Raw genomic sequence first — 246,601 nt, forward strand, 5'->3', positions numbered from 1 at the left:
TAGAAAATTGTCAACTCTACAGCAAGAAGTGACAGAGTTGCAAAATGTTTCAGTCACTAACACGTCACAGCATACGCCACACTCCGAACATTTGTCACACTCACACAGCCTGTATAATTTAGGTAATTTACAGAGAGTACGTGAGTTAGATTTCAAACAGTCACAGGCAAATAGATTCTCATACAATCCTGAACCTGTTCACACATACAGAGACGATAATTTTGATTACAAACATTTTCTATCATCATCATCATCATCATTTAAGACTGATTATGCCTTTCAGCGTTCAGTCTGGAGCATAGCCCCCCTTATACAGTTCCTCCATGATCCCCTATTCAGTGCTAACATTGGTGCCTCTTCTGATGTTAGACCTATTACTTCAAAATCATTTTTAACCGAATCCAGGTACCTTCTCCTCGGTCTGCCCCGACTCCTCCTACCCTCTACTGCTGAATCCATGAGTCTCTTGGGTAACCTGCCATTGTTCCCATCTACTAGTACCTGCAATCATCCTAGCTACTTTCATATCCATAACCTCAACCTTGTTGATAAGGTAACCTGAATCCACCCAGCTTTCGCTCCCATACAACAAAGTTGGTCGAAAGATTGAACGGTGCACAGATAACGTAGTCTTGGTACTGACTTCCTTCTTGCAGAAGAGAGTAGATCCTAGCTGAGCGCTCACTGCATTAGCTTTGCTACACCTCGCTTCCAGTTCTTTCACTATGTTGCCATCCTGTGAGAATATGCATCCTAAGTACTTGAAACCGTCCACCTGTTCTAACTTTGTTCCTCCTATTTGGCACTCAATCCGTTTATATTTCTTTCCCACTGACATTACTTTCGTTTTGGAGATGCTAATCTTCATACCATAGTCCTTACATTTCTGATCTAGCTCTGAAATATTACTTTGCAAACTTTCAATCGAATGTGCCATCACAACTAAGTCATCCGCATATGCAAGACTGCTTATTTTGTGTTCACATATCTTAATCTCACCCAGCCAGTCTATTGTTTTCAACATATGATCCATAAATAATATGAACAACAGTGGAGACAGGTTGCAGCCTTGTCTTACCCCTGAAACTACTCTGAACCATGAACTCAATTTACCGTCAACTCTAACTGCTGCCTGACTATCCATGTAAAGACCTTTAATTGCTTGCAAAAGTTTGCCTCCTATTCCATAATCTTGTAGAACAGACAATAACTTCCTCCTAGGAACCCGGTCATAAGCCTTTTCTAGATCTATAAAGCATAGATACAATTCCCTGTTCCACTCATAACACTTCTCCATTATTTGCCGTAAGCTAAAGATCTGGTCCTGACAACCTCTAAGAGGCCAAAACCCACACTGATTTTCATCCAATTGGTCCTCAACTAATACTCGCACTTTCCTTTCAACAATACCTGCGAAGATTTTACCCACAACGCTGATTAAAGAGATACCTCTGTAATTGTTACAGTCTTTTCTGTTTCCATGTTTAAAGATTGGTGTGATTACTGCTTTTGTCCAGTCTGATGGAACCTGTCCCGACTCCCAGGCCATTTCAATTATCCTGTGTAGCCATTTAAGACCTGACATTCCACTGTATTTGATGAGTTCTGACTTAATTTCATCCACCCCAGCCGCTTTATTGCACTGCAACCTATTGACCATTTTTTCCACTTCCTCAAATGTGATCCTATTTCCATCATCATTCCTATCCCATTCTACCTCGAAATCTGAAACACTACTGATCGCATTTTCACCTACATTGAGCAACTCTAATATTCCCTCCATCTGCCCAAGGCATCCACAGGATTCACCAGCAGTTTTCCTGACCTGTCCAAAATACTTGTCATTTCCTTCTTACCTCCCTTTCGAAGACTGCTAATTACACTCCAGAATGGTTTTCCAGCAGCTTGACCCATAGTCTCCAACCTGTTTCCAAAGTCTTCCCACGATTTCTTCTTCGATGCTGCAATTATCTGTTTGGCTTTGTTTCTTTCTTCAACATAACTTTCTCTATCTACCTGGGTTCTGGTATGTAGCCATTTTTGATACGCCTTCTTTTTCCTTTTACAGGCTGCCTTGACTGTATCATTCCACCAAGCTGTTTGCTTCATCCTACTTTTACACTCTACTGTTCCAAGACATTCTTTAGCCACTTCTAGTACTGTGTCCCTGTACCTTGTCCATTCCTTTTCCAATGACTGTAATTGACTACATTCAACTAATTGGTACCTTTCTGAGATCGCTGATATGTACTTGTGCCTGATTTCCTTATCCTGAAGTTTCTCCACTCTTATCCTCCTACATATGGACCTGACCTCCTGCACTTTCGGCCTCACAATCCCAATTTCACTGCAGATTAAATAATGAGCAGTGTCATCAAAGGATCCCCTGAATGCACGTGTGTCCCTCACAGCCTTCCTGAATTCCTGATCTGTTATTATATAGTCAATGACAGATCTGGTTCCCCTGCCTTCCCAAGTATACCGGTGAATGTTCTTATGTTTAAAAAAGGAGTTTGTGATTACTAAGCCCATACTGGCAAAGAAATCCAAGAGTTGTTTCCTGTTCCTGTTGGCCTCCATATCCTCTCCAAATTTACCCATAACCTTTTCATACCCTTCTGTTCGATTTCCAATCCTGGCGTTAAAATCACCCATGAGCAGAACACTGTCCTTGTCCTTTACTCTAACAACTACATCACTGAGTGCCTCATAAAAACTATCCATCTAATCTTGATCAGTCCCTTCACAATGCGAATATACTGACACAATCCTAATTTTCTTGCTAGACACTGTCAAATCTATCCGCATCAGTCATTCGTTTACGTACCTTATTGCAACTACGCTGGGTTCCATTTCTTTCCTGATGTAAAGCCCTACACCCCATTGTGCTATTCCTGCTTTGACTCCTGACAAAACATTTTCTATCAGTGAGAAAATTTAAAGTATTTAAAAATGACAGAACACAGATTCGCCCATTGGATTGGATACAACAATTTAGCTTTGCTTTTCCACCAGCTTGGCCTGTAACGCAGAAACTAAAATTTATTTGCAGCATGTAATTGACCTCAGGGGATTTATTACACTTTGATGAATATGTGCCGTAGTGTGCACAGGGCCCCGAGCCGTAGTAGTGCTGTTTCCTCTTTAGTTTTCTGCACTGCTGCCTTCTCTTCTACTATCCTTTATATCTATCAAAACAGCTCTTCAACTGTCAATATCTAGTATTAGAAATGACTAAAGAAAACCAGACAAGACAAGTTTTACCGAAAGTGACAATCTTTTTTATTAGACACTCCCGAAATGGCAAGAACTACGAGCATAATTTTAATAACAGACAAAATTTCAATCATCAGTAACATCAAAATTATCAACAACAGCAACCACATTTTGGTAACAATAGAGTTTTTTCCCAACAACAGCAACAAAACCAACCGGTTAGCATACCTAACCTAGAATGTAATGTACAAGGTCAACCAAGCTTTAATGTTTCGCCGCCTACACGAATAGCGTCAGCTCCAACAAATAGTAACGCACAGCAACAAGGAAATCAGTACGTACAGAAAACATACTATTTCAATTCATATCGTAATGCAACGTATAGAAATGATTATCATGACAGACGTAAAAGTAATGGGCACAATTTTCAGCGTACGTTTAATAACAGTCGGTCTTACCAACAGCAAAATCATCCGCAACAACATATTATCATGAATGAACCAGACAGTAGATATCATCCCGAACGTAGTACGTCAGGAAGAAATAACAGAACCGTACAAATAGTTGAAATGCCACAGCATCCTCCCGCAAATAACAGCACGTCAGAAAGAATTTGACTAGATACAGTATAGGTTGCATCTTCCAGAAACGTAAGCAATACTTCAGATACACAGAATCTTGTTCACGAAAATGTTATTTGAAACATGCTTTGTTGAATGCACCACTTTTATCACATCCAGATCTTACTAGAAATTTTTCCATTGCCACCGACAGTTCTAACACCGCTTTGGCGTACACATTTTTCAGGAAATTGAAGAAGATGGTTCTACAGTAATTAAAAACATCGCATTTGCGAGTCGCATTCTGTCACCTGCTGAACGTAATTATTCTGTTACAGAACTTGAAACATTATGTGTTGTATGGGCATTTACGAGATTTCGGCACTTCCTTTATGGAAGACATACGACCGTTTATAAAGACCATAGAGTGATACAGTTTTTACTTTCCACTAAATTTACACACGACAGATTAAGCAGATGGAAACTTTATTTACAGGAATTTAATTTTACAATTGTTCACATTCCCGGCACACAAAATATTGTAGCAGACGCACTATCCCGTTCTCTCTGCAACAATCAGCAAGACATCGCAACCAACTTCTGCAAAGCAAATTTCAGCGTCATGTACATTCAACAAGTTGCATTTGAAAATTTCATTTCGTCGTCATTACAAGACATAGCACAAGAGAAGAGTAAAGACAACGTATGGAAAGAGATTAAACACCTTCGGCAAGATAGGAATAATGTTACCATTAGAAACCATTACACTGTACGCAATAATATTCTGTTTCGCCGCTCTCACCCTGACAGCAACAATTGGTTATTATACATTCCTGACGAACTTGTTAACAAATTAATTTGGTATACTCATTTACGTTACGCACATTACGGAGCCAGAAAATGTTTTCTTATACTGAGACAGAACTGTTATTTTACCAACATGGAGAAACGTATTCGACGAGTTTTAGCGTCATGCAAAATCTGCCAGAAAGCTAAGTCAGATACGTCTTCACATATTCCTCCATTACATCCCATTGTACCTGTTAAATTGAGACACATGGCCGCTGTAGACATTTTTGGTCCGATTCCCAGAACTAATAGAGGTTTTTGCTACATCTTTGTCGCTGTTGAACTCACTTCAAAATTTGTTACCTTCACTCCGTTACGCAAAGCTACTGCTAAAACTGTTTCGAAAGCATTTGTAAAACATTTTCTATTTCAAGTAGGGCATGTGTTGAAAGTAATTTCCGACAATGGACCACAGTTTCGATCTGCTATATGGACACGTATGTTACGAGCTGGAAACATTTCTCCGATCTATATATCCAGGTACCATGCTTCTTCGAACCCTTGTGAACGATTAATGAAAGAAATTGGCAATCTGTGTAGAATATACTGCCATAAAAGACATATTGATTGGGACACACACATACTCTCATTCCAGGATGTAATTAATTCCATACCAAATGAATCTACTAAGCTATCTCCGTCTGTTATACTGAAAAATGTTGAACCACCTAACAAAATTAAAGAATTAGTAACCTTTCCTACATCTCGTCGACTACGACACCATGAAATAATTGACATTGCTCTGAACAACATCAAACGTGCCGCAGAGCGCCGGAGAAGACAGCAAAAACAGGTTTGTACACGCCGTGACTTTCACATTGGACAGAAGATATTAGTACGTACACACTATTTATCCAGCAGAGGAAAGAATAGATGCAGTAAATTTGAGCTTCTATATGCAGGTCCATATCGAATTCGCAGCATTCCTCACCCCAATGTAGTACACGTCGAAACTTTGAGAACCAGAAAAAGCAAGGGCAATCACCATGTCTCCAACATCAAACCCTTTATTGAATGAACATACTTTACGATTTATCACACTGTAATGCCATTTCCTAATTTTTTTATGACCACTTACGCAATTATATTCACATGAACACTTACTGATGATTATCGTATTTTTTCTTGGCAAGTGCCCGGCAAGGTAAGGTTAGCAGGTCGCTCTTCTTGTCGTTACACATCAGACCGTGCATATTTTTCCAGATGAACTTACACATTTTATGACCACTTATGCAATTATATTTATGTGACTACTTACTGATGATTATCGTATTTTTTCTTGGCAAGTGCCTGGCAAGGTAAGGTTAGCAGGTCGCTCTTCTTGTCGTTACACATCAGACCGTGCATATTTTTCCAGATGAACTTACACATTTTATGGCCACTTATGCAATTATATTTATGTGACTACTTACTGATGATTATCGTATTTTTTCTTGGCAAGTGCCCGGTAAGGTAAGGTTAGCAGGTCGCCTTTCTTGTCGTTACACATCAGACCGTGCACATTTTTCATGTGTGTATGATTGTTTTTCTGTTTTGTTTGTATGCACTATGAAATATTTAAGATATAACAAACACCAGTTGACTTTAACATTTTGCCTTATGATATCTCAAAATCGTGACTATTTTACATTTTTTTTGCTGCTACATTGTGATACTCTGTGTACATTTTTGCACCTGCAAACTGTCTGTGTTTTTGACATATTACGTTTTCCGTCATGCTATGCTATATGCTCAACTATATCACTAGAAACCAGTTTCTATTTAATGGGTATATGATTTAAATGCAAGATATTAATCTTTGTTCATCATTATCTGAAAGAAATAACGTGTAAAAGAAATAAATTAAACAGAAATGGGAATTTCACCTTCGGAATGAACGAAAGAAGATGCAATACCTAGTCACGAAGAGTAAATGGATCAGAATTAACAAGCATTAACGAGAATATACTATACACATCGCATGATAGCAGTCTTAACTATTTTTTTTTTTTTAGAATACGAGGCGACTGATGCAGGCTGTCAGATAGAACTATACATCTTAGTTTTAGTGATGAAATATGCTAGAAATAAGGAATAGTTGTATAATGAATAATGAAGTGACTTTTTTGCAGATGATAATGAATGGTGATGAATAATGATGAAGAATATGTTAATATGGATAATGAAGTTTTTCTTTACAGGTGATGATAATAATGGAGTTATGATGATATGGATAATGAAGTTTTTCTTTGCAGATGAGGATAATGATGAAGTTTATATATTTACTGTTAGTTAAGAAATGCTATGTAGTTATTTAAGTATTTGTTGCAGTTCGTTTTGACAGTATGTCTTATGTCGCATGATATAATGACTGAAGGTTTTGGAAAGGACAGCTAGAGAACATATATATTTTATACTCATTTCACTACCTGTTAATTCGAAGTTCACTAATTTTCAGCATAATATGCGTTTCTTCTTTCAGTTTAATAATCCATTTTGTATTTTTTGCAGGAGAAATTATTCACGAAATTAATACACTATAAGCAGTTAATCATTAAACCTGTTCTAGTACTTGCATTTTTTCTTACCCATTTGTGTGTGTCATTCATGAATGTGATCACTTATACTCTACTTGTTTCATAACCTTGCTACAGCTGACTCATGACGAGTGACGTTACACATCTTCATTTGCAGCAATAAGTCAAATGCAAATATTGTTATGCCCCAGTAATTAATCATCGATCCCAACGCAATGCATTGCTAGCACAAAAAAAATGTATTACCTGTCCCAAATAATGCTACCAGTTTAAGAGAATCCTGAGTAATACTGAGTAATGTTTTCTAACCACAGACCTTGAGTAATAGTTACAGTGTGTTACATTTTAAATATGTCCTATGTCACTTGAATGATGAATTCTGAATAATAGTGAATGATATTTTGTAATAATGCATACATGCTATGCCAATAATTTCTGTAAATAATATTTTTGTTATACTCTATAAATGCTATGCTAATAATTGACTCCGATTTTGAATGATAACTTCTGAATAATACTGAATAAGGTTTTATAAAAATGCCAATAATTTCTGTAAATAATATTTTGTTATACTCTATAAACGCTATGCCAATAATTGACTCTCATTTTGAATGAAAACTTCTGAATAATACTGAATAAGGTTTTATAAAAACATAAGAATACTTTGTAACTGGCCAATGATTGCCAATAATTATTTTAAATTTGTCATATGTCACTTGAATGATGAAAGATGTTTTGTACTATTCAATACTTGCTATATGTTTTGTAACTGGCCAATGAGTGCCAATGATTACTATAACTAAGTGAATTATATTAATACTATGCCATTCATTAGCTCCTGTTTTGAATGATGACTTCTGATGTTTTGTAACTGGCCAATGAGTGCCAATGATTACTATAACTGAGTGAATTATGTTAATACTATCCCATTCATTAGCTCCTGTTTTCAATGATGACTTCTGATGGTTTGAAACTGGCCAATGAGTGCCAATGTTCACTGTAATCAGATGATTTATGAACATTATTCTGTAATACTTCATACACAGTACAGAAATGTTCAGTAACTGGGCGATGAGTGCCACCAATTACTCAAATCAGTTGTTAGACTAGTGTAATTCTCAATGAAGACTAGTATGTGACTTAATGTCCTTCACCTTCTGACCTAAATACCAGAAATTACTGCAATATCCGTTTATCCTGTCTATCCTCATGATCATGGAGCACTATATTTGATTTTTGCACAAATTCTACGTTGGTGTACCTTACAAGAACGTGGTGCTGACACGACATGCTGTCCACCACCTTGAGCGATGGAGATGTTATTATGGTCCCACTGTTTGGTATACCTAATGTACTACCAAAATGATAACATGGAATATTACTACGACATTTCAGTGTCTTGGCTACACTGATTAATACTTCAAGGAAAAGAACTTCAGATTGTCTCACTTGGTGTTGTGCTTCTGTAGAAAGATATGGACTTTCAGTGCAGCTGCATGCAACTTAAAAGTGCTACAACCATGATGCAATCCTTCCCTTTCATATCCTAGTTCTTGTAAAATAGTAAAAAAAAAGTATATACAGTGCATGTGCACTTTTGTCATTTTGTTAACATGATTTGTATTCATTGCATATACATTTGTGATTTCCTGATGTGTTCAGTACTACAGTGCGTGTGCACTTTATGTCATTTGTTAATATGATTTGTACTCATTCCGTATACATTTTGTGATTTGCTGATATATTCTGAACTACAGTGCGTGTGCACTTTATGTTATTTGTTAATATGATTTGTACTCATTGTGTATATATTTTGTCTTTGCTTGATATGTTCTGTACTCAATGCATGTGCACTATATTTTATTTCATGTTCTGCACTTATATATATGTATATATTCTGTGATTGTAAATTTAGTTAATTAAGAAAAATTTGTTGCTCATGGCAAGTCCAATTGACTCACCATCGCTGCCAAATTTTTGCCCCCCCCCCCCCCCCCCCCCCCCCGCCCAGTGGAGGGTTATGTAAGACGTATGCGTTGCCGGCGATGGGCGAGGCATGGCAGAGCCTCTGACCAGAGAGTAGTATGTAGTTGGTTGTTGCTTGTCGCTAGTCGGCAGTAGTCGGCGCGTGCCTGCGTGTGTCGGCAGTCTGCTCTGGTCGGGACTTTGGAGGATGAGTGTTATTGTAGAAGGTAAAGAAGCAGCCTTGCGCATATCTAGTAATGTATATTAACTGTCATTAATTTCTTTTTTAAAAAATGCCCCAATAATACTTTTTATAATATAAAGTAATTATTTTAAGAAAAGCATTCATTTCAATTTAAAGAATATTTCCAATGCATGAACATTTCTTCCAAGAATAAAAAAAAATATAGCCCAGCATTGCACGAAGCTGTGCCGAAAAGTTTTTACGTAAGAGCAGATATATTCGCAGTTTCTATTGAGGTAAGAATTTTTCCTTTTTTATTCAGAATACAGGGCCGAGGCGCAGCGCTGCTGTCGTCATAAAATTTACCAGGTTACTGAATTTTTTTATTATTTCCGGGTTTATGAATTGAATTTTGTGGTTACATTAAATGTGAATGCATTTCTGCACAGAGATTATAAATGGGAACCAATTTTGTTCAGAGGTTACAATATATAAAATTCATTTATTTATTATTTTTGTACGGAGGTTACACTTCGTTCTTGGTTTCATTTAAATATTTCTATGGGGAGGTTACAAGCGTAGGTGGAAGAACATGGGGTCCAATCAAGACGTCACCAACAATGCCTGCCCAAACGTTCACAGAAAATCTGTGTTGATGACGTGATTGCACAATTGCGTGCGGATTCTCGTCAGCCCACACATGTTGATTGTGAAAATTTACAATTTGATCACGTTGGAATGAAGCCTCGTCCGTAAAGACAACATTTGCACTGAAATGAGGATTGACACATTGTTGGATGAACCATTCGCAGAAGTGTACCCGTGGAGGCCAATCAGCTGCTGATAGTGCCTGCACACGCTGTACGTGGTACGGAAACAACTGGTTCTTCCGTAGCACTCTCCATACAGTGACGTGGTCAACGTTACCTTGTACAGCAGCAACTTCTCTGACGCTGACATTAGGGTTATCGTCAACTGCACGAAGAATTGCCTCGTCCATTGCAGGTGTCCTCGTCGTTCTAGATCTTCCCCAGTCGCGAGTCATAGGCTGGGATATTCCGTGCTCCCTAACACGCCGATCAATTGCTTCGAACGTCTTCCTGTCGGGACACCTTCGTTCTGGAAATCTGTCTCGATACAAACGTACCGCGCCACGGCTATTGCCCCGTGCTAATCCATACATCAAATGGGCATCTGCCAACTCCGCATTTGTAAACATTGCACTGACTGCAAAACCACGTTCGGGATGAACACTAACCTGTTGATGCTACGTACTGATGTGCTTGATGCTAGTACTTTAGAGCAATGAGTCGCATGTCAACACAAGCACCGAAATCAACATTACCTTCCTTCAATTGGGCCAAATGGCGGTGAATCGAGGAAGTACAGTACATACTGACGAAACTAAAATGAGCTCTTAACATGGAAATTAAGCGTTTCCGGACACATGTCCACATAACATCTTTTCTTTCTTTGTGCGTGAGGAATGTTTCCTGAAAGTTTGGCCGTACCTTTTTGTAACACCCTGTATATAGACAGTGGCAGTGAGAGGGAGGTACTGAGTATGAAGGCTTACCTATAAAGAGCGAATGCGCATAAGAATTTAAAATGTTCTGTGTTAAAAGAGCGCGAATACGTACGCAGGCTAAAATTTTTGATGAAGAAAGTGGTACGAGAATTGCGACAGCTGGTTCCCCACTTTTCTCTAAGTCTTTTAAAGAGACGCATATTCGCCTTTTTTGTGCTCCGCTAATCATTTTTCAGTGTGCTCTGCTTATCATTTTTCAGCAGCTATATAAAATAATAGAATAGATGATAAAATGTTTTAGGTGATTTTCACGAAATTTCGTGAAAAGATCTCGTCCCAACGAAAAAAGGCTTTGTTGTAATGATTTCCATTCCAACTCATTTGTGTGGTTTATCGTGTAATCTAAATTTAATGGATTCCTTGTAGTACTCATATGGACGATCTCACATATCTCATTATTCAGGGTCAATTGCCAATTTTCGCAACACGCAGGTATCTTGTCTAAAGCATTGTTTTGATCTTCTGATGTATTTACTAGAAGGCAAACATCCACAATCTAAGAGGGCTGCTCAGATTGTCTCCTAAATCGTTTACACAGATTAGAAACAGCAGATAGCCTATAACACTTCGTTGGGGAACGCAAAATATCGCTTTTGTTTGACCGATGATTTTCTATCAGTTAGTACGAACTATGACCTTTCCGACAGAAAATCGCAAATCCAGTCGCATAAATGAGACGAAACTCCATTGCTATACAATGAACGGTATCAAGAGACTTTTAGATGTCTACTAATTTGGAATTCGTTTGAGCCCCTCTGTCGACAATAAACATAGCTTCGTGACAATAATGAGCCAGTTACATTTCAAAAGAGCGATATGTTCTGAATCCGTGCTGACTATTTCTCAATAAATCGTTTTCTTCGAGGTAATTCATGATGTTCGAACACAACACACGTTAAAAAATCCTACTACACATCGACGTCATGATACGGGTCTGTAACTCATCAGATAACTCCTACTTCCTATCACGAGTACTGCAGTGACCAGTCTAACAATCCAGGCTTAGGTCGAATCTTCGTCGAGCGAGCGGTTGTATGTGATTGTCCAGTACTCTGAAAGCAATGAAAATAGTGTACAATCTGGACCGGAGGACTTGCCATTATTAAGTGATCCACTAAGGGATGCACTATGGGACTTAACACCTGAGGTCATCAGTCCCCTAGACTTAAAACTACCTAAAATTAACTAACCTAAGGACATCACACACATCCATGCCCGAGGCAGGATTCGAAACTGCGACCGTAGCAGCAGCGCGGTTCCGGACTGAAGCGCCTAGAACCGCTCGGCCACAGCTATTAAGTGATTTAAGCTGCTTTGCTACATCAAGGATATCTACTTCGAAGTTACTCATGTTGGCGGCAGTCCTTGACTGGAATTCTGGAATATTTACTTCGTCTTCTTTGGTGAAGGAATTTCGGAAAACCGTATTTAGTATCTCCGCTTTAGTGCCACTGTCATCGGTAACATTACCTTTCTCTATCGTGCAGTAAAGGTCATTGATTTTGTCTTTCCACTCTACGGCCAGAAACTCTTTGGATTTTCTGCCAGATTTCGAGACAGACTTTTGTTGTGGAAACTATTAAAAGCATCTCGCATTGAGATTTGCGCTAAATTTCGAGCTTATGTAAAACATTGCCAGTCTTGAGGATTTTGCTTTATTTTAAATTTGCCATGGCTTTTCTGTCTTTCTGCATCATTGTCCTGACCTGCTATGTGCACCATGATGAATCAGTATCATCTCTTATTAGTTTATCTGATACAAATCTCTAAATCGCTATCGATACTATTTTTTTTAATTTAAGCCACATCTGGTCCGCTCTTTCATGGTTAGCTCGGAACGAATGGAGGCTGTCTCTTAGGCAGATGTCAAGTGAATTTTTATTTGCTTTCTTAAATAGGTATATTTTGCGTTTATTTTTGGAAGGTTTTGTGTCACGGTATTCATTCTCGCTACAACCACCTTGTGGTCACTAATCCCCGTACTCATCATAATGCTCATTATTTGCTCGCGATTGTTTGTTGCTAAGAGGTTGAGTATATTTTCGCACCCGTTTACACTTCGAGTGAGCTCCTGAGCTAAATCTTCAAAATAATTTTCGGAGAAACCATATAGTACGATTTCGGACGATTTTTTTATGCCTACCAGCGACTTCAAACATATCTTAAGTGTGTGGATGAGGCACCTATTTGCAATGAAACTAAAATCTTCTTTGAACTGTTCAGCAACTGTTTCATCTGAGTCGGAAGGTTGGTAAAAAGAAACCAATTGTTAATTTATTCCGGTTTTCAGGTATAACTCTACTCATACGAAATCAACAGTAACAATCTACTACAATTACGTTACAAGTAAGTCGTAAACAATCCAATCGGGAGACTGACCTCATTTCCCTAGCATTCTACCAATGAACCGTAGTCTGCTACCTGTTTTACCTACGATTGAGCATCTGTAACCAATCCATTTCATATTCCCACAAAGTGTGTGTCCCTTTTATTTTGCACAACATTTTATTTGTTGATTTGAACGCCATATGTAGAAGCTGCAGATGACAGAAATAACTTACTTTCTTGAGCAGCAGTGACGCTGTTGCGACGAATAAGAAGTGCGTCCCTAATCCGGAACGCAGGCTTCGAAACTGGTCACGCCATATGGTACTGAAGTACGCCAGTAACATGGTCAACTATGGGAAAGTGGTGAGAGTTCTATCTTTACTACTTGGTTCTCTAATTATCTGTTCTAATTTATTTTCGGTCAAGACTTTCAGAATAATGCCACACGGATCCCTGTCTTTGGCACCAGTTTCGATAGCATGATTTTCCCAAATTATACCTGAACAGGTGAAGTCACTCCCTGTAACCACGGCATGATCGGAATACTAACGATATTCTGAAAGCACTCCACCACTGCCGACCCTAACCCAGGCGCTCTTTAAGCATCCGATTACCACTGCTGCCGTTCGTCGATGCTTAACTTCACCCAGATTAATTCACATTCGGAATCCGTGATAACGTCGCTAGATATTATCGAGTTCTTTATTGCAATAAATACGTCGCTACCATTGGCGACTAATCTATCTTTACGATACGTATTCCAATCTGAACTAAGGATTTCGTTGCTATTCACTTCCGGTTCCAACAAACTTTCTGTTCCTCTGAACTTACGTTAAATAAGTACGTGGCTCGAAACAGCGTATCCAGACACTCCGGAATGATGGTGGCATTGAAACAGAGGATGACACGCGTAAAGCTGAAGTACTAAACACCTTTTTCCGAAGCTGTTTCACAGAGGAAGACCGCACTGCAGTTCCTTCTCTAAATCCTCGCACAAACGAAAAAATGGCTGACATCGAAATAAGTGTCCAAGGAATAGAAATGCAACTGGAATCACTCAACAGAGGAAAGTCCACTGGACCTGACGGGATATCAATTCGATTCTACACAGAGTACGCGAAAGAACTCGCCCCCCTTCTAACAGCCGTGTACCGCAAGTCTCTAGAGGAACGAAAGGTTCCAAATGATTGGAAAAGAGCACAGGTAGTCCCAGTCTTCAAGAAGGGTCGTCGAGCAGATGCGCAAAACTATAGGCCTATATCTCTGACATCGATCTGTTGTAGAATTTTAGAAAATGTTTTTTGCTCGCGTATCATGTCATTTCTGGAAACCCAGAATCTACTCTGTAGGAATCAACATGGATTCCGGAAACAGCGATCGTGTGAGACCCAACTCGCTTTATTTGCTCATGAGACCCACAAAATATTAGAAACAAGCTCCCAGGTAGATTCCATTTTCCGTGACTTCCGGAAGGTGTTCGATACAGTTCCGCACTGTCGCCTGATAAACAAAGTAAGAGCCTACGGAATGTCAGACCAGCTGTGTGGCTGGATTGAAGAGTTTTTAGCAAACAGAACACAGCATGTTGTTATCAATGGAGAGACGTCTACAGACGTTAAAGTAATCTCTGGCGTGCCACAGGGGAGTGTTATGGGACCATTGCTTTTCACAATATATATAAATGACCTAGTTAATAGTGTCGGAAGTTCCATGCGGCTTTTCGCGGGTGATGCTGCAGTATACAGAGAAGTTGCAGCATTAGAAAATTGTAGCGAAATGCAGGAAGATCTGCAGCGGATAGGCACTTGGTGCAGGGAGTGGCAACTGACCCTTAACATAGACAAATGTAATGTATTGCGAATACATAGAAAGAAGGATCCTTTATTGTATGATTATATGATAGCGGAACAAACATTGGTAGCAGTTACGTCTGTAAAATATCTGGGAATAAGCGTGCGGAACGATTTGAAGTGGAATGATCTTATAAAATTAATTGTTGGTAAGGTGGGCACCAGGTTGAGATTCATTGGGAGAGTTCTTAGAAAATGTAGTCCATCAACAAAGGAGGTGGCTTACAAAACACTCGTTCGACCTATACTTGAGTATTGCTCATCAGTGTGGGATCCGTACCAGATCGGGTTGACGGAGGAGATAGAGAAGATCCAAAGAAGAGCGGCGCGTTTCGTCACAGGGTTATCTGGTAACCGTGATAGCGTTACGGAGATGTTTAGCAAACTCAAGTGGCAGACTCTGCAAGAGAGGCGCTCTGCATCGCGGTGTAGCTTGCTGTCCAGGTTTCGAGAGGGTGCGTTTCTGGATGAGGTATCGAATATATTGCTTCCCCATACTTATTCCTTCCGAGGAGATCACGAATGTAAAATTAGAGAGATTCGAGCGCGCACGGAGGCTTTCAGACAGTCGTTCTTCCCGCGAACCATACGCGACTGGAACAAAAAAGGGAGGTAACGACAGTGGCACGTAAAGTGCCCTCCGCCACACACCTTTGGGTGGCTTGCTGAGTATAAATGTAGATGTAGATGTAGACATTATAAACTTCAATAAGCGGTAGTGACTTTGGGACCTTCCCTTGGATCTTCTGCATCTTATTTATATCATATTAGTCTTTTCTATGAGAATACTGTGGCTGATGTTAATTCGATTTTTTCAGGCAATTCGTCTCTCATTCCAAGGGGATGGAGTTCTCTAACCTAAAAAGAAACCATGTGCACGCCACATATCTGATAACATATTACCTCGGGCGTTTAAACGATTAAAAAACTTCAGCTGAAAACTCGTAGAAATTGGAAATTTGATGAATAATCAAAGATTTTTCTGCACCACGAGGATTTGCTTTTGACAACGACTGAGTTTTTGCAAAGGGCTTGTTGTACTCCGCTCACGAAAACAGAACATTATGTGCAAAAAAGTTTAAGGGTAGTTAGCGCACAGCGACAAATTTCACAGATTTCAAATACTGTTGGTCCTGGCTTAAAATTGTTCGAAGATGTTAGTTCAACTTGTTCTGATGCCTCATTATTTAAGTTTCCGTAAGCGAGCCCACGCCGGCCGGTGTGGCCGAGCGGTTCTAGGTGCTTCAGTCTGGAGTCGTGCGACCGCTACGGTCGCAGATTCGAATCCCGCCTCAGGCATGGATGTATGTGATGTCCTTAGGTTAGTTAGGTGTAAGTTGTTCTAAGTTCTAGGGGACCGATGACCTTAGATGTTAAGTCCCATAATGCTCATCCCGCTCCCGGGTTCCCGAGTTCGATTCCCGGCGGGGTCAGGGATTTTCTCTGCCTCGTGATGACTGGGTGTTGTGTGATGTCCTTAGGTTAGTTAGGTTTAAGTAGTTCTAAGATCTAGGGGACTGATGACCATAGATGTTAAGTCCCATAGTGCTCAGAGCCATTTGAACCATTTTGCACCATAGTGCTCAGAGCCATTTGAATCATTTGAAGTGAGCCCACAAGACGTAAACACTGCCAGGTGAGCAGGCATATTATAGTTGGTGGCTTAAATTCTCTTGAACAGCACAGCTGCCAAAACTGCTATGGTTTCACTGCTTTGCGGGACTGCTAAAAGCAAAAGATGTGCATTTCAAATCATGCTCAAAAACGGCGACTTCACACTTTGATTCCACTTTATTGGCCTGTGATAAAGAAAGCATTTGAGTTTATTGTTTCAGATTGGTTGAAACTGCATGAACGTTAAAAAACGAAAAGGGCATACGGGCAATGTCAGAGAGTTGGAAAGACACCGCTCTTTCCTGAGGAATAAAAGGGCGAATCAATAGTATTTTTTAGGATGATAAATTCCGTTCACTTTGTCTTTGTATGAAGAATTGTGTATGTGTTAGAATTGGCGATTAAAAATTTAAAGGCAGAAGAAATTACTCTTGGCCAATTCAAAAGAAGTGTTTCTGATATACCGTAACAAGCTTGCTGCAGAAAACTGATTTCCAAAATTTCGTAACTTAAAACCAAAACTGTGTGCTCTGCTGGAATGCATCCATCTGTGAGTGCATTGTTCATCAACATGTATAACTTTCTCTTTGTTAGCTCTGCTCAAGAAGTCTACAGGTAAAATTGCAGATCTTTCAATCTACAATGTCGTGTCAAAGCAACAAACTCAGTACCTAAGAGTGGTGCAAGAAAAACCCGAAACATGGAGAGACAGTGAGACTAGAGGATTTTGCAGAAATTATTTGTTTGTTGCTGTTCAGGTTTTCACTTGGAGAACAACTAGGTAACTGTTCATCCGGATATGTGATGGTTCAAATGGCTCTGAGCACTATGGGACTCAACATCTTAGGTCATAAGTCCCCTAGAACTTAGAACTACTTAAACCTAACTAACCTAAGGACATCACACACACCCATGCCCGAGGCAGGATTCGAACCTGCGACCGTAGCAGTCCCGCGGTTCCGGACTGCAGCGCCAGAACCGCACGGCCACCGCGGCCGGCTCCGGATATGTGAAAATCGCACCCAGTGAAAATCGCACCTATCCAGAAATCTGAGACATTCGCACATAGTTTTACTGGAAGCTACACAATGTGATCAAAAGTATCCGGACACCTGGCCGAAAATGACTTACAAGTTCGTGGCGTCCTCCATCGGTAATGCTTGAATTGAATATAATGTTGGCCCACCCTTAGCCTTGACGACAGCTTGCACTCTCGCAGGCATACGTTCAATCAGGAGCTGGAAGGTTTCTTGGGAAATGGCAGCCCATTCTTCACGGAGTGCTGCACTGGGAAGAGGTATTGATGTCAGTCGATGAGGCCTGGCACGAAGTCGTCGTTCCAAAATATCCCAAAGCTGTTCTATAGGATTCAGGTCAGAACTCTGTGCAGGCCAGTCCATTACTGAGATGTTATTGTCGTGTAACAACTCCGCCACAGGCCTGCATTATGAACAGGTGCTCGATCATGTTGAAAGATGGAATCGCCATCTCCGAATTGCTCTTCAACAGTGGAAAGCAAGAAGGTTCTTAAAACATCAATGTAGGCCTGTGCTGTGGTAGCGCCACGCAAAACAACACCATAACACCACTGCCTCTGAATTTTACTGTTGGCACTACACACGCTGACAGATGACGTTCACCGGGCATTCGCCATACCCACCCCTGCCATCGGATCGCCACATCGTGTACCGTGATTCGTCACTTCACACAAGGTTTTTCCACTGTTCAATCGTCCAATGTTTACAATCCTTACACCAAGCGAGGCGTGATGTGTGGCTTACGAGCAGCCGCTCGACCCTGAAATCCAAGTTTTCTCACCTCCTGCCTAACTGTCATAGTACTTGCAGTGCATCCTGATGCATTTTGGAATTCCTGTGTGATGGTCTGTATACATGTCTGCCTAATACACATTACGATCCATTTCAACTGGCGGCGGTCTCTGTCAGTCAACAGACGAGGTCGGCCTGTACGTTTTTGTGCTGTACGTGTCCGTTCACATTTCCACTTCACTATCACATCGGAAACAATGGACCTAGGGATGTTTAGGAGTTGGAAAATCTCCTGCACAGACGTATGACACAAGTGACACCCAATCATCTGACCACGTGCGTGAGTTCCGCGGAGCGCCCCATTCTGCTCTCTCACGATGTCTAATGACTACTGAGGTCGCTTATTTGGAGTACCTGGCAGTAGGTGGCAGCACAATGCATCGGAATGTGAAAAACGTATGTTTTAGGGGGTGTCCGGATACTTTTGATCACATAGTGTACATGCTAAAGGGCAGAGCCTACCTACGCCCCCGGGAGTTGTCATTCACCGGAAACGATCCCTGTACGGCACGGCCCACATGCAATCGGGGAAAAAAATGTTCAAATGTGTATGAAATCTTATGGGGCACAACTGCTAAGGTCATCAGTCCCTAAGCTTATACAATACTTAACCTAAATTGTCCTAAGGACAAACACACACACCCATGCCGCACAGTCCATGACTGCAGCGCCCTAGACCGCTCGCGCATTCGGCAAGTGCTCATCCACTCAAGTGACTGACCGCTTGGCTAGCCACTGTCAGTGTGAGTCTACAGAGTATTCAGCTCGTTGGCCTTGTGTCTCTGTTTGCTTTTACGTTCGATATGGAACTTTCAATCACCACCCACGGTAAACCATGTGCCCACTATGATGGTTACTCGTACATAGTAAAGAGAACCAAAGCTGATGGGACTGTGATATGGCGCTGTTCGAAACATAGGACAACATATTGCCTAGGAATGTATAAGACGAAAGACTGTATCGTGCTTAGTTCAAACGTGCATCAATGTGGGACACCGGATGACGCTCGCTTGGAAGTAAATAGGACGATGAACCAGGCGAAGAAGGGATCCCGAGAGGAAAAGACTTCGATTTCTAAAATATAAACCGAAACGTTAGGCGTCTCGCACAGTTAAGGGTATGATTTTGTTACCGAAATACTAGAACAGCAAGCAATGAAGAGGATATTATACATGCAGCGGGCCAAATCTCACGGCAATCAGAAAGAGCCAGAAACACAACAAGAAGTTGATCTTCAATCAGAGTTACTAACCACTAATGACGGCAGCAGTTTTTCTTCGGTGATGATAGCTTTCGAGATAGGATATTAGTTTTTGGCGGAAAAGCAGACTTCTGAAATTCCAAGTACGGAACAAGCATCTATACGTGGCTTTTGCATTTTTACCAAACAAAAGAAAACAAACATATATATTATTATCATCTCGAGCAATTAAACAGAGAACCGACTCGTGCAGATAACATCTTGGACCTACTGATAACAAACAGACCCGAACTTTTCGACTCTGTAAGTGCAGAACAGGGAATCACTGATCATAAGGCCGTTGCAGCATCCCTGAATATGGAAGTAAATAGGAATATAAAAAAAGGGAGGAAGTTTTATCTGTTTAGCAAGAGTAATAGGAGGCAGATTTCAAACTACCTAACAGATCAAAACGAAAATTTCTGTTCCAACACTGACAATGTTGAGTGTTTATGGAAAAATTTCAAGGCAATGGTAAAATGCGTTTTAGACAGGTACGTGCCGAGTAAAACTGTGAGGGACGGGAAAAACCCACCGTGGTTCAACAACAAAGTTAGGAAACTACTGCGAAAGCAAAGAGAGCTTCACTCCTAGTGTAAACGCAGCCAAAACCGCTCAGACAAACAGAAGCTAAACGATGTCAAAGTTAGCGTAAGGAGGGCTATGCGTGAAGCGTTCAGTGAATTCGAAAGTAAAATCCAATGTACCGACTTCACAGAAAATCCTAGGAAGTTCTCCTCTTACGTTAAATCAGTAAGTGGATCGAAACAGCATACCCAGACACTCTGGAATGATGGTGGCATTGAAACAGAGGATGACACGCGTAAAGCTGAAATACTAAACACCTTTTTCCAAAGCTGTTTCACAGAGGAAGACCGCACTGCAGTTTCTTCTCTAAATCCACGCACGAACGAAAAAATGGCTGACATCGAAATAAGTGTCCAAGGAATAGAAAGGCAACTGAAATCACTCAACAGAGGAAAGTCCACTGGACCTGACGGGATACCAATTCGATTCTACACAGAGTACGCGAAAGAACTTGCCCCCCTTCTAACAGCCGTGTACCGCAAGTCTCTTGAGGAACAGAAGGTTCCAAATGATTGGAAAAAAGCACGGGTAGTCCCAGTCTTCAATAAGGGTCGTCGAGCAGATGCGCAAAACTATAGGCCTATATCTCTGACATCAATGTGTTGTAGAATTTTTGAACATGTTTTTTTTTTTGCTCGCGTATCATGTCATTTCTGGAAACCCAGAATCTACTCTGTAGGAATCAACATGGATTCCGGAAACAGCGATCGTGTGAGACCCAACTCGCTTCATTTGTTCATGAGACCCAGAAAATATTAGATACAGACTCCCAGGTAGATGCAATTTTCCTTGACTTCCGGAAGGCGTTCGATACAGTTCCGCACTGTCGCCTGATAAACAAAGTAAGAGCCTACGGAATATCAGACCAGCTGTGTGGCTGGATTGAAGAGTTTTTAGCAAACAGAGCACAGCATATTGTTATCAATGGAGAGACGTCTACAGACGTTAAAGTAACCTCTGGCGTGCCACAGGGAAGTGTTATGGGACCATTGCTTGTCAATATATATATAAATGACCTAGTAGATGGTGTCGGAAGTTCCATGCGGCCTTTCGCGGATGATGCTGTAGTATACAGAGAAGTTGCAGTATTAGAAAATTGCAGCGAAATGCAGGAAGATCTGCAACGTATAGGCACTTGGTGCAGGGAGTGGCAACTGACCCTTACCATAGACAAATGTAATGTATTGCGAATACATAGAAAGAAGGATCCTTTATTGTATGATTACATGATAGTGGAACAAACACTGGTAGCAGTTACTTCTGTAAAATATCTGGGAGTATGCGTGCGGAACGATTTGAAGTGGAATGATCATATAAAATTAACTGTCTGTAAGGCGGGTGCCAGGTTGAGGTTCATTGGGAGAGTCCTTAGAAAATATAGTCCATCAACAAAGGAGGTGGCTTACAAAACTCTCGTTCGACCTATGCTTGAGTATTGCTCATCAGTGTGGGATCCGTACCAGATCGGGTTGACGGAGGAGATAGAGAAGATCCAAACAAGAGCGGCGCGTTTCGTCACAGGGTTATATGGTAACCGTGGTAGCGTTACGGAGATGTTTAGCAAACTCAAGTGGCAGACTCTGCAAGAGAGGCGCTCTGCATCGCGGTGTAGCTTGCTGTCCAGGTTTCGAGAGGGTGCGTTTCTGGATGAGGTATCGAATATATTGCTTCCCCCTATTTATACCTCCCGAGGAGATCACAAATGTAAAATTAGAGAGATTCCAGCGCGCACGGAGGTTTTCCGGCAGTCGTTCTTCCCGCGAACCATACGCGAGTGGAACAGGAAAGGGAGGTAATGACAGTGGCACGTAAAGTGCCCTCCGCCACACACAATTGGGTGGCTTGCAGAGTATAAATGTGGATGTAGATATATCCGTATTTTCCGCAGAGTTATGGATAATGTACCTGAACGGAATCCTAATAATGTCACTGTTGATTTCGAATCAGCTGCAATTTCTTCGCTAACAGTTGTGAGCCCGTCGGTTCAGGTGCATGGCTGCGATTTCCATACGAAGAAATCTGTCTGGAGAAAGTGCAAGAGTTGGGACTTACTTGCGAATACAGAGAAAACGAAGAAGTAAGGCTGCAAATCCTCATTTGTGCTGCTCTGGCGTTTCGACCTGAAGATGTCTGCGATAGCTGGCTCGTAATAAATTAATAATCTTATCGGAAAACCGAATCCTAAAATCAGACACATGATCGAGTTTATGAATACAGAAGCAGAGAACTCGGTATGTGCATTAATGAGGTCAGAATTAAGTATGGAAGGTAAACGAAAGAAAACAACTTTTACGAAACTTGATGAAAGGTTGAAAAAAATAGTAGAGAAGTATGAAGAGGATGGTGACATCAGGGCTTGTTTGAAAGTAGAAGTGGTTATATCTTTAAATTCTGTGTTTGTAAATTGGTTTATCTGTTTTCAATTGTAGTTCAAATGGCTCTGAGCACTATGAGACTTAACTTCTGAGGTCATCAGTCCCCTAGAATTTAGAACTACTTAAACCTAACTAACCTAAGGACATCACACACATCCATGCCCGAGGCAGGATTCGAACCTGCGACCGTAGTGGTCGCGCGGTTCCAGACTGTAGCTCCTAGAACCACTCGGACACCCCGGCCGGCTTCAATTGTAGTCTCTGAAGATATAGTACTAAACAAAAATCATCTAATAGAAAAAAAGGATTACTTCTCATAATAAGAAATGTGGCATTACGAATCTTATTCGATCATCACTAGTCCTCTTCACCAGAACACCACGTAAAAGTACGTTTACGCAGACTGTGACAATTGGCTACTGCTGACAATATAGGCCGGCAGTGTTGTATGGAAATATCACGGCCACATGAATTACAGCCAAACATACAGCAACATTGCCGGTCACTGTTGCCCGGCAATGTTTGCGGCAAAACATTTCCGGACCAAATGTGTTTACAAGAGCCACGTTATGGCCGCATAATTAACAAAAGCAAGATAGCGGATATGAGTGGAGCTCTGCTACATTTACATACCACAAGGAAAAAAATTAGCAAGAACAAAAGAAATAGGGCATCATGGATGCCTTCTTTTTTTAAAGCAGGCGAACTGCTTCCAAAACTTTAGCCTGTTAACTGATACTGGGAACATACCTTTTCCGGAATGCTGAAATCTGATTTCGAATATATCATTTAAAAGTAATTCGTCCGAGAATTGGTAAAACCAATACCACTATTATCTACTACATACGGGTTGCAACCGTTCGGTTTTCGGCTAGTGGAAGTTGATACAAAGGTCTGATACTCCTCTTTCAAGAGCTGAAAAAAAATACATTTTTTAAAAGTTTACACCAGAGCTGCTAGTTATTTAGTGTTGGCTGACAAGTTTCAGGCTTTGCCTATTTTCAGATGCCACCTGTTACAGAGAATAAAATTTGTAGTGAGTCGTTGCGTCGAATGTGGATAATACAACTAGTTTATCAGCAATAGTGTGTTTCATATGATAACTACTTGCGTATTTTGTATTTAGGATGTGTTTGGTGTGGACAGTTCTATTTATGTCATAACACTTACATGTATCTAAGACCTGTGTCAAAATATGTCACAATTGTAGTTACACCTTACTGTATTATGTTAATATATCTGCATAATATATATTTTCCTTAACAGTTGTGCCTTCGTTACCCAGCATGATGTGATTCACGAGACAACGACATTTCATATACAACGGAGAAGTTCCTCACTGAACTATACTGTGCATCACTCTGGCTTATTTATCGTAAATACTATCACAATTTTGACAGATGTTGGTGCAACGAATTTTATTATGTCTTATATAATCTTTGATGTATTCAGTCTACTTCGTTATTGTATTTAGATCAATGTCTATACCCAGTGTAAGACAGTGTCCCATCACATCACAGTTGTACAATTAATATTTCATTTCCTTTCAGCAAACTTATTGTTTAATTAGTATGTCAATTAAATCTACATACAATAGTATTCTGCTGTGATAATTCTCGCTGTATAGATTGCGATGCATATGCTGATTAAGGTATTCTTGAAGGTTTCTATGAATCGTCTGTAGTCGCGTATTTGATGATTAATGCATGATGGAGTGCCTTTCATATGCTGATTGAGGTTCTATGGAAATTTTCTATGAATTTTCTGCTGCGTGATTCTGTTTGTTGATTTAACATTTGTTCTGGGAGCTTTGTGGTGTGAATGTAGATTTGTACAGGTATTTCTCCTAGCATGTCCATCAATTGGCCTTCGAAGACATATGTAAATTAGTGAAATTTCTCTTGATATTTTCAATGGAGTGTGTATTGTTCTCTGAGGTGCGTGCTGAGAATTGAAAAGTTATTTTCGCTTCTGTTAACCTATCCTGTATGTCTCTTTTTAAGGGCGCCTGGAGTTAAACGGGGTGCATATCTACGCCTCTCTTTCATCGCGTGTTACTCTTGATCTAGATCTTGATCTAGAATGCGAAGGAAGCTGCGGTTTTGTACCAACACTGAATGACATTCACTAAAGCTGTACAAGGAAAGCTGTTTAATTATCTGTTATAAAGAAATACGATATTCTGTATAACGGACGGTTCACTCTGTAGGAATTTGGTGAACAAAGTCAAATCATTGTGAAAATTATGTACCTAATGTCCTGAAAATGTAGTTTCGAGAAAACGAGAAAAGATTGTTCTCAGTGTTTTCGACTCACCGAATGTCTCTTTACGATCATTCCAGCAGCATTATTCTTGCTGGCCAGCTGCTTCTTCATCCTCTGCAGACTTTTTCAGGAATCTTTTCCTTACTCTGGCCGTTAGAGCTGAATTTCGCAATCCTTTCAGCTTCAACTACTTCCTGACAATCTGTGGCATCCAACACAACTAACATCATATTATTTACTGGCTGGATGCCTAATATGTCCATTAATTTTGTCTTGCTAATTATACCGTCACTGAAACAGATGACAGCATCCATTACACCTGAGTATTGTCAATCGAACAAACTCTGCTTTTGGTATTCTTTGCACACGCAGCTGTTGCAACTTTCATTAGGGTTTCGTGTATGATCATGTAGACATCTGCTAAGCAATTTTGTATCTGCGAGGTCCCTGTATATTGACTTTATTGTTTCCATGACTGCGGCAGGCAAGAAATGTTTATGGTGATATTCCTTGCCTGTCGCATGAGCATAGCTGGTTCGCAGACATTTGCTCAAAGAGCGTTTAAGACGAAATCAACAATTGGAAAGTAGATAAAAAATATATTTTTTGAAACGAGAGAAAGTTGTCTTTCAGGTGGTGACAAAAATATGTTTCCGAAACTTTCAGTCATTTCACGTCCAGGTCTCCTTAAACGTCCGTCTGTCCAGCGTAGGCTTTATTACATTGGTTGAATTCCTTCTTTTAACTGCCACAATAGTTATATCGTCATGTTTTGGCTACTTTATAAATGATGTTGGTGTCGAGTGTGTTACTATCAAAACTGTGATAATACCTGCAATAAATAAGCCAGCGTAATCCAATGAGAACAAATTCTCCACTGTATATGAAATATCGTTGTCACGTGGTTCACATCATGCTGGTTAATGAAGGTACCACAATTTTTATATATATATATATATATATATATATATATATATATGTGTGTGTGTGTGTGTGTGTGTGTGTGTGTGTGCGCAATACATATATATATTGCACATACATTAACATAATACGGTACAGTAAGGTGTAGATACAATTGTGACATCTTCGAACGCAGGTCTGAGATACATTCAAGTTTGGTGGCATAAATACGAGCGTTGGAACTTTAATAGTTGCAACTATAAATACGTACTTCAAAGTTTTACTGACCTTCAAAGTAATCACCAGCATTGTGTATAACCCGTTGCCAGCGATGTGGAAGTCGTAGGATACTCTTAGCAGTGCCAGTTGTGTTGAAAGTTCGAGTGCCGCGGTCTAGTGTCCGACGAATTTGTAGCAGTTATGAAGCGAATGCCGTGAAGTGTTCCCTTCAGTTTAGAAATCGAGTTGAACTTACGAGGGCTTAAGTCAGGGGAGTTCAGTAGGTGGTATAGCACTTAGCAGCCCCATCAGTCAAACAAATTAGTAACAGATTGCACTGTACGTTGCTGAGCTTTGTCCTGTAAAATGATAGATCCAGCAGAAAGTGTCATCACTTCTGTCTCTAAGCTGGTCGTAGGTTGTGTTCAAAAAATGAATAGCATAGAGACAGAAGTGATGACACTTTCTGCAGGACCTGACCATCATTTTGCAGGACAATGCTCAAGCATGTACAGTGCAAGCTGTTATTGACTTCTTTGACTGATGGGTCTGCTAAGTGCTGTACCACCTACTGCACTCCCCTGACTTAGCCCCCGTGAGTTCAACTCGATCTCTAAACTGAAGGAAACAATTTACGGCATTCGCTTCAGAACTGCTACAAATTCATCGGGCAATAGACTGCGCCGCTCGAACTGTCAACACAACTGACACTGCTAAGAGTATCCTACTACTTTCACATCGCTGGCAACGGGTTATACACAATGATGGTGACTATTTTGAAGTTCAGTAAAACTTTGAAACACGTGTCTAATTTTTTACGAGCTGTAAATAAATAGTTGACACCATTAAAGTTCCAATCCTCGTAGAACTGTCCACACCAAACACATCCTCAATACAAAATACGTAAATAGTAACCACATAACCATATTATTTATGATACCTTTATTTTCTACAATCAACGCATCCACTCGTAACAGATTTCGTTCTGTGTAAGGAGTGGATGGCGAAAATGGGCGAAGTCCGAAACTAGTCAACCAGCACTAAATAATTAATTAGCAACTTTGTTATAAATGTTTAAAAAGTATTTTCTTCCACATTTTTGAGCTGCCAGACGCGACGCACTGAAAAATTTTACATCTTTAAAGTTCATTTCTCATCCATATGCTTCTTGGTACAAGGCATTTGCATTGCATTTGTGGAAGGGCTCAAAGAATTTATTAAAGTGGTAGACCAGAATTATACGGCGTGCAAAGTAATGTATACAACTATCGCAATAAATTAATAACAGTTGGCAAATTGATGCCCATTTAAAACGAATGGTGAAGCTTCAGAAACGTTCAGGCGTCTTAATAACCGACGTAGAATAAAATTTCAGTTCAGTACTGCAGATCTAAAACGACAGCTGCGAGAACGAGCTCTTTCCGAATTCGCTGTTTGTGTACATTACTCCTTTTTCTTTCTCTCTAGTTGTAGATGCATTTATCACGTTCATGGATTTCTCGTTGTTCGTCTCGTTTTCCCAATTTTACATACTTCTAGCTGCTTCTGTATTCTTGGAACAGTGGTTCGTGTAATTCATTAGACGAACCTAATCTCCAAGAACGAAATTATGCTGTTTCACGTGACTTGACACACCAACACTATCGGCTGAGGGAGAAGAATCGAGGCTAAGATTGAAAGGCAAACACATATAGACAAGAACTAAGACACTTCCTGGCAGATTAAAGCTGTGTGCCCGACCGAGAATCGAACTCGGGACCTTTGACTTTCGTGGGCAAGTGCTCTACACTCCGCTGCAGAGTGAAAATCTCATTCTGGAAACATCCCCCAGACTGTGGCTAAGTCATGTCTCCGCAGTATCCTTTCTTTCGGGAGTGCTAGTTCTGCAAGGTTTCGCAGGAGAGCTTCTGTAAAGTTTGGAAGTTAGGAGACGAGATACTGGCAGAAGTAAAGCTGTGGGGACCGGGCGTGAGTCGTGCTTCGGTAGCTCAGTTTCATATCATATCAGCGCACACTCCGCTGCAGAGTGAAAATCTCATTCTGAAGAACTAAGAAGGATATGGCCTGGGCATTGACGTGTTGCAGCAATGTTGCTGGAAACGCTATTGCGGCCACGCACTGCCGTAAAATAATACCTTCGGCTATCCTAGTTGCCGAGCGGCGATTCTACGTGACGGGCGGAGATTGGATGGAGAGATTAGAGGACCCTTACTCGACATTTTCTAGGTGCGAATTTCACTGGTTGCGAATTTCAGGACACCGTTCATCCTGATACTTTGTTAAAAATGAACAGTTGCAGCGGAAAAACTTGTGCGTGCGTCTGCAGCCGAGTACAGGAATTTGAAGATTTTTTTTAAAATTTGTGCCATCATTTTGAAGATTTTAGAATTCGAGCTGAATGGGTTTATTTTCGAACCAGCTACTGAAAATCACTTTTTAGTAGTTGTAGCGGCATAGCAGAGTGATTGGCTACTTGAGCAAGTTTGTAGCGACAAAAAGAGAATTGAATTATCACACCATTTGACCTGCACAACAAATTTTATGACGATATTTTGAGATATATTAAATTCGTATTTGTTGAAAATTCTAAAATTGAGCGTTATTGACCTGCTCAAGAAGAACGGTTTGCATTCGCTTCCTCCGCTAATGGAACAAGGAAAAACCACCAGCTTATTCTTGTCGATTTACTCAGGAGTCATGTGTGTAAAATTCCCGACGTCTCGAGTGCATAAATTTTATGCATCCTTGTGGATAATCACGTTCCTTCCAATGTCCTTTGAGAATAGATTTATCCCACATTCCTGACCAGGATCTTACTGCACCGGCTAGTATCTCTATGGACCGTGAGACACTTTGGTCAAAATTTGGGCAGCAATTTAAATTTGTTGCGATGATAAGTTTATTTTTGTGTTATAGTCAGGTAGGCAGGGAGGTAGTAAGAGATGCATCAGAGGCTTGGAGGCCTCGGTTTAAAAACCAACTGCAAACTTCAGAATCTCAGAAAAGTACGCCACTCGTGACTATACTTACTGTAAGATGTCGTGGTCTCCTGACCTTCATTGCTTACATATTCCGCTCTCACAATCATATACTGCACATCAAGACGCTTCATTCGAACCCAAACTAGATAAGATAAAGTCAATGTTGTATGAATTCATGTAAACGATACGCAAATAACAAGTGCCCACGGGGGTTGAGTTACTCGAGGCTGGCGTACACACACACATTCAAGACACGACGGTCACAAGAGCTTTTAGTTCGGGAGAGGCGGACCGCACTCCAAGAGGCTGGTCCCTTCAGAGGACGATTCAGCCTATCTACGTTGGACGGCGACTGCCCATGGAGCAGGCAGCTTTTGCCTGAGTGAAAGGGGAGAATGACCCTGTGTTCGGCTTAAAAGCAAATTCCGCTACATTGTGTGGGAGCGACCAGCCTACGCATTCTTTACAAACATAGCATGCAGTTTCAGAGGTTTTCACAGGGAGACAGCAAACGCCAAACGCCGATGATACAGATTTCCGGATTGGTCGCCTTAAACGAAACGTCATTCTCCAGTTTTAGAAGAGCAATGCTAATTGGCAGATGATATTCCTGACGCCTTGAGCTGAAGGAGTAATGGAAGAGACCGAAAGATATACCCCTCCAGGTCTGGCGTGGAGAGGGGCTGTTCTGTTGTCCTCTTGGAGCGAGAACATGTAACGAGAGCGTGTGCGCTCGTAAGTGTACTCAAAGAGCGAGGAACAAGTCTCTCCTCAGTACTTCACTGGGAGAGCACCTATGTCGAGAGTGAATCAGAGTGCGACTCTATATTGAGTCCTTGCAATTAAGCATTGTTCACTGTGTTGGCCGCCACACTTATTGTGCGGTGTGAACAGACAGAGTCATAGTTAAACGCCTGCGAGCGAATTTTTGAGTGGCATCGCGGTGGACTGGTTATCTGACCGGTGCATCACGCCAATAGTTAGACTAGAGGCGAATAGGAGTCCCTGACTTCATCAAGGCGTAGGGAGAGTTTGTTTGGCAAAGGTCAATCCGGATATAAGAAGAGTTATCTTATTTGTCAGCAGCGAGCAGCACAGACAGCAGTCATCGCAGCTAATGGTATTGTGCGCTACAGCTCTTGCGAGCCCCATATTTCCTCCACAACAATACACTTCACTGCATTTCACACATGACAGTCTCGACCGTACCTAGCAACATTCTAACGGATAATTATTCAAGTTGAGCAGGCGCGGCTCTCAGCCATTCTGTCAAGTCAATAACAATCTTAAACTTTGTATAGAAATTTCATTAGCGAATCCTATCCTTAAGAGGTAACTTCAGATTCCAAAAAGAACCCAGAAATAACTTGTTCAGTTCATAACTAATAGTGCCATTGTGATTTCTCAGAATTTTTGCAAAATAAATAATAATTTTTGTTAGTTTCATGTTTTTCTTATACTAACTAGCACTACTCCAGTACTCAAGTATGCCACTAGTTATGTAAGAAATTTTGAGAATTTTTGTGTCATTTCCTCACAGCGGATGACACCAGAAGATATTTATTGCTGTCTGACTTCCGTAGTAGTGTGGGGGTGGAAATTGCATCTTGCAGGAGCCACAGGGTAAAGGGTACATCTCAGATTAATCCGTTGCGCAGAATGACAGAATAGCACCCACAAGCTCACATTACTTAGCTAACAAGCTTGGTGATTAGGAAGACAAGTTTCAAAACCTGATACTGACCATCGCAAGCTCATTTTCCATTCACAGAGCGAGTCCAATATCGAGCTCACGACAGCATTTTGGTAGTCATTACGTTTTGTCATTTCAAGGCTATTCCCCAATCGTCCTCAAAAAACAAATTATACATTCTTGTAGAAAAAATTAGCATAATGTTCTATCCATATTTGCTTCAAATAAACATCAGTACAATGTTTCTCCAAAACTGAAATTTGAGAATAGATCAGATTAGATTCAGCTTTCATTCCATAGAACCAATAAATGAGATAGTGCTCGTGGCTGTGAAACATGTCAGAAAGTATAACATAAAAACATAAAACATTTGAATATAATACTTAATACCCTGATAATTCATCAGGAGATTGTCGAAATAGGTGAATACAATGCGGTAAACTGGAACAACTAATATTTAAAGAATTAACACGCTGTCAGAATGAAACATTGTTATGCACTATTAATAAATTTATCATGCACAAAATACCTAATCTTGACTGTTGTGATCAAGTGCTGTCAAAACTAAAATCTAACAGACATTTGTACTTAAGCTGGCTTAACAGTCTCTGTTGAGATATTCATCTATACAGTCAAAGGAGTTGCGTTGCCTATCAAAAAGTCTTTCATACTCTATTTAAACCGCGCTTTATCTGAAACCAAGTTTTTAATGGTTACTGGCAATTTATTGAAAATGTGTGTTCCTGAATGTTGGACCGCTTTTTGGACCAAGGTAAGCGCTTTTAGGTCTTTGTGTAGATTGTTCTTATTCCTAGTATTGATACCATGTATTGAGCTATTGGTTAGAAATAGAGAAGAATTATTTGCAACAAATTTCTTTAAGGAATAAATATACTGAGAGGCAGTGATTAGAATACAAAGTTTGTTGAACAGATTTCTACACGATGTTCTTGAATTTACACCACAAATGATTCTTATCACCTGCTTTTGCACCCAAACAGTATTGCTCAATTTGATGAGTTGCCCCAGAATATGATCCCATATGACACAATACATTCATGCTCATAAAGTAAGGATAGCTGCAGAATGTGGTGCCACACAACGTGGCACTACACAAAACTGGCGCTAATAGCATAAGCACATAGGGAACACACACTACACAAATCTGCGAGTCCGCAGTATTGGTGATAAGTTGAGAAAACAGTCCCGAAACACATGTGCTACAAAACGTCCTGTTTCCTGCACATTTGTCCCGACATAAATATTGGATATGATCACCATACACACGTACACAGGCTGCACAACGGATTGGCATACTCTGGACCAGGTGGTCAAGCAGCTGCTGGGGTATAGCCTCCCATTCTTGCATCAGTGCCTGTCGGAGCTCCTTAAGTGTCGTAGGGGTTTGAAGACGTGCAGCGATGCGCCGACCGAGAGTATCCCAGACGTGCTCGAAGGGGTTTAGGTGTGAAGAACAGGCAAGCCACTCCATTCTCCTGATATCTTCTGTTTCAAGCAAATTTGTGATATGCCCTTCCCAACTTAATTTATTATCGAGTTGTAACCCCAGAAATTTAACACTGTTAACCTCTTCGATCTGCAGGTCTTCATATGTTATACACTTGCTGGAAGGAAATCTCTTACAGGTTCTGAACGGCATATAGTGGGTCTTCGCAAAGTTTAATGACAGTGAATTAGTTTTAAACCACTTATTAATGTCAGTTAAAACTGATTAGCAGTTATTTCTAAATCTGTACTTGACTAGCTACTTATTACAATGTTTGTATCATATGAAAACAAAACAAACTTAGCATCTGGCAACATAACAACTGAGGGATCATTAATGTACACAAGAAAAAGCAATGGACCCAAGATGGAACCTCGAGGAACAGCACATGTAATTAATTCCCAGTCAGATGAAGAATGACTGCTTACTGCACAGGTACTTCGCAATGACACACTTTGTTTCCGGTTAGATAAAACTCAAACCATTTTGCATCATTGCCAGTGACACCATAACCAAGAATCAAAGATGCGGGCTGCAAATGACATATATAGAACGTGCGATTCTGAATCGATCACGCGACTGTGTTGGCGCGCGTTATGATAGATTATTTGTGAGATGCTAGGTAAACCCAAACGACTTATGACGGTAGTGAGTGGGATGTCTGGTATTGGAGACGTTTCTTCGGTCTATTGCCTCATGTGGAAGAATCTAATTCCATGCTCATGCAATGTAGAAAATTGTTTGAATTTTTGCCGGAAATGTGACACTCCACACATATTTTTGCGTGACATCGGCAGAGTCTACCCTGGCTCTGGCAAAAAGGGAATGCTTCCCGTAGCACACACATCAAACGGACTTTCTCATGATGACAAGACGACGAGTGAGGTAAGTCGTTTCCTTTGCAACTATTTTAGTAACGCTCTTCTTTGGTCGTTGCTGCAGTGACCTCTATAAATATGATCATAACGCCCGCCACCACAGTCGCGTGATCGATTTAGAATCGCACATTCGATATCTTTCATTTGGAGCTCGCGGCTTCGATAGACAAACCTTCTTGGAAAGAATAAGATATTAGTTTGAAAAATTGTAACTGAATTAGGAGCCAATAAATGTCAGCTAAAACTCAGAGAACTGAAGTAATTCGCAGGATGACAGCTTTTGATGTGTCTTCACAGTATCAATTTATCAGCGATTATCTCGAAAGGCAATCCACTGATGTAAATTTGTATGAAGCAGTAAAGAAAAATTTCCAAAGCGTAAAACACTGTTCACTTACGAAAACTGAGTACTGAGAAAAGTGCTACTTGTTATAAGTCTTAAAAACACATTGGCGTCGAATAGAAATTAATAGAGCTATGAATGAACCATTATGTTCCAGGTAGTGGGTATGAGCTTACACAGGTTCACCGTCTGTGTTGTATCAGGTCTATATCATTTTTCGCTATTCAGTAACTATAAATGTAAACTTCTGTAACAATACTGAGCCAAGCGTTCTCTTACTGCTGATACTTACTTGCGGTATATGAGGCCACAAGAGTTGTCGTCCCAGGCCCACACACCCGCCGGGTTGATCGAGACCTTTTTGGAGCTTCTGGTGGACATCGTTGTAAGCAGAACTACGTTAAAAATGTAATTAAATACATAAAAAAACTAAGCCCTCTACATATGGGGCTCAATAAACGACAAACAACAAAATACTGTCGCCTACAAAAATATGATCTTTGATGCAGCGCATGTTTTCTCATTTATAACCAAAGACTAAATTAATGTGAAATAAATGTAAAAATAGCCAAATATTATTGATTCAGGGGCATAAACTACAACTTATTCATGAATAAGTACTTTCGAATATCTGTATGATTGCAACTTACTCTACTGAAAGCAAGAGAATATAAACAAATATTTCATACCTGGGCATCATATATTTCTGTTGTTGCCTGTTCCTTCACTGCAACGTAAAAAATTTTTATGGTGTCTAACAATTTGCCCATTCTTCCGGCTGACCTAACTTTCTAATACATGAATATTTTTGTAAATGAAATTGCTTTTGCCTCAGAAGCGAATATGTTGGAGATTCTTGCCGTTTGTGGTTCAGATTTAACAATTATCGTGGAATTGGTTTCTTTTGTGTTGGGAAACAGTTTGGTTTCCTTCGACATTTTATTGTCGCGTCTGTGAGGTTTCTGATTCGGCTACACCTGTAGTGGCTTATATTGTACGTTAGTTAGTGGAGGTATTAAAATCCGTACAAGTTTCCTATGTTCCACGTTCACTAATTTGGTGAAAGCGTAGCGAACAAAACTTCGCGTTGTTGGGCACATATACGCCATCTTTTTGCAGAAGTCCAGGTCTTCTGGTGCTTACTAGCAAATTTTTGTTATGAAAGGAGAGTGACATTCTTCAGTAAATATCTGTACGTTACAAGAGAATCAGAACGTGACGTTTCGTACCTCCCAGGTTCCTTAAGAAACTTATGTGCTGTCATTTTTAGTTATTGTCGGTTTTTATTGCTCTACGTATTCTGCCTATTAAACTATGTTACAAATCAATATAAACCATAGTATTCTCACTAACGCGATACTGCGCGCAGAAGTGTCGCTCGCTAGGCGCTTAGCGCGTACCTGTCACAGCGGATAACAAAAAATAGTGTCGCGCCTCTTACGTCACCTCACGGTGGCTTGCAGAGTGTAGATGTAGATGTGGATCTAGCTGTAGACTGTTATCTCAGGCTGTGGTATTGTCCAGGCAGAACGGAAGTACGTACTGAAAACAAGTGGTGGCTCCTCTTACGGATATTTCCTGAACTAGTCACAGATGCTGTGTCTCTTGCGGAAAATAAATGAACTAAATGAGATTTAGAATGAATTTTTCTCTCTGTAGCCGAGTATGTGCTGACAGCTAGGCTGACCAGACGTTCCGGTTTTGCCGGTACAGTCCCACTTTTCACATAAATGTCCTGTTGTCCCGAGTAAATAATTTGGGACACTTAGCTGTCCTGGTTTTTAATCGAGAAATAAAATGCGTGCAATAATATTTTAACTTAAAACTAAATGTTTGTGAAAAATAAGTTTTCTTGAAGTAGAACGCTATAAAAATATATATTTTCACAGAATATAGGCCTGCCGCATTTGGTTAATTCGTCTTATGCATAAAGAAAGAGTTAGAGATATTTGAAAAGCAAACTAGGTGTACCTATCCCCACCTCTAATTTGCAGACCTTCCACTTTATTGTGCTCTAGACAAGTGAAACCAAAACCAAAGGAGGTATAAAGGAGCGCTACTTAAATTATTTCTCCAAACGGGACTGCAGCCATGTGAAAGTTTATTTGGTGACGAATGTGAGCGACGCGCTTTCGTAAGCAGTGCTTATTGAATATTGTTTGTCACGTATGCACGTTTGCCCTAACAGTCTGAAATCCTACATTTTAAAACGAAATATTTAATTTGAATCTGATTGTCTGATTAGTACTATTACATAGCTTTTGGGATTAACAAATTGTACCTAAGTACTTAGTGAGTGACGAAACATTGCAGAAAATATATGCAGGCGGTTCCAATAAAAAGTATCTAGATCAGTCTTTTTTATTTCTGATGAAAAGAATTTTATTTGTGTAACGTACCTATGTTTTCCTTTCCAATACACAAAATGAACATACATTCTTCCTGCAGGGTTTTTCAACTGCTGCCTATTATCGATTTCAAAATATACCACGATAGACGACAAGAAAGGTAAGAGTAAGTGTAGTAATGATTTGTTCGTGGATTTATTGGATATTATTTCGTAAAATATGCAATATTTTGAGTTGCAGTGTTACGTTACTACGTAGCGTATATAATGAGTTTTTTCTTCTTCTCTGGGTTGTTGCCAATTAGCACATCTTAAATTGCCACGTGTGATACGAGCATCTCTGATACTTACAGCCATGAGTGTCACAAACATTTCGCGGTTCTTAGAAAATGTGTCGCAATTACCGAGGTAATGGCTAGGTTGGCATCTAAGTTTGCCGCTTCTTTCAGAATATTGCGATGTGGTGGTTAGGAGCACATCTTAAATTTATTTGCACATTTGGCGCTATCACGCCATACATATTTGTATTTCACTGTGCCGCCATGCGTCTTGCTAGTGGTGACGTCACAATAACGTATATGGAATACACAATTATTTTATTATTTGTCTTGATCGCAAATTCATACAGCGATGTGACCGGTTTCGATTGTAGTAGCAATTAACTTAAAACACAAAGTACACAGAAAAATGTGTTCGTGAAAATAAGTATAATACAAAAATAAAAGAAAGTGACAGAGAACATACCATAAGACTATAGTTATCGTAACTTATTACAAACTGTACAATCAAGTACTGGGACATTAAAACTACTGTGTGGTCTGTAACGCCGCTGTTTGAGATGGAGGCAAACGTACATCTGCTAGAGAGCACCAATGTGAGCTCAATAAAAGAATAAAATTTATCATCTTAAATTAAAATCAATCAAAATACGGTAGAAGAAAAATGTTGGCAGTAGGGTTGTTGATAAACTATCAATAAATCGATAAATCCGTCTTTCCCAGAAACATATCGATAGATATCGACAACATCTCTTTCACTGCCATATTGATATCGAAGTAACAATATCGAGTGGCCATACCATATTTTATATTATATTTTTTTCGGCATTTTCGTTAAATATTTGAAGTTCTTTTGAAATTGCAGTAAAAAAATTTTAATTTCACTGTGTGAAGGAGTCTTATTACTTTTTGAGTTTTCATCATGTCCAGTCTTTCTGTTTGACTGTGTGGAGCAAGTATAGATGGCACAAAGAAGAAGTACTATAAGTCCGATCGCACAGGGAGGGGGGAGGGTGAATGGAATAACAAGAATTCTGATGTGAAGAAATAGCACACCAGTTGCGTTAAAAAAACATTTTTTAACGAAACTTATGTGCTACATCTTCACATGAGCAGTCTTCAAAAACAGTTGCTGAAACTGGTGAACAAACATCTAACTGAGAAGATTGGTCTTTGCTGTGGGAGGAGATTTGTGAGGAAAAATGCTGACGGAATCGGCGCTCGTCGCTATCAAAAGAAACTTCAATGTTTAACTTCAACATGCAATTTTGACACTGCAGCTGCTAGGTCGCTGGCGTTTGCAGAAATGAAAAACCAGGAAATCAAAATGAAGTGTTTCTGACAAATCCGATATGTGACGAAACCGAAATACGGACCGGTCTGACAACTTTTAATATGCGACTTAACCTGCAGTTACCATTGTTAGCTAGGTGGTTATCGCCAAGCGTGTACGTGAATCGTTTTTCTGTCAATTCTTGCTCTAAGAGGGATAAGCAGGCTGTCAGCTTGTTGATGTACAAAATATCTAATAATAAATCAATAGTTAAATATGCAACTCCAAAAATGACAGTATATTTACAATGTGCAGCAAATTTTGTTTTGGCCGGTATATCGATATTTTTCCGTCTGCTTATCGATAATTTTTTCGATGCGTCGAGTGCCGATAGTGATACAGTTTTAAATATCGATATATCGGGTACCCGATTTTTTTAAAAATATATCAATGGTCCTAGCTGACAGAGTAACATGATAGTAAAAAGAGTTCAATTACTGAAAATAATAAAATGTGGGCAGAGTGCCTATATGCGAAGATGAAACATTATTATTATAATGAGCAGGCTGCTAAGTGATAATTGTAAGGCGCACGTCAGTAAATTACGAAGTTATTTAAAAAATGAAATGATAGGTGCAAAAAGACAAAAAAGAGATGTTGCACCATCGAATACGATATTTTAATTAAGTGATGGTGCATACAGTGGTGCACTCTATCAAATGTACGTTTGTTCCTATCTTAAAAACCAGTATCATAGAACACACAACAGTTTTAATGACTCAGACTTGGCTTACACATGGCTAACGATAATTTTATGGTATGTTCTCTGTCACTTGCTTTTTTTTTTTTTTTTTTTTTTTTTTTTTAGCTCAACGCAATCTGACTTTCAATAATCCCTACAGAAGAATGACCCTGACTAACCTATACCTTTCATGACTCACTCACCTCACAAAAACCTTCGTTACTCGAACTACTGCAATACAGCTAGCGCCAATACTGTCAGCTAAATAAAAGATTCTAACTACTGAAGGCAGTAACTACTGATAGGCATACTTAGCAAATGAAAGATTTTTAGCTTAATAATGTTCCAAAGTCATCATATATATATGATGACTTTGGAATATATATATATATATATATATATATATATATATATATATATATATATATATATATATCAGTTCATGATACCCAGTACTACAAATTTACTCTTTCTGATGGACACACGTCCAGATCGTCCGCTCTCAAAATTCTGCTATCTCTCTCGCCACATCCACCACTGCTGGCGGCTCACCTTCAACTGCGCAACGCTATAATAGCAAATATTCCAACAATGCAAACCAACCACAGACTGCACACAGCACAGTCAGTGATTTTCATACAGAGTGCTATGTGCCGTTACCAACATAAAAACCTGAACAGCCTACTTACATAGCCCCCATGCTCCCCACAAAAAACTTTACAAATTGTTTTGGGCATTGGACAATACATATTTGTTAAAAAAAATTTATATTAACGCTAACAAATATATCAAATGCACACACTTATCGATACAATGGTGGTCAAAAGCAAAAATTTTCTCACAGTCCATAAAGACAGTCCTAGTTTTACCACTGATTTATTTTTCTTGTTGCTGCAAATTGGCTCACATTAGTTGTCATGTTGCATTTGCTTTGCTAATTTAGATATACTGCTGCTTGCTTTGTCAATTTGCATTTTTTTGTCATTGCTGTTTGTGTTAATGGTTGTGTGCTGCAGCATTGCCTCGTCCCTTAATACATATATCTCAGCTCAGTAGATTTAAGTTAGCTTAAGAGGGGGTAAGCTATATAAGAGAATGAATTGTGATAAAGTGGAAGAAATGCATTGAGAAGTTATATGAAAAAGATTTCGCCCAAAATGAGTAACGTACAATGAGAAATAATTATTTTGAAAGAGGGTATGATCCAAACATTAGGGTTTAGGAAATACAGGTATAGATAGAACTTTTTGGGAATAATGATGAACGAAGGGAGATCTCCAAGAAGTAAAGAGAGAAAAGTCTGAGTACGTTCAGTTTTGCTCATCTGTTTGAAAATCAAATAACGTAAGAGGTTTATCAGCACAGTCATTTATAATTTTTCTAAAGGGACGTTTCAACTGCACTCCTATTAGGGAGCGCGACGGTTCAAATCCGCATCCGGCCATCCATATTTATGTTTCCCGTGATTTGCCAAAATCGCTCCAGGCCAATGCCGAGATTGTTCCTTTGACGTGGCACAGCCGATTTCCGTCCCCATCCTCGAAACAATCCGAGCTTCTGCTCTGCCTCTAATGACTTCGACGTCGTCGGAACGTTAAACCCTAAGCTTTCTTCCTTCTGTCTTCTGTCGAGAGCACTCCGGGCAGGGTGACCCTGTCGGTAGCTATGGCGCAGCTCTCGACTTCACCGAAGTGCTCAAACCCTCCGGCACCGAAGGTGCCTTCGATAAGGCAGTGACCCTGCGAGGGTTATATACTCCAAGAAGAAAAAATAGTAATAAAATAAATACAACCGACGAAAACCGAAGGAGTTATCCGAATGGGACGGAAATCGGTGGATGTGATGCACGCGAACAGACAAACAAATAATTACATTTCAGAAAAATTGAATGATTTATTCAGGAGCAAGAGCTTTACAAATTGAGCGAGTCAGTAACATGCTGTTCCAGCTCTGCTTCTCATGCAAGCAGTTATTCGGCTCTGCATTTATTGATAGAGTTGTTGGATGTCCTCTTGATGGATATCGTACGAAATTCCAATTCCAATTGGCGGAAGATCGTGAATGTCCCAAGCTGGTTGCAGAGTCCTGCCCATAGTGCTCCAAACGTTCTCAATTGAGAAGAGATCCGACGCCCTTGCTGGCCAAGATAGGATTTGGCACCCGCGGAGACAAGCAGTAGAAACTCTCTCCGTGTGCGGGCGGGGATTATCTCGCTGAACTGCAACCCAGGATGGCTTGCAATGAAGGGCAACGAAACGTGTCGTACAATATCTTCGATGTACCGTTGTGCTGTAAGGGTGCCGCAGATGAAAACAAAAAGGCTCCTGCTATGAAAAGACCATCGCTCCTAATTCTAGGTCTGTGTAGCTTGGTACCCCACCGCTATCCAGGGCGTCTCCAGACGCTTCACCGCTGGTCATCGGAGTTTAGTTCGAAGTGAGACTCATCACTGAAAGCGATATTGCTCCAGTCGATGAGATTCCAGGCCCAAGGCTTGTCTGGAACCTCCAGACAGCGGTGGGATACCAACCTGACTGTCGCCTGCCATACGGCCCGACGGTCAGTGGTGATGGTCTGGAGAGTCATTTCTTTTCATAGCTGGACAGTTTTGGTTGTCATCCGCGGCACCCTTACAGCATAGTGGCAAGTCGGAGATATTCTGAGCCCCACTTTGTTCTCCTTCATGGCAAGCCAGCCGGGGTGGGTGTGCGGTTCTAGGGGCTACAGTCTGGACCCGCATGACCGCTACGGTCACAGGTTCGAATCCTGCCTCGGGCATGGATGTGTGTGGTGTCCTTAGGTTAGTTAGGTTTAAGTAGTTCTAAGTTCTAGGGGACTGATGACCTTAGAAGTTAAGTCCCATAGTGCTCAGAGCCATTTTGAACCATCCTTCATGGCAAGCCATCCTGGGTTTACATTTCAGCAAGATAATGCCCGCCCGCCTATGGCGAGAGTTTCTGCTGTTTGTCGTCGTGCTTGACCAGCAAGGTCGCCTGATCTCTCCTCAATTGAGAACGTTTGGAGCACTATGGGTAGCGCCTTCCAACTATCTCGGAATTTTTCCGATCCAACGCACCAATTGGACAGAATTTCGTATGACATGCCTCAGGAAGATATCCAAAAACTATCAAAAAAATGTTCAAATGTGTGTGGAATCTTATGGGACTCAACTGCTAAGGTTATCAGTCCCTAAGCTTACACACCACTTAACCTAAATTATCCTAAGGACAAACACACACACCCATGCCTGAGGGAGGACTCGAACCTCCGCCAGGATTCTAAAAACTATCAATTAAGGCCAAGCCTAGTAACTGCTTACATTAGGACCAGAGGTGCGCAAAAGCTTTACTGACTTGCTCGATTTTTGAAGTTCTTTCCACAGATTTCCGTCACATTCGGATAATTCTTTTGGTGTGAGTAATTTTGTATTGAATATTAAGAACGATTTTCTACACGCTTGACTGTGTCAAGTGTGTATAAAAAGTGATTTATAGAACAGACTTCTGTCATTGGATCCGCCATCTCATGTAATCTTACACATCTCGTTGTCAACCGCTATTGCGTAGTTCGCATATTTTCCTTAAAATATAATTTTCAATGTGCAGTGAGGCACACAATTTATGGTGTAGGCATACTGCTTGATGGGAACTTTAATAATGGCAACTATTTATTTACAGCTCGTACAAAATAGATATGGTTCAAATGACTCTAAGCACTATGGGACTTAACATCTAAGGTCGTCAGTCCCCTACACTTAGAACTACTTTAACCTAACTAATCTAAGATCCATCACACACATGCATGCCCGAGGCAGGATTCGAACCTGCGACCGTAGCAGCAGCGCGGTGCCGGACTGAAGCGACTAGAACCGCTCGGCCACTGCGGCCGGCCAAAATAGATACATGTTCAAAGTTTTACTGACCTTCAGAGTAGTCACCAGCATTGTGTATAACCCGTTGCGAGCGATGTTGAAGTCGTAGGATTCTCTTAGCAGAGCCAGTTGTGTTGACAGTTCAAGCGGCGCGGTCTATTGCCCGACGATTTTATAGCAGTTCTGAAGCGAATGCCGTGAAGTGTTTCCTTCAGTTTAGAAATCGAGATGAACTCAAGAGGGTTTAAGTCAGGGGAGTTCAGTAGGTGGTATAGCATTTAGCAGCCCCATCAGTCAAACAAATCAGTAACAGCTTGCACTAAATGTAAATGTCGTGTGACTGGGGCCTCCCGTCGGGCAGACCGTTCGCCTGGTGCAGGTCTTTCTATTGGATGCCACTTCGGCGACTTGCGCGTCGATGGGGATGAAATGATGATGGTTAGGACAACACAACACCCCGTCCCTGAGCGGAGAAAATCTCCGATCCAGCCGGGAATCGAACCCAGGCCCTTAGGATTGACAATCTGTCGCGTTGACCATTCAGCTACCGGGGGAGGACACAGGTTGCACTGTAGTTGCTTGGGCATTGTCCTCAAAAATGATGGTCAGGTCCTACAGAAAGTGTCATCATTTATGTCTCTAAGCTGGTCGTAGGTTGTGTTCCAAAAATGAACAGCATAGAGACAAAAGTGCTACACACAATGCTGGTGACTACTTTGAAGGTAAGTAAAACTTTGAAACACGTATCTAACATAATAATATTTTTGCAGTGATGCCATTAGCACAAAGAGCGGAGTATAAAGAATAACTGGCAGCTGTATAATTGCGGCGAAAAGAAAAGTGTTATTATTTTCGTAAAACATTCTTGCATATAATTGTGAGCTGCGCAGCATCATGAAAACGAGATTGCAATTGTTCGATGCCATGTAGCGCGGTGATGTGCCTGAGCTGCCACTGGTCTTATGTTCTTTTCATCTTCCCATCGACACATCAGTTCAACAAGCTTATTATCTGTTTACTGCAGATAGTTTAATTGGCGTTGTGGAGGTCTGAAGCCCAAAGACTGGTTTGATGCAGCTCTCCACGCTACTCTATCCTGTGTGAGCCTCTTCATCTGCAAGTAACTACTGCAACCTACATCCTTCTGTATCTGTTTAGTGTATTCATCTCTTGGTCTCCCTCTACGGCCCCTCCCCCCCCCCCCCCCCCCCCCCCACACACACACTTCCCTCCAGTACTAAACTGGTGATCCCTTGATGCCTCAGAATGTGTCTTACCAAGCAATCCCCTCTTTTAGTGAGGTTGTACCACAAATTTCTCTACTCCCCAGTTCTATTCAGTACCTTTGCCATTAGTTACGTGATATGTCTATCTAATCTTTAGCATTCTTCTGTAGCACTACATTTCGAAAGCTTCTATTCTCTTCTTGTCTAAACTGCTTATTGTCCTATTCCACATCCATACATCCATATATCGCTACACTCCATACAAATATACAAATATTTCAGAAAAGGCTTCGTGACCCTTAAATCAATTTTCGATGTTCACAAAGTCTACATTTTATATCCTTCCTACTTCGACCATTATCAGTTATTTTGCTTCCCAAACAGCAAAACTCATTGACTACTTTAAGTGTCTGATTTCCTAATCTAATTCCCTTATCATCACTTGATTTAATTTGACTACATTCCATTATCCTCTTTTTGCTTTTGTTTATGTTCATCTTATATAATCCTTTCAAGACACTGTCCATTCTGTTCAACTGCTCTTACTAGTCCTTTGCTGTCTCTGACAAAATCACAATGGAAACGGCAAACCTCAAACTTTTTATTTCTTCTCCCGTGACTTTAATTCCCACTCCAAATTTTTCATTGGTTTCCTTTACTACTTGCTCGATATACAACTTGAATAACATCGGGAATAGGCTACAACCCTGTCTCATTCTCTTCTCAGCCACTGCTTCCCTTTCGTGCCCCTCGTCTCTTATAGCTGCGATCCGCTTTCTATACAAATTGTAAATAGCCTTTCGCTGCCTGTATTTTATCCCTGCCACCTTTAGAATATCAAAGAGAGTATTCCAGTCAACACTGTCAAAAGGATTCTATGAGCCTACAAATGCGAGAAACGAACTCTTACGGAAACTGGCGAAATGCCGTGACCAGTGAGGGTAATGGGCAAGCGGCACTACATTAGTAGTCTGCAGGTAAGCTGAGAATTTGGCTCTGATGGGGGACGTGCTAGGGTAGTCCGTGCAGTCGCGCTGACCACTGTGTCTGAATGGCTTAGTGGCCTGGAAACTGAATACGATCCATCATACTTCACCCAGCTGCTGGCAGCTCATCAAAACCACGTGGACAGCTTGTCGTCGACGCCGTAGTGCATATCACTCTGCCCTGTCATGGAGGCTCCTCTGCGCGAAGCCTATTAGCCTACCCTCCGGAATGCCTTGGTTAGTTACGGAAGGAGGGTCGCGGCGAAGCGGCGATGAACCAGGCTAACTGCTTCACCATTCTCCGGGAATGTACTAACGTGCATTGTTTACCGGAGCATCACACGGTAGTGAATCATACAAAATGTTCAAATGTGTGTGAAATCTTATGGGACTTAACTGCTATGGTCATCAGTCCCTAAGCTTACACACTACTTAACCTAAATTAGCCTAAGGACAAACACACACACCCGTACCCGAGGGAGGTCTCGAACCTCCGCCGGGACCAGCTGCACAGTCCACGACTGCAGCGCCTAAGACCGCTCGGCTAATCCCGCGCGGCAGTGAATCATACCTAGGCGGCGTTCATGCCACTCTGTCGGTGTCACCTTGAAGGAGCTATGGTCAGGGTGCACACACACGACGGATTAACGCAGGAGGCCGGCTGCAGTGGTCTCGCGGTTCTAGGCGCGCAGTCCGGAACCGCGCGACTGCTACGGCCGCAGGTTCGAATCCTGCCTCGGGCATGGATGTGTGTGATGTCCTTAGGTTAGTTAGGTTTAAGTAGTCCTAAGTTCTAGGGGACTGATGACCACAGCTGTTAAGTCCCATAGTGCTCAGAGCCATTTGAACCATTTGATTAACGCAGGAACAACCTCCATGTATCTTGCCATACAGGAACAGCGCCAGCATCAAAGGACTTTGATTAACGTTCTTATGACTGAGGAGAGCGGTGCTTAGATACCCTATGCGATATTGACTCTGCCCTCCATTTACTCAACCAACACGGAGTGCTTTGCATTGGGGGCCATTGATACTGTACACGGTGGCAGCCAGTCAAGGAATATGTTAGGGAATTGATTTAAAATTTTTATTTCAAATGCCGAGTGAAATGTTTACAAGTTTTGTCCCAGAGCAACCTCCATTGTGCCTAGGTGACACAAGTTGCCTGCTTTTAGAACCGAGGTAGTTCTGTCCAGTTAAAGCTGCTGACAAGAGGCGCCTTGAGTACTCCGCTGAAACTGCTAGCAAACTCACGCCATTGGCTTTAGCCAATAGTGAGCGTGGGATACACGTCACGTGTGTGGACTCTGGAGGACTCTGCAGTGCAGAACGCAGTTGTTTCTCTTTTGTGATCCAGACCTCGAGCAGAACACACGTCGTTTTTGGAGACAGAGCCTCTGACTCTGCGTTCCAGGACCGGCCACCGAAATCAGTTAACATGAATCGCCTCCCCATTCGTTGTACAATTATTTATTTGCTCGACCTCATAGACTGTCCTCAGCCTGGTGACTTCCGACCCGGATGCGCCCTTTGTATTCCGTACACTGAACAATATTCTCTTTATTTTACCTACTTTCCTGTCGTGTCACTTAACGGTAGCCCTGGACGCCCACTCGCAAGCTCCGACCGCTCGACTTCCTGTACATTGTCGTCGTAAGCAGAATCCAACAACCTTTTCCCCCTTCCCTGCCCATGTACAACAGCCATGAGACCATTTCTACAACAAGTTCCTCTGTGTCACTCACTTGCGATCGACTCTTTTATTCGCGCTACGTGCTTACTTTAAAATTTATGTTGACATTTCCTGTCACTTGGTCTACTCGCCTAGATGAAAAAACAAACACCCTTACAAATCGTTTTATCCGGAGTACTATGTGCACCAACACAGCATGTGTCCGGAGACGCCTGCGTAACTCAACGACTCCCAGCGAGTGGCTTATCTGCATTTCAGACTACAACATGTTTGCTGATGCAGCACGAGAGATACAGCTCTGCCAACAGGACTCCAATAAATGTCATACCTTGCCAAATTTAATGAGCAAACAGTAATTCACCTTACAGGAGCGAAGAATTCCTGCTGCATATGAGAGATCCAAAGATATTACAGAGACTGATATCGTAAGTATAATATTATGCCCTAAATTCAAGAAAATACTATGGACATGCGTCATAAGACTGTTAAAATGTAAGTTTCGATTACTTAAAAATTCTTAACTCCAGTTTCTCATAATACTCCTACATAATCGACGATAAAATGTTTTCAGATTAACCAGTGGCAAGTTGAACAAATGAGTCGGTGTTTTAGGCGTGATAACGTCATTCAATAAGGAGAACGTTGTTCGTGTTAGCTAACTGTCGTGGTTCGACACTCAGGCCGGTGCACACTTTAAGCTTGACACATCTGATTAATTCAGCTCATATCCGCTGGGAGGGAATTACCAAATAGGACTGACGAAGGACATCTAAAACGTCCGAACTAGGTTGGCTGATATGGGGGGGAGGGAACCAAACAGCGATGTCATCGGCCCTCGGTGTCGTCGGATTAGGGAAGGAAGTCGGCTCTGCCCTTTCAAAGGAACAATCTCGGTATCTGCCTGAAGCGATTAAAGGGAGATCACGGAAAACGAAAATCAGGATGGCCGGATGCGGTTTTGAACCGTGGTCCTCTCGAATGCGGGTCCAGAATCATAATCACAGCGGCACCACGCTCCGTCGTCCAAACAAGGGCAGTTCGTTTTGTATTATAGTGGAACAGGGGAGAGAGTGCTCGGATATGATACGCAAGCTGAAGTGCCAGTCATTCAAGCAAGGAATTTTTCGTTGCGGCGAAGTCTTTTTACGAAATTTCATTCAACAACTTTCTCCTCTGAATGAAAAGGTATTTCATTGTCGCCAGCCTACATAGGGAGAAATTATCATCGTAATAAAATAACGGAAAGATTTAAGTGTTGATTTTTCCTGCCGGCCGCGGTGGTCTAGCGGTTCTAGGCGCTCAGTCCGGAACCGCGGGACTGCTACGGTCGCAGGTTCGAATCCTGCCTCGGGCATGGATGTGTGTGATGTCCTTAGGTTAGTTAGGTTTAAATAGTTCTAAGTTCTAGGGGACTGATGACCTCAGATGTTAAGTCCCATAGTGCTCAGAGCCATTTGAACCATTTTTTTTTTATTTTTCCCTCGTGCTGTTAGAGAGTGGAGCGGTAGAAAAATAGTCTGAAGGTGACTTGAAGAATCCTGTGATAGTCACTTGAGTGTGAACAGCAGATTAGTCATGTAGATTGAAATGCAGTAATGATGATTAACAATTTTTACAAATTATTTAAAAAAAATCTCTTATAACTTAGGAAAGAGTAAAGTAATAAACTTGAATTTAAAATTGTTCTCACCATCGCTGTACCGCACAAAACCACCAAATACAAAACGGAAGCACTATAATCTGAGTGTGTTATCTGTACAGACTCCCACGACCAATTGAGTTTGGGGTCTCTGATGTGTTGGACAGAGAAAGAGCGTATGTGTGTGTGTGTGTGTGTGTGTGTGTGTGTGTGTGTGTGTGTGAGAGAGAGAGAGAGAGAGAGAGAGAGAGAGAGAGAGAGAGAGAGAGGGAGATGGATAGAGATAGACCAACACCGGCGCAACATCTCACACGTGACTCAACTCGAAAAGAAGTTACGGAATTGATTTTTTTTCCATTTTCTAGGCACTCGTCTGCGTTTACGGTACACAATGAAACCATGCGCCACAATACCCTACCACGGCGCTATAGAAGCCGCACACAAAATGGCGCAGCACTTTGATAAGGAACGGTAATTTGTTTTCTGAATTTGAAGGGGAACAGCACTGCAACATCCTATGCTCGTGGAAGCGTGTCCAGGGACACGGAGACTCACGGACACCGGAGATTGCGAACACGGAAGTTAGGTAACAACACGCAACGCGGTAGCAGCTTCTGGTGGTATTGTTTAAGCTACACACATCAGTGATACGCGACGTCACTCCCGCATGATTAATATGGATACTGGAATTTACATGAAAATGCTGAGAGACAAAGCGGTCGTTTGGATGCACTTCAATAACCTTCTGATGTCTTGACTACATTTTTTATTATTTCCAAAATCGTCTTATCCACTTCAACGTTCCGTCGTTTTCCAAGGCTACAAAATAAAACACAATACTTATAAGAAAAGATATGAAAATATTTTACATTTCACCATTGATTAGATACGTAGTATAACGAGTAGCATTTGGCCTTCTAGCTTACCAGTGCTATGTCAATCATACAGTGTTGTTGCTTAGATACATTGTATCTCGTCAATATTCTCAGTACCGAGACAAGTGCACACTGCTCTCACGGGACAAACTGGAAAACAAGTGGATAAACCGCTAGGCGGTGCTGGATGCGTGGTATACGCTGCATTTGTTTTTTTCACACTGTGTTTTCATCGTTACATTGTATAAAACAATTTCATCAGTAAACCATTCACGGAAATCACTTTACATTCTTTTTCAAAAACATATTTCTTTACAAAACAATTTGTAACAGATCTTTTGAGTGGTCGAAAATAATACAGGGTGTATAAAAAAAAAATCATCCGATTTAAAAAAAAATAATCATAACTATTATGATATCTGAGATGTACGAGAACGACATACTGTTGGAAAGAACAACCCACAGTCTAACATAACAGTCGCGACACTCACTGCTGTAAAAGTTGTCGTTTGACAGATGGAGCGACACTAGCGCTCCAAGCGGCGGGTAAGGTGAACGTCAGACGCGTCGTAAGCATAATGTTTGTTTGCATCCATTTCCTACGTAATTTCCGATTTATTCGAGCTATTTTCTTGCCTCCAAGAGTTTGTGTAGTATCAGAAGGCATATACGTTTCTAAAAATGATTCTAAAATATGCGGAAGTATGGACAAAAACCATGAATAGAATGGCAAGCTACAACACATTCGTGAAGAAACACTTGTAACATTGGACAGAATTGCAGCTTACCACGTTGATATCAAAAGAATATAAACACACAGATTCACATGTAAGAAGCACAGACACGTACCTCTACATGCAAAAGCGATCGTCAGCTCATTTATCGTTCTGTAGGCTTACTGTGTTTGTCATTGTCGCCTGTTGCCACAAGTATGACCTTCATCTTTATATTATTCTAAGTGGGACAAGCAACTGCCAAATAGTGGGAGACATATGCTGAAAACACTATAATGAGCTGATTACATTACATTTCACGAAAAACCAAATATTTGAATAATTTTCAAACAATCTGTCTATAGGCACTTTCCTTGTCCCGTAATAGTTTCGCTTCTGCACATTCTGACACTTCACAAGCTTTTGTAAGACACGAACAGCTGCACTTAATTTAACCACTTCATTGTCAAAGCAGGTCTGTGTTGGTGATTCACACGAATCTGGCACTGATCCATGGAGAGTCGAACTGGCTGCCTCCGTGTCATAGGACTGTTTTACAGCTTTAGATTGACTGTCGAATCTTTGTGGCAGTTTCTTCTTCATCGTCAGTTGAGGGGGTTTATTTGGAATGTCAAACAGTGTGGGTACTGCATTCCAAACGAGTTTGTTATTGTCTGCGTTCATGAACCGGTTTTGTTCGAAATGTAGCGAACAAAAGCTAATATTATTATACAGGTAAACTGGGTCTTTCTTCATAAGGTCTTCTCGTCTGCTATTAACTAGCCATTTTCTGCTCCTAAAACGAAACATTCATCATTTATACACATATAGTTTGCAAGTGAATCCTGACGATACAGTTTAGTAACATGATGGTATATACCTCCCAGGATCCTTAGGAAACCTAAAAAAAAGACAGCTGTGGTGTCTTCTTCCTGTTGTTGCTGCAATTTATTGCGCTACAAACGCTCCCGTTGGTAAAAACCATTGTATAAATCAAAATAAACAATCACTATTCGCTTTCACGATCGCGCCGAACTCACAGTTCAACCTACCGGCCGCTTGGGGCGCTGCTGGCGCTGTAGCAACAAAATAGAGGCGAAGTGTCGCGACTGTTATGTTAGACTGTGGAACAACCTCTCGAGTTTTACATGGTTCCCGCTAGGTAGCAGCAGTGTGCGCCCACTTCAGTTCTAGGAAAAATGGTATCGGGACAACAGGAAGCGTTTTGTGTTCTACGTTTTGCGCAGTGCGGGTAAGTGATAACTGTTCAGCGTCACTTTCGTACTAGGTAGGGTGTGCATCCTCCTACAGCACAGAGTATTAGACGATGCCATGAAGAATTCCGAGAAACAGGTTGTTTGTGTAAGTGCAAATCGCCGGGCCGTCCCCGAGTGTCTAACACACAGACGTCGAACGCATCTGCCATATTTTCACAAGGAGTCAGCAGAAATCCGTTAGCCGTGCAGCTCGACATGCTCGAGATGTCCGTCTGGCGTGTGTTGCGTCGACGTTTGCACATGAAACCGCACATAGTTCAGCTAGTGCAAGCCTTTCGTAGATGTGACAAGCAACAACATGAGGAGTTCTGTAATTTCGTTCTTGGCAAGATGGAGGATGACGGTTTTCTTCCACGGTTAGTGTTTAGTGAAGAGGCAACATTTCATTTAAATGGAAAGGTGAACTGTCATACTGTGAGAATATGGGGTATGGCACAACCTCATGAAGTTGTACAACATGAGAGGGGTTCCAAAAATTTAATGTGTTTTGTGCAGGTTCGTGGAAAAAGGTGTGTAATCCATTTTTCTTTGCCGAGAACACTGTTACACGAAGCACATATCTCGATATAGTTGACAACTTTCTTTTCCTACAGTTGGAGACCGATTCGAACGACTTTATTTTCCAACAGGATGGGACACCGCCACACTGGCCTCTGGAAGTGTGGGAATTTTTAAATCGAAGGATTACTGAACGATGGATCAGTCGCACTGGACCAAATGATTCAGCCTTACATTACTGCCCTCCAAGGTCACCACACTTGACTGTGTGTAGTTATTTCTTGTGGGTGTTTGTAAAAGACTCTGTTTATGTGCTTCTGTTACCGACAACAATGAATGAAATGAGACATCGCGTAACAGCAGCTGTGGAAGCTGTAACTCAAGGCATGCTCGCAGCAATGAGGGAACAATTTGAATACAGCATTGACATATACCGTGCATCTCAGTGGAAGCATACTGAAAATCTATGGTCCGCAGCTCGTGGTCGTGCGGTAGCGTTGTCGCTTCCCGCGCCCGGGTTCCCGGGTTCGATTCCCGGCGGGGTCAGGGATTTTCTCTGCCTTGTGATGACTGGGTGTTGTGTGATGTCCTTAGGTTAGTTAGGTTTAAGTAGTTCTAAGTTCTAGGGGACTGATGACCATGGATGTTAAGTCCCATAGTGCTCAGAGCCATTTGAACCATTTTTGAAAATCTATGAAAAAAATGTTTTGAGTTTCCTGTTCATCAAAAAATAAAATTCGTTGCATATGTTTATTAGTTTCAGAAATATAGATGTGCCAAATCGAATGTTTCTTTTTGATACACCCTGTGCATTGGAGGAGTCCGCTGAGTGGCGCTAGCATACATGAGGCCAGCCATCTGTTAACAATTTTTGACAATTTACAGCGTATAAATTACTAGTATCAGTAAAAGTTTATAAATACCAGTTTATACGAAGTTGCAAAGTCTAGAAATAGCAGTTGAGGCATGTAGCATTCACGAAGAACGGGTGGCGGCCATGTATTGCTATTTCTGCCCATGGGAGCAAATGCACATCTACAGGAATTTCAAACAATTGGATAAGGTGCGGTCTTGGAACCCCACACATCAGTCCATGAACAGTATATGACAACCATCCCAGGTTGCCTTATCTAATTGAAACTCCTTAACCCCCTAACATTAGTTTAACCACAGCACCATGCAAAATACAATTATACAAAAAGCAGTGCAATACCACTGCCAATGGTAGGCCTGTATTAGCAATTATGTAACCCCACAAAACCTGGTCTCCTGGTCTCTTATGTTACATGTTACAAATTTTTTCTAGGGATCAAATACCACTCTTACAGAAACAGCTCTAACTACAGAACAAACCGTAAGCCGTAATTGTATGTATGGCAATTGAAAAATTAATCAAAAATTAAAAAGTTATAGATATTAATAGGGGGTGGGAAGGGAATAGATTTGAATTGGAAATAATAAAAAGTGTGGTCAGGACATCAGAAACTTATTAATATACTTGTTTTGTAAATAAAACCATCTCTTCTTGCTGCAACTTAATTTATTTTTCCCAGGCGCGTTTCGCCTTTGTCTTCCTCTAAGGTGTCTTCAGTGGGGTCTATAACGATACAGTTTCGTTATTTTTAGATTATCAAACAGTTCACTTCGCGTTTTTTATGTAAATAAGTGATTACAGTTTGTTGTGATTGCGTTTCCTCTGATCTGGTCTGAAGGTCGCACTACCACGTTATTTCCGACACATAACGACACTTTTGTATCCCGACGTTTTTCACACTGTTCCTTCTTTTTCGTGGCGTGTTATTATTCTTTTACCGCAATTTTTACCACTATTTGTTCGAACACTGTGCTTTTAATAACGTAAATGTAGCTACATGATGTGTTTCCTCCTCTTTGGTTGTTTACCTACATGTCGCCGACCTAACTAAGTATATGTCCAAAACGAACCTCTTTTCATGATATTTATATCTGCATATATCTGTGTGTGTGTGTGTTTATGACAGAGAGAGAGAGAGTGAGCTGAAGAGTATGTATACTTTTTTTGTAGTGCGTGTGTGTGTGTGTGTGTGTGAGGGGGGGGGGGGGTGTTGGTTTGAGTTGTAGGGTGTTGAATATGAACGTAATAGCTGTAAGAGAATGGTTGAAAGCTTTGGTGACAGCTGATTTGGCTTTTGGTTTCAATGCCCTGTGGAAGTGAGTGAAAAGGTGTTGAGTGGTATTATTATTAATATTGTACTAAAACTGAAGTAAGCTCCTCTCGAACAGGGTATGAAGGCCGCCGTGTCATCCTCAGCCCACAGGCGTCACTTGATGCGGATATGAGGGGCATGTGGTCAGCACATCGCTCTACCGACCGATTATTATTATATTGGCTGGTATTATTATTGTTATATTAACCCTTTTTGGGATCGTTATTCCATTATTTTATCTATCAGTGAAAACAATGAACTGTTTGGCATGTGTACTTGATCATTCAACAGGATTTTCTTTTCTGCTTTGGTTTCTGTAGGCCTATGTGGTAATTGTTTTACAGGATTAGGAGTTTTTTTTATTGTTGCATCTAACTATTTTTAAGTCTTCTTCTCTAGTGGTTGGTTTTTGGGTATGTTTTCTTAGGTGTTCTGCAAATGTGGAGTGGTTTGTCCCATTAATTTGGATACGTCGGCGTGCACTGATCAAGTGTGCACATTTTACGATTAGTATGTTACAGGTCTGGAGCGAACCTTGTGATGAGGTTTGTGAATGGGCCCGTCACAATCGGGCATGGTCACCATTGACAAGATGTTGTTAAATAAACTTTTTGTTTATTCTTTACTTAGCACCACAAGCTCCCCACAGACAAAATTAAGGACATTCCAGCGCATACGCGGGCTTACGGGCGATCATTGTTCCCGCCAGCCATTCACGACCGGAAAAGGAAGTGGCACTGGTACACAGTGCCATCCGTCACTTTTTGCAAGGTGGCTTGCGGAATATAGATGTAGGTATAGGTACTTGAAACAATTAGACCATACCGTGTCATACGAACTTACAATTAACGCGAACTAAGTGTTGCTGCGAGTGTCGAGTTCCGAGAGTCATTCGTGATAATTTCGTGAAACTGACAAACGTTTTGCAGACTGAGACTCACAAGGGGAGGCCGCCAATTGTGAAATTCACATTCGATTCATACTGTGCATAATAAAAGCTCATGGCCAAAGGTGTAATGTGGCAAAGCACCAAGATGCACTTCTCAGCCGTTGTCGAGAAAATCGACAGTTAAAAGAAACCGTTGCGGTGAAATACTTTCTACGATCAGTAATTTTCTGCAGTGTCGTGGCGCAGCGGTAAGCGCTCGGGTTCGTAATCCGAAGGTCACCGGATCGAATCTCGCGCCATGCAAAATTTTTTATTTTGTTTTTTGTCATTCAAATACACACACACACACACACACATACATACACATATATATATATATATATCCAATCCATCGTCCACCACCAATTGTCTTCTCCGATTTTTGCCGATATGATACGATACGCGTGGTATGCATCAAACCTGACGAACGATAGTACAATTTTTTCAGAAAGTCAATCAGGTGTGTTTCCCAACAGATAATTTAAAAAACAATTGTTCTTGTAAAAACGCATCGTTTATCAGATGTGCTCGATGTCGTACTGTTCTCTGCTTTCCATGTTTCTATGATAACTATCACTCTGGTTCGTGAGATACTCCAGCTACTTCTGGTCACTAATTGTTAATTATGTGCGATTGTATACCGAACTTTTCAATAAATTGTATGCACTTGAATACTATTTGTGATATTGTGTTTTATTTCAAGTTTTATTTTTCCACGACAAACGACTTTCAACAACTTATTATATGCATAATTGTTGCAACTGATTGCCGGGAATTATATATATATATTTGAATTACAAAAAACAAATAATAAAAAAATGTTGCATGGCGCGAGATCCGATCCGGCGACTTTTGGATTACGAACCCGAGCGCTTACCGCTGCGCCACGACGCTACGGGAAATTAATAATCGGAGGGAGTATTTCAACGCAACGGTTTCTTTTCACTCGATTTTCTCGACAACGGCTGAGAAGTGCATCTTGGTGCTTTGGCACATTACACCTCTGGCCATGAGCTATTATGCGCAGTATGAATCGAATCTGAATTTCGCAATTGGCGGCCTCCCCTTGTCAGTGTATATACACGATGTACTGTTCGAAGTGGAAGCAGTTTTCAGCAGCTGCGATGTGGAATACTACTGTGATTTAATTCGAGAAGTTACGGCTGTGTCTTAAATCTTAAAATGAAACCAACGTATGAGAGAAACACGATATTACAGAACCTGTGTTGGTAAAAAGAACTATGTCATGTTCCTTCAGCCACGCATATCCGAAGGAATAGCCACTGCGGCGACTAGAACCGTTATGAATTACGTGAAATGTATTCACTGTTGTGAATACGAATAACCATCAGCTGTGTAAGGGAACGATGACAATGAAAATTTGTTCGGGACCGGGACTCAAATCCGGATTTTCCGCTTCACGCGAGAGGTACTTAATAGCTTTGGACCCTCCATGGACGACTCAGGGCCACACCCAAACGTCCATACCTGGTCGTTCTTGCGTCATAAGCCTTACTCGTACACAGATTTTATATTTCCCGTACATTGGAGTCATTTTAATTGAAAGTCGCTTCCTCGTATCGGTGCATAAATACCATATTGCAGTGCCTGTGTTGTTCAGAATTACGCTACAATATTCCTTCGGACATTCATGCTTTCGAGTTCTAGTCCCGGTTCGGCACAAATTTTCATTGTAGTCATTCCATTATACAGCTGATGGTTGTCCATATTTGCATCTGCGAATATATTTCATGCGTTTCATAACGACTGTACTCGCCGCAATGCCTGTTCCTTCTGACATGTTAAACTTCTTTGTTTAGTAGTTTTTTACTTAAATTGCAATAATTGAGAAGGTGAAACTTCTACGTTATTTAATCCTAAAACTGCTGAGTGAAATTGAATGCAAGTGTTACTTTGCTATTTTTTAATCATTTCACTGCTGACCTACAGAATTTGCCCTGACAAACACAACTGAAACTTCTCCTATTCATTAATTACTCACATTATTCAAGGATAACGTGATCTGACTGATTTAAAATTAACTCAAAAGAGTGGCCCTGAATTAGAAGAAATGCTAACAATAACCTGCCGACCGCGGTGGTCTAGCGGTTCTAGGCGCTCAGTCCCGAACTGGGGGACTGCTACGGTCACAGGTTCGAATCCTGCCTCGGGCATGGATGTGTGTGATGTCCTTAGGTTAGTTAGGTTTAAGTAGTTCTAAGTTCTAGGGGACTGATGACCACATATGTTAAGTTCCATAGTGCTCAGAGCCATTTGAACCATTTTTGAACAATAACCCATTCATTTCATAAATCACTTACCTCACAGAAAATCTTCATTACACAAACTACAGCGATACAGCAAGCACCAATACTGCCAGCTAAATAAAATATTCTAACTACTGTAGGCTTTAACAACTAATAGACATGAGGTTAGCAAAGGAAAGATTTTGTTGGAGAGCAAATAATGTATTTAGCAAATTTTATCTTAATAACGTGACATCCAGTTCAAAAAAATATACATATAACCGTCCGTGGTATCCAGTTCTAAATATTATATAATCGTCAACAATATTTCATTTCCATGACGGACACACATTCAAATCGTCCGCTTGCGCTAACACTTCAGACCTCTAACCTCCATCACTGTTAACTATAAACTTCTAACCTCCATCACTGCCTGTTGTTCCCTTCTGAATTCCATCACTGCTGTCTGTTAACTTCCAATTGCCTGTCCGACCAGCCAGAGAGTATGTTACAAAGAGCGCACAGCGCTGTCATAGATTTTAATATAGTCTATAGAGCTGCATAGCGCTGCCAACATACAAACACATAAACAGGCTACTTACAATGCATGCATGTCTAAAGGAACACTGCGTGGTAATTCTGAACAACACCGGCACTTGCAGCATCGTATTATGTGCGGAGTTCTTCCTCATGGTCAAACAATCGTCTCCGAAATCTATTGTGAGACTCTCAGGAAACTGAAAAAACGATTACATCGTGTTCGTGGCCTCAAAAAATGGGAACGCACTGCTCATTCTCCATGATAAGGCAAGGGCACACACAAGTCAGTGTACAGGAGAGGAGATTACGAAATATCGGTGGACTCTTATTCCTCATCTGCCGGACAAACCAGATCATGCAGCTTCCGGGTTCCATGTCTTAAGCACACTGAAGGATGGACTCGGCGGGAAGCCTACAGCTGTCTACATCCACATCCACATAGATAATCCTCAAACTAATGTATGGTGTATGGCGGAGGCTACCATGTACTACTACTAGTCTTTCCTTTTCCACTCACAAACTGGAGGGAAAACGACGGTCTATATGCCTCTGTAAGAGCTATAATTTCTCTTCTCTTGTCTTCGCGGTCCTTACGAGAAATGTACGTTGTCGATCGTAGGATATTTCTGGAGTCAACTGCAAATGCCCGTTCTCTAAACTGTTGCTACAGTGTTTCCTGAAAAGAACGTCGTCTTCCCTCCAGGAATTCCCAGTTAAGATCACGAAGCATCTCTATAACACTCGCTTGTCGATCGAACCTGCCGGTAACAAATGTATCAGCACACTTCTGGATTGCTTCCATGTCTTCCTGGTGGGGATCCCAAATACTCGAGCAGTAGTTATAAATGGGTTGCACGAGTGTTACACGTGTATTCTCCTTTGTAGAGTTTCCCAAAACTCTTTGAATAAACCGAAGTGAGCATTCACCTACCGTACTACCGTGCTTACTGCTCGATCCATTTCATATCGTTTTGCTGCCTTACGTCTAGATATTTAAATGACGTGACTCTGTCCAGTACTCTGCTAATGCTGCATTCGAACATTACTGGATTGTGTTCGCTACTCATCTATACAAACATAGATTTTTTTCTACATTTAGAGCAAGTTTTCATTCATCACACTAAATAGAAACTCTGTCTAAATCATCCTGTATCCTTCTACGATAACTCAACGACGAAGTTCTCCCGTATACCAAAGCGTCATCAACAATAGACCGCTGTTCACCCCACCCATCAGATCATTTACACAAATAATAATAATAACAATAATAATGGAAATGAGTGTTTGGCGTCATTGGCCGGGAGGCCCCTGACGGGGCAGGTCCGGCCGCCTTGGTACAGGTCTTATTACATTCGACGCCACATTGGGCGACCTGCGCGCCGGATGGGGATGAAATGATGATGAAGACAGCACAACACCCAGTCCCTGACCGGAGAAAATCCCCGACCCAGAGTGGAATCGAACCCAGGCTCCTTAGGATGGCAGTCCGTCACGCTGACCATTCAGCAATCGGGGCGGACACAATAATGACGCGCGACGATGAATTGGTCATAAATTGCTCTTCATATAGGTAGCGACAGAAAATGCAGAACCGTAAATTTCGGCGGCCGATGGATGAATGTATGCCGCTGCAGCCTAATTTCACCGCGCAGCTGACAAGGAGAGTAAACAGGGGACATATCGATACCAGGGCATTAAGTCTTTGCGAATTTCATTCCGGGTACTCAGTTAGATAATAACAATCCCTTGCAGACAGTCCCGTGAACAATGCACGCAGACGTCAGCATTTGAGAGAGGACGTGTAGCTGGGCTCAAAGAAGCCGGTTGGAGTCATCGGAGAATCGCTTGATATTTGAATAGGAGCGATGCCGCTATTCGACGATGTTGCCAGGAATGGGTGAACCGTGGTCGAACAAAACGTCAAGGAGGAAGCAGTCGACCCATGGAGACGACAGAACGTGAGTACCGAGCAATAGTCGGATAGCCAGTCAGAGGCCCGGATTCATCATTATCATCTATCCGACGTGGAATTGGTGCTCCAGTAACCAGTAACCAGGACCGTTAATAGGCTACTCACAGAAAGGGGGCTGAGCTCACGGCGCCCCTTACGCCGACTACCATTGACCTCTCAACACCAACAAGCCCGTTTGCAATGGTGTCGGGCCCATTAGGCCTGTAATCTAGTTGGCTGGGGTAGAACTGTATTCAGTGATGAGTCCCGCTTCGAACTGAGCCCCGATGACTAGTGAAGGCGTGTGTAGAGACTGCCTCGACAGCGGAGGGATACCAACCTGTTTCTCTTCTGCCATATGCCCAGACAGCCATGAATAATGGTCTGGGGTGCCATTTCATTTCATAGCAGGACCCGTTTGGTTATCATACGCTGCATCCTTACAGCACAGCGTTACATCCATGATATTCTACGCCCCGTTTTGGTGCCCTTCATGTCAAACCTTCCTTGGCTGATATTTCAGCAAGATAATGGCCGTCCTCACACGGCGAGAGTTTCTACTGCTTGTCTCCTTACCTTGGCCAGGAAGGTAGCTAGACCTCTCTGCAATTGAGGACGTTTGGAGCATTATGGGCAGGGACCGCTAACCACATCGGCATTTTGACGATGTACCTACGCGTCAGCTGGACAGAACTGGGCACGACACCTCTCAGGACATCCAACAACTCTGTCAATCAGTGCCAAGCCAAATAATTCCTTGCATAAGAGCCAGAGGTGGTCCAACGCGTTATTGACTTTCTCAATAACTTGTAAGATGGCTATTTCTTGATGCTCTTATTGGATGTGTAATATTTGTAAAGGAAAATGATATATTTGAAGAATTGTGGTCAGAAAACAGTTGATAGGTAACAGTATATAAGGAACCATTTGCACTCGAGCACAGACGATATTTAATTTACTGAACTTAGATTATATGTGTCGATTTTTTAAGACAAGAGAAAGCAAACCAAAGGAATTAACACCGCTCTCTTGTCGCAGTCAGTAGGCATCAGCTCTCTTATGTCATTCGTTGTCCTAGAAGGACGTAATATTTTGTGTGGCTCCACAGTTAGCCAAATTGATACTTATTTGCAGAAAAGAGGCGCAGAATTAATAAGTCGCTCTCATTTGTGAATTATCTGCAATTATTTACCTAGAATTTTACGTAAGTGTCATTCATATCGTAATGTATATGTTGAAATGAATACATGTTTTATTTAATCGTATGCTTTTCTCTGTTTTAGTACTTTTAGTCGCCCCATTGTCATGATTGAAGCTGAGGTCAGATATCAGACTTTGTCTACAAAAAATATATAATGAGCTCTGGCTACATTCCGTACATCTTCGGACGTGCGAAGCTCGATAAATTCACGGCGCAAATTGCGCTTACTTTATTGCGTGACCTCAATGAACAATGCTACGTAAGATTTTATGAAACATTAAGAAATTCAGTTCCAATCTTAAAGGCGATACAAACTTTAATCTCTCAATTACTTATTCAAATAATTATTATTATTAAAATTTATTATTATTATATTATTATTATTTTATTTTATTTTTATTTGTTAAACGTAGAATCTTTGACAGTCATTAGTCGGTGGCTGCGGTGTGCAGCAGGCGGATTTTTCGTTGAGTGTACAGTATAATGCATGGACGCATTTTTGGAACTATGTGAATTGCAGATTCATTACGTGGAGGTATGATGACTCAGAACAATGACCGGATAGCACGCGGACATAAAAAAGGTTTTGAAATGGACAAGATATTATTTGATGAGGTAAAATGTTTATTTTTATTTTTGTAGACTTGTATTGTTGGTCCACTTCACCCTCGGCACACTCAGTTTTTTGATAATTATTCCATAGGTTAATCTGACTTAATTTACTGTGCCATGGAAGTTATTAGATTAAACGAATTTTCGTATTAGACTCTATAATTGTCTTCTTTGATAAGTTCCTTCCTAACTGAAATTTATGAACTTAAAGGTCGAGTCATGTGTTTCATTGGCATTCTGTGTCAAGATTATGAACCCAGTTTCCCCTGACCAACAATAGTTAGTTTTTACCAGTGTTTTTTTAGTTGTTGCCGAGTCTTGTTGTTTCTGCCATTACTTAATTATGTGGGTGAGATTCATAATACGTCATTGTTTCGTTTCCTTTGCTCAATGTTGGTTCTCTCAGTTTCTTTATTTTACCAGGGCCGCAAGTCAGTGCAGAAAATTTCGTGTGTTTCTGGTTACGTTCTCATACAGGTCGACATTACAGCCCTTTTTTTAGTTTATTTTTTTATTTTTTATTTTTATTTTTTGATACGGTTACTTTTTTTTCAAATAGTTCGCACAGACCAAGTCTACTGAGCGTGAAATTATTGGTTTGCTTATTTGTTTGCTTATGAATGAGATCGTTTTTCACACACACTCAGCATTCTTTTGAAATTCGGCTTTGAGCTCAGTAACACGTTTCGGTTGTCAGTTCACATTTCCAGGTTTGTATTTACGATAACGCACACAAAATTAAAGGCTTCTCACTTACAACTCTTTCTCTTCAACAAATCATCCGATTTTTCTGAAACAGTAATAATTTTCTTGTTTGTACTTGTGCATAACACCTGGCGATTTCCGTCTCATTCGGATAATTCTTTCGTGGTGCGTCGTTTTTTCTTCTTTTTTTTCTTAGGGTGTATGTACAGGGTGTTTCAAAAACGACCGGTATATTTGAAACGGCAATAAAAACTAAACGAGCAGCGATAGAAATACACCGTTTGTTGCAATATGCTTGGGACAACAGTACATTTTCAGGCGGACAAACTTTCGAAATTACAGTAGTTACAATTTTCAACAACAGATGGCGCTGCAAGTGATGTGAAAGATATAGAAGACAACGCAGTCTGTTGGTGCGCCATTCTGTACGTCGTCTTTCTGCTGTAAGCGTGTGCTGTTCACAACGTGCAAGTGTGCTGTAGACAACATTGTATCTTCCTTAGAACAGAGGATTTTTCTGGTGTTGGAATTCCACCGCCTAGAACACAGTGTTGTTGGAACAAGACGAAGTTTTCAACGGAGGTTTAATGTAACCAAAGGACCGAAAAGCGATACAATAAAGGATCTGTTTGAAAAATTTCAACGGACTGGGAACGTGACGGATGAACGTGCTGGAAAGGTAGGGCGACCGCGTTCGGCAACCACAGAGGGCAACGCGCAGCTAGTGCAGCAGGTGATCCAACAGTGGCCTCGGGTTTCCGTTCGCCATGTTGCAGCTGCGGTCCAAATGACGCCAACGTCCACGTATCGTCTCATGCGCCAGAGTTTACACCTCTATCCATACAAAATTCAAACGCGGCAACCCCTCAGCGCCGCTACCATTGCTGCACGAGAGACATTCGCTAACGATATAGTGCACAGGATTGATGACGGCGATATGCATGTGGGCAGCATTTGGTTTACTGACGAAGCTTATTTTTACCTGGACGGCTTCGTCAATAAACAGAACTGGCGCATATAGGGAACCGAAAAGCCCCATGTTGCAGTCCCATCGTCCCTGCATCCTCAAAAAGTACTGGTCTGGGCCGCCATTTCTTCCAAAGTAATAATTGGCTCATTTTTCAGATCCGAAACGATTACTGCATCACGCTATCTGGACATTCTTCATGAATTTGTGGCGGTACAAACTGCCTTAGACGATACTGCGAACACCTTGTTGGTTTATGCAAGATGGTGCCTGGCCACATCGCATGGCCGACGTCTTTAATTTCCTGAATGAATATTTCGATGATCTTGTGATTGCTTTGGGCTATCCGAAACATACAGGAGGCGGCGTGGATTGGCCTCCCTATTCGCCAGACATGAACCCCTTTGACTTCTTTCTGTGGGGACACTTGAAAGACCAGGTGTACCGCCAGAATCCAGAAACAATTGAACAGCTGAAGCAGTACATCTCATCTGCATGTGAAGCCATTCCGCCAGACACGTTGTCAAAGGTTTCGGGTAATTTCATTCAGAGACTACGCCATATTATTGCTACGCATGGTGGATATGTGGAAAATATCGTACTATAGAGTTTCCCAGACCGCAGCGCCATCTGTTGTTGAAAATTGTAACTACTGTAATTTCGAAAGTTTGTCTGCCTGAAAATGTACTGTTGACCCAAGCATATTGCAACAAACGGTGTATTTCTATCGCTGCTCGTTTAGTTTTTATTGCCGTTTCAAATATACCGGTCATTTTTGAAACACCCTGTATATACGGAACCAGAGGCGACCCGTCACACTTTCCTAGGACAATCCTGGCGATGCCCTTGTCTTTGATTAGCACTCACCGTCGCGGACAAGGTACAGGGTTCTTTTACTTTGGATCTCTGGGAGCCACTAATAGATCTGGGAACCTATTCCGTAGGCCCGGCGCTTCGTTAGCAGTCTGCAGTGGAGCAGCGATTGGTTAGTTACTGATGCAGAAAGAAATTAATTGGCACTGAACGGAGATTACGATCAAAAATAGGATTTTATAGCCAAAGAATTGGGAAACAATATGAAGTATTTAAATCACGAATAAAACAATTCTGTTTTGACAAAAATATGTGTTGAATTACTTATTGAACGGTCCTTGAAATAAACCTCTGACGCTCAGGATTTTATTCACCGTGTAAGAAACGTTATGCCTAGAATCTCCGGCTCCTCTAAAGACGCGGATTCTTGGAGAAAATGCTCCTTAGTTGGGGAGGGGGGGGGGGGTGAGATGGGGTGACGACGCGGGTTAGGGCAGGCCGCAAATCTTGCGTTGGTGTCTGATTTACGATTGTTTTTGTTTTCCCCACAGTGTTTCGCGGCAGCCGCTGCTCTCTGCAGGATCAGAAGCGTCCCACTCGCCATACACATAGCTTGTTGGTCGTAGCTGCCACGGCGAATCGTACGACCAGGTGTCCACCACAGATCTGCTTGGTCGGAGCCATGTAGGTTACACGAGCGTGATACAGCACTGTACTGAAGACCGTTTCATCTGTCGTCATCTACAAAACGAACAATTGAGAAGGGAAGGTATGTAGACTGAATAATTATTTCGCTTTGATCCTTGGTTCACATCAGCAACTGTCACATCAGCAACTGTTTCTAGAGTGAATAATGGTTTCAATTCGGAGGGAACATCATGTAATAAATTTGCCGTTGATTCATTAATTTAACCAACGTATCTTCTTCACAGAATATGGAGGTACAAGAAGAATAATACAATCATACAAAAGTTAATCCTTTTGTGACTAAAACTGAATTTGTACAGATTTTTGAGATGTTAAGACGATAATAGTTTCTGATTTTACTTTTATATGGAGCCACAATCATATAAAACTTTCTGAAAGATGTAACCGCCATTTAACTGTTTTATTTCATAATCTAGATTTCGGCCAAATTACCAAAAAGGTACAAGTATCAGACAAAGTATTAGAAAAACAGCCCTGCCATTTTTCTGATACCTTGTTTGATACTTGTAGTTTTATTGTGCTGTAGTTTGTTGCAGTTGTAACACTAGATAATGGCCTAAGCACGATATCTGTACTGTGAAATAAAACAATCAGAAAGATAATAGTTTCCTTTAAATACAGTTATTAGATTTTCATACCGAGATATTTCTTTTTAATATCCCCACTTTTCTACACAGTTGGAAGTGATACACATACAATGACTGAGAAAAAAGGTGAAGCGCACTCAAAGGGAAGGAGGAAACCAAGTGAGACTCCGTGGGTTGAAGGGTGTTTGATGTTATCTCAATGACTACAAAATCGAGTTAATGTTGCAAAGACCTTGGTGGTATGAGCCCACTTGTCAGCATGAAGTTGCCCCCTCTGAGGACTTGAATCTGTGCACTGATTCCTTTGTGAAGTGCGTCATAAAGCCATTGTATCCTCTCTTGAGGCAAACTGGCCCACGAGTGTTGTCATTCGTCGTTTATGTCCTGGACACTGGTGCTGGGACAGAGTTGACAGCCGGCCGCTGGTGGCCGAGCGGTTCTGGCGCTACAGTCTGGAACCGCGCGACCGCTACGGTCGCAGGTTCGAATCCTGCCTCGGGCTTGGATGTGTGTGATGTCCTTAGGTTAGTTAGGTTTAAGTAGTTCTAAGTTCTAGGGGACTTATGACCTCAGCAGTTGAGTCCCATAGTGCTCAGAGCCATTTGAACCAGAGTTGACATCCCAGCTGATTCCACATATGTTCTATTGGGAATAGATCTTCTGGCCAAGGGAGTACCACAACATATGTAGACAGTTTACAGAGACACGTGCCCAATGTCCTGTGCGAAAATGCCACCACTGCCGCATGAGACGTAGCGTACAAGGAAGTAGGATGTCCGTGTCGTACATCTGTGCCATTCGAGTTCCCTCAATCATTACCAGCTGAAGACACACCCAGTACTTCCCCACAACATGACGCCTGGAGTAACACCACTGCGCGTCTGCAAACCATTGGAAGAACGGGGCCCTTTCTCCAGGACTCCGCCGTACTCGCCGACGATAGTCAACCGGCGCAGCGCAGAACCGCGATTCGTGGCTAAAACACATTGCGACGCCATTCGACAGCAGGCCGTGTTTCACGGCATGAATTAAAACAGGGCCGTTTGTGCCGTGGTGGTATCGGCAGCCTACTCGCGGATGGTAATCCCCTATTAGTCCTTTCGTGTTCTGGTGGCAGCCTAAGCATTAGAAGATAACTCACTACTCCAGCTGCCACTAGTCTCTGACCAATGGTGCGGGGTGACACAGAGTGATGCAGGGGTGTGGAAACTTTTTCTCAGATGGCAGGCACAGATGAGCAGCGGTTACGATGTGCTTGGTGCACACACACTACAGTGATCCTTCCTGTCCCTCGGTCCACTGCGAAATCCGAACGCCTCACAAATCTGGATGTTACGCGATTCAACCAGTCGGCCAAATGGAGACTCACATTGAGGGCCCTTTCAAACTCTGTTACCTGCTGATAACGCTGTCTCACACGAGTACGCGGCAACACCGTGTCCTTCACTGTGGTCAGTTAACATTTGAAGTCGCTCACTCTCCCTTGTATACCCAAGTAACAGGCCTGGAAACTACAATAAACACGAACAACGCTAACGCATTTGGTGGCTGTTCTACCTGTCACAGAGAATTGCAACTCTAATCAAATGCTTACATGTCGATGATGTGTACGTGTATGAGGTTACAGTTGTTGGACAAAATATGTGAAAGCATAGAGAGAAATGCATGCTCGAACATAGCATAGAGCTAAGTGAATTCGAAAGAGGAGAAACTGCTGGTGCTCGTATAGTGGGTGCTTCCATATCCAAAGTAGCCGAAATGTTTGTTGTTTCAAGAGGCGGAGTATCTAAGATTTATATCGCATTCAAGGAAAGTGGAAAAATATCACCCGATAAGTCGTAACGTGGACAAAAGTGTGTTCGGTGTTATCGTGACACACAGTTATTGAAGTGTATCGTGAGAAAAATACGAGGGCTATTCAGAAAGAAGGGAACGTTTTGACAGTAAAAAACACTAAGTACGGTACAAGAAATACATTTTATAATATACATCTGAAAGAGCGAGCGACTGACATACTACTTTTCCACATAGTCAACAAACACACTGAGGCACTTGTCATAGCGGTGGACAAGCTTTGAAAGACCTTCGTCGTAAAATTCTGCCCCCTGAGACTTCAGCCAGTGAGTCACGACCGCCTGGAGTTACGCGTCGTCATCAAAGCGCTGCGTTGCAAGCCAGTTCTTCATCTTGGGAAACAAGTGGAAGTCGCTTGGTGCAAGATCTGGGCTGTAGGGCGGTTGAGGGAAAATTTCCAATTTGAATGAATTAAGGAGTTCTTTAGAGCGGTTTGCCGTGTGAGGTCGGGCATTGTCGTGCAAAAACAAAATTTTGGACGTCAGCTTTCCTCGCCGTTTGTTTTGAACTGCTCTTCTAAGGCTGTCCAAAGTTTGAAAGTACGGAGCAGAATTTATGTTTGCTCCACATTCGAGAAAATCAATAAGAAGCACACCTTGCCTATTCCAAAACACTATCGCCATCAACTTGCTTGCTGACAAGGTTTGAAAATATTTTCTTGGGTTTTGGGGGCACCTTGTGTGCCCCCACTCCATGGACTGTAATTTCGTCTAGCAATTGACATGTTTCACCCATGTCTCGTCACCCGTTACGATTCGATCCAGTAATGAATCACCATTTTAGTGGTAGGCCTCCAGAAATGTCAACGTTGCTCCCATTCGCTGTTCTTTATGGTGCTCTGTAAGCATTTTGGGCATCCATCGTGCACAAAATTTGTGGTAGACTAGCTTTTGAGTGACAATTTCAAGCCGGCCAGTGTAGCCGAGCAGTTCTAGGCACTTCAGTCCGGAACCGCGCGACTGCTACGGTCGCAGGTTCGAATCCTGCCTCGGCCATGGATGTGTGTGATGTCCTTAGTTTAGTTAGGTTTAAGTAGTTCTAAGTTCTAGTGGACTGATGACCTCAGATGTTAAGTCCCATAGTGCACAGAGCCATTTTGACAATTTTAAACCACAAAGTCTGTGAAACTTGGAGAAAAGAAAGCGAAAGCTCCGTTATTGTGAAGCGATGGTTTACACGAATCGTTTCATCAACTTCAGTGACAATATCGTCAGTCACAATGCTCGCGCATCCACTCTTCTGTTCATCATGAACGCTGGTTCGGCCATTTTTAAACCGAATGCACCATTTCCGGACAGAACACTCACTCATTACGTTGTTTCCGTGCACTTGGCACAGTTCTCGATAAATTTCTATAGGTTTTAGGTTTTTTTGCCAACAAAAACTGTATCACAGATCACACCCCACAACTAGCGGGATTTTTGATTGCAACGCACATTTCAAATTCAAATATCGAAAAAACCAGACGCGCAGAGACGTCCCTGCTGTAATGGACGGATGGCGACTGAGCTGCCGAGCATGCACATACCAAGATATACGCGATCGGAGCGCGCCTAGTGGCGTCAGACGGAAACGTTCTCAACTTTCTGAATAGCCCTCGTAAAGGGAAGACAGCTGCAAAAGTCACTTTGGAATTGAATGTCACACTCGAGAACTCCGTCATCACCAAAACAACGCGAAGGGAACTCCATAATCAGGGAATTGCAGGTCGAGGGGAAATTCCGAAACCACTCGTCAGTGATACAAATCCCTGTAACAGCAAAACGTGGCGCCGAAGCCATAAAAACTGGACTGTGGAGCAAAGGGGGAAAATCGTCTGGGTGGCTGAGTCTTGTGTCACAAGATCTGCCCAAACTTACTCCGTCGTAAGCCTACGATACAGATTTCTTTCTGCCCTGAATGAAACATTGAAAGGGGGGGGGGCGTTCGGTGACGATTTGGACAGCCATACCGTGGTATTCCATGTGCCCCATGGTTACTCTGAGAGGTCGTAATACTGGCAAGGATTATGTGGCAATTTTGGCTCATCAGGTTCATCACATGGCACAGTATTTGTTCATCGGTGGTGATGCTGTTTTTCAAGACGACAGGGTCCCTGTTTACACAGCTTGCATTATCCGGACTGCTTTTGTCAGCACATAGGTCAACTGTCGATCTCCCCTGGCCACAACAGTCACCGGATCTCAATATTATTGAGCCTTTGTGGTCTACTTTGGAGAGGAGGGCTGAACGTGGCACCAATTTGCAGGAAGAATGGCATAAGTTTCATTTCAAAGTCTACAGGACCTGTATTTACACATCCAAAGTCGACTGGAAGTTGTTTTGAATGCCAACGGTTTTCCAACACCATATTAGGCATAGTAATGTTTTGTGTTTCCATTACCTTGTTCGCCCTGTATACATGACATGCGACCATGACTTATACGTGCTTCATATTTTTTGTGATGCGGTGTATGTCCGACACATCAACAAGGGGTACCATTTTCTGTTGACTGAGAGGTTTTATATTGCACTATTTTAGACATAAACAGGCTTTGGTAGGAAATAACATAACTAAAGCATTACATTTGCCTGTAACAGTTTATCTGAATATTGACAGTGCACAAAAATATATTTTTTATATTTTAAGTTTCAAGAAACGTTATGAGTTTATAAGTAACAGAGCCTTACATGCCACGGAACTTAGAAAAGAATGGTGTGCCACCAAGTAAATTACAAGCACAGCAAACAAATTTTGCGGTCTTATATTGTGTGCTGCAATATCTGAATCACTCCCAGAATTTCTGTGTTTTGAGGTATGTTTGCCTGCATTCGCCAACGTCCTTGCCGCAGTGGTAACTCCAGTTCCCGGCAGATCATCGAAGTTAAGCGCTGTCGGGCTTGGCTAGCACTTGAATGGGTGACTGTCCGGGTCTGCAGAGTGCTGCTGGCAAAAGGAGTACACTCAGCCTTCGTGAGGCAAACTGAGGAGCTACTTGATTGAGAAGTAGCGGCAACGGTCACGAAAACTGACAACGGCTGGAAGAGCGGTATGCTGACCACGTACCCTTCCGTATCTGCTTCCGATGACACCTAAGGGCTGAGGATGACACGGCGGCCGGTCGGTACCGTTGGGCATGTTCGGACAGTGGTTTTTTTCTTTTTCTGCATTCAGTATCATACAGTCGCTGAGAACTACGTTTGACTGTTTATTTCTACTGAAAAATAATTATTAATTTATTAATAAGAAGATTCACTTACTTCGCACATGTTTCAAAAGTGCAGAACGATGTAAATCAGCGTAGTACACGAAATAGTGAGGTTACGTAGTCATATGGTACGTAGCATTGACCAGACGGTTTCAATTGGTGAGAGATCTGGAGAATGTGCTGGCCAGGGCAGCAGTTTACGTTTTCTGTATCCAGAAAGGCCCATACAAGACCTGCAACATGCGGTCATGCATTATCCTGTTGAAATGTAGTGTTTCGCAGGGATCGAATGAAGGGTAGAGCCGCGGGTCGTAACACATCTGAAATGTAACGTCCACCGTTCAAAGTGCCGTCAATGCGAACAAGAGGTGACCGACACGTGTAACCAATGGCACCCCATACCATCACGCTGGGTGATACGCCAGTATGGCGATGACGAATACACGCTTCTAATGTGCGTTCACCGCGATGTCGCCAAACACGGATGCGACCATCATGATGCTGTAAACAGAACCTGGATTCATCCGCAAAAATGACGTTTTGCCATTCGTGCACCCAGGTTCGTCGTTGAGTCCACCATCGCAGGCGCTCCTGTCTGTGATGCAGCATCAAGGGTAACCGCAGCCATGGTCTCCGAACTGATAGTCCATGCTGCTGCAAATATCGTCGAACTGTTCGTGCAGATGGTTGTTGTCTTGCAAATGTCCCCATCTGTTCACTCAGGGATAGAGACGTGGCTGCACGATCCGTTACAGCCATGCGGATAAGATGCCTGTCATCTCGACTGTTAGTGATACGAGGCCGTTGGGATCCAGCACGGCGTTACGTATTACCCTCCTGAACCCACCGATTCCATATTCTGCTAACAGTCATTGGATCTCGATCAACGCGAGCAGCAATGTCGAGATACGATAAACCGCAATCGCGATAGACTACAATCCGACCTTTATCAACGTCGGAAACGTGATGGTTCGCAATTCTCCTCCTTACACGAGGCATCACAACAACGTTTCACCAGGCAACGTCGGTCAACTGCTGTTTGAATATGAGAAATCTGTTGGAAACTTTCCTCATGTCAGCACGTTGTAGGTATCGCCACCGGCGCCAACCTTATGTGAATGCTCTGAAATGCTAATCATTTGCATATCACAGCATCTTCTTCCTGTCGGTTAAATTTCGCGTCTGTAGCACGTCATCTTTGTGGTGAAGCAATTTTAATGGCCAGTAGTGTAGATTCCACATGCTACAAACACGCGCTAGATAAGTAATATAACGCCACTCAGCTGAGGTGTGTAGAAATGGTTGCCTGCCTAGGAATCAGTGAATGGCTGTCTCGATGGTGTTGCCGAACTGCGGGTCTTAGGAGAACATTATGCCGTTTTATTTCCTCCTGAGTCAATGTTGCATGCACCCATGCATACGCCACAGGAGGTCGGGAAGCGGTATGGCTGAAAGAGCATAAACACCCTTTGCTGCTTCGGAATACATTCAAATTTCGACGAATTATTTTGAATGGCCCTAATGGCTCCAGCCCTGTACACCAAATTATGGCTATTGATAAAATTCGAAATATCGATGTACTTTCCAAAAAATGTCATATGTTGATACAGTTTCCAAAAGTGTCGATAAATACAGGCGGCATTACTTTTCGCGATACATCGATATATAGATTTCGAAACAGCAACAATGAGTGCCGATATTTCTATTTTATATCATATTTTTTTCGCAATTTTCGGAAAATATTTGACAATGTAACTTTTAATCCGTCTCGATTGCAAAATGTGATGCAGCATGTGAAAGTTGCTGTATTTGGACGGGTTACTCCTGTAACCGAAATATCAGATCTGAAGATGGTTCTAGAGGAACCAAAACCGGTCATATGAATAAACATTTTTCAATCAGGCTGATTAAAAGTTACATTGCAAAATCACTGATTGCGGCTATCCTATCAGACATTATGTCTGTTTTTGTAAATATTTGAAATTGGTCTTATGAAATTGTAGCAGAACATAATTACTTTCCCTGTTTGAAGCAGTCTTACCACTTTATGAGCTTGCATCACGTCCAGTCTTTCTCTTCGACTGCACTTTTCCGTTTCTGTGTCTTTTGTCCTCGCGTCTCTCCATATTTGTTGCTGTTTTGGTGTCTCATCGGATGGTTGACTCTTTCCCTTTTTTGTTGTCGTGGTCAGTCAACCAGTCTCCGGCCATCTTCCTTTCTTCTATTTCTTTCTGTCTGGTGTTCGTCTGTACTCTTCTTTTCTGTAGTGTTCGTTGCCTAATTTGTGTTCTTTAGCACCTGGGGGGGGGGGGGGCAGTCTCCTTCCCCTTGGGGTTTTATCTGCTCTGCGACTTTGTCTCGCTTGTTTTTGGAATGGGGGACTGATGACCTTAGCTGTTTAGTCCCCCTTAAACATCCCAACAACCACCACCACCACCACTGTTTGAAGCAAGTGTGTTGAAAATCATGAACAAAAATCTAAATTACAAGATTGGTCTTTGCGGCGGGTGGAGACTTGTGAGGGGAAATGCTGACGCAATCGGCGCTCGCCGCTACTAACAGAAACTGCAACGTTTAATTTCACCACGCAATTTTCATACTGCAACTGCTAGGTCGCTGGCGTTCGCTGAAATGTAAAAATCAGGGAAGTCGACATGAAGACTTCCGGAAAAATCCGATGTGTGACGAAACCGGACGATGGACCCATCAGACACCTTCTATTGTGCCACTTACACCCAGTCACCATTGTTAGAAAAGTAGTTAACGCCAAGCGTTAACGTGCATCATTTTCCTTTCAATCCTTGCTTTAAGGAGTATAAGCAGCCTGCTAGCTTGTTGGTGGATAGAATGCCTAATAATAAATCAATACCTAAATATACAGCTCTAAATCCGGCAGTGTATTTACGAGGCCTATTCGGAAAGTAAGGAACGATAGGTCGCGAAATGGAAACCACAGTGAAAATCAAAACTGTTTTATTTGCAACAGTTAGTTACAACTTACAGCTACATATCTCTATAGTCGCCATTCCGATTGAGACGTTTGTCGCTGCGTTGTACCAACTTTCCAATACCCTTGTTATAGAAGGCAGCCGCCAATGCTTTCCGCCAATTCTCTACGCTGGCCTACAGCTCGTCTGTGCCAAAATTTTGTCTTCCTATCAAATTCTGAAGGTGGCAGGGGTAAAATACAGGGAGCGAAAGGCTATTTACAATTTGTACACAAACCAGATGGCAGTTATAAGAGTCGAGGGGCATGTAGGGGAAGCAGCGGTTGGGAAGGGAGTGAGACAGAGTTGTAGCCTGTCCCCGATGTTATTCAATCTGTATATTGAGCAAGCGGTAAAGGAAACAAAAGAAAAATTCGGAGTAGGTATTAAAATCCATGGAGAAGAAATAAAAACGTTGAGGTTCACCGATGACATTGTAATTCTGTCAAAGACAGCAAAGGCCTTGGAAGAGCAGTTGAACGGAATGGACAGTGTCTTGAAAGGAGGATATAAGATGAACATCAACAAAAGCAAAACGAGGATAATGGAATGTAGTCGAATTAAGTCGGGTGTTGCTGAGGGAGTTAGATTAGGGAATGAGACACTTAAAGTAGTAAAGGAGTTTTGCTATTTGGGGAGCAAAATAACTGATGATGGTCGAAGTAGAGAGGATATAAGATGTAGACTGGCAATGGCAAGGAAAGCGTTTCTGAAGAAGAGAAATTTGTTAACATCGAGTATAGACTTAAGTGTCAGGAAGTCGTTTCTGAAAGTATATGTATGGAGTGTACCCATGTATGGAAGTGAAACATGGACGATAACTAGTTTGGACAAGAAGAGAATAGAAGCTTTCGAAAAGTGGTGCTACAGAAGTATGCTGAAGATTAGATGGGTTGATCACATAACTAATGAGGAGGTAATGAATAGGATTGGGGAGAAGATGAGTTGGTGGCACAACTTGACTAGAAGAAGGGACTGGTTGGTAGGACATGTTCTGAGGCATCAAGGGATCACCAATTTAGTATTAGAGGGCAGCGTTCAAATGGCTCTGAGCACTATGGGACTCAACTGCTGAGGTCATTAGTCCCCTAGAACTTAGAACTAGTTAAACCTAACTAACCTAAGGACATCACAAACATCCATGCCCGAGGCAGGATTCGAACCTGCGACCGTAGCGGTCTTGCGGTTCCAGACTGCAGCGCCTTTAACCGCACAGGCACTTCGGCCGGCCGAGGGCAGCGTGGAGGGTAAAAATCGTAGAGGGAGACCAAGAGGTGAATACACCAAGCAGATTCAGAGGGATGTAGGCTGCAGTACGTAGTGGGAGATGAAGGAGCTTGCGCAGGATAGAGTAGCATGGAGAGCTGCATCAAACCAGTCTCAGGACTGAAGACCACAACAACAACAGTCAGTGGTTAATGTGAGCAGAGATGAAACTCAGAGGGAGACGATTATGGGTGTATTGTGGGTAATCAAACATTTCCAATTGAAAACGATGCAGGAGCATCTTCATTGCCCGTGCAGAATGTGGCTGAGAATAATTGTCTTGAAGAAGAAAACGCACGACAGTTATGTGATGTTGGATGCATAGCTTCAGGCGAAATTTCTCACCAGACCCTCGTACTTGGCGGGAGACGCTATTGTTGTAGGTGTCTTTATGTGTTCCCTGTGTGCTCAGAAGGAAACTGTGGTTTCCATTTCTCGACCGACTGTTCCACTTTCTGAATAACCCTCGTATAATATGCAGCCAATATTTTTATAGGCCAGTACGCCAATATTTTATTTGTCTACATATAGACGACTGTTTTTGATCTATACAGTGCCGACAAGGATTTTTTTTAATATCGATATGCTGGATTCCGAATATCTTTAAAAGTATCAACAGCCCTACCCAAATTAAAAACTGCAGTTGCATTACACTCCAAAGTGGTGCGATCACATTCAGTGGGGCCACAGGCCCATGATGCCCCTAGAAAATGGTTGAATCGTTTAATTAGTTCGAAGTGGGACTCATCACGGAAGCCAGTTCTACTCCAGTCAGTAATATCCAAGGCGGAAGACGTTTCTGGTGTCGCACTGGACTGCGGTGGAATACCAACCTCACTGTCGCCCGCCATAGAGTCCAAGAGTGATGGTCTGGGGAACCATTTCGTTTCACAGCAGCACCCCTTTGGTGCCATTCGCGGCACCCTTGCAGCACAGCGGTTACGTCGACGATATTCTACGCATTTTGTTGCCCTTCATGGCAAGCCTTCCTGGGCTTACATTTCAGCAAAATAACGCCCGCCTGCACACGGCGAGGGTTTCCACTGCTTGTCTCCATACCTTCCAACTCCTGCCTTGGTCAGTAAGGTCACCGAATCTCTCTGCAATTAAAACCATTTGGAGTATTATGGGCAGGACCCTCCAGCCAGTATGGGATTTTGACGATCTAACGCGCCAGCTGGACAGAATTTGGCATGATATCCCTCAGGAGGACATACAACAACTCGATCAATCAATGCCAAGCCGAATAACTGCTTGCATAAGGACCACAGGTGGCCAGCACCTTACTGAACTGCACAAATTGTGAAGTTGTTTCTCCTGAATAAATCATCCAATTTTTAGTCTTAGAGTGTATAAGCCTTTTACTTTCAAATCTTGAAATTCGTCTTTTAAGATGTTCTCCCTGGTCTCTTTTTCTGCAGATAGGCATTCGCTTCTTAATATGCACATCAACTTATTCAGATGGGCAAGAAAGTTGCCTTTCAGCTGTGATTCTGCTATTTGCAAATTTATAAGCTCTCGGCTCTTACTCCGTTCTGAATTCAAGCACAACCAGTTCGTATACTCGTCACATTTTCTGTCCATCGTGTAGCGACGATCATCCTTGAGAAGACACTCATTCCCTTTCGTTATTGTAATTATTTCCAGTGCTCACAGTGTACAGACCTCATGTGGTTGAGGCCTACGAGCCTATACGGCAATGAAGGCCTAACTGACGGTGATAACACATCCCGCTGCTGGTGAACGTCTGGCGTAAATCAACAGTGGGTGAAGGGGGAAGAGGGTCCGGCTGGAAAACCTTGGGTGCAAAACTGCTTCTTCGGAAGCCCCACGGTACCTGCGACATTCACAAAAGGGTCGGAGACACCATGGTCAGAAAGCCCACGTAGCAGCTGCGGCCGCCTTTTACCTCCAGTATTCATGTGTTAGCCCGATGAATGAATCTGGAGCCGTCCTGCAGATGACACTGTCGTTCATCGACTAATAAAACCATCAGAAGATCAAAACAAACTGCAAAACGATTTAGAAAAGATATCTGAACGGTGCGAAAAGTGGCAGTTGACCCGAAATAACGAAAAGTGTGAGGTCATCCGCATGCGTGCTGAAAGGAATTCGTTAAACTTCGGTTACGCGATAAATCAATCTAATCTAAAAGCTGTAAATTCAAGTAAACACCTAGGTATTACAATTAAGAACAACTTAAATGGGAAGGAACACATAGAAAATGTTGTGGGAAAGGCTAACCAAAGACTGCGTTTTATTGGCAGGACACTTAGAAAATGTAACAGACCTACTAAGGAGACTGCCCACACTACGCTTGTCCGTCCTCTTTTAGAATACTGCTGCGCAGTGTGGGATCCTTACCAGATAGGACTGACGGAGTACAGCCAACAAGTTCAAAGAAAGGCAGCATGTTTTGTGTTACTGCGAAATATGGGAGAGAGAGTCACATAAATGATACAGGATTTGGGCTGGAAATCATTAAAAGAAAGGTGTTTTTCGTTGCGACGGAATCTTCTCACGAAATTCCAGTCACCAGCTTTCTCCTCCGAATGCGAAAATATTTTGTTGACACCGACCTACATAGGGAGGAACGATCGCCACGATAAAATAAGGGAAATCAGAGCTCGTACGGAAAAGATATAGGTGTTCATTCTTTCCGCGCGCTGTACGAGATTGGAGTAATAGAGAATTGTGAAGGTGATTGGATGAAGCCTCTGCCAGGCACTTAAATATGGTTTGCAGAGTATCCATGTAGATGTAATTGCAGATGTCCTGGGGAGATTGGAATGAAGAAAATTCCCCGCCGCTATCTGGAGTTGAACTCGGGACTTCCACATTAGGAGCCTAGGCTCCAGCCACTAGACCTCTAAGGCCACAGTATGAGAAAAGACTGCGGTTAATATTTAATTTGATACGATGCTGTGAATATACATAGCTTTCTTGACTTTAGGTATTGATCGGCATTCTGTTGAAGTGTGAAATGTGTTTTCTCATTACACCAGTAGAAATGAGATGGCATCGCATCTTTTAAATCAAAAAGCTTCGCGTTCATCATTTAAGATAAAAATAGCGATCCTCAGTCCCACTGTAGACTTCACTGTTTATTTGTCAGCTAAGAATCTAAGAACAATGGACGAGATAACCATGGGGCACATCTATAGAAGATACGAGGTAAGCAACGTAACCCTGTGGATGCAGCTTCATATACGGTGTTAGCGTGGCTTATAACACTTCTTCTTCTCCTTCTTTCGAATGGACCTACTTTGGACCACGCTTGTTCAACAGTTGGCTTTGATATTTTCCCAGTACTGTCGCATTCTCTGCCGATGTAACTCCCTCCTTTCTTCTGTCCAGGGGGTACCTTTTCTTCGGGGCTTTTCCTGAAATACTCGGACTTCAGAGTCTGTCTCACACACTGTCTGTTCTGGAGATCAGTTATTCCCAGTTCTTTAATGTCCTTTTCAGTTTCTGTCGCCAAAGTGGTGCGAACCTACTTGTTTTGCCAGGTTAACAGACGGTTGCTCTATCTGTTTGGAGGCAATTTTGCAGGATGGCTATATGAAGCTACCCTTCTTTTTCTTGCACAGTCAGAGAGCCTCTCGATATGTTTGCAGAGCACCGAGTTATGTAGCCTTCTGAGTTCCCCATCTTCTTCTACCGGGCATAGGATCTTTCTGAGGATTCTCTCTTCTCGCTGACTTCCAGTTTCTCCATCTGATCCCTCCAATTCATGGAGAGACTTTCCGTGGCATACAGGGCTTCCGGTCGTTTGACTGATGTGTAGTGCTTGAGTTTCAGGTCGCGTGACAGGCATTTCTTTGTTGTAGGTGTTTATAGTCAGTCGAGAGGCTAGTTCCAACTTGTTAACTCTCATGGATAATGACGTTTTTTTCTAATAAGTTGGGTTCAAGCCATTCGCAGAGATATTTAAACTTCTCAGTTCTTTCGATGTTTCCCTGGTCTAGTAACATCTCTCTGTTAGCTTCTTTGATGTTGGTAGGGAACTCTCTTTTCTCCAGCGACACTTGAACACCCACTTTGGCTGCCTGTTTTCTGAGGCAGTTTACCTGCATTGTCGCAATTTCAAGAGAATCAGCAATCAGTGCCATGTCATCTGGAGAATCCAGGCAATCTACAATCAGCCGTTCGTTCTTACGGCTTATAGCACTATTATTCAACCAGTCATTTAATTTATAAAAAAATTTTACTTTTAAAGTTTGTTGTAATATAAGTATGATATGCAAAGACTGTGGAAATTGTGGTATATGTGATGTTAAAGTGCTTTTCTAATGTACGTTTGTAACGTATGTAAAGAAATATGTGAAATGTGTAATTTACTTAATAATATTTTGTTATGGATTAATGAGATGAAAACGTTCGTGTATATAATTTTATCTATTTTTGCAAGTTGAAATTTGTATAAAATGCTACACGCTTAAGGCAGTGTGTGGAATATGTGTTATGTAAAATATAGAGTACTTTTGTACTGTACAGAAGTTACTGTGAGAAGTGTAAGAGATGGCTTGGGTTTTTGGCGCGCTACCTGAAGAGCGAGCGGGAACGACAGAATACAGCACCAGCAGTGCAAGAGGCAACTCTCGAACGGAACAGGGTATGCCTTACCTGGAAGTTGTGGCACAAGAACCTCTGATGATGACTGCTGAATTATTACAGCCTTGGTAAATGTTGTTGGGCTATGTTTAAGACGTTTAAACAAAGCCAAGAAGAATTAATTAGTGCATAATTGAAGACACTTGTACGCCACACCATGGGCAGTGCAGTCGCCATTACTATCCGCCACACCTAATGCCTATGGCCAACAGGTTATGAACCGCATGATTAGAATTGTAGAAGCTTGAACCATTAATTCAAAATTACATCTAAAACCGCAAATGAGGTGTGCGCCAATGTAGATACTACGCTACTAGCCATTAAAATGGCTACACCAAGAAGAAATGCAGATGATAAAGGAGTATTCATTGACTAGAACTGACGTGTGATTACATTTTCACGCAATTTGGGTGCATACTGAGAAATTGGTACCCAGAACAACCATCTCTAGCCGTAATAACGGCCTTGATACGCCTGGGCATTGAGTCAAACAGAGCTTGGATGGCGTGTACAGGTACAGCTGCCCATGCAGCTTAGACAAGATACCACAGTTCATCAAGAGTAGTGACTGGCGCATTGTGACGAGCCAGTTGCTCGGCCACCATTGCCCAGACGTTTTCAGTTGGTGAGAGAGCTGGAGAATGTGCTGGCGAGGGCAGCAGTCGAACATTTTCTGTATCCATAAAGGCCCGTACAGGGCCTGCAACAAGCGGTCGTGCATTATCCTGCTGAAATATAGGGCTTCGCAGGGATCGAATGAAGGGTAGAGTCACGGGTCGTAACACATCTGAAATGTAACGTCCACTGTTCAAAGTGCCGCCAGTGCGAACAACAGGTGACCGAAACGTGTAACCAATGGCAGGCCGTACCATCACGCCGGGTGATACGCCAGTATGGCGATGACGAATACACGCTTCCAATGTGCCTTCGGCGCGATGTCGCCAAACGCGGATGCGACCATCATAATGCTGTAAACAGAACCTGGATTCATCCGAAAATATGACGTTTTCCCAGTCGTGCACCCAGATTCGTCATTGAGCACCCCATCGCAGGCGCTCCTGTCTGTGATACAGCGTCAAGGGTAACCGCAGCCATGGTCTCCGAGCTGATAGTCCATGCTGCTGCAAACGTCGTCGAACTGTTCGTGCAGATGGTTGTCGTCTTGCAAACGTCCCCATCTGTAGACTCAGGCATCGAGACGTGGCTGCACGATCCGTTACAGCCATGCGGATAAGATGCCTGTCATCTCGACTGCTAGTGATACGAGACCGTTGGGATCCTGTACGGCGTTCCGCATTACCCTCCTGAACCCACAGAGTCCATATTCTGCTGACAATCATTGGATCTCGACCAAAGCGAGCAGCAATGTCGAGATACGATAAACCGCAATCGCGATAGGCTACAATCCGACCTTTATCAAAGTCGGAAACGTGATGGTATGAATTTCTCCTCCTTACACGAAGCATCACAACAACGTTTCACCAGGCAACGCCGGTCAACTGCTGTTTGTGTATGAGAAATCGGTTGGAAACTTTCCTCATGTCTGCACTTTGTAGTTGTCGCCACCGGCGCAAACCCTGTGTGAATGCTCTGAAAAGCTAATCATTTGCATATCACAGCATCTTCTTCCTGTCGGTTAATTTTCGCATCTGTAGCACGTCATCTTCGTGGTGTAGCAATTTTAATGGCCAGTAGTGTACATAGGAGTATGGGAATAGCTATTATGGACGCTATGGTAATAGTAAAATAGCCACAGGTATTTTTGTGAACATCCTTTTTAATGACGAGTTTCGAAACTATCATCATCAGATTCAACTAAGGGAACAAACACCATACAACGTACTGATTCAACTTAAGCCGGCCGCGGTGGCCGTGCGGTTCTAGGCGCTGCAGTCCGGAACCGCGGGACTGCTACGGTCGCAGGTTCGAAGCCTGCCTCGGGCATGGATGTGTGTGATGTCCTTAGGTTAGTTCGGTTTAAGTTGTTCTATGTTCTAGGGGACTGATGACCTAAGATGCTAAGTCCCATAGTGCTCAGAGTCATTTGAACCATTTGATTAAACTTAAGTGTGCCATATGGAATAGGAACTAATAGTTTGATTTCCATATCCATTAGTCGTACATCACAGTTAAATCCTGTAAAAGAGGTAAAATTATACGACAGGTGTATAATATACACACAATACCCCGTATAATAGCGTTATACAAGGCATATCCCGTAGCAGGGCTATTTGTTCTGCTGACGTATAGTGTTATAGGCTGACGCAGTAATGTGTCGTGTCCCAAACAGGCCTTTGTCGTTGACCTGAGGCCAGTGGGTGTATAATATACACACAATACCCCGTATAATAGCGTTATACAAGGCATATCCCGTAGCAGGGCTATTTGTTCTGTTGACGTATAGTGTTATAGGCTGACGCAGTAATGTGTCGTGTCCCAAACAGGCCTTTGTCGTTGACCTGAGGCCAGTGGGTTCTGTTGGATTTCCGACCTACAAGTTTCCGATCTTTTTGTAGGTACACCAGTTAGAGCGGCACTTCCGACCATCCAGCTTTGCCCCGTGGTACTACCGAACAGTGCCTCCCCACTGTTGCGACTTAGTTTGATGTGACAACAGAGAGCTGTGTGTTTGCTCGCGGCAATTGCAACTGTGCCCTTAGATTCGTACCTAACAAAACTGTCGTAATTCCAGACAAATATTTTTGACCAGCAGGAACAGAAATATCATTGCTGCTCGTTTGAGTCGCAGGAAATTATGCTGTAGTCTTAGATTCCTATCTAACCGCACCTTCTGAAATCGTGAAATAATAATAATAAAAGTGCCGCATTACAAATGTCATTTCTCCTCGTTTCATTAGTTGCAGTTTAATTTTTAATTCGCTAATCAAACCATTTTTTTAAAAAAAGTAAAAAGAAACATACCTGTGTGCATACCCAGTATACAGCCTAGATAAAATGTGAAGTGATGTTCCTGTTACAAAACGGTCGGGGAAGCCACGGCTAACACCAACCATTAGTTTTGCGCCGTGGTATCTTCGACCACAGTCTGCCACACTGTTGCGGCTTCCTTCAACGTTCGAAATTTTGGCTAAAATTTTGTGGTCGGAAACAGCCTGTTGACGTCACAGGCCGTAAATCCCACAGTAGAAAAGTTCACGACAACAGCCAGTGATCTACGGCACCTGACGCTGCTCCAGTTTCGTTACATACGAGGCTTGGAACTTAAATAGTGCCAACTATTTATTCACAACCGATACAAAAGAGTTACGTGTTTGCACCTGTTACTGTCCTTCGAAGTAGTCACCAGCGTTGTGCAGAAGCCGTTGCCAGCGATGTGGAAGGCGTAGTATACCGTTAGCAGAGCCTGTTCTGTTGATGGTGGGAGTGGAGCGGAACAGTTCTGAAGCGAATGCCACGAAGTGGTTCCTTCATCTTCAAAAATAAATGGTTCAAATGGCTCTGAGCACTATGGGACTTAACACCTGTGGTCATCAGTCCCCTAGAACTTAGAACTACTTAAACCTAACTAACCTAAGGACATCACACACATCCATGCCCGAGGCAGGATTCGAACCTGCGACCGTAGCAGTCGCGCGGTTCCGGACTGAGCGCCTAGAACCGCTAGACCACCGCGGCCGGCGTTCCTTCATCTTCGAAATCAAATCAAATTCACAGGGACTTAAGTCCAGGGAGTATGGTGGATGGTACAGTACTTCCTAGTCCCATCGACCGAACAGAGCAGCTACAGCTTGCGTTGTATACGCCTGTGCATTGTCGTGCAAAATGATGGGTGGGTTGCGCAGAAAGTGTCGCCGCTTCTTGCGAAAAACTGGTTACAGGTAACGCTCCAAAAAAGATCAGTAATACTGTGCATTTACGGTCTGCCGTGGAGGAATATAATGCGTTAAGATAACGCCATCACTGTCGTACACGAGAATCACCATAACTTTTACCATACTGGGGCTCTGACGCCTCACCTGCGACCAGCTTTGCGAAAGAAGCGGCGACACTTTTTGCGCAGCCCACCCATAATTTTGCACGAGAATGCGCGGGCGCATACAGCGCAACCTGTGGCTGCTCTGTCGGTCGATGGGACGCGATGCACGCAAGTATCCACCATACTCCCCGGACTTAAGTCCTTATGACTTTGATTTGATTCCGAAGATGAAGGAACCACTTCGTGGCATTCGCTTCAGAACTGTTCCAGAGATTCGACAGGCAGTAGACCGCTCCATTCGCGTCATGAACAGAACAGGCTCTGATAAAGGTATAGTACGCCTTCCACATCGCCGGAAACGGGTTCTACACAACACTGGTGACTACTTTGAGCCGCGCTGGATTAGCCGAGCGGTCTAGGGCACTGCAGTCATGGACTGTGCAGCTGATCCCGGCGGAGTTTCGAGTCCTCCCTCGGGCATGGGTGTGTGTGTTTGTCCTTAGGATAATTTAGGTTAAGTAGTGTATAAGCTTAGGGACTGATGACCTTAACAGTTAAGTCCCATAAGATTTCACACACATTTGAACATTTTTGACTACTTTGAAGGACAGTGACAGGTGGAAACACGTAACTCTCTTGTATCGGTTGTGAATAAATAGTTGCCACTATTTAAGTTCCAACCCTCGTATTGGCACAAATTGCTCTGCTTTCCAGTATTAAAAACAGAAGATAACTACGACCACCTTGGACTGTACACCGTACGGAGTATCCGAAAGCCGCAAACATACGGTCGAAACCACATAGTTGGTAATGCTGCGTCTGGTGCCCCCACAATACCCCGAAGAGTGATAAAGAGTTTCCATACTCCTAGATTTATGCAAAGCGCTTGACATGGTGACCCACTGCAAACTGTTGACGGAGGTCCAAGCATACAGCTTAGGTTCCCAGATATGTGAGTGCACTGCAGCCTTTTTAAATAATATAACCCAGTACGCTGCCCTCGACGGCGAGTGGTCATCAGAGACAAGAATATCATCAGGGTTGGCCCAGGAAAGTGCGAAAGGACCGCTTTAATTCTCTATATCCATAAATGACCTGATAGACAGGGAGAGCAGCAATTTTTGTCTGTTTGTTGATGACGCTTTGGTGAATGGAAAGGTGTCGTCGTTGAGCGACTGCAGGAGGATACAGGATGATACAGACAAAATTTCTAATTGTTGTGATGAATAGCAGCGTGCTGTAAATATAAAAAAATTAAGTTTATGAGGATGAGTAGGAAAAACACTCTTTTAAGTTCGAATTCAGCGTTAGTAGGGAGCAGATTGACACAGTCATATCGATTAAACATTTAGGCGTATCGCTGAAAAGTTATGCGGTATAAAATGGAATGAGTATATTAGGTTGGTAGTAGGGAAGGGAAATGCTCAAGTTTGTTTTGTTGCAAGAATTTAGCTCATCCATAAAGGAAATGGTGTAAGGAACGTTAGTGCTCGAGTGTTTGGGATCGGATAAAAGGAAGACATCGAAGCAATTCAGAGGCGTGCTGCTACATTTGTCACCAGCAGGTTCGATCAGCACGCCAAATATTACAGAGATGCTTTGTGAACGCAAAGGCGAATTTCTGTAAGGAAGACGACGTTCTTTTCGCATGGCACTGTTGCAGAAATTTAGAGAACTGGCATTTGAGGCCGACGGCAGAACAATTCTACACCTTCTAACGTACAGTTCGCAGAAGGATCATAAAGATACGATGAGAAATTAGGGCTTGTAAGGAGGCACATACACACTCGTTTTTCCCCTTGCTCTATTTGTGAGTAAAATACGAAAGGAAATGACTAGTAGTGGTATAAAGTACCCTCCGCCATGCACAGTACTGTGGTTTGAAGAAATTGAAATCAGAGCCTGTGCAAGTGAACTATTGCATATTGCAACAGCTCGGCATGACATGGACTCAAAAAGTCGTTGGAAGTCCCCTGCAGAAATACTGAGTCAAGCTATGCCTATAGCCGTCCATAATTGCGAACGTATTGCCGGTGCACGGTTTTGTGCACGAACTGACCTCTTGATTGTGTCCCATAAATGTTCAATGGGATTCATGCTGGGCGATCTGGGTCTAAGATCTAACGACTTCCGGGTTGTGGGCTTGGGTTGTTTGGGGGAGGAGACGAAACAGCGAGGTCACCGGTCTCATCGGATTAGGGGAGGATGGGAAGGGAAGTCGGCCCTGCCCTTTCATAGGAACCATCCCGGCATTCGCCTGGAGCGATTTAGGGAAATCATGGAAAACCTAAATCAGGATGGCCGGACGCGGGATTGAACCGTCGTCCTCAGGAATGCGAGTCTAGTGTGCTAACCAGTGCGCCACCTCGCTGGGTTAGGATTTCCGACTATGAATGTCCCATGCGCCTAGCTCCAACTGCCATGTCGGAAACCTGTCCACATGAAGCATCTGACTCCAAATGACAGCTCCGTTTTTTTTTTTTTTTTTTTTTCATTTATTGAATTTCAAGTCCCCCCGAAGGGGGTGGGCTGGCAGCAGCTTAGTACGCCGCTCTTCAGCCGACAGATTTTGTGACAAAGATCAAGAGAACAAATAATAAAAAACAGGCGATAAAATTGGAGACTTAGAGTGTAACAAGGCGAAAAGAAATCGTGGAACTTAAAACAACAACACAGGGATGATGACGCTAATAAAAATACATACGAAGCAGACAGGGAAAACAATAGACAATTAAAAAAACACGGCGACAGTCTGGATTCTGTTCGCAAAGGACATAAAATACACACCGAGCGACAGCATGGTTTCTGTTCGCAACACGAGAAAGACAAACAACACTGAATAGTCACTGGAACACTGCACTAAAAAGTTGGCAAATGTGACACCACAGTCGAGAGCAGGTGGGGGGAAACTGGACAGAAGATGGAAAAACAAAAAAGGGGGGGAAAGGAGAGTAAAAGCGAAGGGGGGAGCCGGGAAAGGAGCTGAAGGAGGATGAGGACCCATAAGAGGGGTGGGGGGCAGACGCGCCAGGGAGTGGGGTAGGCAGAGGAGGGGAATACAAAAGGACTGGGGGGGAGAAGGGAGGTAGGGAGAGGTTTAGTGGGGAGAAAAACAGGACGGAGGGGGGTGGGGAGAGGGAGCCCAGGGAAAGGACAGAGGAAAGGAGGGGGATTGAGGATCAGAGTTGATAGGAAGGATAAATGGATGGAGAGAGGGCATCATCCGGGAGGGGGAGTTGACGGAAGCCACCTTGGGAAAGGAGATGGAGGGTGTAGAGATGGAGGGTAGGGGGGACACAACGGTGAAGACGTGGCAGGGGGCGGGGACGGGAGAGGAGAGGAGCAACCAGGGGGTGAGGGGGTTCAAGACGGCGGGAGGTGTAGAGGATGCGGATATGTTCGAGGAATAGGAGCAGATGGGGGAAAGGAATGAGATCATAGAGGATCCGCGTGGGGGACGGGAGGCGGATGCGGAAGGCGAGGCGGAGTGCATGACGCTCAAGGATCTGGAGGGACTGATAGAATTTGGGGGGGGGGGGGGCAGATATCCAGGCAGGACTGGCATAACAGAGGATGGGGACAGCTACGTGAATGCCCTGTCCTTTTCTACCCTGCGTACTCGATACTACCGCCATCTGTATTGGCTAAGTGCATATCGTCATTCCATGACTTTTGTCGCCTCAGTGTATAGTTCAGAGCGGTAAATTTGTTAGATGGTTGTGAATTTGTGTCACGATTTTGATTATCCCCACAAAGTCGCCAACAAAAGCTTTTTTATGCCGATTCGAGTGAAATCACACGGTAATCACGTGAAAGGATTCGAATTCAAGGAAAACAGGTCTCTAATCTGTACTCAGCCGGCCTAAATTGGAACGAAATCTCACTCTCTACAACATATTTTTTTCCATGTCGTTTCGTCAACACTTACCGTAAATTCTATCGCAGAACACATCTAAGTATGTTCCCCTGTTGTCTGTTACTTTTCTGATTGTTTGAAACTTGTATAGGTGTTCACCAGCATCGTCAAAGCTTTTGCAGATAGAACAGCAGTTATCCACAATAATTAACAGCGTCGCAAATGGCTGGCTGCATGTGCTGTCTTGCTCGTCGGGGGTAATGCTTCTGTGGAAATGGAAATGTCGTGTGACTAGGGCCTCCCGTCGGTTAGACCGTTCGCCTGGTGCAAGTCTTTCGAATTGCCGCCACTTTGGCGACTTGCGTGTCAATGTGGATGAAATGATGATGATAAGGACAACACAACACCCAGTCCCTGAGCGGAGAAAATCTCCGACCCACCCAGGAATCGAACCCGGGCCGTGACGTGTGACACTCCATCGCGCTGACCACTCAGCTACCAGGGGCGGACAATACTACTATGTACTGACTTAGTTGTGTAACAACACTCCGACAGAATCATTCAGTGTAAATCAAATTGTTCTAAATTTGAATATGCTCTTACTCTGAACAGTTTTTTTTCTGTGCCGTTTTGTAAATACCTATCGTTTTCTGTCACAGAAGGCATGTAAGTGTATACTTTTTCGTATTTTCGTTACTTTTCTGATTTTTTGAAGCTTGTGTAGGTATTCATTATAATCACCTGGATAGCAGTGCGCGTTAAAGTGTCATTTCCGGACAGGAAGGTGCGTCGACTCCAAATTGAATCCGGTCAGTATCTCAGCCAGCCTGCATGCGGATTTTAGGCGGTTTCCGACATCCCACTAGGTGAATAGGGGGCTGGTACCCAACTCCTGCCTCACTTACACGATCCACAAACATATAGAAAACTTTCGCTCGCTTTCACACGAGTAACACGACTCGCAGCCAGTTTGGGTACACATTTCCGAGCACCACTTAAATTAACGACGCCAATCCGTTTTATAACCATGCCAACCCTAGGCAGATAAGGGACAAAGGGGCAAGAAAAAGAAGTATAGTTATTCATCATGTCTCCGTCGTGATGTTAACCATGACCTCTGGGTTATACTTGTTGTGACTTATATGTCCGACAGTTTTCGACAGGCTTACCACGATGACGGTGGAAAATCTGCGAAGGAAGGCTGCAGAAGCAGAGAGAGGCAAGGACGACAATGACGCTGACGTCGACGACGACGACACGAGCGGCATAGCTGGCACACTTCGACGCTGGAACATCAACCCCAACCTGGTGATGCTCAAGATCACGCTGTTCGTCATGTACGGAGGTGAGTGCCTTCTACAGAAATGCCTGGTCTCTTGCTTAGTAATGGCAGTAATCTACTTAGAATCTATGATCGCCTGTTTGTCTTGTTTAAAACATCACAAAGTTTAATTGTACATATGACACATTAACTTTCAATATCTACGTATGCTGCTCAGGTTTATGTGGACCACAACTTTTGTTGGAGCAATTCTTGACAGTAATTTTGGCTGCTGCAGATCATGTCCTTCTGTTGGATTTCATGCCAAGGATCCCAAGTCAAGGACAGTCGGAATGTTCTCCAATGAATTTTTGCTATAGTAACTTGTAAAAATGTGTTGGATACTTCGATGCAATTTCTGTACCATACTGATGGCATTAGCAGGTAAAGGAATGACCTTCATTCTCATTTACAGTACGGACGGTTAGGCGGTCTTACTTATAGCTGCCTCTCGTTCTTTTTTTTTTTTTTTTTTTTTTTTATACAATCCATCAAGTCGATTCCGGCTCCTGGTGACATGACAAACGAAGTCCATCTATAAATGATGTCCCAGAAACGTTGCGACAAACTTCGAGTGTTTGTAGTGTCTCTCCAGGAACAAAACAGAGCATGGGAACCTGTGTTCGGGAAAGTGTCAATGACGCTACAGAGCCTCGAAGTTACAGGGCAGCGCCTCCCACTAGGCCATCCCTTTGGCAGAAAAACGTGACTTTGTTCGCTGATGGACGGTAGGCGGAAGGTCTCGTAATGTTGTTTGTTATTCGGTAATCGCGACTGTTTGCCACGATCACCAGCGGGGAAGATGGAGCTAGCTGCTGCGTAGACAGGCCTTGTCTCCTGTGAATGCTATGCTCTGTTGCCTTGCTGAACGACAGTTTCGGACACGTGTTTCCATCTGCAATTTATTTTTTCCTATATACCGAAAAAATTGGAGGTTGTAGAGGGTACCAGGAGAAAAATAAACTGTGGATGGAAACCCGTGTCCGAAAAAAGCGTATATATACAGTATATATGTACTAGCTATATCCGGCGACCTTCGTTCCGCCTCTGCAAATCTTTATATGTTATAGCTGACCCGGCAAACGTTGTTTTGCCATATAAATTATCTCTAGTCTATAAGAATAATGTATACGTGTAACACAATGTATACCCGGCGAACTTCGATGTATACGTGTGACACAATAGCCGTTGTTGGCGGGAGCTCGTGACACAAGCAATAATAGTGGCCGAAAACTCTGTGGGGAGTGAGAAAAGGCTTAGGGGGAGTCCGGCAGTATCGACCACTATTAGTTCTAGCGTTTCTCCGGTGATCGCGCGGATTTAACAATTGCAGCCGATAACGGCTCGTCCACAAGCATGCAAACATAGTGGCAATTTCGTGTCGAAACGTGTTCGACAGCATTATGAATAACGCCAAGCTCACACGCATCGGTTTTTATCGCACGTTAAAATATTGTACGATTAAATTCTTGTAGAAGAACAAAGGAGAGCATAGGAACTTCTTTGTTACACTAAAAGAATTTGATCGCACGATGTATTTCCGTACGATAAAAATCGATGCGTGTGCGCTAGGCCTAAATGTGGGTTTGGCGAATGACGCGTGCTACCTAGTTAAACTTCTCGGTCTAGTTACGTCGATTCAAAGAGGGATATTCGAGTCGTTGCTTTTGGTACGTTATCGTCAATTTCCTATATATCGAATAGTGAAAGACTATCACCGGTAGACACCTAGCGGGGATAACTGATCAAGTGTTAATTGACCAGTTATCGACCGGCGTTTAAAATTATTAAATTACTAAAATCGCTATTAAAAAATAGGGGTTGGTGGTAGAAGGGTGAAAATTTAGGGTTGTGTGTATTTTTAATGCCACATCATAAAAAAATAAAAATAAAAAGTTCTGTCCAAAAAGTAAGAAATTTTTTTGGGGGTGAACCACCCTTACCATTTAGCGGTATGAAAAATAGATTACGACCGGTTCTTAGACCTACCGAATATACATGTTAAATTTCATCAGAATCGATAGAGCCGTTGATCAAGTGATGATTGATCAGTTATCGACCGGCGTTAAAAATTATTAAATAACTAAAATCGCTATTAAAAATAGGGGTTGGTGGTAGAAATGTGAAAATTTAGGGTTGTATGTTTTTTAATGCCACATCATAAAAAAATTAAAAAAGTTCTGCCCAAATAATAAGAAAAATTTTTTGGGGGGTGGACCACCATTATCACTTCGGGATATGAAAAACAGATTACGGCCGGTTCTCAGACCTGCCGAATACACATGTTAAATTTCATCAGAATCGATCGAGCCGTTTCGGAGGAGTACGGCAACTAACACTGCGACACGAGAATTTTATATATAAAGATATTGCTTTTTTGGAATAAAGAATCATAAATTAACAAATTCTAAATTGCTTAAATGTGTTAACGGTATATCTTCAACCGTACCTTTTTTCTTTGTTCAGCAGTTATTGTTAATGTTAAACATACACTGAAGAGCCAAAGAAACAGGTACATCGGCCCAATGTCGTGTAAAGCCCCCGCAAGCAGGCAGAAGAGCCGCATGCCACACGGACTCGCCTAATGTCTGAAGTAGTGCTGGAGGGAACTGACACCATGAATCCAGCAGGGCTGTCCATAAATCCATAAAAGTACGAGGGGCTGGAGATCTCTTCTCAACAGCACGCTGCAAGGCATCCCAGATACGCTCAGTAATGTTCACGTCTGGGGAGACTGGTAGCCAGCGGAAGTGTTTAAACTCAGGATAGTGTTCCTAGAACCACTATGTAGCAATTCTTGGTGTGTGGACTGACACATTGTTCTGCTGGAATTGCCCAAGTCCGTCGGAATGCACAATGGACATGAACAGATGCAGGTGGTCAGACATGGTGCACGTACTTGTCACCTGTCACAGTCGTATCTAGGCTTATCAGGGGGTCCCTTATCATTCGAACTGCACACGTCCCTCACCATTACGGAGCCTCCACCAGCTTGAACAGTCCCCTTCTGACATGCAGGGTCCATGGATTCATGAGGTTGTCTCCATACTCATACACGTCCATCCGCTCGATACAATTTGAAACGGGACTTGTCCGAACTGGCAACACGTTTCCAGTCATCAACAATCCAACATCGATGTTGACGGGCCCATGCAAAGTGCATAGCTTTGTGTCGTGCAGCCATCAAGGGTACACGATGGGGCCTTCGTCTCCGAAAGCCCATATCGATTATCTTCATTGAATGGTTCGCACGTTGACACTTGTCGATGGCCCAGCATTGAAATCTGCAGCAATTTGCGGAAGGGTTGCACTTCCGTCACGTCGAACGATTCTCTTGAGGCGTCGTTGGATCTTTTTCCGGCCAGAGCGATGTCGGAGATTTGATGTTTTACCGGATTCCTGATATTCACGGTACACTCATTAAATTGTCGTATGGGAGAATCCCCACTTCATTGCTACCTCGGAGATGCTGTGTCCCATCGCTCGTGCGCCGAGTATAACACCACATTCAAACTCACTTAAATCTTGGTAACATGCCATTGTAGCAGCAGTAACTGATCTAGCAACTGCCCCAGACACTTGTCTTATATAGGTGTTGCCAATCGCAGCGCAGTATCCTACCTTTTTACATCTCTCTGTATTTTAATAGGCATGCCTGTACCAGTTTTTTTTGGCGCCTCAGTGCATTATGTGCGGCAAAGAATACACGCCTTCTTCCCATCTGCCCCAAATAAGCCAAAAGCAGCACTGCTCTAGTGGGTCGAATGAATGATGGACAAAAGGGTGTAAGGGAGCAGACCATCTGCAGGAAGAAGTACTACAGACAGTTTGACATCTGTTGCAGCGACGGCGGCGCTGTTGCCGTACCTGACGATCCACATGCAGAGCATCGGGCTGACCGTGGAGGAGATCGCCTTCGTCTACCTCGCGCTGCCATTCACCACGTTCCTCAGCCCGCCCGTCACTGGTGAGTCAAGTCTCCGGAGGCTGCCAGCTCCACGTCTGTAAAGCTGCCACACGCAATAAAAGTCGCGCCACTTGGTTGCCACTCAAGTAACGTCACTGAAGTTGCCCATAAAAACACTCAAATTCCTCTGGCGCCACTAGAGTGACGTCACTTTTAGCCATGCCCCAAAAGGTGAAGCCTATATAACTTTGCGACGCCACCTCCTTTCCCCCACCACCAATTAGCGACAGAAGCAAATCAAGCAGGGAGCATCACGATTCCAGTGCATCCAAAACTAATACCTGTATTTAGTGGTTTTCCTCTCTATACTTCCATATTACGAAAGTATGTAGTTTCAGTGTCACGCCACAGTAAAGATCTCTCGAAAATACGCCGTTTTTAGTACAGTCTGTTGTGCTACATTGGCAGGAAGTGCGACTTTGTATATAAAACCTTTGTGAGCACATAACGGTTAATTTATGTGGTAAAAAGTACTATTATGTTTGTGTTATACAAAGTGTATGAAAAAGAATCATCCGATTTCTGAAACTAATAAACGTATACAATGGATTTTTTTTTCATGAACGGGGAAGTCAAAGAGTTTTTTTCATGCCTTTTCATAGGTCTTCAATATGCCCCGCCCCCGTCAGATGCATGGCATATTCGATGTGGTATTCAAATTGTTCCCACACTGCAGCAAGCATATCTTGAGTTACAGCTTCCACAGCTGCCATTATGCGACATCGCAGTTAATCAGTTCATTCGTTGTTGTTGGTAACAGTGGCCCATAAACAGAGTCTTATATAAACCCCCACAAGAAATAATCACATACAGTCACCTTGGAGGCCAGTAATGTGAGGCTGAATCATTTGGACCAGTGCGACCGATCCATCGTTCAATAATCCTTTGACTTAAAAATTCCCACACTTCCAGATGCTAGTGTCACGGTGTCCCATGTAAAACTTGAGAGTTTGCTCTTTCCAACAGTACATTGTTCACGCATGTATCTCAAATAACATAATAGTTGTGATTGTTTAAATTCGGATGATTCTATCTGATACACCTTGTATAATGCATGGATAAGATTTGTGTGTGAATAAGCAAATATTATTGAGTAATTAGTGGAACCTGATTTTTAGTTTCACAGCAACTCACTTAATTCTGCAAATAGGAAAATTAATGCAACGCTGTCAGTACATTAGGATTCAAGTACTGGCAACTTCAATTCTCTGAAACTTTTGCTCAGTGGATTTGAGAAAGGAAGCAACAATGTTTCTGGTGGTAGCATAATTTCGAATTGAATATAGCTTTTAATACAGGAAATCACAACTATATAGTATCTTTTAGTGTAACTGCAGGAAGCATAGTTACAAAATTCAGTATGGAACAACTTTAACATTTGTGGGGTGCAAGAGTCAAAATATTTGCTTTCAAATAAGTCTTCAGGGCATTGTAAGTAGCATCCTGAACATCACAAACGACCATTCAAATTGTAGTGGTGAGGACATGGTATAAATATTGGATAAATGATAGGTAATCGCCAGACATCAAATAAGAAAGTGCCTCTTACAGTTTCACTCAAGCGAGTACTGTAGCTTAAATGTGAGTATCGGATTTTTTTTTAACAGATGTCGATAAGTAGCTCAACAATTACTCGAAATTTACTTTTGCTGTCCGAAATTGGTTCAAGAACAGATTTTCGTTTATATGTGTTTTAATGCCCCTGTGTTACTTCTGCACAAAACCCACTTCCATTATGCTTCCTCTTCTTATTGGATCCTTGGCTCAATTCTAATGCCGTAACCTGAATGACAACACCAGTTTCTGTCCGAATAGTCTCAGCTGAGGCCATATTGAAAACCGAGAAGATGTGGAAATAGCAGCACATGCCACCACTGCAGTATCAGCTGTCATGTTTTTTTTTCTTTTGTGCTGAGGCGCCACTTTAGTTGCTTGTGGGAACCTTGCTTAAAGGTTGGAGCAAGCGACACATGTCGCTTTGTTAAAGTCCCTTTTACACGACTTTCTTGTTTCAATTGTGTGCTCTTGACAAGAGAGACTACTCCCCTGAACTGAGTCTCGCTTGTCACGAGTGATCATTTTCGTTTACACGTCAGCGACAAAAAATGCGCATGTTGTATGAGCAGTTTGCCGTCCAATTTGGTACCTGAACGATGAAAGTGACGCTGTGAGGGACTATTCTGCACGATCAAGCAACGATAAAAGACTTAATAATCAAAGCAAAATCCATATTAGATGTTCTTAACAAAGCTCGTTTGGTAAACTGAAAGAACAGGAAACATGTCATCCAAACATTTAAAAATATCTATATTCATCTGCTCGAGAAAATCTGTAATTACAATCACGTCAAGGAAAATTTATAAAGCAATGAACAATGCCTTTTTACTTTACCCTTTGTGTCTTATATTCTTTATAAATGACAAATAACAGAAATTTATTTTTCTCGCTAAGCCGCTCTAACTTCTTCACTGTGTTCTAACTTCTTCACCGTTGAAACTATTTTCATTAAAAAACAAACGTTTATCTAAACACGTTGTTATTTATACTTTTTTTCTTCAGCTACCGGTATCGTAAAACGTACATTCTGGTAGCTATTTGCTTTAAAATAATTCATTGCTCTTGTGGAACACGCTAATAGGCAAAATACCAGACCTCGGTGCAACCTTTGCAGCGTGTCACGAAAACAAAACGAACAACAAAATAAGGTTAAGAAGACACAAAAGCACAAAATCCGTTACTGTAACAGGTATGAGTTCGGCGAGGTTAACTCTACTTCCGAGGTTAGGTTGCGGTCATAGTGGCAATAAGATCGGTGGGTTCCGCGACGACCGACGTCGCACGAAGATGGCCGATCTTTTCAAATCAGTATGCATGTATGTGCGCAGTCATAATGCAGCCGCTCTAATTGCTGGAATTACAGACTTAGGACGACAATCGGTAATATTCAAATCAGTTTGTTTTCGCATACACGAAATGTGGACTATGAAAAATTCATAAAAAAGGAGTTTCTCATCCTGAGGATGCAAAATATAATCGTGATATTGGTGTTGTTGTAGTCTTCAGTCTGAAGACTGGTTTGATGCAGCTCTCTATGCAACCGTTCTGTCCTGTGCAAAGTTCTTCATCTCTGAATAACTGCTGAGAGCTATATTCTTTTGAATTTGCTTATCGTATTCATCTCTTGGTCTCCCTATATGATTTTTATCCTGCAATACTAAATTGGTAATCCCTTGCTGTCTCAAAATGTGTCCTATAAACCGATCTCTTCCTCTGGTCATATTATAGGCTACAACATTTCTTTTCTCCCCAGTTCTTTTCAGAGCCTCCTCATTAGTTACACGATCTACCCACTCAATCATCATCATTCTTCAGTAGCACCACATTTCAAAAGCCTCTGTTCTGTTCATGTCTAAACTGTTAATCGTCCATATTTCACTTTCATATGTGGCCACACTCCATACAAATACTTTCAGAAAAGACTTCCTAACACTTAAATCTATAATCGACGTTTGCAAATTTCTCTTCTTCACAAACGCTTTTCTTCCCATTGCCAGTCTACATTTTCTATCTCTCTACATCGATCATCAACAATTATTTTGCTGCTCAAATAGCAATACTCATCTATTACTTTACGTCTAGTTCCCTAATCTAATTCCCTCAGCATCACCTGATTTACTTCTACTACATTTCATTAACCTTACTTTGCTTTTGTTGGTGTTCGTCTCATATCCTCCCTCCAATAGACTGTTCATTCTGTTCAGCTGCTCTTCCAAGTCCTTTGCTATCTCTGACGGAATTACAACGTCACTGGTAAACCTCAAAGTTTTTTTCCTTTCCCCTGGACTTTAATTCCGGTTCCAAATTTTTCTTTGGTTTCCTTTATTGCTTGCCCAACATAAAGACCATGTCACACTACCTTCTCAACCGCTGCTTTCCCTTCTTGCTCCTCGACTCTTATAGCTGCCGTCTGGTTTCTGTACAACTCACCTCCATGGATTCCCACTTGAGTTGCTGAAGCATATCCATACCATGTGCACGCTGATCGTACACTGCTAACAAATCTAGCATATCGTCTTTCTTTTCAATCCTACCTGGTGCGGATCCCTCGACTTCCCTACCACAGTCCTCACATGCTCATTCCATTTCATATCGCTTCGCAACGTTACACTCTAGCTCCAAGAGGTCCTCCACTGGCACTGAGTGATGCGGTCGCACATCTTCAGCCATAAAAATGAAGTCAGGGCTCAATGTACCCCACAAAAGACGCACATGGGGAATGAGTATAGTGTCACACTAATGTTGACCAGTGAGCGTACCATGTTGAAAGATCTGAAGGATGGAACATTGTACCTCCCCAAACCGTAACACCTGGACCAGCAAAGCGATCATGTTCGACGATGTTCTGAGGTGCATTATGTTCAGGATGACAATAATTGAACTGTATGAAAAAAAACGTAAATTACGAGGGTCACTCCAAAAGAAATGCACACTATTTTTTTTAAATCCATCTTTTATTCTACATGTTTGAAAGTTTTACAGTGTGTAGTTACATCCTTTAGGAACAATATTTTGATTTCTCCATATAATTTCCATCCTTCTCAACTGCCTTACGCCATCTTAGAGCCAGCGCCTGTATACCCGCACGGTAGAGTTCTGGACCAACCTGCTGGATCCACTGTTTGGCAGCGTGCACAAGGGAGTCATCATTTCGAACCCTGTTCAACGAAGAGAGTCTTTCAGTTTCCCAAAGAGATGATAGTCACATGGAGCCAGGTCAGGACTGTAAGGCGGGTGTTTCAGTGTTGTCCATCCTAGTATTGTGATCGCTTCCATGGTTTTTTGACTGACATGTGGCCATGCATTGTGGTGCAACAGCAAAACATCCTGCTTTTGCCGATGTGGTCGAACACGACTCAGTCGATCTTAAAGTTTCTTCAGTGTCGTCACATATGCATCATAATTTATGATGGTTCCACTTGGCATGATGTCCACAAGCAAGAGTCCTTCCGAATCGAAAAACACCGTAGCCATAACTTTTCCAGCAGAAGGTGTGGTTTTGAATTTTTTTTCTTGGGTGAATTTGCGTGATGCCACTCTATTGATTGCCTCTTCGTCTCTGGTGAAAAATGATGAAGCCATGTTTCATCACCTGTCACAATTCTTCCAAGAAATTCATCTCCACCATTCTTGTTTCTTTGTGAGCCACTGTCAACATCCTGGTAACCCACCTGGCTCAAACCTTTTTTAACGCCAACACTTTCAGTATTCTGCAAACGCTTCCTTCCCCTGTCCCAACGTAGCGTGACAATTCGTTCACCGTGATACGTCTGTCAGCAGTCACCAATTCGTTAACACTCTGCACATTGTCTGGAGTGTGTTCAGTACGAGGCCTGCCACTGCGAGGACAATCCTCAATATTGCCGTGCCCGCTTTCATCGTGTGACCTGCTTGCCCACCGACTAACTGTGCTGCGATCGACAGCAGCATCTCCATACACCTTTTTCAAGCTCTTGTAGATGTTTCCCACTGTCTCGTTTTCACAGCACAGAAATTCTATGACAGCACTTTGCTTCTGACGAACGTCAAGCGTAGCAGCCATCTTGAAGACATGCTGTGAAGGCGCCACTCACAGGAACAGGTTGAACTAAGTTTTAAAATAAGCAGGAAGGATGTATCTACACACTGTAAAACTTTCAGACATGCAGAATAAAAACTGTATTTTTACAAAAGTAGTGTGCATTTCTTTTGGAGTGACCCTTGTAGTAACAAATTACTCCATACACACATTTTATTCAACATGTAAACGTCACTACAGACATTCGGATTTAGGTTATGACATGTTCGATGTGCCTGCCATCATTGGCGATGATGTGGCGCAGACGAATAGCGAAATTCTGCATGACCCGCTGAAGTGTCGGAACATCGATGCTGTCGATGATCTCCTGGATGGATGTTTTCAGCTCAGCAATGGTTTTGGAGTTATTGCTGTACGCCTTGTCTTTAATATAGCCCCACAAAAAGGAGTCGCATGTGTTCAGATCCAGAGAATATGCCGGCCAATCGAGGCGTATGCCAGTCGCCTCTTCATACCCCAGACCCGTAATACGGACCCCAAAGTGCTCCTCCAGGACAGCAAACACTCTCCTGCTTCTGTATAGCTTCGCTTTGCATGAACCACATCTTGTCGAAACCAGGGTGGCTTTGGATCATGCGGATGAAATCGTCTTCCAAAAACCTTCACGTACCGTTCGGTAGTCACTGTGCCATCAAAGAATATCACTCCGATTATCCCGTGACTGGACGCTGCACACCGCATAGTCACTCATTGAGGGTGAAGAGACTTCTCGATCGCGGAATGCAGATTCTCAGTGCCCCCAAAGCGCAAATTTTGTTTATTGACGAACCCATCCAAATGAAAGTGGGCTTCTTCGCTAAACCAAATCACAGAACGCGTACTAACTCCCATCACGCCCCACGGCCAACCGTGCAGTTTGAACGTCCTAACGTTAACTCTGAAACATCGCGTGGTGAGAGGTGGGACAGAAGCAAACAGGCAAATACATCAACAATTGGCAACAGGGACCTAAAAAATCCTGTAAAACTCAGCATTCAACACTGGCCTATACCGTACTGGAGCATCGCTCAGTAGCAAGAGTTCGTAGCAACAGGAAAAAATAAAATTTTACCTTCCTAAACTTAAATTGACTGGACAGTAAAGAGAGGTGAGCGAACAAGGGCTGCACAAGGCAGCTCGTGGCTACTGGGAGACAGAAGAATGTCTAGTCTACAGTTCAGTGGTGCTAGATGATTATCTGTGGACAGTAGGTTTTCGGAGTCGGCGCGCACGCCTGTGACGGCGTGGCCGGCGGCTGTTGCAGGCTACCTGGTGGACAAGTTCGGCAGGTACAAGCCGGTGGTGATCATCGCTCTGGTGCTCAACGCCGCCTTCCACCACTCGCTGATGCTCATCCCGCACATGGAGACGCCGGGGGACACGCCCTCCGCCTACGTCATGAGGCATCCGGATACGGGGAAGGTGGAGGTAAGTAGGCAGGCTATCTGCCGGGATGGGATGGTCATTTAGTCACTTTAAAGAACGAAAGCTGCGTATTAATGCATAATAGTCATTTAGTTTGACAGGTAATCATCATCACCATTGGGTTGTCTGCCTTGCCGCAGGTTTTGACTACATAGCCCTCCATGCTTCTGTATCTTCTGCGTTCCTCTTCATTCTTTGGTACCCTCCTTGTGGCCTGCTGACATCATACAGCAGATGGAACCTTCTTCTGCCCTTCCCTCTCTTTCCCGGAACGAAACCTTCAATTGCCTCTACTAGAAGGCAATCTCTTCTTAGATTTTATCCTAACCAGTTTAGTTTACTGTTCTTCACCGTCAGCAGCATCCTCCGTTCTTCTCCAACTCTCCTCAGTACTTCTTCACTCCTCACCTTATCGGTCCAGCTGATCTTCTCCATTCTACACCATATCCACAATTCACAAGCTTCAATTCTCTACTCATCCTGCTTTCTCAAAGTCCATGTTTCTGCTCCATACAAGGCCACGCTCCATATTAAGCACTTAGCTAGTCGCTTCCTTAGCTCCTTGTTTAAACAACTAGTTAGCAGTTCACGCTGAAATTAATCTCCTTGACAGGTTAAAAAAACAGTGTCAAACAATGGAAAATCCAGGATGGGATGTAATAGTAATATGAAAAGGATAGTTATAGGTTGCATGGAGAGCTGCATCAAACCAGTCTCTGGACTGAAGACCACAACAACAACAACAACAGTTATAGGTTTGTTTATAAATAATTCTTCTGCTGCCAGTCACGATTTTCTTTATTTGCTTTTCACATGACGCGTTTCGGGAAATGATTCCCATTTTCAAGTGTGTTTTTTGTGTGTATTATGCCATTTCTACGTGATGTTGTCGATGTGTGAGAGTTTGCTTCATTTCGTTGGCTTTACTGCATAAGAAACACGCGATATTTTTTAGTTGGTCATCGAACTTATTGTAAAGTAACTGACGATATTTAGAAGAAGGGGACCAAACAGCGAGATCATCACTCCCATCGGATTAGGGAAGGATGGGGAAAAGAAGTCGGACAAACCCTTTCAGTGGAACAATTCCGGCATTTACCTGAAGCGATGTAGGGAAATCACGGAAAACGTAAATGAGGGTGGCCGGAGGCAGGTTTGAACCGTCGTCCTCCTGTATGCATTTCCGTAAGGATGAACTACTTTTGGTGCGGTACTGGCGACTGGTCTGTTCCTCCCATCTGCGCAGGTGTGGTGGAGCCCCTGCCCGAGCCGCGAGTGCCCCGAGGAGGAGGAGCTGGATATGATCCTGGCGTCGTGCACGGACCACTGCCTGCTCAAGGAGGCGCAGCCGGACCTGGCGACGGCCGCGCCGCCCCCGCAGCTGCGCCGCCCCCCGCAGATGCGGCCCAACCCGCCGCCCCCCGCGTCGCCCCAGCTGTCGGTGCCCAAGGGCTGCCCCACCCTTGACGAGCTGATGGCGGCCGCCGGCATGGCCGTTACGCCCAAGCCGCTGCACTTCCTCATGGGCTGGGACAAGCGCAAGAACCGGCGGTAAGAGCTCTTTTCGCTGCGCGGTCTGAGGCATCTTTTATGGTCTGTGCGGCTCCCCCTGTCGGAGGTTCGATTCTGCCCTCGGGCATGGGTGTGTGTGTTGTCCTTAGCATAAGTTAGTTTAAGTTAGATTAAGTAGTGCGTAGGCTTAGGGACCAATGACCTCAGCAGTTTGGTCCCATAAGACCTTACTACAAATTTCAAAAAAAAAAAAAAAAAAAAAAAAAAGCTCTTTTTAACCATCATGCTTAAATAGAAGGTAAACTTTTCACAGAACCACTGCCAGACAACACTATCTGATCAAAAGTAATCGGAGAACAATCAGTTCGCATCAAACTCAGTGTGTACATCGTGGCTTCAACTTTGCTTGGGACAGTTCCAATCGGTGTCTGAATATCTGGGCAGGGGTGGCAGCGCATTCTTTCTCTAGAGGCAAAATCAGAGAAGGTAGTTGAAGTGCGAAGATTTGGGCTCTTAATTTGATCACGAAAGAAAACAACGAAGGTCTGGACCATGGGGATTCGATACAGCTCATTCATTGGTACAGCAGACAAATCCATTTAACACAAACAGAATTACATTAATCCAAGAAAGAATTTAATTACGCAACAATTAATTTGAATAGTGAACAATAATCAGTGATGGAAGAAATTGCCAATTATAACTCGCACGCAGTCACTGTTTGCCAGACCGTAAGATAAAAGACTAATGATAAAAAGTTCAAGCCAAATATACTGAACCGCCAAAGAAAGTGGTAGAGGGATGCTTATTCAAATACAGAGGTATGTAAACAGGCAGAATACGACGCTGCGGTCGGCAACGCCTATACAAGACAAGTGTCTGCTGCAGTTGTTAGATCGGTTACTGTTGCTACAATGGCAGGTTACCGAGATTTAAGTGAGTTTGAACGTGGTGTTATAGTCGGCGCACGACCGATGGGACACAGCATCTCCGAGACAGCGATGAAGTGGGGATTCTCCCATACGACCATTTCACGAGTGTGCCGTGAACATCAGGAATCCGGTAAAACATCAAATCTAAAACATCGCTCCGGCCGGCAAAATTCAATGCTGGGCCATCGACAAGTTTCAGCGTGCGAACCATTCAACGAAACATCATCGACACGGGCCGTCGGAGCCGAAGGATCCAAGTTGTCAACAAGGCACTGTGGTGTCGACTGTGTTTACGTAGAATGGACTGGGTCCTCTGGTCCAGCTGAACCGATCATTGATTGGAAATGATAGTGTTCGGCTACTTGGAGACCATTTGTTCCCAAAAAGCGGCGGAATTTTTGTGGATCACAATGCGCCATGTCACCGGGCCACAGTTGTTCACGACTGGTTTGAAGAACAGTCTGGGCAGTTCTAACGAATGATTTGGCCACCCAGATCGCTCGACTTGAAATCCATCCAACATTTATGGGACATAATCGACAGGTCAGTTCGTGCAAAAAACCCTATAATGGCAACACTTTAGCAATTGTGGACGGCTATAGAGACAGCATGGCTCTATATTTCTGCAGGGGACTTACAACAAGATGTTAGACCATGCCACTCGAGATGCTGCACGACGCCGAGCAAAAGTAGGTGCGACACGATGTTAAAAGGTATTCCATGACTTTTGTTCCCCACAGTGTAAAGGGACCTCACCCTAACCACGAAGAACTCGCTATACCGTAAAATTACCTCCTCTGTACTTCTCTGCGCCTAATAAATGTAACACAGTGCGCATACATAGGAAAAGAAAGCCACTGCTATACAGCTACACTATTGATGACAAACCACTGGAAACAGTACCTACCGTAAAATATCTAGGAGTAGCTATCTAGAGCGACCTGAAGTGGTATAACCACTTAAAACAAATAGTGGGAAAAGCAGATACCAGACTTAGATTTATAGGATGAATCTTAAGGAAATGTAACTCATCCACAAAGGAAATGGCTTATAAGGCGCTTGTCCGACCGACTCTTGAGTACTATTCATCTACCTGGGATGCCTATCAGGTTGGCCTGATAGAAGAGATAGAGAATATCCAACGAAGAGCTGCGCGTTTTGTCACGGGACCGTTTAGCCGGCGCGAGAGCGTTATGGAGATGCTCAATAAACTCCATTGGCAAACGTTACAAGAGAGGCGTTGTGCATCGCGGAGTAGTTTACCGTTGAAATTTCGAAAGAGCACTTTCCGGGGAGAGTGGGAGAACATATTACTTAGCCCCACATGCTAAGACGACACTCGACAGGCATACAATTTAATTAGAAGCCGCTTGTGGGGAACAGTGTCAAAAGCCTTATGGTGATTTCTGACGTTCCATAAGGTAGTGTTATAGGTCCTCTGCTGTTCGTTGTCTATATAAACGATTTGAGAGACAATCTGAGCAGCCGTCTTAGGTTGTTTGCGGATGATGCTGTCGTGTATCGTCTAGTAAAGCCGTCAGAAGATCAAAATAAATTACAAAACGATTTAGAAACTAGATCTATATGGCGCGCAAATTGGCAACTGACCCTAAATAATGAAAAATGTGAGGTCATCCACACGACTCCAGAAGGAATCCGTTAAACTTCGGTTGCACGTTAAATCAGTCAGATTTAAAGGCCGTAAATTCAACTAAATACCTAGGAACTAGAATTACGAACAACTTAAGTTGGAATGAACATATAGAAAATGTGGGGAAGACGAACCAAAGACTGCGTTTTATTGGCAGACCTACTAAAGAGGCTGCTTACACTACCCTTGTCAATCCTCTTTTGGAGTACCGCTGCGCAGTGTGGGATCGTTACCAGATAGGGTTAGCGAACTACATTGAGAAAATTCAAAGAAGAGTAGCACGTTTTGTACCATCGAGAAATGGGGGAGAGTGTGTCACTGACATGATAAATGATTTGGGGTGGACATCATTAAAACAAAGGCGTTTTTCGTTACGGCAAAATGTTCTTACGAAATTTCAATCACCAACTTTTTCCTCAGAATGCGAAAATATTTTGTTAACAGAGACCTACATAGGGAGAAACGATCATCATAGTAAAATAAGGGAAATCAGTGTTCGCGCAGAAGCATATAGATGTTCGCTTACTCCGTGCGCTATTCGAGATTGGAGTAATAGTAATTGTGAGGGCGGTTCCGTGAGCCCTCTGTCAGGCACTTAAGGGTGATTTGGAGAGTATTCATGAAGATGTAGATCTAGAAGTGTACATTCTTCACCATATACGACCCGGTGGCATGACAGTAACTCATGTTCTAAAACCTCCCTTATCTAGTGATTGCTAGTCAGTTCTCTCTCAACACAATGGAGTGAAGATCGCATGTTGCACCCAATGGCACACCAGACCACAACATCTGGCGTTTATTTGCTATGCTGCATATCATTACTCGCTGACCAGATTGCGAATGACATAATGACTGTAGGAAGTATGAAACGGGACCCATCGGGAAACAATACATTTTCCCACTCAGCGCGCCGGCAATCCCTATTGTCCAGCACCTGACCATCATCGTGTACGGCTCTTCTATCCTTTGAGTCTAATCAGGCATCACTATCGTGGAACCCGTCCTTTTACGAGTGGAAACCTTACCATACAGAGTGATTTAAAAAGAAAGAACAGATTTCAGTTGCTTATCACAGACAAACTATAAAAGATAGCACATAGCGCGTGTCACTGGATAGGGGAAGGTTCAAAGTTTTGACACAGCTGCACTGTTGTTGGACTACAGCACAAGAGAAATCTTTTTGTGTGTTGGTTGGAGTTTGTGCGAAGTTAACCCGTTGTTGAATTTTAAGTGCATTCCGCCGTCGATTCAGCAAGATCCTGTCTCTACACAAGCAGATTTGTGATTGGCATACAAAAGTTCTTGGGAGCTGGTTGTATATGAAAAGGGAAGAGCACTGGTTGTCCACGCACGTCAGATGAAAATGTCGAGCGTATCCGAGATGCTTTCTCATGGACCCCTCGGAAGTCCTCAAGATGGGCACCCCGGGAACTTCAACTTCCTCAAACAACAGTGTGGCGTGTGCTTGAACGATGCCTGAGTATGAAGCCTTACAAGTTGCAGTTACTGTAGGAAATACTTAACGTCGACCGTAACAGAGGGTACCAATTTTGCATTTAAATTCTCCAGGATATGGTACAGGACATTTTTTCCGAACGTCTCTACTTTGCGGGCGAATCGACGTTTCATCTATCGGGTAAAGTAAACCGCCATAATGTAAGAATTTGGGCGTCACAAATTCCTGGTGTTCTGTACCGTTTCTGTTCGCGAAGCTTATGGACCTTTTTTTTTTTTTTTTCTAGAGTAAACTGTGACATGAATGTCGTACCTTGACATGTTGCAAAATTAGTTGTTTCCTCAACTTCACGAAGATTTCAACAATTTCATTTTTAATGCAGGATAGTACCCCGTCTCTCTTTCATCTTGAAATGCGGCGTTATCTTAGGATTGGAAAAGCTGAACAAGATCTCGTTCATTGTTTTTGGCCTCCCAGGTCACCAGACCTAACACATTGCGATTTTTTTCTGTGGATGTACATAAAAGGACAGTCTTTGTCCCATCTATGGCAGCTACCGTTCAAGAACCGAGAAATTGAAGAATTCGGATTGTTGAAGCTGTCGATTCAATAGAGGAATGAAATGAACTATCGTTTCGATACTTCTCGAGCAACGGTTGATGCTCATGTTGAGTATAATATGGCTCTGTGCGATCATAAAACTAGAGCTTTCCTCTATCCAGTGAAATGTGCAATGTGTTTCTTTCCTTCACAGTTTGTTTGTATTAAACAAATGAAATCTATTCTTTCGTTTTGGATCACCATGTACGGCAGAATAATTTTCGGGGGTAGACTGGTTTGCCCCATTTTGACTCTCTTACACGCTAGTACTTCACACAATGAGTTCAACAATGAATTTTGCCATTTCACCTACATCTGAAGGCTCTTTGTTGACTGAGACTGATGTAACATCTTTCTGGCCATGTGAGGGAGGGCACTGATACACATGCGCATAAGTCGCCTTAGTAGCAGCCGTAGTCCCTTAATGCTGGTACACTGCTGTAACGGTATGCATTTATTGATACCGTTCCTTCCACGTGTTACAATTTTCGAAAATTTAGCGCCTTTTACTGCCGATAATTACGGCTCTTCTGAACAAATTAAATACTGAATTATAGTCTGCCCAAGTGGAATATGTAGGGTGGCACCATGCTGTCTATGGGAGTAAGTCAAGTTTTGCCGCATGTGTACTCAGGACAAATAAAAATAAGGCTCTGTATTGGGTTTTTCACTATTACATGATAAGCCACCACAAACAGATTTCTTGGTGCACTTGAATCTGGAAAAGTCTTCTGAAATATAATGTTTACTACATTTTGGTAGAAAGTACTTTAAAACTGACATTTCGATGGGTGCAAGCGGTGGTTGGGGGAGGGGGGGGGGGGGGGGGCAGCTGCCACATGTAATCTTGCGTCTCGTTCAGCTCTGTCAAATTCTCTTCAACTACTCGATGTAAGTGCAAAGATGAAACTGGCATCAATGTATTCTGGAAGAGTAGCATTTTCTTTTGATTCTGTTTTCATTCATACAACTGTTTATTTTTAAGATTTACGGAAAATTTAGGAAAATACATTTCCTGATGATGTTAGAGAATTTTCGACATGCGGCGAAACTTTTTTGCTATTGACATTGTGTATATTACGCCAGCGAAATCTTAAGAATATGTCAAAATTTCCTGTGCACCAAACCAGAACAGTGTCTGTGGTTCGTAACGATAATTACTGTGAGTTTAATGCGATCCATTATGCTTTGCTTACACCTCAAGAGCCGGCCGCGGTGGTCTAGCGGTTCTAGGCGCTCAGCCCGGAACCGCGCGACTGCTACGGTCGCAGGTTCGAATCCTGCCTCGGGCATGGATGTGTCTGATGTCCTTAGGTTAGTTAGGTTTAAGTAGTTCTAAGTTCTAGGGGACTGATGACCACAGATGTTAAGTCCCATAGTGCTCAGAGCCATTTGAACCATTATGAACACCTCAAGAGTTAAGTGGTGGTCCGTTGGGTTTAAACACAAACAAGGCACTGAGATCGTCAGAGAGGATGAGAAACTTTTTGCTGCCAAGGCATCTTACCTACTCCAGTGCCTTCAGTATACCATGGATTCTGACATTGCAATTTGCCTCGTGAGATGAACTCTGAAGACACTATGAGGAAAGACAGCTAAAAACTGTATCTGAATATAACCTGATCGAGAAAATAATGTCCCCTGGTGCAAACCAGAGGGCTAGTGCAGCTACACTGAGAGAGCAGCTACAGGTGAAGTCAGAAACTGACGACTGCTTATTATTTTATTTTGACTGGTGTAGTGTGTTTCAGTTTTAACTTCTGCGCTTTACATGGAAAACAAATGTTTCAACATCAAACATGTACTCTAAAATCTTATTAGCACAATGATTTGTTCGGTAAGCTAGTTTCAACACGGAAATATGTAAGTGTCTAAGTATACTGACGGAAAGAAGGATCGCAACACCAAGAAGGAGTTGTGCAACAAAACGAAAATTGCTAGGCGTGTTTCTACATCTGAAAGATGACGTCTATTCAAATTTCACGCCAGTCGCATAAGAGTGGCGCTAGTAGCGCCTCTATGAGGATACAAATCAGGTTTGCTTTAAATACGCATTGTTATGGTCGTGAATGTTAGTTACCTTTGAGATGGACATGGTGAGTTGATGCTAGACAGGAGTGCCTTCAAGGCGACAAAGACGCCATTATTAACAGCTCACTGGTTGTGAACGAGGTCGTGTAATTGGGCTTCGTGAAGTTGGCTGTTCCTTCTGTGATAGTGCAGAAAGGCTTTGGAAGAATGTAATCACTGTAAATGACTGCTAGCAGCGATGATCACGATAATGTATGGCCGCAAGAAGACCGTGCTCCAGACGGCCGCGTGGCACTGCCGAGAGGGAAGACCATCGTGTTTGGCGTACGGCTCTGGTGTATCGTACTGCATCTGCAGCAGGAATTTGAGCAGCAGTTGGCAGCACAGTGACAAAACGAACTGTTGCAAAGACGGCTCCGAGCCAGACGCCTCTTAGCGTGCATTCCACCGTCCCTAAACCATCACCATTTGCGACTTCAGTGGGGTCAAGCGAGAGCTCATTGGAGGGCAGGGTGGAGGTCTGTTATTATTTCCGATGAAAGTTGGTTCTGTTCTGCCCCGGTGCCAGTGATGGGTGTGTGTTGGTTAGAAGGTGGCCAGCTGAGGGCCTGCTGCTAACCTCTCTGCGTGGTACTCACACTGAACCCACACCTGGAGTTATGGGCTGGGATGCGATTTCATATGACAGCAGGAGAACTCCCTCGCAAACTGACTGCAAATTTGTACGTCAGTCTGGTGATTCGACCTGTTGTATTGCCATTCATGAACAGCATTCCATGGGGTGTTTTCCAACAAGATAACGATGTCCACATTCCGCTCTACAGAGTGTCGACACGTTGCCTGGGCCTGCTTGATCACCAGATCTGTCTCCATTCGAGCACTTACGAGATATCATCGGACAGCAGCTTCAGTGCTATCCACAACCAGCATTAACCAAAACTCTACTGACCGACAAGGTGCAATAGGCATGGAAATGCAGCCCACAAACTGACACGCGACACCTGTGCAATACAGTGCATGCACGTCTGCATGCTTGCATTCGACATTTCAGCGGTTTTGCCGCTAATTAATGTACCAGTATTTCACATTTGCGATAGCTTATCTCGCCCCTGTGATCTTGCAATATTAATCACTTAACGTAATTCATCAGCAAACAACGTAAAAACTTTGAAGGACAATCGAAGAACAAGACTTTTCGATCTATTTATTGGACCACAAACAACACGATAATTTTTTCTCTTTCCTTCTGGACTATCACAGAAAATTTCAGTAAATAACGGTAATTGTCAAAATTCGGTAGTATTGGTCTCCAAGGTCGCCTGATCGAGTCGTTCATGATTATTTTTGTGTACATACCTTAACGACTAAAGTGAATGCAAGACGTGTTGTCAAAAGTCTGGCCCGATTTTGAGTATCGCCGGGTTCTTTGTCGTACACATTTTTAATTTGTAAAAGGTGAATGAAAACTATGATCCTAAAAGTAATAAAGGTTGGAAAAGATATATCGTTATAAAATCGGATTTTTTAAATAAAAACTTTATAATCCTATTTATAATGTAATATTAACAACAACTTTCTATCTTCATTCATATAGGAGATATACTCTAGTCGAATGGATGAGTCTTTTTGTAGCACCAAATCCATTGGATCTCCTGACGGCCTTGGGAGATCCAGTCCTGACAAAACTCTACCATCTGGTGAGCAAGATGTATGAGACAGGCGAAATACCCTCAGACTTCAAGAAGAATATAATAATTCCAATCCCAAAGAAAGCAGGTGTTGACAGATGTGAAAATTACCGAACTATCAGTTTAATAAGTCACAGCTGCAAAATACTAATACGAATTCTTTACAGACGAATGGAAAAACTGGTCCAAGCCGACCTTGAGGAAGATCAGTTTGGACTCCGTAGAAATATTGGAACACGTGAGGCAATACTGACCCCATGACTTATCTTAGAAAAAGGAAAGGCAAACCTACGTTTCTAGCATTTGTAGACTTAGAGAAAGCTTTTGATAATTTTTACTGGAATACTCTCTTTCAAATTCTGAAGGTGGCAGGGGTAAAATACAGGGAGCGAAAGCCTATTTACAATTTGTACAGAAACCAGATGGCAGTTATAAGAGTCGAGGGGCACGAAAGGGAAGCAGTGGTTGGGAAGGGAGTGAGACATGGTTGTAGCGTCTCCCCGACGTTATTCAATCTGTATATTGAGCAAGCAGTAAAGGAAACAAAAGAAAAATTCGGAGTAGGTATTAAAATCCATGGAGAAGAAATAAAAACTTTGAGGTTCGCTGATGACATTGTAGTTCTGTCAGAGACAGCAAAGGACTTGGAAGAGCAGTTGAATGGAATGGATAGTGTCTTGAAAGGGCGATATAAGATGAACATCAACAAAAGCAAAACGAGGATAATGGAATGTAGTCGAATTAAGTCGGGTAATGCTGAGGGAATTAGACTAGGAAACGAGACACTGAAAGTAGTAAAGGAGTTTTGCTATTTGGGGAGCAAAATAACTGATGATGGTCGAAGTAGAGAGGATATAAACGTAGAATAACAATGGCATGGAAAGCGTTTCTGAAGAAGAGAACTTTGTTAACATCAAGTATAGATTTAAGTGTCAGGAAGTCGTTTCTGAAAGTATCTGTATGGAGTGTAGCCATGTATGGTAGTGAAACATGGACGACAAATAGTTCAGACAAGAAGAGAATAGAAGCTTTCGAAATGTGGTGCTACAGAAGAATGCTGAAGATTAGGTGGGTAGATCACATAACTAATGAGGAGGTATTGAATAGGATTGCGGAGAAGAGAAATTTGTGGCACAACTTGACTAGAAGAAGGGATCGGTTGGTAGGACATGTTCTCAGACATCGAGGGATCACCAATTTAGTATCGAAGGGCAGTGTGGAGGGTAAAAATCGTAGAGGGAGACCAAGAGATGAATACACTAAGCAGATTCAGAAGGATGTAGGTTGCAGTAAGTACTGGGAGATGGAGAAGCTTGCACAGGATAGAGTAGTATGGAGACCACAACAACAACAACATGTATTTTAGGCGGAAAACGAATACATGGCAGCCTCTACGTTTGTCTCGGAAATATAACTGAACATGCTTCACATTTTGATTCAATACTACAAATGATTTCTTGTTAATTGATAATAGTGTGAGGTTGAGAAAGAAACGAATAAGACTTCTAATACTGTCACTGTATCTACTTTATTTCTAACACAACAAGTTGTAGGCTCACTATTACTGCATCTCGATCGATAGGAGAAGTAGCACAGGCTCTGAGAGGTGCGATAAAGTGCTTTAAAATATCTCTGGGCCTAACAATGCGTTTTATATTGGCTGTGTATGCCAGCGCAGCGGTAGTTGTGGAGCCTTCAGATGTGGTCGGTCGCGAGCCTCGGATACATGTTAGCAACATGTGCTCGAAGTGGCAGTCACCAATCAATGACACACGTCCGATGCATTACAGTTCAGTTCGCTTCGCCATAAATGAAGTGTGTATCTGTCTGCTCTTCTCAGCTCCAGTCCACGATACACTTACTGAAGAACATTCACTGTGCCAAGAGAAGCATCGCCGCAACTTGAAGTTTTTTGCTCCCCCAAACAACAGCCTGTTAACTTCTCATAAAAAAAATTGTCACTTCTGTGTTACCGGTGAGGATTAGCGCTTATTACAGAGACGATTATTTTTATTACTTTCAGAATACTTCTTCCCAACAGCTGTATAATTTCGTATCCAGCCTCCCAAAGTTGCAATCACTGCCGGAGAGTTAATCCCCGAAGGGGCACAGTCTTCGCAACACCGTTTAGTGTAGTAAAGCCTAGTTTACATTGGTGTTAACACTAGCGAACCAACATCAGTCATCAAGAGGCCCCTATGTTGTTAAAAGCAGGCAAGCGCGAGCGAATTCCATTCTGTCAAGTGTTTGCTCATGTTCTATTGGTTGTCCATCAGAGGAAGCTCGCGGCCTCTACACTCCGACACTAGCAGTACAGAAAGCCATCGACTGCTATCTTGTCTACTTTTGTAGTTGAAATTTATTTCTATTTGCTGAAGACACTAGCTTGGTAATAAATGATGATGTGTATAACATTGGCACTGTTTCAAATAATACTCTTCAAGATATAATTTTATGGCTTGTAGAACGCGAAATCACTGTATGTCTCAGTTCTTGAAGAGGCAAAGTTAGTTCTCTTTGCTGATGATGCAAGTGTAGTAGTCACACCTGACAAACAAGAATTAACTGATGAAATTGTCAATAAAGTCTTTCAGAAAATTACTAAGTGGTTCCTTGTAAACCGACTCTCACTGAATTTTGATAAGACACAGTACATACAGTTCCTTACAGTAAATGGTATGTCGCCATTAATAAAAATAAACCTTAATCAGAAGCATATAGCTAAGGTAGAATATTCAAAATTTTTAGGTGTGTCCATTGATGAGAGATTAAATTGGAAGAAACACATTGATGATCTGCTGAAACGTTTGAGTTCAGCTACTTATGCAATAAGGGTCATTGCAAATTTTGGTGATAAACATCTTAGTAAATTAGCTTACTACGCCTATTTTCACTCATTGCTTGCATATGGCATCATATTTTGGGGTAATTCATCACTGAGGAATAAAGTGTTTATTGCACAAAAGCATGTAATCAGAATAATAACTGGAGTCCACACAAGATCACCCTGCAGACATTTATTTAAGGATCTATGGATATTCACAGTAGCTCCTCAGTATATATACTATCTTATGAAATTTGTTATTAACAACCAAACCCAATTCAAAAGTAATAGCAGTGGGCATAACTACAATACCAGGGGAAAGGATGATCTTCACTATTCAAGATTAAATCTAACTTTGGCACAGAAAGGTGTGAATTATACTGCCACTAAAGTCTTTGGTCACTTACCAAATAGTATCAAAAGTCTGACAGATAACCAACAAGTATTTAAGAAGAAATTAAAAGAATTTCTGAATGACAACTCCTTCTACTCCATAGAGGAATTTTTAGATATAAATTAAGAAAAAAAGGGAAAAAACCAAACAAAAAATTATAAAAAATTAATAAATAAAAAAGTTGTTATATTAACTTAAGTATGTTGTTAAATTAACTTAATTATGTCGTGTATTGCAAAATTTGACTCGTTCCACATCATTACGAAATATCATATTCATGATCCATGGAACTAGTATTAATCTAATCTTACAGTTTGCGACACACAGTTCAACAAAACCTGACGTTCTAATTGCACAGATTGCGCATATGATTAGTGAGACTGAACATTTCAAATTTCTAGGTGTTCGAATAGACAGTAAAGTGTCTTGGAATGCCCATGTTCACAATCTTGTTCAAAGATTTAATGCTACCATTTTTATGATTAGAACAGCATCTCAAGTAAGTGCTTATTTTCACTCGCTTATGACATATGGTATTATATTTTGGGGTAACTCTTCTCATTCTCGAAGGATATTAGAAATGGGTGATTCAGGCAGTAAGTGGTGTAAGTTTGCGAAATTGTTGACAACCCCCATTCATTAGTCTGGTTATTCTGACATTGGCCTCTCAATATATATGTTCTTTAATGTCGTTTCTTGTTAACAGTATCAGCGTATTCCCAAGAAATAGCAGCTTTCACTCAGTATTAGGCAGAAATCCAATATGCATTTGGATTGCACCTCCTTGACTTGTGTGCAGAAAGGCGTGCAGTATTCTGCTGCATGCATTTTCAACAGGCTACCACACGAATTCAAAAATTGTAGCAGTAATCCATGCGCTTTCAAATCTAAACTGAAGATATCGCTCGTGGGTCTCTCCTTCAATTCAGTTGAGGAATTCCTTGAAAAAGAAAGCTAATTTCTTTGTTTTACTGTTGATTGTGTTTATATAACCTTAAAACTTGTCGTCTTTTTAGGATTTACATACATTTTATTTTGTCTATTAGTAAGTGTGTTGTAATTTCATGTACTGACACATTCCCTGACCTCCATTTTGTCCTATAGAGCTAGACGTGTAAAATGTAATAAATTGCTGCCAGCAGAAAGTCGTATACTCCTAGCTCACTCATTTGTTACATAGTTTAATTCTTAATTTCTTTGCGTGTTTTTGGTACTTGCATTGTTTAATTCATAAATTTCGGGCGTATTATAGTATTTGAGAGTTGTTGCATCGCGTTTTTAGTACCTGAATAGTGTAAAATCGCGTAGTCTCCTTCCACCGCCGAGCAGTGTGTCAGCAGTGCACAAGTAGCAGCATTACTGCATTTACTAGGCAATCATGTATTTTAATAACCGTTTAAATTTTGTGTTGGTTTGTTTGTGCTCTCTGTAGATTAATTCAGACGTTCTTTGCACAACAGTTTTTAGCATGGATAGGGACTGCAACTGCTGTGTTCGGATGCAGGCTGAGTTGGCATCCCTTCGCTCCCAGCTTCAGGCAGTGTTGGCTTCGGTCACACAGCTTGAGGCTGTTGCCAATGGGCATCACTGTGAGGGTCCGGATGGGGGTTTGTCGGGGACATCCAGCTCGTCCCACGCATCCCCCTATCGGACTACGACTGGGGTTGCCCGAGAAACTGCCCACACTGAGGCTGATCCCTCACCTGTGGTAGAGTGGGAGGTCGTCTCGAGGTGTGGCGGGGGCAAAAGACATTCCGGAGGGCTGAACGGAAGGCCTCTCCAGTTTGTCTGATGAACCGGTTTCAGGCTCTGTCTCCGGCTGATACTGATCTTCGGCCGGAGATGGCTGCTTGTCCTGTTCCAGAGGTTGCCCCTCAGTCTGCAAGATCCGGGCGGTCGCAGAGGGTGGGCTTACTGGTAGTTGGGACCTCCAACGTCAGGCGCGTAATGGGGCCCCTTAGGGATATGGCAGCAAGACAGGGGAAGAAAACCAATGTGCACTCTGTGTGCATACCGGGGGGAGTAATTCCAGATGTGGAAAGGGTCCTTCCGGATGCCATGAAGGGTACAGGGTGCATCAATCTGCAGGTGGTCGCCCATGTCGGCACCAATGATGTGTGTCGCTATGGATGAGAGGAAATCCTCTCTGGCTTCCGGTGGCTATCTGATATGGTGAAGACTGCCAGTCTCGCTAGTGGGATGAAAGCTGCATCATCGACAGGACTGACTGCGGACCTTTGGTACAGAGCCGAATGTTGGGTCTGAATCAGAGTCTGAGATGGTTCTGCGACCGTGTGGGTTGCAAATTCCTTGACTTGTGCCATAGGGTGGTGGGGTTTCGGGTTCTGCTGGATAGGTCAGGAGTCCACTACATGCAGCAAGCGGCTGCATGGGTAGCAGGGGTTGTGTGGCGTGGACTGGGCGGTTTTTTAGGTTAGATGGCCTCGGGCAAGTACAGAAAGGGCAACAGCCTCAAAGGGTGTGGGGCAAAGTCAGGACATGCGGGGACCAAGCAGCAATCGCTACTGTAATTGTAAACTGCCGAAGCTCCATTGGTAAAGTACCGGAAATTCAAGCACTGATAGAAAGCACCGAAGCTGAAATCGTTATAGGTACAGAAAGCTGGCTGAAGCCAGAGATAAATTCAGCTGAAATTTTTACAAAGGCACAGACGGTGTTTAGAAAGGATAGGTTGCATGCAACCAGTGGTGGCGTGTTTGTCGCTGTTAGTAGTAGTTTATCCTGTAGTGAAGTAGAAGTGGATAGTTCCTGTGAAATATTATGGGTGGAGGTTACACTCAACAACCGAGCTAGGTTAATAATTGGTTCCTTTTACCGACCTCCCGACTCAGCAGCATTAGTGGCAGAACAACTGAGAGAAAATTTGGAATACATTTCACATAAATTTTCTCAGCATATTTAGTCTTAGGTGGAGATTTCAATTTACCAGATATAGACTGGGACACTCAGATGTTTGGGATGGGTGGTAGGGACAGAGCATCGAGTGACATTATACTGAGTGCACTATCCGAAAATTACCTCGAGCAATTAAACAGAGAACCGACTCATGGAGATAACATCTTGGACCTACTGATAACAAACAGACCCGAAATTTTCGACTCTGTAAGTGCAGAACAGGGAATCACTGATCATAAGGCCATTGCAGCATCCCTGAATATGGAAGTTAATAGGAATATAAAAAAAGGGAGGAAGGTTTATCTGTTTAGCAAGAGTAATAGATTTCAGACTACCTAAGAGATCAAAACGAAAATTTCTGTTCCGACACTGACAATGTTGAGTGTTTATGGAAAAAGTTTAAGGCAATTGTAAAATGCGTTTTAGACTGGTACGTGCCGAGTAAAACTGTGAGGGACTGGAAAAACCCACCGTGGTTCAACAACAAAGTTAGGAAACTACTGCGAAAGCAAAGAGAGCTTACCTCCAAGTTTAAATGCAGCCAAAACCTCTGAGACAAACAGAAGCTAAACGATGTCAAAGTTAGCGTAAGGAGGGCTATGCGTGAAGCATTCAGTGAATTCAAAAGTAAAATTCTATGTACCGAATTGACAGAAAATCCTAGGAAGTTCTGTTCTTACGTTAAATCAGTAAGTGGCTCGAAACAGCATATCCAGACACTCCGGGATGATGATGGCATTGAAACAGAGGATGACACGCGTAAAGATGAAATACTAAACACCTTTTTCCAAAGCTGTTTCACAGAGGAAGACCGCACTGCAGTTCCTTCTCTAAATCCTCGCACAAATGAAAAAATGGCTGACATCGAAATACGTGTCCAAGGAATAGAAAAGCAACTGGAATCACTCAACAGAGGAAAGTCCACTGGACCTGACGGGATACCAATTTGATTCTACACAGAGTACGCGAAAGAACTTGCCCCCCTTCTAACAGCCGTGTACCGCAAGTCTCTAGAGGAATGGAAGGTTCCAAATGTTTGGAAAAGAGCACAGGTAGTCCCAGTCTTCAAGAAGGGTCATTGAGCAAATGCGCAAAACTATAGACCTGTATCTCTGATGTTGATCTGTTGTAGAATTTTAGAACATGTTATTTGCTCGCGTATCATGTCGTTTTTGGAAACCCAGAATCTACTCTGTAGGAATCAACATGGATTCTGGAAACAGTGATCGTGTGAGACCCAACTCGCTTTATTTGTTCATGAGACCCAGAAAATATTAGATAGAGGGTCCCAGGTAGATGCTATTTTCCTTGACTTCCGGAAGGATTTCGATACAGTTCCGCACTGTCGCCTGATAAACAAAGTAAGAGCCTACGGAATATCAGACCTGCTGTGTGGCTGGATTGAAGAGTTTTTAGCAAACAGAACACAGCATGTTTTTATCAATGGAGAGACGTCTACAGACGTTAAAGTAACATCTGAGGTCCCACAGGGGAGTGTTATGGGACCATTCCTTTTCACAATATATATAAATGACCTAGTAGATAGTGTCGGAAGTTCCATGCGGCTTTTCACGGATGATGCTGTAGTATACAGAGAAGTTGCAGCATTAGAAAATTGTAGCAAAATGCAGGAAGATCTGCAGCGGATAGGCACTTGGTGCAGGGAGTGGCAACTGACTCTTAACATAGACAAATGTAATGTATTGTGAATACATAGAAAGAAGGATCCTTTATTGTATGATTATATGGTAGCGGAACAAACACTGGTAGCAGTTACTTCTGTAAAATATCTGGGAGTATGCGTGCGGAACAATTTGAAGTGGAATGAGCATATAAAATTAATTGTTGGTAAGGTGGGTACCAGGTTGAGATTCATTGGGAGAGTCCTTAGAAAATGTAGTCCATCAAGAAAGGAGGTGGCTTACAAAACACTCGTTCGATCTATACTTGAGTATTGCTCATCAGTGTGGGATTCGTACCAGATCGGGTTGACGACGGAGGAAATAGATAAGATCCAAAGAAGAGCGGCGTGTTTCATCACAGGATTATTTGGTAACCGTGATAGCGTTATGGAGATGTTTAGCAAACTGAAGTGGCAGACTCTGCAAGAGAGGTGCTCTGCATCGCGGTGTAGCTTGTTCGCCAGGTTTCGAGAGGGTGCGTTTCTGGATGAGGTATCGAATACATTGCTTCCCCCTACTTATACCTCCCGAGGAGATCACGAATGTAAAATTAGAGAGATTCGAGCATGCACGGAGGCTTTCAGACAGTCGTACTTCCCGCGAACCATACGCGACTGGAACAGAAAAGGGAGGTAATGACAGTGGCACGTAAAGTGCCCTCTGCCACACACCCTTGGGTGGCTTGCGGAGTATAAATGTAGATGTAGATGTAGATGTAGAAATAAAAATTTGGGCTACATAAGCGATGGAGTGTTCTGAGGAGAAGGAATGGAGTTTATTGTTATATTTACTAAGACGGTATCTATTCTTTCGGACATGTCCAAAAGAACAGATACCATCGTTGACCAAGCAGCTCGTTCGAGTCCCGGTCGGGGCACACATTTCATCTGTCCCCGTTGACATATGTCAACGCATGTAAGCAGCTAAGGGTGTTCATTTCATTGTAATTTCATGGAGTTTATCGACCTTCGAACATTTTACGTGTTATTGGTGTAAAATTTACACATGAGGTACATAAAATTTCATGATACTTACATCAGTGACACATTGTTACATATAATGTGAAAGTTATGTATGCAGGAACCTTTTAACCAGTGATTTATTAAAATTTGTATGACAGTAATAAGTCAGAACTTTATGTCACTTAAGACTGATTCTCCATACTCTCGTGTGGAGCAGTATGCTCTTAGGTCAAGATGAATGCTCGACACAAGTCTTCAGCATTAGTCAGTGATGTAATGTTAATGACTGCTGTCAAATCACCTTTTTGTGGATATGTTCACAGTTTTGTTGTAATTTGGTGAAGCAAACAAATGTGATAGTGGAAAACCTGGTTGTAGTGACAGACTGATCTGTATTTTAGACCATTTGACAAAATCTCCAGTATTTTCATTTCTTTTATTATCTTCCTGTAAGTGATTTATGTGACGTAGGAATTGTTACAAGTGTAATTAACATGCAAAGTACATGTAATACAAAAATGGTTCAAATGGCTCTGAGCACTATGGGACTTAACTTCTGAGGTCATCAGTCCCCTAGAACTTAGGACTACTTAAACCTAACTAACCTAAGGACATCACACACATCCTTGCCCGAGGCAGGATTCGAACCTGCAACCATAACGACATGTAATACACACATAATAACAGAATATAACTTAAATAGCTATTTTCAATGCATTTTTGAGAGTACAGCATTTGCCATGAACATGTACATAAAAGTTAAGACAATAATTTTACACAGATTCAAAGTACTCATCTAAAACTTTTGCTTAAAAGGAAATCTTAAATTTTACTTCATCTGTTATTTCCCTCATGTATACTGGCAGATCGTTGTTAAGTTTTATTCTGAAATAGCTTACATTCTTTTGGGTTTGTGTTATCCTTACTCTTTCTACATGTCAATTTTTACAGTTGCGAGCGTTATAATTGTGGCAGTCTTCTTGGTACATAAATGCTTCAGGTGTGCTCTTGTATATAGAATGCTTTTAAATATATACAGTGATGGTATTGTGAGTATTTGTAATTGTTTGGAGAGGGGTCTACTGTGAGTTCTTGGAGAACTGTATGCTGTAATTCGAATAGTTATTTTCTGTAGTTTGAAGGTATTTATTAAGTGTGATTTAGTTTTACCCAAGAGTACTCTACCATAAGACACAATACTCTGAAAGTAAGCAAAATACACTAATCTAGGACACTCTATGCTGCATACTCTAGATATTATCCTCAATGCGAAACATGCCAAATTGAGCCTGTCGGTTAAATACTTGATATGGGCTTTCCAGCTTAAGTTTTGATTGATGTGCATGCCCAGAAACTTTGTAGATTGCGCATTCTCTGTCTCTCTGTCACTCGGTTTTAACTGGAGGTCATTTCCTTGGGTGCTTTGCCGTGCTGTATATAGTTTGTTTTACTTGAGTTAACTCTTTCATACACAAGGGTATGAAACAAATTTCGACCCTTATTGCACAAGACTGTTATTTGTTGAACAAATTTATAAAAATTTGGTTAAAAGTTATATAATTACATTGGAATAAAAACATTAATAGACATTATGAGGTATTTCAAAAGAGTCTTTCGAAAACAATGGTGGTACATTGTGTGTACCACCGCTCTTCAAGTTACATCGCAGTATTGGATGTAGGTTCTGTTCTTGCAGGAATAGAGGAACCTGCCACTCATAACACTTCAAGCGGCATGGTAGTCTTGGAAGCAAGACTTATTTTTTCCTAAGCAGAGAGGTACCTGGCACATGCAACACATCCATTCGGTTCTTATCTGCTTTCCCTCGGTGCTGCAATTTGCACATCTTTATTGTGTAGTTATTTGTGGCTGGTGAGCTGAACTTTCTGTTCTCACTCTTTTGAGCAAATGAGGTTTCTTTTTGCTATTCTCTGCTGGATTGCTCAGGCACCTGCCTCCCTTCCTTGAAGCAACCAGGGCGTTGCTCACAAGGCTTCTGGGCATTTACCTCTGAAAGTTCTTCATCATCATTATTTCAAGCTTCAGTTCCTTGTGAAGCACAAAGGCATTCGTGGTACTTGCATCAATAAATCTCCAGAAGATACGAGGCCACCATTTCATACTCTTCCTGTCAGTTTCAAATGTTGATTTCCTTTGGTCAAATTTATTCACACAGTTCATATTTTCATTGTAATAAACTACCAGTAGAGGGCATTTCCCTACATGTTGTGTGTTTACAAGGTTTTCCATTTTACTGGTACTCCTGTTCAGCATAAAGATCAGTCTGCATAACAATGTACTGAATTACATCATCAGATATGAACAATTTGACCAAATTATAAGGAGTGGAATCCTCTAAGTCTCTCACATGCTCAGCAGGACCAGTTACTGAGGAAAATGGTGGAGGTTGTTGGTGTTTTTCTGTTTTCTCCCACTGGGGAGGCTGTTTGCGTGATGTTACATCTGTTGGGAGTTGCATTTTCGTCACCTGCATTATGTACTGGTACTTGCTCTGTATCAGCAGTTGAACTCGATACAGCTACACCATAACAGTAACATGACAAGTCCATTGTTTGTGTGTATTTTCTCACATGAATCACTTTCGACTGAAGAGCCTGTTTCAGAAATAACAATTCCTGAATGTGGTGAACAGTAATCTGGGTCATCACCACTAAAATCTGCATCTTCAGCTGACAGACACTGACCTGAAGGTATTTCAACATGGAGTATAGCCATTATCTCATCATCTTTCAGTACTTCCCTAGAGCGATTCATTGTAAACTGAAATGGAAGATAATGCCTCAAATTACATATATGAACTTCATTTACACTCCCATGCAACTTTATTGCACAAACAATGCACAAAATGTGCAACACTTCTTCGTACGCAAAGCAGTATCTCACTGTGTATGAACGTTGATGCATGGTGGCATATATTTTGGATTCTGAATTATTCATGAAATACTCATCTTCTGTAGAATATATCTAAGAACCATGAATTCTTGAGTGATTCTGCATGTATTACAATTATCTTACCTGTAATAAACAGCTGAATCAACAGTGTATCACGTAAAGGCGGAAGCAACTGCTCCCCCAATCGCACTGGGCAAAAACCAGCAACACTGCGCACACCGCAGGAAACAACAATCGCCACAGACGGGCTGCATGTAGCAACACTACTTCTGACCTCTCTCTGTCATAGTGAGATCTACCAAATTACATATGGTGTGTGATTCTGAAAACATGCCTTCATACTGGACGAATCAGGACTTCACAATTAAGTAGCACATTTTTTGTACCACCATGCATTGAAGCAAGGATGAATACTGGTACACACATTATACCATCTACCCTGAAAGAGTTAAGTGTTAACTCATTGGCATTAAACCACTGTTGTATATTTTTCAGGAGTATGTCAGTTGTAGTGGATAGTGATTTTTTATCATTACTTCAAAAAATGGCTCTGAGCATTATGGGACTTAACTTCTGATGTCATCAGTCCCCTAGAACTTAGAACTACTTAAGCCTAACTAATCTAAAGACATCATACACATCCATGCCCAAGGCAGGATTCGAACCTGCGACCGTAGCGGTCGCGCGGCTCCCCACTGTAGCGCCTAGAACCGCTCGGCCACCCCGGTCAACTATCATTACTTATTATTATACACGTGATAATCGCCATATTATTTACAATATTTGTTGCATGTTTGCTATGTCTCTGGTCAAAGCTGACAACTCATATTGGACATTCCTCTGTACCCATGTCTTCTTCTAAAAACACTCTGTTAAAAAAAATTTAAATGTTGTAGATCTGACCTGAATTCTGGTAGAGGTGTGCGACCATAATAAAAGTATCTATGAAAGTCACTTTAAAAATGCTGCATAAATATCACAGATCCAGATACTATTGAATCCTTTATTGTGCTCGTGACGCAGTTTGGGCGTAGGCCACCATCAGTTGATCTGGTGACAAATAATAAAGACAAGTGCAAGTGATGGTGTCATACAATACAGAGTAATCAAAGAAAACTGAGATGAAATCAATTGTATATATTTTGAATAGCATAAATACATACTTTTTCAGATCATTTCAAGCATTGACAAGGACGTTAAATAATGTCAGTACACAGGTCAAGCAAGACGTGTTATCATGTAGAAAGAGTAGACCTAGGCAGTAGCTGATTACAGTTAGAGCCATATCGTAAATATTGCTAGAGGGCAGCACTTTTGAACGTGTAAAATAGAAATATTAATATAAAATAATAAATGTTCAATCAGCACGAATGTGTACGAAGTTCAGTTGTAAAATACAGTATAACAGCACAAGACATTCCATTTACAACATAATATAGAACCACATGATCTGATTTGATATAATTTCAGTAGAGGGCATCAACAGTTAAATTCAGTGCAATAGTACATATTTCTTAGAAAAAATGTACTGCTGCATGCCATCTTTACATTTGGAGTAAAATTTATGAAACGCAGTTTACTAATAAATTACTTGTAATCATTAAAAATTCCATAAATCATAGTGAAAGTTACACAAAAGATGTCGCACGGGGACTCAATATTAGAGAGAGGATATGGGTAGAGGAGCGAGAGGAATTTGAGATCAAAAGTGGAAAGATGAGATGGACAGAGAGAGGGGGTAGGAGGAGATAGGGTGAGAGGGGGACGAGATGATGGACAGAGGAAGGGGGAGGAGGTGATGGGCAGAGAGAAAAGGAACAGAAGGAGATGCAGAGAGAGTGGGGAGGAGAAGATGGAAGAGATAAGGGGAAGGAGGGGGAGGTAGACAAAGAGAGGGGAAGAAGGAAATGGGCAGGGAGAGGGAGAAGAAGGAGATTAGGATGTAGATCCAATTCCCACTCATATTAGAAATGGGTGATTTCTCTCTTTTTTACTTTTCCATTCAAACAAACTGGGCCACTACAGTGCATTGCTGGGAAATTAAATGCTAAGCACCATGAGCAATATCGTGCTGGAATATATCTCAGATGAGGTGAAAGAAGCCCAGGATTTTGCACTACTGGTTGACAAGTCAAAAGTTTGTTCAAAAACAGAGCAGCTACCAGTTGTTAGTTGATACCACTTAGATGAACCTGCAAAAAAACTTATGCTTATTCTTTGTTAGTCTGCCTTAAAAATTGTAGCAAACTAGAGTTTAATTTACTATGTTGGACATATGTATGATGGAACTGAGGTTATAAGTTGTTTTTGTGAAGTTATTCAAGCTCTTTTAAGCAGGGCTGTACCACAAGCCATCTACACTCTGTATCAACCATAGGTTGGATCTCGTTACAGAAGCAACATGTAGAGGACTTGCGTTTGCTACAGATTTTTTTTATGACACTGCAGGGACTCTTTTTTTGTGAGTGAGTTGGCAGCACATCAAAAGTTTAATGATGTTGTTGTTGTTGTAGCCTTCAGTCCAGAGACTGGTTTGATGCAGCTCTCCATACTACTCTATCCTGTGCAAGCTTCTTCATCTCCCAGTACCTACTGCAACCTGCATCCTTCTGAATCTGTTTAGTGTATTCATCTCATGGCCTCCCTCTATGATTTTTACCCTCCACGTTGCCCTGCAATACTAAATTGGTGATCTGTTGATGAATCAGGACATGTCCTACCAAACAATCACTCCTTCTAGTCAAGTTGTGCCACAAATTTCTCTTCTCCCCAATTCTATTCAGTACCTCCTCATTAGTTATGTGCTCTACCCGTCTAATCTTTAGCACTCTTCTGTAACACAACATTTCAAAAGCTTCTATTTTCTTCTTGTCCAAACTATTTATCGTCCATGTTTCACTTCCATACATGGCTACACTCCATACAAATACTTTCAGAAATGACTTTCTGACACTTACATCTATACTCGATGTTAACAAATTTCTCTTCTTCAGAAACACTTTCCTTGCCATTGCCAGTCTACGTTTTATATCCTATGTACCTCGACCATCATGAGTTATTTTGCTCCCCAAATAGCAAAACTCATTTACTACTTTAAGCATCTCATTTCCTAACCTAATTCCCGCAGCACCACCCAATTTAATTCGACTACATTCCATTATCCTCATTTTGCTTTTGTTGATGTTCATCTTACATCCTCCTTTCAAGAAACTGTCCATTCCATTCAGCTGCTCTTCCAGGTCCTTTGCTGTCTCTGACAGAATTACAATGTCATCGGTGAACTGCAAAGTTTTTATTTCTTCTCCATGGATTTTAATTCCTACTCCAAATTTTGCTTTTGTTTCCTTTACTGCTTGGTCAATATACAGATTGAATAACACCGGGAATAGGCTACAACCCCTGTCTCACTCCCTTCCCAACCACTGCTTCCCGTTTATGCCTCTCAACTCTTATAACTGCCATCTGGTTTCTGTACAAATTGTAAATAGCCTTTCGCTCCCTGTTTTACCCCTCCCACCTTCACAATTTGAAAGAGAATATTCCAAACAACATTGTCAAAAGCTTTCTCTAAGTCTACAGAGCTAGAAACGTAGGCTTGCCTTTCCTTAATCTACTGTCTAAGATAAGTCGTAGGGCCGGTATTGCCTCACGTGTTCCAACATTTCTACATAATCCAAACTGATCTTCCCTGAGGTCGGCTTCTACCAGTTTTTCCACTCGTCTGTAAAGAATTCATGTTAGTATTTTGCAGCCTTGGCTTATTAAATTGATAGTTCGGTAATTTTCACATCTGTCAACACCTGCTTTCTTTGGGACTGGAATTATTATATTCTTCTTGAAGTCTGAGGGTATTTCGCCTGTCTTATACATCTTGCTCACCAGATGGTTGTTAGGACTGGCTCTCTCAAGGCTATCAGTAGTTCTAATGGAATGTTGTCTACTCCCGGGACCTGGTTTCGACTTACGTCTTTCAGTGCTCTGTTAAACTCTTCACGCAATATCATATCTCCCATTTCATCTTCATCTACATCCTCTTCCATTTCCATAATATTGTCCTCAAGTAGACTGCCCTTGTATAGACCCTCTATATACTCCTTCCACCTTTCTCCTTTCCCTCCTTTGCGTAGAACTGGGTTTCCATCAAAGCTCTTGATATTCATGCAAGCGGTTCTCCTTTCTCCAAAGGTCTCTTTAATTTTCCTGTAGGCAGTATCTATCTTACCCCTAGTGAGATAAGCCTCTACATCCTTACATTTGTCCTCTAGCCATCACTGCTTAGCCATTTTGCACTTTCTGTCGATCTCATTTTTGAGATGTTTGTATTCCTTTTTGCCTGCTTCATTTACTGCATTTTTATATTTTCTCCTTTCATCAATTAAATTCCATATTTCTTCTGTCACCCAAGGATCTCTACTAGTCCTCGTCTTTTTACCTACATGATCCTCTGCTGTCTTCACTACTTTATCTCTCAAATCGACCCATTCTTCTTCTACTGTATTTCTTTCCCCCATTCTTGTCAATTGTTCCCTTATGCTCTCCCTGAAACTCTGTACAACCTCTGGTTTATTCAGTTTATCCAGGTCCCATCTCCTTAAATTGCCACAGTCTTTTTGCAGTTTCTTCAGTTTTAATCTACAGTTCATAACCAATAGATTGTGGTCAGAGTCCACATCTGCCCCTAGAAATGTCTTACAATTTAAAACCTAGTTCCTAAATCTCTGTCTTACCATTATATAATCTATGTGATACCTTCTACTATCTCCAGGGTTCTTCCATGTATACAACCTTCTTTCATGATTCTTGAACCAAGTGTTATCTATGATTAAGTTACGCTCTGCGCAAAATTCTACCAGGTGGCTTCCTCTTTCATTTCTTAGCCTCAATCCATATTCACCTACTATGTTTCCTTCTCTCCCTTTTCCTACTCTCGAATTTCAGTCACCCATGACTATTAAATTTTCGTCTCCATTCACTACCTGAATAATTTCTTTTATCTCATCACACATTTCATCAACTTCTTCATCATCTGCAGAGCTAGTTGGCATATACACTTGTACTACTGTAGTAGGCGTGGGCTTCGTGTCTACCTTGGCCACAATAATGCATTCACTATGCTGTTTGTAGTAGCTTACCCATACTCCCATCTGACACCTTCCAGTATCTCCAGGCTTCTTCCATGTATACAACCTTTATTTATGATTCTTGAACCAAGTGTTAATTATGATTAAGTTGTGCTCTGTGCAAAATTCTACCATGCGGCTTCCTCTTTCGTTCCTTAACCCCATTCCATATTCACCTAGTATGTTTCTGTCTCTTCCTTTTCCTACTATCAAATTCCAGTCACCCGTAACTATTTAATTTTCATCTCCCTTCACTATCTGAATAATTTCTTTTATCTCAGCGTACATTTCATCAATCTCTTAGTCATCTGCAGAGTTAGTTGGGATATGAACTTGTACTACTGTGATAGGCATGGGCTTCATATCTATCTTGACCACAATAATGCGTTCACTATACTGTTTCTAATAGCTTACCCACACTCCTATTTTTTTATTCATTATTAAACCTACTTCTGCATTACCCCTATTTGATTTTGTATTTATAACCCTGTATTCACCTGACCAGAAGTCTTGATCCTCCTGCCACCGAACTTCACTAATTCCCACTACTGGTATTTCTAACTTTAACCTGTCCATTTCCCTTTTAAATTTTCTAACCTACCTGCCTGATTAAGGGATCTGACATTCCACGCTCCGATCTGTAGAACACCAGTTTTGTTTCTCCTGATAACAATGTCCTCCTGAGTAGTCCCTGCCCAGAGATCCGAATGAGGGACTATTTCGCCTGCAGAATATTTTACCCAAGAAGACGCCATCATCATTTAACCATACAGTAAACTTGCATGTCCTCGGGAAAAATTACGGCTGTAGTTTCCCCTTGCTTTCAGCCGTTCGCAGTACTAGCACAGCAAGACCGTTTTGGTTAGTGTTACAAGGCCAGATCAGTCAATCATCCAGACTGTTGCCCCTGAAACTACTGAAAAGGGTGCTGCCCCTCTTCAGGACCCACACATTTTTCTGGCCTCTCAACAGATTCCCCCCCATCGTGGTTGCACCTACGGTACGGCTATCTGTATCGCTGAGGCACGCAAGCCTCCCCATCAACGGCAAGGTCCATGATTTATTGATATATGTGTAAAAATAAAGATTGGCGAAGTGGAATTTAAAAATTTAAGTGACACCAGTTGAGCCTGTTAATACGCTTCATTTTGGGTGTGAAGAGGATAATTGCAGTTATTACAAACATTGATGCAGAAAATTTAGAACAAGCTGCAGAAGCATCAGGATTTAGTTCAAAGTTAAACTTTCCTTTTATTTTTTGTTTATGCCTGTTCACATGTTTGCTAGAAAAGTGCAAGTTGGTATCTGATGTCCTTCAAGGCAAACATTTTGATTTAGTTACTGCAATCAACTTAGTTGAAGGTACAAGGAATCATTTCAGTCAGATGTATGGATCAAATTCAGGTTTCGCCTATATATGGAAAGGAAGTGTAGATCTGGCAACAGAAATAAGGCGCTGATATTCCCGCAGATTCCTCTTATTTCAGTGGAATTCAAAGGTTGCTAAAACATCTTGGGGAATGTGTTTGCAATTTGCCAAAGAAAGACAGTATGGAAGCTGCACAGCAAATTGTTTTCAAATGTTTAGTATGTGTTATTGTTTTAAATACACTGCTGGAAGAAAAAATTAGTACACCTGGGAAGATGACACCAATTTTGATCCGATGACAGCATATGCCACCTGAGGCATTCGATACAGTTCCCCACAGTCGTTTAATGAACAAAGTAAGAGCATATGGACTATCACACCAATTGTGTGATTGGCGTGAAGAGTTCGTAGATAACAGAACACAGCATGTCATTCTCAATGGAGAGAAGTCTTCTGAAGTAAGAGTGATTTCAGGTGTACTGCAGGGGAGTGTCATAGGACCATTGCTATTCACAATATATATAAATGACCTTGTGAATGACATCGAAAGTTCACTGAGGCTTTTTGCAGATGATGCTGTGGTGTATTGAGAGGTTGTAACAATGGAAAATTGTACTGAAATGCAGGAGGATCTGCAGCAAAAATATTCGCATGGTGCAGGGAATGGCAATTGAATCTTAATGTAGACAAGTGTAATGTGCTGCGAATACATAGAAAGATAGATCCCTTATCATTTAGCTACAAAATAGCAGGTCAGCAACTGGAAGCAGTTAATTCCATAAATTATCTGGGAGTACGCATTAGGAGTGATTTAAAATGGAATGATCATATAAAGTTGATCGTCGGTAAAGCAGATGCCAGACTGAGATTCATTGGAAGAATCCTAAGGAAATGCAATCCGAAAACAAAGGAAGTAGGTTACAGTATGCTTGTTCGCCCACTGCTTGAATACTGCTCAGCAGTGTGGGATCCATACCAGATAGGGTTGATAGAAGAGATAGAGAAGATCCAACGGAGAGCAGCGCGCTTTGTTACAGGATCATTTAGTAATCACGAAAGCATTACGGAGATGATAGATAAACTCCAGTGGAAAACTCTGCAGGAGAGACGCTCAGTAGCTCGGTACGGGCATTTGTTAAAGTTTCGAGAACATACCTTCACCGAAGAGTCAAGCAGTATATTGCTCCCTCCTACGTATATCTCGCGAAGAGACCATGAGGGTAAAATCAGAGAGATTAGAGCCCACACAGAAGCATACCGACAATCCTTCTTTCCACGAACAATATGAGACTGGAACAGAAGGGAGAACCAATAGAGGTACTCAGGGTACCCTCTGCCACACACCATCAGGTGGCTTGCGGAGTATGGATATAGATGTAGATGTAGGGATAGACGATATACTGAAAATGCTCTCCTTGTCATCTGCCAACAGAGAGCTTAGTGGCATAGCTACTAGAGCACCATATGCTTCTACCCTTTAACAGGGAATGCTCACAGCCAGAAGGCTCAGTGTGATGTAAACATGTGATGCAAGCAAGCAACCATACCACAGAGACACACTCATGCTTCCTATAGCCAGCTGAGCAAGTTTGGAAGGGGTCAATGGTCCTTTCATAGAATTGCCACATGTTTGACATGCCGCATCAGTTGTGCAACGATGCTGGTATCAGTGATCACATTAACATTCTCACACCCATAGACAAGGTTCTGGACATCCACACAGCACATACCAGGATTGTCATGTTGTAAGGGCAGCATTGGCAGAACACAGATAAGAGGGCTTGTGAGTCGAGACATGTCAACATGAATTGCTGCAAGCCGGTTATTAGCAATGGGACATGGGCATGCACTCCTCTATCCCATCTTCCACTCATGCCCAACACTGATGTGCGAGGCTCAACTGGTGTTGTCAGAGGATCACTTGATAAATGGAATGGCGCACCGTGGTCTTCAGCAATGAAAGCAGATTCTGACTGCACAGAAGTGATAGTTATTTGCCCATATGCCACAGACCTGGTGAGTGCTGTCACACAGAGTGAATTCACCAAGACACACTGATCCCACCTCAGGCCTTATGGTCTGGGGTGCAATAAGCTACAACTCTCGTTCAACTTTGGTATTTCTGAAGGAGATGCTAACCAGTGCTCGGTATGTGCAGTATGTTGTTAGCATTCTTTTACCGTTCTTGCATCAAGGGGGTGATTTGTTCCAACAGGATAATGCTCTCCACACAAACTGCCTGTGAAACTCAATGTGCTCTGCAAGACATGCAGCAACTTCCCTGCCCAGCAAAATCTCTGGACTTGTCTCCAGTTGTGAAATATGATGGAACGAGAAGTGACTTGTGTGACACATCAACCAACAACTCATGCATAACTGCATGGGAAGGTCAAGCAGGTGTGGAATAACGTATCCCAGGACAGTGTTTGGCATCTGTATGATTGACTGGATCCCAGAGTCAGCATCTGCTGCCCATGGAGGCTACACCATGTACTAATAAGAGAGACTCGGCATGGGTCGTTACCTAGTACCCCAGTACTGCTTGTGCTAATGATTCATAAATGTAATCATTTCATGTGTGCCACATACACTGTTACAACAATAAATCTTGAGTGGATTTGAAACCTTTAAAAGGGTGCACTACTTTTTTTATTTGTCTTTATTTATTTATTTTTGGCAGTGAACTTGAGTCACATTTTATTTCAAACCCTGGAATAATTCAAGGAGTTACTCGACTAAACCCAAAAAGTGAAACTTTTAAGAATAAACAAATGTTACTATCACTGGCACAAAATTGTTCACACAATAGGCATACTGAATCATTGGAGACAGAAATTAAGGTAATAAAACAATTTATCATATAACATGAACAAGAAGAGTACTGACAGTTTACTTGCGTTGCTCAAGTTGTTAGAACAATATAAGCTTCTGTTACATGACTTGTACAAATTAAGTCAAGCAGCAGTGTCTAATCCAGCTTCCTGCAATAAATGAAAGAACATTTGCATTTATGCAACTTGTAAAAAGTTATTTGAGGGATTCAATGTCTGATGAACGTTTATGTTATGAGTATTTGTCTGTTCTTACAAGAGAAAAGACTGTGACAAAACCACTGACTTGAAAAGAGTACTTGATGATTTTGCCATCAGTCACAACAACAAAAGATGTAATCTATTTTAAAAGTAAGTAAATGCCTGTTCGTTAGTTTGCATTTCACAGTTTTTCGCTTTCTACTCAGTGGTATCAATTTTACTTTTTTCCAGGTAACCTAAAATAAGTGTACTCTTAAAAATGCCTGTTTTGCAGCATAATTTGTTTTTGTTGCATGCTATTCATGTTGGTACGTTATCTTTCAAGATTTTGTTCTTAATAGTGTACACGTGGACCAAAAAAGATAGCTTATGTATGTAGGTGTAATTTAGTTTCCAATACAAATTGGACATTTTTTTCAATTTTTTTGCAGTTACTAGGGAGTGCATATAATGGAAAATATAGTTTATGGATATATGGGATAGATAAAAACCTACTCATGGCAGCAGAACACACACATAAAAGAAGGTTACAATTAGGCATGCTTTCGAAGCCAGTGGCTCCTTCTTCTGGCAACAGGATTGAATGGGAAGGAAGAGGAGCAAAGGAAAAGGACTGGAGAGGTCTGGGGAAAGCGATTGATTTTGGAAAAGTCCCCCAGAACCGTGGGTCAGGGGAGACTTATCAGACAGGATGGGCTTCTCATCCCGTCCATTAAGTCTCCCCTGACCCATGGTTCTGGGAGACTTTTCCTAGGTCTTTCCAGTCCTTTTCCTTCACCCTTCTTCCTTCCCCCTCAATCCTTCGTCATGTAGGAGGAGCCACTGGCTCCAAAAGTTTGGCTAATTGTTACCTTCTTTTAAGTGTATGTTCTGCCACCACTTGGTTAGTAAATTGTTGTCAATCGCATTACTTTATGTTGTCAAAAATTGATTGGTTTAAAGTTTATGTATATAGATATACTGGAGTTTCCGATACAGGAATGAAAATGTTTTTCAGTATTTCACTATCAGTAGGGAATGCATGTATCAAAAATATAGATGTGTGTGCAGGTGTGTTGTGGATTCAGATACAGAGTTTGTTTATTGTTCATTATATTTTATTGTTTATGTTGTCCTCTTCAAAAGTCCCCATAAGTACTGCTCTCCTGATGGTTTATTTGGAATGGAAAGAAAAATGAGACTATGTAGATTTAAGGGAGGGTGGCATAGTAACTATGCTAATGAGATAGCAAAAGAGTCCCTTGTATTTATGACCACAGCAATAAATGGAAATTGGAAATGCTGTAGAAATGATACATTAATCAATTATTTTATTGTCTCTTGAATCACAATTATCATTATGAAATCAATTATTTTATTATTATTATTATTAAGTTACTTACGTGATTTAATTGTCACACATAATGTTTTAAAGATATTCTCCTCCAAGGTGTAATGGTTTTTGAGTCTGTTACTGTATATTTAAAATACCAATAAATTATCTTTATATAACTACAATGCATTTCGATGGTTACTCCATAATATTGAGGTGATATGTGCTCAAATTACATTGATTTACATTCTGTTTGCTAGCAACATGAGAAACCATCATGATGTTTTGAATCTTTTCCAAATTTGTCAGCACTGAAAAGGTTATACATATTTTTACTAAAACTTCACCTACTGCTGCTACTGTATGTATAAATCAACACTGTTCACCTTTTCTTGAGAAAAATGCCAGTGGGCATGACAAACCACATGATGTCCTAGACTAAAAAAAGAAAAGATTGGGGGAGGGGGGGGGGGGACAGTTATTCAATTCACTGCAAGTATTGTGAGTTTATAGCCACTCTACGAAATTTTACCTCGTTGATGCAGATTCATAAATGCATACAATAAGTACACTGACACAAATTTAGTCAACATTACAAACCAAATTTGGAGCTTTATGATGAATTTATTGCCATAGTTGTGTAAGGCCAATAAATTAGTATTTTCTCCTTCATATTTATCCATGCAAACTCGAGTTTAGGCCCACCCACTTTATAATCTGGCCCACCCATAAGTGACACATGCTAGAGCTGCCAATGGATTTATTAAACAAACGGAATGAATGAATGAAGGAATGAATGAAAGAAATCACCTAAAACTTCATACTTCTCTGAACAACAGAATGTTTCACTGATGTAAAAGATACTTGATTAAACGGCATGTTTTTACTCTGAAGATTTGAATCAATTAGTGCGCCATCTCAGTCTTTGTAGTCAGTTATATTGGAAGATATAACCTTCTGAAGTGGATTTAATATATGCTACTGGTAAAATATACAGGGTCAAATAGTTTTAATTTGAAATTAATTAGCTGACATTACACCTACATATAGCGAATGTCACCTAATGCAAACCAGGTATAGAAGTATGAAACTGGAATTTGGTTGCAGTAGTTACACATCTGTTGTTTGAAACTGATAAACAGTATTTTATTCAAAATAATCTCCATTGCTATTTATACATTTCTCCCACCTCTCTGGCGGGCTATGAATGCCATGCCAAAAAAAAACAGTTCTTCTTTTGAAGCGAACCAGTCAGTGATCCATTTTCGTACATTTTCATACTAATTGAAGCGTTGTTCAGTGAGAGTGTGACCTAGTGATGCAAATAGATGATGACTGGACAGAGCCAAGACCGGAGACTAAGCCACATGCTGTAGTATTTCCCAACTGAATGCCTTGATAATTTCCTTGACCGATTGTGCTGCTGTGATGGGGCATTATCATGGAGCAATATGACTTTGTGTTGCTTTTTCCAGATTCCAGTCATTTTTCACGTAATGCTCGATTTAAATCGATCATTTGCTGTTGGTAGTGATCATTGTTAGTCGTTTCACCATATTTTAGCAACTCATAATAGATGACACCTTTCTGATCCCACCAAACACAGAGCATTGTCTTCTTTCCAAAGCGATTTGGTCTTGCAGTGGATGTTAATGGTATGCCTGGATTCGGCCATGATCTACAATTCTTAAGATTCTCAAAATATATCCACTTTTCATGACCTGTCACTATTTGATGGAGAAACAACTTTCTTTTGTATCTGGCGTGCAGCATTTCACAAATGGTCTTTTGTGTTGCTTGATGTCTTTCATTCAGTTCATGCAGAACCCATTTTCCCACTTTTTGCATCTTTTCCATAGCTTTCAACCAAAGACAAACGGCTTTTTGCATCACACTCAATTGTTTTACGAGTTCCTGTTGAGTTTGAGTATAGTCTTCATCCAATAAGGATTGGAATTCATTGTCTTCAAACTTTTTTCAGTGGTTTCTCGCACTCGTCGTTTCTCTCATCAAAATTACCACTTTTTAATTTTCTGAACAACTTGAAACACTATGTTTTCCAAAGAGCATGTTCACTGAAATCTTCAACAAGCATTCAATGCAATTCTACATCAGTTTTCTTCAAATGGTAACAGAAAACCAATGCTGTCTGGAAATCATAGTTTGTAGACACAAAACTCGACATGTTAGATACCGATGTATGGAACTTGGGTTACTGTGTGTTGACATTTGTCATCAACCACTACAGGAAGCAGATGGCACTGCATACATGGTCTCCCAGGCCCTACACTGACAACCAGCACCACCTATAGGGTAGTAGAACTCACTGAGAGTACCATTCAGGAATCAAAACACTGCACAGTTAAATAAAGTCACAAAAATATGCTAATCATTATTTCATGAATTCATTGAGACTATCTGTCAAGTGAAAATGAATTATGAATATCTTTAGTATGAAAAGGAAATGGATCTAAAGTGGAAGAGGTAACACAGCCTGTATATACTGTTTGAAGAAACAGTGCTGTCTGAAACCCCAGAGGCTGTCTTTCTGAAGTTCCCTCACTCTCTATTCATCTGGAGGACATGGAGACTGATCAAAATCTCCATGTCTCCATGTCTCTAAGAACCAATTCATTACCACCTATACTTGTCTGTGCAATTATTGGCCTCCAGCTAGTTTTCTGTGCTCATCCAGCATTTGCTGTCAGTGCCTTATGGTTTCTTATACAAAACTGTGTGGAGGAACATAACGCTGAGCTCTGATCTTGCTTTGTGTTTACAATGTCAACAAGAAATTAACTGCTGACCTTACTTTTTGGAAAATTGTAAGCAACACAGAGTTCTCTACCTGTTCTGGGAGTGTTACCACATCTTACAGGCATATTAATGTTTAACAACTGCATTTGTGTTTCCATATTGATTTCTTAAAGCTGGTAGATTCGCCACCAGATACTTCATAAATGGTTCTAGTGTCCAATACAGAGCTTTTGGCAAACAACAGCATTCAAATAGATGAGTAATTTGCTGGTAACACATGTATCATTTTTATATTCTGGGGCCTAGCCTCAAACTTCATATAGACAACTATTAAAAGCTAGGTAAATTAAGAAAAGTCTCTCATTTTATTTACTCTCATATAAAGTATGTTGTGGAGAACAGATCAAAAATTTGAAAACAATGACAGCAGTCATAATTATAATTCTAGGAACAAAAATAACTATCCACAGTGAACAGTATTCTTGCATGGAAAGTATCAAAGTGTGCCCTCATGAAATTTTTAAACACCTCTCCTGCCTATTTTATAAATTTAACCTGTTGTAAATGGTATGATAATGGACATATATCAATAAATGACAGTGAACCATGTCGTGTGTTACAAATAAACAGCTTACAAACCCTTCTCAAGCTCTCATTTGAGAAACAAACCTACTAATTATTGAAAGGCATATCAGAATATTATTTTCAAACTTTTGTTTATTTCAGGAAAAATAAAAAGGCCCCATCATTTGCCACTGGACTGGAAGAGCCTGACAAACCTGCCAACAGCACTGCATTCATTCTTCTTGGAATGCATCCTGACCTGGGTAAACCGATGGAGCAGCTTGGCTTGCAGTTGGAGCCGTATGATGATGAATCAACTACACAATTTCTACAGAAGTAAGAATATTTAATAGTTGCATTGCTATTTTTGGAATCATAAATTAAAAAGAAGTATTTACATTGTGGTGGTTCACATCTTCAAAAGTGAACTACACACAGAATCTCAGTATGTTTGTAAAATAATTTCGTCTAGCATTTCTTCATAATGTAATATCATTTGAGGGGCCACTGAAAGAGAAACATTTAGAATAGTACTTTTGTGTCCCTAAACTATCCAGCTGAGTTCATGTGAAATCAGATATCTTGAACTATCATTGTTTGATTCAGATCAAATGATGTCCTTCAAAAATAAGACTAAGGTGTTCTTCATTATGGTGTTTCACTGTGAACTAGTTTCTCTCTTGGGCCATGACTTCCTGTTATGAAATGATGTTGAAACTACACCAGAAGTCCTTTCCCGAATAACAGATTCCTATCATGCACCCAGCATTCTGAATAACTTGCTAGGCCACATTACCCCACAACTATTCTTCCTTACTATATAGCCTCTACTCACATTACTGAATTGTTGAGATATTCTATGTTTTGTACCCATTTGGCACCAGTAACAGACCAAAATCTTACAAATCATACATAATCAAGGAGAGTTTGAACTGTTCTTTCAACTGACCTGCAAGTTTTGTCCTCCTTTTTATGTTGGTAATGATCACAACGTAGATATGAGCAAAAAACTGGCCACAGACAAATTGTCTATGCCGGTAACAGACAGTATCCTTTTGGTGAACACATCTGGGTATCAGATAACCGGGACCTGGATGATTCTGTTTGTATTTTTGTGGTTATCTTGTTGGGAATATTACTGTAAATAATTATCTAATGTTGGGAATTAAAAATTCTAAAGCAGGCAACATAAAAATTGCCACTTACAATGATTCTCTTGTTATTTATACAACATCAAGTTATTACTCTTCTCAAGCAGCTTAACACATGTTCTGTTAGTGTTCGCTAGACAGGTGGAGCTTACAGCTTATGTGTTGTCACATCTAAAATAACGATGATGATAATAATAATAATAATAATCCTATTAAATACCTCATCATTACTTACGTGATCTACCCACCTAATCTTCAACATTCTTCTGTAGCACCACATTTCGAAAGCTTCTATTCTCTTTTTGTCCAAACTATTTATTGGCCATGTTTCAGTTCCATACATGGCTACACTCCATACAAATACTTTCAGAAACGATCTCCTGACACTTCAATCTATACTTGATGTTAACAAATTTCTCTTCTTCAGAAACACTTTCCTTGCCATTGCCAGTCTACGTTTTATATCCTCTGTACTGCGACCATCATCAGTTATTTTGCTCCCCAAATAGCAAAACTCCTTTACTACTTTAAGTGTCTCATTTCCTAATCTAATTCCCTCAGCATCACCTGACTTAATTCGACTACATTCCAGTATCCTCGTTTTGCTTTTGTTGATGTTCATCTTATATCCTCCTTTCAAGACACTGTCCATTCCATTCAACTGCTGAAAATATCATTGATTAACAAAATGATTAAAAATTCATTGATTAACAAAATGATTAAATGACAAATAAAATGGTGCTTAACACTATTTACATATCTTTTGAAGCACTTCTTATTCTGGATGTAAGTATGCTATTCTTCTGATGTGTAAAATGGATTTTGTAATAGGAATTTCTTTAGCTGAAATTTATGCCTTATTGTGGGTAGGGGCGGTGCAATGGCTAACTTTTAACTTGCATATTGTGGACCCTTTTCATAGAGTGCTGTTCTGTGGCTGTTGATGTAAAATTTTTTTTTATTTCTGGTATTGGACTGATACAAATTAGAACAAATGTTGGGTTGCAGTCTTTTAACAAGTAATATGGCTTTCAGCTCCCCCCCCCCCCCCCCCATGAACCATGGACCTCGCCGTTGGTGGGGAGGCTTGCGTGCCTCAATGATACAGACAGCCGTACTGTAGATGCAACCACAACGGAGAGGTATCTGTTGAGAGGCCAGACAAACGTGTGGCTCCTGAAGAGGGGCAGCAGCCTTTTCAGTAGTTGCAGGGGCAACAGTCTGGATGATTGACTGATCTGGCCTTGTAACACTAACCAAAATGGCCTTGCTGTTCTGGTACTGCGAATGGCTGAAAGCAAGGGGAAACTACAGCCGTAATTTTTCCCAAGGGCATGCAGCTTTACTGTATGATTAAATGATGATGGCGTCCTCTTGGGTAAAATATTCCGGAGGTAAAATAGTCCCCCATTCGGATCTCCGGGCAGGGACAACTCAAGAGGACGTCGTTATCAGGAGAAAGAAAACTGGCGTTCTACGGATCGGAGCCTGGAATGTCAGATCCCTTAATTGGGCAGGTAGGTTAGAACATTTAAAAAGGGAAATGGATAGGTTTTAAGTTAGATATAGGAGGAATTAGTGAAGTTCGGTGGCAGGAGGAACAAGACTTTTTGTCAGGTGAATACAGGGTTTTAAATACAAAATCAAATAGGGGTAATGCAGAAGTAGGTTTAATAATGAATAAAAAAAGTGAGAGTAGGAAAAGGGAGAGAAGGAAACATAGTAGGTGAATATGGATTGAGGCTAAGAAATGAAAGAGGAAGCCACCTGGTAGAATTTTGCGCAGAGCGTAACTTAATCGTAGATAACACTTGGTTCAAGAATCATGAAAGAAGGTTGTATACATGGAAGAACCCTGGAGATAGTAGAAGGTATCACATAGATTATATAATGGTAAGAGAGAGATTTAGGAACCAGGTTTTAAATTGTAATACATTTCCAGGGGCAGATGTGGACTCTGACCACAATCTATTGGTTATTAACTGTAGATTAAAACTGAAGAAACTGCAAAAAGACTGTGGCAATTTAAGGAGATGGGACCTGGATAAACTGAATAAACCAGAGATTGTACAGAGTTTCAGGGAGAGCATAAGGGAACAATTGACAAGAATGGGGTAAAGAAATACAGTAGAAGAAGAATGGGTAGATTTGAGAGATGAAGTAGTGAAGACAGCAGAGGATCATGTAGGTAAAAAGACGAGGGCTAGTAGAAATCCTTGGGTGACAGAAGAAATATTGAATTTAATTGATGAAAGGAGAAAATACAAAAATGCAGTAAATGAAGCAGGCAAAAAGGAATACAAACATCTCAAAAATGAGATCGACAGAAAGTGCAAAATGGCTCAGCAGGGATGGCTAGAGGACAAATGTAAGGATGTAGAGGCTTATCTCACTAGGGGTAAGATAGATACTGCCTACAGGAAAATTAAAGAGACCTTTGGAGATAAGAGAACGACTTGTATGAATATCAAGAGCTCAGATGGAAACCCAGTTCTAAGCAAAGGAGGGAAAGGAGAAAGGTGGAAGGAGTATATAGAGGGTCTATACAAGGGCAGTCTACTTGAGGACAATATTATGGAAATGGAAGAGGATGTAGATGAAGATGAAATGGGAGATATGATACTGCGTGAAGAGTTTGACAGAGCACAGAAAGACCTGAGTCGAAACAAGGCCCCCGGAGTATAACCCTGAGCTTCCAGTATTGAACAATGTATTCCCTGTAGAGTGAAAAAGATTAAGATCAAGACATCCCATTCTTATCACAGTCGGAATTCTTACTGAAAATAAATTCAGTTCCATCGATGAATGGAAATGCTGTTGGCAACTAAACTGTCCTCTACAATGCCTGAAATTGCTCTGCATCAAGGAGTAACCCTCTGGGCTTGACTAGCTTCAGACAATTTGGACTACACTGAATCACATCTGAACAAGCCTTCGAAAATGTGCAGACAATCTCCACAAGTGGGGAAAATTGTCATCATCATCATGTGACTGTGGTGTGGAATGACAGACAGTTGCTCATGTTGTAGCTACATGTCCCACATGTGCATTCAAGGCCTCTTTCAAATATTTCCTGATAGTGACGAGTGGTGAGATAAACTGTATAGAAGACTTCAATATTCACCTGTAGCTATTGTCATTTATGTTATATTATACCGGATTGCTGTGTTGAAATATTGATATGTAGTATTTAGTAATCTTTGTACATGTCTAGATAAAAAAACTACTCACCAAGTGGTGGCAGAACACACACATAAAAGACTGTTGTGATTGGCAAGCTTTCGGAGCCAGTGGCTCCTTCTTCAGGTAGAAGGATTGAAGGGGAAGGATGAAGGGTGAAGGCAAAGGACTGGAGAGGTCTAGGAAAAGGGGTAGATTTCAGGGAAGTCACCCAGATCAGGAGAAACTCTCTGTACAGGATGAGAAGGAAAGACTGATTGTTGGGGACTGCATCAGACGAGATTTGAAAAACTGAGAGATTAAAGGTGGAAGACAGGGTAACATGCAAGACAGAGATTACTGCTAAAACATCATGCATGAGTTAATAAGAGCGAAAAGCTAAGTGCATTGTATGTAAGAGAGGGGAGTGGTGAAAAATAGATGGGAAAGGCAATGAAAGATGTGGCAAACTAAAATGGAGTGAAGCAAAGAGTAGTTACAGTGAATAAAAGCTGAGACGGAAGAAATCAACATAAATTAAGGCCAGGTGGGTGGCGACAACCAAGGACATGTTGTAGTGCTAGTTGCCACCTGCAGAGTTCTGAGAGACTGGTGGTGTCTGGGGGAAGAATCCAGATGGCGCATGTGGTAAAACAGTACTCCACAGGTGGGAGCTAGCACTACAACATGTCCTTGGTTCTCACCACCCACTTGGTTTGAATTAACATTAATTTCTTCTGTCTCAGCTTTCCTTCACTGTAACTACTCTCTGTTTCACTCCATTTTAGTTTTCTATATCTTTCATTGTCTTCACAATCTGTTTTTCACCACCACATCTGTTGCGTACAATGCACTTAGCTTTTCACTCTTATTAACTCATGCACAATGTTTTGATAGTAATCTCTGTCTTGCATATTACCATGTCTTCCACCTTTAGGCTCTCAGGTTTTCAAATCAAATCCGATGCAGTCTTTCCTTCTCATCCTGTTCGGTAAGTCTCCCAGACCTGCTGTTCTGGAAGACTTTCCCAAAATCTACCCCTTTTCCTAGACCTCTCTAGTCCTTTTCCTTCACCCTTCTTCCTTCCCCTTCAACCCTTCTGCCTGAAGAAGGAGCCACTGGCTCTGAAAGCTTACCAATCACAACAGTCTTTCAAGTGTTTGTTCTGATGCTGCATGGTGAGTTGATTTTTTATCTGGCCAATTAAATAATTTTATCAATAATTGCCTGTTTTCATTGTATATGTATAACTATTCTTGTAATTCAGAAACTCTTATTTATGTCATAGAATAAATAAATAAACAGTTGATAATACAGGAATAAATGAACTTGTTTTTCCAGATGTTTGTATTGCCATGTACTTGTCAGTCTCTTGAATTTAAATTTGTGCTTAATGTCCATGAGAATCCTTCTGCTTCACAATAAGTGAAAGTAAAGGATGTTTATAAAAATAATCAAAATCTTGCAATAGCAAAGATCTGAAAGGAACTTTCCTTGTTGTTTTAGCTTTGGGGAAAAGGTGTTTCACGATGCAAAAGTTAACCTGACTGCTCTGCTGCAAGAAGATTTACGCTGTGGTGGATTGGTGCTTGCAACAAACCTCACCTTGAACACCCTTATTGAATTAACTGCTGACTGCATGTTACAGAAATGTAGTTTTCGGTAAGCTATGTCTCATTAAAACAGTTTTTTCTTCTGAACACTACTGTACCTTTCTAAGCAATATCCTTGTTCATCCCTGCTCCACCCTTGATCCCAAGGCACCCAACCCCTTGCCTCATGGCTCATATTCCTGTAGCAGACCTAGGTGCAAGACCTTTCCCACACATCCTCCCACCACCACCTACTCCAGTCCAGTCCAGTCCCTCTGAAAGCAGTCATGTGATCTACAAACTGAGCTACAACCACTACACTGTGTTCTACATCTGCTTGACAACCATTAAGCTGAAGGGCTTCACTTCAGTGACTGCTTCACAGCCTGTGCCGTCCGGATCCTACCTGCCAATACCCGCTTTTCTGAACTGCACAGATGGGAACTCTCCCTGTAACATATCCTATGTTCCAATAACCCCCCTGGACTCAACCTTCTCTAGTCCCTGTTCTTTACCTACCTATCCCCTTCCCTGTTCGAACTGTAGCAATACACAGCCTTCTATTCCACCAACACTACCACTACTCTCTTTTTTCCCCTCCTCTACTTTGCTTCTTTTCTGCTCTCCTCCCCATCACCCTCCTCCCACCTCTCCTAAAAACCTCCTGACTGCACCTAGCAGCCCTACCCTGTCCCAGTCACGTTCCTGCATGCACTACACCCTCCCACTCCCCACCCCAATCTACTGCTTAGCCCCACCTTCCAGAGGCAGTGATTTTTGTGTGTGTGTGTGTGTGTGTGTGTGTGTGTGTGTGTGTGTGTGTGTGTGTGTGTGTGTGTATGTGAGTGAGTGAGAGAGAGAGAGAGAGAGAGAGAGAGAGAGAGAGAGAGGTGTGCTTGCATAAATTTGTGTTTTTTTACATTAGAAGAAGGCCTGTTGGCCAAAAGATCACTTACATAGCACTCTTTTTGTTGTGTCTGTCTGTGATTCCACATCTGCTCTGTATGATGAGTAGCAATCTGTCCTTTTCATTATGCTATCATTATTCTATCCTGGATTTTCCATTGTTTGAGTGATTATTTGAGTTTTTGAATGGCATTTGCAATTCCTGTCACCTGGTCACTTGGTGGAGGTCGAACTACAACTTCGGTTACAAAACATAAGCACATTTTCAGGTTATGAACTTTTCTTTTCTTCACATTTTTTACATTCTTTGCACTAATTGCTGTGGAGCACTCCCTCACTAGCTGTAGACATTTTACCAAGAACTATGATTTAAAGTTGTAACTAACTATCAGATAGAGAGAGGTCACAACTTTTGGTACTAGGCTACAGTGCACAGTTTGTCAAGGAACAGCAACTCTTTATGTATCCAAAAATAGTTATTTTGCGGAAATCATTGAATTTTATTAAGTGGCTAAGGTCAGATATCAATCCTGTTGTGGCGCGGTCAACCTTGTAGTGGCCTATGATGGACATGTCTTGTGTGTCCATTCCCAAAGATGACATGCTGCCTATACATATGTTGGTATTTAATGTTCTTCAAGATGTCTGAGGATTCTTCTCTGCAAAACAGGGTTGACATAATGTCTCTGCAACCTTTTTGTTGTAACCTTCTCTGAGAAACTGAACTCTGTTCACACTGAGCTGGCCGGAGTGGCCGTGCGGTTCTAGGTGCTTCAGTCTGGAACTGTGCGACCACTGCGGTCGCAGGTTCGAATCCTGCCTCGGGCATGGGTGTGTGTGATGTCCTTGGGTTAGTTAGGTTTAAGTAGTTCTAAGTTCTAGGGGACTGATGACCTCAGATGTTAAGTCCCATAGTGCTCAGAGCCATTTGAACTGTTCTGTTCACACTGACAGTGCAGACAGGACTGAGTTATTGGTTGTGTATAAAGTGTTGATTCTTACTTTCTTCAAATTATAAGTCTAGTTACAGGAGAGAGGACTTCTTTCCTATACAGATATCAAAATTCAGGTGTGTGATGGAATATTGATTCAATCACTCTTTGACTCTAATCAGATTGCAAATAGTGTGTACAATTGGATCTTTGCTACTAAAAATCAATTTTTTCCGTGTGGAAGATCCTCTCCTAGTGAAGGCCAAAGAACAGTATCATCCTCTTCTATATCAAAGCTGAAGGATTCTTAAACCTATTACACAATAATTTGTAAGTTGTCAAATCATCGTTGTCTTGTACAATTTCCAGCTCTTATCCAGGTCTGTTTGAAAGATAAGTCTCTCCATTGTCTACTGTCTTTTTACCATCTCTCCTTCTCCTCTCTTCCACATGCAATACTTCACTTCTTTCAGCTACCTGTCTCTTGTTCTTCCTCTCTGTCTTTTTCCCTTCCTGCTCACCTCATCTATCTTCCTGGGTATCCCCTTCTCCTCCATCCACTTAACATATCTCTACCATATTAGTCACAATTCTTCAGTCCTGTCCTGTAATGATTCCTCCTCCACTAATTCCCTGATCCTCTCATTCCTGCCCAGCATTGCCACTTCAGTATTATTTCTCAAGAATTTCACCTCACTAGCTTATATTTTGCTTCTCTCTCTTCCTTTTATTGCCTAGGTCTCCAAAGCTCATTTCAGGATACAACCTTTTCGTGGTTTATAGCGACACCCTTGTTCCATATCAGCCTTCTAATACTTTTTATGAATGCTCCTCCTGGTTTCGTTCACCCATTTATTTATCTTTTATTAAGCTTCTCAGATACTTGAAGCTCTCTACCTTCTTTCTCAGTTGTTCCCTGCGAATTGTTGTCCCAGTTTAAAAGATTACAACCTGATTTCTGCAATTTCTTCTCTGTCTGCCTTCTCGGTAGCACGATAGTTGGTAGTTGTGAAACTGATAATCCTAATGGATACTGGATGGTGTTGATACTGGATGTATGACGATGTACAACACCACAGTTTTGGTTTCACTTTTCTACACATTTATTATCCATGATGTTCTGTTGCTGGGACAATGACCGGTTTCTTAACTTTGTAAGATGAATAGTGTACAAACCAAGCTGGATCTCACAAACAAGCAAGAATGCTGTGGCACAATCCATCCAATAAATTATAGCATTATTGAAGCACAGTTTTTGTAGAGATGCTGTCCAAGAATCAACAATAGCCTTAACAAGTCTCCAAAACAAAATGATTAAGTGTGGCACACAACAATTGCTCATTCTAATAATAATGATCGTATCCTCGTCTCAACCACCATACAATTCAATGAAAATATTCACAAACTTGAATTAAAGAACTTACTTTTACATTATTAGACACTGACATTACTGAGTTTCCACAGATGTTGGTACAAGTATTTTGGTGGACAAGTTTCGCATAGGTGTTTCTCGTTAATTTAGTCAGTCAGGGGCTGACTATTTTCACTAACATCCAACTATTTAAAGACTGTCATAAGCACAATTTGTTATTTTGGAAACTACATAATCATTTGTACAACAGCTAGGTTAAAATTTGCTGCTCAAAATGTACTTTTAAGTTTTAACTGTATATTTGTTTATGAAATATGCGGTAATGTAGCTGTTTTGACTGGAAGTAGTGGTCATGTGTACATGAGGTGTGCTTGCTTGCAAGAATGTTTGTATATTTCTCATTTCCTTTCTGAAGAAGGCTTTGACTTAAATCTCAGTGTGTAACAGCCTATTTGTTGTGCCTTTCTGCAATTCAAAGAGTCACCTTTACAAGGAATAGCACACCATCCTTTACACAATAGTGTTGAGTATCATTAATCCTATTTTTCTGTTTACATAGTCAATATTTTATAATATTAAAAAATCTCCAACACATTTTCTTGTAGGGAAGGTGGACCAGAGGTGTGCCCACCAGACTATAAGGAAAGTGATGACCGAATCTTTTGGATATACTTCTTTCTGCGCTTTTTAGGAACTACAGCACTAACTGCAGGGGTCACTATGCTTGATCCTATTGCACTTACAATGATTCGAAAATATGGTGGACATTTTGGTAGAGAGCGGCTGTTTTCTACTCTTGGAATGGCCTTTTTTGCGCCTCTTGTTGGTCTCTTCATAGATCAGAACAGCCAGTACCTGAGTAAGTAAGTCTGTGTTTTCATCTTTTTAAATTTATTGCTCTATTGGCTTTTCTTTGCTAGAAGTTTTAATGTGAAACAAGGAAATAAAAAAAAAAACTTGTTTCCACAATATAGAAAGATTTTGGTGTATCTTGTCCAACACACAAATGTGAACACGTGAAATGATCACTAAACTAATTTTAATCTAGACATAATCTTAATTAGTATTGGAACAACCAATTCTCTTTTCCATAATTCTCTAATATGTGAAATATACATTGTCCGAAAAAAAAGGGGAAGAAGGTTGGATGTACACACACACACACACACACACACACACACACACACACACACACACACACACACACACACACAGCACGGAGAGTTGTGGGGGTTGTACGTAAATGATTACAGTTGCAATTTTCTGTGAAGGTAAAATAGCCAGTAGAGCCCATTAGTGGTGTTCATGTTGGTGTTGTTACCAGGACTCAAAGAGCATATAAGGAACATGAAAGTATCTGATGTTGAGTGATTACTATGAATATAGAGATGCCATATACTTTTATGATAACAGCATTATTAGCAGTTGAGAGAGTTTGAAAGGGACCTCGTCTATGCCTTTGTAAATAAAGTTCTAGAGTCTCTAGATGATAAAATGCTGACAACATGATTACTTTGTGATTTATCACAAGCTTTTGATACTGTAAACCAATAAATAGTATTACAGAAAGCTAACCTTATAGGAATAAATGATGTATCAGATAATGGTTACAGTCATACCTCACAGATAGGAAGCAGGAAGTAGTATTAGACTGTACAGATGATTTTAGTAGTGGTGTGACTTCATCAGAATAGAGAAGCATCAAATGTGGAGTGCCACAAGGATCCATTATTGGTTCTTTATTGTTCCTGATATTTATAAATGGATTATCACAATGTATAAAATTACAGTGCAATTTTACCATTTTTGCAGATGAAACCAACATTATGACTCATGGTTGTACATGTGGAAATGTTTTGTAGAGTAAACTGGTCTCATCGCATAATAACCATTCACAAGAGCCTCAGTATATCAATTTTTGCCATATTTATTGTCACCTGGAGTGGGAACTTAAACAATATGAAAGCAGCATACTATATGCACTTCTCTAGTGACATGTTGAAGTATTTTATGGGGAAACCAATCCCTAGCATAGAAAATTTTCTTGGCCCAAAAATGTGTTGTAAGAATAATGAGTTGTGTATGCTGTAGATACAGTTGTAGAAACCTTCTCAATTTATACTTTCACTTATGTGTTTCATCAGCAAAAATACTGAGTTGTATAAAAGAAATGGTGGGTATTATGTTTGCAATGCAAGGAGAAGGCATGATTCATACAGTGATTTTAAAAATTTGATGATGGTTCTGAAAGGTGTGTGGTAAACTGGCATAAAAGTTTATATGCTCTCCCACCTGTATGTAAGTTTGAGAACAAGACCATGTTTAGGGAGCCCCTGAGGCAATTTCTTCTCAAAACGTTATTTTGCAGCTGATTTCTTAGTCCCAATGAAAAACCCTCATGGAACTATGAACTATATGTGTGATGTAATATAATGTAAGATTGAGCAGTTATACAGATACTCACTTTTTTTTGTTTTAAATTACCATATCTAATTTTTGTATGATGCAAATGTGATCTAGTATTGCTCTTGCATTTCCTGTAACATTACTACCCATGTATTGAGTTGTTCAGAAAGATCACATCTAAAATAATTGGTGCACTCTATATCCATGTGAGCTTATCTCAGATGTATTGATGGAGTGAGAATCAAATAAATAAATGAAATTATTGTTGTCTATAAGGGCAGCTGGTCAAATTGTGCAGTATCCAGATTTGTGGGGTTTTTGGATATGACTGCATAGAAATGTTAGGGCAGGCAAACTCATAATCAAGGATGAAATTTTCACTCTGCAGTGTAGCGTGCACTGATATGAAACTTCCTGGTGGATTAAAACTGTGTGCCGGACTGAGACTCGAACTCGGGACATTTGCCTTTTGCTCAGCCATCTGAGCTACCCAAGCACAACTCACGACTCGTCCTCACAGCTCTAAATTCCACCAGTACCTCATCTCCTACCTTTCAAACTTCACAGAAGCTCTTCTGCGAACCTAGCACACAGTTTTAATCTGCCAGTATCAGCGAACGCTCCACTGCAGAGTGAAAATTTCATTCTGGAAACATCCACCTATGGCTAAGACATGTCTCTGCAATAACCTTTCTTCCATGTGTGCTAGTTCTGCAAGGTTCACAGAAGAGCTTCTGTGAAGTTTGGAAGGTAGGAGACAAGGTACTGGAGGAATTAAAGCTGTGAGGATGGGTCGTGAGTTGTACTTGGTTAGCTCAGACAGTAGAGCACTTGCCCGTGAAATGCAAAGGTCATGAGTTAGAGTCTCAGTCCGGCACACAGCTTGAATCTGTCAGGAAGTTTCATAATCGAGGTTTTGCTCAACCCTGTCTAATCACAAGAGAGGATCACTGTATAATTAACCAAGCACATTGTAACTCCTACATGTTCTCTTGCCAACTGAGAACAAGTAATGGACTACCTGTAGCCTTCTGTGTCATCTTACACCATTCTTCAAAGGTTTGCAGGTCTAGGGAATTACCACTCAATCCCTGAGGCTGCTGTTAACACCATGACATGAATGGGTGTATTTATAATGGTACCGTGACATGGAAGCATGGACCACTGATGAATGGTGTCACATTGTGTTGAGCAATGAATTGCAGTTCTGCACTACTCTGGATGACCAACGTTGCCAAGTATGGTGGTGTCCTAGGGAGACTTCCCATTCCCCAGTGTTTTGGAGAGGCACAATGGTGTTACTCCTGGTTTCATGGTGTGTGGGCCCATTGGGTATAACACTGGGAACTTTGATGGCACAACAGAAGATCAAGGACATCCCAGATCCTCATGTGTTACCTCTCAGGTGACGTTATTGTGGTTCCATTGACATTTTTCACAGTGCTCACCACACATGATACATGTCTTTATGAACTGTCTACATAATGTTGACAAGGGAAACTCCTCGTTGCACCCGCCTCAGATTTAATGATGAGAGGGCCCAGTGGACAGCCTGTCAAAAAATGAACACAGATTATGTATAAAAACAGGAAGAAGGTGTTCTGGACTGTCAAAAAAATAAATAAATAAATAAAATAAAAATAAAAAAAATAAAGTAGGGAAAAAAAACTGTTCGCTTTATTCAAATTTGTGTCTGTCATGGTAAAATATCTGTTTGCAACAGCGAGGTGTAAGGTAGGGCCCTATAACGATAGTTGATTCTGCACTACTCTATTAGCAGCCGAAAGAAAGTGGCTTTTGAATGGAAACCACAAATGTTTGATGACCAGGCAACAAGTCAACTGAATCCTCCACCAGAAAATACCTCTGGTGTATCATACACAGCAGTGGTGACGGGATGTGTGTCATATGATAGAAATCTCTTATTGACACACCTAATTTGTGTATCTGGAAAGTGACTGATATGCCTCCTTGTCCAATATAGGTGGTTGTATGAATGTGAATGTGATCGCTCCCAAGGAAATGATGGAAATATAATGTTTGTCACATAAACTGCTACAAATGAAGGCAGCAGTTTCTAGTGATGTGGACGATAAGAAGCGGTGTGAAGCTGGATTGCAAAATTCCCACCTCTCTCCCATAGGTTGACTTACTTGGTATGTACAGCTGATCTTCTCTTGATCTCCAGCTACCTCGATCTCCAAAAACTTCTTCCCCAAAGAGTACTGCTTGTTAACAGGAATTTGTAAGACTCTCTCTCTCTCCACTTTTGAAACAATTTAGTATTTGAAAAATACTTTTAGTTCAGTCCTGGTATATTTCAACTTCCAGAAACAACATATTCACCATTTCTCACATCAATATTCGAATGTCTACAAGTCAACTGATTTGTCTCGCATTAAACTCAATAAAATACATCTGCAATAAAGTTGGCTTAACAACCACATAATTTATGAACCCGTCTTGCCTCTGGCGAGTATAATACATGAAGTACTTAAGTCTATACTCAATTGTTCATTTTTCTTCAACAATAATTACAGTCACTAAAACAGCAAAGAATACTACATAATTACTTCTTGTGACTCTTGAAGTTTTCCCGGCGTATCGAATATTCCACAAGATTTCGGGATTGCAGCCGGATCTCATCGACTTCTTTCCACGATATTTCGGCTGACAACCTTACAGCCATCTTCAGGCGAGTGTTTGACACTGGAGATTGCTAGTGCAAGTCACTCTATTTATACGTAAAAGTGCCGCAGGCGCGCATGCGCAAGTTACCGTAGCATGCGCGCCACCTGTTGATTCCAAGGCCCTCTACAATATCGCTGCATCTATGGAGCGCAATCGAATGCGTGAAAAAAGTAAAACATGCACGCAGACGTGTCCAAAACAATAAAATTTCAATATTAAAATTACTTGTCGCTCGACGTGTCAGAAGCCATAAAAAGTTTTCTTTTGGTTGAAATTAAAGAAATCAACGGGTCCCAGGCCTTATTCAATAAAAAGCCGCCATCACGATTAATGAGATTATCCGCTAAACGTATTTCCATGGATTCCTTCACAACTGAATCCCAGAAGGATCTCGATGGGGCCAAGATTTTCGTGGCCGAATAATCCATAGTATGTCCAGTGGAAATACAATGTTCGGCTATAGCCGACTTACTTGGCTGTAAAAGGCGAGTGTGGCGCTCATGTTCAACGCAGCGGTCGTGTACTGTGCGTGTGGTTTGACCAATGTAGGCTTTCCCACACTCGCAAGGTATTTTATAAATTCCAGCCTTCCGTAATCCCAGGTCATCCTTGGCTGACCCCAGAAGAGCACGAGTCTTTGTAGGTGGCCGGAAGATTGCTTTCACACGATGTTTCTTTAAAATTCTGCCTACTTTCGATGAAATGTTCCCGACATATGGGAGAAATGCTCTGGACTTAAACACCTCCTTATCCTCTTCATCTTGTTGGTGGTCACGTTTTTTCCTCCTTAAAGCAGTACTGACCTGATGTCCAGAATATCCATTACGTTGAAATACCGATTTCAAGTGCTCTAATTCGTCTGCAAGGCTGTCTTTATCAGACAAGACATGTGCCCTATGCACCAACGTTCGAAGGACTCCCATAGTTTGTGACGGGTGATGACAGCTTGAAGCCTGCAGGTACAGATCCGTACGCGTGGGTTTTCGATAGACCGAATGCCCCAATGACCCATCCACCCTGCATTTAACCATGACGTCCAGAAATGGTAGGCAACCATCCTTTTCAACTTCCATCGTAAACTGAATGTTTGTGTGGATGGAATTCAGATGTTGTAAAAACCGTGAAAGCTCTCAACGTCATGGTTAAACGCAGGGTGGATGGGTCATTGGGGCATTCGGTCTATCGAAAACCCACTCATACGGATCTGTACCTGCAGGCGTCAAGCTGTCATCACCCGTCACAAACTATGGGCGTCCTTCGAACGTCGGTGCATAGGGCACATGTCGTGTCTGATAAAGACAGCCTTGCAGACGAATTAGAGCACTTGAAATCGGTATTTCAATGTAATGGATATTCTGCACATCAGGTCAGTACTGCTTTAAGGAGGAAAAAACGTGACCCCCAACAAGATGAAGAGGATAAGGAGGTGTTTAAGTCCAGAGCATTTCTCCCATATGTCGGGAACATTTCATCGAAAGTAGGCAGAATTTTAAAGAAACATCGTGTGAAAGCAATCTTCCGGCCACCTACAAAGACTCGTGCCCTTCTGGGGTCAGCCAAGGATGACCTGGGATTACGGAAGGCTGGAATTTATAAAATACCTTGCGAGTGTGGGAAAGCCTACATTGGTCAAACCACACGCACAGTACATGACCGCTGCGTTGAACATGAGCGCCACACTCGCCTTTTACAGCCAAGTAAGTCGGCTATAGCCGAACATTGTATTTCCACTGGACATACTATGGATTATTCGGCCACGAAAATCTTGGCCCCATCGAGATCCTTCTGGGATTCAGTTGTGAAGGAATCCATGGAAATACGTTTAGCGGATAATCTCATTAATCATGATGGCGGCTTTTTATTGAATAAGGCCTGGGACCCGTTGATTTCTTTAATTTCAACCAAAAGAAAACTTTTTATGGCTTCTGACACGTCGAGCGACAAGTAATTTTAATATTGAAATTTTATTGTTTTGGACACGTCTGCGTGCATGTTTTACTTTTTTCACGCATTCGATTGCGCTCCATAGATGCAGCGATATTGTAGAGGGCCTTGGAATCAACAGGTGGCGCGCATGCTACGGTAACTTGCGCATGCGCGCCTGCGGCACTTTTACGTATAAATAGAGTGACTTGCACTAGCAATCTCCAGTGTCAAACACTCGCCTGAAGATGGCTGTAAGGTTGTCAGCCGAAATATCGTGGAAAGAAGTCGATGAGATCCGGCTGCAATCCCGAAATCTTGTGGAATAATTACTTCTTGTTCTTCCAATATGACTTCCAATATGGCTGCAAATTTCACAACCATACAGTTTCTCTATGCTCTGTGAAAATATATGTTTTGAAGTTGCCTTCCATTTAGGAAGTCTTGACTTTTGAATTCCTTTGTTGTAACATAGTTCACATCTGTTTATTTGTTGTTTTCATTTCTGTGAGATGTCTATGTGGTATCTCACCTGCTCTCACTATTCATCACAGTTACTTGCAAAAGTAACATATTCTTACCACACAACTCAAATACTATAATCAGTGTACAGTATGATAATTGCCAAGACTACAGAAAGAGAACAAACATTTCAATGACCGAATGGACAGTTCATAATGTTGTGAAAATAAATAAAATAAAATAAATAGGAGAAGGGAGTTCTGAACACACCATGACCACTTATCCATGACACTGCTGCTGCTTATGGCTGCTCTTTGTTGGACTACTTTTCGTGAACTGTTCAGTGTATTCTCTCTCTTTTTTTATTTTTTTCAGGATTCAGTGTACCTTCTTCCTGTTTTCAGCCTTGATCTGTGTTCAGTTTTTGATGGGCTATCCATTGGGCCATCTTACCATTAAATATGGGGGGGGGGGGGGAGGGGGGGGGGAGTGTGATGGAATTTCCCTTGTGAGGTATTCCCATGACCTGCAAGATCCCCAGATGTGTCCCAATGGACAGTGTGAAACAGCTATAGTATCAACTCCATCCCACAACTAGTACCCAGGATAATGAGTTGGGAAGAGAAACAGATTTTTGGAAGTGGGAAGTATTGGATGATTCCCGTTTGTCAAAGAAATACTTTAAACACTTTATTAGCAACTAGCAGACCAAGGTAAATACAACATTGCTGAACCGTTACACTGTGATCTCCTACTTCACTGTTAGTGCTCATAAGTCCTAACGAAATTTAATTTGATGTATTACAAAATGCTATAATACTTTACCATGAAGACTGCAAGAGAAACTAATAAAGCTAATTTGAAGCTGTGTGTCCACAAATGCAGTGACATTAAACTAACAAAATTCAAAAACATAAAATGTGTTTCATAATAAAAAATGTATTAAAATGATTTATCCGCCATTTAAAAAAAAATCCTAGGTGAAATTTTCTTTCAACACATGTGCTTAAAACAAAAAAAATTACTTTTCAATAAGAACTTTAGTTATTAAGAGACTTACGCTCAATGACAGTTTTCATATACATATACATTCTGCCTGTAGTGTTAACCTATACAATAAAAAAATTAAGCTTACTTGTTAATATCTATGCTCCCGTTTTGACTGGTCAGGTTCCCAACTGTCCTTTTATTGTCTCTCTGTTGTCTTAACATTCACGAGATGTTTTAGTTAACAAGATCCAAAGCTCAGGGCATTCATCTCACTACCAGTTTTAATTATAATAATTATTATTGGAGCAAGTGCACTAATTCTGAGGCAGATAGGTCACACTTGAACAGAAACATGACCAAAATACAATTCAGTTATGTTCTTGAATATAAGTACTTTCTATTTCTGTGACATAACATTAATATCCTAGCTTTAAATTTTCACACCACCTTGTGAAGATTCCGAAGATTAAAGTATCGTATGCTTATGCAACATAGTCAGTCACCAGCTCCAATGTTCCTCATTTATGGTGGATGAAATACTGGCTGTCTTGATTCCAGTCACAGAATTCACGCTGCCCTTTGCACCAAGGGATGGCTAATCTTGTAGCGGCATGCTCTCTGTTGGTGACTGCAATTACTACCAGCAGAACTTCACTTCTTACTGACTACCCATCTCTCTGTCTCACTCTGTAACTTCTCCACCCTACCTTTCATCTCTTTTTGATAACAGCTGAATGATAGCTTGGTCATAACGTAGCGTAATCAACAATGTGACATGGCTCAGATATAAACAACCAGTTACAACAGTTGTGGGTCAGTTTTCCTCAGGAGAGGGTACAACTGCTTTGTGATACCCTTCCCAATCAAATCAGATCATGTATCTAGGCCAGAAGAGGTGCAACTTCAGACTGATAAGTGGGCACATACTGCCAAGCTTTTTCTAGCCCAGTAAGTCAACCATAGCCAAGCATTGTATCTCCACAGGACATTCTGTGGATTACTCTGCCATGAAAATCTTGGCCTCAGTGAGATCCTTCTGGGGTTCAATTACAAGGGTAAGTCAATTATTATCTGAAGTTTAGTTATATTTTTGTTTATTTTGGTAGTACTGTTGTTTTATGTTGATGACACATGTTTTGTTTATTTGTTGTTATATCTTTGCAATTTTCAAGCTGCTAGGTTAGTTTCGTTATTGCTGCCGTGCTGTTAATCAAGGGTGCTCCACTGTATTTGCACTGAAGAAAAGCAACTTTCAGTGATCCATTTTTTGTGGTCAGAAGGCATATCAGGGGCCAAAGTTCATCAAGACTTTAGGTACAACGCGGGAACAGTATTTTGCCACTACAGAGTGTCTACGAGTGGATTGAAAAATTCCAAAATGGTCACACAAGTGTTACGCACAATGAAGGAGCCGGACAACCGTTTACTGCCACAAATGAAGAAACCATTGAGTTTCATGTTATGTGATTCTCTTAGACAGACGATTAACTATTGATGAAGTGGCACATCGTCTCCAAATTAGTCACAGTTCTGCCTGCGAAATCATCCACAACAGACTTGGGGCTCACAAAGTTTGTGAAAGATGGGTCTCAAAATAACTCACACAGTTACATAAAGAAACACACTTGGACATCTGCAAAAAACATTTGGACCGCTATGGTAATGAAGGGGACAACTTCTTAGACAGAATCTTTACTGGTTACAAAACATGGATCCATCATTATGAGCCGGAGAGTAAAAGGCAGAGGATGGAATGGAAACATCCAAATTCACCGTGCAAAAAAAAGTTTAAGACCCAACCGTCTACTGGAAAACTGATGCTTACAGTATTTTGGGATGCACAAAGTCCAGTACTGAAACGTTATGGGGAAAGGGGCACAACTATAAACAGTGTATGTTACAGTGAGATGCTTACTGCCGGGCTAGAGCCTGCAATTCAAAACAAACACCGATGATTGCTGTCAAAAGGTGTTGTGTTGTTGCACGACAATGCCCGTCCACATACTGCCGCCCGCACTGCTGAAGTGCTCCAGAAACTCAAATTTGAAGTACTGGATCATCCTCCATATAGTCCAGATCTTGCCCCTTCCGATTATCACTTGTTTGGTCTGCTCATACAGGCATTAAGGGGCCGTCAGTTTGTCTCAGATGATGCAGTGAAAGAAGCGGTGCATTCCTGGCTCGTAGCTGAACCGAGGACCTTGTTTTATGAGGGCATCAGGAAGCTTGTACAACAATGGACCAAGTGTGTTGAAATGTAAGGAGACTGTGTTGAAAAGTGGTGTTCATGTAAGTTTCCTATTTGATTACAATAAAATTTTATAACTACTTTGCAGATAATAATTGACTTGCCATTGTATTAAGGAGTGGAAACACATTTAGAGCAAGACCTTATTAATCATGATGGTGCCTTTCAACAGGATAAAGTGAGGGATACAGTGTTACCTTTAATGTCTTCATAAAGAAAACATTTTATGATCAATGACACGTGTAGTGACATGTAATTTTATTCATTTTGACATCTGCATTTTACCTCCATGAGTGCTCATTCTCTAAAGAGAGCATGCATGTGGTATCTCGTTATGCATGTGCTTGTGCGCCATAGCTGGAGCAATATTCAAAGAGGGTGCACTACTCGGCAGAGATCGCTAATGTAGCTGTTGTCTTTACACATGCATCTTTGTGGCATATTTTTGTAAAAAGGTAGCAATGTGAATTAGCAATCTCCAATGCAAAACAATCATCTGAAGACGGTTGAATGGTTGTCAGCTGAAATATTGTGGCAAGAAATCAGCATTATCCGGCTCCAATCCTGACACTTGATGGAAGTTCTTTCTAGTCTGGTAGGGTCCAGTAAAGTGATTAATTTAGTGGCTGTACTGAGAGATTTTCATGGAGAACTAGAAAGAAGAAGAAAGATTACTGTTTAACATTCAGTTGGTGATGAGAACATTAGAGGTGAAACACAAACTTGGACTTGATAAAGATAGAAAATGAAATCAACCATATCCTTTTCACAGGGGCCATCTCAGCATCTTCCTTAAGTGATTTATTGAAGTCACACATAATCTAAACCCAGATGGGTGAGTCCAGTATCTTACCACTACACCACCTTGCTTGGTAGGAGAGCTAGAGTTTCCAGTTAAGTATTTTCCAAAAGTATCATTTATTTGTAAATAAACAGTTAAAGGACACCCGTAAGTATTAACAAAATAAGTTCTTTTATTTGTAAAGAAAGCAGAAGCAAGTTCGAGAATAAGAGCCCATCAGATCACAATACAAAAGGGTGAAGTTATGCTCATGAGAGCTGAGTGATATACACTACTTGCTTAGGATGCCTAAGATCCTACAGCCACCTCTGAGAACAAGACAGAGATATGGTCAAGCGTACAGTAATAACATTAAATACCCTCCTGTGCCACTTCATAGCTGATTTTTTAATCTAACAAATATTTTTAATAAAAGGGTAAATTGCTAATCATCACATGGGGGAGATGTTGGGTGGCACACAGAAACAGTGAAAAAATGACTGCTAGATATTATTAGCTGTGGGGATAAGTCCTTCATCAGACAAAGACAAAACAAAATACACACACACACACACACACACACACACACACACACCACAGAACAGTGAAAAAATGACTGCTAGATGTTATTAGCTATGGGGATGAGTCCTTCATCAGACAAAGACAAAACAAAATACACACACACACACACACACACACACACACACACACACACACACTTGTCCACTGTTGTTTCTGGGCACTAGTGCCAGATTGTGACTGCATCGGAGGTCAGCAGCAGCCGTTGGTGGGGTGGGTAGTCTGAATACAAATCAGAGGTATGGAAAGGTCTATTTTTTTTGGGGGGGGGGGGGGGGAGGGGGATGGATAGCAGGATAAAGGTGGAGGAAGGTGCTTGTGCTATGTGTGGGAATGTGCAAGGATGTGGTGGGAATAGGATATTTGGCTGCTAGGTGCAGTAATGGGAAGCTGCACTGAGGGAAAGAGGGATGAGTGAGATGGGGATGGGGTGATGGAAAGAGGGGAGAAGTAGAGAAGGAAAAGGAAACTGCAGGTGTGGGAGAGGGGGAAAAGGAGAGATGAGAGAAGTAGAGAAGAGAAAGGACAATGTAGATGTGCTGGTGAGATACAAGGGATATGTGAGGCTGGAATAGTAAGAAGGAAGGGAACAGGAAATTGGAGGACAGGGACTAGTGAAGGTTGAGGCAGTTGTTTGAGGTACTTTATTATTAAATTCTTTTGATCTATATTCTTTCCCCTTTCACAAAATGAGATACCTATAGGTCAACAAAATTCCTTCACCTTTTTTGTCTAGCTATTGATCTGACAGTAATATTTATTTGTATTTTTAGTTTCTTTATGCTACCAATTCACTTGAAAACTTATCTAGTTACGTTTTGTGTGTGTGTGTGTGTGTGTGTGTGTGTGTGTGTGTGTGTGTGTGTGAGAGAGAGAGAGAGAGAGAGAGGAAAGGTTACAAAAATTAAAAGCTTATCTCCACTCATTTGAAAATGTGTTTTCTTTTCAGTTTTTATTAGGTGCACTATTATCTTTTTTTAATTTTAAATGTGTTCTTTTTCTTGTGGGCATTGTAAAATAAGTATTAGTAGCCACACAGCTGAATGCATTGCCAAATGCTGTGTATGAAACTATGCACAGCATCTAGATTTTTGTTCTTTCATGCAACACAGGTTACACAGACTACTCTGCTGCATTCTACACGTATGATATACTACTTGCCATATCTGCAGTGGCCATTGCTCTGTTGCCACTTGGTGTGCAGCTGCCGGCAGACAACATCATGCGGGATTTAATGCACATTGTGCGGTTACCCCATGTTATAATATTCATATTTTTCCTTTTTTTCCTTGGGAACTTTTGGGGTTTCATTGAGTCGTTTCTTTTCCTCTACCTCAAGGAACTTGGTGCATCAAATTATCTTCTTGGTAAGTAGTTTCTGTCATCATCATAATTACTACTTTTATCAATATTATAATTATTCTTCTTGTTGTTGGTATAATAATTAATTACTGTTGCATTTGTTTTATTATTTATTGCTTTTGAGTATCATCTAACAGACTGCTGTGCCTTATGGTATGAAGAGAGTCAACACAATTATAGAAGATGTGATGACTATTTACGTGTTTCATTGTGACCAACAGAATAAAGTACATAAAGTTTTATTTTGCAAAAACAAGCACTAATATTATGATGATCTTCCAGCCTTTCATGGCAGGTTGAACCAGTATAAGATTCTCATGTTTCAAGTTGGCTTAATTTGTCAAAATGAAGCAATGATTGTCACTCCCACCATCTTATGATGAAGTGCTTTATCTGAAAACTACCTTGAGCAGTTAAACAGAGGACCGACTCATGGCGATAACATATTAGACCTTCTGGTGACAAACAGACCCGAGCTATTTGAAACAGTTAACGCAGAACAGGGACTCAGCAATCATAAAGCGGTTACGGCATCGATGATTTCAGCTGTAAATAGAAATATTAAAAAACGTAGGAAGATTTTTCTGTTTAGCAAAACTGACAAAAAGCAGATTACAGAGTACCTGACGGCTCAACACAAAAGTTTTGTCTCAAGTACAGATAGTGTTGAGGATCAGTGGACAAAGTTCAAAACCATAATCCAATATGCATTAGATGAGTATGTGTCAAGCAAAATCGTAAGAGATGGAAAAGAGCCACCGTGGTACAACAACCGAGTTAGAAAACTGCTGCGGAAGCAAAGGGAACTTCACAGCAAACATAAACATAGCCAACGCCTTGCAGACAAACAAAAATTACGCGAAGCGAAATGTAGTGGGAGGAGGGCTATGCGAGAGGCGTTCAATGAATTCGAAAGTAAAGTTCTATGTACTGACTAGGCAGAAAATCCTAAGAAATTTTGGTCTTATGTCAAAGCGGTAGGTGGATCAAAACAAAATATCCAGACACTCTGTGACCAAAATGGTACTGAAACAGAGGATGACAGACTAAAGGCTAAAATACTAAATGTCTTTTTCCAAAGCTGTTTCACAAGGAAGACTGCACTGTAGTTCCTTCTCTAGATTGTCGCACAGATGACAAAATGGCAGATATCGAAATAGACAACAGAGGGATAGAGAAACAATTAAAATCACTCAAAAGAGGAAAGGCCACTGGACCTGATGGGATACCAGTTCGATTTTACACAGAGTACGCAAAGGAACTTGCCCCCCTTCTTGCAGCGGTGTACTGTAGGTCTCTAGAAGAACGTAGCATTCCAAAGGATTGGAAAAGGGCACAGGTCATCCCTGTTTTCAGGAAGGGACATCGAACAGATGTGCAGAACTATAGACCTATATCTCTAACGTCGATCAGTTGTAGAATTTTGGAACACATATTATGATCGAGTATAATGACTTTTCTGGAGACTAGAAATCTACTCTGTAGGAATCAGCATGGGTTTCGAAAAAGACGGTCATGTGAAACCCAGCTCGCACTATTCATCCACGAGACTCAGAGGGCCATAGACACGGGTTCACAGGTAGATGCCGTGTTTCTTGACTTCCGCAAGGCGTTCGATACAGTTCCCCACAGTCGTTTAATGAACAAAGTAAGAGCATATGGACTATCAGACCAATTGTGTGATTGGATTGAAGAGTTCCTAGATAACAGAATGCAGCATGTCATTCTCAATGGAGAGAAGTCTCCCGAAGTAAGAGTCATTTCAGGTGTGCCGCAGGGGAGTGTCATAGGACTGTTGCTATTCACAATATACATAAATGGCCTTGTGGATGACATCGGAAGTTCACTGAGGCTTTTTGCAGATGATGCTGTGGTGTATCGAGAGGTTGTAACAGTGGAAAATTGTACTGAAATGCAGGAGGATCTGCAGCGAATTGACGCATAGTGCAGGGAATGGCAATTGAATCTCAATGTAGACAAGCGTAATGTGCTGCGAATACAAAGAAAGATAGATCCCTTATCATTTAGCTACAAAATAGCAGGTCAGCAACTGGAAGCAGTTAATTCCATAAATTATCTGGGAGCACGCATTAGGAGTGATTTAAAATGGAATGATCATATAAAGTTGATCGTCGGTAAAGCAGATGCCAGACTGAGATTCATTGGAAGAATCCTAAGGAAATGCAATCTGAAAACAAAGGAAGTAGGTTACAGTACGCTTGTTTGCCCACTGCTTGAATACTGCTCACCAGTGTGGGATCCGTACCAGATAGGGTTGATAGAAGAGATAGAGAAGATCCAATGGAGAGCAGCACGCTTCGTTACAGGATCATTTAGTAATCGCGAAAGGGTTACGGAGATGATAGATAAACTCCAGTGGAAGACTCTGCAGGAGAGACGCTCAGTAGCTTGGTACGGGCTTTTGTTAAAGTTTCAAGAACATACCTTCACCGAAGAGTCAAGCAGTATATTGCTCCCTCCTACGTATATCTCGTAAAGAGACCATGAGGATAAAATCAGAGAGATTAGAGCCCACACAGAGGCATACCGACAATCCTTCTTTCCAAGAACAATACGAGACTGGAATAGAAGGGAGAACCAATAGGGGTACTCAGGGTACCCTCCGCCACACACCGTCAGGTAGCTTGCGAAGTATGGATGCAGATGTAGATGTAGAAGTGTCAAAACAGTGTCTCGTTAACCTTTGTATGTGTTATAATGTGGGTTAGTCTGCCTCCTCCCAGTGCAGGATGGTGGGTTGGAGTGGAAATGGGGTCTGCTCAAGTTCCAATGCAGTCAGGCTGCACCTCGCATGCTATTTGAATGTCTCTCAGCTGGGAGCACTCACAGTGTATTGTGACCAGTGATGCATTCCATACAGAGCTCATTTCATGGCTACTATATCTGTTTATGAAGCCAGTGTTTGTCCTACTTTTGATGACTTATTTTGTTGTGCTGTCCCAAGTACCTGTGAAAAATTCATTAGCATTGGTGGAGCAAGAATTAGGTTATAGACAAAGAGACTTTTCCAACACTCATTACCAATTACTTCCAGTGCAAAGAGCATTATACAAGCAGTTGGGCTCTCCCTTACCACCAAGAGCAGCTGGTATGTACATGGAGCATTTTTGAGAAAATTGCTGTTAAGACTATATTCCTCAAAATCAAAGCATTTCTATAAGTATGTAGGTAACATCTATGTTGTATTGCCAAACAGCAACAGGTTCCTGTATGAATTTCTTGGATCCATCAATCATCAGGAGAGTCCCAGGAAAGTGTGATAGGACTGCTCTTATTCTCGATATAAATAAATGATTTGACGGACGGGGTGGGCAGCAGTTTAAAGCTGTTTGTTGATGCTACTGTGGCGTACAGGAAGGTGTTGCCACTAAGTGACAATAGGAGTATGCAAGACGACTTTAGACAGATTTTCTAATTGGTGTGGTGACTAGCAGCTTGCTCTAAATGCAGAAAAATTTAAGTTATAATGTAGATGAGTAGGAAAAACAATCCTGTAACATTTGTGTACAGCATTAATATGGTGCTGTTTGACACAGTCATTGCAATTAAATATCTAGGTGTAATGTTGCAAAGCAATATGAAATGGAATGAGGACGTCAAGTTAGTAGTAGGGAAGGCAAATGCTCGACTTTTTTTATTGGGAGAATTCTGGGTAAGTGTAGCTCATTCATAAAGGAGAAGGCATTTGAAACACTAGTGTAACTCATTCTTGAGTACTCTTTGAGTGTTTGGGATCCCCACCAGGTTGGATTAAAGAAAGATGTCAAAGGAGGCGGCTAAATTTCATACCGGTAGGTTCCATCAGTAATCAAGCATTATGGAGATGCTAAGTGAACTAAAATGGGAATCCCTTGAGGGACATGACATGCTTTTTGCAAGGGACTATTGCAGGAATTTCAGGAACTGGCATTTGAGGCTGACTGCAGAATTATTCTACTGCCGCCAGCATATATTTCGAGTAAAGACTATGAAGACAAGATGCAGGAAATTAGAGCCCCCACAGAGGCTTTTAGACAGTTGTTTTTCCCTCACTCTATTTTTGGATGGAACAAGGAAAAGAAATGACTAGTGATAGCATGTAGTATCCCCTGCCATGTACTGTACTGTGGCTTGCGGAGTATATGTGTAATGTAAATGTATAGATAAAAACTCTACTCACCAAGTGGCAACAAGAGAACACACACACACAAAAAGGCTTAATTTTTACAAGCTTTTGGAGCCATTGGCTCTTTCCTCTGGCAGTAGTGTAGAAGGGAAATGTTGCAGGGTGAAGGAAAAGGACTGGAAGTAAGGGGTACAGTTCAGAACAGTCACCGAGAACCACGGGTCAGGGGAGATTTACTGGACAGGTAAGTCCCCCCTGACCCAGGGTTCTGGGTGACTTTTTTGAGCTGTACCCATTTCCCTAAACCTGTCCAGACCATTTCCTTCACCCCTCTTCCTTCCCCTTCAACTCTTCTGCCAGAAGAAGAAGCCACTTGCTGCGAAAGACTGTAAAAGTTAAACTTTTTTGTGTGTGTTCTCTTGCCACCACCTGGTGAGTAGATTTTGTTTCTATCCATTTACATTAAATTGTCACTAACTGATTAGTTTCAGAGTATATATGTAGATGTAGATGGATAGTTATATCCAAGTAGAGGAAGATGGCATTTCTTGATATTTTGGTATGGAAGAGTCTTTCTACTGTGGTTGTAATAAACCCATGTTCTTGTTTACCTGTGTCATATTTTTTATCAAACATCTCCTCATGAGAGATATAGCAGTGACCTGCTCCTAGATGCAGAACTAAAATGCATGATCAAATTTTAAACAATGGAATATCCAGGATGGAATGTAACAATATAATGAAAAGGACAGTTGCTACTCACCATGCGGAGATGCTGAGTCACAGAAAGGCACAACAAAAAGACTGTTGGAAAGTTAGCGTTTGGTCAACAAGGCCTTTGTCAAAAATAGGCAACATACACACAAACACACACACACTCGCAAATGCAACTCTCACACTTGACTGCAATCTTTGGCAGTTGGAGCCAAAACAAATTTTAAAATCTTCAGCTCATTTTATATATACTGTAGAAACCAATCACATACAGTGCAAAAAAGCCCCTAATTTCCTAATTTATTATTAGAAATATTAACGGCAGAAATCTACTAAAAAAGTAGCTGTAGGCGGCTGATATGAGTTGTTAAGTAATGTGAGAGTTTATGTCTTCAACTGAAATATTTATCAGAAATACACATGTAAATATTTGTGTGAAGTTTTTGATATGAGTCAGTAATTCTAACTGCAGCCAACAAATGAGAGGCTTACTGTTACCCCACTATGCATAAAGTTAACAGATTGTGGTTGAGTCATCAGTTTCTATCATTGCACAAGCTGGCATATTTAAGTCCCAGCTTAACAGCAAATGCAAAATATTATAAAATCCCATGACCTTGAGAATAAGTGACTATATGTTACCCAAAAGTAAAAGTTAAATAGGCAATCTAACACTTCTAAACCTATCAATTTTTGACATCTTTTTTGTGTGTGTTCTGATGCCACTTGGTGAGTACATTTTTTACTAACCAATTATATTATATTGTCAATCTTACACTTCTGCCATTTATCACAAGCCTGCTCTATCCTCTGCAGCTACCTCACTTCTCATTGATTGCAGCTATAGTTACTCCTCTCTCAGCCATGCAGTCATTAATGACACAAGTCACTATGCAATGCCAAACCTACAATTCTTAAGTCAACTGGCCAATTTAAGGAAACAGAATGTTATTGGATGTACACTAGGATGTAAAGATTCATTCCATATTAAACAAGATATAGTGTGTCCTGTGCTGTTATTGTTGTTTGGAGCACTACTGTTGCCAGGCCTCTCTGTTGCCATTTCAAGGGAAGATGCAAACATTGTTGCTGTGCTACATCTGTGGTGTTCTAGACATCATCACACTGTCCATGTGGACAATGCTGCAAACAAGCCTATTTCCTCACTGAAGGTTTGTGACATGGCTGTATGATCCTACATGACTCAGCAAACAATGTGTCTGTACTAACAGACACTTGTCATGTGGAGACGCTAAGAACATGCGGAGTTTTGCCGCCCGAAACCCATTAAATTCATGTCTGCATGAAAGTCATAGGATCCTGCCCTGAGGAAGGAGCAATACAATGGAATGATAAATTTCAGTCTCAGTTGGCCACAATCCCGCAGTTACCAAATTTTGACACACGGTACACCCACGACACATAGACAGAGCTCGTGGCTTGGTGGGAGGCAGCAGGTATGCAGGTTAGGAATGTGGGAGGAAGAGGCAGCAGGTGCATGATGTAGGAATGCAACACACAGGCATCTGAGCTGGTGTGTTGGCTCAGTGCACGACGACAATGACACGAAGACATGGAGTGGGAGGGGGCAACAGGACAGAGGAAGGAGAGATCATTGGTCTGAATTTGTGGATGCAGTGAGTTCATAGAGACAGAGATCATGAAAGTTATAGGACCAAAGATCAGAAAAGCTGGTCCTGGAGGGAAGGATCCAGATGGCACAGGTTGTGAAGTAGCCATTGAACTCAAGTAATTGTGTTCAGCAGCATGTTCCACCACTAGGCGGTCAACTCTGTTCTCGACCACAGTTAGGCGGTGGCCATTCATTTTACTGGGCAGCAGGTTGGTGGTCATAAACACATAAACTACAATGCAGAAACTGCACCAGAGCTTTTTTGTGGGTGGCCTTGCCTCTGATGGGATAAGATATGCCTGTGTTGGCAGTAGAGTAAGATGTGCTGGGTGGATGAATCAGGCAACTCTTGCACCTGCATCTTCCATAGGGATCAGACCCCCACTGGTGATGGGTTGGATGTGGAAGTGTCAGGGAAACAGACCATGATGTTGTGTAGTTTAGGTGGTATTTGGAATATCACTTTAGCGGGGGTGGGAAGGAATGTGGATAGGTTGTTTCTTATTTACAGGCTTAATGATAGATTGTCAAAGATCTCACCAAGGACAAGATTCAGCTGGCGTTTGCAGACTAGGTTTGTAGGGAAGGGGATAGTGAGACTTTCAGCATACTGGACAAGGGAACTGTCTTTACTGCAGACACACCAATCACAGGTGGCCAAGCTAAAGGAGAGTAATTTTTTGGTGTCAAAGAGGTGACAAATGTCAAAATGCAGATACAGTTGAAGGTTAGTGTGCTTGGTATGCACAGAGGTACGGATGAGATGAAAGTCAGTGTTCAGGAAGTAAGCATGTAAGGCTGAAGGGGACCAGATGAAGCAGATGCGAGAGAAGGTGTTGAGGTTGTGGATTAATGAAGAATGTGGTATGTTGCACTGATGAAGACCAGGTGAAGTGGATGGGAAAGAAGGTGTTGTGGTTGTGGAGGAATGGAGATAGGGTGTCTTGACCTAGGGTCCATATCATGAAGATATTGGTAAAAAACCTGAACCTACAAGGGGGTTTGCGGTTTTGGGAGGCATGGAAAGTTTCCTCTATATGGCCTACAAACAGATTGGAATAGGAGTAATCCATGTGGATGCTCATGGCTGTGCTGTAGATTTGTTTATGTATCTTCCTCTCACAGGAGAATTAGGTGTGTGAGAGCATGTAATTGAGAAGGTGTATAAGGAAAGAGGGAAGTGGTTTTCATCGTAATGATGTTGCCATAGGTAGTGTTTGATAATAAGGCCATGGGCATGAGGGATATTGGTATGTGGGGAGATGGTACCAACTGTGATGAGTAGGGATCCTGGGATGTGGACCATGGACCTTGCCATTGGTGGGGAGGCTTGGGTGCCTCAGCAATACAGATAGTCGTACCGTAGGTGCAACCACAACAGAGGGGTATCTGTTGAGAGGCCAGACAAATGTGTGGTTCCTGAAGAGGGGCAGCAGCCTTTTCAGTAGTTGCAAGCGCAACAGTCTGGATGATTGACTGATCTGGTCTTGTAACAATAACCAAAACGGCCTTGCTGTGCTGGTACTGCGAACGGCTGAAAGCAAGGGGAAACTACAGCCGTAATTTTTCCCGAGGGCATGCAACTTTACTGTATGATTAAATGATGATGGCATCCTCTTGAGTAAAATATTCCGGAGGTAAAATAGTCCCCCATTCAGATCCCCGGGCAGGGACTACTCAAGAGGATGTCGTTATCAGGAGAAAGAAAACTGGCGTTCTACGGATCGGAGAGTGGAACGTCAGATCCCTTAATCGGGCAGGTAGGTTAGAAAATTTAAAAAGGGAAATGGATAGATTAAAGTTAGATATAATGGGAATCAGTGAAGTTCGGTGGCAGGAGGAACAAGACTTCTGGTCAGGTGACTACAGGGTTATAAACACAAAATCAAATAGGGGTAATGCAGGAGTAGGTTTAATAATGAATAGGAAAATAGGAATGCGGGTAAGCTACTACAAACAGCATAGTGAACGCATTATTGTGGCCAAGATAGATACGAAGCCCACACCTACTACGGTAGTACAAGTTTATATGCCAACTATCTCTGCAGATGATGAAGAAATTGAAGAAATGTATGATGAAATAAAAGAAATTATTCAGATAGTGAAGGGACACGAAACTTTAATAGTCATGGGTGACTGGAATTCGAGTATAGGAAAAGGGAGAGAAGGAAACGTAGTAGGTGAATATGGATTGGGGCTAAGAAATGAAAGAGGAAGCCGCCTGGTAGAATTTTGCACAGAGCACAACATAATCATAGCTAACACTTGGTTTAAGAACTATGAAAGAAGGTTGTAGACACGGAAGAACCCTGGAGATACTAAAAGGTATCAGATAGATTATATAATGGTAAGACAGAGATTTAGGAACTAGGTTTTAAATTGTAAGACATTTCCAGGGGCAGATGTGGACTCTGACCACAATCTATTGGTTATGACCTGTAGATTAAAACTGAAGAAACTGCAAAAAGGTAGGAATTTAAGGAGATGGGACCTGGATAAACTGAAAGAACCAGAGGTTGTACAGAGTTTCAGGGAGAGCATAAGGGAACAATTGACAGGAATGGGGGAAAGAAATACAGTAGAAGAAGAATGGGTAGCTTTGAGGGATGAAGTAGTCAAGGCAGCAGAGGATGAAGTAGGTAAAAAGACGAGGACTAGTAGAAATCCTTGGGTAACAGAAGAAATACTGAATTTAATTGATGAAAGGAGAAAATATAAAAATGCAGTAAATGAAGCAGGCAAAAAGGAATACAAACGTCTCAAAAATGAGATCGACAGGAAGTGCAAAATGGCTAAGCAGGGATGGCTAGCGGACAAATGTAAGGATATAGAGACTTATCTCACTAGGGGTAAGATAGATACTGCCTACAGGAAAATTAAAGAGACCTTTGGAGAAAGGAGAACAACTTTCACGAATATCAAGAGCTTTGATGGAAACCCAGTTCTAAGCAAAGAAGGGAAAGCAGAAAGGTGGAATGAGTATATAGAAGGTCTATACAAGGGCGATGTACTTGAGGACAATATTATGGAAATGGAAGAGGATGTAGATGAAGATGAAATGGGAGATACGATACTGCGTGAAGAGTTTGACAGAGTTCTGAAAGACATGAGTCGAAACAAGGCCCCGGGAGTAGACAACATTCCATTGGAACTACTGACGGCCTTGGGAGAGCCAGTCCTGACAAAACTCTACCATCTGGTGAGCAAGATGTATGAAACAGGTGAAATACCCTCAGACTTCAAGAAGAATATAATAATTCCAATCCCAAAGAAAGCAGGTGTTGACAGATGTGAAAATGTCCGAACAATCAGTTTAATAAGCCACAGCTGCAAAATACTGACACGAATTCTTTACAGACGAATGGAAAAACTAGTAGAAGCCGACCTCGGGGAAGATCAGTTTGGATTCCGTAGAAACACTGGAACACGTGAGGCAATACTGACCTTACAACTTATCTTAGAAGAAAGATTAAGGAAAGGCAAACCTACGTTTCTAGCATTTGTAGACTTAGAGAAAGCTTTTGACAATGTTGACTGGAATACTCTCTTTCAAACTCTAAAGGTGGCAGGGGCAAAATACGGGGAGCGGCAGGCTATTTACAATTTGTACAGAAACCAGATGGCAGTTATAAGAGTCGAGGGACATGAAAGGGAAGCTGTGGTTGGGAAGGGAGTAAGACGGGGTTGTAGTCTTTCCCCGATGTTATTCAATCTGTATATTGAGCAAGCAGTAAAGGAAACAAAAGAAAAATTTGGAGTAGGTATTAAAATCCATGGAGAAGAAATAAACACTTTGAGGTTCGCCGATGACATTGTAATTCTGTCAGAGACAGCGAAGGACTTGGAAGAGCAGTTGAATGGAATGGACAGTGTCTTGAAAGGAGAATATAAGATGAACATCAACAAAAGCAAAAGGAGGATAATGGAATGTAGTTGAATTAAGTCGGGTGATGCTGAGGGAATTAGATTAGGAAATGAGACACTTAAAGTAGTAAAGGAGTTTTGCTATTTGGGGAGCAAAATAACTGATGATGGTCGAAGTAGAGAGGATATAAAATGTAGACTAGCAATGGCAAGGAAAGCGTTTCTGAAGAAGAGAAATTTGTTAACATCGAGTATAGATTTAAGTGTCAGGAAGTCATTTCTGAAAGTATTTGTATGGAGTGTAGCCATGTATGGAAGTGAAACATGGACGATAAATAGTTTGGACAAGAAGAGAATAGAAGCTTTCGAAATGTGGTGCTACAGAAGAATGCTGAAGATTAGATGGGTAGACCACATAACTAATGAGTAAGTATTGAATAGGTTTGGGGAGAAGAGAAGTTTGTGGCACAACTTGACCAGAAGAAGGGATTGGTTGGTAGGACATGTTCTGAGGCATCAAGGGATCACAAATTTAGTATTGGAGGGCAGCGTGGAGGGTAAAAATCGTAGAGGGAGACCAAGAGATGAATACACTAAGCAGATTCAGAAGGATGTAGGTTGCAGTAGGTACTGGGAGATGAAGAGGCTTGCACAGGATAGAGTAGCATGGAGAGCTGCATCAAACCAGTCTCAGGACTGAAGACCACAACAACAACAACAACAGTCTATGGAAAATTATTCAGAGGTGTTGGCTGAACAAAACTGGAGATTCTTTCACTTGGAGCACAGTAACTAGCTACAGTGGGGCATCAAGGATTGTTGGATATATGGATTGTGAGAAGCATGTAGAATATGGGTGTGCAGGGAAGTGTTGGGGTAGGAAGAGAGATGGATTCAGGGGAGAGATTCTGGGATGGGCCTAAGGATTTGAGTAGGGTTTTGAGGTTATGTTGGACGTATGAGATGAGGTCTCTATAGCAGAGTTTTGTAGATGAAGACAGAAAGACTAATTGGAGATCTGTTTTGAGGTTACAAATGACTGTTCTTTCTTCTGATGAGAGATTTCTGCTCTTGGGAAGGGACTTGGGGAAGGAGAGTGACAATAAACTAAGTTCAATATTGGGATTAAGTTGGTTTTGATTAGAGGAATTGGTAGCAAAGAAGGTTTCCACTGTAGGGCTCATGAGAAGCAGAGCAGGCCTTTGAAATATCCAGCATGGTTGAACTTTGGCATGGGACTTAAGGTGAGGTCTTTGGATAGGCCAGAAATTTCTGTAGGATTCAAGATTTTTGGTGGATAGGTTGACAACACTGTTTTAAAGTTTTTTAGGTTCTGGATTTCACAGAATGTTGGGATAGAGTTTTGGAGGCTGTGGTAAATGGAAAAGATCAGCAAGGGGTCGAAAAGGGTGTTCAGAAGGGTGTAGGATAGGTGTCAATGTTAATAGTGCTCTGAGGCAGGAGTAAAATGCCAATAATAATATAATTTATGGACTTAGTGTCTGAAGTGCTCTTCCAGGTGTTGGAGTGCAAGGGTTTCAATTTGGGAGTTGTGATGTAGGTAACTGGAATTGCACAGTAGTAGTAACTTATGGAGAATTTTCTCAATAGCATTTATCAAAAAGAATGATGTCTTCCCTCCAGGGATTCCCATTTGAGTTCCTGAAGCATTTCTGTAATATTTGCATATTGTTCAAACCTACTGGTAAGAAATCTAGCAAAAAAATGTTCAAATGTGTGTGAAATCTTATGGGACTTAACTGCTAAGGTCATCAGTCCCTAAGCTTACACACTACTTAACCTAAATTATCCTAAGGACAAACACACACACCTATGCCCGAGAGAGGACTCAAACCTCCACCGGGACCAGCCGCACAGTCCATGACTGCAGCACCTTAGACTGCTCGGCTAATCCCGAGCGGGCAAATCTAGCAGCCCACCTCTGAATTGTTTCAGTTTCTTCCTTTAATTCAGCCTTGTGCAGATTCCAAACACCCAAGCAGTACTCAAGAATTAGCATCCGATATGCAGTCTCCCTTACTGCTGAACAACATTTTCCTAAAATTCTCCCAATATACCAAAGTTTACCATTCGCCTTCCCTACCGCAATCCTCACATGCTTGTTCCATTTCATATCACTTTGCAGTGTTGCAGCCAGATTTTTAAACAATGTGACTGAGTCAAACAGGACATGATTAATGCTTTATTCAAACATTACATGTTTGTTTTTCCTACGCATCCACATTAACTTACATTTTTCTACATTTAGAGTCAGCTGCCATTCATCACACTGACTAGAAATTTTGTCTAAGTCATCTTGTGTCATACTACAGTCACTCATCTTTGACACCATCCTGTACATCACAGCATCATCAGCAAACAACTACAGAATACTGCCAGATCATTCACATATATAGAAAATAACGGTGGTCCTATCACACTTCCCTGGGGCACTCCTGATAATACTCTTTATCTGTGATGAACACTGCCACTGAGGACCGCACACTTGTTTCAATTACTTAAAAAGTCTTCGAGCCACTCACATATCTGGGAACCTGTTCCATGTGCTCATATCTTTGTTAACAGACTGTAGTGAGGTAATGTGTTAAATCGTTTTCTGAAATCTAGAAGTATGGAATCTGCCTGTTGCCCTTTGCCCATTGTTTGCAGTTATCATGTGAGAAAAAGGAAAGCTGGGTTCCACATGAGCTGTGCTTTCTAAAGCTGTGCTGGTTTGGGGACATAATCTTTTTGGGCTGTAGGAAATTTATCATATTCGAACTCTGCATATATCCAAGAATTCTGCAGCAAACCAATGTTAAGGATACTGGTCTGTAATTTTGCAGGCTGTGATGAAGCAATCTGGGATAATTTTAGTTCCCCTCTTGCTTTGCCATCTGCCTCATTAAAATTCATTTTTTCATTTTTGAACAAATTACCATTAACATATGTGAGTATAATCTACATTTTCATATAAGAGGAAGGTTGGCCATCAGTTTTAAAGAATATAACACCAGATCTAATTTTGTGCTTAGTTTTATGTATATAATTGATTTTCTAATTTATTTTGACTATTCCTTGTCAGTATCTTTAATTATAGGGCAAAATCAGTAATTGTTTTGTAACTTAAATTCTATTGTTGACAAATAAACAAACATAAATTCTGTGATAATTGTAAACATTTAGAAGAAGAAATACTAGTAATCTTAAAGTATCTATTTGGCACTATTCGAAAATGTGTTAGCAAAGCCAGCCCTTAATTTATTTGAAAGTAATTAACAGTTTTGTCAAAAGTATTGTTTGCATAATGATATTTGATAATTTCATGATTTAAACAAATAATTCACCCTAACTCTTGTAGCAGAAGAAACTGTTAAAAAGACAGAATTTTTTGATGTATTCAGTTAATTTAATGAGTTAATTTTAACTGTTATTTCTGGAAATTAAACTTTGAACAATGTGTAGTTTCAGCACCTATTATTGTGAGGATATATAAGGGCCTAGTTTTTGGTCACCACACCATCAGCCCATGGCCGAGTTTCAGATGAGGAACCTGTGTTGGTTAGAATGACAACAACGCATCAACTTAACAGTGTAATAAGTGTCACACAGTTAGGCCGTGTGTTAAGACAGTGACAGTGTCTGCTCCATACATACCTTTCTATTCTTCAAGAACTCTGAAATTTGTGGTTAGGCTTTCACTGCTTGTAGATGTTCAACAGGAAACTATTGTAGCAGTATGTGGATGTTCGCCTACAACCTATTAATGGGGCTTACCGCGCGGGATTAGCCGAGCGGTCTAAGGCACTGCGGTCATGGACAGTGTGGCTGATCCCGGCGGAGGTTTGAGTCCTCCCTCGGGCATGGGTGTGTGTGTTTGTTCTTAGGCTAATTTAGGTTAAGTAGTGTGTAAGTTAGGGACTGATGACTTAGCAGTTAAGTCCCATAAGATTTCACACACACACAATGGGGCTTATCGAAGGTTAAACAATAGTGCACAGGCCATATCACTGTGTATTATTGGGGGGATTGTGAACAGCAAAAGTAAAATACTGTGAAACGTAACTGTGCATCTGTGTGCTTAGCATAGTCAGTGTTCAGAACACAAACCCCATTTTTAAGCCAGTGTAGCAATGCAGTATGTCGACACTGAGGACAACAAACAAAGAAACAAAGTAGGTGAACTGTTACAAGGTCCCTCTTTTATCCTTTTTATATACAGTAGTCACCTGCATTGTTTTCCAGTTGCTTGGGACTTTGCTCTAGGTGAGAGAATAATGATAAATGCAAGCTAATTATGAAAAATGCAAGCTAAGTAAGGGGCCGATGCATAGTATAATCTTTGTAAACCCAAATTGGGATTCCAACCAGACCTAGCAACTTATTTTTTCCAACTCTTTCTGTTGTTTCTTTATTGCTGAGATGCTTATTACTATGTTATCCACACAAGATTCTATGCAATGGTCAAATAATGGCATGTTTGTATAATTCTCATGTGTAAACAATGTTTTAAATGTGTAATTTGCAGCTTTGGCTTTCATTTTGGCATCTTAAACTGCCACACCAGCTGGTCAATGAGTGACCAGCTGGAAGCCTTTGACATGCTTAATGTTTTTACATGGGACCAGAAGTTTTTCAGGCTCTTGGGCAGATCTTTTGCTAAGGTATGATGGTGCTAGTTGTTGTATGCTTTGCTCATAGATCTTATCACAGACACATGAATCTCTACTAACCATTTCCTGCCATCATGTCCATGTTCCCTTTTGAACCAAGAGTGCAATGGCCTTCGCTTTCTCAACATTTTCCGAATTTTATTGATACACCACAGTGTGCCTCTCCCATCTTACTGGGCATATATTTACTGAGAGCATGATTTACAATCTGTTTAAACTTTTCCCATAATTCCTAAAGGTACATCATACTGCAACTAAATGACTGCACTTCATTGTCTGTGTGAGATGCTAACAAGTGCTTAACTGCTCTTTCTAGCAGAAACACTCTCCTAGCGGCCTTCACTGATTCATTAACCTTTGAAACATCAGTCACTATGATGACATCATGATCACTAATCCCCATCTCTATACTGATTCCATCAATAAGGTCCAGCCTGTTTGTAGCTACAAGGTCTAAGATATTTCCATTGTATGTGGGCTGCTGCTCAAGACAGTTTTTGGAAAATGTGTTCAGAAGACTGTCTGCACCCCCTGTAATGAATCCATAGGCATCCCAGTATATACTCTGTATCATGCTCAATTTCAGCACATCTTCCTCCTCACCCCAGTGACCTCCTGCACATCCAGCTGGTTACTGTGCTCCAAGTGAAAGAATCTCCAGTTTTGTTTAGCAACACCACCAACCAATTGCCCATAGCCTAGCCTCTCATATCAAAGATAGAAATCACAGAGCTCTCGACCATCCCCACCCCATTACCACTTGGATCCCTTCTAATCACTGTTGAGTCCACTTCCATATACATCAACATCCGTCAATCCCAATACCTTCCTGATGTCAAACATTACCGATGTCAAACATTACCTCTTTCAACTTCATTTCAACTTCAGAATTGCTATCTGATTTCTTATACACCTTGCCAGTTGTACCAAACAATGGAAAATCCAGGGTGGAATGTAACAATATTATGAAAAGGAAAGTTGCCACTCACCATATAGCATAGATGCTGAGTCACAGATAGGCGCAACAAAAAGACTGCCACAAATAAAGTTTTCAGCCCATGAGGCCTTTGTCAAAAATAGGGGACAGACAGACAGAATGACACACACACACACACACACACACACACACACACACACACACACACACACACACATTACTGCAGTCTCAGGCAACTGCAGCCACACTGCGGGCAGCAGCACCAGTGCAAGATGGGAGTGGTGACTTGGGTGGGGGTAAGGAGGAGGCCGGAGCAGGGAGGGGGAGGAACCTATCCTCCTGTATTAAAGATACCAACAATTTCCTTCACTGACTCTCCACAGTTCCTGTCCCTCTCTAGCACACAGTGCCCTGCTCGTCACTATTGATGCCACCTCACTTTACACTAACATCCCTAATGCCCATGGCTTTACCACTATTGAACACTAACTTTCCCAGCACCCGATGGATTCCAAACCAACAACCTCCTCCAAAGCACCATCACCAACTATATCCTCACATACAATTACTTCTCCATTGAAGGCTTTACCTACAAACAAATCCAGGGTATGGCTATGGGCACCCACATGACACCATCCTATGCCAGCCTATTCATGGACCATCTAGAGAAATCCTTCCTGTACACCCAGAATCCTAAACCCCTCACTTGGTTCAGATCCATTGATAACATCTTTGTGTTCTGGATCAAGGGTGGGGACAAACTATCCACATTCCTCCAAACCTTCAACAATGTCTCCCCCATTTGCTTCACCTGGTCCTACTCAATCCAACAAGCCACCTTCTGAGATGTTGACCTCCACCTCAAAGATGGGTACATCAGTACCTCTGTCCATATCAAACCTACTAGCCACCAGCAATACCTCCAGCTGCCACCAGTTCCATACCAAGAAGTCCCTTCCATACAGGCTAACTACTCGGGGTCGTCGCATCTGCAGTAATGAGCAGTCCCTCTCGAAATACAGGGTGTCCCAGCTATCTTGTCCACCCAAAATATCTCTGGAACAATAACAGCTATTGGAAAACGACTTTCACTGGTATCAATGTAGGACTGGGGTCCATGAATGTGCATATTTGGAAACATTCTAAAACGAAAGAATATGTGTTTTTTAACACAAACTTATGTTTTTTAAAATGGACCTCCTATATTTTTTCTTCAGCAATCCATAGCATGACAAAGCACATACACAATGGCGTTGATTGCATTGAAATATTCCCATTACATCCCAAGATATTGAGACACGAAGTTGACGCTTGAAACACCCGACATGCGCTGCTAGCGCACGTCCTGAGGCTCAGGCGTGAACCCCATGCTGCCCGTAATCGCGATGTGATTGACATGTGTAATCACACCTCCAAGACCTCGACATTGTCCTAGAACACGCACAGATGAACGTGCTGAAGTTGCTGTGCTCACTACCATAGCTGTGAATCCTCAGATCAGCACACGTCAAATTGAACGTGAAGTTGGTGTGTCAAAATCAAGTGCACAGCGTATTCTTAAACGTCATAAATTTCATCCCAACTATGTTCATTTACACCAGGATGTTCATGGAAATGACTTCCGCAATAGGGTAACATTTTGTCGGTAGGCTCAGCAAAAACTTCTGACTAATCCAAATTTTTTTGCAGATGTTCTCTTTACCGACGAGGCATCATTTTCCAACAAAGGAATTGTCAATTTGAGGAATATGCATTATTGGTCCATAGACAATCCAAATTGGCTCCGTCAGGTAGAGCATCAACGTCCGTGGAAAGTTAACGTTTGGTGTGGGATTATTGGCGATACCATTATCGGACCTTTCTTTATAAATGGCATCCAAAATGGCAGACAATACTCCAGATTTATACGAAACAATCTTCCTGTTCTCTTGGACACCATACCTCTGAACTGGAGAATGGTCATGTGGTGTCAGCATGATTGATGCCCTGCACATAACGCCTTACGAGCACGACGACTTCTGAACCAGAAGTTCCCTGGTAGGTGGATTGAACGAGGTGGCCCAGTTAGGTGGCCTGCCCGATCTCCAGACCTTACACCACTGGATTATTTTCTTTGGGGAGCAGTGAAGGATGCTGTTTACCAACATGAACCAACAACACCAGAGGACATGAAGCAACGCATTATTGATGCTTGTACAGCCATCAAAGAGGAAGCAGTAGCACGAGGTAGGGCATCCTTCATCCGCAGAGTGACCCTATGTATGCAAGTCAATGGGCATCACTTTGAGCATGAGATGTGAACGCTACGTTTAGTATGTAGTGCTGGTATCACAGTGGAAGTTTCTACAAAGGGCCATTTTACCCAGTGATGTTAAGAAACATTTGTTTGCAACAATTTGTCATTTAACACATTAGATAAACATAACATTGATAATTATGTGATAATAAAACTAATTGGTTAAACATGTTTACATTCATCTTCTATGTCCTACCTGAAATCAAAACATTTTTACCTAAACAATGGTAAAACTTTTAGTCCACTTGCTCGTTTCACTAAAACCATCAACATGAATTTTACTATTACGAGTGAATGATGAACTGTCACTTGCGCTATATCAACAGTAAAGTAAAGTTTTAATGTTGAATGGCATTACCTTTTAAGTAACGGATTAATGATAAGCGAAGTTAACTTTGTGACTCATGTTGCGGTACACAGATATGTTACAGAACCGCGTCACCATAGCCTGTGGGATAAATACCTGCTGGAATGTACGACGTTAATGCAGGATGGCAGCAGACCGTATTATTCGTTTCGGACCTCTTGATACGTATGGAGGTGTGATTACACATGTCAATCACATCGCGACTATGGGCAGCATGGGGTTCACGCCTGAGCCTCAGGACGTGCGCTAGCAGCGCATGTCGGGTGTTTCAAGTGTGAACTTCGTGTCTCAATATCTCGGAATGTAATGGGAATATTGCGATGCAATCAATGCCATTGTGTATGTGCTTTGTCATGCTATGGATTGCTAAAGAAAAAATATAGGAGGTCGATTTAAAAAAACATAAGTTTGTGTTAAAAAACACATATGCTTTCGTTTTAGAATGTTTCCAAATATGTACATTCATGGGCCCCAGCACTACATTGATACCGGTGAAAGTTGTTTTCCAATAGCTGTTATTGTTCCAGAGATATTTTGGGTGGACAAGATAGCTGGGACACCCTGTATACCGAGGGTCTCACTGAAGCCTCCACAGACCATAATTACCTCGCAACTTAGTACAACAACAAATCTCTCGTGACTTATCTTTTCAGTCTCCCACTACCTCCCAAAGTCCCACCATCTTGCCACAGAGGAACAACGCAGTACCTCAGTAACTCAACGCCACCCAGAACTGGAGCAACTGAATTGCATTCTCTGCCAGGGTTTCGACTACCTCTCATTATTCCCTGAAATGAGAAATGTCCTGCCGACTATCCTTCTCACCCCTCACACAGAGGTATTCCGCCATCCACCGAACCTACACAATATACATATAGACAGCCCCGCTCCCAAACGCTTACCTCATGGCTCATACCCCGTAATAGACCTAGGTGCAAGACCTGTCCCATACATCCTCCCACTTCCACCTCCTACTCCAGTCCTGTCACGAACATCTCCTATCCCATCAAAGGCAGGGCCACCTGTGAAACCAGTCACATGGTCTGCAAGCTAAGCTGCAACCACTGTGCTGCATTCTAAGTGGGCACGACAACTAATAAGCTGAAACTTCCTGGCAGATTAAAACTGTGTGCCCGACCGAGACTCGAACTCTGCCAGGAAGTTTCATATCAGCGCACACTCCGCTGCAGAGTGAAAATCTCATTCTGGAACTAATAAGCTGTCCACATGAATGGCCACCAACAAACTGAGGCCAAGAAACAAACGGACCACCTAGTTGGTGCCAAACATGACATCCTTCATTTCAATGATACTATTTCACAGCCTGTGCCACATGGGTCCTTACCACTAACATCAGATTTTCTGAATTCTGCAGGTGGGTACTTTCCCTGCAATATATCGTATGTTCCCCTAACCCGCGTGGCCTCAATCCTCTCTAGTCCCTGTCCTTCACCTACCTATCTCTCCCCCCCCCCCCCCCCCCCACCTTTTCCCTGCACTCTGTCTAACCTCCTGACTGCACATAGCTGTCTTACTCTCTTTCCAACTTGTCCCTGCGCACTCCCCGGCAGCACTGCACTGTCTGCTACCCCTACCTTACTATCCCTCCCCCTCCATGCCCCAGCCTCCTCCTTACCCCCACCCACTCACCATTCCCATCGTGCACTGGTGCTGCTACTTACAGTGTGGCTACGTGTGCCTGAGACTGCAGTCATGTGTGTGTGAGTTGTCTTTTTGCACATGCACGCAGGCACTAAGAAGACGAACACTAATTACCTTATCTCTCTGCTATTGTGCTCCTTCAGTCATTTAGTCATACTGTTCTCAGACTTAACACAGCTTCTTATCACTTGCAAGAAAATTTTAAGCAGTTTTGTATATAATACACAGGTATCAAATGCCATCCAGTATGATCTTCATGTTATTTGTAACTCCTAAACCAAATATTGGTATTGCAACCCTAATGACAAATGTAGCAATATAATTAGTCTCAGATATGGTGTTCCTTTTCTCTGCAACTTTACTGAAATGCCCATAGACCAACACATTTCACTGCAGAATACAGTCCCTTAATTTTTGAATTTGCATTTGCACACATTTTATAGGAGCAATGGCAATGATGTGTTTTATTATAATAATAATAATAATTATTATTATTTTAAAGCCACTTTCATGAAACAGATTCTCGTTTATTCCAAGTGTCCTTAAGCACTGTTCTCTGGCTGGTCTCCAAACAGTGTTGAAACTCAGAAATAGAAATGAAAATATCTAAGACTAGAGTACAGTTCATTATACATAATGTGAACCTTTAAAAATGTGCTCCTTCATACAATAAAAAGCAGTAAATTTGTTTTCAGAATAATAAAGCCTTTAGACTAATTTTGATCAATAGATTTTGTATTGCATATATTCAGTTCACATTTTTTATGTCTTTATGTAGGTTTCACAGTATCCATTGGAACCATAAGCAGTGTGCCATTTCTTTATGGAGCAGGTGATATCATTAAGAAACTGGGCAATGTGAACATTATTATTCTTGCATTTTTCTCCCATGCAGCAAGGCTTATGGGCTATTCAATGATCGAGTAAGTAAATTTATATTTCAATTACATTTTGAAACAGAATTTGGCAATATCCACATTAATTATATAGATATGCCAGATAAATGAATCTATCACATTTTTACTTGTGGTAACAGAAATGTTTATTCTGCATCGGCATTTGCTGTGTATCATACTTAGTAACAAAGTACATATAAAAATACATGAATCATCAGAACATATCAGTGAACTTGAAGAATTCACTTAAACATCTTGGTCCATAGATATCAGTATGAAGGAGAACTTTCTGGAATGTGGTATCCATCAAGAAACTAGCATCCATAAACAGATGTTGTACACATGTACCATTAAAATAATAATAAACAGTCCCATAATCAGTGACTGTTATTCAAGACTCTAAATCACAGCTTTGTTGGAGGTGCCTCTATGTTCAGTTAGTAGCTTTCACAATGAGCAAGAAAAAAAATGTTGTGTGTGTGTTGTTGCACAATGTGCAGTAAAATAACTTCTTGCAATTGAAACTGTTGGACCACACAAAAAAATTCAATTTCCTCATAAAAATTCTTTAAAAGTATAGAACCTATGCAGAAAAAGAAGTTATTTGTTTTGTAGTTGTGTAGTAAACACAAATAATGTTTTTGTTTGAACTGACTTTTTTTTCTACAAACAATAAATGATTAAATAAAAAGCCAAAGAAATTTACTTATTTATTTATTTAGTCCTTCTAATCCGACATGTATAGAATATATACAAGGATATTGGACATGGTTAATCCATTACAACATAAAATAAAATTTGCATTGCATTCCTAAGGGCTAGATATTTAATTAATTTAGCAAAGAATCGTATATACAACAAACATTAGAGACAACATGCAACATAGAATATTCATAATGCATATTTATTTTTGTCATTTGGTTTCTAGGTACTCTGTCAGACTGTAAAAGCAATTATCAATTAAATATGCCTTTAGTTCAGCCTTAAAACTTCTGAGTTTACTTACTGATTTAATATGGTTAGGCAGATTATTGTAACTTTTTATCCCAACATGTAGAGTGCCTTTTTTGCACAAAGTTGTTCTCAGCTGTTTCGTATGAAGATCAGATTTTTGTCTTGTATTGTATGCATGTATATCTTCATTTTTAATAATATATCTGGGTGTCTATCAATATATTGTTTTATGAAAACTGACATTTCATAGATAAAAATGCAAGAAAGAGGAAGAAATGCCTTTTTTTAGTATGAATCTGCATGATTTCCTATTGTTTACCCCTTCAGTGATTCTTAATATTCTCTTTTGTATCTTGAAAAGTTTAATATTTGCTGTTGCATTGCCCCAGAAGATTGTGCCATTTTTAATTACAGAATGCACATAGGAGTTGTGTTCATTTGACAGGTTGGCTTTGCTGCAACAATTTTTTTAAAATCCTTATCATGTAGCAGGTTTTGCTTAGTTTCCTTTGCAGATACTCAATATGAACCTCCGATTTTGCATTTTGTGTTGTTCTGGAGCCTGAATCCCAGAAATTTTGTGCTGTCAACACTTTCAAGAACTCTGTCTCTTAATTCTATTTGTATGTTTGGGTGGTGCTTCCCTTTTAGATTGTAGAAGTTCATTGATACAGTCTTTTCTTTGTTTATAATTAGCTTGTTATAGCTGAACCACTTTGTACACTGTTCATTGTGTGGATAACAGAGTCTTTTAGTTCTTCTTCTGTTTTCCCACTTATAAGGAAACTTATACCATCTGCAAATTGGAGAGTAGTTTGGCAATCCTTGTTGTATATAAGATCATTGACATAGAGGAGAAACAGAATGGGTCATCATACTGATCCTTGAGGGACGCCATATTTCACATTTTCATATCCTGAACAGTAGTAGATAATTTTGTTATGGTCAGTATATTGCACTTCAACCATCTGTTCGCGGCCACATAGGTATGTCCTGAGCCACTCATTGGATATACCTCTAATTCCTAATTGGTCAAGCTTCTGCAGTAGGGCATTATGGTCAGTGATGTCGAAAGCCTTGGATAAATCAAGACATATGGCTGTCACAAATTCACTCGCATCTAGTTTAGCGTAGATTTCATTAAGAAATTCAGATATTGCACTCTCAGTTGAATAGCCTTTCCTGAAACCATGCTGTGAGGAAGAGAGAATTTTATGTTTATTTAGGAAATCAGACAATCTCTTATTAAAAAAAAAATTCAAAAATTTTTGAAAATACAGGCAGTGGGGCTATTGGCCTATAATTTGAAATGTCTTCTGTGGATTTCCTTTTTTGAGCAGTGGTTTCAGTTTTGCAGTTTTTAAGCATGAAGGGAAAGTTCCTGATGCCAGTGAGCTGTTGCACAAGTGTGTCAAGGGTTCAGCTAAGGCAAGAGAGCATTTTTTAATAATCACATCTAGTATTCCATCAGTTCCACATGAGTACCCTTTTTTCAAGGTTTTCATAACTGATAAAATTTCTTCTGTATTTGTGGGTGAAAGGTTCAATAATGAGATATATTTCTTATGCTATTGGATGATGGAGGTGATATTTTGTTATGTTCTTCCAGTCCACTCACCAACTGTTCACTTAGGTTTGCAAAATATTTGTTGAAAGTTTCTGCAATTTTTGTTGGGTAGGAAATCATTTGTCCTTAATTTGTCCTCCCCTGGCAATAAATTGTTAATGAGTTTCTGAGCAGAAGACACAAGTGAATCCAAGAATGGAAAGTCCAGAATTGAATTAAAACAAGGAAAGGATAGATTGCTGCTTACCACACAGAGTAGGCATTGAATCACAGACAGGCACAATAAAAAAGACTGCTAAAATATTAAGTTTTCAGACAAAGTCCTTCATCTGCAGCCAGTCCAGTACTACCCATGCCTTCTATCCCACCAACGCACCTCCTACTCTTTTCCCCTTGTTTACTTCTCTTCTCTACCCTCTCCCTTTCTTCTCCTCCCCCCCCCCCCTCCTCTTTCCCAACAGCCTCCTGACACTGCACCTAACAGCCTTATCTCATCCCCACCACATCCTTACAGACAGCCACAGGCAGTGCAGCGTCTTCCCCGACCCCTACTCTGCTTTTGCTCCCCATCCCCATCCCACCCCATGCCTTATCTTTCCTCCACAACCAAGTCCTGCAGATCGCTGCTCATGTCAGCTGCAGTCACTTTTGAGCCCCAACACCCAGAGACAATGGCCATGGGTATGTGAGTTAAGCCTGTGAGAGTGTGCGTATTTTCTATTTTGGAAAAAGAACTTTGTCTGAAACATTCATATTTTAGTAGTTTTTTTTCATTGTGCCTATCTGTGATTCAAAGCCTCTCCTATGTTGTGAGTAGCAATGTATCTGAACCCATGACACTCACGAAGAGAACAATATCTTTATTTTATATATGAGAAGAGTAATTTTAACTACTTATTTTTTTTTTTAATAAAGTTCTATTCTATTGATTTTTTTCAGGAGTCCATGGTGGGCTTTTCCCTTTGAAATAATTGAAGCAACAGCAGTGCATCTTATGTGGACAGCAGCTGCAACATACTGCACAATTCTGGCTCCCAGGTGGTTGCTAGCAACACTTATTGGTGTTCTTGGAATGTCACATTTCAGTTTAGGTAAGTTTTGTAAAATTCGTAACAATCCCTCTCTCCCTCTCTTCTTTAATTTTATGTTTCCCATTATTCTTCTCATCAGCTATTTTTAATTTAGTATTTATTTAATTCTTATTCAGTTGTATCTCTGCATGAATGAGATCAAGGTCATAAAATACAACATTAGATATTCAATCTACTCACCAAGTGATGGCAGAATATACACATAAAAGGAGGTTATAATTAGGCAAGCATTTGGAGCCAGTTGCTCCTTCTTCAGGCAGAAGGGTTGAAGGTGACGGAAGATGGGTGAAGGAAAAGGACTGGAGAGGTCTACGAAAAGGGGTAGATTTTGGGAAAGTTGTCCAGAACCATGGGTCAGGGGAGACTTAGCAGACAAGAAAAGACTGGTTGATGGTAAGTCTTCCCTGACCTGTTGTTCTGGATGACTTTCCCAAAATCTACCCCTTTTACCAGACTTCTCCAATCCTTTTGCTTTACCCATCTTCCTTCCCCTTCAACCCTTCTACCTGAAGAAGGAGCACTGTCTCTGAAAGCTTGCCTTATTATAACCTCCTTTTATGTGTGTGTTCTGATGCCACTTGGTGAGTAGATTTTTTATCTGCCCAATTACATTATTTTGTCACAATTTGATTGTTTTAATTGTTAAATCATCACATATTCAAAACTTATTATCGAAAGGAAAATCACAACAAAACATTGAACTATGAACTCCAGGAATGAAAGACACCAATTAAAACAACAGCTTAAGCAACAACAAACACTATGGCAACAACAGCAATAAAGCGTTTTCTACATTTTATAAATCCCAGTTATGACAAGAATTGGAAAACGGACAGCCATGGCCAGATATTTGCTTGGAATCATGAAAAACTCAACTCAGGCTGCTTGTAACAGGTAGATAACCTGTGTCTTCCTTACATAAACATTTTTCTGGCGGATGTGAAGTACTCATATAGAAACCATATAATCTATTATTCGATTAATTTCATTGAATTACATTTCCATAATACAAGTAAACCTTAAACATTCCTACAGTGAATATGAGTTCGGCAGGACAAATTCCTTCAGATTGCAACTAAAAACCTGTCTGTCAGTTAGTCTCCAACTCTTGTGGAGGTTTGTGGTTTCATTAGAATCATTTTTGTCAATAATATATGTCAGAAAGACTACATTCACACATGCAGTTTTATGCAGTTCTCTGCACTAGTCTATCCCATTCAAGATTTTTCATTTCTGTGTAATTACCTGTAGCTTACACCCACTTGAAGTTGTTTACTGCAGTGAAGCCTTGGTTTCACTCTACCATTTTTGGTCCCTCCCACATTCCACATTTCACTCCCTTAGCAAATCAAGTATTCCTTGATACCTTAGGATATTTTCCTGTCAATCTGTCCCTTCTCTTAGAGGAACTGTATAGCTGTATTAATAAGCTCGTTTCTCCACAGTTCAGCCCAATACTTCTTAATTAATTGTTCAGCCTCATGCAAGACACTATTTTATAGTTTTACCCACACAAGTTTCAGCACTTTAAGTGCTATATTCGCTGGGCTTTTTTGTTTATTTTCTTTCTCGTATGACATTATTTGAGTCTGGTGGTAGTTCTATACCATTCATTCTGCAGCTTGTCATGATTTTTTGATGTTGGGGTGTTGTATGACTTTCTTGTGTTGTGTTAAAATATTTATTTCTTTTGCTTTTGCCATCTTTGCTTTTACACACACACACACACACACACACACACACACACACACACACACACACACACACACACATTTTTTATGATTTGTCAGTCAAACACAAAGTTTCGGATGCCATTTCACTGCTAATCTTGAGCATTCGTCTGTAGCAGCACGTTCCAGTAGCTCTGTTCTCTTCTTGCCTGTACTGTTTATCATCCATGTTTTGCTTCCACATAAAGCCACATCCCAGACAAGTGATTTCCAAAAAGGTTTCCTAACACTCCATTTTATACTTGAAGTCAACATATTTCTCTTTTTCAGAAAAGCTTTTTATGCTATTGCCAGTCTCCATTTTATTTCCTCCTAGTTATCTTGCTGCCCAAGTAGCAAAATAGCTCTTCTCCTTTTAGTGCCTTGTTTCCTAATCTAGTTACTTCAGCACCACCAAGGGTAATTCAACTGCTATTTTTCTCTGCACTGTATTAGTCTTAATTACACTTTTGAATTGGTTAAGAACCATTTCATAATGTGCAGTTTCTTTACTGCTTGACATGAATCAGTTTCAGTTTAGTTCTGTTTGTCCTTTGACAAATCCATTTTCAAAATTTTTCTTAAAGACTGCATCAATGACAAACATGTTTCCACTTGCAAATTTAACTACTGTAGGACCTCTTGTAATTTCTAGTATCATACCCAAAGTGTCCCCCTCAAGAATATTGCTTAAGTGCATGGGACCCATAATAACCAAGACTAACATGGGATATTGAATATATACAAATATGGGGAATAAAAATGATCACAGTTTTGTCTGAGTCACGGGTATCACAGAAATGCTGAAGAACCTAAAGTGGCAAATATTTTAAGATAGACCCCAGCTATCCAATGAAAGCTTACTTACAAAGTTTTAAGGCTGTGTATTAAGTTATTAATATAGGAATACTGACCTACACACTGCTTCCACAGGCACCACCAACACAGGCATTTAAATAGTCACTCTTAGGAAGTTATGAAAGGAATGAAGCAGAAGAACAATAAAGACATTAAAGATTTGTATTTGTAGATGAAATAATTTGGGGATAATATATAAAAGACACGGATGCATTTTAAGTAATAACAGGATACAGCACAAGGTCAATAACCGGACCAAAAAAATCAGCTCACTTCTACCTGGTATCTACCGTGGAATGAAATGTCCCATTAAGATCATATCAGACTCTCCTTTATTCCCATAATAACATATGGCCTAAAAATCTGGACAACAACCAAACAGATAAACAACAAACAGCAAGCCGCAGTAATGAAGTTTGTACACTATATAGCCCAGCAAACTAGAAAAGATAGGGTAAGTAATAAAAACATAAGGAAAGAACCTGAAGAGTACACATTCTCACTGGGTGGGGGAGAGAAGAAGTGCCAGGGGCCTGTTTCAAATGGTATGGGCTTGTCCAGCTAATTGATATTGTATAGCAAAACAATGGGTACATGCAAATGTAATTGGGAAGAAACCATTAGGATGACCAAGGAAGAGATAGTTGGACCAAGTGAAAGAGGATAAAGAAGAAGAGGAGTCATCTGGGATACAGCCCTGAGAGAAGAATGATTCACAGGCAGACACAATTAGAGAGCTCTCACAGACCACATTTGGGCAACTGAAGTGGGAAACCAATGTTTATTTTTGCTCTCCATGCATGAATGTAATGGGAGAAACCCTAATATGTGACACAATGGGAAGTAACTTTTGCTATTCACTTCAATGTTGTTTGAAGAGTATGGATTTAGAAGTAGATAGACATGAGCCAAATATGATATTACCCTAAAGAACCACTTTGTCCTCTCCAGGGCAGGAGCACCACAGATCCACTAAACAGTTTTGTTAAGAAAATAAGAACATCATTAGACAAGAACAATAAGTCTGCAAAAATGTGTGATCTCACAAAGGCTTTTGAGTCTGTAAATCACATCTTGCCTATTTACAAAATAACAGTTAAGTATGGCATTAGAGGCAATGCTCTACAGTGGCTTAAACCCTGCTTACTGTAAATAGGGCAAATTATTATTTAGCCAGGAAAACCAGATCTTAGGGCTTTCCACAAAGCTCCTTATCAAGCCAGATTTATTTCTTTTCCATGGGATTGATTTACCATTAAATATCAGTCCCCACCAGTTTCATTTGAGTTGTTATGTGTTAGTTGAAAATCAGGACTCTCAGTAGTTTAGAAACTTAGTTTCAGCTAAACGGATTGAATCTGAAAATCTTTTACACTCATATTATGCAGTTAAAGACCATACAGTCACAAAGTGACCAGATTAAGATTATTTACAACAATCAAGATATATTTAGGCAAAAATTTGAGCTCACACACACACACACACACACACACACACACACACACACACACACATGCACAGTACCAAACAAATTAAGTATTTTTGCATATGTGAAGTGAATATTATTACCTGCAACTGATACGGATATGCAAAAAGTTGTACACAGAAATTATTTTAAATCTATAATTAGATAGATATTAAGTTTTGAGAACATTTGGCTAACAGAGCAGGCACACATATAGATACACAGAAAGTCATTCTTAATATTTCACCATACATCAGAAAGAACCAAGTCACTCATTCCAGAATGAGATTTTAACTCTGCAGTGGAGTGTGCGCTGATATGAAACTTCCTGGCAGATTAAAACTGTGTGCCCAACCGAGACTCGAACTCGGGACCTTTGCCTTTTGTGGGCAAGTGCTCTACCATCTGAGATACCGAAGCATGACTCATGCCCAGTACTCACAGCTTTACTTCTGCCAGTATCTCGTCTCCTACCTTCCAAACTTTACAGAAGCTCTCCTGCGAACCTTCAGGAGAGCTTCTGTAAAGTTTGGAATGTAGGAGATGAGATACTGGCAGAAGTAAAGCTGTTAGTACCGGGCGTGAGTTGTGCTTCGGTAGCTCAGATGGTAGAGCACTTGCCCGCGAAAGGCAAAGGTCCCGAGTTCGAGTCTCGGTTGGGCACACAGTTTTAATCTACCAGGAAGTTTCAAGTCACTCATTATTTAAAAGAACTACAACTTAACTCTCCCATCCCTACATATTTATAAAATTGTTGTAAGATATGTAACAGGCAGCAATAAGTCGGGAAAAATTATTTTGTTCATACATAACCACAAAAGAGAGAGAAAATTTTCTACTTCCCACCATCCAACTCAGGTGGTATGCCTGAGCTCATCAACATATGAGAATGAAGATTTATATTAAATTAAAAGGGGAAAAGTTATTGCAGGAGAAGTTAAGTCCACTAAAAAAGAAAGCTGTGCAAGCCAATGAAATAGAAATACTATTACCTACTGGATGAATTCATGAAGGATGAACTGGCAATTTGTAGACAAGCACAACAGGGTGAGTCCAGTCATAGCAGTCAGAGAAATTGGTCATGTGTGTGTGAGTTGTGCTTGCGTCTGTTTGTGTGTGTGTGTTTTTTGTCTACTTTAGAAGGAGGTCTTTTGGCTGAAAGCTCACTTGTTTAGCAGTCTTTCTGTTGTGCCTATCTGCAACTGAGCATCTCCACTATGTGGTGAGTAATAATCTAACCTTTTCATAATATTGTCATTATTCCGTCCTGGATTTTCCATTGCTTGAATTGGTAATTTGAGTTGAATAAAATTTGTTGCTTATCCCACTAAGTATACATAGCTGTTGATTCATAAAATATCATTTCATAGTTATATCATTTCTTATTAATGTAAAAATTACTCTAACAACAGTGTGAATTTGTGCCATATATGTTATTTAGGCATGGATGTCATGAGACAAATAAACCACAATTCAGAAATATAACTACTTTTGAAAAAGAACAAAATTAAAAATGACAGGTAATAGGCTACGTATAAATGACAATTTGTGCTTCAACAAGTTGCCAAATTGTTTAAAAATTTTTAAGAGAAATGTCTTCATAAATTGAAAAAAGTGATTGTAATCATTCAAGGAATTTTTATGTGACAGATTTGGCAATTTATTGTTATTATATGACACTACTTATGTTATGAAGCAGATTATGTAAACTAGCATTCTAAGAGTACCTTAATCCTTGATGTAGCATGCAGTAACTTTTAGAAATATATTTAAGAAATATAATTATTGTGATATTCTTATTTGAGACTTCTACAACAGACATCTGCAGCTTTCTTTATGCATCATCAAAATTTTACTCTAATTTTATCAATTTCAGGACGTGGCAGTGGAAGTTTCTTTGGGGGCATATTAATTGGTAAAATTGGAACTCGTGAGTCCTTTAGAGCCATGGGAATCATAGCTATAGCAGGAGGTGTTGCTTACTGGTTACTACATCGATACTGGTTGCGAGAAGTTGAAATACGTAACAGACAGAGGGCAGTTGAAGTGGAAGGTTAGTTTATATTTAATAGAACAATGATGACAATGTTATTGTTAGAAATGTTATGTCTAAGGTTCTTTTACTATTACAGTAACCACAAGTTAAAAAATATAAATATGGTTCTATCCCCAAACAACTGAATTCATACAAGTTGATTGTGAGAAAACAAAGGAACAGCTTGATTTCAGGATTGACCAGGGTGTGTACCCTAAACAAGAGAAAAGAAATATGTTACTAAAAGACTTTAAAATGTTTTGCAATAGATACAGTTGCATAAGCATCTCTCATAAATGAAAGTAAGATTCCCACTGAACACAGATTGGAAAATCCCCCAACTAACGGAAAGTGTGTGTGCTGGTGCAAGAAGTATGAGAAAGTCCTCAAAACTAACCCATGTCACTGGAAGAGACGGTCTAATGTACCAACAATAAGTGAAAACTATTAACGGAAGAAAAGAGAAAGGTTCATAAGAGTACAGAAAGAAGGCACTTGTAAACAGTTTTGAAATTTACAAAAGTGAGAAATTTACAGAACCCTCAAAGCTGAATAGTAATGGTGTCAGCCACTGAATTCGAGTGCAGTAAAAGAAGTAGAAAACAATTGCTACAACAGAAAATCACTGTCAACATATTTGAGCTGTGAATAAACCACTTGTCAGCAACAGGTGACACATTGGGAACTGATGGTGTAGCAGGTAGACCAGACCTTGAGACTGATAACAGGAGAGAAATAATCTATAAAATGATCACTGCAACAATGATGCTCAGTGGATTGTATAAAACTGTATGTGGAAAATCTCTGGAAAAAATGGCATAGGTTACAAATTAAATTTGACACTCTTTTAATGCTTTTTGACAGCTTGAGCTCCATAACAATATCATATTTTGTTTCTTCTTTCCCACTCACTGCCACTCACACACACATTGAGCTCCATAAAGCCTATTACGAAGGAGAGCCTACAGGAATGTGGAACAAGTCAAATTATTCATTAATAGGAAGAGGCATCCACTGTAGGCAATGTATGCAAAGTAAGACTCTTCAAGCTTTCCTGGCGGATTTGTTGTAAATAGTCTTCATGGGTTTGCTGCCGGATTATGTTGTGCAAATTCCACAATATTTCCTCAGGGCAGCCGTCTGACATCTTCAGGTGGTTCAGCTTTGCTAGTGGCTAGGTACGACAAATTAAAAATCTGTTTAGTACGATTGTTAGTGAACTAAAGTTCTGTTTTACTTTGCGTTTGAGTATCTGGAAGTTTCCAATCTCCTGTCCGATGTCTATCAGAGACATGTGATAGACTTTTGCACTCAGAATATAAAACTACATTTTGAATTCTAGAAAGGGATGTGGTAGTCTATATGGCAATTATTCTTATTTCTAGTGTTGTGTTTGTCAGTTTCACATTTCATCCTAATTCATTTGTTAACCACAAATACCACAAGAAAGTAGCTGTACTGAAATGTGAGTATAAAAATTCCAAGATCTCTGTATTGGATTTTGCAGGCTGTTTGACTTTTGCAAGATGTTTTGTTATCTACTTTACATAATATTCTTACTGCATATTTATGTAGAATAAATACTTTCAGACCTTTGTTGTACAGTGCCACACATTTGTGGTATAGGACAGTATCGAGTTAAGTATGCTAGCAATCATTTCTTTAGGGCAGTGCAATGAGAGAAATTTCTAAGAGCATAGCATCAAAAGTCGGCTGGTTTGGTTAATTTACCAACAGCATCAATTTATTATAGGTCTGGATACTTAGCAACATCACATATGCAGTCTCATCCAGTGATAGCCCTTTAATCTCTGCTTCTGGTACCTGTAAGTAATTTTTATTTCTTTGAAACTGCATAATATTGTAGGACTTGGTAAGATTAAGAGTTAAGCTGTTTGCTGTGAGCCATTTGTAAGCCTGTTACATTATTTCTCAGACTGTGTGTGATTTGGATGTCCTTTGGCTCTTTATCCATATACTTGTGCCATTAGAAAAGATGACAGTTTTGAAGAGTCCTCCAATGTCCAATCATTTAAGCAGGTCATAAACAGAAGTGGATGAAGTACCAAACATTGTGCACATCACCGTATCTTATCCTCACTCTGAATTTATTTATTCCTGTCATATTATTTGTTAATGTGAGCCTCTACATTCTGTTGTAAAGATATGACTTCATTGATGCAATGATTATGCATTTAATATTGTAAAATTTTACTTTTCCTAATAGAATTTCGTGATCTGTACAACCAAAGGCCTTGACTAAAATCACAGTAAATGCCAACAGGGTCATTTTTCTTGTTTAGTTTTCTCAGGACATAGTTTGTGATACCATACAGTGCTTTATCTTTTGTGAAGTCTTTACAAAAGCCAAACCGAGCTTTTATTTAAAGGGTATTGTCAGAAAGGATGTTCAATATTCTGTTACAAGCTTAGCTTTCAAACATTTTTGTTAATACATGAAGGAGAGAGATAAGCCTATAATTAAAGGCAACTTGCTAATCATGTCTTTTAAAAATCAATGTAAATACTGTATATTTCAGTCTTTAGTGAAATGTATGTCAGCTCACTGATTACAGGGTAAGACAGGAGGGGGGGGGGGGGGGAGCAAGCTTTTGGATATAATAACATTATAACCAGAAGGGTTGCTAATTCTCAGTGTTCTAATGATTTTTGTGATCTGTTTGGTGGTTGATGTTGCAAAACTGATGTCTGCTGGTGGAGTATGTAGTTCCTGTCTAAATGAATTTAACATTTCAATTTTCTGCAGGGCACTTTCTCTCCCTGTGTTTCCAGCTGTTGTTAAAAAGAATTCATTGGAATTAGTGGCCAATTATTTGAGGTTAACATCATCTGTCTCACTGCTTTGTCATTAAAGGCCTGAGAAAAGAGATGCTTTGATGCATTTTGCATGTCTGGTACACTAATATAGACTGCTTAATAACACCAAAATTCTGTGTGGCCTTAATGATACTCCATTCACTGAAGTACAGCAACTAGAAATACTTACAATAGGATTTTTGACTATGAAACCATTCCTTGAATACCCTGCTTATGTTTCTTTTCCAAACGCACTGAAGACTTCAGTCATTCCAACTAGCTTCTTTAACATCCAAGATAGTGAAATGAATTAATAGTGGAGAACCAGCCTTTTAAATAATGAAATAATGTGTGTACAGAGTGTGCAATTATTTTTGCAATATTTTAGGGTTTTTGTAATTCGTGTGATAGCTGCACAAATGACACAGATGTGGTTGTTTTTGTGGTCTTCAGTCCAAAGATTGGACATAGTTCTCCATGCTAGTCTATGCTGTGCAGTTCTCTTCATTTCAGCATAACTGTTGCAACCCACATCTGCTTGAGCATGCTTACAGTAGTTGAAATTTGGTCTTACTTTACAATTTTTAACTCCTCTCCATTCACATTTCCTTCCATTAGCAATAAATTTGTCTGTTCCTTAATGCTTCACTTTGTGTCCCATTAACAGCTCCCTTCCTTTAGTCAAGTTAAGAACACTAATATGATGATGATGATGATGATGATGATGATGATGATGATGACGATGATGAAATCCCATACTCCATAACAGAGCATAGGGGACAATGCGGGAGACCTAGACTGCCGTACTAGGCTGGAGGTTGTTTGCCTTTGCCTTCCTTCAACAATAATGGGGTTGAATGATGATGATGATGATGATGATGATGATGAAGATGACACAACAACACTCAGTTATCTCGAGGCAGGTGAAAATCCCTGACCCCGCCGGGAATCAAACCCTGGACCCCATACTCGGCAAGCGAGAACGCTACCGCGAGACCACGAGCTGCGGACAACACTAATCTAATATAAAACACACTAATATAAGACATTGAAACAAATTTAAAGCTATGCCCATACTTTTCTTTCATCAGAGGCTGATGAAGCTGCTGCAGCTACACTACAGGACAAAGAAGGCAACACAGCAGACCGTGACCCTCAGAAGGAGGTGTCTATTAGCATGGAACGACTCAGCCTGGTTATAGAGCTTAACCACAGGGGCAGCCTTACTTCACTTGATCTCGGCTCACAGCTCCCTGGCTATCGCAGTCGACGTGGCTCTTGTGCCAACACAAAGGTGAGACTCTTACTTTGTTTAATGAAATTTTCGGTTTCTGTACTGTTCAGTTTCTGTAGATTGTAACTCATGGTCTGGAGAACTGTGTGTTTGGTAAATGGATTAAGGATGAAAAAGATCCACCATGGTTTAACAATGAATGAGCAAATGATGAAAGACAAAGGTTAGCACAGATTTGTGCGTCTGTGATAAGATGTATGCGGGAAGCATACAACAACCACCACTGTCATAACTTAGTAAAAGATATGGCTGAGACCCTGAGAAAATTCTGGTCCTATGTAAAACTGCTAAGCGGGTCTAAGGATTCCGTGCAGGTACTCATTGACCACTCTGGTGTGGCAGTTGAAGACAGCAAAATGAAAGTCTAAATTTTAAGTTTTGCTTTTAAGAAATCATTCGCACAATTGTACAAACATACCATCATTTGACCATCAAACAGATTTCGTACGGACAACGTAGTAATTAGCATCCCTGGTGTAGAGAAACAACTGAAGGAGTAGAAAACAAATAAGTCACCAGGTCCGGATGGAATTCCAATTCAGTTTTATGAAGAGTATTTCATAGCATTGGCCCCTTACTTAGCTTGTATTTATCATGAATCTCAAAATCTCAGTTTGTTTTTACAAAGAGGGCTCTATGGCATTGGCTCTTTACTTAGCTTGCATTTATCAAGAATCTCTCAACCAACACAAAGTACCAAGAGACTGAAAAAGGTGCAGCTGATTCCTGTACATAAGAAGGGTAAAAGAATGGATCCACAAAATGACAGACTAATACACTTAATATCAGTTTGCTGCAGAATTCTTGAATATATTCTCAGTTTGAATATAATAAATTTTGATGACACCGAGGATCTTACGTCCACGAATCAGCACAGTTTTAGAAAGCGTCACTCTTGTGAAACTCAGCTTGCCCTTTTCTCACAGAATATACTGCAAATTACAGACAAAGGGCAAGAGGCAGAATCCACACTTCTAGATTTCCAGAAAACATTTGACATGGTGGCCCTCTGCAGACTGTTAATGGATATGTCAGTGGCTCCAAGGCTTCTTAAGTAATCACACCCAGTATGTTGTCTTCGACAGTGAGTGCTCATCAGAGACAAGGTATCGTCAGGAGAGCCCCAGGTAAGTGTGATAGGACCGCTATTATTTTCTGTATACGTAAATGATCTAACAAGCAGGGTGAGCAGCAATCTGTGACTGTTTACTGATGATGCTGTGGCGCATGGAAAGGTGTCGTCATTTTGTGGTTGTAGGAGAATGCAAGGTGACTTAGACAAAATTTCTACTTTGTGGATGAGTGGCAGCTGGCTCTAAATGAAGAAAAATGTAAGTTAATGAGGATGAGTAGGAAAAGCAAACCCATTATGTTTGGACACAGCATTAGTGCTGTCCCCCTTGTCACAATCATGTCATTTAAATGTCTGGGTGTAACATTGCAAAACTGTGTGAAATGGAACAAGCATATGAAGATTGTGGTAGGGAAGGTGCATGGTTAATATCATCATTTTATTGGGAGAATTTCAGAAAGTGTGGTTCATATGTAAAGAAGACCACATATAGGATGCTGCTATGACCAATTCTTGAGCACTGCTTCAGTGTTTGGGATCTGCACCAGGTCAGATTAAAGGAAGACAGTGAAGCAGATAAGAGGTGGGTGCTAGATTTGTTACTGGTATGTTCGAAGAGCACGCAAGCTTTACAGAAATGCTTTGGCAACTCAAATAGGAATCCCTGGAGGGAAGGCAGCTTTCTTTTTGAGGAACACTATTGAGAAAATTTAGAGAACCGGCATTTGAGGCTATCACTGATTGATTAACTTGCATAAAACAAACCAGACATCTGGTTTCCATGATGAGCTATTGTAATAGAACTAAACCTCCTTTCAACATAAAATATATACTTGCATACAGCACTTTTCTTACCATTTCACTTGATATAAAATGTTACAAATGATAGTTATGTGATGGCCAATCGAGATACTTGCAAATTTTAATTTTCTGTCAACTCACCATTACCTGTGGTGTGACTAGGCCAGACTTATTGCACCAAAAAACCTGATCCCTCAAAAATAAACAAGGACAGCAGGAGCACAACTGAAAGAAAAGTTTTTCCTGATGCAGATACTAAATCCAGATGGGAAACACCTTATAAATGTCTTAAGGACAAAGGGTACTTTTTCGCCTCAATATGATGTAAAAATCAACACCTATTTCTTTCAGGCACTGTTTATAATGTATGTGTTTTACAGATTTTTTTGTTGATATCAGGTAATGCAGCATACTTTCTAATTAAATTAGAAGTATTTTGAATATTTTTGGACGTGCTTAGGGTTATTAAAAAATTACAAAGAAATTGCAGTTTTCTTTCCAAAATGCTTTTTCAAATTGAGGTACCATTTAATCCAATGTCATACATTTGAAGGATGCCAAACTTTTACCAGATATGCATGACATGATGGATGCGGTACTAGATCTATTTAATTCCACCTATCATATATAGTACAAGGACAAAAAAATATCATATCTTACATTTTAATTTTTATGATTTTTTTCATAATAAAAATGTTATTTTTCTACAATTTAGTTGATTCTTTAATAAAGCTTAGGCCTACTACGTAAGTATGGACTATTGTAAGTTACAAGAAAAAATTAGAGCAATACTTTATAAACTTTAGAAGATATTTGTACCTGAATTCTGAAAAATACAACTTGCAGGAAATCGTGAATGAAGGTATGAGTCCAATTAAACTGTTCCTCAGAACATTCCTGAAGCACAGTCTTCATCCTGCATCATTTCTTCATCTTCAAGCTTCCTCTTGCCATTCCTTTTAGCACTTCTTGGTTCTTTGGTAACTTGAAGAGCGAATCTTTCAGCTTCATGCATCCATTGTCTGTCACACACAAGCAATTTATCTTCCATATTAGAGCCAAATTTTATGCCTAAATTTCTCAGGACTTCCAACCTTCCTACCGCTCCATCATTGAAACATATCACTGCATCTAGTACAGCAACTTTTAATGTATTTAGTCCTGCAAAAACATTCTTGGGTAATCTTTCCCACATGCAATGGTTGAGACTTTCATTTGTATTCTGAGTGCCCTCGTGAAGACATTTACAAAGCAAAACAGGGTCACCCAGGTCTCCAAAAACAGGTTTTATTTCATTCATAACAGGCTGATTGAAGAGAATGCTTATGAAGCTATATTTGACCGCTTTCTTTTGCTTTTTGGTAACCACACCAAGAATCTGCTCCTTTAGGGCAAAGTCTGTGAACAGGGTGGTCATCTGTGGGCAACTTAAGAAAGTAGGTGGCCCATACAACTTTTCTCATTGCTGTAATGTCATTCAGAGGTGCAGTTCGTCTAATGGTCAGTCCATAATAGAGGGTCTATTTCAGTTTCTGTCAATCTGCCTCTTCCAGACACAGATTTTCCATCAGATAGCAACTTTCCTTTCATTTATCTTCATAGCTTCCTCAATCTAGCACCCATCCTCTTTTGCACATGTCCACAACACTCCAGTTTTGTTACCAAGGTCTCACCATAAACATTGAACTCATTAATTTTATTGAAAGCTTTAGAGTCCCCATTGCGCAGGTACTTCGTATATCTAACGTTATAAACGGGCACCGACCTCTGAAATATTTTTAGATGTCCATCATACTCCATATCTCCACTGTAACCATCACAATTCTTAGAACACTGATGTTCAATATGTCCTTCAGTGTTACAATGGCAGGTGTGGCAGTACTTGGATAAGCACTCAACATCAACAACAATTTTTCTCCAGAGAAGAAGCACTTACAACACCGTTCAAGGAATGATGTCCTCTACGTTGCCATGTCCCATCAAGTGCAACAGCAGTGTCTGTTATTCCACTAATATTTACAGTTTCTTCTACTGCCCATTTCATAGATGCTTTAGACACAGCCATCAAGGCACCTAAAAGTATTTTCATGTACTTGCTGAACCTACTGGGAAGAGGAGAAAGGTCCATCAAACCATTATGCACAATGTTCAAAGTCATTTACGAGTTAGATTTATTGCAGGATCTACAAAGAACAACTAATTTTGACACTAAACCCTTCCTGCTACTTTGTTGTTCAGTTATTTCCACACAGCTCACACCATCACATTGTTTACATTTTGCCACTTCCTTTATCAAAGAAGATAAAATGCCCACATCAGCAACAACAAATCCACTACAAACAGCACCATTTTTAACAAAAAAATTTGAATCACCAGGAGGTGTGTTATGTGGGAGTTTCTTCCCTGAAGAACTGATACATAGGTTACTTTCAACAGTGTGGATTGCTTTGTTTGTGAACTGGTTACCACGGAATTTCCTTTTATTGAATTTCTTGATGCGTGGCATCGTTTGTATTTATTGCACGCTAAAGGATATGTACTTCCACAAATACATGTAGCACTTGGGCAACAAATATTCAGTAACACATGAGCAAACTGCTTCAGTGAAACAAAAGTAAATACTAGCAAAGTTAATCATTTACAGTCACTAGAAACCTGGACCATTGCCAACATATAAAATGTATCATAAGTATAATGTTCACAGTTCTTTTTGAAATAATACTGGTTTCTGTAACAGAAATAAAGGGGGCATGACGACATACATGACCATAACTTTAAAATTTGCTATATATAGGTCAATTTTCATTTGAAACCCTATAATGTATATATCAATGTAATCAGGAAAGACTATAGAATTTAATAAAGTCTTTAAAAAAATTACAATTTTTCCATCATTTATAAGTACCTCATATCCTTAGGAATGTTATGCCTGAAATATAAATTACACTGGGGTGACAAAAGTAGTGGGATAGCGATATGCACATATACAGGTAATGGTAGCATTGCATAAACAAGGCATAAAAGGGCAGTACATCAGCGGATCTGTCATTTGTACTCAGGTGATTCATGTGAAAAGGCTTCCACCATGATTATGCCACATGACAGAAATTAACAGACTTTGAAGGTAGAATCATAGTTGGGGCTACATGCATGTTCAGGGGGTATACGACCTGGGAGATCCGGGAAAAACCCGGGAATTTTTTCATCCGGGAGAAAACCGGGAAAAACCCGGGAATTGTTTAGAATTTCGGGAATTTTTCATTGTTTTTACCTTTCAGTTAAATTTTTGTGATTCTGACTGGTAAGAACCAATACTCTAACAAAGGATATTACTATATCCCACTACTGCAGAATAATACTGCAGCAACAAAACATGAATGAGAGAAAAAAGAAAACGAAAATAAAACTTAAGTTGCAAAGGAAATGCACCGTATACAACAACAAAACAGTGCTCATACAAGCGTCTGCCAACAGCAAAGTGTGTCAAAGGCTTTAGGAAGACTATGCAATACTTTATAACGACAAACTGCCTCTGATGAACGTGACGTGACGTGACAACTGTTTAAATTAGATTCGTAGAGCTGTTGCGGGCGAGCTCTTGAGCATGCGCAGTTGAGTCGCATACGAGTTGTACCTTCTCCAGCTTCTGGTTACAGAAGTGTGGCTGGATGCCACTGCTTAATATTGCCTCGGTTCGGAAATATAGTAAATCTGGGGCTGATGCACAGAGCAGTCTGAGTTGTGGTGGGGAGGTGGGCAGCGTCCACGTGACCTGTGTTTAAGTTCAGTGATTTTGTTGTTTCCTCTTCATTTATTGCTCTCACTTAAATGATAACAAAACGGATTTTTGTGGCCGGGATCTATCAAATGAATTAAAATACGTTCGCATAATTGCGGAAGGCTAAAATATGTTATTAGTTTCAGATTTTATTTCCACCTTCCTGACAGAACAATGAAGTTATTTTTGCTGGTTTGGTAAAGAGATTTGGCTTAAAGTTAATCTTTTCTGTTGAGAAAGTCAGTTTATTTGAAACGAAGTGTTTAATTTCACACTATTGGCTAGCTTCAACTGTTCGCTGCATTTCAAGTGCACGTATGGCTTTATGCCATAATAAAGAACCAAACATGAGATAATCAGTACTGATACTCCAAGAAAATTTACGTACGAATGTGCATTTTAAGCCGAATTATGCGTTTTAGGATGGTTCATGAAATTTCGATGCTCTTGAAGTATCATCTGATGTATTGTTTCTTTTATGCCATACGTGAGATCTTTTAATGCTTTATATGTACGAACATATGGGCTTCCTGCATCATCGTAGCTGAGCAAGCGCAGTGACGCCTGTTATTTGGCGTTCTCTTCAACTGCTGAAACGAACCTAATTCTAACAGGTCACGGGAAAATATTGCGAATGGTGGTTTGAAAAGCGTTACATTCAAAGCAGATTTCATTTTTACGCAAGATAAACTATGTGCGAGAATGTACGATGAATTTCTTAAATCACAAAGCATTTGATTCTTATTTAAAAATCAACTCTTTGAGGTCGACCATTTAGAAGAATTTCGAGCCCAAAAGATCAGATATTTACGTCATTTTACTGGCACATTTGTGTGATGTATCTTAAAGTGTAACACGCACAAAAAAGATCAACATTATACGTGGAAGCTTAGCTTCTTTTCCAGCTTATTAATCTTCGAGACCAATATTATATGTGAATGCTGTGTATATTAATTTAAACCATTAACTTTTCTTATTTGTGTGTTCGTGCTACTTAAGAGTGATCTTGCTATTGGCTCACTACATCATGTGTCCTATGCTGCCGTCAGCTGATGAGATCAGGTGACAGGAGCTATGACGTCTTACAAAAGTGCATCATAATCTCGATTTCAATGTTTCGGAAAGTGACATGCGGTGTTTGGTGGAATTCAAATTTATACCTTTGTAATACGAAAATATGCAGCGCACATGTTGCTGCACATCAAAGGTCTTTCAAAACGTGTTTTCCCCCCTCTTGAGTTTCGTTTTCTAAAGTGCCGGGAAATTCCACTCTTGGATATAAAACCATAGGCCTGATGAGTTTTACAGTGCCTGGGAGGAGTATACTGACACTTAACACGGAAAAAGTGTATTTTCATCGGGGAGAAAGTGTATTTTTAACTGGGAAATCCGGGAAAAATCCGGGAATTTTTTTTCCTTGTCCACGTATACACCCTGATGTTACATTCCATTTTGGAAACTGTTAGGGAATTCAATACTTCATGCTCCACAGTGTCAAGAGTGTGCTGAGAATACCAAATTTCAAACTTTACCTGTCACCACAGAGAACACAGTGGCTGAAGTCCTTCACTTAATGACCAAGAGCAGTGGCATTTGCATAGAATTGTCATTGCTGACAGACAAGCAATGCTGTGTGGAATAACTACAGACATCAATGTGGGACATATGATGAACATATTGGTTAGGACAGTGCAGCAAAATTTGGCATTAATGGCAGCAGACAACCAATGCAAGTGCTTTTGCTAACAGCAGAAAATTGCCTGCAGAGCCTCTCCTGGACCTTAGATGACTATAAAACCATGTCCTGGTCAGACGAGTCCCAATTTCAGTTGGTAAGAGCTTACAGTAGAGTTTGAGTGTGGTACAGACCCCACGAATCCTTGGACCCAAGTTGCCAACAAGGCACTGTGCAAGCTGGTAGTGGCTCTGTAATAGTGTAAGCCATGTTTACATGGAATGGGATGAGTCCTCTGGTCCAACAGAACTGATCAGTGATTGAAAATGGTTATGTTTGACTACTTATAGACCATTTGCAGCCATTCATGGAATTCATGTTCCCCAACATATCAGCAGGCCACAGTTGTTTGCAAACTGGTCTGCAGAACATTCTGAACAGTTTGAGCAAATGATATGGCCGCCCACATCACCTTACCATAAATCTCATTAAACATTTATGAGACATAATAGAGAGATCAGTTTGGGCACACGAGGCCTATACGAGTAATACCATCACAGCTATATGGACAACTATAGAAGCAGCATGGCTCAATATTTGTGCAGTGGAATTACGGCGACTTGTTGAGTCCATGCCACAGCCAGTTGCTGCATTATACTGAACCGAAAGAGGTCCGACATGATATTAGGAGGAATCTCATGACTTTTGTCACTTCAATGTATATGCGAACAGATTTTCTGCACTTTTTCATACTTTCTCTTTTGTTTCTTTACAAGCTGTAACTGTAAACTGCTATTTACACCAATGAATCAAAACATTAGGACTATATCCGCTATAAGACTGAATGCCACTTGATGGCACTGTGGGCATATGGCACAGTAAGATAAGTGTATAAGTGGACAGGGATGAGAGGGGAATCATTCTAACAATTACCTTCCTCCCCATGATGATCTTTCCTTCTCATCCCGTGCTGTAAGTCTTCTCTGATGCATGGTTCTTGTAGTAGCCACCAGAAAGATCGCGGGAGGCGCACATTGGCACGGCGCGTCACGGATGGTAGTTGCCGCAAGTAGAGTCCCGTCCACCAGAGGGCACGCGAGAATTCGGACGCGACCTCTGCTGGCATGACAACAACAACAACAACTCCGGCAGCACAGGCTGTGTCCAGTCAGTTAACATCGGGCATGCCTAGGACACAGTCCCGGTCTACGCTAAGTGAAGTGCGACGTAAACGTGAACTGTGTTACTACATAATTGGCGACAAGTAGGGTCGTTCTTTCGCGTGTTGCGTCGTTGTTCCAGTTTCGCAGCTTCTCCACGGCATGGAGGATTTGGTGCGAGTTTTGGTTGCGCAGCAGACGGAACTCATGGCCACCATGAAACAATTGCTTCCGGCATTGCTCTCCACGCCGTCTGCTCTGGCGCCATTCCCTCCTCCCTTTCCCCCGTATGACGAGACGGCGGAGGGTTGGGACGCATATGAACATCGCCTTCGGCAGCATTTCCAGGCGTTTCATGTTGCCGATGCGGAGGTATGTCGTGCTCTCTTCTTGTCTTGGATATCTCCCTCGCCGTATCAAGTTTTGCGGCAGCTATCGCCATTGCAGGAACCCTCGTCCTTGTCTTTTGACGCATTGTGTTCATTGCTGTCTTCATATTATCGCCGCCGCACACATGTTGTGGTGACTAGGGTAGAGTTCTATCAATGCAAGAAACAGCCCCATCAGTCTTACCGGGCGTGGGCCGCTACCCTGCATGGTCTTAGTCGCAAGTGTCATTTTGTCACGGAGCAGTCGCGAGGGTCGTACGCCCATGTTATGGTAAGCGACGTCATTGTTCGTTTGGCCCCTCATAGGGAGGTCCAGCAACGGGCCCTGCAGTTAGAAAACCCTTCCCTCGAGGAAGTCCTGTCCATTGCTCAATCGTATGAAGTCTCTCACGCAGCAGGTCAACAGCTGGAAGCGTGGTGCGACGTCGCGGAGGTTCAGGGCGGCGCGGCCGCGTCCACTGTGTCAGGGGTGGACGACGTGCGAGTGGTACAATCCGGCCGTTACGGCCGCTCCCGCACGGCGCGTAAACAGAATTCTGGCCGCCGGCCCCTGTTGCCGTCCTGTGCGTCGTGCTATATACATCATGATTGGTCAGAGTGCCCCCAGCTTTGGGCCGTTTGTCGCAAATGTAATAGAAAAGGTCACATTGCTAAAGTTTGCTGCTCAGCCTCAAAAGAATCGAAGGAAGCAGGTACAGAGGACATGGACGTTGTCATTCAGGAAGTTTCATCGGGCCAGGCTCCCGACGCATCGGCACGCAAACTCTTTATCGAGGTAAAGGAAGAGCTAGACCGGCTGACAGCCCTAGGGGTCGTTCTTCCCATTTCTTCCAGCGAGTGGGCTTCGCCCCTCGTTATTGTAAGGAAGCCCTCGGGAAAATTACGTCTTTGTGGCGATTTCAAGGCCACCATTAATTCCCAATTGGTGGTGGACACCTATCCTTTGCCTCGTGCTGATGAATTGTCTCCTCCATGGCGGGAGGCCAATATTTTTCGAAAATCGATCTGTCGGAGGCTTACCATCAGATACCACTTGATGAGGACTCCAAACGGTTGGCGGTCGTCAACACCCCGTTTGGCCTTTACCAATACCAGCGGTTGGCCTTTGGAATATCCAGTGCCCCGGCGATATTCCAGCGTTATCTTGAGCATGTCACGTCGACAATTCCTCATTGTATTAATTACCTGGATGACATAATTGTCACAGGCCGCAGCACGAAGGAACACTTGCACAACCTTCGCACCCTCTTTCTCAAATTCAGGTCTGTGGGCTTGCGTTGCAACCTGCATAAGTCATCCTTCTTTCAACCATCCATTGAGTATGTGGGCTACACCATCTCTCGGCACGGCATCCAGCCACTAGGAAGTTTGGTCCAAGGTATTGTCAACCTTCCTCGGCCCGCTTCGCTGAAAGAGTTACAAGCTTTTTTAGGCAAGATAGCCTATTACCACCGGTTCATTCCCAGGGCTTCCACTATAGCCCACCCCCTGTACTGCCTTCTGCACAAGGGTGTTCCTTTTGATTGGTCGCCTGCATGCGAGCGAGCGTTCACCTCGTTGAAGGGCCTCCTCACGTCAGCCCCTTGTTTGGCTACTTTTGATCCCCATAAGCCGTTGGTCCTGGTTACTGATGCTTCACAGTATGGGGTGGGGGCGGTCCTGGCCCATCGCAACGCAGATGGTTCCAAGCAACCACTGGCGTTTGCGTCTAAAACGCTTAGTCCCGCGCAGGCCCATTACTCCCAGGTGGATAAAGAGGCTTTGGCCATTGTCTATGCTGTTACCAAGTTTCACCCTTTCTTGTATGGCACGAAGTTTCAGTTAATCACTGACCATAAGCCGTTAATATCGTTATTTGGCCCCGCCTCTCAGATTCCGGATAGGGCGGCCCACAGACTACAGCACTGGGCCTTGTTCCTCTCTAAGTACCATTATGACATTCATTTTCGCCCTACAGGACAGCATGCCAACGCCGACGCTCTTTCCCGTCTTCCAGTGGGCCCGGATCCTACGTTCGATCGAGAGGAGATTATGTGTTTTCATTTGGATGTGGCGTCCCGCCAAGCGGTTGATGGGTTCCAGATCACTAGATCTCGAGTCGCCAGGGAAACGGCAGCTGACCCGGTTCTCCGGCAAGTAGTTCGCCTCATTCAGCAGGGGTGGTCATCCCGCCCTCCGGGCCGGGCCTCGGACCCTCTTCGTAATTATTTTCTTCTACGGGACTGCCTCTCAGTCTTGGAAGGCGTTCTCCTTCTGGCTACCGATGATACAGCTCCTCGCGTGGTTGTTCCTGCAAGTTTATGACGGGAGGTCCTCACGTTATTACATGCGGGGCACTGGGGTATTTCCCGTACTAAAACCTTGGCTCGCAGACATGTGTACTGGCCCGGTATTGACAGAGAAATTGAGCAATTGGTGGCCGCCTGTTCCCAGTGTGCGAGCCAACAAGCATCTCCCAGGGCAGCATTCTCTTCATGGCCGGCGGCAACCCAAGCATGGGAACGTGTTCACATCGCTTTTGCGGGCCCGTTTCTCAACGGTTTTTGGCTCATTATCATTGATGCTTATTCCCAATTCCCATATGTGGTTCGCTGCTCCTCAACCACTTCAAAAAGTTGCAATCCAGGCACTAGCAAAAATCTTTTCTGTGGAAGGTCTGCCAATCACCCTGGTCTCGGACAATGGACCACAGTTTATTTCGCAGACCTTCCAGGATTTTTGTAGGCGCTTCGGTATTCGGCACGTTTGCTCTCCCCCCTTCCATCCACAATCGAATGGGGAAGCCGAGCGCATGGTGCGCACATTTAAGATGCAGATAAAAAAGTATGTGCACGAATTTCCTGCGGAGGAAGCATTGATGTTTTTCTTGACGGCATACCGGACCACACCAATGGGAGAATGCAGCCCCGCAGAGCTCCTCCATGGGCGTCAACCTAGGACTCTTCTGCACCTCCTCCGGCCTGGTCCTCGCCAATCTTCACAAAACGGAGTACCTGGCTTTCCACTGGGTATGTCGGTCTGGGCTCGTGGGTTTGGTCGCAATCCACGTTGGATACCAGCGGTGGTCCTGCGCCGTAATGGCCGCCGGCTCTATATCTTGCCGGCGGGGGACCGGGTGGTATGTCGTCACCAAAATCAGCTACGTCCACGTTTGGGCACCCACCCTCCACCCTCTCGGACACCGGCTTCCCCATTGCCGGTACCTGTGTTGGTTTCACAGGGGACGTTGCCTCCTCTCCCTGCTGTGCCTCTGCCGTACTGCGATGGTTCTCAGCCTTGGCAGCCTCCAGTAGCACCAGCACCGGGATCGCCATCGTTCGAGATGCCCCAGCGAGAGCCGGCCCCCCTAGCAGGCCCGGTTTCTCAGGAGGTTGGTTCACCTGTGGTCGTCCCTCCCCCTTCGTCCCCGCCACTGGATCTTGCCCCTCCCGGGGTGGAAAAGGATCCGGAGTTCGACAGCTTGTCACCCGTTCTGTCCCGGGCTCTGGTTGTGGGACGACAGGGGCCTCTTCGTGTGGGTCATTTCCAGCCGCATTCGAAGGTTCCGGCTCCAGGGTTGGCAGATCCCCTCAACTCCGGCCATCCAATGGATGTGGAGGTCATCGCTCCTGCCTGACGCTCCACCTTCAGACGCAGTGGATCACAGTGGCTTTACCCCCCGAAGGAGGAAGAGTGTAGTAGCCACCAGAAAGATCGGGGGAGGCGCACATTGGCACGGCGCGTCACGGACGGTAGTTGCCGCAAGTAGAGTCCCGTCCACCAGAGGGCACGCGAGAATTCGGACGCGACCTCTGCTGGCATAACAACAACAACAACAACTCCGGCAGCACGGGCCGTGCCCTGTCAGTTAACATCGGGCATGCCTAGGACACAGTCCCGGTCTACGCTAAGTGAAGTGCGACGTAAACGTGAACAGTGTTACTACAGTTCTGGGTGACTTTACCAAAATATATCCCTTTTTGTAGACCTCTCCAGTCCATTTACATCATCCCTCTTCCTTCCCCTTCAAACCTTCTGCTTGAAGAAGGAGCCACTGGCTCCAAAAGCTTGCCTAATTATAACCTTCTTTCATGTATGTGTTCTGCTGCCGCTTGGTGTGTAGCTTTGTGTCTATCCAATTAAATTACTTTAACTCTGATGTGGGCCACAAAATGGGATGAGACTTTGGCAAATGGCAGATTGTTATGACCTGGTACCTGGGAACGAGCATCTCAGAAACAGTGAAGCTGGTTGGCTGTTCACGTGCTACTGTTGTGCAAGTCTCACAGTAGGGCTTCTGTGAAGTGTGGAAAGGAGGAGATGAGATACTGGCAGAAGTAAAGCTGGGAGGACAGGTTGTGAGTCGTGCTTGGGTAGCTCTGATCATAGAGCACTTGCCCATGATAGGCGAAGATCACAAGTTTGAATCTTGGTCTGACACACAATTTTAATGTACCAGGAAGCTATGTGAGAAGGTTGTCTGCTGTGGAGCCCTTTTTCAACAATATGCACTGACTGGTGTGCTCTGAAACACTTGTACCTGTAGCAGCATCATATTGTATTTCATATATGCTACAGATCTGCACCTATCGAGCTTTGCACAGTGGGCAAGCCTCTGATCTCCAAGTACTGTGATGAAGCATGGGTGTCAAACAGCTTATGTCTACTCACATTTTATCTGTGCTCCAGTCACTTAGCACTTGTGGAAGAAAGGATATTGCAAATACATGGCTTAGCCACAGTCTGGGAGATGTTTCCAGAATGAAATTTTCATGCTGCAGTGGCGTGTATGCTGATGTGAAACTTCCTGGCAGATTAAAACTGTGCGAGACCGAGACTTGAGTTGGGGACCTTTGCTATTTGTGGGTAGGTGCTCTACGACTAAGTTACTCAAGCATAAATCGCAGCCTGTCCTCATAGCTTTACTTTTGCTACTTCCTCATCTCCACCTTCCAAACATCACAGAAGCTCTCCTGCAAAACTTACCAGACTGATCCTCCTGGAAGAAAGGATATTGCGGAGATATGGCTTTGCCACAATCTTGGGGATGTTTACAGGATTAAATTTTCACTCTACAGTGGAGTGTAGCAATTTCCTTTCTTCCATAAATGCTAGTCCTTTCACAGGAGACCTTCTGTGAAGTTTTGGAGGTAGAAAATGAGGTGCATGTGGAAGCAAAGCTACGCGGACAGGTCGTGAGGCAAGCTCAGTCAGTAGAGCACTTGCCCAAGAAAGGCAAAGGCCCCAAGTTCGAGTCTTGATCCAGCACACTGTTTCAATCTGCCAGGAAGTTTCATATCAGTGCGCTGGCGCTCATCACTGCAGAATGAAAATTTCATTCTGGACCTCTTCATGTTCTTATGTTGACCCAGTGAAATCATCAGTCAGAATTGCAGTGGGCTTGGGATCATCAAGATTAGACCGTGGATCAATAGAAATGTGTCTCTTGGTCAGATGAATCATGTTTCTTGTTATGTCAGATCAATGGTTGTGTCCAGATATATCCTCATCAAGACAAACAGCTGCTCGAAGCTTACACTACACCAAGGGTTCAGGCTGGTGCAGATAGTATTATGTTACAGGTGGGCATTCGCCTGTGCTTCCACTGGACTTGTGGTAATAATCAAAGGCACCATGTCAGCCATGGGGCTACATGAACATCACCTGCATCCCTTCATGCTTGATGTTATCCCTTACAGCAACGGCATCTTCCAGTGGGACAACTGTCCATATTGCAAGACTAAAATGATGCTACAGATGTTTGAGGGGCATGACAGCGAACTCACATTGACATCTTGATCAACAAATTCACCTGATCTTAACCCAGTGGAATACATCTCAGATGCTAACATGCACCAGCTCTGCACTCACAAACTACCAGCTTATATTTTATGGGAATTGATTGACCAATTTGTAGACTTCTGGTGCCACATACCCCAGGAAACCTAGCAAGGTCTTGTCAAATCCATGCTACAGCATAACAGCTGAAATTGAGTTCCAAAGGTGGGCCAACACACTACTTAGCAGGTGGTCATAACTCGTGTAGTTTTCTCACTTTAATGCAGTTTTGTTGCCAACATTAAAACTGTGATTCTGTTTGTGTTTGACAGGCAGAAGCACTGAACCAGCTCCAGGCATCACCAGCAGCAGTAAGACCTCTTTACCGCAAGAATTCTCTTGGGGCTCCAGTAACATCAAAGCTTTTGGCCAGGAAAAACCCACCCAGTGCAACGGTTGCTGCCCTTCTGGTTGATGGATTATGCACAAGAAGGTACTCAATCCCAGAAGAAGATGAAGTTGATGATCTGTCTTCACGTACTATTGCAGTTCCACACTCAAGAACAGTACGGGATGAAAATAACTCAATTCTGAAGGAAGTGCTTGTGAAGAAAGCTTTGAAGGCTACAGAGAACAACATTTAATTGAACAGCTAGCACCTCAAGCTATTATGCAGCATTTTTACCAGAAATACTGCTTAGAAAATATGTATAAATTTATTAATTTGAGATTATTGTTAGTGGACAGTGATATACAAAATGGTCTTATCAAAAAGGTGCTTTTGTAGGAATTTTAACATCAGCAGTCCACTATAAATAGCTACTCACAGAGTAGCATAAGAAAATATTTAAATGTGGAGACTTTTCTATAACACATTCCACTTATAGACAGCAAAGAAGAAGTGTTCCCATCTGAACTTTTTGGCAACCCAAAATGTTGATGAACGCTCTGCAAAGCTTGGAAATCTATAATCTCTCCCAGGTCAATGCTTTATAATACGCAGTGCAGACTGAACACTTTTTCAAAGCAGTCCCTGATAAGCACACAACCTCTCACTCTTATTGGTCTGATGTAAGTGAGTTTAATGAACTTTGTACATTCCACTTATGCATAAAGGAAGCTAAATCAGTAGGAGAAGACTTCTTGGTCATTACTTATGTGGAAGATTTCATACCAAATTAGGTTACAAAACCGTATTCAAATTACAAAAACTGGTAAGAAATGCAAAGATGTTACACTCGCTATAAGCTCCACTTAAAAAAGCTAACGCTTACGCAGGATATAAGGGGCTGGGAAATGGGGTATGCAGTGGAAAATGACAGATGGCATTAAAATAATTGGTAAGGAAAGCGAGGATACTATGTTCCAACTAAGTGAGCACTTGAAACTCAGGGATACTAACCAAAAGCTGACAGAGGACATAGGCAATAATGAGATAGAATATTCAGTGTTAAGAGATAGAAAATGGTTACACACACACACACACACACACACACACACACACACAAAAAGCAAGCAAACACAATCCACTGCCTCAGGCCACTGAGGCCGGACTGTGAGCAAGTGCGCTTTGTGGGAAAAGGTTTTTTGGGGATGGTGAAGTGCTGCTTGTGGGAGCATGCAGGGTCATAGTGGGGACAGGGTAGGGAAGCTTGGTGCAATCAGGATGTAGTCGAGGGAAAAGGCCAGTGGAAAAGATTTGACCAAGCCGTCCACCTGATTTCCTTTTGACCAACACATCTAGGAAAAGTAATTCCCGTCCTTCTCCACTTCCACTGTAAATGTTAGGATGTAGACCATTCAAATGATCAACAAACTGCTGTAGTGCCTTGGTGCCCATTGACTTATCCAAAGAGGCAGAGTGGGTGGAATGAGGCACTGTTCAATGCTCATTTTTCAAAATCCTCTACAAGAAAGTTAGCTATGACTGGTGACTGTGGCAAACCCATGGCTGTTCTGTCAGTCATTTCATAATAATTTCCACCATACAAAAGTAAGTGGTTATCAAAGTGTGCTGAAATAATTCCAGAATTTTGGGGGAGAAATGACTGACCAGCAATTTTAATGTGTCTTCCACTGGTACCTCAGTATAAAGGGAGACCATGTAAAAGTTGACCATGACTTCACTCGGGCACATCCTCATCTGCTTTATAATATCAAAATACCAACAAACATTTTTGAGTTCTTAATATGATGTCTTTCAGTGACTGACTATAGTTGCCAATAATGTAGTTAAGAACCCTTTTTTTCTATTGGAAATTATTATGGAATGACTGATCAAACAGCCATGAGTTCACTACTGTCACACATCATAGCTGAGTTTTTCATGGAGGATTTTGAAGAACGAGCACTAAACAGTGCTCCCTTCTGTTCATCCTGCTTCTCCAGGTATGTGTTGATGATACATTTTTAATCTAGCCGCATGGCAGTGAGATGTTTGTTATCTGAATGCTATACACCCTCACATTTTTATAGTGGGGATGTAGAAAGATCGGGAGTTCCTTTCCTAGATGTGTTGCTCAAACAGGAAACGAGATGGATGACTTGGCCAATGCATACAGATCTGTATCTCAATGGGCATAGCTTCCACAATCGAGCTCAAAGACAGTGATGCCGAACACCTCAGTACACAGTGCCAGGGTTATTTGAGAGAACCGTGAACCATCTGTTCAGAAGGAACAGGTGTTCTGTCTGTGATATTAGATCAATGTTGTTGAGGAAACGGAGACACTACACTATTTAAAGGGCCAGGAATTTACAGTATTTCTTGCGAGTGTGGCAAAAGTTATATGGGCCAGTCTGTATGGACTTTTGCTGATCATGTGTCGAGAATCAGTATCACCTTAATTACAGGTATTTGGTAAAATCAGTGGCAGCTGAGCACAGCATGTTAAACAAACAACAGATTTTGTTTGAAAAAATGAGAATTGTTGCTCATGCATCAAACTACTGGGACTCTGTGACCAGGACAGCAGTTGAAATTAGACTATGTGAAAACAACTTCAACAGAGATACCATTTATGCACTTAGCAATGCTTGGAAGCATCGGCTTTATAAAGAAAGAGAACACAGAAGAAGAGCTATTATAGTTTACCACCTGATGTGAGGAATGGCATGGCAAGCAATGCTGGACAGTGTGCGCAAACAAAACCTTTGGATATAGAGGGTGCCACCTCAGTATGCACCATTTCCATGTTGTCACAATGACTTAATGCAGCCAATCTGGGTATAGAAGTGGGAGCCTTGCAAGTTTCACAAAAGTCAGATTTAGCTCCTGGCAGTATTGATAGAGGCAATCATCAAAAGCTTGGGATTTTAACTGGATTTGACATGACAAGTAAACCAAGAAGTTTTTGGTACAGTTATTTGTCACTATTATTATTATATTTACTTCCATTATGATGTAAATAAGAGTTATTTTGTATAATCTTATTGTAGATAAGTTTTTTAAATATAGCATTTTTAACTATGGCCCTTTAATGTAATTTTTTCGACTGTTGCTTACAGTACTGTGTTAATGAACTTCATGTTTTTATGCAAAACTGCCTTTTTCAACATGGTTAGAATCAATGCTTGCCTTTTTTAAACATGAAATAAAATTTATAATGAACTGACAATGAATAACCTTAAAAAGTGCAAGTTGTCTTTCACATGACTGATTTTTTCCAAATTCTTACTCATTAGGATGGAGGAGCTACTTCTATCTGAAATACTTCATTATCTTTGAGCTCAGAGCATGTCAAGATTCTACAACAGATAAATGACAAAGATTTTGCTCATTAGTATTGTGGATCAGTATTGCTATCCTTTTTGTGAATGGGTGTGACCTGAACTTTCTTCCAACTACTAGACACAGTTTTTTGTTTAAGTGATATATGGTGCTTATGTAGAGAACCTGATGGGGTTCCTCTGAACTCTGGGAGCCTTGTTCATTCTCAGTGATTTTAGCTGTTATACAGTTCAAGCTGGAATGCTGGAGTTGGTGGTCATGTGTGCATGTTTGTGTATGTGAATGGTGTGTGTGTGTGTGTGTGTGTGTGTGTGTGTGTGTGTGTGTGTCTCTTTTACTGAAGAATGCTGTGGCCGAAAGCTTTATGTAAGTGTCTTTTAATTGTGCCTGTCTGCAGCTTGATGTATCTTCTTTATGGTAAGTAGCAATCTGTCTTTTCCTACATTGTTGATATTCCTACTTGGAGTTTCTATTGTTTGAATGTGGAATTCAGAATTTCTATGTTTGCCTCCTACAACTGTTTTCAGCAGTCTCTGTTTCTTAAATAGTGGCAAACTTCAGCTCCCACTTGCGCTTGGTACATTTCGCCATGTCAGATCTGCCACTCACCTTTTTATTATTTTTAGTTATTTATGAATTGTTCTGGTGGTCCAGCTACTCTTTCCCACTACTGTGTATGAACCCTCTCTTTTTCTGGACTTCGGTCCTTTCAAGATGATGCTGAAATATGAGATTATGAAGACTAGTTAGAGTTACAAAATAAATTTCGGACTCTTAAGTTTCACTTCTCTATATCTTAAATGCTTCCTGTCTCGTGGTAACAGATCCCCTTAATTACAACTCAAAATAGTCTAAACCTTCAACACAGTATTATACTTGTGACCTGTAGGCCGTACATCACAGTTTCATCTTTTTACATCAAAAAGTGGTTCATTTGTTTCAGATCCCCATTGACATTGTTCGTGGCCCTTTTGCTCCAAGTCATCCATGACACTGCCAACTCGGAGTGCCGAAGCATATCTGTATCTTCGTGCAGTAAGTCAGAGGCGCTCATCCCCTGACAACTCGCTGCTGCTCTCATTGTTACTGCTCATGCACCCTCTGTACTAACACAGACCAGGCTGCACAGTATCTGCTTTTCTTTTTTTCTGCAATACTTTACATATATCAGCCACCAACATCATCTTTAGCTGGTACCAATATTAACAGTGGAGCAGAGTATTTGATAAAACACCCTGTTACACTACATTGTATATACAGGGTGAATCAGGAGGAAAGGTACATGCTTTGAGGGGTGATAGTATCAGTGGTTTTGAACAAAAAACTTCATATGGACGTCTGCCCTATTCCGAATGGTTTCCAAGATGAACACATTTAATATCACTTTTGTATGTTTCTCTTGAATAACTTGAAAACTGCACCCTCCAGCAAAAATGTGTCGCAGTACAAAATTAAACTGTATTAAATTTCCTACAAGAAAGGTCCTATTCATTTTTTTCTCTAGAACTCATGGTTTGTGCGAAGAGAGCATGAGAATGTTGAAAAACTCACTTGATATGCATGCGCTGTAGCTTACGTAGTTTTTGCAGGTCAGTTTGAGATTTACAATGTACGACAGTAGTGTAGAGCAAGTTGAGATGAACAGTTTGATACGGGACACTTGTGGTCTATCAAGTCGGGAAACTACCTCAAACTCTACAAAAACTACGTAAGCTACAGCACATGCAAGCCGAGCAAGTTTTTCAACATTCTCATACTCTCTTCACATAAACCATTAGTTCTAGAGAAAAAAATGAATAGGACCTTTCTTGTAGGAAATTTAATATAGTTTAATATTGTACTGTGACACATTTTTGCTGGAGGGTGCAGTTTTCAAGTTATTCAAGAGAATACCACCCAAGTAGGAAAATCAATAACTGATGTCAAATTGAAAGAACCAAGTAATACTTCAAGGTCAAGCTTTCTATCGGACTCTTTCAGAAACTCTATGTTGAAATCCCCATAAACAATAATTTGCTTTCCTTTGTCTGACAGGTAGCACAACAAAGAATCCAAGTTTTTCAAAAATAGTTGAAAATTTCCCAATGGGAACCTATACACGGCTACAATTATAAAAGCGCCATTATTTAGTTTAAGCTCACGTGCACATGCTTCTATATGTTGCTCTCCGCAAAATTTTTTATTTTCCAAATTTTTCATACTATGACTGATTTTAACATATATGGCAACTCCTCCTCTCTCCATAGTATCTCTACTTACACGTGCTGAAAGCTTATATCCACCTACATTTACCATTTCTGTACGTGTGACTATATGATGTGCAGACAGGCATAGTACATCTATTCCATCCTCAGTTTTTAAATCTTCTAAACAAACAAGAAGCTCATCTACTTTGTTTTTTAATCCACTGATATTCTGATGCAATATATTAACATTATTTTTCACTGTGCTTTTATGTGAATCTTGTGACATCCTAACATTATTTTCACTGTACTGTTATGAGAATCTTGTGATATTTTCACATGTCTAGTACCTGCCTGTCTGAACTTTTCATTAACCTTAATTTCAATCAATGTAGGATGACTGGACACTGATCTTAGCCTAAAAAAGTACTCCCATGAGCTTCAGTGCGCCCCCCCCCCCCCCCCCCCCCCCCCCCAATTAAAGATTTTGTTATCATCCCAGCCAGTTTATGTTTCCCTTTCCTATTGAGACACAGGCCATGTCTTGTGAAGTCCCACTTACCAATCTACCAACACCATCATCAGGAACCAAACCTATGCCTGACAAAGTAGCCACCCGAAGCAGCTGATCTAGCTCTATATTGACCCTCCTGACAGAGCTGTTCAATTGGGTCCAGTCATATGTTATGTGATTTATTCATCTCATTATGTACAATTTTCAAATCATTTGATTGAATGACAGGAAAGCAGGAACCAAGCCAACATTTGTACGGTTTGTTGCAGATGCTATTTTTACCAGGTCACACTCAATATTGTAGCCCTGATCCCTATCAATACTGTTTCCCACTCCACCCATGATATGTTTGGTGGAAATACACATCTTAGTCTAGTCAGTCACAAAAACAGGGGGAAGTGGACAGGAACGGAAACTATTTCCTAAGTGAAGGCAAATATAATGCGCTCCCATGTAAGCAAAAAAAACAGAGATAGTTTTGTGAGCAAATTATCTGGCTCTTGTACCTGAGCATGTTTTTATCCCTGGAGAGAGAGAGAGAGAGAGAGAGAGAGAGAGAGAGAGAGAGAGAGAGAGTGAGAGAGAGCATTAATGAAGTGTTTAACAGATGAGGAATAGAAGTAATATAATTCTCTCTTAAAAGAGAGTGCTGGTGAATAAATGACCTGAAAATTCAATAAAAAGGCTACAGTTATTAATATATTACACCTCTTAATGTCAAGAGATGACTATTTCAGCAGTTGATCATTAGGATTTTATCTGTAGGAGCCATTAATTTCTTTGAATTTTAATTAATACTTCAGGGTCTCTTACAACTACAAATATTCTGGATTGGATGGAGAGTTGTCTAACCTAAAAAATACTTGTGTCCACACCACACATGGGTAACAACAGCCTCTGATGTGCAGTGCACCCTAACCCATTTACGGGGACACTACAATTCACAACGCACCGGCTGAAGTCCAGGAAGTCACAGCCCGACTGACCACTGAGCTTTCCAAGTCTCTGGTTCAAATCCTCAGGCCTTCTACTCAGTTCTGAACTAGACAGCCCCAGACATTTACAGAGAAAATGCCAGACTGTGAGCATCACTGAAACTCCATGAGCAATGTCATTCTCAACCTTCCCTCTGCTCACTGGAATGATCCAAGCACAGCCGTAGATACCAGACACCGTTCAGTCCAGCGGACAGCACAGTCTGGTGTTGGTTGCACATTGTTCCCTCAATGGCTGCCAGAACGGCCTCTTCAACAGGCTGAATGAGGCCTCCAAGCATGCACTAGGTGAGCCTTCCTGTCGCTTGCTGCCATTTCCACTTAGGGGTACCATTATTAGCTGTATGTATTAACAACTGATGATACACAGAACCCTATCCTGTGTGAGGTAGTATCACTGTTTTAGTCTGAGCTTGAAGACAACACCTCAAATTGTCTATTCATTTTTTTCTTCTCATTCTTTCCATTCACTTGGTTTCTTACCCCACAAATTGGATTTTGGAGGATGGCAGTGTGAAATTCACTACCAAAGTGTTAGAATTGCAGTAAGCCAATCATTATGCCTGCATTTGATATCTGAGACTTCAGTTTTAACTTTCTTGTAGCTGTTGTATAAATAAAGTGGTTAACTTTCAGGAATATCACCCCCCCACACACACACACAAAGAGAGAGAGAAACAGACAGACAGAAAGAAAGTTGTGCATTATAGAAGCATTTTATTCAAAAAATACATATGAATTGTTTCACAGAAACTGTTACACTGACTTTTAATGGAGCAGTGATCACACTTGTTGATTTTCAATAGACAGTTTCATCTTTATTGGGTGGCACGGTAGTAGTACAACAAACATAAAAAACTTCAAATTGAGGCAGTCTCCACAGTCACAAATTGACTTGATGATTCCTTGATGCCTCGTGATGTGTCCTATCAGTCAGTACCATCCTTTAGTCAAGTTGTACCATTAATTTATCTTCTTACCAACTTCATTAGTACCACCTATTTTTTTATCTGGTATACCCATATAATCTTCAGCATTCTTCACTAACACTATATTTCAGAAGCTGTTTTATTACACAAATGAATCTTCAGGTTGTGTAAACATATACTTTATCTCCCTATATGAACTATAACATAACATGATTGAATAGACAGTTTGTTGTGATGACTGATCCGTCGTGTAGCCCGAGGTCTAGGTTAGGTTGGAAGGTAACAGTTCGGTTGTGTGTGGACAAGCTGAATGTGGCAGCAGAGAGTTAAGAGTAAAATTAATTGTCCCATATCAGTGCAGATAGTATTGTATTGGTGGGTATGGTGGAAGTGGTGGGTGTTTCGTTGTGTGTGAGCACTACCTGGCAGAACTTCTAAGCTACAGTTAGCAAGTCTGCAAAAGATCATATGGGCAGCTCATCCCAGTATGACTAATAATACAGTTGACCGGAGTACCAAATAAGAAAATCACTGCATTAACAACTAATATTACTGCTGATAGTGGATGAAACATACTGCTTAATAGATGACTGCAGACTGAGGTGGTCATTCCTTCGGAACAAAAAGGTAGACACACTGGGCTGAGAACAAGACTGTGAATCTGTGTGTGTGGCAAGTTATTTCGAGCTACATGTAACATATTGATTTGTTGAGCAGCATGATTTCTATGTTCGTGCCATATTTGGTGCAGTTTTTGTTACAAAAACGAACTGCAAGGTAAATTCAGAAAACATATACAGGATAATAAACAAGCACTTCATAGGTGCATAACATATGTTGTATGTAAACTACAAAAAATGCAATGGGGGAAGGGAACACTGTCTTTTAACCACATACATATTTCATGATAAATAGTTGAAAACATCTAACTGGGATTATTACAGGACTTCAGTATATCACTGTTTGTTTACATTCTATGCAATGACTGAAATTTAAGTATCGCGTTATTTGGTCATCTTTTCATATTTACTGTTACTGCTACAAATGCATAGATAAATTCATAAAAAAGGAAACAATTATATTTCTTTCATGGGACAATATTACAAACATTTAATTATATCATTAAGAAGTCGCAATAAAGTTGGATGAAAACAAAGAAGTCATTGTATGAAAGTCTGCCTGAACAAGAAAGGAACAGAAAATTTTTCTGTGGCTGGTTCTGAGTAAATCAATTTGTTGGGAGCAATGCAGTCAAGGAGCTAGCACCTGCTGTGTGTACGCAATCTCCTTATAACAGAAAACTATAAAAAGTGAGGACAGTGATGTACTGCTGCCTATGAATCCACCTTTACCCTCTTTGGTGATGACTCATAATTATTCTTACATATAAATTTTTGTCAGGTCATTAAAAAATAAAATTGGTAATCTTAGTACTCTGTTAGGTGTAAACAAGAGGACTACAGTACGAGTTAATAAACACTGGCTCAGTGAAGATGAGCTACAACTGTGTGTATCACCTGGATTTCAGCTGTAGTATTTCGCATACCATAGCAAAATTGGGAGATGGGGCCTCTGATATATGTCAGTCCTGGTATGATGTGACAGATCAAGCTGGCATTCTCCATTTGCCCTAATTACACCCCAACTACTACCAATAATTTTTTTCTCTCTTTTTCCATCTCTGGGTGTCCTTAGTTCTGATTTCCAGTAAAATTCATATGTGATGTAGGCAAAAATCTGCCCATTTGTTATTTAGGTCAGATTTCATTGATGTAATTGTAGTCTCCATATCTGACAGCAGAAACACAGTTAGTTTTGTTTAAAACCATGTTAATCAAAAGTTATGTCTGATTAAAAATTTACTATAGTAAATAATAGCACTGAAAGTATTTTGAGCTGATAGATAGATTTAGTAAGCATGATACCACTCATTGTAAAGACCAGCATTCCAACATTTCATTAACATAGTTAAAATTTTGTGGAAATAATTAACTTACAAGATAATTATAATTAAAGTTCAGAAGAAGCCATATTTTACATTGCAAATTTTGACTCTGTGCTTATTAGATTTCAACTTTGACTGGTATACTTCTGTCATGCCAATTTTTATGCACAAGATGGTGTACTTCATTAACTGATTGAACCATTAGTTCTGAATTTTGTATAATATACTGATATGTTCAATATTGTGCTTGTATCTGTAAACAGGCTAGTACCAATGCAGATGCATAACATGAGTCCATACACTTTTCCAAAGTCCTAGATCACAACACTTTTTACAGGCCAAATTATTATTAATAATTATAGTCTATCCTCAGTAGCAATTTTTTTACTATGAAGTTAATAAATTGGTCATCATCCAACAGTAGGATCTTGAAGACAATATGTGGAAAAGTGAAACAAAAATTGTGTGGGCATGTACATTTTTGAGCAAATGCCATCCTGTACTAATTAAGATTTTCAGTTTTATGGCTTCAGACCGATGTGCTTCTGAACAGGCATCATATTTGGTTAGGACAGTGCAGCAAAATTTGGCATTAATGGCAGCAGACAACCAATGCAAGTGCCTTTGCTAACAGCAGAAAATTGCCTGCAGAGCCTCTCCTGGACCTTAGATGACTAGAAAACCATGTCCTGGTCAGACGAGTCCCAATTTCAGTTGGTAAGAGCTTACAGTAGAGTTTGAGTGAAACAAAAATTGTGTGGGCATGTACATTTTTGAGCAAATGCCATCCTGTACTAATTAAGATTTTCAGTTTTATGGCTTCAGACCGATGTGCTTCTGAACAGGCATCATAGAAGAGACTACATATATCAGGTTAGTACTCGTGTAATACAGTGTTCTTAGTGTGGGTGACAGAAGCATAGAAAATGCAATGGAAGCAGCTGCACTGTTACAGCCCACATTAAAAATCGTAACTATATTTTTGTACTGTATACCTGACACCAATATTGAATTGTCCTTGCAGAAAATTGACTTATTTTTTGCGAAATGGTCTAAGGACAGGATATATATTCTAGGAGACGTAAGTACTGATTTAAGATGAAGGCAACCACACAATTTAGTTTTCCTAAAATGCTAAGACTGGATAGCTTATATTGCATTAATGATAGTTCATAACAATTTTCCTGTCAACATCAATATTCATTAATGATATGTCAAGAGAATGGCAGAGTTTCGACTACCTCTCATCATGTCCAGAAATGAATGAAAAATATCCCCCCCCCCCCCCCCCCCCACACACACACACCCTCACAACAGCTATTCTGCTGCCTACCCAATTTAGGCAATATCATTTTTTGCCCCTATTTTGTAATTTATTTACACGAAACATGTAATTACATGCATAGCAATTGGTAGTACAATACAACGGTATACAAGCAAATTTTACTTTATAATAGGAACTTAAGAATGCAGTCCAAATTATGTGACATAATAATACTTTAGATTTTAGTTTCTACAGTAGACTATAGAAGCACTCATCAATGAGCCACGATTTTAGATGTTTTTTGAATGTCTCTCCAGTTATTACCTTCAGTTCATTTGGCAGTGCATTGAAGTATTTTGCTCCATTAATATATGGACTGTTTGCAGTTTTTTAAAGTCTTATGCTGTAGTATTTAAACTTCAGAAAAGAGCCTTGAGAATATTAGGCAAAAAAGATGCTAGAACATCATCTAAGGGATTGTCTATAGAATTTAAAATTTTGACTATCTATTCAATGTATATGTTTGAAACAATAGTATTAACTGCAGAAGATAAAGAAATATACCTGTCATAATGCAGAAATTCATGATCACAGTACTAGACAAGTACAAAATTACCATATTATCATATGGTAATTTTGTACCATATTATCATATGGTAATTTTGTACTTGTCTAGTACTGTGATCATGAATTTCTGCATTATGACAGGTATATTTCTTTATCTTCTGCAGTTAATACTATTGTTTCAAACATATACATTGAATAGATAGTCAAAATTTTAAATTCTATAGACAACCCCTTAGATGATGTTCTAGCATCTTTTTTGCCTAATATTCTCAAGGCTCTTTTCTGAAGTTTAAATACTCAGTCTACATGAATTTTGGAAGCCCCACCCCACAATGCAAGACCATATGCTAGAAATGGATGTATTAAACCAAAATACATCATCCTCATTGTTTAGGTATTGACATATTGAGCTATTCTTCTTAAAACATATGTTGTTGTTGTTGTGGTCTTCAGTCCTGAGACTGGTTTAATGCGGCTCTCCATGCTACTCTATCCTGTGCAAGCCTCTTCATCTCCCAGTACCTACTGCAGCCTACATCCTTCTGAATCTGCTTAGTGTATTCATCTCTTGGTCTCCCTCTATGATTTTTACCCTCCATGCTGCCCTCCAATACTAAATTGGTGATCCCTCGATGTCTCAGAACATGTCCTACCAACCGATCCCTTCTTCTAGTCAAGTTGTGCCACAAGCTCCTCTTCTCCCCAATTCTATTCAATACCTCCTCATTAGTTATGTGGTCTACCCATCTAATCTTCAGCATTCTTGTGTAGCACCACATTTTGAAAGCTTCTATTTTCCTCTTGTCTAAACTATTTATCGTACATGTTTCAATTCCATACATGGCTACATTCCATATAAATACTTTCAGAAACGACTTCCTGACACGTAAATCTACACTCGATGTGAACAGATTTTTCTTCTTCAGAAACGCTTTCCTTCCCATTGCCAGTCTACATTTTATATCCTCTCTACTTCGACCATCATCAGTTATTTTGCTTCCCAAATAGCAAAACACCTTTACTACTTTGAGTGTCTCATTTCCTAATCTAATTCCCTCAGCATCAACCGACTTAATTCCACTACATTCCATTATCCTAGTTTTGCTTTTGTTAATCTTCATCTTATATCTTCCTTTCAAGATACTGTCCATTCCGTTCAACTGCTCTTTCAAGTCCTTTGCTGTCTCTGACAGAATGACAATGTCATCAGCGAACCTCAAAGTTTTTATTTCTTCTCCATGGGTTTAATTCCTACTCCGAACTTTTCTTTTGTTTCCATTATTGCTTGCTCAATATACAGATTGAATAACATCGGGGATAGGCAACAACCCTGTCTCACTCCCTTCCCAACCACTGCTTCCCTTTCATACCCCTAGACTCTTATAACTGCCATCAGGTTTCTGTATAAATTGTAAATAGCCTTTCGCTCCCTGTATTTTACCCCTGCCACCTTCAGAATTTGAAAGAGAGTATTTCAATCAACATTGTCAAAAGCTTTCTCTAAGTCTACAAATGCTAGAAACGTAGGTTTGCCTTTACTTAATCTTTCTTCTAAGATAAGTTGTAGGGTCAGTATTGCCTCACGTGTTCCTACATTTGTACGGAATCCAAACTGATCTTCCCCAAGGTCGGCTTCTACTAGTTTTTCCATTCGTCTGTAAGGAATTCGCATTAGTATTTTGCAGCTGTGACTTATTAAACTGATAGTTCGGTAATTTTCACATCTGTCAACACCTGCTTTCTTTGGGATTCAAATTATTATATTCTTCTTGAAGTCTGAGGGTATTTCACCTGTCTCATACATCTTGCTCACCGGATGGTAGAGTTTTGTCAGGACTGGCTCTCCCAAGGCTGTCAATAGTTCTAATGGAATGTTGCCTACTCCGGGGGCTTGTTTCGACTCAGGTTCTTCAGTGCTCTGTCAAACTCTTCACGCAGTATCGTATCTCCCATTTCATCTTCATCTACATCCTCTTCCATTTCCATAATATTGTCCTCACGTACATCGCCCTTGTATTGACCTTCTATATACTCCATCCACCTTTCTGCTTTCCCTTCTTTGCTTAGAACTGGGTTTCCATCAAAGCTTTTGATATTCATGCAAGTGGTTCTCTTTTCTCCAAAGGTCTCTTTAATTTAATTTTCCTACACGCAGTATCTATCTTACCCCTAGTGAGATAAGCCTCTACATCCTTACATTTGTCCTCTAGCCATGCCTGCTTAGCCATTTTGCACTTCCTGTCGATCTCATTTTTGAGACGTTTGTATTCCTTTTTGCCTGCTTCATTTACTGCATTTTTATATTTTTCCTTTCATCAATTAAATTCAATATTTCTTCTGTTACCCAAGGGCTTCTACTAGCCCTCGTCTTTTTACCTATTTGGTCCTCTGCTGCCTTCACTATTTCATCCCTCAAAGTTACCCATTCTTCTTCTACCGTATTTCTTTCCCCCATTCCTGTCAGTTGTTCCCTTATGCTCTCCCTGAAACTATGTACAACCTCTGGTTCTTTCAGTTTATCCAGGTCCCATCTCCTTAAATTCCCACCTTTTTGCAGTTTCTTCAGTTTTAATCTACAGTTCATAACCAGTAGATTGTGGTCAGAGTCCACATCTGCCCCTGGAAATGTCTTACAATTTAAAACCTGGTTCCTAAATCTCTGTCTTACCATTATATAATCTATCTGATACCTTTTAGTATCTCCAGGGTTCTTCCATGTATACAACCTTCTTTCATGATTATTAAACCAAGTGTTAGCTACGATTAAGTTATGCTCTGTGCAAAATTCTACCAGACGGCTTCCTCTTTCATTTCTTAGCCCCAATCCATATTCACCTTCTATGTTCCCTTCTCTCCCTTTTCCTACGCTTTAATTCCAGTCACCCATGACTATTAAATTTTCATCTCCCTTCACTATTTGAATAATTTCTTTTATCTCCTCATACATTCCATCAATTTCTTCATCATCTGCAGAGCTAGTTGGCATATAAACTTGTATTACTGTAGTAGGCTTGGGCTTCGTGTCTATCTTAGCCACAATAATGCGTTCACTATGCTGTTTGTAGTAGCTTACCCGTACTCCTATTTTTTTATTCATTATTAAACCTACTGCTGCATTACCCCTATTTGATTTTGTATTTATAACCCTGTATTCACCTGACCAAAAGTCTTGTTCCTCCTGCCACCGAACTTCACTAATTCCTCCTATATCTAACTTTAACCTATCCATTTCCCTTTTTAAACCTACCTGCCCGATTAAGGGATCTGACATTCCATGCTCCAATCCGTAGAACGCCAGTTTTCTTTCTCCTGATAACAACGTCCTCCTGAGTAGTCCCCGCCCGGAGATCTGAATGGGGGACTATTTTACCTCCGGAATATTTTACCCAAGAGGATGCCATCTTCATTTAATCATACAGTAAAGCTGCATGCCCTCGGGAAAAATTACGGCTGTAGTTTCCCCTTGCTTTCAGCCGTTCGCAGCACCAGAACAGCAAGACTATTTTGGTTAGTGTTACAAGGCGAGATCAGTGAATCATTCAGACTGTTGCCCCTGCAACTACTGAAAAGGCTGCTGCCCCTCTTCAGGAACCACACGTTTGTCTGGCCTCTCAACAGATACTCCTCCATTGTGGTTGCTCCTACGATACGGCTATCTGTATCGTTGAGGCACGTAAGCCTCCCCACCAACGCCAAGGTCCGTGGTTCATGGGGGGGCTTAAAACATATAGGCTAGCTAGATGATAGCCTTGCACATACATTGTCAATTTTTTGTGTCCACAGTAGTTTGCTATCTCTGCATATACCTAGGAATTTATACTCACTTTAGATTTTACCTGAAATATTACTATCTTGAGAATCAGTACAAGTTTGCAAATCACCAACATTGAAGGGGATTATATTTGTTTTTTGTAAGTTGACTTTTAGATTGTCATTTTCAAACTTTTCCTTTGCAATATCTATAAATTTTTTTACCTCTATGCTGAGATTAAGAATACCATTTCCCCAACAAAGGCCTGAACTGTCATCTGCATACATTGTAATGAAGGTATCATTTTTTACTATCTTTGGTAAGTCATTGACGTCACATATAAAAGGAAAGGACTAATTATCAATCCCTGAGGCACACCAAATTTAATATTCCTGACCCTTGATGTGTAACTTTTTAATGTTTCTCCTTTATTGTGTGAGATTGAGGTACACTGTCTTCTGTTTTTTAAATATGATGTGATGAGGTGCAATAGTTTTCCACTTATGGCATCTCTGGCCAGTTTTGACAGAAGTACCTCATGATCAACCCTATAAAAAGCCTTTGATAGGCCTAGGAAAACTCCAGCTACTTACATGCCTTCATCAATTTTGTCAAGAGCTTTCAGCATAAATTGAAGTGTTGCACTCATGGTGCTACGACTACTTCTGAAACCATGCTGAAAATCTCCCAGGATGTTGTGTTTATTATAATGCTCTAACATATATTTCAGAATTATTTTTTCAATTAACTTGCTAAAAATGGAGGTTAAAGCGAGTGGTCTGTAATTTTCTACTAGTTGTTTATCACCTTTTTTGTAGAGAGGTTTAACAATGGCTAATCTTAGTATGTCAGGGAACACTCCTTCTTTTAAGACACTATTTATTAGATGCACCAAATGATATTCTAGATTGTTTTCACACTAAGTAAAAATGGAGAAATTTCATCCCAGCCAAGCGATTTTTTATTTTTACATTTTCTGATAAGCTGCAAAATATCCTTGATTTCAAGCTCATGGAGTTGATTAGTTTCAGAAAAGTCCTCAGCAAGACTTCCAACAATACTTTAGCTGTGGTACTCTATATCATCTATGAAATAGTCATTAAAATGTTACTGATCTCTTGAGCATTGGTGACATCAATATTGTTATTAGATATCTGTATGTTGATATTACCTTTTAGTTTCGTTTTATTGTCTCTTATTTCGTTTACTATTGACCAGCAGGTCTTGGAGATTCCTGTGTGATAGTCTGGATAGATGTCTGCCTACTACACATTATGAGCCTCTTCAACTGTCGGTGGTCTCTGTCAGTCAACAGACGTGGGTGGCCTGTATGCTCTTGTGCTGTATGTGTCCCTTCATGTTTCCACTTCACTGTGAAGTTGGAAACAGTGGAGCTAGGGATGTTTAGGAGTGTGGAAATCTCATGTACTTGTGTACGACACAAGTGTCACCCAATCACCTGACCACATTCGAAGTCCTTGAGTTCTGTGGCGCGCCCCATTGTGCTCTCTCGATGTCTAATGACTACTGAGGTTGCAATATGGAGTACCTGGCAGTACATGGTAGCACATTGCACCTAATATGAAAAAGTATATTTTTTGGGGGTGTCCTGATACTTTTATCACATACTGTATATCTGCCTTAGTTGACCAACACCTGCAACCCATAATACAAAGACTCCGCACCTACATAAAAGATACCAACCATTTCCTAGACCATCTGCAATCCGTACCTGTCCTACTCCCACTACATACCTTGCTTGTCACCATTGATGCCACCTTCCTATTTGCCAACATCCCCCATGTTCATGGTCTGTCTGCTGCTGAACATTTCCTCAGTCAGTGCCCACCTGATTCAAACCTATGACATCCTTCCTACTCACCTTAATCAATTTGATACTTACTAAAAACTACTTCACCTTTGAGGGGCAGATATACAAACAGGTCAGGGGTATGGCCATGGGAACCAGGATGGCTCCTTCCTGTGCCAACCTTTTCATGGGTTGCTTGGAGGGCACTTTCTTGGGATCTATGTGTCTTCAGCCCCTAGTTTGGTTTCAATACATTGATTTACCATATGGACTCTGGTGAAGCAAACATGCTAAAATTCCTGGAATCTCTGAATACCTTCTCCCAATTACATCTCACTGTCCTATTTTGAATCCCATGCCACTTTCCTTGATGTTGATCTCGTCCTCACCAAAGGCCAGCTACACTCTTTCGTCCACATTAAACCTACCAACAAACAACAGTACTTACATTCTGACAGTTGCCATCCTTTCCACATCAAACGTTCCCTCCCATACAGCCTTGGCATCTGAGGTAAATGTATTTGTTCAGATGCAGACTCTTTACAGCAATACACCTGTCTTCACTGCACGTAATTACCCTACCAGCCTAGTTAAAAATCAGTTCCCGGATCATCACATCCAGTCCTGGTACTGCTGATCCCTCCAAAAAACAACTTTGGAACACACCACTGGTGACTCAGTATTATCCTGGTCTGGAATGTGTTAACCAGCTACGTCGACAGGGCCATGACTTCCTAAAATCATGCCCTGAAACGAGATCTATTCTGTCTGAAATTTTGCCCATCACACCTAGAATAGCTTTCTGTCACCCTCCCAATGTCCACAGTATTCTTGGCAGATCTTGTGCTCCTTCTGCACCCATCTCCCTACCCTCTGGCTCCTACCCCTGTAACAATCCCTGCTGCAAGGCTTGCCCTATGCACCCTCCTACCACCACCTATAGCAGCCCTGTAGTTGGCAAAACATATACTATCAAAGTGAGGGCCACCTGTGAAATGACATGTGATATACCACTGTTACGTAAACACTGTTTGGTCTCCTACATCGACAAGAGTACCACAAAATTATGAATTAGGATGAATGGACATGGGCAGAGGGTGTATACTGGTGACTCTCACTAATATGTTGCAGACCATGTTCTACAAAATGACAATCGTGACCTTGACGCCTGTTTCACCATACAAGCCATCTGGATTCTTCCCCCAGACATCGGTTTCTGAGAACTCCGCAGGTGGGAACTAGCATTACAACATATCCTTGGTTCTTGCCACCCACCTGGCCTTAATTTACATTAATTTCTTCTGTCTCAGCATTTCTTCAGAGTAACTACTCTTTGCTTCACTCCATTTTAGGTTTCTACATCTTTCATGGTCTTATCCACCTATTTTTCACCACTGCCTCTCACCTCTGTTACATACAATGCACTTATCTTTTCACTCTTATTGACTCATTTATGACATTTAAGCAGTAATCTCTGTCTGCATATTACCCTGTCTTCCACCTTTAAGCTCTCAGGTTCCCAAATCTTGTCCAATGCTGTTCCCAACAGTGTCTTCCCTTCTCGTCCTGTGTGGTAAGTCTCCTCTGACCCATGGTTCTGGGTTTCCACCTGCTGTGAAGGCCCACTTATGCTTTGGTGTTGCACCTTGGTGGTACGGGAGTTCCAAAGAAAAAGATGTGGACGAGACTGTTGATGTCCAAACAAATGAAGGAGATTTCAGAACTTTCATTCGGACTCACATGTCAAAGAATTATACACACATGTTCCAATCTATTGTTAGCCATAAGTTCTGAGCAATTTGCATTGCCAGCAACTGTAAAAGTAAATGTAGAATGGAAACATTGCTGTTATAACACAGAAGAATTATCGTAAACCTGATTATGTAACATCAGTAGCTTCAATAGTTCAGAGCTCTCTCTGAGCACCTGCTCCAACTGCGAAAGAAGAAGAAGTCACATGGCATGGCTTAGTGGCACTGCATAAAGTTGGCACACACGTGCAACCAGGTGATCGATTGTACATGGAGTGCAACCAACAACACTAGTTACACCACCCACAACATGCAAGGCAGTTTATCAGAAATATTAGGAAAGTTAGAAGAGTTGGCAAATAGTATTGCAATCCAAGAATAGGAATTAAAAAAGTTAAATACAAATTTCTCAAATTTAAAAACATAGGGAAAGTCTGCAAAAGTAGATAAGATTTCTAATGTGGAAAAAATAATATTAAATTTGACTAAAAAGTTATAGACTGAATTAAATAATTTGTGTAACTCAGTAAGAAACTAGGTGAATGAGTAGTTTAAAGAGGTACACAATGAACCTAAGATGTTAAATGATCAAATCTCAGATATGGGAAAATGAGCAGAAATTTTAGAACAAAATAAAGAATTTTCTGAAGTAATTTGTGCCCCAACCACTTTGACTAGTTTGGAGGAATGCGTACAGGAACTAGCTGAACATGAAGCACAAAAAAAGTTGAATCCAACAATGCTACACTAATTTTGTGGGCAATGTAGCAGAAAACCTACTGAGTATATTAAAGTACACAATGTTCTTATGCCTGATTATGAAAATTATTTAAGATATAAAGAATATGATGAAGATGATTTGAGCTTTAAAAGCAGTGTATCTGGAGGCTATTAAGTGCTTGTAGTGACACTAAGGTGTATTTGTGGCGTAAGACTTATGGTAATAAGTATGTTTGCCTTACAGATTACCTGAGAGAAGTCTTACATTATAACAACTTAGTACATAAGCTATTATGTCAAGTGATGTTTCTGGATTAATTGACTTTGAAGGTAGGGGGCTGTGAATCATGTCACCCCTAATATGATATGCAGATGTGATGAGCTCTTTGGTGAAAAGAATATTATTTTACAGACATGTGTGTGTGTGGGGGGGATTTACAATCCATCTTCATTCCCGATCCAGGAGGAGAATGTAATTTCCACCTTCCACAACGATGATGCAAAGAAAAACATCAGAAAATGGAGTCATATGATCACAGAGTCATTCCACCAAGTATGGAGATCACGAAAGCAAAAAGAGCTGCCGTTTGAGAACTATGGAATGATCCTGAAGTAGTCACTCTAACTGCAGACAAATGAAATGCCACTGTACTACTTCCACTGTTAGAGTATAAACAAAGCATGTACAACCTACTCGAAGATTCAGCACACAGAAAATTGAAGAGCAATCTGACCAATAACATGGACAAGACCATTGAGTTCTACGCCAGTCTCTGCTTTGCCCATGAGCTGCTGCACCATCAAGCCTCTATGGCTTACCAAAGGTTCACAAATAAGATGTTTCTCTACATTCAATTGTGAGTAACATACGCACACCTATCCCCCAGTTGGGCAAACATCTAAAGGCAGTATTAAGCTCCGAAGCCGTTAAATGTCAGCACCACATCAGGAACTCTGTATGTTTCATTCAATAGCTGCAAGAACTATGCCTTTGTAACCAGGACCGTACCGTGAGCTTTGATGCGGTCTCCCTATTCACCAGAATGCCACTTGCTCATTCCCCACGTTGGTCAGGGAGAAATGCCTCCAATAGTGACTAATCTGTTTGAATTTGTCCTCACATCAACATCCCTTCACGTCAGAGGCGACTGTTACAAACAAACGGATAGCACTGAAATGGCGCCCTGTATCACTGGTTGTGGCAAACTTGTTTATGGAGGATTCCAAAAAGAAAGCTCTGGGAACAGCTGCATTGAAACCTACATGTTTTCTCAGATATGTTGATGACACATTTGTGATGTGGTCACATGGGAGCTAATAACTTCAGGAGTCCAACATCCTAGCTATCAGCACTGCAATATCAAATTTATGGCTCAAAGACTTGTTACGACTGCAAGAGAGAGATTATCTCTGACTCGTGATATAAACACACTGTGGATAGAATGTGGAATGTTACATGTATGATGGACTTACTTTGGATTAAGAGTTGCGGCAAGTAGGATCGCAGTGGAATTGTGATTAGTGGCATTGTTGTAACCTGCCATTTTGAATAGTGATTGTAATTTGATGAATAATGATAACATTTCATCTCATACAAGAGAAACTGGAATGGAGCTAGGAAAATCATTTATGGAAAATTACAAATTCATGAATGGAAAAGGTACCATCAGTTCTCTGGTTATTTTAACTTCTCCCTTACCTGTGGCTCGGAACATTATTTGGTATGTTGTAGCTCATAGGGAACTTTGTATCCTGGAAAATCAGAAGAGCCTGCACCATGATTGTTTATGCTCTACTTTAAGAGATTAAATTCTGGACTTTATTAAATTGATACACAACTTCTTTCAATTTCTTTCAAATTCTAAAGGTGGCAGGGGTAAAATACAGGGAGCGAAAGGCTATTTACAATTTGTACAGAAACCAGATGGCAGTTATAAGAGTCGAGGGGCATGAAAGGGAAGCAGTGGTTGGGAAGGGAGTAAGACAGGGTTGTAGCCTCTCCCCGATGCTGTTCAATCTGTATATTGAGCAAGCAGTAAAGGAAACAAAAGAAAAATTCGGAGTAGGTATTAAAATTCATGGAGAAGAAATAAAAACTTTGAGGTTCGCTGATGACATTGTAATTCTGTCAGAGACAGCAAAGGACTTGGAAGAGCAGTTGAATGGAATGGACAGTGTCTTGAAAGGAGGATATAAGATGAACATCAACAAAAGCAAAACAAGGATAATGGAATGTAGTCTAATTAAGTCGGGTGATGCTGAGGGAATTAGGTTAGGAAATGAGGCACTTAAAGTAGTAAAGGAGTTTTGCTATTTGGGGAGCAAAATAACTGATGATGGTCGAAGTAGAGAGGATATAAAATGTAGGCTGGCAATGGCAAGGAAAGCGTTTCTGAAGAAGAGAAATTTGTTAACATCCAGTATTGATTTAAGTGTCAGGAAGTCATTTCTGAAAGTATTCGTATGGAGTGTAGCCATGTATGGAAGTGAAACATGGACGATAAATAGTTTGGACAAGAAGAGAATAGAAGCTTTCGAAATGTGGTGCTACAGAAGAATGCTAAAGATTAGATGGGTAGATCACATAACTAATGAGGAAGTATTGAATAGGATTGGGGAGAAGAGAAGTTTGTGGCACAACTTGACCAGAAGAAGGGATCGGTTGGTAGGACATGTTCTGAGGCATCAAGGGATCACCAATTTAGTATTGGAGGGCAGCGTGGAGGGTAAAAATCGTAGAGGGAGACCAAGAGATGAATACACTAAGCAGATTCAGAAGGATGTAGGTTGCAGTAGGTACTGGGAGATGAAAAAGCTTGCACAGGATAGAGTAGCATGGAGAGCTGCATCAAACCAGTCTCAGGACTGAAGACCACAACAACAACAACAACTTGGACAGTGATTCTCAAGCTGCAGAATGAGTACGTCACAGTACCCAAGATGGCTTCCCCATGGTGTACAACTGTGCCTCCGATTATTTTAAGACTTTTCAGAGTCGACAATCACCAGAATTCTGAAGAGCCACAAAGATTTTATTCTAGGTGGAGTAATTAATTTTATACCTGGAAGAGTGGGAGATAATAGTGTGAAAATATTGTTGAAGCAATGTCTCTTGCCCAAAAGTTTCCATTCAAGTAAGTAGATATTATTCAGTCATATTAATTTAATTTTAAATTTCACAGGGGAAGGGAAGTTAAAACTGAACTTATGCAACCAACAAAATCTGCACTTGCAGAATACTGCATGGCTACAGGAGACTCAATAAAGTGTGAAGAAACACATGTATTAAGACAGATGTCGTCATTTTGGGACTGTGTTCTGAAAGAGGCTATTGCAATTCGAGTGGCCGACAGGCTGATAGACAGTGGCTACATCATAATCAAAGATTTGGACCCAGTGCTCACCCAACTAAAATTGCAGTGTCAGCCGAGAGTCATTTCCATACCCGACAGGAGCTGCAGAGGCACTGATGAACTGTGGTTCGCACCCAGCCTTCAAGTGATTCTGTCTTTGGGGCTCTATCATCTTCTTTCTTTGATCCTAGCAAATTCATTCTTAACTTTCACTTTTCTTACTTCTCCAACAGGAGTATTTATTCTACTGTCCCTCCTTCCATATCCATATGTTTCTATTACTGTAACACTTCTTTTCTGCAGACAACATATAGGTAATTACATCGCACTAATGTAGGATAGCATGGGACAGTAATACAAGTGAACACGACAAAACAAATATGCAGCCGATATGTTTGGTAGAAATTCACATCTTAGTCACATCACAAGAACAGGGCAAGTGAACAGGAATGGAAACCATTCCCTAAGTGAAGGCAAGTATGATGTGCTAATGTGTAAGCAAAAAACAGAGATAGTTTTGTGAGCAAATTATCTGGCTGTTGTTTTTTATCCCTGGAGAGAGAGCAGTAATGAAGTGTTTAACAGATGAGAAGAAAAGTAATATAGAAGGCTCAAGTTATCAGTTAAGAGAGAGCACAAGAGAAAAAATTATTTGAAAAAGGCTACAGTTGTTACTATATTAAACCTCTTAATGTCAAGAGATGTGTAGTCCAGCAGTTGATCATAAGGATTTTATCATTTCATCTGTGGAGTCATTAATTTCTTTGGATTTTAATTAATACTTCAGGGTCTCTTACAGCATAAATACCTGGATTAGATGGAAAGTTGTCTGAGCTAAAACATACTTGTCCCCTACCACACATGGGCAACAACAGCCTCTGGCTTAAGCCCAGGAAGTCACAGCTTGGCTTGTCACTGAGCTTTCCAAGTACCTGGCTCAAACCCTCAGGCCTTTTACTCAGTTCAGAACTAGAAACCCCCTAATCACTTACAGAGACAACACTTCAGATTGAGTGTACCGCTGAAACTCTGTGAGCAATGTCATTCTCAACCTTCCCCCCAGTCACTGGAATGATCCAAGCACGACAGATGCCAGACACCATTCAGTCCAGTGTGTACCACAGTCTGGTATTGGTTGCACCTTGTTCCCTCAACGGCTGCCAGAACAGCCCTTTAACACTGGTTCGGTCTGGGCTGGAAGACCACACCTCACACATTGTCTAGTCATTTTTTTTCTTCTTATTCTTTCCATTCACTTGGTTTCTTGCCACCTGAATTGGAATTTCGGCGATGGCAGTGTGAAATTCAATATCAGAATATTGGAATGGCAGTAAGCTAATCGTTATGACTGCATTCAACATTTGAGCCTTCAGTTCTAACTTTCTTGTGGCTGTTGTATAAATAAAGTGGGTAATCCAGAATAAGATATTCACTATGCAGCGGAATGTGCACTGATGAAACTTCCTGGCAGATTAAAACTGTGTGCCGGACCGAGACTCGAACTCGGGACCTTTGCCTTTCGCAGGCAAGTGCTCTACCATCTCAGCTACCCAAGCAGGAGTGATAGTTCTGCAAGGTTTGCAGGAGAGTTTCTGTGAAGTTTGGAAAGCAGGAGACAAGGTACTGGCGGAAGTAAAGCTGTGAGGATGGGGTGTGAGTTGTGCTTGGGTAGCTCAGATGGTAGAGCGCTTGCCCGCGAAAGGCAAAGGTCCCGAGTTTGAGTCTCGGTCTGGCACACAGTTTTAATCTGCCAAGAAGTTTCAAAGTGGGTAATGTTTGCAAAAATATCACACATACGCGCAAAGACATACAGACAGAAAGAAAGTTGTGTAGTGTAGAAACATTTTATTCAAAAAATACATCTGAATTGTTTCAAAGAAACTGTTACACTGACTTTTAATGGAACACTGATCACACTTGTTTATTTTCAATAGACAGTTTACTCTTTCTTGGGTAGCACAGTAGTAGTATAACAAACATAAAAAACTATCAATTTATTCTGTACTGAGGATATTGAGACATAGTACAGTGTATCTTACAGCACAGAAACTAATATAGAAATAAATTCAATATACAAAATGATAAATTAGCTGTCGAGTGTAGATCCTCCTTGTCCTCTTTTACCTTAACAGATGAAATATGAAAATGCAGTCTACTTGCAGTAGCAGAGTTCTATCACATGAGAAATGCATAGACTAGATACAACAACACAGAAATAACCACAGACTGTATTGACAAACTGAATGCCAATCCAAAATGAACTTAAGAGAATGAAAGAAAAGCGCAAAGCAATTATAGCTGGAGCCACGAACGATGGCGGTAGAGTTTTGGCTCGTTCTGCGCACCTGAATCATGGATACATTGACAGCCAATGAGCACATTCAGTAGCGTTCTCAAGCGTGGTACTTAATGCCATAGCCAATGCGTGCATTAAATGTGATCATAGTGAGTTGTTTAGCGCATTTATATTTCATTTGTTGCGAATTGTCATTGCTGATGGTGGTGGTAAGTGATGAATTCTGCATAAGGAAGCGAGAGACCCAGACGTATGCTTCCTTCAAGTGGAAAGAACGTACATGCGCATACCATCATCGTTCGAGGATCAGACTATATAATTAATTTGTTATTGTAAATCAATCAAAAACTGGCAGTGTAATTCCTTTAAAAATGTACGTTGTATATTTCACAATCGGATCATGGAGATTATTTTATGTGCTATTTTACACAGCAATCAGACAGTGAAGAAAAAAAAAGCTATGTTAACAAGTAGTATAACAGTAAATTTCATTCTGTATTTTGAATAACTGATACAATACAAATTTAAAAAAATTAGATTTTAATGTTCTGTCAATGACAATGGAGCACATACTTGGGCTGGACAAGGATAGTCAGGGATTTTAACTGGCTTTCATCACACGCACTACAGTATCCGCCTCATGAATCCTAAATCTGGATGGCCAAGTGAGGTGTGAATGCTGCTCCTCCTGAATGTGAGTTCATTCGATTAACTGCTGTGTCACCATGCTCGATAACAATACTAAAGATCCAATAAAAAGTAACTTGAGGGAAGAAATCTGGATTGTACACTGCTTCCTCATTACAAATTTGTTAGAATTATGTCACAGAAACTAATTAACACAGAATGATTCAGGTTTCATATAAAAAGAAATATAAAGAATAGCATGCAAGGAAATGTGGGGGGCGGGGATTGGAAAATAAATTTTATAAAGCTACTACCGAATTGACATAAGCTAAAAGTGTGAAAAAAGTTGCACAGAAAGATTCACTATAATCTTATACTGAAAGTATTGTATACAAATGAAAATTTGAATTCAGAAATGTATTAAATTCACAAGGAAAAAAACTGGCTGCTCAGTACTTACCAGGAGGAGCTACTTCCAGTTGAGCTCACACACACACACACACACACACACACACACACACACACACACACACACACACACACAGATAAAGATAGTGGTGCAGCTTTGGGAGCCAGGAGTTCGTTCTTCAGGGCAGAAAGGAGTATATGACATCTTTGTCTTTTGCCTCTGTGAGAGATGTTGGCTCCACCTTAACATGTACTTTAAGTGACCTCCTTCCTATCCCCTCATCTAGAGGAGGAGATTAGTGTTTAACGTCCTGTCGACAATGACGTCATTTCAGACTTAGCACAAGCGTGGATTAGGGAAGGAAATCACTGAAAACCTAAATCAGGATGGGTGGAGAGGGGTTTGAATCGTTCTCCTTCTCTAATCTTCCCAATTATTTCCTCTCTTCTGTCCTAAAGAAGAAACCTATGGTTCTGGAAGCTAAGAGTGTTGTCTTTATTTACTTTTGTTTGTATTTACTCACTGTACTAGGAGGTGTGCAAGTACTGACCAGTGCATCTATCACAAAGAATTAACTCCCCAAATGGAGGCAGAACACACACATGAAAGCACAGTATAATTAGGCAAGCTTTTGGAGCCAATGGCCCCTTCTTCAGGCAGAAGGGTTGAAGTGAAAGAAAGGGGGTGAAGGAAAGGACTGGAGAGGTCTAGGAAATGGGGAGAATAACCAACAATCAGTCTTTGCTTCTCATCCTGTCTGGTAAGTCTCCCCTGGCCCTTGGTTCTGGGTGACTGTCCTGAAATCTACCTCTTTTCCTAGACCTCTTCAGTCTTTTTCCTTCACCCCTCTTCCTTCCACTTCAGCCCTTTTGCCTGAAGGAGGAGTCATTGGCTCCGAAATCTTGCCTAATTATAACTTTGTTCCATGTGTGTGCTCTGCCGCTGCTTGATGAGTAGGTTTTTTATCTATCCAATTGAATTATTTTGTAAAAATTGTTTTCATTGTTATACAAAGAATTTACTGTGACTTAATTTTTGAAGTGTAAATTAAATGGAAAAAGATGGTAGGCTAAAGCAGGTTGCATAAAACATGATAAGCTCTAGCTTTATCAATTGACATTCCTCACTGCCACTGTTATAATTTTATACAAAAAACAATCCACTGCTTGCAGAATAATTTCATGTAAATCTGTTGTCATTCACATAACTAGTGTGCTTTTCATGTACTGCAAGTGTATTTATTGCTTCCTATGATTGTAACTTTTATACACATTATAATAACAGTATTTCCCTTAAAATAATAATGACCTCACAAGGAGGAAATAAAGAGCAACAACATATCTGTAGCTGCAACTTTACAGCACAAGTTAATATTGACAGTGTTATGTGTAGGGGCACAGGTGTGTGTGTGTGTGTGTGTGTGTGTGTGTGTGTGTGTGTGTGAGTGTGCACGCGCGCCTGTTTGACAATTTCACCTTTTGAGAATATTTTATAACACTATATTCTGAGAAACCATAGGTCTGTAAATACTATATTTGCTTTCCTGTCAACTGAAATAAGCATAGAAAAATATCACAATGTATTGAATACGAGAGAATGATTCATTAATGTCTTTCGCTTGATTACACAATAACATCTTACTCAGTGTTATCCATTCATACTATATGCTGATTTGCTTTCTCATTTAAGATATTATCTTTCAGTTGTATTTTATTGCAGTAATTAGGCAGGGAGAAAAATTGAACCCCTTTTTAGTGTAGCAACATGAATCAAATCAGATGTGTCGAGAAAAATTATAATATATTCTTATATACATGTGACACCACATCTAAACTACTTTTTTTTACATACTACATAAAATAAACAAGTTACAATTACTGGTCTTCCATGTCTGGATGTGTCTCAAATTTGAACAATGGCTTTATTATTTTATAAGTTTTGTTCATTGATTCACACTATAGCAAGACTATTGAAGCACAAGTTTACTCAACAGCAAATTTATTCAAGTTTACTCAACAGCAAATTTGTTCTCATGACAATTATTTCACAATAAAGCGAAATCTCTTAAAATAAAGACAAAGTATTCTGTACACCAGTTTGTTAGGTTTTGAGATTCATGAACTTACAGACTAGTGTTGTATGATCTGACTCAGAAAAAAATCTAGTTCTCCTACATAACAAGGCAGACAAAAATACTGCTTCTTCTCAAGAGACACACCTTAAGAAACAATATTACTGTAAAATATGTTGTTTGGCACTATGTAACTATCTGTAATAGGAACTTCTAATATGAGGAAATGTGGAGCAAGCAGGGACAAGGAGAATGTGAATAACAATGCAACTGCTATTCACTGATATGACAGGTTGTCACATGGCCAATATGTGTATCAGTGAACACGCGTGTCACCTTATTGCAAAACAGCTGTTCATAGATAAAACTTAGATTGCATATTTAAATTAATGCAAACAGACACTAGCCCATAGAGTTGCTTGATGTGATGTTTAAAGCTTTCCCGGCGTACTGATTGTTCCATAAAAACACGGGAGAACTGTCAGTAACGTTCTGCCACGATATTTCAGCGCAGAGTTATCAAGAGACTGAAACCAAACAGTTCAGTTCCACCTAGGCTATATGGACTGCCTAAGATCTACAAGGAAAATGTGCCATTACGTCCAATTATGAGTAACACTGGAGCAGCCACGTACGACCTAGCAAAATTCTTGGCATCTTTGCTCAAACCAATGATAGGCAAGTGTGCACATCACATAAAGAATTCTGGGGATTTCATCAGTCGACTTCAGTCTCTACAACTGCAAGATGGCCAGAAGACTCTGCACTGATGTGGTTTCACTGTTCACAAAGGTGCCTCTGGTGGACTCACTACACCTCATTGGCAATATGTTTGGTGCAGACATTACAGCGTTGTTTGAGCACACTCTCTCCTCTACATATTTTATATTTAACAACGAATTTTACGAACAATCTGATGGTGTCGCCATGGGGAGTCCTTTGTCTCCCCTGGTGGCCAATCTTTTTATGGAGGATTTTGAGGAGAGAGCACTCGACTCTGCCACTTTTAAACCGACAGTATTTTGGCGGTACGTTGACGACACTTTTATAGTGTGGCCTCATGGTCTGGACCGTCTCCAAGAATTTTTACGTCACATGAACTCCATACATGAAAACATAAAGTTTACCATGGAGATAGAGAAAGATGGTTGTCTGCCATTTTTAGACGTCTTGGTGCACACTTGGTCACTCGGTGTACAGAAAGCCCACTCATACAGACCTATATCTACAAGCTACTAGTTGCCACCATCCAGCACAAACAATGGGCATTCTCAAAACCTTGGTCCACCGTGCCCATACTATCTCTGACGCCAACAGTCTTCAAGCGGAACTGGAACACCTGCAAAAAGTATTTTTGAAGAATGGCTTTTCACCTAGGCAAGTGAACAGAGTGATGAAGACCTACAAACGACGGAACAAGGAAGAGGAAGAGGCTTTCAGGTCGACTGTTTATCTACCATTTATTGGGAATATTTCTTCACAGATAGGCAGAATATTGAGAAAGTATCAAGTGAGAGTCATCTTTCGTCCTCCTTCCAAAATTTCATCACTGGTGGGATCCGTTAAAGACGACCTGGGCCTGCGTAAACCAGGTGTTTACAAAATTCCGTGTGAATGCGGCAAATCATATATAGGGCAAACGACACGAACTGTGCAGGAACGCATTGTGGAACACCAACGGCATACTCGCCTTCTCCAACCCACCAAGTCCGCAATCGCTGAACATTGTATTTCCACAGACCATTCCATGAATTACGACGACACAAAAATTTTGGCCCATACATCAAACTTTTGGAGCTCGATTATCAATGAATCTGTGGAAATAAGATTGTCTGACAACGAGACTCTCATCAATCGAGATAGCGGTTATCAGCTAAACTCTGCTTGGAATCCTGTTATAGAGAAACTGCGTAGTCGACGTAGTTATCTGCAAAAAGATGGAAATCGACCTGATACCGATACGCCAGGCTTTCACAGTGGAGGGCGCAAGGCGCAGCGCACGGAGCCGTTATGAACGCGCACGCTGAGCAGCGCATGCGCAATGTCACCTCAGAAGGCTTTAAATAGCGGAGCTCAGCGCGTACTCGCCAGTACTACTACAGTGGCATTCACCTGAAGATGGCCAGAAGACTCTGCGCTGAAATATCGTGGCAGAACGTTACTGATATCTGGCAGTTCTCCCGTGTTTTTATGGAACAGACACTAGCCCATTTATAGTTCACAACCTGGGGAAGGAAGAGAGAACAGGAAATAAGGGTAGTGGAGCAGAAACCATCTACTTATTGATCTTTAACAACCAAAGATCACTAATGAAGTTAACAGAGAAAGTGGAAATATCACCATAGTTTCTGTGGTGAAATCTCTGTGATAAGCTGCTGAGGTATGTTACTGATGAGTTATCTGGCCAAATTTGTCCCCAGTGCATTTATAATGTCTTCACAATGTTTTTATTGGGTGATGTTAAGAAGAATTCAGCCGACAGCTGATGAAATTGTTGTTTTATTGATACACAACTGGTTTCACATCTTAAATCAGTATCATCAGGGGGGACCTACGCATTAAAGATTACTATACAGTGTCTCAATTTTGTGGATATGAATGTTAATAAAGGTAATCTAAAATAAACTCACAATATTAAAAGTTCATAGGTATACCCATTGCTCCTAGTCAAGCTATATTATACATTGAATACTGTCTACATTAAACTGGTGAATGATGAGTGACACAAGATGTAATCAATCAATTTTATAAAAATTGCTAGTGGGTGGATTATGTAGTTATATACTGTAGCTTTATTTTAAAATTTGCCTAAAGAAGAAAAAATATGTAAGTGGTGCCCCTTGTTAGCAAAGCTCAAATGGCTGAGTATGAGGTCATGCAGTATATATGTGTCAAAACGGTTATGATCTACAATTTATTAATGCAATCAACAGAAGTATATCAAAAAAGAAAAATGTTCTTTCCAACTGCGGATCAGAGCCAGATCTTATAACTGTTAGACCAGCTGATCAGACAAAGGAATACTCAAGTTTTAGAAGAATACTACATATGGGTGCAGTGCCCAAACTAAACGGGCAGATGTAAGAAACCTAAAAGCAGCACTCCAACATATTTTACTTCTTCAGATATAGGCAGTAAACTCAGGCATAAGGAAAAAACTGTGGTAAATAAATACAATGAAGTGGGTGTATACTGCATTACATGCAAATATTGCCCTAAGAAATATATGAGGAAAACTGGTAGGTCATTTCAAAACAGACTTCAAGAACACTTTAACTTAAATGATCACCAATCTGCTTTAACAATGTGCTTACGGAAAGTGGGGTAGAGCATTACAAACCCTCCTAAAAATTTAAAAGTACTTCATAAAAAAAGCCATATTTTGAATATATGAGAAGAAGCAGAAATTTTTAGACATACAAAAGAAAGTGCACAGTTCATACTGAATAATCAGTTAGAATTATAGAACTGTATTGTTCTGGCTAGTTTTGGTTGTTTATACAATTAACTATAAGTTTACAACAAAATTCAGTGTCATTCTCTCTTGTAAAGGGAGTGACCCTGTGCTCAACATCATGTGTACATAATGCATTACTGTCCACAAGACAGTCTCTGTTTTACCAGCCTGTTTGTCTGTCTTAGTTGCTTATGCAGGCAACTCCTATGCTTCCCAACACTGGGTTGCCTTGGCATCACACAGGTAAGAAAGTGCCACCTCATACCATTCCACACACTAATTTGCATGGTGCCTTGACTAATCACATTAGTAGTGACTATTTTTTTGTGGCCAATCTGACTTAAAAACAACAACTTTTAGTGTCCTCTCACAGTAAAATGTTTTAGATATGGGCAAATTTTAACATAAGGGTTTATAACTACATAACCCACCCACAAGAAATTTGTATGAAATTAATAGATCATATCTTTGTTATCGTTCGTTTGCCAATGTAATGGAGACAATATTCACTGAAGAATATATCTTGACCAGGAGAGATGGGTACACCTACAACTTTTTAACACTGTGATAATGAGAATAAATACATATATATCAATTTTAACATCCACAAAATTGAGACACTGTGTAGTAGTCTACACCATGTAGGTTGCACCTGATGATGTGGCTTTAGGCAGTGAAACTGGTTGTGTATTAATAAAACAATTTTACCAGCTCTCGTCGAAATTCTTCTTAACATCATGCCTTTCAATGGCTGTGGGTGCTCAAAATATAATTTTTTTTGTTTATACCTTTTCCCTCCACAGAACAAATCTGTTGTTCTTCAGATGTCATATGGGCTTTGTCCATGAGCTTTTTTATTTCTGTCACCACAGAAACAAATATTTATCACCATCAGCTCTAAGTGAGGATAGCCAGTCTTACACATAAGTACTTTTCATGACTTAAAATCAGATGTAGCTAAAAGTTTATGGTCATTCTCTAAAAGTTGGGCCACTTAATGTTAAGTCATTGTTCCAAAATGCACCTGCATCACACATTTGTTTACAACAGTGAAGTGCAAAATATTCTGCTTTATCACACAGAGAAATTTTCAGGGGCCAATTTGTTCTACAATTTTCTAGTAGACTTTAAGATATAGCAATGCATTTCCCTTATCTTAAAACTAATTTTTTGTAATAACCTCAGTAATGAAAGTTATACTGCGCATGTTCCCGTACTGCATTGTAACAGAGCTAAGTCACGCGATTCGGGAACATTTTCATTTGTCACTCTTCTTACATATAAGACCATTCAAATTCTACAAATGTTAGCACTAACTGTGGATTTATTAACTGTGTATACCTTGAAGCTCAGTATCAATGGAGAGTTATTTATTCTGGATCAGTATTTCTGACCTGCTAAGCACCTAATTTTCCTAACATGTTTTAGTACAGTGCAGTGACACTGAAATGCAACTCACTGATGAAGTGCCAGACCAAAATATATGTTGAATGAGCACCGAATGACATATATTATTTAATCTAGCACAAAGAACTCCATTAACTGACTCTCCACAAGATAAACCTATAACTAAAGAAGTAACATTTAACATCATATATGAGGTTTTTCTCATGGCAAGAATAGTTTACCTAATATGAGTCTTCCAGTCTGACATTTCAGATGGAGTAATATTTTCAGAGAATGAACTACAAGTACTATAAATTTGTACTTCAATTCAGAAATTCACACTAGCAGTAGTAATAACTGCGTGTGGCTCGATGGCCAGGTGCCAGTCTTTTAATTGGACGCCACTTCGGTGTTTTGCATGTTCCTAATGTACCCTAGTTATCCAAACAGGGAAAGGGGACCTACAGTTTAATGTGGAATCAGAACCAGGTGTAGTTCTTGGCATCTCCTCGCATTGCTGGGAGATGAAGGCTAGGTTAAAGGCAGACTGCAAATTTCCATGGTCCAGCTGGGATTCAATCCCCTGACTTCTCTGTTACCAGGCAGGTTTTTAACCACCAGATCACAATGCAATCAGCAATCAATAGTTGAAAATTTGCACTAGGAATTACATAGTTAGATATGTAATATATCTATCTAAGCAGTGAACTGCACACACTAAGTAAATGCAACAGATGAGACCAGAAACACTTTCTATGAGAGAGCAGGTACAGAATACAGACTGAGCACAGTATCATATACTTGGATGTTGACTTATAAAAGTCAATGAAGAGGAAAAAAGTATTTCAATCTACAAAATTAATATTGATGTATATCAGAAGAAATGTGAATTCTTAAGACAGCATCTGACTGCAGTTAATAAATAAATAAATAAGGATGAGAGCAGAAGAGTGCAGAGCAATAATAAATTAGAAAGTCTTCAAACCTCTCAGAAAACTTTAAATCCATATAACAAACACATACTTCGGAATTACAAGAAACAGTACCTACAAAGGAAAGGGAGCATCAGAAAATGTCAAACACACCAAATACACGACTGTTATAAGTATGCAAATCTGATTCAGTAAATCTACATTACAAAGCACGCCATATTGATCAGTCAATTGCATCTCGAAAGATGATAATAAGAATGAAAATAATATTTGTACCAAAGGAAAATTAAATTGAGAAAACTAGTAAATTATGAGACAGACTTGCTGGCCAGTACTTACATCTGGGGAACAAAATGTGTAGCACTGGTGACACACTACCTATGTTTCAGGACAAATAGTTCCTTCCTTGCAGAAGAAGGAACTATTAGTTTCAAAAGCTACATAGTGCATCACTTTCACAATTATATCGGCAGTGCCACACATTTCGCTTACTACATGTAAGTACTGGACAGCAATTCTGTCTCATAATTGAAAAGAATATTTGAATGATAAGCTGAGATCGTGAAGAGATAAAATCAAAGCATGTAACAGCAAGAACTGTTAAATAAGACTATACAAAAAAACATATTGTTGCTCATAAGGGTTACTGTCACAGCTCATTCAAGAAAAAAAAGGCTGTAAAAAAATCATAAATGAAAATAAAATATAATAGGACAAATAAAAAAATCTACTCACCAAGTGGTGATAGGGAACACACACACACACACACACACACACACACACACACACACACACACACACAAAAGGATTTAACTTTCACAAGCTTTTGGAACCAATGGCTCCCTCTTCTGGCAGAAGAGTTGAAGGGGAAGAAAGAGAGGTGATGGAAAAGGACTTACCATCTGGCAAGTCTCCTTGACCCAGGGTTCTGGGTGACTTTTCTAAACTGTACCCCTTTCCCTAAATCTCTCCAATCCTTTTCCTTCACCCCTCTTCCTTCCCCTATTTCTTAGTTCAGCTTCTGGTAAACATATGCACATAACTTTTAAAATGTTGTGCGCTTTTGTATTTTGGATATATATTATTTACTGACTGCCTGACAAGAGTCTTCAGGATTGATGTGCTTTATGAAAATGTTACTAATTCAAACTGTGAACACTATCATAATCACTGAATGTGATCGCAATAAATGGAAACTTTTCTTTTGAATCCCTTACTCTGTGAAGGTGGAATATAGCAACAGGAAGACACCTATAATTATAGTTATAAATTTCAGTCAACTATTTGCGGCATGATTTTTGCAAATAACTTCAAATCAGGAATGTAATTCTGTGACATCACCCAGACCAACCAATGTAATATCCCCTTTTTTAAGAAATCTATCGTTCTGGTTACCTGGGACACCAGAAAAATATTACAATGTCTATCAATTTATGATCACTTATTTCTTCCATGAGGTTTTTAAACAACCCGTGAAACAGTTTAGATGATAAAAATTCAATCCCTATAACATAGTAGTTTAAGTAGCTGTCCTGTCTAACCTATTCACAGCACAATATTTTCATTATTAGGTAAATGTTGCTCCACACACACACACACACACACACACACACACACACACACACACACACAGAGGCGTGCAGCTGCGTACACTATGATAATTAAAAGCAGTCTTATACTGACAACAGAACATGATTACATTTCATAATATTGAAGTACAGGGCAATGATTAATTTAAAAGATTTTGGAAAGGATGATGCAATGAATATTACCAGCAAAACTATAGGATCTGTAAAAGGTAGTATCTGCAAAAAAAAAAAAAAAAAAAAAAAAAAAAAAAAAAAAAAAAAAAAAAAAAAAAGACAGGCTTATCCAATATGTAGAATTCAGATACAAAGTTATACATTTCATCCCAGGCTCAGACCATTGCGCAAAAAAAATGGTGTATTGTCAGAGGAGAGCACATGTTTCATGCAGACACAGTTCTGCTGTGGTATGGATAACTGGTGCATCACTGTACGTGACTGAAATACCGTATTTACTCGAATCTAAGCTGCACTTTTTTTCCGGTTTTTGTTATCCAAAAAACCGCCTGCTCCTTAGAATCGAGTGCAAAGTAATTGGAAATTCTGAAAAATGTTGGTAGGTGCCGCCACAACTAACTTCAGCCGTCGAATATATGTAGCGCTACACAGGCATGCTCTGCAGGCACAAAGATAAATACTGGCGCCAAAACCTCTGCGTCTGTAAATAAATTAAAAGAAAAGGTGGAAGACGAGCTTTTTTCTCCGCCCTAAGTTTCGACCACTGCATTTTCATACATTATCCAATGAAGTAAATACAAATTCCATATTGTTCATCTTCGAATGTAGCAGCATTTCAATGTACTACGAAAATCCGACTGGCAACACTGTTTGCGATGTTTGTCAATATGGCCAACTCTACATTCTGAATTTTTTCCTACCTGTGGGAAGAGATGGTTGCTAATAGAAACTTTTATGAATTGTGAATCACATGCAGTATTCTCTTCACCATAAAAATAATACGAATATAAACATTTAGCCATGTATTCTTTCATGTTTGCTGCTATCTCATTTACATCCTGTCTGCCTAATAAACTATGAAACTAGTGTGAGACAACAGCAAACACGGAAGAATATACATATCATGTCATGTTTATATATCGTATTATTCTTATGCCTAATAGTGATACAGTCAGAAATGAAGCACGGCAATTGACTAGATTTTTAAATCTAAGATGACTCTAATTTCTGTGCAGAATGTAATGTACAAAAGAGGCGTCTGCAAAGATTTTCAAACGGAGAAAATTTTTAGCTAAACTCTCATTCAGAACATCTTCTATCATGCACAGTCTATTATTTGGTTCTTGTTGATCATTATCAAAGAAAGCAGCAGTGTAAGTAACATCAAATAGCAGTCTCTCGCCATTGTTTCGCTAATGAGACAATTCCTCTCTTTTTTTTTTTATTGTAAGCAGCGGCAGCACGCACAAAAGCAAGCCATGCCGCGAGCGGCGACAGGTCGTAAACACACATTATCAGAATGGGACAAACAATGCATGACACAGTACAACAATGCATTTTCAGCTTACAGTGGCGTAAACACCTATAACAAAGAGAACGGCACTTATCAGATCAAAGAAAAATAAGCAATCGATTCAAACCAGACGAAGTACGGGAAAAAGGAAGGGTACCCGTACAAATACGGACGGAGCGTCTGATGCATAGCAATGGCTACGTGGTAAAGCTTAACTGCTAAGCTTACGACTCGAACCAAACTACTGTAGCTGTATCGTCATTTATTCAACCTAAATTGTGTCTCATATTGCAATGGACCACCTTTGTTTCGATTTGGAGGTGCGGCCTAAAACTTTTCTCTTCCTTTGAATTTCGAGTCTCAAATTTCAGGTGCGGCTTAGGTTCGGGAAATTTTTTTCCCTTGATTTTGAGTCTCTTTTTCAGGTGCGGCCAAGATTCGAGGAAATACGGTAGCGTTGCAACTGGAAATGCACTCCAAAATTGAAGGACGAGGTGTGATCAAAAAGTAACGGGAATTTTTTAATTTTGTGGGCTTTACGTGTATGCCATTTGACTGTTTTTTTTTTTTTTGGTTTAATTAAGTACAACACAGATTTCAACCTTTATGCCATTTTCAGGTGTTTTTTTAATGTCATTAGCATATATTGTAAGACACTTAACATGTTGTCAAGCTCAAAGTTGATCACAAAATAAGAAAGATATTGGCTCCCCACAAAATGCCAGATGTAAACTCACCATCTTATCACAGATCAGTAAATATCATGGGAGCACATCATATTTAGTAAAAACAAGCTTACGTTGGTAAATAAATGTTAAAGACATAAATCAAATACTTGAAAATGGTATAAAAGGCCAAAACCTGGATTGTAGTTAAATAAAGAATAAAACCGTCGTATGGCAGTGTGTTCCTTTAAAAAATATTGTATGACCGTTGCTCAGCAATGTCAAAAACTGTTTATACATCCAATTTTCAATTTTTTTAAAAATCTTGTTGGACAACATATTTCTTATGTATGTTTGCATTTTCAGTTGTTTTGAATATTTATTTAATTGTTATTGCTGGCAGTTGAAAAGTGCTCAGTGCACTTTTACTTTCGAAAAAGATGGATAAAAGAATCTGCATTAAATTTTGCTTGAAAAATGGAATAAAGTGCAGCGCTGCATTCAAAATATTGACTGCGGCTTTTAGTGAACCTACTATGACAGGAGTTGACGAGCTCTGTACGCCCTAACACATCAATTACTGATGACAATGTGGAAGAAGTAAAGAAAATGTTTCTGAAAAGTTGTCGAACCACTATCACAGAGGTTGCTGATGATGTCAGCATATTCTCTAGCTCTTGCTAAGCAATTTTTCGGACATTTTGGGCATGAAATGTTTAGCAACAAGATTGATTCCGAAATTGCTGAATTTCGACCAAAAATGATGTCACGTAGACATGGCTGAGGCATTGATGAATGAAGTTGACAACGATTCGGAACTTCTAAAGAAGGCTATAACAGGTGATGAAACATGGTATGATGTCAAAATCAAGGCCCAATCGTCCCAATGGAAACTGTCTGAAGAGCTGAGGCTGAAAAGAATCTGACAAGTTTAATCCCATGTGAAGAGTCTTTTCCGTGTTTTCTTCAATTAAAATCGAATAGTGCATCGCGAGTTCCTGTCTTATGTTTGTACACACAATAAGGAGTACAACCTCGAAGTTATGCGCCATTTGAGTGAAGCAATCCAAAGAAAACAACCAGAACTGTGGCGAAATCACTCATGAAAATTACATCATGATAATGCTCCCACTCATACCTCAATGCTTGTTTACGAGTTTTTGGCAAAAAACAAAACTATTATGTTGCCTCAGCTATCGTATCTGCCACACTTGGCCCCCCTGCTGCCTTGTTTCTATTCAGAGCCTGAAGAGAAACATGAAATGATGGTTTTTTGCTACCACTGATGAGATAAAAAACAGAATTCTTGAAGGAGCTTAACATCATAACAAAACTGAGTCCCAGAAGTGCTTCCAAGATTGGAAAAAATGCTGGCACAAGTGCATTACATCTGAGGGGGATTACTTTGAAGGGGACAAAATTGATGTTGTTGATGGTGATGAACAAATAAATACTCTTTAAGAAAACAAAAATTCCCATTACTTTTTTATCACGTCTCATAGATGGCATAGTACAATTTTTGGGTCGCAAAAGGCCTAAACTGCACACAGATACACTGGATAATTTTGTCGGTATAAGGATCATATGCAGTGTCATGTCCAGATGTTATGCAATGGAGGCAACAATCAGACCAAGGTAGTATAGACGTAGGTGACGCTGAATGGGAACTCTAACAATGGAAAATCCAGGATGGAATGTAACTATATTATGAGAAGGAAAGTTGCTACTCACACACACAGATGTTACTCACACACATGACTGCAGTCTCAGGCAACTGAAACCACACTTGGTGTTTCAGTTGCCTGAGACTGCAGTTGTGTGTGTGAGGTGTGAGTTGCGTTTGCGTGAGTGAGTGAGTAAGAGTAAGTGTGTGTGTGTGTGTGCGCGCGTGTGTGTGTGTGGGTGTGTGTGTATTGTTGACAAAGGCCATAATGGCCAAAAGCTATAATTG

At 41.0% G+C, this 246,601-nt stretch overlaps 1 protein-coding gene across 1 annotated transcript; it reads left to right on the plus strand.

The window, feature by feature from the left end:
- The first annotated feature begins 63,748 nt into the window (after positions 1–63,748).
- Positions 63,749–206,882, plus strand: LOC124597261. Its single transcript, XM_047135927.1, has 15 exons — positions 63,749–63,824; positions 87,206–87,397; positions 91,218–91,340; positions 98,219–98,382; positions 99,626–99,742; positions 99,815–99,930; positions 134,257–134,430; positions 139,911–140,066; positions 143,812–144,065; positions 156,399–156,653; positions 177,699–177,843; positions 181,277–181,428; positions 187,337–187,513; positions 191,404–191,606; positions 206,571–206,882. Exons 2-15 carry the CDS (start codon positions 87,226–87,228, stop codon positions 206,880–206,882), a joined length of 2,520 nt encoding a protein of 839 aa, XP_046991883.1. The 5' UTR covers positions 63,749–63,824; positions 87,206–87,225.
- Positions 206,883–246,601: the final 39,719 nt, after the last annotated feature.

Source organism: Schistocerca americana, chromosome 1 (assembly GCF_021461395.2).
Source record: "Schistocerca americana isolate TAMUIC-IGC-003095 chromosome 1, iqSchAmer2.1, whole genome shotgun sequence".
Taxonomy (NCBI): domain Eukaryota; kingdom Metazoa; phylum Arthropoda; class Insecta; order Orthoptera; family Acrididae; genus Schistocerca; species Schistocerca americana.

Bases quoted from the DNA above. Each gene is read 5' to 3' on its own strand.
- LOC124597261 (XM_047135927.1), top strand. From the start codon at position 87,226: ATGACGGTGGAAAATCTGCGAAGGAAGGCTGCAGAAGCAGAGAGAGGC. The intron at 87,398-91,217 runs GTGAGTGCCTTC...CATCTGTTGCAG, and splicing joins GCTGTTCGTCATGTACGGAG to CGACGGCGGCGCTGTTGCCG. The intron at 181,429-187,336 runs GTAAGTTTTGTA...TATCAATTTCAG, and splicing joins AATGTCACATTTCAGTTTAG to GACGTGGCAGTGGAAGTTTC.